General features: G+C 45.9%; 6 protein-coding genes, 4 long non-coding RNA genes, 2 other non-coding genes and 1 pseudogene across 18 annotated transcripts in view; 6 read left to right on the top strand and 7 right to left on the bottom strand.

Annotated features, from left to right (window-relative positions):
* CNBP (CCHC-type zinc finger nucleic acid binding protein) overlaps positions 1-7,679 on the bottom strand; it is a 10,451-nt gene extending 2,772 nt beyond the window's left edge. Inside the window, exon 1 of one of the 4 annotated variants that reach the window (XM_053218857.1) lies at positions 7,518-7,679. The gene's annotated coding sequence lies outside the window, so the exon portion shown is untranslated. The remainder of the gene's footprint in view (positions 1-7,517) is intronic. The other 3 variants (XM_053218856.1, XM_027049769.2, XM_027049766.2) reach the window with 3 other exon arrangements.
* A 9,566-nt stretch (positions 7,680-17,245) lies between these two features.
* Positions 17,246-26,195, top strand: LOC113596455 (uncharacterized). Its single transcript, XR_003417193.2, has 3 exons — positions 17,246-17,491; positions 23,403-23,642; positions 24,154-26,195. It is a non-coding gene; the product is annotated as an uncharacterized LOC113596455 (long non-coding RNA).
* Positions 26,196-52,943: 26,748 nt separating this feature from the next.
* LOC128314848 (uncharacterized) lies at positions 52,944-69,840 on the bottom strand. Its single transcript, XR_008296982.1, has 3 exons — positions 69,597-69,840; positions 69,090-69,275; positions 52,944-54,236 (listed from the first exon to the last, which is right to left on the bottom strand). It is a non-coding gene; the product is annotated as an uncharacterized LOC128314848 (long non-coding RNA).
* COPG1 (COPI coat complex subunit gamma 1) lies at positions 69,834-93,511 on the top strand. The gene is made up of 24 exons (XM_015075246.3): positions 69,834-69,990; positions 70,907-70,959; positions 71,388-71,468; positions 71,730-71,801; positions 71,910-71,989; positions 73,524-73,599; positions 73,874-73,966; positions 74,373-74,459; positions 75,734-75,891; positions 75,983-76,116; positions 77,217-77,284; positions 77,524-77,712; positions 78,646-78,741; positions 79,847-80,090; positions 80,909-80,984; positions 83,360-83,463; positions 83,921-84,046; positions 84,359-84,427; positions 87,373-87,515; positions 87,825-87,996; positions 88,704-88,801; positions 89,769-89,907; positions 90,476-90,574; positions 93,016-93,511. The coding sequence occupies exons 1-24, from the start codon at positions 69,954-69,956 to the stop codon at positions 93,144-93,146; spliced, it is 2,625 nt and encodes an 874-aa protein (XP_014930732.1). The 5' UTR covers positions 69,834-69,953; the 3' UTR covers positions 93,147-93,511.
* Positions 72,742-72,848, top strand: LOC113596476 (U6 spliceosomal RNA). The gene has a single exon (XR_003417217.1). It is a non-coding gene; the product is annotated as a U6 spliceosomal RNA (small nuclear RNA).
* Positions 93,512-94,521: 1,010 nt separating the features above from the next.
* Positions 94,522-129,997, top strand: HMCES (5-hydroxymethylcytosine binding, ES cell specific). Of its 3 annotated transcripts, XR_008296981.1 has the most exons (9): positions 94,550-94,697; positions 95,144-95,349; positions 101,793-101,936; positions 102,414-102,539; positions 108,598-108,779; positions 110,065-110,257; positions 118,221-119,405; positions 125,057-125,229; positions 125,852-129,997. XR_008296981.1 is itself a non-coding variant. In XM_027049764.2 (7 exons), the coding sequence occupies exons 2-7, from the start codon at positions 95,167-95,169 to the stop codon at positions 112,389-112,391; spliced, it is 1,056 nt and encodes a 351-aa protein (XP_026905565.1). In that variant the 5' UTR covers positions 94,522-94,651; positions 95,144-95,166; the 3' UTR covers positions 112,392-112,782. The 3 variants fall into 3 exon arrangements, 2 of the variants coding, with proteins under 2 accessions (XP_026905565.1, XP_026905564.1); XM_027049764.2 differs by lacking the exons at positions 118,221-119,405; positions 125,057-125,229; positions 125,852-129,997 and adding an exon at positions 112,164-112,782 and having other exon boundaries at positions 94,522-94,651; XM_027049763.2 differs by lacking the exons at positions 118,221-119,405; positions 125,057-125,229; positions 125,852-129,997 and adding an exon at positions 112,164-112,782.
* Positions 122,653-124,100, bottom strand: LOC113596451 (histone H1.10). The gene has a single exon (XM_027049751.2). The coding sequence runs from the start codon at positions 123,784-123,786 to the stop codon at positions 123,145-123,147; it is 642 nt and encodes a 213-aa protein (XP_026905552.1). The 5' UTR covers positions 123,787-124,100; the 3' UTR covers positions 122,653-123,144.
* On the top strand, positions 123,785-124,514 carry LOC113596463 (pupal cuticle protein 36a-like). Its single transcript, XM_027049806.1, has 2 exons — positions 123,785-124,134; positions 124,166-124,514. Exons 1-2 carry the CDS (start codon positions 123,785-123,787, stop codon positions 124,512-124,514), a joined length of 699 nt encoding a protein of 232 aa, XP_026905607.1.
* Positions 129,998-150,257: 20,260 nt separating the features above from the next.
* Positions 150,258-220,531, bottom strand: RAB7A (RAB7A, member RAS oncogene family). Its single transcript, XM_027049819.2, has 6 exons — positions 220,305-220,531; positions 170,418-170,478; positions 168,768-168,894; positions 158,391-158,609; positions 156,666-156,794; positions 150,258-151,755 (listed from the first exon to the last, which is right to left on the bottom strand). The coding sequence occupies exons 2-6, from the start codon at positions 170,468-170,470 to the stop codon at positions 151,660-151,662; spliced, it is 624 nt and encodes a 207-aa protein (XP_026905620.1). The 5' UTR covers positions 170,471-170,478; positions 220,305-220,531; the 3' UTR covers positions 150,258-151,659.
* On the bottom strand, positions 163,192-166,264 carry LOC128314847 (ATP synthase subunit s, mitochondrial-like; annotated as a pseudogene).
* On the bottom strand, positions 164,363-164,469 carry LOC113596474 (U6 spliceosomal RNA). The gene has a single exon (XR_003417215.1). It is a non-coding gene; the product is annotated as a U6 spliceosomal RNA (small nuclear RNA).
* Positions 220,532-221,375: 844 nt separating the features above from the next.
* Positions 221,376-238,374, bottom strand: LOC113596453 (uncharacterized). 2 transcript variants are annotated; one of them, XR_003417190.2, is made up of 3 exons: positions 238,213-238,374; positions 229,607-229,739; positions 221,376-222,162 (listed from the first exon to the last, which is right to left on the bottom strand). It is a non-coding gene; the product is annotated as an uncharacterized LOC113596453 (long non-coding RNA). The 2 variants fall into 2 exon arrangements; XR_003417191.2 differs by having other exon boundaries at positions 221,378-221,810.
* A 23,355-nt stretch (positions 238,375-261,729) lies between these two features.
* On the top strand, positions 261,730-266,257 carry LOC128314846 (uncharacterized). Its single transcript, XR_008296980.1, has 2 exons — positions 261,730-265,661; positions 266,031-266,257. It is a non-coding gene; the product is annotated as an uncharacterized LOC128314846 (long non-coding RNA).
* The last annotated feature ends 20,579 nt before the right edge of the window (positions 266,258-286,836 follow it).

Raw genomic sequence — 286,836 nt, 5'->3', positions numbered from 1 at the left:
CTTTAAAACATTAAAAACGACAATGTTAAACCACTTGGAATTACTTTAACTTTTATTGCCCTTTTAGTGTATTTTTGGATAATTATTCTGGGGGGGAAGAAGCCAGAATATACATTGGTTAGGAAAAACAGCCACACAACTATACACTTAGCCATTATACACCTATTATGAAATATATTAAAAGTGAAAAAAAAATGTAAACATATTTTGATATAATTCTTGATCTTTAAAACCATTAGGATTATGCATATATTAATACAAATGTTAATTCAGTTATTGATGGGGGTGATGGAATTTATAGAGTTAATATCAATGAATATCCATTATTAGAAATAACATCTACCTCATGCGAGGTCCAACTTAACGGACCCATTTTCATGGTTACAAGCCAGTAAACTTTATTTTGGGCAACTGGAAGTTATTTAATAGTCATAAAATCAGAAAAGCTCAAACCAATGGAGCTGTAGTATGGATTGAAAGTGAGGGGTAAAGAAAAACAATTTCTCTCTGTAACTTTAGTATCTAACACCCACTTGCCTGCTGACTCTTTAGAGCAGGTATGTTAGAAGAAACGCAGGACATAAATTTTATCTCTAGAAGGTACAGTATGTTAAAAATATTAGAAAAACAACAAAAAGGCACACCAAAGTGCTAATAGCACCTAAAGCACTGGGACCACTTTTTTCTCTTTTCTATTCTCTCCAAGTTTTCCCAGTTTTACATTTAAAACAACGCTAGTTGGAATTTCACAATAGATTCCTTTATTGGGTACTACTTTTTTACAAAAAAGGGAAAAACTCCCACTAAAGCAAATGGATTTTATACTTCTTATGTAACAATCTAAAAATAAGCAAGGGCTATTCCTGGAATAGAATGGAAAAGAATGGAATGTTTCAGGACAAACTCCTCAGAAAGTAGTTAAAAAAAACCCAGCTCAAAACAATGTAATAACCTTTACATTTCCACATCTGAACATTTTTACCCTTATTTCCAGTGTCAAGCCATGGTATAAAAAGTTTTTTTTTAACTACCCTCTCAAAGCCAACCGTTAAGGACCATGGTCTAGCAAAACATATTGCTTCAAGGGAACAAGACTGACTGGACAGTGGAATTACCCAAACCAACCACAGCACCGAATATCAAATGACAGCAAAACAGTAAAGCCTCCACCCATTCTTTAACTGGTTCATCACAAGTTATAGAGATAGTAACTAAAAATTAAGCTGAAGTTCAGTTTCAAAAGTTTCCATTGTCAAATATTCAAAAGAATTCAATACTTATCCCAAGTCTCTGCAATCAGATTCAGGATAAGTTTTCAAAAGGGATCTATCAATTCTTGCCACTTGCCATATGAACACATTAACAAAAAAGGGAAGGGCAGGTGTGGAGCTGCATGGGCTACTTAAGCATTAGTGGTTTCAGATGCATAATGTACATTTCTAGCCAGAAGAAAACAGCCACTGGAAAATCTGAGATTACATTTGCTTTCTTATACTGGTATTAGCCTTCAATATTATGTGAGGTCCTGGCTTCCAGAGAGAACAAAATAAGATAAAAAGATCACAGAAAAGAGCTGCTTAGGGTACCTCATCCTCCTCTCCATCCCCATTTCATTTTGGATCTTCTCCAGTTTACAGCCAGACCAATTTGAGCACATTTAACTACTGCTCTCGATGAATTCTTTGCACAGAAATGATCATGTTCTTTTACAACGTAAGTTAGGCAATATGAAAAGTCCTTAATAGGTTATCATTTAATATTTAAAGGAGACTGTTTTTACAGAAAATGACAATCCTATACATTCAACATGCTATATATTTCCAATGCTAATTAAAAAAAAAATGATCGTTCCAGGTAATCTCCCCTTTAGACTGCTACTTTAAAAGGGCCTTGTTTATTTCATAATAAAGTACAAAGGAAATGCATTATAATGAATCATCATGCGTTTATCAGTGGAATAAAGTCAACAGGTAAAAAATTTCAGGTTTACTTTTGGTATAGAAATATCAGTTTAAAAAACGACTCAAGATTTAATTTACACGTAGATTTTTCATGAACTGTTTCTCCGTTTTGCCTTATCTCTCTTTTCATGGTACCCAGATCCTAAAGGAAAAAGAAATGATAGGAAAAGTACTTCTGGAAAGAAGACAATTAGTTAAAGTAACATTAAAAGATTAAACACTAAGCTCTACTTCCTCCTACCCTAATTCCTAATTGAAAGTTGGTTAAAATGTGATCATTGCTATATGAACCACAAATTACTTAGGGAAAAAGGTATTTCTTCATTTAGACAAATTAAACTATTCCACAAACAGATATGCAACTTTATACATGTAACTAATTTTAAATATTTGTTTTGCCATCAACAAATTTCAGTCTCACATAATTTTGTTCACTGGAGTAAATTAAGGCTTAATACTACATCTTAAAAGGTAAAAGAAACATTAACTTCATTAATATCCCAAAGACCATCATCAGTAGGCCACAGGCTTTTTTAAAGGTCTTCTCAGTGGGCTTAGGTACTGTGTGTGCAATCTGCCTCTTCTCCCTTCAGCCAAGCCAATTGCAGTCAATTAGCTGTTTTGTATTTTCACTAAATCCCCTGTGATATATTTGTCTCTTCATTAACATTAAACCAACCCACTCCCACTACATTTTAGAGACCCACCACTTATCCTAGGAGCAGGTCCCCATCCTAATATCCATCTTATATGCAAATGTATTGAGTTAAAAGTTCTTTAGAGAATTGTATGCTATTCCCTATGAAAAGGAGTGCCAGCAAGGTAAGAAAATTGAAAATTATGGCTCTGTGATTCTCACAGCCTATGACTGCTCTTGGCTGCAATTTTCAGCACTGTTCTGCCTCCGCTCCCTCCACCTGTCACAACCTTTTCCAACCTTCAAGGGCCAGCTCAAATGCCAACTCTTATAAAAGAATCTGACCACATCTCCCAGCTTGGAACTCTCCTTCCTAGTTAAACCCAGGGTACTTTGTTAGGATCTGTCTGATGACACTACCATATTGCCTCTTACCTTGAGGGCAGAGACCAAGTACTTCACCTTTCAATCATCACAGCACCCCATATAATTATTCTTTTAGTAGCAGTTGTATTCAGTATTTTAACAGCTGGGGGTGGGGGGGGCAGCTAATAGTCATTTGCTGAATGAAACAAACTGTTTCTTGTACAGACCCAACCCAATCTAACCAAGTACTAACAATAAAACACCTAAATTCTTGCTATCACGGGAATTATTGCACCATTAGAGTAACAATGTATTTTTAAATTATGTACTCATTAAGGATGAACTCTAAATTCAAGAATGCTTATTTCAGATTACCTAACAAAATCCTATTACTCCAAGAATTCAATCAACTAGACCTCAGTAATATTTTATGGAATGCTACAAAACGTATCTACAAATTTAAGATAAAAGACAAAATGCTTATTTTCACTGTTGCCAGGCAGAAAGAGCGCATGTATTTTCCTCCTTTTGCTGCTAAAACTCATTGCTAGGTATCTCTACACCTATGTTATCTTCACATAGTAAAAAGATTTGGGGACCATAGGTAAGCCTGGGTTAACAACTTAACCCAGTTTAACCACCTGTTGTGTTACCTCAGAAATTTGATGTATTAGGAAAAGATGGGAAAACTGATCAGTGATGAGAAGTGTTACCAGGTGCCCTGTGCTTAACAGATGTTCAATTTTAAAACACTTTTAAGGGTTTAAGTCCTCTGTTTACATAGTTATTCCTTCCTTTCCACTCTTCCTCCAATTAAGTTAGATTGCTTACAGGTGGATTAAAACTCAGTGCAATGCCTACAGAGCAGATTTAGCATAGGGCAAACTGTGCTTATAATGAAGTTTTCCATCTCATAAAGTCTACTTCCTCAATGGAATGGAGAAGAGCTAAGAAAAATGGGTGAATGCCAAATGACTTCACATTCACAACAACAGAAATGTTGTGTTTACACTTCAATTTTTGTATATCTAATTTTCATGACACAAACCACACTTAAAGATGTGTAGGAGGAGCACAGGTCATGCCAGGCAGCAGGAGGGATAATGCAGTCAAGATAGCGCCTGAAAAGACTGAAAATTCACTGAAAGACCATATGTAACTAAGAGGTCTATTTTACACTCATCTAGGCTTAAATCTCACAATTGGTACCAAAACACTGTAATACTAACTTGTTTTCATCAATGTAATTGTTCCACATTTTTGATAATAAGAACAAAGCCAGTAAATGACTTAAATCTTAATACACAATTCAAGACTAACAATGTGAGTTGCAATGAATAAAAGACGCTGTCTCTATAAATACATTTAAAATAGGTAGTGATAGCTAAGTGGGGGGGGGGGGGTGACAAGGTGTGATGGGGACCTGGCTATCCTGTTTTATATGGCTTTCCTAATATACCTGTATATATTCACATTTTCGGCATCTCTAGTTATTTCCCTCAAGTGTAGGATTATCCCTGACTCATCCATGTAACCCTAACTGCATCCAGACCATAGGGGAGCTTTTGTCCCCCTGAATATACCCATTCATCACTACACTCTAATAAAGTGGTTCAGTGTTCCAACATGGTACTGCAACATTTCAGGCTGTTTTAAGACAAATAAAAAACTCAGAATGGAAGGAAGTTACATTGTGTATAGTTACCTGCATTCCGGCCAGAATAATGGAGACCAGAGTGCAACAGTGGGAGTGATTCTGGGTTCTCATCCTGGTTTCTGCTCTGATTACCCACAAAGGGTTTGGAGGTTTTAATAGCTAGGTATCTACTGCGGCTCAAAGGTTAATAAACATAGTATCTACAATCCTTACAAGTTATGCATTCTTGTTCCCATTTTACTGATAGGGAAGCTCAAGAACTGAGACCACATAAAACATGTCAATTTTAATACAAAAAGTATTTGTATTCTGTATTCTTATCTCTTTAGATAAATCGAAACTAGAACTGATAGCTTTTTAAAAATACACAACCATACACAAATTTATTCACAGCATACCATCACACAGCTTTCCTGAATTTTAAGCCAAGACAGATTTTCTCAAACCTCTTTGTAGAACTTAAAGTGTCACTACAGATCCAAAGACTGACCACCTGACTTCCCTAGTTAATACCCTCATTTGTAATTATGGAGCCACTCCAGGTGATCACTGTATTACATTCTCATACTACTGACTAATAGATTCTACTTACAACTTGCATTTTGGTTGCCACAAGCTCTCACTTTATTATTCCAGCAGTTTTTTACAACATAAAAATGGTGCACAGTTTACTGGAATTCTCAATAGCATGCCCTTACTGCAGCAGCATCTGACACTGCCAGAATAGGAGTTCTATTAAGTGAGACAGTAAGGAAAGAGCATTCTCCACATAGCAGGCCAGGATGCCTTGGCATCAGTCTTCTGGCTCTCCACTTACTGTCAGGAGGCTAGGAAGAGGAAAGAAGCCAACAATTTTTTAAAACTCTCACTCCTGCAAAAAAAAAAAAAAAAAAAAAAAAAAAGCAAAATCTCTCTTGTGGTCAAGTGCTTAGCCAACAGACCAATCGTTCCAATTAGTCAAACTGTGGTTCCATTGCTTTTAAGCACCAATTTGGTAACTTCCCATGTAGGATGTAGGTACCAGGTATTTTTATTAGATTTAAAAAGAACAGTAAAAATAATCCAAACATATAACCATTCACAAAACCCACTTATAATACCGTAAAGAAGACATCACTCTGCCTGTTCCAGTTGTTCAAATGCTAGTGTAATAAATGCCCTTTGATCTTCCATTGATTTGGCTCAACATATTTTAGAGACTCCACATTTGTTTAAAATCATTACCTCTCATTATCAAACATGAAAATGTGGACCTTTGGGTTGCTAAGACTCATCCAAGTTTTCTAATGTGACATATGCAGATAAGTACACAAACATACGGATAGCTTTAAAAAAAAAAAAAAAAACCACTGCCAAGAGTTGCAATTTGGAGAAACTTTCAAGTCCTTAATTCAGCCCTTGGGACTCTAATAAATGATTCCTTTTATATTCCAGTGCAAGAGAGCTCCTTGTAGACAAGAATCAGGCTCAACAACCTAAACAGAGTACACACCTAAGTACGTGGCATTTGCAGGTGTGATTAAGCCATGATCAGAGCAATTTTTAAGGAAGTATTTGAAAATGCTTTGCAGAGGGGGAAAAAAAGCCCAAGAGGTGGGAATTTCATCTCCTGCATCTTTTAAAAACCCTCAAAACCTTATATGCAATCAGCGCTTGAGCAACAGAGTAACAAAGTTGCTATCTTAAGGTAACTCTTCCATGCAGAAATTAACTGGTTATGTTTCTCTCAAAAACTGAGTCAAACGACAGGAAAGAAGGAAAGCCTTTTTAAAAAAACTTGTATGAGGAGGCTGTAAATTAATCCCTGTTTACCTTAAAAGAAAAAAGCAACCCAGATTCTTCTTACACTTTCTGTCTTTCTGAATGACTGAAACACACTATCCCAAGTCACAAATGACTACTGAGCAATATTTTCTTTTTCTAAGTAAGCTCCCCAATACCAGATGCAGTCACTTCCTTTGGAAGTGCCCTGTGACTGGGGCCATGTGGTTAACATGTGGCAACAAGCATAATGCTTACCCATAATAAAATCAACACCCAAACCCAAATGTGGGCAATTATGTCGTTCTAAAATAGGTTTCCACGTTTGGAATATCTAGATGGGGGCTGGCTCATTAACTTTCACGTCTCGTTTTTAGATTAAATTATATTCGTTTAATGAATCCAAGAAATGATGTGTGTGTCGTTGATTCATGGAAAGCGAAACCTAGCTGCCTCTTTTCGAATTGCCATGTAAGACAAGTAATTTAGCCTTTGAACGACGATAAAAATTCAAGGATCGGGAAGCTATCAAGTATAGAGAGTAAGAATTTCAAACATTCTCAGACCTTCTGGCAGGGTATCCCCTCACTCTAACCGCAAGCGCGTCTTCAATGACCCTTTTCTAAGCCCATCAGAACACTTGGCACATGGCCCGCCAGGCCCACTTACCCCAGCACATGGCCTGCATAAATACCCAACCCCCCCGCTCCCCATCTGCACTAGGGTCTTTTCCCCACCACAACCACCTTCCAGTAAGTTCCCGCCAAATCGACCCTCCTTCCCGCATTCCACGACCCTTCAAGTCTCAGGGCCTCAGTCCCAAGGGCGCACGGGCCTGGGCCTCCTCTGCTTTAAGGCTGCGGCCTGGGGTGCGGCCTTGGCCGAAGAGGCCCCGACGCGCAGCGGCCCGGCTTCCCAAGACGGAAGGAAGGGCGGAAGGGTCGTCCGACTGCGGCAGGCCGGAAACCTGAACCTGAAGCAGCGGTGGCAGCCGAGTTTCCCGCCTGACGCAGCAGCAGAGCAGGCCAGAGTGCGGCCGCCATCTCCGCCTCACCGCTCCCTACCTTCTCCGTCCGCCTCGGCCAGGGCCCGCACCGTGGCTCCCCCAAGCCCAGGCCCCACTCCAGGCCCTCACCTTCGGCGTCTGAGCTGGCCCGCAGCGGCGGAGACTCGGACGCAGGCCCGGAGAAGTCGGCTCGCAAGGTAGCGGCTGTTTATTTTCAGGGTCCTTGCCTGCGCCACACGCGGGTCTGCACACGGCCCCACACACGCCGCTGCGCACGGCTCTCCTCCGCCTCGCCCACGCGGCCAATCAGCGCGCGGAGCTCCGCGGTCCAATCAGAGTCGCCCAGAGGAGGGCCGCCCAGCTTGAGCGCGGCGCGGGGCGGGGCGGGCTTCTACCTCGGCGCGCCGCGGCCTTTCCCGCCGTGCCCCGCGCGCGGCCTTTCCCGCCTGGAACCTCGGCCCCCGACCGTTCTCGGGCTCTTCCCGCTAAATTCCAGGCCCCTCGCGGCCCCGTCCCGGCCTTGGTGATCTTTCGCGGCAGCCGGCGACGAGGGATGTCAGAGGGCGGGTCTGAGTGAAATGGCTGTGATTAACGTGGGGTCGGGGAAAATTCCGGTCCCTTTTGGGGCTCAGAAAAAAGCGTCTGCCGCTAGGCCTTTGGATCCTTCTGGCTTTGGGAGCCAGGACCCATTTCCTAATACACACGTCTCAGTTTGGGAAGAGCCTTGGTTGCTAAGTGACGGAAGTTTCTGTGGCTGAAGGTCACGGGCCCTGAGGTTTGTTCTGGTTTTTGTCTGAGCCTCGGCAGAGCCTGGAACGCCTTGCTGTGTTCACCTCTAACATCTACCGCCACCACCAACCCCCAAACATCCCTTTCTCCCAGAAAAGTACCTGGTGAGGGTGTGAAGATGGCGAAGGGATGGCACCGAGACCTCTTTGCCTCACAACACACCTAGTGACTGTTCAGCACACTGATGAGTGACATTCCCTGCGACTTAAGGGGTAACACGGAGTGCCAGGAGAGCCATCTGGCCTGGGCTATCATGTTCAGGAATGGCCTTCAGTTGAGATTTGGTATCTTCTCCAAAAAAAGATTGGCTATGTAGTCAGATACTTTTCCAGGATGCAAACAATTTAAATTGCTGAATATGAACTAAAATGTTAGAGAATTTTGTGTACCATTTTGGAAGGGCTTCTGTTACAAACAGGAAAAAAACAAGCGTCCCCAGCCTCTCGAGCTCTAAAAGCCCTGAAGCGACTATAGTCTCCTACTGAGCTTAATATGCTTCTCAAGGTTGGTGTGCAGCCCATGTTGTTGGCTGGTATAGCCCAGAAATTTTCTTTCCTTTAATGACCATCTTCTTTGAAATTAACTGTACAGATCTATCGAGATGTTAAAACTGATGAATGGTCCTTGTGTGTAGCATTAGTGGGTACACGTGGGTAGCTACAAAGACTGGAACAACATGTTCTTTGCCCTTAGTTTCATCTCACTGAATCCTCCCGGTCCCCAGGCTGTATGGCTTCTGAAATCATGTTTATGAGGAGGCAAAGCAGTGAAGAGCACAGGTGTTGAGAATCAGGCATTAAACCTGGTTTCAAATCACTAGGTGCTGGCTCGATCATTGTAGCACATTTAGCAGATTGTACGCAACATAGTGCTCAATAAAGGGTAGCAATTATCAAAGAGTGAATGAACTATCTCAAGGACCAATGATTTTTAAGCTGTTTTTAACCAAGACGATTAAAGTAAAAATATTTCAAAATTCAGTAGGAGGTGGTCCCATTTCCAATAAGATTGAATTGCCCAGCAGTTTCTGTATTGAGTTTTAATACCAGTTACCATAATAAAACAGTGTTTTGTGCTTCTGTGGTTTTATTACCAAGAAGCTTAACATGGCTTTATAGATTTCCCCTGATTAATCTTTATAATATCTTGAGGTAAGTACTAGTGTGGTAATTGCAGACACTTAAGTAGTGATTTCCTAAGCCCCAGCAGTGAGTCAGTACAATGCAAGAGGCTATATGGAGGAAGTCCACCCTGGGTGCATCCGCATCATGCCAGGAAGGTTAGTTAAATTGTCATAGTAACCATAAATTCATATTTTTGACTTGATTTTTGTTTATCATCCCAACCACAATGCTACATAAAATGTTTGATATTTATTATAGACCCAGGGACAGAATGTTCCTAATGTTAAAAGAAAAATGAGGGTGGGTGTGAAACAGATAGTGAACATATGATCTTCTGTAGGTTTCAAAAGACTTAAGTGGAAGGAATGGAAGCATAATATGGTCTTTGTTGCTAGGCTCTAGGAGTAGTAACAGGTAATGGCTCTTCTCCACCCGACATCCAGCTTTCTGTAGTGACTATTATTATTAACAAAGCCAGACTGATCATGAGGCATTCTGTCTCCAGAGGTCTATGATGAAATTTAACTACAGTAGTTTGTGTTGTCTGGTTACCCTTGGGTACACCTATTTCACTAGAGATGTTTGAAAATAAGAAAGGAAAAAGGCAGCCCACTCAGAAGATAAACTGCCAACCATATATGAAGAAAGAGTCTCCTATTACATTTCCTTCCCCTGGAAATGTATTTTCTCTCCCTCCTCCCTTCCAGTAGTCAGTCTTACCAACACTACTATGCTCAGCAATGTGTTACAAAGGTGACTAGTTCAGACAAACCTTGCCCTTGAAGATCTTGCAAGATGAAAAAAGCCATAAGAAAGTATTAAGTATCCTGAGGGAGGACCAGCTAAAATGCTATGATTCAGCATGATTCAGGATTCCTTAAAATGAGTACGAGTTGAGTAGCAGCACCTGCCAACTTTTAATTTCCGCTAAAATGCCCAACTGCAATAGTACATGCCTTAAATTCTGCTGTTAAATGGAGAGGATATCGTATATATTGTTCTAAACCTTCAATGTCTTGTTTTCTCTGCCTGCAGGGAAATAGTCTCTGTGACTTGACCTGGAAAGTATGCAACTAAGGTTAAAGAGCATATATCGTTTTTACCTCTCCTGTCTGCTCCTGCAACTAAAACACAGTTTATTAAGCTAAATCCTGAAATTGAAATCAGTTATACTAATAATAGGTAATAGTGTATATAAAGTTCTTTAGAAGGGCCTGGCATAATTACTTATCTATTATTTTTGTTATTGTTATTGAGTGCTTATTATATGCCAGTCATTGTTTATAATCTCTTTTTAAGTTTACACAAAACCTCTATGAGATAAGTACTTTTATTATCCCCAGGAGGAAATAAAATTCCAGAGAATTGAAGTATTCTGCTAAAGGTCAGAGAGTGAATAAATGATAGTGCAGGCTTCAAACCAAGGCAACCTAAGTGCCTAAGCACAAAGCTTCCAGCCTCCCAGTAGTGATTGAAACCTAATCCTACAATTTTCCATTGACTCCTTAAAGTGACAGTATAGAGAATATTAACTGTTGATAAGGGAAATATGAAACACCGACTAATAATTTAGTGAGCAGTCCATCATTTGGCTTCCTCCTCTATGACCTTGAATTGAACTTCTCTCTACTTCTGCAAAATAACTGGCAAGAGAACTTTATTTACAAATAATTTTTAAAGGTTCAAAGTGAAACCACCCATTTTTTTCTTAAAAGAAAAGCAGTTGCATTCATTTAAAAAAAGTAACTTCATCTTTTCATTATTTAGTTAAATCTTGAAATACGTAGTGAATAGCAAAATAACGGTGTTTGCATGTTTTCCACGTAGAACTTTACAAAATGTCTTCTGTTGTTTTTTGAGAGAGCATTATAAATTTGATCATTTGGCTCTCATAATCTACAAAAATAATGTAACTGACTTTTCAAGATTAAATTGAAAAAGAAGCACTATATATTTGGGTGAATTAGAATCTAACATCTAGAAGAGTATTTAGCCTAATCTCAGAATATTTCATTTAATCCCCTCATTTAAATGAGAAAAAGGCTATAGAGTTACTCAGGGTTCCCACAAATTCCCAAAAGAACTGATGTTTTTGACATGAACAAACCAGGGTGCCACCCACATCTCATAAGGAAGGAGCTGTTAGGGCATTTTTTTTTTAAGTTTGTTTATTTAAGTAATCTCTACCCTTAACGGGGTTCCGAACTCATTACCCTGGGATTACGAGTCTCGCAAACTCTTCCAACTGAGTGACTGAGAGCCCAAAGGAGCTGTTAGCTATGCTTGTGACCTGGTTAATTCAAGTAACTGCAGTTAGTAAGAAAAGGAGAGCCCAAATCTAATACTGTACACTTGTACCATGTGTCTCTAGCCTTTTTCTTTGGAAATTAACACAAATGGCCATTCTCATTTATGAAGTAGTCATTTATGAGTTTGACAAGGATGAATAAACAATCAATTTCTAAATCTTGAGAAATGTACTCAGACTTCAATATAAGAAACATTAACTTTAGGCATCCAAATCGGCAAGGAGGAAGTCAAACTTTCACTCTTCGCAGATGGCATGAGGTACTATGTGGAAAACCCAAAAGACTCCACCAAAAAAACCTGCTAGAACTGATATATTAATTCAGCAAAGTCACAGGATATGAAATCAATGTACAGAAATCAGCTGCATTTCTATATACCAATAATGAAGCAGCAGAAAGGGAAATCAAGGAATCAATCCCATTTACAATTGCACCAAAACCTATAAAATACCTAGGAATAAACCTAAGGAAAGAGGTGAAAACTCTGTATACTGAGAACTGTAGAAAGTTTATAAAAGAAATTGAAAAAGACACAAAAAAATGGAAATATTTTCTATGCTCCTAGATTGAAAGAACAAATATTATTAAAATGTCAATACTACCCAAAGTAATCTACATATTCAATGCAATCCCTATCAAAATAATACCAGCATTCTTCACAGAGCTAGAACAAAAATTCTAAAATTTGTATGAAATCAGAAAAGACCCCAAGTAGCCAAAGTAATGTTGAAAAAGAAAACCAAAACTGGAGGCATCATAATCCTGGACTTCAAGCTGTATTACAAAGCTATAATCATCAAGACAGTATGATTGTGCCAAACAGATTCTGGCACAAAAACAGACACATAGATCAATGGAACAGAATAGAGAACCTAGAAATGGCCCCACAAATGTATGGCCAACTTATCTTTGACAAAGCAGGAAAGAATATCCAGTGGAAAAAAAGACAGTCTCTTCAGCAAATGGTGTTGGGAAAACTGGACCACTTTCTTAGATCATACACAAAAATAAACTCAAAATGGATGAAAGACCTAAGCATAAGACAAGAAGCCATCAAAATCCTAGAGAAGAAAATAGGCAACAACCTCTTTGATCTCGGCGGCAGCAACTTCTTACTTGACATATCTCCAGAGGCAATGCAAACAAAAGAAAAATGAACAATTGGGACTTCATCAAGATAAAAAACTTCTGCACTGTAAAGGAAACAATCAGCAAAACTAAAAGGCAACCTATGGAATGTGAGAATATATTTGCAAATGACATATCAGATAAAGGATCAGTATCCAAAATCTATAAAGAACTTATCAAACTCAACACCCGAAACACAAATAATCCAGTGAAGAAATAGGCAGAAGACATAAATAGACATGTTTCCAAAGAAGACATCCAGATGGCTAACAGACACATGAAAAGATGCTCAACATCACTCATCATCAGGGAAATGCAAATCAAAACCACAATGAGATACCACCTCACACCTGTCAGAATGGCTAAAATTAACAACTCAGGCAACAACAGATGTTGGCAGGGATGCAGAGAAAGAGGAACCCTTTTGCACTGCTGGTGGGAATGCAAACTGGTGCAGCCACTCTGGAAAACAGTATGGATGTTCCTCAAAAAATTAAAAATAGAACTACCTGATGACCCAGCAATTGCACTATTAGGTATTTATCCAAAGGATACCAAAATGCTGATTTGAAGGGGCACATGCACCCCAATGTTTATAGCAGCACTATCAACAATAGTCAAAGTATGGAAAGAGCCCAAATGTCTATCGACGGATGAATGGATAAAGTAGATGCAAGATAGATAGATAGATAGATAGATAGATAGATAGATAGATAGATGATAGAATACTACTCAGAGATCAAAAAGAATGAAATCTTGCCATTTGCAACAATGTGGATGGAACAGCGTATTATGTTAAGAGAAATAAGTCAGAGAAAGACAAATACCACATGATTTCACTCATATGTGGAATGTAAGAAACAAAACAGATGAACATAGGGGAAGGGAAGCAAAAATAAGAAAAAAACAAAGAGGGAGAACAAACCATAAGTGACTCTTAAATACAGAAAACAAACTGAGGGTTGCTGGTAGGATACTGGGTGGGGGGAATGGGCTCAATGGGCAATGGGCATTAGGGATGAGCACTGGGTGTTATATGTAAGTGATGTATCACTGAATTTTATCCCTGAAATCATTATTATATGTTAACTAACTTGGATTTAAATAAAAAATTTTTTTACTTAAAAAAAATGTTTTTCAATGTTTATTTTTAGAGACAGATAGAGACAGAGCGTGAGCAGGGGAAGGGCAGAGAGAGAGGGAGACACAGAATCTGAAGCAGGCTCCAGGCTCCGAGCTGTCAGCACAGAGCCTGATATGGGGCTCGAACTCATGAACCATGAGATCATGACTTAAGCCGAAGTTGGATGCTTAACCGACTGAACCACCCAGGTGCCCCAAGAAACACTGACTTTAGACTCTAAATTTTTATACTAGGAAAACATCTTTCAATTATGAATTGTAACTACAAAACAGAACATGTGAAATTATACTTGGCAAAAAAATGGCTTTTAAGGCAATTAAAATATTACAGATACTAATGCTCCCTTTATCCCTTCTTACCCTGAGTCCCACTTCTTTTCCTTCCTCCCCATACTACAAATAGGGGTATATCCTTCAGGTCTATTTCTTATAATATATAATAAAATTACTATGCATATAGTATATAATAAATCTATATAGTATATAACAATTATATATGTATACAGTAATTATATAGTCTATAGTAAGTGTATTACATATGTGTGTATATATAATTACTATATATGTATATATACATATGTGTGTGTACATACACATGAATAACTAAAAATTTTACATAAATACTACCATATATATTTGCTTATTTGTTTGCGTTCCCTTACAAGAACATAAAATCCACAAGGCAAGAACTTTGGCTTTGTCTGTTTTCTGCTGTACTTCCAGGTCCTAGGACAGCTCCTTATATGTGGCAGGCACTCAAATATTTGCTGAATAAATAAATATCAATCTGTATCTTGCTTTTTATTTTTTTTTATTTTATTGTTTTAAAAAATTTTGTTTAGCATTTATTTATTTTTGAGACAGAGAGAGACAGAGCATGAACGGGGAAGGGGCAGAGAGAGAGGGAGACACAGAATCAGAAGCAGGCTCCAGGCTCTGAGCCATCAGCCCAGAGCCCGACGCGGGGCTCGAACTCACGGACCGCGAGATCGTGACCTGAGCTGAAGTCGGACGCTCAACCGACTGAGCCACCCAGGTGCCCCTGTATCCTGCTTTTTAAATTTGATGTTGTGTTTCTGACTTACAGCATATATTATATATATATAATCTTATCTGGTTCATCATTTTTACTGCTATGTATTATAAATATACTAGTATTCGTGCCCATATTGGAAGATATTTATATTACTTCCACTCTTTTGCTATTATAAACAACATTGTAAAAAGTGCCCTTGTATACAAGTCTCCTCAGGCACATGTGGAGAGTGTCTACAGGGCATAGAAACCCATAAGGAGAACAGTTTGGACAAGGAAGGGTGTGTATTTTAAATTTCACTGGCTGCCTGCCATATTGCTCTCCAAAGTGGTCACACCAAATTATACTCCCAGCAGCAATGAGTGAGGGTGCCATGTTTCTCAAATCTTTGCCAGCACTTCACACTGTGAAATTATTTAATTTTTTGCTAGCCTGATGGATGAGATATGTTGTCTCTGTTTTGTTTGTTTTTACTGAGATAATTGTAGATTCACATGTAGTTGAAAGAAGTAATACAGAGAGATCCTGTATATCCTCTTTACTCAATTTCCCCCAATGGTAACATCTTACAAAAATACATAGTATAATGTCACAACCAGAATATTGAAACTGATATAACCCAGGGTGCCTGGGTGGCTCAGTCTGTTAAGCATCTGACTTCCGCTCAGGTCATGATCTCACAGTTCTTGAGTTTGAGCCCTGCATTGAGTGAGCTCAACCCCCACTTCTCTCTTTCTCCCTTTCTCCCTCCCTCTCTCTCTGCCCTTGCTCACTTGAGCTCTCTCTTTCTCTCAAAAAAAAAAAAAAAAAAAGGAATAAAGCAAGAAAGAAATTGATACAGCCCACTGGTTTTGTTCAAATTTCCCCCATTTTAGTTATACTCTGTGTGTCTATGTGTGTGTATGTGCATGTGTGTAATTCTATGCAATCAAATCTTAATGTAGGTCCATGTAACTACCTCTGCACTCAAGATACAGAAGACCCCTTTATAGCCACACCCACTTCCCTCCCACCCTTCCACTCCTCCCTAATCCCTGTCCTCCATTTCTAAAATGTCCTTTCAAAAATGTTATGTATAGGGGCACCTGGCTGGTTCACTTGGAGTAGCACATGACTCTTGATCTCAGGGTCATGGGTTCAAGCCCCATGCTGGGTGTAGAGATTATAAATAAATAAATAAATAAATAAATAAATAAATAAATAAACTTTTAGAAAATGTTATACATACAATTTTTTTTTAAGTTACATAAATGGAATTGTGCAGTATGTAACTTTTCAGAATTGGCTTTTGTTTCATTCAGCATAATTCCCTGGAGATTCATGGGAGTAGCTGTGTGCATCAAATAGTTTGTTCCTTTATTACTGAGTAACATTCCACAATATGAATGAACCATAGTTTAACCAACACCCATGGAAGGACTCCTGTGCTATTTCTAAATTTGGGCTATTACAAATAAAGCTGCTATGAACATTGCTGTGTAGGTTTTTGTGTGAACACGTTTTCATTCGGTATTTCATTTTTTTCAATTAACATTTCCCACATTACCAATGAAGCTCAACATCTCTTCACATATTTGTAGACTCTTCAAGTTTCCTCTTTTAAGAAGGGTTGATTTCACTCATTTTGTCTGTTTTGTCATTTGCCTTTTTCTTACTGATTTGAAAGTGTTCTTTTTTCTTTCTTTTTCTTAATGTTTATTTACTTATTTTGAGAAAGAGAGAAATAGGTAGTGAACAGAGGAGGGGCAGAGAGAGAGAGAAAGGGAGACAGAGAATCCTAAGCAGACTCCATGCTGTCAGCACAGAGCCCGATGTGGGGCTCAAACTCACAAACCCTGAGATCATGACCTGAGACAAAACCAAAACTCGGACGCTTCACCAACTGAGCCATCCAGGTGCCCCTGAAAGCATTCTTTATATGTTCTGGATACCGATCCTTTGTCAGTTATATGAAATTGTACGTGTTGACATTTTGCTGATCGTTGTTTCTCAACGTGATGTAAAGTTTAGGAACTGATGAAGAATTCCTGGAACTTGGACTTAGATCATTGATGAAGACAGAGAGTGATTTCATTGAGGAACTGTCACTCAGGGCTACCCATCGAGAGTTCCGAAGAGAAAAAGGAGTGTGGGAATACTGCTGCAGCCCCCACGCTCTGCAGCACCTCCTTTGCATATGTTAAATGCCATCAATATGCTTTAATGGTGGCATGTTGGATGCTAGGCAGAGCATATCAAAACTTCTGCCTGCCTGAGAGCAAATGCCACGTAAGAGTCCTTAGATTTGCTTTTAGCAAACCCTTTGCCTCATTTTGGGGCAGGGCATTCAGATGCAATTTATTGCATCACAAAATCGTGTTTTTCAGCATTTTGATAGCCCTCAGAAATTGCTGACCTCATGATGTACTCCACTGGTGTTTCCATTTTTCCCAGCACTGCAGCTGGAATTTAGAATCCTGACTCACCCTTCAGCCAGCCACACAGAATGCTGATCATTCTGGTATGGTCAACGCTCACAAAGTGACTTTGAAAGGGGAAATAGATTTCGGACAAACCAAAACCAATGCAATTCAGGTAACAGTGAGACTTTTCTAACTTTCTCTTCTGCTCAGTTACTGTCCTTTCTCCTTTGACTGAAGGGGAAGCCACACTTCTACAATCCTGGCCATAAAGCTGTGGATTGTACTAGCTGGCACGGCCAGTCCTGTCCTTCTGAGCTCAGTGAGTTGTCTTTCCCATCTGCAGAGTCCAGGCTGGGGTGTGGCGCTTACAGTGAAACAGTCTGCATAGCTGAGTTAACAATTCCAAATTTAGCTCTCATTTCAATAAATTACCTTATAAAACATTTACCGGTCAAAATTATCTTGACTAGTTTATTTATAAGAACATTGCAATTGTTCATGGATTGCCTGTGAAGAAACTGATACACAGTTTCTTATAATTTCCCCTCAAACCACAGGGGAAATAAAACAAAACAAAACAAAACATAAAGGCAAGTACCAGGATTTCTAGGAGCATGAAATTTATACTTAAGCTATACAAAGAAATGTTAAGAGGCTTTGGATATTTTCAAAGGGCAGTGGTGAGGATTAAATAATGTATAATATATGAAAATGCTTCACTAATTCCAAAGTGTTTTACCAAGGTAAAATATTATTAGGATTAGTTTCTGATACATCTAAGGCATGAAATTCCTTTTGTACGCTGATTTAAAACACATAAACAGTGTCTTGGACATGTGAATAGGCAATGATAATATTTCAATTGTATTTGAAGAATGATTGGAAGTAATTTTTTCCCTTTATTTAGATGTTGGCTTCCCCATTTGATGCAATAAAAGTTCTCAGGGGACTAAAACTGACTCTAAAACTTACGGATGCTGAAGATTTATCCAAAATGAAATTTGCCTTGGGTGGTACAGAATTTAAAGACAGCTCATGGGGCGCCTGGGTGGCTCAGTTGGCTGAGCGTCCGACTTCAGCTCAGGTCATGTCTTGCGGTTTGTGGGTTCAAGCCCCATGTCGGGGTCCGTACTGACAGCTCGGAGCCTGGAGCCTGCTTCGGATTCTGTGTCTCCCTCTCTCTCAGACCCTCTTCTGCTCACGCTCTGTCTCTCCCTCTCTCTCAAAAATAAATAAACATAAAAAAAAATTAAAGACAGTTCAGGACTAAACTAATGGGGGTGCTTCACGTGATCCCTCCTGGGCTTCCTATTTTCCTCCTTTTTGACACTTCAAATACACCTCTAGTTTCCTCGGGATTTCCCGAGTCAATCAGGGCCACTTCCTTTTCTCTTCAAGATTGACCTGCCCTGCTCTATTGGGACTATCATCTTATCAACCAACATGCTAGGTTAATAATAAGTTAATTTACATAGCAGTTTATGGTTTGCACATAAACATTCAGCTGGTGTCATTGAGATGTTATTATGTGCCATACTACCCATGGTATTTTCACCTTTGCTATCTTATTAGTTCTTACAGAAACCTCCTAGATTCAAGCATAACTTCTCTAGGTAAGATCTATATATGTAAATAGGAGGCATTAGCCTCCTGACTCATGCAATGCTTCCAGGTGGTATATGGCAGGGCATCAGCTAAAGTTACATGATATGGTAATAAAGTCTCATTTCAAGTTCTTGTAATCCCTCTGTCTCAAGGGGAAAGTCTCACTTTGGTGCTTACCAGGCTTTAACTCCTCTAGGACTGTATTTAACCTTTCTTAATAAGGAGAGTGTAGGTCCAAGTAACCATCTAGAACATTATCATTTTATTAGGATAACGCAATAGACAAGTTACGCTGTTTTCTCACTTGTGTAATCAAGTTTCCTCTTTTGTTCACATACACACACACATACACGTATTTTATTGCTGAAGCAGCTGAGAGTAAGTTGCAGACTTGGGCATTTTTAATCAAGATATAATTGACAAAAAATATTATATTAGTTTCAGGTGTAACAATATAATGATTTGACACTTGTATATATTGTGAAATGATCCCACAATAAATCTAGTTAACACTCATCACTGTACATAGTTACAATTTTTTTTCTCATTTTGAAAAGTTTTAAGATTTACTCTCTTAGCAACTTTCAAATATAAAATACAGTATGATTCACTGCAGTCACCACGCTGTACATTATATCCCCAGGACTTATTTATTACCGGAAGTTTATACCTTTCGACCCCTTAGCCTAATTCACCCACCACCCTCCCCCTGCCTCTAGCAACCACCAACCTGTTCTCTGTATCTATGAGCTTTTATTCTTTTGGTTTGTGTGTGTGTATGTATGTATATATGTTTGTTTGTTTGTTTAGAGTCTACATATAAGTGAAATCATATAGTATTTGTATTCTTTGTCTGACTTATCTCACTTAGCATAATGCCCTCAAAGTCTATCCGTGTTGTCACAAAATGCAGGATTTCCTTCTTTTTTAATGGCTGGATAATATTCCATTGTATATATATACATTTTCTTGATCCATTCATCCCTCAATGGACATCTATGTTGTTTCCAAAAGTTTCCTCTTGGAAATTCAGAAAACGGGGCACCTGGCTGGCTCAGTCAGTGAAGTGTGTGACCCTTGATCCAAGGGTTGTGGGTTCAAGCCCCACACTGGGTGTAGAGATTGCTTAAAAATAAAATCTTTAAAGGGTGCCTAGGTGGCTCAGTCAGTTAAGTGTCCGACTTCGGCTCAGGTCATGATCTCATGGTTTGTGAGTTTGAGACCTGCATTAGGCTCTCTGCTGTCAGCACAAAACCAGCTTCAGATCCTCTTGTCTCCCCTACCCTCTGCCCCTCCCTTGCTTGCACTCTCTCTCTCTCAAAAATAAATAAAAACATTTTAAAATAAATAAGATGCAAGTGTTTTTTTAAAAAATAATAATAATAAAATAAAATCTTAAAAAAAAAAAAAGAAATTAAGAAAACAATACCGGGGCACCTGGGTGGCTCAGACAGCTAAGCGGTCCAAATTCAGCTCAGGTCATGATCTCACAGCTTTTAAGTTTAAGCCCTGCTTCGGGCTCTGTGCTGACAGCTCGGAGCCTGGAGCCTGCTTCCCATTCTGTCTCCCTCTCTTTCTGCCCCTCTCCGACTCACGCTCCATCTTGCCCCCTCTCTCTCTCTCAAAAAGAAATAAACATTAAAAAAAAGAAAACAATACCATTTACAATTGCACCAAAAAGAATAAATATTTAAAAAAAAAAGAATAAATCTAGGAATCTAGATTTATCTAGGAATCTAGGAATAAACTTAACCAAAGTGATGAGTGACTGGTATGCTAAAAACTATAAAACATCAATGAAAAAATTGAAGATGACACAAAACATATAAAAAGATATCCCATGCTCATGGATTAGAAGAATTAATATTGTTGGGGCGCCTGGTTGGCTTGGTTGGCTAAATGTCCGACTCTTGATCCTGGCTCATGATTTTATGGTTCATGAGTTCCAGCCGCACATCGAACTCTGTGCTGACAGCATGGAGCCTGCTTAGGATTCTGTCTCCTTCTCTCTCTCCCCTTCCCTGCTTGCTTGCTCTCTCTCTCAAAAATAAATAACATTTTTTAAGAAAAGAAGAATTAATATTGTTACAATGTCCATACTACCCAAAGCAATTTACAGATTCAATGTAATCCCTACCAAAATACCAACAGGATTTTTCACAGAACCAGAACAAATAATACTAAAAGTTGTACAGAACTACAAAGACCCTGAATAGCCAAAGCAATCTTGAGAAAGAAGAACAAAGCTGGAGGTATCACAATTCCAGATTTCAAGACATACTGCAAAACTGTAATCAAAATAGTATGATACTGGCACAAAAAAATAGATGCATAGAACAATAGAACAGAATAGAGAGCCCAGAAATAAACCTATGATTATATGGTCATTTAATCTGTGACAAAGAAGGCAAGAATATACAATGAGGAGAAAACAATCTCTTCAATAAACGGTGCTGGAAGAATTGGACAGCTACAAGTAAAAGAATGAAGCTGGACTATTTCCTTTTTATTTTTTTTTTTTCATTTTTGAGCGACAGAGAGAGCACAAGCAGGGGACAGGGGCAGAGGAAGAGAGAGAAGTATGCAGGCTCCACACTCAGCGCAGAGATGGACACAGGGCTTGATCCCACAACCCTGGGATCATGACCTGAGTGGAAATCAGGAGGCAAACACTCAACCAACTGAGCCACCCAGGCGCCCTGAACTGGGTCACTTTCTTTTTTCTTTCTTTCTTTTCTTTCTTTTTTTTTTTAATGTTTAGTTATTTATTTTGAGAGAGAGAGAGAAAGAGCACATGCATCAATGAGAGAGAGAGGGGTAGAGAGAGAAAGAGGGAGAGAGAATCCCAAGCAGGCTCTGTGCCCTCAGCTCAGAGCCTGAAATGAGGCTTGAACTCATGAACTATGAGATCATGACCTGAACTGAACTCAAGGGTCGGCTTCTTAACCAACTGAGCCACGCAGGCGTCCCTGGACCATTTTCTAACACATACACAAAAGTAACCTCAAAATAGATTAAAGACCTAAATGTGAGTCCTGAAGCCATAAAAATCCTAGGAGAGAGCATAGGCAGTAATTTCTCTGACATCGGCCATAGCAACATTTTTCTAGATGTGTCTTCTGAGCCAAGCGAAACAAAAGCAAACTCAACTATTAGGACTATGTCAAAATAAAAAGGTTTTGCACAGTAAAGGAAACAATCAACAAAACAAAAACACAACTTACTGAATTGGAGAGGATATTTACAAATGATATATCTGACAGGGGCTTAATATCCAAAATCTATAAAGAACTTATACACCTCACCAAAAAAACCCCCAAATGATCCAATTAAAAAACAGGCAGAGGACCTGAATGGACATTTTTCCAAAGAAGACATACAGATGACCAGCAGACACATGAAAAGATGCTCAATAATACTAATCATCAGGGAAATGCAAATCAAAACCACAATGACATAGCACTTTGCACCAGTCAGAATGGCTAAAAACAAAAAAGACAAGAAATAACAAGTCTTGGTGAGGATGTGGAGAAAAGGGAACCCTCTTACACTGTTGGTAGGAATGTAAATTGGTACAGCCACTGTAGAAAACAGTATAGAGTTTCCTCAAAAAATTAAAAATAGAAATACAGGGGCAGGGGCACCTGGGTGGCTCGGTTGGTTAAGCATCCAACTTCGGCTCAGGTCATGATCACGCGTTTCATGAGTTTGAGCCCCGCATCAGGCTCTGTGCTGACAGCTCAGAGCCTGGAGCCTGCTTCAGATTTTGTGTCTTCCTCTCTCTCTACCCAATCCCCCTCATGCTCTGTCTCTCTGTCTCTCAAAAATAAACATTGAAAAAATTAAAAAAAAAAAAAAGAAATACAGGGACACTTGAGTGGCTCAGTCAGTTAAACATCTGATTCTTGGTTTCAGTTCAGGTCATGATCTCACAGTTCATGGGTTTGAGCCCTGTGTCAGGTTCTGTACATAAAATATTATGCAGTCATAAAAAAGGATGAGATTGTGCCATTTGTGACAACAGGGATGGACCTAGTGAGTTTTATACTAAGCAGACTGAGTCTATACAGACTGAGAAACACAAGTACCACATGATTTCAGTCATATGTTGAATCTAAAACAAAAATCAAAAAAACCTCAAATATAACAACAAATAAAATGCAGAAACAGACCCATAAATCCAGAGAACAAACCGGTGGTTGCCAGGGGAGGTTGGGTGGGGAAGGGGAGGGGAGTGAGAGATACAGGCTTCCAATTATGAAATGAATAAGCCATGGGATGAAAGGTACAACACGGGGAATATAGTCAATGGTATTGTAACAGTGTTGGTAACAACTGGTAGCTACACCTGTGGTAAGCACAGCATAAGGTAGAAATTTCTCAAATCACTATGTTGTACACCTGAAACTAGTAGAACATTGTGTGTCAACTACATTCATATTAAAACATTTTTTTTAATTTTTATTTATTTTTCAGAGAGAGAGAAGCAGAGAGACCGAGCTCGCGCAGAGGAGGGGCAGAGAGAGGGAGACACAGAATCCGAAGCAGGTTCCAGGCTCTGAGCTGTCAGCCCAGAGCCCGATGCAGGGCTGGAACTCACAAACCGTGAGATCATGATCTGAGCCGAAGTTGGATGCTTAACCGACTGAGCCACCCAGGCACCCCTCCACTACATTTAAATAAAATAATTTTGTCAAGTTTCCTCTTAAGAGTAAAACGTGAGTTAATTTAAGAATAAATATGAAGTAAATAAGAGCAGAGGAAGTACAACAAAATGTAATCGATCACAAAGACAACATGAAGGATAGGTAGATTGGGCAAAGAGGGAATGGAGGGTCTGCAAGGGGAGCGAGTGTGGGAAATCAGATGACATTCAAAGGGATCCTGAACAGTGGAAGAGGAGAAGGGAAGTACGTGGGGGTGGCATTTCCAGAGCCTCTCGCCTAATCCAGTTTAAGTATCTGCCTTTGGATCAGGCCTTGAGGGTCAGCTGTTGGAGTAATGTGTGGTGATTATGGTGGAAGAAAAGATCCTCAAGAAATATGCTGTCGCCGTTAAAAACAAAACACAAGATCATTTTCGCCCTGTGATATGGCAAGGATGCTGTTGAGTAATTACAACACTCTGGCCAGCTATACTTGAGCATTAACAGTGTTTTTAAATGAAGGGAGGAAAAAAAAAAAAAGAGGGCAGAACCAATCTCCTGTTTTCTACTCCTTCTGTGTGCAGAGTTTTCGGAGAAGAACCTGGAGCCCAGGGCTGGCACTGGAACATTTGAGTATCTGACTGCTGTTCGACCAGCTTTTCCTGTTGGCTTGCTATTCCCAGGAAACCATCAATGGAGCTGTTTGGCTGGGGTGAAGGGCTATTAGAAGAGATGTTTGAGAGCTTCAGCACCTGCGCTCACACACATGCTCACCTGCCCACAGAACCTTACATGCCCTTGATTATTGGGAGATTGGAAGAATAACACAAGAGGGTAAAACCTCCTCTGGAGACCAATAACTCCAAGGATACTGACTTGCCCTCCGGGGGACCTAAGACCCATCTGGAAGGTGACAATTGTCTTTGATTTCTGTCCCTCTTCCTTTTCACAAGTCACTTTCCCCCTCCTTACCATTGTCTTTCCTTCACTCTTAGGTAGTGATCTCAGCTGAGTAAGAGCCAACAAAGAGCTTCCTATTGACAGGTTAGCCAAGGGTCTCAGCTTTTCCAGGGTTTGTTCCATGGGTCCTTCTTGAAGAGTCCATTAAATCTTTCATGGTACATTTTGTAGAGAGGCTAATAAAGTATAGGCTCTTTCAAGGTTCCCCATATCATAGCCACAGACCCTTACACATTTGTTCATCCTATCTACTTTTAAGACCATTATAAGTTCCCATATAAAAGGACAGGTTATCATATGGGGACATTAAAGGTGAAACTGTAGTTTTTAAGATCCACAATAGGAGAAAAAAGTAACTCGGAAAAGTAAAATCACAGGAAGTCACAAATCTCTCAATTTCATTATACGATTCTAAACTGTAGGCCCTCCAAGGTCAAGGGTAGGCAAAGTCTGACTAATTTTTATAATACCAGTACCTAACAGAGTATCTTGAATATAGATCCTCAATGAATTATTATTGAGTGGATGAAGATTTCATTGTCTGTCTCGGCAGCACGCCTAAGATTGCCCAGATTCTTCATTGTTCTCAGAGCCAGCATTTATTACATCTCACTCGAAAGTCGAAAGTCGCTAAGACAAGGCATTTTCCACAGGCTTTTCCTGTTTTTTTTTCAGTACTGGCCAACCTCGATTTTCTGGTGACAACATCAGTTGGCTTGTGTTTTTTTGCTGGCCTTTGCAATAATACAGTAACAAAATCTGGAATCACCAGAACTGATGTTAACACAAATAGTTTTAAAATGGAACTACCATTCAAAGGAAAGGTTGATGCTTACCTAACAAGGGTTAGGACTGTAGAATAATGTTTGTAAGAAGTACTGTAAAGTGCTATCCATATTTTAGCTACTATTATTATTTAAAAACTACCAATAGCACCTTATAAAGAGTATTCCAGGTCATTTTTACTCTATATGACAAAGCAGTGGTTTTCCAATATTTTTGGTCAGTGAAATGGTATTCTGGCAAAATACCTCAAGACTTGCTATCTCATTCACTCTTATCCAGTGCAAGTGTTTTATCACAATGAATAGGAAGAAGAAGGCTACTTTTAATTTCCAGTTTCCAATAACCTTCTGCTAGGAAAGACGAAACAGGATAAAAGAATTGTGGAAAGGGGTTCCAACTACAAGGTAACTATGGTTAGATTCTTCATCAATTCCTCCAAGATCAACCAGGATTAGATTCTTGACAAAGCAACAAGAAGCCAAGCTAAAGATTAGAGAAACCTCGGGCGCCTGAGTGGCTCAGTCGTTAAGTGTCCACCTCCGACTCAGATCATGATCTCATGGTTTGTGAGTTCGAGCCCCGTGTGGGGCTCTAGGCTGACAGCTCAGAGCCTGGAGCCTGCTTCAGGCTCCCTCTGTGTCTCCCTCTGTCTGCCCCTCTGCTGCTTGTGCTCTGTCTCTGGCATTGTCTCAAAAATAAATAAACGTTGGGGAGCCTGGGTGGCTCAGTCGGTTAAGCATCCGACTTCGGCTCAGGTCATGATCTCGGGGTCTGCGAGTTCGAGTCCCACGTCAGGCTCTGTGCTGACAGCTCAGAGCCTGGAGCCTGTTTCAGATTCTGTGTCTCCCTCTCTCTCTGACCCTCCCCTGTTCATGCTGTCTCTCCCTGTCTCAAAAATAAATAAATATTTTATAAATAAATAAATAAACGTTAAAAAAAAAAAAAGATTAGAGAAACCTAAGGCTGCCTGGGTGGCTTGGTCGGTCGGTCACTTTGGCTCAGGTCATGATCTCACAACTTGTGGGTTTGAGCCCCTCATCAGGCTCTGTGCTGACAGCTCAGAGCCTGGAGCCCACTTTGGATTCTGTGTTTCCCTCTTTCTGCCCCTCCCCCACTCGCGCTCTGTCTCTCTCTCTCTCTCCTTCAAAAATAAACATTAAAAAAAAAAAAAGATTAGAGAAACACAGAAAAAGGCTCAGAAGTGGAAAGACCATTGAACATAAGACCTCCCATTATGCCTGCTTTCCCCTCTTAATCTTTAACCCTTGGTGTTCCTGAAGGTTCTGTCCTTGGCTGCTTTCTCTCCTCACTCCCTAATTTCCCTGTTTCAACTGCCATTTACCGAAGAGGAAAGGAGGCAAGGGGAAAGTTACCTAAGTGAAATTTGGGGAAGGGGTAGAATGAAAATGACCAAAACAAACGAGCACATGTGAGTCCACCTGCTCAAAGGAGATAGCCCTTATTCAAATCTAGCTACTTGTCTTTGGAGAATATGGGATTAGGGTTGCCAGATATCTTTTTTTTTTTTTTTTTTTCTTAAGAGAGAGAAAGAGAGTGTGAAGGAGGGGCAGAGGGAGAGAGAATCTTAAGCAGTCTCCACCCTCGGCTGGGAGCCCGAGGTGGGACTCGATCTCACAACTGTGAGATCATGAGCTAAGTGGAAAACAAGAGCCAGGTGCATAATCAACTGAGCCACACAGGCACCTGAGATGTCTCATTTTTTGACAGAAGTTGAAATTCTTGGTTCTTATGACGAATTTCCTAGTTTCAATTGCTTTAGACTTATTTTTTTTTAATTTTTTTAACGTTTTTTATTTATTTTTGAGACAGAGAGAGACAGAGCATGAACGGGGGAGGGGAAGAGAGAGAGGGAGACACAGAATCGGGAGCAGGCTCCAGGCTCTGAGCTGTCAGCCCAGAGCCCGACGCGGGGCTCAAACCCACGGACCGTGAGATCGTGACCTGAGCTGAAGTCGGACGCCCAACCGACTGAGCCACCCAGGCGCCCCTAGACTTATTTTTTAAATGGCAGAGGGGGTGCCTGGGTGGCTCAATCAGTTGAGCGTCCGACTTTGGCTCAAGTCATGATCTTACAGTTTGTGAGTTCGAGCCCCACATTGGGCTCTCTGCTGTCAGCACAGAACCCACTTCAGATCCTCTGTCCCTTCTGTCTCTGCCTCTCCCTGCTTGCTCTCTCTCAAAAATAAATAAATATTAAAAAAATAAAAATAAAGTAAAATAAAATTAACAAAATTGCAGAGGGGATGCCTGCGTGGCTCAGTTGGTTAAACGTCTGACTCTTGACTTTGGCTCAGGTCATGATCTCACAGTTCATGAGTTCAAGCCCTGTGTCCAACTCCAGGCTGACAACGTGGAGCCTGCTTGGGATTCTCTTCGTCTCTCTCTCTCTGCCCCTTCCCCTGTTCACACGTGCGTGGTATACACGCGTTTTCTCTCTCAAAATAAATAAATAAACTTAAAAAAAAAAGTGTTATTCTAAAAAAAAAATTGCAGAGGATTTTTATAGGACTGAAACGACTCTCCATGATACTATAATGCATATCATTATAAATTTCTCCAAACCCAAAGAATGTTCAGTGCCAAGAGTGAATCCTAATGTAAACTATGGGCTTTAGGTGATTATGATGTGTCAGTGTAGGTTCACTGACCATAACAAATACACCATTCTGGTCGGGGATGTTGAGAGTGGGGGACAGTACGTGTGTGTCCAGGCAGAGGGTATAAGCGAACTCTCCGTATCTTCCACTCAGTTTTCCCAGGAACCTAAAACTACTCTAAAAAATAGTGTCTATCAAAAAAAATTACTCTGGCCAAATGAATCCCATTAGTAGTACGGATTTGGCCTACAGACTGTGGTTAGCAACCTGTGACTAGCTTTACCCTACACTTCTTTCTTGAGTTTGAGACCTGTATTTTTCATTGAAAATTTGGATGCTTTAACTGGGGCATTCCACAGACTACTCAATACAATTTGTTTAAACTAGAATAAACTTTACTCAACATACAAATAAATAGAAGGAAACTTGCCTCCCATCTTGGAAGTCCCTGTCTGTCACAGTCCATCTGTTTGTCGAGATTAGAAGCCCTGGAGTCATCAGTGGCCTATCTCTCCTTTATCTCTCACCTCCAATTCCTTCTTTAAATCTTTACTTAGCATTCCCTAAGTGCCGGAGGATATAAATATGAAAGATGCAGTGCAGGCTCTGGAGGGAAATGTGGAAAGGGACAAGCATTTTCAAAACAGTATTTGCTAAGTGTGATAACAGCCATGTGTAAAATGCCTCAGGGCCGCCTTCTTTTTTTTTTTTTTTTTTTTGTTAACTTGAAGATCTAATTGGCTTTATTAAGTAATTCATGAATTAGGAGCATCCCATCCAGCAAGTGGAGGGGAACCCCCCTCCTGACTTTCTTTAATCTGTACAACCTTATGAAGTAGGTATTTTTTTTTAATAACAAATTATTGGGATATAATGGATATGCCATAAGTCACTTTTTTTTTTAATGTTTATTTATTTTTGAGAGACAGAGTGCAAGTGGGGTAGGGGCAGAGAGAGAGAGGGAGACGCAGAATCTGAAGCAGGCTCCAGGCTCTGAGCTCTCAGCACAGAGCCCGATATGGGGCTCGAACTCACAAGCCGCGAGATCATGACCTGAGCCAAAGTCGGATGCTCAACCGACTGAGCCACCCAGGTGCCCCAAAGTCACCTTTTTATAGTGTACAGTTCAGTGAGTTTTAGTACATTCATAGAGCCATGCAATCATTACCACTATCTAATTGCAGACTTTTTTTGTTTTTTGTTTTTTAAGAGCAGTTTTAGATTCACAGCAAAATTGAACGGAGCGTACAGAAAGTTCCCACATCCCTCCCCCGGAAACCCTGGCAAGACTGCTCATTTTACTGTCTCCAGTTTTGCCTTTTCCAAAATGTTGTATAGTTAGTTGGAATCATGCAGTATATAGCCTTTTCAAATTGGCTTCTTTCACTTGGTAATATACATTTACATTTCTCCCATGTCTCTTTGTGGCTTGATAGCTCACTTCTTTTTAGAGCTGAGTAACATCCCATTGCCCAGAGGTACCACTGTTTATGTATCCATTCACCTACTGAAAGACATCTTGGTTGCTTCTAAGTGTTGGCAGTTATGAAGAAAGTTGCTGTAAACATCTGTGTGCAGGTTTTTTGTGCACAAAACTTTTCAACTCCTTTGGTTTGGGTACATATCAGGAAGTACGATTGCCGAATCCTACAGCAAGAGTACGTTTAGTTTTATAAGAAATTGCCAAATTGTCCTTCAAAGTGGCTGTACCAACAATGAATGAGAGTTCCTGTTTCTCCACGTCTTCATCAACATTTGATGTTGTCAGTGTATTGAACTCTGGCCATTCTGATAGGGGTGTGTAGTGGTATTTTGGGTTTTTTGTTTGTTGTTTTTTGTTAGTTTTTTTTTTTTTTTAAAGTATGCTCCATGCCCATTGTGGGGCTTCAACTTACGACCCTGAGGTCAAGAGTCACATCCTCTATGGACTGAGCCAGCCAGGCACCCCTTGTTTTTGTCTTAATGTGCATTTCCCTAATGACATACAATATTGAACATCTTTTCATATCCTTATTTGCCACCTCCATATCTTCTTTGGTGAGATGTCTGTTCAGGTGTTCTGCTCATTTTTTGACTGAGTTGTTCCTTTTTCTTTTTATTTATTTATTTATTTTGAGAGAGAAAGAGAGTACGTGCATGTGGGTGAGCAGGAGAGGCACAGAGAGAGGGAGAGAGAGAGAGACTCCCAAGCAGGCTCCATACTGTCAGCCCGGAGCCCGATAGGGGCTCCATCCCACAAACCATGAGATCACGACCTGAGCCGAAATCAAGACTCAGACGCTTAACCAACCGATCCTCGGGTTGTCCCTTTTCTTAGTTTTTAATTTTAAGTGTTTTTTGTATATCCAAAATATTTTAAAATTTCTCTTGAGACTTCTTCTTTGATACTTGTATTATTTTGAAGTGTGTTGTTCAATCTCCATGTATTTGAAGGCTTTCCAGCTTTCTTTCCTGTTGGTTGATTTCTAGTTCAATTGCATGTAGTCTGTGAGCAGCCTGGGACCACCCAGTTACCTCTTGGCACATGGCAGGGTTAGGCCCCGAGTATTGGCACCACTGAATATGCTGTATCTGAGCCAAGACTGACTGTAATTTTAATCTGGAAGGATTAACTTTCTTTAAGAAAATCTCCTAAATCTCCACCTCTCTATGTTTTCATCTGATTTATGAAAGTTTTTTTTTTTTAAAAAAGGCTTAGGGGCTCCTGGGTGGCTCAGTCGGTTGAACGAACATCTGACTCTTGACTTCGGCTCAGGTCATGATCTTGAGGTTTGTGAGTTCGAGCCCCGCATCGGGCTATGTGCAGTGTGGAGCCTGCTTGGGATTCTCTCTCTCTCCCTCTCTCTGCCCACCCCCCCAAATAAACAAACTTTAAAAAAAAAATTAAAGAAAAAAAGGTTTAGTATTCAGTAAAGGAAGACTAAGCAGATTTCTGTTTAACAGGCCAAAGCCTAAACGTACCAAACCATGTGGATTTGAGGTAGATTCTCCAACTGAATTTTCTTTTTTATTGTGGTAAAATATACCTAACAAAATTTACCACCTCAACTATTTTTTATTGTACAGCTCAGCAGCATTAAGTGTATTCATATTGTTGTACAACCATGACCACCATCCAGCCCCAGAACTTCTGTGTCTTCCTAAAATGAAACTCTGTCCCCATGAAACAACCCCCTACTTCCCCTCCCCAGCCCTTGGAAACCACCATTCTACTTTCTGTCTCTATCAGTTTGAAGACTCTACTAGAAGAGCAGAGTATTTATTATGCATATAAGTGGAACCCTACCATATTTACCCTTTCGTGACCGGCTTACTTCACTTTGCACCGTGTCCTCAGGGTTCATCCATGTTGGAGCCTGTGTCCGTAAGTTCTCTATCTAAATTTTTGTTTCTTCATTTTGCTTCACCTTAAAACTACAACAACAAAAATCAGTCCTGATTTTGCAAACAAATGTACTGAGCAGAGGCAACCTAAAGACATGGGCTGGCCAAGAGGGAGCATCCGGTGCGATGGGTCCACGCCAGCTCCCCGGGCCCTCTCCTGAGGCTGCTTTTGCAGTGATGATCATTTGGACAAGGAGCTCCAAGTTCTCTCTATTGACTGAGGCCGAGAAGTAGCAGAGCATTATTTAGTTTTCTTTGCCAAGGAGAATCTAAATTGTGCTGAATCAGAGCAACTGGAAACATTGTTTGCTTTTAGATATTTCACTTTATCCGCAGGCTCTGAGATAATCAGCCTGTGTTCTGGAGCTGTGTTTCTGAGAAATAGATACAAATGAGTTTCCATAAACAAAATATCTTAGGAACTTTCCAATCTAGGACAAACCAATTCATATATATCATGGATTGTATTGCCTTATATAAATCTTTACAAAAAGTGTGCATTAATTGGTGCAAGGAAATCTTTAGTCTATAGGATAATGGCAATCTATAAAATATTTAATAATGCCTTATTCTCATACTTTAGTATTTGACTACTTTTTTCATATAATATTTTCTAGGTACAGGAATTTTTATCACCTCTTCCTATCATAAATTTATCAAACTGAAGTCAAAGTGGTAACTGTTAGTGCATCTGGAAAACAGTCCAACGAGGAAATACTGCTTTCTTACACTGTCTTACCATTAAGAAAGTAGTTATATTCCATATTTATAATTATATGCATAAATGTAGCATGTTTATATATTTATATCACTATAAAGAATGTAGATATGTATTTTTATATATGCAAAATTAATGGTACTTAATGATTTTGAACACATTTAAAATACTTCCCCCTAACGTATAAATTGTGACAAATAAAAGCTGCCTTGATGATTTTATCAGTATCCACCATAGGAAGAAAATCCAAGATGATATAAATATTTTTATTGAAAAATGAGTAAAACATATGGGGTGCCTGGGTGGCTCAGTCAGTTGAGCGTCTGACTTCGGCTCAGGTCAGGATCTCACGGTCCGTGAGTTCAAGCCCTGCGTCAGGCTCTGTGCTGACTGCTCAGAACCTGGATCCTGTTTCAGATTCTGTGTCTCCCTCTCTCTCTGACCCTCCCCCGTTCATGCTCTGTCTCTCTCTGTCTCAAAAATAAATAAACATTAAATAAAAAATTTTTTTTAATTAAAAAAATAAAAATGAATAAAACACATGCATGCAGCACCTGGGTGGGTCAGTCAGTTAAGTGTCCGACTCTTGATTTCAGCTCAGGTCATGATCTCATGGTTCATGGGATGGATCCCTGTGTCAGGCTGTGTGCTGAGGGCTGGGAACCTGCTTGAGATTCTCTCTCTCTCTCAAAATAAATAAATAAACATGGAAAAAAATGTTAAAAACTGAATAAAACTTAATAATAATATTTCAAATGCATGTGGAATGTGAACTTTAAGTATTCTGTAGGGACTTCAGTTAAAATGATTTTTAAGGTGTAAACCACCCCTGTGATTTGGAAATAAAAGTTTAAAAATAACTAGGATCTCAGTTTTAAAATCTCAACATCAAGGGGCACCTGGGTGCCTCAGTCGGTTAAGCCTCCGACATGAGCTCAGGGTATGAACTCACAGTTCGTGAGTTTGAGCCCTGCATTGGGGTCTGTGCTGACAGCTGAGAGCCTGGAGCCTGCTTCAGATTCTGTGTCTTCCTCTCTCTTTGCCCCTCCCCCACTCACACTCTGTCTCTGTCTTTCTCACTCTCTTAAATAAAAAAACAAAACATTGGGGCGCCTGGGTGGCTCAGTCAGTTAAGTGTCTGACTTCAGCTCAGGTCATGATCTTGAAGTTCTTGAGTTCAAGCCCCGCATCGGGCTCTGTGCTGACAGCTCAGAGCCTGGAGCTGCTTCGGAATCTGTCTCTCCTTCTCCCTCTCTGCCCCTCTTTCTCAAAAATAAATAAACATTAAAAAAAAATTAAAATCTTAACATCAAGCATGGGTATATTTGAAGTATCATGAAGATATGCTACATAACTGGGTTCTTTTTTTCTGAAAAAAAATATTCTGAAAAAATAACTCAGAAATCACATCTTCCAACATCCTCCAGGAGGCAATATGCCCAGAAAATTTTCAGTGACCTGCTGACGGTCACAGAGCCAAGACAACAACCCTTTCCCCAAATCCAATAGGCTCTAATAAGAAAGTGTTTAAGGAGGTGAGAAAACATGTAACAAAGCAGAAATATGCCGGAATAGGGAGATCTAATAGTTTTGCTCATTATCTCCATAGAGTGGGATCTAGTAGGATTAAGGAGAAAGGTAATCACTACAGAATTAAAATACTGACACCAAAAAGAAAAGAAAGCCTCAGGGGAGGCACTGGAATAGCCCAGAAGCAGGCAGTTTACACAGAAGTGATTTTCTAATCCCAGAGGAATACTGACTGCGGCAGGCCAGGAGGGAAAGTGCTTGCTCATTCTGAAGGCTTGCTCAAACCCCTCTAGTGGCCCTTGTACATTACTGGTGGGAATGTAAAACGGTGTGGCCACAGTGGAAAATAGTTTGATGGCTCCTCAAAAAGTCAGACTTAGGGGCGCCTGGGTGGCTCAGCTGGTTAAGCGTCCGACTTCAGCGCAGGTCATGATCTCACGCCTTGTGGATTCAAGCCCCGCGTCCGGCTCTGTGCTGACAGCTCAGAGCCTGGGGCCTGCTTCTGATTCTGTGTCTCCCTCTCTCTCAAAAATAAATAAACATTAAAAAACAATTTTAAAGGTCAAAAAATAAATAAATAAATAAATAAAAATTTTAAAAAAGGTCAGACATAGAATTACCATATGACTCAGCAATTCCACTCCTAGCGGTAGAACCAAAAGATTTGAAAACAGGGACTCAAACAGATACTGGTATGCCAGTGTATATTGAAGCATTATTCACCACAATAGCCGCGAGGTGAAAACAAAGCCAAGTGTCCATCAACAGATGAATGGATAAAAAAAATGTGATATATACATTCAATAGAATCTTATTCTGCCATAAAAAGGAGTGAAAACAGAAAATAACAAGTGGTGGCGAGGATGTGGAGGAAATGGGATCCTCATTCTTTGCTGATGGGAATGAAAAATGGTGCAGTTGCTATGGAAAAACAGTTTGAGTTCCTTAAAAAATTAAAAATAAAATTACTATATGATCCAACAGTTCCTCTCCTAGCTAAATACCCCAAAGACCTGAAAGCAAAGAGTTGAACAGAGACTTGTACACCAGTGTTCACAGCAGCATTAGTCCCAATAGCTAAAAGGTAGAAACAACCCAAATGTCCAACAATGCATAAATGCATAAACAAATATTCAGGCTCAAAAAATATGAAATTCTGGAGTGCCTGGTTGGCTCAGTCCCTAGAGCATGCAACTCTTGATCTCGGAGTTGCGAGCTCGAGCCCCATGTTGAGTGGAGAGATTATTTAAAACTAAAAAGATACGGGGTGCCTGGGTGGCTCAGTCGGTTGAGCGTCTGACTTCAGCTCAGGTCACGATCTCACGGTCCGTGAGTTCGAGCCCCGCGTCGGGCTCTGGGCTGTTGGCTCAGAGCCTGGAGCCTGCTTCCGATTCTGTGTCTCCCTCTCTCTCTGCCCCTCCCCCGTTCATGCTCTGTCTCTCTCTGTCTCAAAAATAAATAAACATTAAAAAAAATAAAAAATAAATAAATAAAAAATAAAAAAATATATATCTTAGTAAGCCTTTTAAAAATAATGAAATTCTGACATATGCTAAACATGGGTGAGCCACGAAAATATCATGCTAAGCTAAATAAGCCAGTCACACAAGGCCAAATATTGTACAAATCCATTTATTTGACATGTCTAGAATAGTCAGTTTCCTAGAGAATGGAAAATAGGATGGTGGCTTCCAGGGGCTGGAGGAAAGGGAATGGTAGTTAGTGTTTAATGGGAACAGAGTTTCAGTTTGGGAAGATGAAAACATTCTGGAGATGGATGGTGCCGATGGCTGCACAACAGTGTGAATGTATTAACGTCACTCAGCTATCCATTTAAAAATGGTTAAACAGGTAATTTTTAAAAAAATAAGATTTTTTTATTAGCCTGGATTTTTTTAAATTTTTTTTTTCAACGTTTATTTATTTTTGGGACAGAGAGAGACAGAGCATGAACGGGGGAGGGGCAGAGAGAGAGGGAGACACAGAATCGGAAACAGGCTCCAGGCTCCGAGCCATCAGCCCAGAGCCTAACGCGGGGCTCGAACTCACGGACCGCGAGATCGTGACCTGGCTGAAGTCGGACGCTTAACCGACTGCGCCACCTAGGCGCCCCTAGCCTGGATTTTTTAAAGTTTATTTATTTTGAGAGAGACAGAGACAGCTCCCCCCCCTTTTGTGGGGGAGGAGCAGAGGGAGAGGGAGAGAGAGCGAATCCCACGCAGGCTCCACACTGCCAGCACACAGCCTGATGCAGGGCTTGAACCCACGAAGCTGTGGGATTGTGACCTGAGCCAACCAAGTCGGACACTTAACTGACTGAACCACCCGGGCGCCCCTAAACTGGTAAAATATATGTTAAATATGTAAAATATATGTTACATATATTTTATCAAAATAAGGTAAAAGCAAATGAAAACATGACATATTTAGGACCCCCTCCCCCACAAAAGGGGAGTGAACTTCTGATATATTCTACAGCATGGATGGATCTTTAAGACGTTTCTAAGTGAAACAAGCTGGATGCAAAAAGACAAGTACTGCATGATTCCACTTAAATGAAATAGCTAGAAGAGGCAAATTCATAGAAGCAGAAAGTAGATTAGAGGTTACCAAGGGCTGGGAGCAGAGGGGAAAGCGGGGAGTTGTTGCTTAAGTACAGAGTTTAGAGTTTCTCTTTCGGGTGATGGAAAGCTGTGGAAATAGGTAGTGGCGATGGTTGCACAACACTGTAATTAGTGCCACTGAAGTGTATACTTAAAAATAGTGGAAATGGCCACTTTTATATATATTTCCCCAACAAAACAAAGAAACAAAAAAACAAACCAAAAAACCCTTCAGTGGCTCCACAGTCTTGCAGAACTCAAAATCCACTACAGCTGGCAGGGAGGACCCTCCATGCTGCCTTTCCAGACTTCTTTTCCAGCCGTTTTTCTTCTACCTCTTCTAGGCTGCTCATGGCCTGCGCCCAAATCCTACTGGCCCAGCTCCACGAGGCCTTCTCCAATTCCCAGGTCTGAGAGTCTGGTTCCCTCCTGTGAGTAACCGGGCTCTCCTACACCACCCACCACCCCACCCTGACCCCTCCTAGGCCTCAGCTCTGAGTCATCTGGGCTCACATAGGACTGTCTGCTCAGCAGTTGTATGGACCAACAGAAAAAGTGGTTCAAGCAGTCAGGGGCTGGCCAAGGTCGCGCCTCAGGAAGCAGTGTGCTCAAGCAGAAAGGCCACTGGAACATGCCGTCGGAAGACAGATGTTCCAGGTACATCTCTGCCACCACCTGAAAGACAGTCCCCTCTCTGGATCTGCTTTCTCTTCTGTAAAATGAGAGGGCTGGACTGGGATCTCCAAGAATGCTTCTAATTCCAACGTTTGGGGACCAAACTGGGTACACAGTACCACAAGATAGAAAAAAACCTTCTTTCCTAAAATTTTCAATTGATGATTCTATCCTCATCGGAGCATCTGGGGCAGTCTCTAAAGGTTCCTTGAGAGACAAATGAAAACACACACACACACACACACACACACACACACACACACACTAGTTATGGGGCTGACTTATCCAATAGTTTTAATGTTCATAATGGTATTAGGATTTTCACAAAAGAAATTATCCAAAGGAGATAAAGTTATTCTCTCTATGCTTAGCCCACAAACATAAGCCTAAGATGTTGAGCAGAACCTGGATATAAGCAATGAGAGTTTAGGGATATAAGCAATGAGTGGCTTAGTCAGTTGAGCATCCAACTCTTTATTTGGGCTCAGGTCGTGATCCCAAAATTGTGGGATCAAGCCCTGCGTTGGGATTCTCTCTGTGCGTCTCTCTGCCCTGCTCCCCCACTTGCTCTCTCTCTCTCTCTCTCTCTCTCTCTCTCAAATAAAAAATAAAAAACAAAGATTTAAAGCAATGAATAGTAATGTAGAAGTAAAAGGAGGCAGTGAAACGGGTGTGGCAGTGGAATACTGTGCAGCACTGGACAAGGAACTAAGCATGACTCCCTGCCCCCACACGGATGAGTCTCAGATTCATATGCTGTAGGACTCCCCCTCATGAAATGTTTGGAAGTAAGTGAAACTAACTGATGGTGATTCTCGTGATTCCACTGCATTCCAGCTCCAGTTAACACTCTGGTATTTAAAATAAAATATGTACCAGTTGGGAAAAATATTTAAGATATTTTAACTCATCATTTTCACTTTTGGAAATTTATCTTAATGAAATAAATGTTCAATGATGTGCACAAATATTTATTTATTAAAAAACTGTTTTAATGTTTATTTAATTTTTTGGGGGGGGGTTAAGGGACAGACAGAGGGAGACACAGAATCTGAAGCAGGCTGCAGGCTGCAGGCTGCAGTCTCTTGGCTGTCAGCACAGAGCCTGACACGGGGCTCAAACTCATGAACCGTGAGATCATGACCTGAGCCTAAGTTGGATGCTTAACAACTGGGCCACCCAGGCGCCCCGATATGCACAAATATTTAGTTGCAAGAATGTTCACTGAAGGACTGTTGTTATGGACTGAATGTTTGTGTCTCTCCCAAATCCATATGCTGAAACCCTAATCCCCAGGGTGATCAGTGTTTGGAGGTGAGGCCTTTAGGAGGTAAATAGCTCAGGAGGGTGGAGCTCTCACAAACAGGATCAGTGCCCTTATAAGGGGCTAGAGAGCTAGCTTGCTCCTTTTCTACCATGTGAGGACAAATGAGCAGACAGCTATATGCAAACTAGGAAGCAGGCTCTCATCAGACACCAGGTCTGCCAGCACCTTGATCTTGGGCTTTCCAGCCTCCAGAACTGTAAGAAGCAAATGCTTGTTGTTTAAGCCCCCCAGTCTATGATGATTTGTTACAGCTGACAAATGGACTAAGATAATTGCTTATCATACTGAAAAAGAAGGAATAACTTACATGTCTAAAGATAAGGAATTATTATTTTTTTTATTTAAAAAAAAATTTTTTTTTCAACGTTTATTTATTTTTGGGACAGAGAGAGACAGAGCATGAACGGGGGAGGGGCAGAGAGAGAGGGAGACACAGAATCGGAAACAAGCTCCAGGCTCTGAGCCATCAGCCCAGAGCCTGACGCGGGGCTCGAACTCCCGGACCGCGAGATCGTGACCTGGCTGAAGTCGGACGCTTAACCGACTGCGCCACCCAGGCGCCCCAGAAATTATTTTTTTTAAGTTTATTTTTTTGAGAGAGAGAGAGAGAGAGCATGTGCATGAAGGTGGGGGTGGGGCAGAGAGAGAATCCCAAGCAGGCTCTGCACTGACAGTGTGATGCTCGAACCCCCAAACAGTGAGATAATGACCTGAGCCAAAACCAAGAGTCAGATGCTTAACTGACTGAGCCACCCAGGTGCCCCAGGAATTGGTTATATATACATATATATTATATGATAGCATATGTATAAATAAACATGTGCCAGTATACATACACCAGTATATCAATATATGTGCCAGATATATATCATATGTATATATAATAGGTAATATAAATAGCATGTAAATATATTTATATTCTACAAATATATATTTATTTAACGTATGTCAGTGTATCAATGCTATATAGTCATTTAAAATATTGGAGGGGTGCCTGAGTGGTTCAGTCAGTTGAGTGTCCGACTTCGGCTCAGGTCATGATGTCACAGCTCATAAGTTTGAGCCCGAAATCAGGCTCTGTGCTGACAGCTTAGAACCTGGAGCCTGCTTCAGATTCTGTGTCTCCCTCTCTCTCTCTACCCCTCCCCCACTCGTGCCATGTCTCTCTCGGTCCCTCAAAAATAAATAAACATTAAAAATTTTTTTTAGGGGCACCTAGGTGGCTCAGTCAGTTGAGCGTCCCACTTCAGCTCAAGTCATGATCTCACAGCTTGTGAGTTCGAGCCCCATGTCAGGCTCTGTGCTGACAGCTCGGAACCTGGAGCCTGCTTCGGATTCTGTGTCTCCCTCTCTCTCTGCCCCTTCCCCACTCGCATTCTGTCTCCATCTCTCTCTGAAAAATAAATAAACATTAAAAAAATTAATAAAAATAATTTTTTTTTAAATATTGGAGAAGAGTATTTAATCACTTAATAATAGTAACTAACATACGCTGGGCCCTAATTAAGTATTCCACATGTATTATCTTATTCAATCCTCACAATATAACTCCCTATGGTAAAATACTAGTATTTTTTAATTTTATAGCCGAGAGCACTGAAGCATGGGGGTTAAGTAACTTGTTCAAGACCACCTAGTTAGTAAGTGGCAAGCCCAGACACACATCCATTAATTTAAGTGAAAAATAAGGTATGCAACTGTATGTATAGTATTATTTCATTTTTATTGCTGTGGTTTTTGTTTTCATTTTTTCAAAATGTGTCTATACAGATATATAAAACATAGCAACATATACAACACACACATAACCTCAACAAAATGTTATCACTGGTGGGATTATGAGAAATGACAATTTTCTTCATTTTTGTTTATATATGTTGAGTGGGTGTGCCTATGACTCAAAGTCCTAGTTCTGGGCACAGTATCTTATCAATTACCAACACATGCGGCCTGCCCTATCCTAGGGAGGGTAAACACATCATACTGGTATTGACATATTGGGGTTGCCTATTTGCATATTCATAAGACCTACAGGAGAGGCAAATGTGCACCAGTCGTACCTGGAAACAACATGCTAGGGTTTGCTCATTTGCACGTAGCCCAGCAGATCACACTATAGGAGGCAATGGGCAATGATTCCCCTGGGAAATCAATCTCAGAAATCCACTGCCCACTCCAAAGTTCAAAAACCTGAGCTGGCAGGACTTGTCATGTGTTGCACTGCAGCAGGTTGGCATGCTGTTCTCCCACCTTCCAACTCTTGAAGGTGGAGTGAGTCTCTGGCTGAAAGCTCTGGCCCCCCCTCTGATGGGGAAGTCTTTGTCCTGGATCCCACCCACAGTGAGCAAGTGTCTAGCAGCTGTGAGGAGGGGGTGTCCCTAACGTGACATCCACCTATAAGTTAAGAAACTCGCCTGGTTGTGCTGTTGCCTAACAGGGAGCTGGGGTAGATTACATACTTTTATATTGGACAATCTTCTGTTATGTCTAAAAATTTTATAATAAATGTAAGTAATTTTAAAAGATTGCCTAAGCTTCCTCTTCATTCTATCAAAGCCAGGCAAACTCGATTCATTAAGCAGCTTTGACAACGTCTGTCTTCTGAAGTTTCTTTGATGAACGGGTGAAATTTTTTGCTATGAGTGTTTTTTAATAAAAGTAATTTACACGAAATTTTGAAAATTAAAAAAAAATATTTTGGAAGCATTTCATTCATTTAAGTATTGGGAGCTGATCCTGTGCCAGACATAAGGGGGAAGAATGAGACAAGATTTTAAGCCATGAGTTTACAGAATGCACTTGGAAACCCATTTTCCTCCACTCCACTCCTCCACCATCACCAACAAGGAAGACTCTAGATTCTCTTGTGTCTTGTGCCTTTGGGGTGTGCTTCCTGGCAGACTCACCCCCTAAGCCACTTTCACAAAGTCTTATGGCTGTTCCAGGCCTGTGTGAGTGCTATCCTGTTTCTCTGGGCTAACCTGTTATGTTCTTACAGCCATTAACAGTTCACATTTATTGAATGCTTATTGTGTGCAAAGCATTTTACGTCCCTTAACTCTTACTCTCCCCACAACACAATGAGATAGGTACTCTCACCTTAAAGCTGAAAACAATGGCTGCCTAGAGAGGGCATAGTGAGGACACTCACTCATCAGGATTTGAACTCAGGCACACCAGCCCCAGAGCCTGCATATACCCTTAGTCACTTATTTTGCTTTGTCATATCCACCCCAATGCCCACGCCCCACCTGTCTGGCTTGTCAAGTTCTGAAGGGGGAAATCAACCCAGGGTGTTCTTGAATAGCAGCAGACACTACAGCGGCCAAGACTTATTGTTTCAAAGTACGATTTCTCTCTGGAATCCAAATTTTTCCTTGACTTTTGTCCCAGCTGTCTCTGCTGGACCCTGACTCTGTCATCAGCCTGCACACGATTTAAGCCCCTCTATCGGCTCCATGCTAACCATAGGATGAAGTCCAGTCTCCTGCGTGGCAAGCAAGGTTCTTGGCGACCCAGCCCCAGCCAACCTTAGCAGCTCCACCCTCCCCTCACAAGGATCCCACCACGTGGACCCCTGACCATGCTCAGCCTGTGAAGGTACTTGCTGCCCTTCTGAAAGACCCCAAGTGGGCAGAGGAGCCAGGTTGGCTCAGGGAGACTGACATAAATGACAGACTAAAATACAGTGTAGTGAATGGCAAGACCATCCCGAGAAAGAGAAGGCATTCACTGGGCTGAGAAAAGCAGAAAGGGAGTCCTAGTGTAAAAAGATGTAAAAGGGCTTTTGTAAACCGTGATGGGCTCTGTGCTGTACAAATGTTACTTTATTCACAGAGCGTGAAGACCAGGCTTTGGAGTCAGATTCAGGGTTGCGATCCAATCCTGGCTGTGCCCACTTGGCTCTGAGCTTGTTTACTCGGCGGTAAAAAGGAGATGGGGGTGGGAGAGATAGTACAGTCAAATGAGATCTGGGAAAGCCTAGAGCAAGTAGCATTAAGTGTCTCTTTCTTTTCCACCACAAACCAGACAGCAGCGAGCTCCAGGCACTTTTGGGGTTGATGTGTCGTCCCTTGAACCTGTAAGTCTCTTATTAGCCCTGTTTTACACTCAACTATGAAATCATTAATGATTGGGGCACCTGGGTGGCTCAGTCGGTTGAGGGTCCGACTTCAGCTCAGGTCATAATCTCCGGGCTCTTGGGTTCGAGCCCCATGTCCTCCCCCACTGCCCCTCCCCCACTCACACTCTGTCTCTCTCTCCCTCAAAAATAAACATTACAAAAAACTTAATGAAAGCATTAATGATGTTGTGCTGGCTTTTCTTGAGATTACTGATATATTTTTAAAATTACATGATAAGGGGCACCTGGGTGGCTCAGTCAGTTAAGTGTCAGACTCTTGATTTCTGCTCAGCTCACAATATTACAGTTTTAAAATCAAGCCCCAGTAGGGCTCTGTGCTGGGTGTGGAGGCTGCTTAAAATTCTCTCCCTCTCCCTCTGCCTCTACCTGGGTGCCTGGGTGACTCAGTCGATTGAGCCTCCAAATCTCCATTTCAGCTCAGGTCATGATCTCATGGTTCAGTTCATGAGACTGAGCCCCACGTCGGGCTCTGTGCTGACAGCAAGGATCCTGCTTGGGGATTCTCTCTCTCTCCCTCTCTCTCTCTGCCCCTCTCCAGCTCATGCTCTCTTTCTCTCTCTCTCTCAAAATAAATAAGCATTAAAAAATAAATAAATTTACATGGCATATTCAAAACCTAGGGTTATTCCTGAGAAATTATTGAAACTAATTAATTGAATAAGTAGAAAAGGGCATGAGCACAAAGATGTTTCAATAAAAACTGAAAAACTGGGGTGCCTCACTGACTCAGTCAGAAGAGCATGCAACTCTTGATCTTGGGGTTGTGAGTTCGAGCCCCACGTTAGGTGTAGAGATTACTTAAAAAAATAAATTAAAAAATGAAAAATCAAAACAACTTATGTATCCATGAGAAGAATAAGTTTAATTTATGGATCATCTCTGGCTGGGATATTATGCAGCCACCAACAATTATAATTGTGAGGGCTGTAACAAATGAGAAATACTTACATCTTAAGTGAAGAAAGAGAACACAAAAGCATATATGCATTATGCTCATCAGGGAATCCCGAAGCTATAAAAACAAAGATACTCATATTTGGCTACTTAAAATATTTTAAGTTTTACGACAAAAAACACTATTGAAAAGTCAGAGGACAATGAACACAGTGGGAAAAAACTGTTATATGTACAACAAAGGTTGACATCCTTAGTAAACAGTAAGTTTACTTAGTAAAATTAAAATCCAAAAGAAAAATGGGTAAATGATACATACGGACAATTTATAAGAAGAAATCCCAAAACACGAGCTCTACAGTTAGGGCAATGCAAATTCAGGCAACAATGAGGTACTAACATTCCTTTGTGAGACTGGCAAAACCCAGAAAGCATGAGAACATCCAGTCCTTGTAAAAATTAGGGAAAAAGACATTCTTGCTTATTGCTGGTAGAAGCGTGACCTACGATAACCTTTTTTTTTGGAAAATAATGAGGTATTCTCAAAATTCTACTCAGCAATGGGGCGCCTGGGTGGCTCCATCGGTTAAGCATCGACTTCTCACGGTTTGTGGGTTCGAGCCCCACATTGGGCTCTGTGCTGTCAGCTTGGAGCCTGCTTCAGATTCTGTGCCTCCCTCTCTCTCTGCCCTTTCCCCGCTCATACTTTCTCTCTCTCTCTCAAAAATAAATAAAACATTAAAAAAAATTTAAAATTCTACTCAGCAGCAAAAAAGGAGGAACTACTGATATGAACACGATGGACGAATCTCAAAAGCACTGTGAGTGCCAAGTAAAAAAAGCTAGACATAAGTGTCCATGCATTGATGATGTCATTTATATGGAATCCCAGGAAACTGAAACCTATATGGGCAGTGGGAGCAGGGCTCTTCAGTGAAGGAGCAGAAGGGGCCCTGTGGGGTGATGGAAAGTTTCGTACCTGGATTGTGTCGGTAGTTACCTTGTTGAATACATTTGTCAAAACTCATTGAATGAGACACTTAAAATGGGAGCATTGTACTGTATGTACATTATATCTCAATAGAGTTGGTTTCTTGTGATTTTTTTTTTAAGTTTCATTTATTTAAGTAACCTTTAACACCCAATGTGTGTCTGGAACTCACAGCCCCGAGGTCAAGAGTTGCATGCTCTTCTGAGCTAGCCAGGCACCCCAATGCCTGTTTCAAAGTTAAGAATACAAATATATGTGTTTGTTGATCTTGTAAATCCCATTTCAGAAAACCAGGCCAGCAGAAATAAAAGTATGGAAGAATACATATGGAAGAATATATGTAAATGGTGTTTTATTACAGCACTGTTTTTAGAGGCAAAAAACTGGAAATGATAGGAATATTTACCATTAGGAAAATAGCTGAATACATTAAGGTAGGTCCTTCCTGTAGAATATTATGAACCCATTTAAAAGAATAAGTTAAATTGGAAGGGCACCTGGCTGGCTCAGTTGGTGAAGCATGCAACTCTTGACCTCGGGGTTGTGGACTCGAGCCCCACATTGGGTGTAGAAATTACTTAAAAACTAAATCTTTAAAAATAAACAGGAGCACCTGAGTGGCTCAGTCAGTTAAGCGTCTGACTTCGGCTCAGGTCATGATTTCACGGTTTGTGAGTTTGAGCCCCCCATCGGGCTCTGGGCTGACAGTGCAGACCTTATTTGGGATTCTCTCTCTCTGTCTCTCTCTGTCCTCCCCCCACTTGTGCACATGCTCTCTCTCTCTCTCAAAATAAATAAATAAACTTAAAAAAAGAGAAAAAATAATAAAAGTAAATAAAAGAGTAAGTTAAATTGGTATCTATTGATCTGGAGAAACAGGCATGCCATGATTTAAAAAAAAAAAACTGATTTGTCAAGAAATGTGCATAATATCATATTCTGTTAAAAAAAAGAAGTATATATTGTATATATTGTTTATATCTGAAAGATGGAAAAATATGCATTGAGCACTTCAGGCTGTTAGTATTTATTACTTCGGGGGATGAAATTAGAGTAGGGTGTGGAGCAGACATAATTTTTCACAAAATTCTGTATTATTTTCCTTGTAATAAATGAGTATGAATTGCCTTTGTAATTCTTTCAAAGTCTTTTTTTTTTTAATTATTTGTTTATTTTTATTTTTGAGAGAGAGAGAGACAGAGTGTGAGCGGCGGTGGGGAGGGGCAGAGAGAGGGGGAGAAACAGAATCGGAAGCAGACCCAGGTTCTGAGCTGTCAGCACGGGGCCCAATGTGCGGCTCAAACCCATGAACCATGAAAGCATGACCTGAGGTGAAGTCAGACCAACTGGGCCACCCAGGTGCCCCTAATTCTTTTAATTCTTAAAGAAAACTTAAGAATGACAAAGGGGCACCAGGGTGGCTCAGTCCATTGGGCGTCTGACTTTGCTCAGGTCACGATCTCCCCGTTTGTGTGTTTGAGTCCCGCATCAGGCTCTGTGCTGACAGCTCAGAGGCTGGAGCCTGCTTCGGATTCTGTCTCCCTCTCTCTCTGCCCCTCCCCCGCTCACGCTTTGTCTCTCTCTCTCTCTCTCTCTCTCTCAAAAATAAACATTAAAAAAAATTTAAAAAAAGAATGACAAAGACTATAAGAAAACTGTAAATATCTTGGAATATATAATAACATAATTAAAACATTAAATTAAATTCATGCTTTGATTACAACTGTAAAAATGAAATATGCATGTGGATAAGGGCTGGTAAGGAGAACTCAAACAGGTTTTTAGAGTTTTTTAGAGTGTAGACATATGCATTCTTTTTTTTAAACCTGTGAATGCTTGTGGGCAATAACCAGAATAGTTTCATTATGTAAAATATGCAAAATATGGACGCAGTGAACCAAGTATAGATAGAAATGCAAAAATTAAAATTGTTTAGTAAAGATGGCAGGCTTGTGAATAAATTTTTTTCAATTTCCCCAAACTTTACGTAATATTACACCATCTTAGAATAAAAAGTAACCCCTCCCCTCTAGATAGCTAAGTTCTTCATTTTTGGAATTAATGACGTTAGAACACAAATTTGTACAGTGATACAACTACGGCTTTGTCACAATATGCCCCTATTTGGATAAGGGCTGGACAGGAAAAATGTGGAGATTGTTGAGGGCTTTCCAATTTTTATTGCCTATATTATTACATTGCAAAAAAATACAAATCAAGAATAGAGGAAAAAGACTTAATGTGTGCTTCCCCAAGACCCAGAAGCTCAATCTGATTTTTTGTTTTTAATGTTTATTTCTGAGACAGAGTGTGCACAAGAGCAAGTGGGGGAAGGGCAGAGAGAGAGAGGGCGACAGAGGATCTCAAGTGCGCTCTGCACTGACAGCAGTGAGCCCAACGTGGGGCTCGAACTCATGAACCATGAGATCATGGCTGAGCTGAAGTCAGAGGCTCAACGGACGTAGCCACCCAGGCACCGCACAATCTTCTTTTTCAAGTTAGAAAAGGTCTTTCTTAAATACAAGCTGATTGGGTCATCCTTGGGACACATTAACTCAAGCTGCTGACCTTTGGAAAGCAAATCAGAGACTATATCCAGAAAGAATTGTAATCAGGCTTGGCCACAGTGAGAGGTATTTAGGACGCAGGCTCATGCTCAGTTACAGCCACAACCCCAGGCCAGAGGTTGTCACTAGGACATGTGACAGCCTGTGTAAGGGACACAGTGGTGAGGATCTGAAACGGCTGGTGAGAGAAAGAGAGAGAAAGAGGCAGAGGATTCCCTTGTCAGTCTCTGCCAAGTGAGGGGATGTGATTGACCAGCAAGTGTTTTTGCCATATCTGAACATGGGATGCAAACTGAACTACTCCAAGCAGGTCACTTTTTCCTGCAACTTAAAACACAAAGTAATCCTACATTTGATATGGTTCAAATTAGCTGGAGCAGAGTGCCCCTTAAGGGGTTGAGAGAGGCTTGGGCCACTTCTCATTTGCTTTTCCAATATGAAGAAATATCAAATCAGGTTTAAAAATTGTGGTATATTTAAATGTCACTTTAACACTTTCAACACAGAAGCATTGCATTTATAATAGTGCTAAAGATAACTACAGAGTTTTGTATGAATGTCTGGAGATACATATATTTCTTTTTTGGAACGTACAGGTATTTTTGAAAGTCAAGACATGGGATAAGTTTGTTTTTAAATAGTATATTAGTTATCTTTTCAAATTATATGTTCAATATTTGTTTCTTCTTTTTAATTTTTTTTCACATGTATTTATTTTTGAGAGACAGAGCGAGACACAGTGTGAGCGGGGTGAGGCAAAGAGAGGGAGGGTGGGGACACAGAATCTGAAGCAGACTCCAAGCTCGGAGAGGTCAGCACAGAGCCCAACTCAGGGCTCGAACTCACAGACAGTGAGATCATGACCTGAGCTGAAGTTGGACACTTAACGAACTCATCCACCCAGGCGCCCCACAGTATTTGTTTCTTTAATCTCTAGCCACTTTTTCAGGCACAAAACATCTAAAATTAAAGCAACAGATCCAATTCTTCATTTGAAAAAATACAGTAAATAAACAGGGAATTTTTTACACATATATGAATTATCTATCTATCTATCTATCTATCTATCTATCTATCTACTCATAGTGTACTCCCGGTGTTCTGATTTGATAAAGGAAGACAAATTCAAGGTAATATGGTAAGTGTCTTCTTTAAATCCTGCCAGGGTGTCTCTGACTCATGCACATCCTTATATAGAGATGAGGCTCTTGGAGAATGCGCAACCTGGCCACCTGCCCATGCCAGGCCCTGCTATGAGACAGCAAGAGTTGCAGGGAGTAGACAAACCTATGGCAGGAAATCAAAGGACTCACGTTGGAATTGCAGTTCTGCCATTCCTTGTGTTGACTCTGAACCTAAGTCCTCCACAGCAAGATGGAGACAGTAATAAAACCTTCACAGGCTTGTGGGGAAGAATAACTGAGATAATACATAGGTTGGTGCCTAGCACAGGGCTTTAGCACCAAGGTTGCTCAAATGTTTGCTTCCTTAGACTGCCTCTCCCTGCTGGATGTGAGGATTACACTGGATGATGTATGTGAAAACAAATGTTGGTTATAATTAGAAATGGGTAACAGGGGCCCTGTGTCTTGAATCTATGTCAAGACAGCATATCTGTTTGCATCGTAGATGATAGTGGTGGGGGTCTTTGTGTTGCCTCCCCAACTTCCAGGACAGGGACGTTAGGCCTCAAATGTGATCTATTTTAACTTCCTTCTGAGCCCCTCCCCTTTGGGCAGTTGCCCCATCTAGCAAGCTTCTCAGAAAGGTTCTGGAAATGCTCAAGGCCATGCTTGTAGGCAAGGAATTATGGGTCACAGCTCCTGACATTCAATAAATACTTCAAGGCTGCCTCCAAAGGTCTAGCAGGGCACCTGTGTGCTTCCTTGGACCTTAGCTCCCATTGTCTCCAATCTCTTCTTACACGCTAGCCACTCTGGCACCTCTTTGTGTCCCTAAAATACGTCGAGTTTTAGTCAAGGTGTATTCCTGCCTCCTTCCTTCACCCTTGTTTCCTCTTCCCAGAACATTCTTCCTCAGATCTCCACATGGCCAGCTTCCTCTCATCATTGAGGTCTCTGAGCAGCTACCCCTCCAAGGAAGGGCTCTCCTGACCTCCTTAGCTAAAGTAGCCGTCCCTCAACCTCTACTCACTTTTTACCCTATTATACTGTTTTACTTTCTTCTTAGCACTTACCATCACCTGAGATGGTCTCATGTGCATATGTACTTGTTATTTGATACCTCCCAGAGGCAAGAGCACATCTGGCTTGTCCATACTGAATCCCCGGCACTCCCACACGCAAGAAATGCTTGTTACACGAATGAATGAGTGAAAGGCTCTATGATATCTTCATAGCAGAATGATAGCTTCCTCCTGGGCGAGCCATGGCAGTATATTTACTCCTGTATGCAGTGCTAATTTCAGTCGTGCTAGATTGGTACATTGGTGGACTCCAATGAAACACAGCATCCAATATCCATGCTCTTTTGTAGTCCCTCACATATCAACTCCAGGCATGGTCATGTGACTTGCTTTCTCCAATAGGATGTTAGCAAGTGTGATGTAAGCAGAGGCTTGATAAGTCCTTCAATGCTTGTTTGTCCTCTTGGGACACTGTCTTGAGGTCCTGAGTTACCTTGTAAAGAGTTACCTTAATGAAGAGACCACATGGAGACAGATGAGCCCAGCCAGCCCCCACGATTCCAGCCGTTCCTGTTGAAGTGCTGGAAATGTGAGTGAAGAAGTCCCCTGGGACATTCCTCCCCAGCACATACCAGGTAGGGCCACCTAGCTGAATCCAGCCCAGATAGAAAAACCCTGAGAAATAACAAATCATTATTTTTTATAAGTTTGGCATGGCTTGTGACACAGCAACAGGTAGCTGAAACACCAGTGTCTCTCTCATTACAAGTGGTTGTGTATGCGTCTACACCCTTCCTCTACTAGACTGTGAGCCCGAGGCAAAGGGATGCAATATAATTATCTTTCTTTTTCCCACTTTGCCGGGCATCTTGCACAAGTTAAGTCAATCCAAGAGTCTTCATTCAGAGATTTGTTGAGCCCCTCTACATGCTAGTCTCTGTGCCACCTGCATGCAGACAGTTGTGTATGTGTGTATGTGTGTGTGCCAGTGATGCAGAAGGTGCACAAAGAGGTAGTGAAGATTCACTTCCCAAACACTTCACACGCCTGTTCCCTGAGGTCAACTCCCAGCACAGCAGCCCAAGTGCAGGAGGTTGAACACCAGTGTCCATAGAGGCCAAAGAAAGGTCTGTGGGGGCCCAGAGAGGGCATGGCTAACTCTGCCACCAGAGACTTGGGGGAAGACTCTACCCACCTAGGGAGCAGCTTTCAAGCTGAGCATCAGTGTTCAGGCTGCTGTCTTAAAGCAGGGAAGTTGGCAAGGTGATTGTAGTCCCTTGCTCATATGATCTTCAAGGCCATCAAGTGTAATAGGGTCATTTTACAGCTCATGAAGCACTGACATCAAGCCACTCTCTCCTCTCTCTCTGACTCCTGAGGTTTGGGGGCCACATCTTCCCCTCCCTAGGCCCCCAGTAGACACACACCCATCCTATCTTCCCCGTTTCCACAGCACTGGTTATTCTTTGAAAGAGAGAGAGAGAGAGAGAGGGAGAGAGAGAATGGGGCAGGTCTACCTAACCCTGAAGCCATTCATGTCTTTAAAACCCAAACCAAATCAAGACAACACAAGCCAAGCCAAGCCAAACCAGGGGGCACCTGGGTGGCTCAGTCAGTTAAGCATCCAAATTTAGCTCAGGTTGTGATCTCATAGTTTGTGAGTTCAAGCCCCGCATCAAGTTCTCTGTTGTCAGCACAGAGCCCACTTCGGATCCTCTGTTCCCCTCTCTCTTTGCCCTTCCCCTGGTCATTCTCTCTCTTTCTCTCTCTCTCAAAATAAATAAATAAACTTAAGAAAAAAGTTTAAAAAACAAAACAAAAACCACCAAACCAAATCCTACTCTATACTGCCTCTAAACCTAAGTCTAAATATTTCTTTTTCCTCTTTTTTTGCCCTCTTGGATGCAATTAAATAAATTCAAAGTGATGACACAATTCAACTCAAGGAGATTAGAAGTGATTGGTTGGGGCACCTGGGTGGCTCAGTCGGTTAAGAAATGATGATTGGTTATCTGAGAGTAAAAAAATAATTAACTTTACAGTTACAAATAAATATGTAAAAAAAATTTTGAAGGAGAGGAAGTAGGGATTATTTTGCCGCTAAAATTTGTATTACAAAAAGGTCAAATATACAGAAGAGTTAAAAGATCCAACAATTAATACGTTGCCATATTCAGGGGCACCTGGGTGGCTCAGTCTTTCCAGCATCTGACTTCAGCTCAGGTTGTGATCTCACGGTTTGTGAGTTCGAGCCCCACGTGGGGGCTCTGTGCTGACAGCTTGGAGCCGGGAGCCTGCTCCAGATTCTGTGTCTCCCTCTCTCTCTGCCCTTCCCCCCGCTCATATTCTGTCTCTCTCAAAAATAAAACAAACATTAAAAAAAAATAAGTTGCATATTCACTGTGTGTGTGCACACGTGTACATGTGTTTTCCTCAAAGATTTGGAGGTAAGTCCGATTGTTCTACATAAGCACCAAACCATTGTCTCACCTGAGAAAATTAACTATAATTAGCCAGAATCTTCGAACAAAGGGCTTGGAGGAAGGAGATAAGGTTTTTATCTCCACGTCTCATCCGGGAGCACAGGAAAGTCGGCCAGCGTGCTGAGCCAAATGTGGGGGATGTGCACGAGAGGGCTTTCTGATCCTGAGACCTGGACAAACGTGTGAAGTTGGCATCATTCAAGGGTTTGTTTCAAACCATTTGCGGGAGCTCCTTGGCCTCTGGATTCTGAGCCTGTGTAATCAGCTGCCTGTGTACTAGCAAGCCCCAGGCCGAGCTCACCTATCGGCAGCGTGAGAGTGACAGGAACCAACAGAAGTGAGTAAGTCTTTGAGAGGAGAAACAAAACCTGTAGCCACGAGTCATCTTTGCAGCCGTGAGAGAGAACAAGAAAGACAGAAGAGATTCAGTGCAAACAATTTCTGCTGTGCATGAACCCAGGTCTTCACCGGGGAGACCCGGGTCAGGCAATTTGACTGAGGAAGGAAATACCTTACTGGGTTAAATTAATAAAGAAGGTGCTGGGGTGCCTGAGTGGCCCAGTCAGTTGAGCGTCTGACTTCAGCTCAGGTCACGATCTCGTGGTCTGTGAGTTCCAGCCCGGCGTCGTGCTCTGTGCTGACAGCTCAGAGCCTGGAGCCTGTTTCAGATTCTGTGTCTCCCTCTCTCTCTGACCCTTCCCTATTCATGCTCTGTCTCTCTCTGTCTCAAAAATAAATAAACGTTAAGAAAAAAAAAATTGAAAAGAAGGTGTTGAACTAATACCTCACTCTTCCCACCTCTGTCAGCTCTGGCTACAGGGGATACTTCCTGACTTGGAAGGTTTTTGGAAAAACTTTGTGTGCATTGATGATGGGATAAAGCCTGCAGTCCTGCCTCCTTTCTCCCACTCCAATTGCTCCCTCTCTACCCCCCCCCCCCAGACTATTTTTCTTCATCTGAGTCCCTAAATGTCCTCATCCGTATAATGGAGCAGTGATATCTCCTTGCAGGGCAGTTCTCAGGCAGGCTACGTAGGTGGTATCATAATACAACAGGCCCTAAGTAAGCGGTGTCTGAATCATCTCCTGGAAAGCCCCCACCCTTGTGAAAACTACATTTCCCAAGCTCCCTTATCAGTAAGCTCATGGCTGGGTTCAGCCAATAGGAGATGCAAGTGGGAGATTAACAGATGGGAGGAAGGGAGAAGCCAGGGTATATCTCCCTACCTCCCACTGCTTGGGGGTGGGATAGGAGCTGATTCTTCCTCTATAGTTCTGGCTCCCTACAGGATAGCCCCTCCCTCTGTGGTCCCAGCATCCCCCAGATGTCCCCACCCATCAGTTCCCACAGATGACCCCAGCCTTTGGGCTCTGGTATCACCTCTAGTCCTAGGGGTAGGAGAGGCTTCCTGTTGTTGCTGCCGATTTCCGGGTTCCCTCATTGTCTCCTGCCTAGCTTTTCACCTCCTCCATCACCTATGTAACCAACACCTTCTACTAAATTCTGTTTTATTAATTTTTTTATTTTTTTAATGTTTATTTTTGAGAGAGAGAGAGAGAGACAGAGACAGAGAGAGACAGAGCGCGAGCAGGAGAGGGGCAGAGAGAGAGGAACACACAGAATCTACAGCAGGCTCCGGGCTCTGAGCTGTCAGCACAGAGCCCGACGTGAGGCTTGAACTAATGAACTGCGAGATCGTGACCTGAGCCAAAGCCGGACGCTTAACTGCGCCATCCAGGCATTTCGATTCTGTTTTAAATAACTACAGTGGTTTCGATTTTCCTGCCTGGAGTCTGGCTGATACAGTAATTTTTATTATTATTTTTTTAATGTTTGTTGATTTTTGAGCAAGAAAGAGAGACAGAGCACGAGCAGGAGAGGGGCAGAAAGAGTGGAAGACACAGAATCCGAAGCAGGCTCCAGGCTCTCAGCTGTCAGCACAGAGCCTGAGGCAGGGCTCAAACCCACAAACTGCGAGATCATGACCTGAGCCAAAATTGGATGCTCAACCGACTGAGCTACCCAGGTGCCCCTTGCACGGTAATTTTTTAAACTAACTATGCAGTAAAGGATTAAATCAGCAGGACTGGAGTCCTCAAACTCTGCACAGTCCAAAGAAAGGACTGGCCTTTGGTTGGCTCTGGGAGATAACCTATAAACCCTTGGAAAATCCTGCCTGATAAGACGTCTTTCTATACTCAGGGCCTTGGGTCACACCAGATAGCTTATGCTAACAATGTGACTTGGGATGAATGCCTGTTTTCATTTGCCTGGGGCCTTGGCCACGCTATTTTAGTCTGACTGACTGGGGTGGGGGAGTGGTAGCGAAGACTACATACCTGTGGCCAGTCATGCCGGTGCTCCACGCCTATACAACTGACCCTCAGTAAAAACCCTGGACACCAAGGCTCAGATGGTTAGCAACATTTGTGTGCACTGTCATACATCATCCCTGGGAGAGTCAAGCTCTGTCTGTAGGACTCCCTGGGTGAGGACAACTAGAACCACACATCTGGTCTCTGCTGGACTCTGCCTGATGCACTTTTTTCCTTTGCTGATTTTAAGCATTATTCTTTTGCTGTAATAAACTGTAACCACAAGTGTAACAGCTTTTCTGAGGTGCGTGAGTCTTTCTAGCAAATCGTGAACCTGAGGGCAGTCCTGGGGGCCTAACATACCAATTACAAAGGAAATTCTTTTTTTCACAAAGAAAATGTCTAGAGTCCCCAGAATTTAAGTAACTTACCTGAACTGAATGCAGGTTCTACTTGATTCCAAAGGCCTACCTCTGTCACGATGCCACACTGCCCCTCATAAGGACAGAGCAGTGGAGGAGAAATCTGGAAGCAGAAAGACTACTTGACTGAATATTTGAAGTAGATGGTGTTAAGGCCCCTTTGGGCTCCAATAGCTTATAAACCTATAAGTTAACAGACACCTATTGAACTCTTACATGAAGCAATTATTTGCTTGCCAGGGAGTGAGTGACTAGAGAAAGTTTGTGTGGACGAGGCCTCCTGAGCTGCACAGTGAAGGAGGGCTGGACACCAGTGAAACAGGATAGAAGCTACTGCAGAAGTCAGGGAGACAGGCAGGCGGCCAGGACTACGGGGTGATAGGGGAGAGGGAGGGACAGGGTGGATTCAAGTGACCATGCAGGAAATAGTCTATTGGAGCTCTCTGCTGGGAGCCTTGTTTTCCACCCCTCCCCTACACTGGTGGTGTGCTAGACAATCCCCTTTCCAAAAATATTGGAAAATGAAAGCCAGACATGGACATCCTCTCTGATTGCTCCCTTTCCTTTGCCTCACCCACCCACAGCAGACCATGTCGATTCTGCTTCTGAAACATTCCTATGTAGGTCCCATTCTCTCTCTCCACCTCTTCCACCTCAGCCCAGCCCAGAACTTTCTCTAACAACGAGCATTTGTTGAGCATACTTACTATGTGCCAGTTAAGTCCTATTTTACATTAATTCTCAAGCTGAAGAAGTAAGTTTTAAACTATTGCCTCAGCTAGAGTGTGGGCTTTGAGAAAGCAGAGATCTTTCCTGTCCTGTTTGTTGCTGATCCCCAAAGCCAAGCACACAGCCTGGTCCATAAGAAGGAACTCTGCATGTATTTGCCGAAGAGACAGGGAAGAATGTAGATGGATTGGATGTGACAAATGAGGGGAAAGAAGACGTCAGGATGGTTCCTGGGTTAGGCAACTGGGGTGGTGCCATTGACCAGGTGAGGAACCAAGAAGAAGGGGCAGCCAATGGGTTAGGCTGGAGACAGGGGGATGGACTGGATTAGGGAATGTGGCACTGAGAAGACACTTATTATGTTGCCCTGGTTCTGGAGCTCAGTTTTGGGTGGAAGATGTGGATTTAGGAGTGGTCGCCACATAAGTAGTAAATGGAGTCTGGGGGTAACTGAGATAACCCACGGAAGTATGTTGAGTTCTCGCTTGAGAAGACGTAGGGCAGAGCCTTAAGCAACGTCAATGTCTGATGTTGTGAGGAGAAAGCACCTAGCAAAACAGCAGCTGAAAAATTAAGTGGGAAACCAGGGCAGTGTGACCCCTCCCCCACAGAAGCCAAGGAAAAAGAGAAGGGGGTGCAATGTGGTATCTACAGGCATCATTGGGCTGGAGCGTATATGTTTTTTTTGGTCTGTCTTCTTGGCCTGCACAATATTTTAAAACATTTTGAATTAGTTGCTAAAATTTCAACTATGTATTTCTTTTTTTTTTCCCAATGCTTTTAAAAAAAGGTTTATTTTTATTTATTTTTAGAGACAGAGAGAGAGTGTGAGCAGGGGAGGGGCACAGAGAGAGGGAGAGAAGGAGAATCCCAAGCAGGCTCCATGCTGTCTGCATAGAGCCACATGCGGGGCTGGAACTAACAAAACAGGAGATCATGACCTGAGCTGAAATGAAGAGTTGGATGCTTAACCAACTGAACCGCCCAGGCGCCCCTTAAACTTTTTTTTAAGTTTACTTATTTACTTTTGAGGGGTGGGAGGGGCAGAGAGAGGGGGAGGGGGAGAGAGAGAGAGAGAGAGAGAGAGAGAGAGAGAGAGAGAGAGAGAGAGAATCCCAAGCAGGCTCCACTGTCAGCCCAGAGCTGGGCTCAATCTCACATGAGATCATGACCTGAGCTAAAATCAAGAGTCAGACACCTAACCCGACTGAGCCACCCAGATGGCCCCAAAATAAGAGTATTTCTTTTGAAATCTCTATTCTAGTTTCCCTGGGAAAAAATGGAATATGGGCCATTCTGGGCCTGAATTCCTGTATGCCAAGAGCCAGGTGCCATAAGTCATAAATGGCTGTCCTTATTAGCTGAGGTGTGAGGCCTGGCAGGTGTCATTCACCCTCTGTCCTAGTCAGCCTGAGCTGCTATAACAAAATATCATAGACTGGGTGGCTTACACTGTAGACATTTATTTCTCACAGTTCTGGAGGCTGAGAAGTCTAAGATGAAGGTGCTGACGGATTCAGTTCCTAGTGGAAGCCTGCTTCCTGGCCTGCAAATAGCCACACCTTCTTGCTGGGTGCTCACTTGGCATTTCCTTGGTTCTTATCCACGGAGAGATCTTTCTTCCTCTTCCTATAGGGCACTAATCCCATCATGAGGCTCCCAGCCTCATGACCTCATCTAAACCTCTTAATACCATCACATTTGGGATTAAGGTTCCCATATATGAATTTGGGGGGGACACAAACATTCAGCCTATGACACCATCTTAACTGCATTACTGCTTTTCTTCTAGTAGAGTTAAAAGAAAGGAGAGGTTTTCTTTTTTATTTTAAGATTTTATTTTTAAGTAATCTCTACACCCAACGTTGGGCTTAAACCTACAACTACAAGATCGAGAGCTCATGCCCTACTGACTGAGCCAGCCAGGCACCCTGAAAGGAGAGGATATCTTAAATGTATGTTTCTACTGAAAGTAGGAAAACAAAATATAGACTAAGACAGTCAAGCATTTCTTGAAAAATGGGAGGGAACATATTTCTAATTGGACATGCCTTCTCTGCCTATGAGATTTATTTTTTTGTTTTTAATTCTTAAAAAAAATTTTTAATGTTTGTTTTTGAGAGAGAGAGAGAGACAGAGTGTGATCAGAGCAGGTGCACAGAGAGCAGGAGACACAGAATCTGAAGCAGGCTCCAGGCTCTAAGCTGTCAGCACAGGGCCCTACGCAGGGCTCAAACTCACAAACTGTGAGATCATGACCTGAGCCGAAGTTGGATGCTTAACCGACTGAGCCACCCAGGCGCCCCAAGATTTCTAAGATAGTCCCCAGGGATCCTTGCCTGCTGGCGCTCATGCCCTTGTCTAATCTCCTCCCTATGAATGTGTGTGTGTGTGTGTGTGTGTGTGTGTGTGTGTGTGTGTGTATATATGATATATATCTTTATATATATCTATTATACATACACCTTTATTAAGGTGTAAAGGTATATGTATAGTATATGTATATATTATACATGTTTAAAGTGTGAGATAATATAAAATATACATACATATATATGTATATATATAAAGTATGAGATAATAAAGATATATATGTATAATTGTGATAAAAGCACATAACATAGACTTTATCATCTTAACCATTTTTATTTTTATTTATTTATTTTTCATCTTAACCATTTTTAAGCGTACAGTTCAGTAGCATTGGCTATATTCACATTGTTGTATGACAGATCTCTAGAACTTCTTCGTTTTGTAAACTGAAGCTCTATATCCACGGAACAACGTCATTTCTCCTTCATCTCAGACCCTGGTAACCACCATTCTACCTTCTGTCCTTATGATAATTTTGACTACTTTAGATGACTTATGGAAGAGGAATCATACAGCATTTGTCTTTTTGTGACTGGCTTACTTCACTTAGCATAATGTCCTCAAGGTTCATCCCTGCTGCAGCATGTGTCAGCATTTCTTTCCTCTTTTAGGCTTAATCATATTCCATTGTACGTACAGACCACGTTTTGTCTACCCATTCATCCATCAATGGATACTTGGATTGCTTCCACCTTTTGGCTATTATGACTAGTGCTGCGATAAACATTGTGTACAAATATCTCTTTTAGATCCTATATTCTGTTCTTTCGAATATATGCCCAGAAGTAGAATTACTGGATCATATGGTAATTCTGTTTTTTTTTTTTTAACTTTTTTTTTCAACGTTTTTTATTTATTTTTGGGACAGAGAGAGACAGAGCATGAACGGGGGAGGGGCAGAGAGAGAGGGAGACACAGAATCGGAAACAGGCTCCAGGCTCCGAGCCATCAGCCCAGAGCCTGATGCGGGGCTCGAACTCACGGACCGCGAGATCGTGACCTGGCTGAAGTCGGACGCTTAACCGACTGCGCCACCCAGGCGCCCCTAATTCTGTCTTTTTTGAGGAATCACCATACTGTTTTCTACAGCAATGGCACCATTTTATATTCCAGCTAGCAGTACCTAAGCGTTTCAATTCCTCCACATCTGTGCCAACACTGGTTTTTCTGGGGGATTGTTTGTTTTGGGTTTTTTGTTTGTTTGTTTTTTCTATAGTGGCCACCCCAAAGCACATGAGGTGGTATCTTACTAAACGTGTGTTGTTTTCGGCAGCTGAGTTTTGGGGTGATTTTTACGTAGCAAGAAATAAGTAATATACCATTTCGTTCTGTGAGTTCCAAGAAGGGAGTCTGGTTTCCAAAGCAGCCGAAAGGTTGAGCAAGAGAACTGAAACAAAAGCTCCCGCAGTCATCACATAACAAAGGTGGGGACCTTGGGCAGAGCAGACTCTACTCACTCGAAGGGTGGGGGTGGGGTGGGCAGGGCTGGGCAGCAGCAAGCCTGAAGGCAAAGAAGAATAAGGACAACTTTTTAAGTCGTGGTCTGTAAAATTTTTATGGCTTGTCTATGTTCTTTCCAGACAGGGTGAGATAAAGGGAAGATGGTAGTAGTCAGGAGGGTTTTATCCTTTTTTCCTTTTTAAAATAGGAAAGAATTGGTCATGTTTAAATGCCTATGGCACTTCTGGTGGGACTAGAACTGGAACCCAGCCTGAGTGGCTATCGAGCTTGCCCATTTACCAAAATGTTTTGCTTGCTTGCCTAATTCTGAAGCAAAATAAAAAACAAGACAATGTAAACCAGCAATGTTCTAATTTCATTTCCCTTGACTGGCTATTTTGAGTGTTTTTTGGGTGGTAAATATTAAAGATTTAATTATTTCGAGGATTCTCCCTCTCTCTTTCCTCTTGGTGCCCGTTTGGCTGGGTTGCAAATACATGTTCAATCTGTCTCTTGGGCAATCCAGCTCCCTACCCTTCCTTCCCTAATGCACCAAGTTTTGGTCAAGTCTCTTCCAAGCAAAGCACAATGCATATGGATAGTAGGTCCCAGATGACATTTTTTGCAAGAGACAACAAAATCACCCCTATGGCTGAACTTCCTGGGGGTTCCTGAGTCAAAGGTCCTTCACAAACTGTACCATAAACATCCTCCAGGGGGGTGCCGGAGCCAAGTCCTTGCACATGAAGTGTGTTCCTGCTTTATTCACACAAGTGTAATTTGTGTGCACTCCACCACATCATGCATGTGTATTTTAGCTGTTTAAGTAAAGACAGACTTGTTCTGGGGGCCTTCTGACTACAGAATCCCCAGACCCAGGCTCAATCCAATGTTTACTGGGCCCAGGTGTTATTGTTGACATAAAGCAGTCACGGGGGGGGGGGGGGGGGGGGGGGGGCGGGGTTGGGGAAGGCCGGGCTTCAGAGCTTATCACAGATATTCCCTTTGGATATACTGGAAGGTCATTATTCTTCCGTCTGATGGGTGAAGATGTTCTAACCCTTTCTATGCACTGTCACCAGCCGCTGATGAATCACTAATAAGTATTCAGCTACTCCACCCCTCCTGTGGATGCTTCTCCTCCTACCTCGCAGTGACAGGAAATCATCTCTCAGTAACCTTGAAGCTCTGCTACAGGTCTACTGGGCTTGCAGTTGGCTCAGGGTCCCACACTCAGAGAAGAGCAGTATGGGTGTTAATTTGTTGCTTGGGAACGAAGGGTCCCCAAGAAGCTGAGTAGTGCCCTCAGACTCCCAATCCGGGGCTCTGTCATCACACACACACACACACACACACACACACACACACACACATCACGTGCTTGCACACAGACATTGATTTGACTTGAGATGTTACATCATGATTTTCTTTTCAGGAAACCATCAGTGATCAACGTGATGTAATTTACTACAGAAAAAGAATAAATGTGGAATTGCTCAGACCAGGGCTGGAGTCTAGGCTCTGCCATTCATTCATTCGACTGCGGTGGCCGAGTTCTTACTATGGGCCGGATGCCAGGGACAGGGCAGTCAAGGAGCTGCCTTAGCAGCTAAAGGTGGAGAGATGACAATAAACAAGTGTGATGGTTAATTCTGTGTCAACTTGACTGGGTTATGGAGTGCCCAGATATCTGGTCAAATATTTTTCTGGGTATTTCTGTGAGGGTGTTTTGGAATGAGATTAATATTTAAATCAGTAGACCAAGGTGTGCCTGGGTGGCTCAGTCGGTTAGTTGTCCAATTTCGGCTCAGGTCATGATCTTGCAGTCAGTGAGTTCGAGCCCAAGAGTCGGGCTCTGTGCTGATAGCTCAGAGCCTGGAGCCTGCTTCAGATTCTGTGTCTCCTTTGCTCTGTGCCCCTCCCCTACTCACACTCTGTCTCTGTCTCAAAATTAAATAAACATTAAAAAAAATTTTTTTTAAATAAATCAGTAGACCGAGTAAAGCAGATTGTCCTCCTCAATGTGGGTAGGCCTCATCCAATCAGTTGAAGACCTGAATAAAACAAAAATGCTGAATAAGAGGGAACTACACTTGCCTGATTGCCTTCAAACTGAGGGATCAGCTTCTCTTCTGCCTTTGTATTCGAATCGAGGCATCAGCACTTCCTGAGTCTTGAGGCTACCAGTCTTTGGTTGGGAACAACGCAATCAGCTCTCCTGGTTCTCAGACCTCTGGACCCGAACTGAAACTAAATAATGGGCTCTCTTGAGTCTTCAGATTTTCAGCTCACCCTGCAGATTGTCAGACCTTCCCACTTCCATAAATGCGTGAGAAAATTCCTTACAGTAAATCAATTTCTCTTTCTCCACATGCACACACCCTGTTGTTTCTGTTTCTCTGGAGAATCCTGACAAATACAGCAAGCAAATCAATGATCGATCTGACAATGACAAACTGCTGTGAGGAAAATAAAATAAGATCGAGAAAAAGAGGAGGGTGGTACTTTAGCTATGGAGGTCAGGGCCACCTCTCTGAGGAGGTGGCCTTTCAGCTAAACCAGACTTAAAGAGCAACAGCCATGTAAAAGATGTGAGGAGATGGTTGGGCAAAGGTCCTGGGGTGGGCAGGATCCTGGAGAGCTGGAGGGACAGAAAGAATACCAGTATGGTTGGAAGGGAGCATGGTGGGAGAGGGAGGAAGTATGCAAGGCATTAGGGATTCACAGGCCGTAGGGGGGAGTTTGGATTTTGTTCCTAGTACAAGGGTAATGTTTTGGAAGATTCTAAGAAGTGTAACACTCTGGCTGCTTGCATTTCTAGCTTGCTATATGATCCTGGGCAAATGAATGTTCCTCTCTGAGCTTTAGTCTCCTGACATCATTGTGAGGATCAAATGAGATAACATAAGAGAGTAAGTTAGTACTCTGTCCCACCCAAAGAAGTGGCAGTAGAAATGTCAGTTTCCTTTCCTGGTTGTTCACTAGGGGCAGTGACTGGTAAATGTTGACACTAAAACAAGCCGGGAAAGTAGAACTGACGTGAACTTTCTGGAAGGCAGTATCGCCATATCCTTTAACAAGGGACTACCTCCCATGTGGCCCAGGAAAACAATGAGAAACAGAGACAAAATGAATACCAAAGATGTTCATCACAACGTCACTTACATAGAGGAAAGCCGGAAACAAGTAAATGTCTGAGCTAAGGGGTGGTTTAAAGACACTTTGGTACATTAAAGCTAGAGTTTTGAAGTCGCAGAGACATGGCTCTTCAAGGGCGCTCCCTGGATGACTTCTGGCAAGTCATCAAATCCTGTAAACCTCAGTTAACTTGGAAAACGGAGACAACAATAGCACCCCTGCCACCTAGGGTTGTGATACGATTACATGGAAGTGCACATGTGACCCACCACTCAGCACCTGGCACCCATCGGGCTCCAGTAGGATGTGGGATCCCTTGGGGAAAATGCAAGGACCCCAGGTCAACTTTTAAAAAGCCAAAAGCTACATACATATATAAAATCGATAGCTGTGCCTCAGATTACTTAAATTGACCTACAGATTAATGCAATTTTAATTAAAATCCCACAGGTTTGTTTGGTTTGTTTATGGCATAAGCTTCATTTGGAGGATTTCTATGGAGGAGGAGAGGCCAAGAAGAGGCAAGGCATTCTCCAAAAAGGATAATAGGGAAAGCCTTGCTCTACCAGATATTGATATCAAGACTTATTCTGAGACTATGATAACTAAGATATTGTGGAATAGACACAGGGATAGACGGATTGACAGGGATAGAGAACAGGGAGCCTAGAAACACACCCATAGAAATGGGGCTTTGATATATGACCGGATAAATAGAATATAAGTGAAAGACTGACACAGGACAAAAGTGGCAGTCCAGATCAGTATGGAAAGAAAGGATTATTCAATCAATTGTGCTGGGGCAGCTGATTATCCATACTGGAAAAAAACGAAATTGGCTTCTTGTCTCACACCATACCCAAATTTTTCAGATGAAGTCAGAAAGTAAATGTGAAAAGCAAAATTTCTTCTAAAGAAGAAAACATAAAACTATACTGTTTAATACAACAGGCACTAACCACACGTGGCTATTTTAAATTATTTTTATTTTGGAGGGCACCTGGGTGGCTCAGTCGTTTAAGTGTTGGACTCTTGATTTCGGCTCAGGTCATGATCTCACAGTTCGTGAGTTCAAGCCCTGCATCTGGCTTTGTGCTGACAGCGTGGAGCCTGCTTGGGATTTCTCTTTCTGTATCTCTGCTCCTCCCTGCTCGCATTCTCTCTCTCTCTCTCAAAAATAATAAAATAAAATAAAGAACACCTTTAAAAACATTAAATTATTTTTATTTTTTTTGTTCATTTATTTATTTTGAGAGCCAGATGCTTAACTGACTAAGCCACCCAGGCATCCCTCAAATTATTTTTAAATTAACATTAAGTAAAATGTAAAATTTAGTCTCTGGGTCACACTAGCCACATTTCAAGTGTTCAGTAGTCACATGTGGTTAGTGGCTACTGTCCTGGATATCACAGATAAAGGACATATCCATCACCACAGAAAGTCCTATGGAACAATATTTGATATAGAAGAATATCTTTCCATCCTTGGGAAAGGGAAATATTTCTCTAAAAAGACAAAAAATGCTATCCACAAAGGGAAATATTGATAATTCAATTCATTAAATATTCACACTTCTATTTATCAAAACATACCATAAAGCAAATGAAAAGATAAGTCATGGGGCACCTGGGTGGCTCAGTCGGTTAAGCATCTGACTCTTGGTTTTGGCTCAGCTCATGATCTCACAGTTTGTGAGATTGAGCCCCGTGAAGGCTCTACATTGAGAGCACAGAACATTTTTGGAATTCTCTCTCCCATCCTCTCTCCCCCCCCCCCCCCACTGCGCACATTCTCTCTCTCTCAAAAAATAAAGAAACTTAAAAAAAAAGAAAAGACATGTCAAGAACCGAGAGAAGATTATCTGTAATAAATGTAATTGACAAAGATTAGCGCTCACAAGATAAAGAGAACTCCTACATATTGGCGACCAAAAAACAACAACAAAAGACATGAATGGGTATTTCAGAGACGTTTCATAATTGTCCAATAAACAGATAAAAGATTTTCAATCTCAGGGAAAAGCAAATTAGACTTCAGTCATATTCCATTTATAGCCACTAGATAGGCAAAAACTAATTTTAACAATACTGACTTGGAGAGGATGTGGATTCATGGTGTGACTATATAAATTGGTACAACAACTTTGGGAAACAGTTGGAAATTATTTTGCAAGGTTTAATATCCTAGGCAATTCCTCTCCTTATATATATGCAAGAGGCATTCCTACATATATGCATAGAAAACAGGCACAAGAATGTTCATAGCAGCAATTTTGGGTAATAAAAAAAACCCAGAGGGGTGCCTGGGTGGCTCAGTCAGTTAAGCGTCTGGTCTGACCCTTGATTTTGGCTCAGGTCATGATCTCAGGTGTTGTGGGATCAAGCCCCACATCAGGCTCTGCACTGACATCTGCTTGGAATTCTCCCTCCCTCTCTCTCTCTCTCTCTCTCTCTCTCTCTGGCCCTCCCCTGCTCCTGCTTACTCACTCTCACTCTCTTTCTCTCTCTCTCAAAATAAATAAATAAACACTTAAAAAAAAAACCTGGAGGGGAGCCTGGGTGGCTCAGTCGGTTAAGCATCTGACTTCAGCTCAGGTCATGATCTCGCAGTTCCTGAGTTCGAGCCCCTCATTGTGCTGACAGCTCAGAGCCTGGAGCCTGCTTCAGATTCTGTGTCTCCTTCTCTCTCTGCCCCTCCCCTGCTCACACTCTGTCTCTCTATCAAACATAAATAAACATTAAAAATTTTTTAATTAAAAAAAAAAACCTGGAAACAAATTAAATGCCCAGCATTGGGAAAACAGATAAGTATGTTATGGTATATTCACAATGGAATATTATACAGCCGTGAAAAGGATAAACTACAGTTACATGACTTTAAGATAAATCTTCGATAATGCTGACTACATTAAGTCCTGGAATACTACTTATGGTGTGATACTATTTTTATAAAGCTCAAAAATAAACAAAACTTACAAAGTTCATTCTTTAAGCATGCATACATAGATGATTTTTTTTTTCAAAAGGCAGGGAAACAATACACTAAAAATTCAGGGTGTTAGTGACTTCTGGGGGGTAGGTATGGCATGATAATGTAGAGGGATTCTGGTTATTGGTGATGTTCTAGATCTGCATTTGGGAGGTGAGTTCAGGAGGGTCATTGCATTATCATGCCCCCAAACTTACACATGCATTACATAAACTCCTTTGTATGCACCAAATGTAAATAAAGATGTAATAAAAAGGGAATAGTTTTCTCCTTTTCATTTTACTTTTCTGTATTATGATTTCTTCCCCCCAAATATATATGCTTTTTTTTCCTAATCAGAAAAAAAAGAAATATATTACATTATCTGGGAAATGTCCCTTGCTAAATTCAGGAATCATTTATAAATAGAACTGTGTTAGGATACTTGGAAGAAATGGTGTAAGAAAAGCATATCTAAGAGGCTGACCAATTTCCCTGGTCATTTAATAACTATGTGTGGAGTACAAACCTTCCTGATGGTGGCTTCACCCTGAGATTTCCTTTCAGTTGATGGCTCAGAGTTCAGGAGAAGAAGCATCAGTCTTTGGCAACCTGAGAACCTAGCTGTGAATGCCAGCTCTGTCATTCAGTAGCTGTGTGTCCTTTGACAATGTACATAACTTCTCTGAGATTTGGATTCTTTGTGACTGCAAGAGCACAGTGATGTTTACTTTGAGCTTTGCTTGGGTGGGTTAAGGATAAAGTATATGAAGTGTCTGTCTTCTGGTCTGCCCGCACTTATATTGTGATCCTTCTGCCCCAATAATGATCGCACCTTATTATAGTGTAGCCCTTTACAGGTTGCAAAAGTGTGTGGGGAATTATAGTCATTATCTGATCCTGAAAAAAAGGCCTAACTTTATTAAAATAATACCTTACATGTATAGAATACTTGCTATGTTTATAAGAATAATATAATAGTGGGTGCTCAGTAAGTGCTGATGGAATAAATGAATGAATGCTTTCAAAGGCGGGTGTAACAAGAGAAAAAATAGTGGACTGCTCCTTTTGGGAATTCATTTTATAAACTTTTTTTAAGTTTTATTTATTTATATTGCGAGAGAGAGAAAGCATGCATGAGTGGGGAAGGGGCAGAGAGAGAGAGAGGGAGAGAAAGAATCACAAGCAGGCTCTGTGCTGTCAGCACAGAGCCCAACACAGGGCTCCATCTCACGGACTCAAGTCATGAGTTGAGATCAAGAGTCAGAGGCTTAGCTGACTGAGCCACCCAGGCACCCCAGAATTAATTTTATGAGGCTAGAAGCTGCCTCTAAGGCAAAGGTAGGCAGCAGGTCTGAATCTCCCTGTTAAATTGAGGGGAACTTCAGGGCAGGCCAGAGCCCTGAAGCAGCCCCTGAGTCATTGCCAGAGTCATTGCTAGAGTCTGGCAAGGGGCCTTGCACTTGTCAAAAGACCCTGGCAGGGCCTTTTCCGGCTCTTGCTTGTGAAAAACTAGAAGTAAAAAGAGAGAGTTGGTGCCACCTGGAGGGTGAAAGTAGGCAACTCAGACAAAGGCTAGAAAAATTCTTAGAATAAGACAGGTCTTTTAGTTCAGGGGTACAGGTGGGGTAGTGGTAGTAAGAATGTACCTTAAAAATAACCTGTGCTTTTTAAAAATTAAATTGTTATTGAGATAACTGTAGATTCATGAGCAGTTGTAAGAAATAATATAGAGAAATGCCAGGTGTCCTTTACCCAGTTTCCCCCAATAATAACATTTTGTGAAACCATAGTGTATAGATAAATGGAACAGAATTTAGAGTCCAGAAATAAAGCCGTACATTATTGTCAATTGATTTTTTAATTTTTTTAAATGTTTATTTATTTATTTTGAGAGAGAGAAAGAGAGATAGAGAGTGAGCAGGAGAGGGGCAGAGAGAGAGGGAGACAGAATCCTAAACAGGCTCCACACTGTCAGCACAGAGCCCGATGCAGGGCTCAAACCCACGAACTGTGAGATCATGACCAGAGTCGGGCGCTTAACTGACTGAGCCACCCAGGCACCCCAAGTGTCAATTGATTTTTGACAAAGGTCAAAACCACAATTGTCAAAGGTCAAATTGACCAAACACAATTCAATGGGTGAAAGAACAGTCTTTTTGACAAATGGTGCTGGAACAACTGGATATCCAAAAAACAAACAAACAAACAAACAAAATGAAGTTGGACCCCTATCTCACACCATATACAAAAACTAAAATGAGCCAAAGATCTAAAATTTAAGAGGTAAAACTATAAAATTCTTAGGTAATAAAACATAAGGATAAATCTTCATGACCTTGGCTTAAGCAATGATTTCTTACATATGACACCAAAAGAACAAGCAACAAAAGAAAAAATAAACTGGACCTCATTAAAAAAAAAAAAAACTTTTCATCTTCAAATGACATTGTAAAACAAGTAACAAAAAGACAAGCCACAGAATGTAAGAAAATATTTGCAAATCATATACATGATAAGGATCTAGTATCCAGAATATATAAAAATATCTTACAACTCTAGAATTAAAAAAAAAACAATTTTAAAATGAGCAAAGCATTAAAATAGACAATTCTTCAAAGTAGAATGCATACAAATGGCATGTAAGAACCAAAATATCATGAACCATTGAGGAAATGCACATCAAAACCACAATGAGATACCATTTCACACCCACTAGGATGGCTATAATCAAAAGACAATCAAAAGATCAAAAAGACAATAAGTGTTGGTGAGGATGTGGAGAAACTGAAATTGAAATTGAAATTGCTGGTGGGACTATAAAGTGGTGCTGATGCTTTGGAAAATTAACTGTTTATAATGTTAAACTGTTATCATATAACCTAGCATTTCTACTCCTAGGTATACACCCAAGAAAAACGAGAATACATGTCACATAAAAACTGGTATACAAATGTACATAGCAGCATCATTCATGAAAGCCAAAAAGTAGAAACAACCCAAATGCCTGTCAACCAATAATGCATGATAAATGAAATGTGGCATATCCATAAAATGGAATATTATTCAGCAATAAAAAAGAATGAAATACTCACTCATGCTATGACATGGCTGAACTTCAAAAACATTATGCTAAGTGAAAAAAGCCAGATACACAAAAGGCCACATATTGTATGATTCCATTTATATGAAATATCCAGAGGAGGAAAATCCACTGAGACAGAAAGTAGATTAATGGTTGGGGAAGGAAGGGGAGTGAGGAATGCAGATTGACTGCTAACAGATACCAGGTTCTTTTAGGAGTGAGGTCTGCAATTAGCGGCGATGGGTACACAATTCCAAAGACACTGAGAACCATGAGTTGTGTATTTAAAAAGGTGAATTTTAGGTAGTGTTACAGCTCAATTTTTTAAACTAGTAAAATTAATAAAACATAATATCACAACCAGTGTATTGAATATTGGTACAATCTACCAATGTTATTCATTGTTTCTCTTGTACTTTCAGTATTCTGTGTCTTTATAAAGGACTTAGCAATTATCATGAAGAATGTATATTAATATTTAAAAACAATAAAAACCGTACAATTATATATATAAGCCCTTCCTTAGAGCCCATACGATTATCTATACAAGCCCACCCCCTACAATTCTCATTCTCGGAAAGGTATTTGTAAAAATTGTACATTTTGGCCTCGGTATACGGTTTTATAGAATATTAAAACATAAAATTATATTTTAGCATATCGCCTCCCAAATCATCAGAAATATCCCTTTAGAGAGGGTGTGGAATATTTCATCGGGTAGATACACCATAATTCCCTCAACCATCTCATTTTTGCTGGTCATTTAGAATGTTTCCAGGTACTTTGCTGCACACTGCCGCAGTGAGCAACTTTATTTTCTTGAGGATGATTTCCACCAGATAAGGGGTGGGTTACTGGTTAAGGATTTTGAACATCTTTCTGGCTCTTAACAATTTCATCTTGGCTCAAGATCCCCCTCCCCTGCTTCCTCCAAGTCCCCAGCCTCCGTCTCTGCAAAGCCAGACCCTAGAGGCTGGCCCCTCCCCCTTAGTCCCCTCCTCTCGCTAAGCTGTTACCTCCTCTTTCACTTGTGGGCCTCAGCCCCAGACCCCTGCCGCTCGTGTCCACTCCTGGCTCACCAGGTCTCCTTCTCCCCCGCCCGGTTTCGGGCAGCCCCCTCCTCAGGCAAGCCGATTGCCTGCCATACGCCAGCTCTCGGCCACCCTGACTCGGGTTTGCCGTAGCCAAATGCAGTTTGGCACGCTGGCACGCACCATCCTTACCTTAGCTTCAGGGTGTCCCGCGCAGATGCCCAGGAAGACCTAAACTGTGGGTGACGTTTCGTTTTCCCCTTTCAGCCCATTCCAGCCTTCTGCGCTAGGGCGGCGCATCTAGTAGGCGCTCGATAAGTATCCAAAGTATTTTAAAAGCATATTGAAGTTCCTATGCTGGCTTTTTACTTTCGATCCCTGAAAGTTAATAAAGTACAAAACAATTTGCACCAGGATTAGATGTGATGGGGGATGGGGGTGGGCAGATAGGAATTATAAGAGAAAGTTCATGCATTCATTCAGTTAACAGGAATTGACTTGAGCACCTACTGTATGCCAACACTAACCACGACAGTGAATAAAAGACAATAAAATCGATAGTGTAAAAATACAGTGTGTTATATGGTGGTTCGAGCCAGGGAGAAAAAAAATCAGGCGAGGTAAGGAAACAAAGTGAAGCCACCCAGAAAAGGTGAAAATAGTAACAGGTAACAATTGGGTGTCTACTGAGGGCCTCACCTTCGAAAGCCCCTTTAAAATAACGCCACAACGCAGTGAGGCAGGAACGACCGCTCCCATTGCACAGATAAGGAGGACGTAAGGTGCAGAGTTGGGGTGGTCAGCCCCGAGTCTAACGCCTCCGCCCTTCCCCCCGAGTCCCCAGCCCTAGGCCCGCCCCTCCCCGGCAGGGAAAAGGTTAACGCCGGGCGCAGCGACGGAGAGTGTGCGCATGCGCAGAGCGCGTATTGCGCTTGCGCGGAGATCCGGGCGACGTGGCCGGCCGGAAGTGGTCTGTGCGGAACCGCCGCCGGACAACCCCTGCTCGCTGAACCCGGCTAGCGCAGGGCTGCTGCTTTGGGCCCCGCCGGCACCACCATGCTGAAGAAATTTGATAAGAAAGACGAGGAATCGGGTGAGAGGGCGTAGGCTTGGGGGAGGCTGGACCCTCTTACAGGCTCTCTGCACCCTCCTTGGGTGCCTCCTTCGGGGCCTCTGCCTAGACCTGAAGCCGAGACCCAGTGAGGGGCAGGGGCTTATGCCAAGGTCCGCAACTGGTCAGCGGCGGGCCTCGGAGTGCCCGAGCATGCTCCGCTGCCCCCACTCGTAAGCTCGGACCACGATTCGCTCGGTGACCTTGGGAGGGTCACTCTCCTGTGGGCCTCGGTTTCCCCAGTTGTCAGGGGAAGGGGCAGGGCCTGGTGAACCACTGTGACTTTCGCCGGGTGACCTCTTGGGATTCGCTGGGCTGCGTTGCTACTGGCCAAATGGGGCATAATCTGTGGAGCCAATGTTCTGCGCTGAGAACTCTCTTTAATGTAACTACTCAGCAAATATGTATTGATCGCTTACAGTATTTCAGGCACTGTACTGTGTCCTGATACTGCAGTGGAACAAATGAGACACTCAGTGCCTGAGCTGGGAACATTAAAATGGTCACAGGCGAAGTCAGAGAAGATAGACATCAACCAGATAATGACACATATAATTAATTACAAATGTGACATTTGCTGTGAAGAAATCCTAGTCACTAGATGATGGTTCCCGCATATTGTAAGGGATTCAGTTAAGTACAAGTTGCATAAATGAAGGCAAGACACGATGCTATGAGAGGCACAGAGGACTATATCAGGGTTGCTAGGTGACTTAAGGAAGTGGTTTGAGGGAGAGTGGTAGGACCTATATGCAGGTTGTAGAGCTTTGATTGCCATTCTGGAGTAGTTTGAACTTGACTAAGCAGACGGTAATGACATCTTTCCCTTCTCTATGTCTCTGTATATGCAATTCAGGCTTACAACCTATACTCACTCTTCTCCGTTCTCTGACTTTAGGTGGAGGCTCCAACCCATTCCAGCATCTTGAGAAGAGTGCAGTACTCCAGGAGGCAAGTGTCATTTGTCATCTGCCATCCCAAGTGTTCACAGTCAACGTGCTCAAAATACTATGGTTTAAAGAACAGTAGGGGAGAAAACCTGTTCCTGGAAAGACAGGAACGCTTTGCTCCTGGAGAGAGTTCAATACGCTTGCAGTTGTTCTTGTTCTGTGTTTCTCTTTCCAGGTAACACATGTTTATTGAGTATCTGTTAGTAAGTCAGCATGTCCCTAACTGATATTTAGGGCAGATTTCAGGAGTTCTTAATAGATGAATTAGGGAGAAAGCAAAACAAAACTTTCCTTATGAAAATAAGCTTATCCAGGCAAATGTATTTATTTACCCTGGGACTTCTCAGAGCTTGAATGTACCTGAGAGGCAGTCAATGGAAGGGAAATAAACTAAGTCAGAAGGTAATGTTCTTGGTTGCTTCTTTTTAGGCCCGTGTATTTAACGAGACACCCATCAACCCTCGAAAATGTGCCCACATCCTCACCAAGATCCTTTACCTCATAAACCAGGTAAGAGAGTGAAGTTTGGGGGCAGGGAACATGGTGCTGGGAGTTGTTGGGGGCGTTAGCGTAAGTCACATAGCCCTTAGGGTATTTGATAGCTCCTGTGTGGATATAGCCTAGCTCTGGGTTCCCTCAGGGTCTAACTCTGATGTGTTTACCCTTGATGGAGCCTCTGTAGGGTCTGTGGATGTGACCTGGGCTGATCTGGCAGGAAGAGCCTTCTGGCCTCTCTGTCCCAAGCTGAGACTTCGTTTTTTATTAAAACAGGGGGAGCACCTAGGGACCACCGAAGCAACCGAGGCCTTCTTTGCCATGACCAAGCTCTTTCAGTCCAACGATGTAAGTGCCCACAGTCAGTATGGTCTACCTTTGTGTGGATTGGAGTTTTCCTAACCTTGGCTTTCATGTTGAGTCAGTGGTCATAGGCTTTTCCTCTCTCTTTCCCAGCCCACACTCCGTCGGATGTGCTATTTGACCATCAAGGAGATGTCTTGCATTGCTGAGGATGTCATTATTGTTACCAGCAGGTGAGTCTTCGGGTCTGTGTATGGCTCCTTTGACGGGTGCCATTGACACAGAAGCCATTTTTACTCATGTGTATCAGGTGATGAGACTTTTGTTTGACATAATGTCAGGTGCCCCTTCCTCTTCTGTCTCCCTCACCTTTCAGTTACTGCTGCCCCTCCGTGGCACTCTAGAGTGTGCAGTTTCCCTAGCCTTACCTGAGGCACAAACCCTTCCTTGCCTTGATTCCTCTCAGTCAACTGAGCCAGGCTGGAGCTTACGAAAGACTTTAGTGAGTGCCAAGAGAGAACACAAGAAAAACAGACATAGAGAATGCAAGGGGTATACAAACAGGTTCATTTCCCAAGTACTGGTTTCTGTGTTAGACTGAGTTATTCAGGGGAAAGGTGTGTCTAAAATATAATCCTTGTCCTTAAGAACTGGAGCTCAGTTCTCTTCTTGCCACAGTTTATGGGGGGCAGGGAGATGCTATACATTCCATTGTAGGTTGGTTTAGAAAGCATTTTTTGAACATCTGCCAGTCCCTGTGCATAACTTTGGGAAGCTAGCAGCAAGTAAGGTAGACATGGCCTCTGCAGTCCCAGAGAAACAACCAAGGAGACAGGCATTAGAATATATAACAGAGTTTATCCGGGGAAGTATGATAGGCTGTGAGAACAGACCAGAAGGATATATAACTTGAATTTGGATCAGGAAAGGCCCCCTAGACCTGTCTGAGCAAAGTGCTGAAGGATGAGCAAGAAATAGCAGGACAGTGCTCACTTCAGCAGCACATATACTAAAATTGGAACAACTCAGGGAAGATTAGCATGGCCCTTGCACAAGGATGACAGGCAAATTCGGGAAGTGTTCCATATCCCCCCCCCCGCCGCCCAAAAAAAGAAAAGAATGAAAGAAGCCACTGAAAACTAATCTCTTCCGAAAATGCTTATTAATAGCAGGACAGAGATGGAGAGGGCCAGGAGTACTCTAGGCTGAGGGAATAGCAGATGTCAAGGCCCGGAGAGGAGAGTCTCTGTTAAGGAGTTTACGCTTGATGGTAATGGGCAGTAGGAGGCCTTGGGAATGTTTTAATCCAAGCAGGGGAGTGACCTGGTCCATTTGGAGATTGATTGATTGATTGATTTTTGAGGGGGGGGGTGCAAGTGAGCGAGGGACAGAGAGGGACTCACCCAAAGTGGGGGTCGAGCTCACCTGATGCGTGGCTCGAGCTCACCTGATGTGTGGCTCAAGCTCACCCGATGTGGGACTCGAACTCATGCATGTGGGACTCGAGATCATGACCTGAGCCGAAGTCAGATGCTTAATGACTAAACCACCCAGGCGCCCCAGAGTCTGGAGTTTTGTAAAAAATCTCTCTTGTTGCTGCTTGGAGTTTGACCGGGAAAGAGTAAGAATACAGCAAGAACGCTAGTTAGACTCGTGTAGTAGTCCAGACAAGGGGGTGTGACTAGAGCTAGGGAGGAGCGGGTGCGGACAAGGGCTTGGGGAGGACAGGCCATGCTTCTGCGCGGACAATGCCTTCCCCTCCCACAGCCTGACAAAGGACATGACTGGGAAAGAAGACAACTACCGTGGCCCGGCTGTGCGTGCCCTCTGCCAGATCACTGATGTGAGTCTGCTGCCCCTGCTGAGCTGTTCCTCTTTTTCCCTGCTTCTTGGGCAAGGCTCAGTCATGATCCTCTGTGCATGCATTAGGTTGTCCCACGTCTCCTGAGCAAAGCACTGAGCCAGGTGGTGTGGGGATGAGGGTAGGGTGCAGGAACACAAGAAACAGGTTTGCTTCCTTCCTTCTTGTCCCCACTCTTCCCCACCCATCACCTGCACTCCTGACGGTTGCCAAGGATTGATTGGGTCCCCTTCTGCCCCACTCATTGTCCCCACAGAGCACCATGCTGCAGGCTATTGAGCGCTACATGAAACAGGCCATCGTGGACAAGGTGCCCAGTGTCTCCAGCTCTGCCCTGGTGTCTTCCTTGGTATGTAGCTGGGGACCCTGTGGCTGGGGCCTGGGCAGCAGATTGGGAAACTGAAGAAAATATCAGAGTTACTTTTCAGTAGGAAAAAGAAAGTTTCTATATCCCTTCCCAGATCTGAGAGTCCCACCCACCTTCTCAGTGAAGAGTGCCTGGGGAACTCTTGACCCATCCCTTGGGGTGACAGATTGTGGGGAGTTTGGGCCTCGTGGGAGATCTGCCACCAGAGCAGAGAGTGAGGGTGGGAGCCGTCCTTGTGTGCTGTGTCAAGAGAACCAGGACAACGGAGAGGCTCTGGGCCATGTCTGAGGGAAGACCCAGAGCTGGACTGAACTGTGAGCCAGGGCCAGGAGGCATGATGGCAGGGCACCCTATCTGCCCGCCTCTTAATGTGCTCTGTTGCCCTTAGCACCTACTGAAGTGCAGCTTTGACGTGGTCAAGCGCTGGGTGAATGAGGCCCAGGAGGCGGCGTCCAGTGATAACATCATGGTCCAGGTGAGGTGTGAACAGAGCAATGATATTGATGATTCTTAGGCAAATGACCTGGGACTGGTGATTCAGAAATGGACGCTCACCCCGGAGATCCTGGTGTCCTCTAGCAGGAGCAGGCTTTCATCTTTTGTCACTGGATTGTGGGGAGACTTGGGGGTTTGGGGAAACGATCCAGGGTACCACTTGGGATGGTTTAAGTTACGAGCTCCTTACCGGCTGGAACTAAAATATTCAAGTGTCTGATAACCAGCTGAGTTGTATTTTGGGATATGGGATATAGCAAACTTGGCCCAGGCAGCCAGAGAGCCTTTGCCGAGCTGGCTTTTTTAGTGATGCATGTAAATGTCTTGGTGGGGCTTTCAGCTACTTAACACTTTTTCAGTGACCTAGTCCAGAAATTCCTTTTATCTCTGTAAGACAAGTTTCCTTGTCTATAAAATGGGAATGAAAGTTTCTGCCTCACAAAGCCGTGAGGATAATATGAAAGAGCATCTAGAACATCTGACTTGTCGGGTGCATACCTGTAGGCGCCCCCTGTGTGTTTATCTCTTCTCTTTCTCCTCACCCCTTGTGCCGATTCTCCTCTCCAGGGCCAGCCGTGGCCCCTCAAGATCTTTCCCAGTGTCAGAGAGGCTCTCCCATACAAGGCACCCACAGTCGCATGACTTAGCCCTTGAATGCCACCCTGTAAAGAAACAAAAAAGAGCAGAGGGAACAGGAAATAACTCTGTGTACCTTATATCTCCAGAAGGGTAATCCCTTGACTTTGGGCCCTCCAGACCTAGCTTTGCCAGTACCAGCCATGTGTCCTTGGGCAACTCAGTGAGACTAAGAGTATCTACCTTCAGGGGTTTAATTCTACAAGGTCTTGTATGAGGTGTGCTGCATGGCACCTTATAACACCTGTCCATGCTCAGGGCCTGGCACCCACTTTCTCTTGTTGAAGGACACCTGGTCTTCCATTCTTTCATCACTGTGGTCTCTGTTGTCCCCTCCACATCTGTACTCATGATGCCTGTTGGGCCCTTGCTGAACTTGAGGGCAGGAGCTAGACTACACACAACACTCACGTGGTGTGGTGAGCATCGTCCCGGGGCCATCCGTACAGAGCATCTGGGGAAATTGTCACAGCCACTCTGCGAGGTAGCTACTGTGATGCCCATCTTAGACACGAGAAGGCTGAAGCCCAGAGAGATGCAGAGGCCTCTCTCGGGCCACACAGCTGGTAGACCTGGGCTTCACGCACCTGTACTCTGCCACGACCTCCCGCTCTCTAGTACCATGCTCTGGGGCTCCTGTACCACGTGCGGAAGAACGACCGCCTGGCTGTCAATAAGATGATCAGCAAGTTCACCCGGCATGGCCTCAAGTCTCCCTTTGCCTACTGCATGATGATCCGGGTGGCCAGCAAACAGCTGGAGGAAGAGGATGGCAGGTAACGAATGGTTCTTGTCCCCCTTGGCCAGATGGTGCCCTATTCCGCGCTGGGCCATCCCCAACTTCTTGCCACCCGTGTCCTTTTGTAGCCGTGACAGCCCTCTGTTCGACTTTATTGAGAGCTGCTTGCGCAACAAGCACGAGATGGTGGTGTACGAAGCCGCCTCAGCCATCGTCAACCTGCCAGGCTGCAGCGCCAAAGAGCTGGCCCCCGCTGTGTCAGGTTACACACCTCCTTCGCCCCGGCCCCACACTTCTGTGCCTGCTGGGAACTGGGCCCTGGGCTGGGGGGTTGGAGGAAACAAAGAAAGAAAGAAAGAAAATGCCCTCAGATAGGCCACGTTGGGGTGTTAAGAAGAGGAATTGGGACCTAGTAAGTACCCATTTGGTGCCAGGCACGCTGTGCCAGGGTCTCTCACACTCATCATGTTTGGGTACTTTGAGTTCCATCTTACCATTAAAGAGGCTGGGGCGCCACTAAGAGGCAGAGATGGGGTTCAGATCCATGCTACAGCCTGTTGGGCTGGCTAGTGATGGCAAGAGGCCCTGGTGGAAGAAGCCAAAATTTATAAAACCAGGTTTTATAATGCTCGCTAGGGGCCAGGCTATCTCAGGCAAAGGAGAAGGCAATTCAGAGGGGTCATTCAAAGCCTGGATACTGGAGCCCAATAGCCTGGGTTGGAGTCCTGGCTTCCCTAGAGCCAAAGCACATGGAGGGCTTTGCTGCCTGACATGCAATCATGTACGATAGGAACCAGGGCAGTTGTTTAAGGCAGGACTGAGGTAATTCTGCTGGTCTGCATGCATGCCCCAGAAGAGAGGAGTGGAGTTTTACTTTGGGTAAAAGACTCAGGCGTCAGGTGTGAGTAGTCCTGGATTTCAATCCTTGATCTGCCATTTACTGGTAGCTAACCTAGAGTTACTTGAGTTGTTTTACCCGTGTGCCTCAGTCTCTGTATCTGTTAAATGGGGATAATAATAATAGCTGCTTTGTGGGGTTGTGAGAAACCAATCAGACAAGGCACAGCAGCTCCTTAGCACAACATCTGGCACATAGCAGGTGCTCAGTAAGTAGCGGCCGTCATTCACGAGACCCACTGGGCTCTCATAAACGTATTAAAGCCTCTCTGCTCGTGAGCTCTTTTCCTTGGTTGGGGTGAGGGTGCCAGCAGGGATATGAGCTGAGCAGAGGGTTTGGGTCAGAACAGCTTCATAGCCCTCATGTACCCCCCATGGCCTGCCTGACCCTTCCCCGGAGGCCTGAGCTTTTCTAGCTGCTGAGCGGCGAGGGAGGCCTGACATGTGGCATGTATCTCCCCACAGTGCTCCAGCTTTTCTGCAGCTCACCCAAGGCCGCTCTCCGCTATGCTGCTGTCCGTACCCTCAATAAGGTGAGAGTTTAGGGGTGGGCAGAATGAGCACTTTGCCTTTTGAGAGGGTCGGGAGGTGCTTGATCCAGCTGGAGGCGTGTCGTGGCCCCTGACCGGAGCTGCAGAAGGTGTAACACTGATCACAGTTGCTTTCTACAAGATGGCGAGATGAGCCCATCCACAGACCTCTGACCAGGCCAGAGTCATCCAGTGGAATGATGGAAGTCCCTTTGTATGTCTGTGCTGTCCTCCCAAAACAGGTGGCCATGAAGCATCCGTCAGCAGTGACAGCCTGCAATCTGGACCTAGAGAACCTGGTTACAGATTCAAATCGCAGCATCGCCACGTTGGCCATCACCACGCTCCTCAAGACTGGCAGCGAGAGCAGCATCGATCGCCTCATGAAGCAGATCTCGTCCTTCATGTCGGAGATCTCAGATGAGTTCAAGGTGCCCGGGCATGCCCGCAACACCTACCATTCCTGGAATGAGGAAGATGCTCTGTGCCTGTTCCCTCACATTCCCCAGCCCCCAGGCCAGGATTGACCTGGGCCTGGTAGGGCTTGAGGACTCAGTGGAAGAGGTGGCACATCGCTCTTCACGGGTCTTGGCCTTGGGAGACGTGCACATCCAGCCTTGGGGTCTTTGTCCGTACGGTTCCTTCGTAAGGCCAGTGGCAGGGCATGGAGTGAGGGCTGAGAGCAAACGTTGTCAGAGATTTCTAGTTTTCTGGTATGGGCTGATGGTGGTGCTGTTGGTCAATTTGGGGAAGGAGGGAGAGTCAGGTCCTGGGTGAGGGAGGTAGGAAGGTAATGATGGTGATCGCGGACGTGTTGAGTTTGAGGTGCCGTGGGTACCAGGGGGAGTTGTCTGGTAGATATTTGCTAACACTGGGCTTGAGCTCAGACTACAGACAAAGGTTTGGGAGTGAGTGGCATGGAAGAAGTGGGTTAAAACCACGGGAGGAGGTAGGACTGCCAAAGACACCGTGTGCAAAGGGGAGAGGGCCCAGGCCAAAGTACCCAGGGAGGAGCCTGAACAGCCTATAGGTGGGATCGTGGGGGTGGAGGTAGGAAGAGAAGCAGAACAGGCAGGGTGGAGAGGGACCAGTGGACCTACCCTGAGGTCTGAGTAGAAAATCAGAGTTTAGGGGACCCAGAGGCTGGACCTGGGGCTATTGGGACTGATGTGCCTGCTACCCTACTTGGATGGGCTCAGGGATCACGTGCTCCCTGAGGGTAGAGATGGGGTTCCTCTCACCTCATTGCCCTCTGGGTCCAGGGCCTGGCTGGGCCTAAGGAAGGACTTGGTTGGCACTTAGTGAACTAAGTAACTCAAGCCTGGAGGCAGGGGCCGCTGCTCATACACATCTGTTTGACTCAGGTGGTGGTGGTCCAGGCCATCAGTGCCTTATGTCAGAAGTATCCTCGCAAACACGCCGTGCTCATGAATTTCCTGTTCACCATGCTGCGGGAAGAGGTAAGAGCAGGCATTTGGGGCATGCCAGGTCTCCTGGTGCAGGGAGTGACCTGGCTGTAAGCTCCATTCTCAGTTTGGAGCCAAGAGTCTCTTCTTGGAAGGTATGCATATCAACCCGTTGGCCAAGTGAATTTCTTGGTGCCTACAGACCTGACAATATAAACATGCACCAATTCCTAGTAATTACAGTAATAAGTAATGACTCACCACCCTGCCTTTAAAGTCACAGCAGATGCCCTGAGGCGATGCTTTGTGCTGGAGTCAGGAAAACCTGTGTTCTCTACTGGTGCGTAGTGTAGAAATTTTCTGGGCCATTCTGGGACCTCCAGCGTGGTTTCTTCTGCAATTGATGCTAATAATTTGACATTGGGTTCTATTTTTGTTTCTCACGTGTCTTAGTGATTCACTTACACTACCTTCCTTGAATGTCTCAACGAAACCAGGTAATTCAGAGGAACAGAAGCAAAGGGTTTTTGGAGTAGATTTGGTCCCTACATATCTGGTTGCCCCTTCGCCCCAGCACAGAGTGGTCCTTGGACCAAGAAGCCCTTGCCTTGGGTGTCATTGGGTCTCCTGAGATTGGAGGAGGGCACTAATACTTAAGAAGCCTTCAGCTAATGGGTCCAGTACTTTGGAGATACTACACAGCATACACAGTCTTAGCCTCATAACAGGTCTTGTCAACAGACATCAATTTCTCCCTGTAAAAATCAGGGATCTGAGGGGCATCTGGGTGGCTCAGTTAAGCCTCCAACTATTGATTTCTGCCCTGATCATGATCCCAAGGTCTTGGGATCAAGCCCCGTGTCTGGCTCTCTCCCTGGCTCGCACTCTTTTCTCTCTCTAAAATAAAATAAAATTCTTAACGAGACACAAAATGTTTCTATTTAACAGTCCACTGTTAGATCTGGAAGGGCCCCAGCGAGCATTCAGTCCAGGCCTTTTATTTTACACAAAAAATAAGGTAGAGCCCAGGTAGCCAGGTCCCTTACCTCCATGTTCTGTTTGGACTGCTGTCCTCCCTGGTCCTGGTTAGGTGTTGGGCCTCCCGGCTCATTTCTGGAGAGAGCAGCCTCCTCGCTCAGCTTGACCCCTCCCACTGCAGGGCGGCTTTGAGTACAAGCGGGCCATCGTGGACTGCATCATTAGCATCATTGAGGAAAACACAGAGAGCAAGGAGACCGGGCTGTCACACCTATGCGAGTTCATCGAGGACTGCGAGTTCACCGTCCTGGCCACCCGCATCCTGCATCTCCTGGGCCAGGAGGGACCCAAGACCAACAACCCCTCCAAGTATATCCGCTTCATCTATAACCGCGTGGTCTTGGAGCATGAGGAGGTCCGGGCAGGTGGGTCTGAGCCAGGGCTGAACTGGGGCTCTTTGCTGCTTCTTGAGCAGATGACCTGTCAGAGGGACCTGAGCCTCAGTCCCCAGGCACTCTGTGTTCTAGCCTCACAAGCTCCGTGGTTTATAACATTGTGGCAGGATCTTGGATGCTTGCGTGTCACCCAGTTCAGTGGTTCCTTAGCTCTGACTTGTATTGTTGGTTTTTGATTTTTGGTTTTTAACTTTCACTATATGTTGGTGTTTAACTTTTTCTTTCTTGCTTGCTTTTTTTTTTTTTTTTAAATGTTCAGGTATTTTTTCAATGGTTAGCTTTATTGAGGTATAATTCACATACTGTAAAATTTACTCTTTTGTGTGAGTATGCAATTCAGTGTGCATCCATCATATTCTTAACTTTAAATTTACTATTCTTCTCATGCCCCCACTGGACAGATTTTTCCTCTTTCAGCAATTAATATTCATTAAGTAATGGGTCGTTTTCTCATTTATATAATACAAAGGCTAACTGAATTGAAGCCATTTGGATACAGAAGGTGAGAAGCCTGTGTGTGGCTAGCTTCTGTGGCCACGTCGTAATCAGTGCTGAAATGGCTCCTGGAACCCAGGAATGGGACTGTCTTCTCCTTGAAACAGCTAAGGGAGTTGAGGCCCAAAGGAGGTCCACCCAGGGCCACTCATTGCACTGCAGGCAGTTGTGGGCCTCCAGGCTGAGAGCTGCTTCACTCAGGACCTCTTCTGCCCAAAGATTCGTTCCAAGTACTGGAACTGTCGTGAGCTGTCAGGTGGGTTAAGTAAATTATATTTGCTTCATAAACACAGGCGCTGTGAGTGCTCTGGCCAAGTTTGGAGCCCAGAATGAAGAGATGTTACCCAGTATCTTGGTGTTGCTGAAGAGGTGAGTCTAGGCCAGAGGTCCCTGATGGGTGACGGTGTTCCCCGGGGGAGAGGTTATACAACAATGGATTGTAGGGGGAAAAAAATAGAAAGCGTTGTAAAGCATGGAAAAATATCATGCAAAAATCCCTCCACCTAGGTGTGCCTATTGTTGAGTTTTTTCTTCCTTTTTTTTTTAATGCCTTTCTTTTTTAAAAAAATGGCTTTATTGATACACAGTTTGCGAGCCATATAGTTTACCCATTTAAAACGTATAAAGGGCACCTGGGTAGCTCAATCAGTTGAACATCCGACTCTTAATTTTGGCTCAGGTCATGATCATGGGACTGAGCTCCATGTCAGGCTGTGTGCTGAGCGTAGAGCCTGCTTAAAATTCTGCCTCTCCTTCTGCTCCTCTTCCCCACTCACACTCTCTCACTCTCTAAAATAAAAAAATAAAATTCTGGGGCAGTAGGTGGCTCTGTGGGTTAAGTGTCTGACTCTTGACTTTGGCTCAGATCATGATTTCACAGATCATGAGATTAATTAAGCCTGCGTCAGGCTCTGTGCTAGCCTTGCTTGGGATTCGATTCTCTCTTTCCGGCTCTCTCTGTCCCTCCCCCTACTTGTACTCTCCCTCTCAAAATAAATCAGTAAACATCAAACAATAAATAAAACGTATAACAAGATGTTTCCTTTTTTTTTTTTTAACGTTTATTTATTATTGAGAGACAGACACAGAGCGTGAGCAGGGGAGGGGCAGAGAGAGGGGGAGACATAGAATCTGAAGCAGGCTCCAGGCTCTGAGCCGTCAGCACAGAGCCTGATGCGGGGCTCAAACTCACAAACCGTGAGATCATGACCTGAGTCCAAGTTGGTCGCCCAACCGAGCTACCCAGGCGCCCCTAACATGTTTCTTAATATATTCACAGAGTTGTGACCATCACCATAATCTAAGTTTAAAACATTTCTATCATTGCCAATAGAAACCTGATATCCATGGTGTTTACAGGGCAGAGTAAATGTCTATTAGGCTAGGACAGTATTTTCAATGTGGGTGTTAGTTTCCAGCATTAAGAATCCTTGGCCCCTGTGGTTTTTTGCAGTGTATGGAGTTTGGTGAGGCTGTTTTCAGCTGTGCCTGCTTGCCTGTTTTGCTGGTTAACGGCGGGGGGGGGGGGGGGGGGTTTAAAAAAAAAAAAAGAAAGAAAGAGGGGCACCTGGGTGGCTCAGTCGGTTAAGCGTCCGACTTCCTCTCGGGTCATGATCTCGCGGCTGGTGAGTTCAAGCCCCACATCGGGCTCTGTGCTGACAGCTCGGAGCCTGGAGCCTGCTTCGGATTCTGTCTCCCTCTCTCTCTGCCCCCTTCCCCTGTTCGTGCTCTGTCTTTGTCTCTATCTCTGTCTTAAAAATAACATTAAAAACTTTTTTTTTTAAATACTAAAGAAAAACCCTATATTGATTAGTAGTCACTGCCCTCTCCCCAACACCTACTCCCCCCGCCCCCAGCCCTAGGCAACCACTAATCTACTTTATGTCCCTATGCATTTGCCCATTATGGTCGTTTCTTAGAAATGCTGTCGTACAATCTGCGACCTTTCCTGTGTTTGGCTTCTCTGTGATGTTTTTTTCAAGATTCATCAATGCTGCAACATATATCAGTACTTCATTCCTTCTTATGGCCAAATAATTCATTGAATGAGCACACCACATTTTATCTATTCACCAATTGACAGACTTGGGTTGGTTTCCACTTTTTGGCTCTCATGAATAATGCTGTTATGAACATTCATGCACAAGTTTTTGCGTGATGTATGTTGTCAGTTCTCAAGAGGAGATGCCTGGGAGTTGAATTATTGGGTCATATTAAATTCTTCTTTGACATATGCTGCTGGATGTAGGAGATTGCCTCCTTCACTGGGTGGGCTTTAGGGAGTGGGCCCGGGGAATATGAATATGGCCACCTCTTAGGTAATGAGCTAGAATTTTATAGGCCCCTCCGTGTGTTTGATGCCTGGATCCCACAGGCGTGTTCATCTGGGGACTTGCTTCCCCTTACTACCGTCTGATGAAACCCTGCAGTGTCCCCCTGCCACCCCTGTGGGGCCACAGTCAAGATTACCGTGGGTTCCCAAGGCGCCTGGGTGGCTCAGCCAGTTAAGCATCCGGATTTGGCTCAGGTCATGATCTTGCAGTTCGTGGGTTCATGCCCCACATCAGGCTCTGTGTCAGGCTCTGTGATGAAAGCACAGAGCCTGCTTGGAATCCTCTGTCCCCCGTCTCTCTCTGCTCCTCCCCCACTTGTGGGCACTTGCTCTCTCCCTCTCTCCCAAAAATGAACGAACATTTAAAAAAAAAACAAAACAAAAAACAGCTTACTATGTTTTCTGGCTGCAGGTGCGTGATGGACGATGACAATGAAGTAAGGGACCGAGCCACTTTCTATCTCAATGTCCTGGAGCAGAAGCAGAAGGCCCTCAACGCAGGCTATATCCTAAATGGTGAGTCTCCCTGGCTATCTTCGACTAGGCCCCCTCCCAGAGCTGTGGCCCTCCTCCCCACTCCAGAGCAGGCACACCCTCTCTGGGTAGGGAAGTCTGAGGCAAGACGCTTTGGGCTGGACTTTCATGGCATCACTGTGACCTCAGGAGACTGCGAATCTTGCAGTTCACACCAGTGCGGGTGGCAGTAGCTCAGTGAACTGAAACACTAGTCATTGAAAAAAACCTCTCTTCCCATAGTCCTTTATATAAGTCACTCTTGTATACATTTATCACCATACCAGCCCTGTGAAGGAGGATCCAGATGAGAAAGTGGAAGCCCAGAAAGTGTTAAGTGGTTTTCTCAGTGGTCTAGAGTCATACAACTTAGACCCCAGGGCCACAGGCTTCCATGGGGGATTCCGGCTGCTCATTCTGTCATGCCTTCAGGCAGTGCCTCGCTCCCACTGGCTTCTAGGTCTGACCGTTTCCATCCCTGGTCTGGAGAGAGCTCTGCAGCAGTACACTCTAGAACCATCGGAAAAACCTTTTGACCTCAAGTCTGTGCCCCTGGCCACCACGCCCATGGCAGAGCAGAGAACAGGTAAGTAATGTCTGTGCTCCTTTTAGAGGCTTTCAGGTCCAGGCCTCTGTTGGAGGGTCTGCATGGGCCGTGAAGCCACTAAACCTAGCCAGGATTGGGGGGCTTGTACCAAGAGGATGGAACAGTCCTTTCTAATCCTTTCTATGGCTGACTCCAGGATTGGAGACACATGCACACAAACACTTGCTCTCTCACGTACTCACACTCTCTCAGGGGGTTGGAAGTTATAATCCCTAAGGAACAGCTCTGTGGTCAGCCCCACACTTCCCCATTACTGGAGTTGTTGGTCACCATGTGTGTTTGCTCCTGCAGAAAGCACCCCCATCACAGCCGCCAAGCAGGCGGAGAAAGTGGCAGCCACTCGAGAAGACATCTTCCAGGGTGAGTAGCGGTGCTTGGTGGGGCGCTCAGGACTGGGCTTGGTCTCCTCAGCTTTGGGGGTGGGGGGTGTCATTGCTTTCCTCAGGGGAATTAGGAGAGACCTAATCAACGACAGTTCTTACCCTTGAGTTCTGGGTCCTGAGAGTACTTTAGTCAACACATTTGACCCTCAGGTGGCAGTTATCGGGTCCATTTGGTATTGGAGGAATTGGAAGTTCAGAGAGGGAAAGTGATATGCCTAAGGCTGCACCGCAAGAAAGTGCAGGGGCTGGAATTAAGATCCACATCAAACTGGCTCAAAGCTGCCCCTTGGCCTTGGTTCTAAGGGCTCAGGTCCCTGGAGCCCAAGCCGGTACCTGATGTCAGATTCAGCACAGTTGGGGTCCAAAGACGCTAATACTTTTTCTTGGGTTCCAGAGGCCTTCAGTCCACATTGTTTGGTAAGGTTTTGTTTGGGTGTTTATCTGTCCCTCTGGTCTAGCATCTTTTCAAGGGCAGAGGCTGTGTATCTAAGCGACAGACCGTATTATCTACTGAATCCCACCATGAAGGACTGACATGTGTCCCTCTTCCTTCATGAAGAATCTCCTGTGCTCATCACTTCTACTCCCAGTCTTCCGCCTTCCCTCAAGTAGTTCTGTGTGGTTCTTTGTAGGTTCTGTCCTTTATATTCTCCATCGTAGTACTTAGCACAGTGCCTTCCTTCCTCACAGTGAGCTCCCAATGATTGTTGAATTAAATTAAATCCTCCACCACCACCCCCGCTGGGGCACCTGGATGACTCAGTTGGTTAAGCATCAGATTCTTGATTTCGGCTCTGGTCATGATCTCACGGTTCATGAGAATAAACTATAAAAATTAGTTAATTAATTAAATCCTCCCCTGCCCCCATTCCATTTGAGAATCCTGTCTTCTATCAACACATCTTTCAGATTGAGCAAAATCTGAATCCTGAGGTAACTGGGATCACCCTCACCCAAGACTTTCCCTTCTGTATTACTTCCCCTTTGCTGTTCTTGCAAATCACCACAAAGTTATGCCTTAGTGCAGCACAGTTATCTTACAATTCTGAGGGCAGAAGTCCAAAATGGGTTTCATTGTATTGGCAGCGCTGAGCTTCCTCTGTACGCTCCAGGGGAGAATTAGGTCTCTGCTTTTTCAAGTTTCTGGAGGACTCCATTCCTCTCCTGGTGACCCCTTCCTCCGCCTTCACAGCTAGCAGCATGGCCTCTTCAAATCTGACTCTGAGCCTTCTGCCTCCTTCTTATAAGGACACTGGGCCCATTCAGATAATCCAGGATACTCTCCCAGTCTCAAGATCCAATTTAATCATATCTGCGAAGTCCCTTTTACCATGTGGGTAAAAGTTCTGGGAATTAGCTTGTGCGTATCTTGAGGCTACCACTCTGCCCCAGCTTCAAAGGAAGACTCTTTTTAAGCCTCTTAGAGGGTATCAATTTCATCTTTAAGCAGTCTTCCGAAACCTAACGTTTATTGATCACCTGTTCGGTTCTAGAAGGTTTGCTAGATCGTGACATTTATTGCCTCATTTATCTTCACAACAATCCTGTGAGCAAGATTATTGTATCGATTTTATCGGTGAAGAGTTGGAAACTCAGAGGCATTAACTGATAGCTTCTAGCAGAATCCCCCGGGGTAGTTAAGTGTCAGGTCTAGAAACTTGATATCCCAGTGAAATCAATGCCCACAGAAAAGCACTCTGGTGGCTGATGATCACAATGGCCCAAAAGTGCCTCCTGATTTCTAAGCTGGCTCTTTCTGGGCTTTTCACTGCCTGCACATTCATCAAATATAATCCTTCAGGCGGCAGAGGGCTGAAGCAGTCACAAAGCCTGACTCTTTGTGGGGGGAGAAAGCCAAATAATAATAATAATAATGCCTACTTTCTGTCTCTATCCATGAAACATGAATGAAGTACCTTCTAAGTTCAGGGCAAAATACCAGATCCCTGGCCTCAGGGCACATTTTCTGTCCTTATAGAGTTCAATTGATTTGAGAAGACAAGTTAAAAATGTTAGAGCAGTGGTCTTCAGATATCAGCTTACATCAGAATCAGCTGGCAAATTTCTTAAGAATGTAGATTCCTAAAAAAAAAAAAAAAAATGCAGATTCCTGAGTCCCAAACCCAAAGATTCTGATAGACTGTATTTAGGATGGGCCCGGAATCTGAGTTTTTAATAAGCCCCAACCCCCAGGTAATTCTGACACTAGTGATCCATTGAGGAACACCGCCCCTGCCATAGAATAGGAAAGAGAGCAGTAGCCGCAGGCCGTCATAGGTAGACATTGTGTGCAGGCAGCTATCAGATGTCTCCTTCACCTGGATGGGCCACGTTGGTGGCCTGTGGGCTACTGGATCCAGCCCACTGCTGGAACCTGGCTTTGAGGTGTACAGATGGGCCTTCCCAGGTACTCACATACCACCTGAAGTGGGGTTTTTGGCAAGTCTGAATCTGAAACATCTCCTAGTACTGGCCTTTTGTCTTAACTGACAAATGTGTAGGATCAGTTCATTCTTTTGCCTGATTCTGGGGCGATAACAGCATTCATCTCATCCTTAGAGTCTTCCTAATCTCTACTTTCTAAGAATCCTTGCTGAGCTTCTAAAGTTGTGGGAGTCTCCAGATGGATTTGGCCTAGGCCATTGGGGATCTCCCAGTCAGTGTTCTGCGGCTGAGGTCTTTTGTGAGACAGAGGGGAAGAGAGTATTCATGGGGCGTGGTACAGCTTGAGGAAAGTTAGCGAGAGGAGAAAATGATCGGTTTATTTGGGATATAGCGAGTAACCTGTCATCGTATATACATATCTATCCATCTCAGTAGGGTAAAAGCCCTGGAGAATTGGCCATGAGCATTTATTAGAAACCATCACAGGTTGGTCTGAGAATTGAAAGGCTGAGTAAACGTGTGGCCTGTGGCTTTCAGAACAGTTGGCGGCAGTGCCAGAGTTCCATGGGCTGGGGCTCCTCTTCAAGTCCTCGCCTGAGCCTGTGGCCCTCACTGAGTCAGAGACAGAGTATGTCATCCGCTGTACCAAACACACCTTCACTGACCACATGGTGTTCCAGGTGAGTGGGGAGGGCTGAGGCCCTGCTGAGGCTTGGGCCCAGGGAGTGGTCCTGAGTGTGACGGGTCTTATAGGTCAGGAGCCCAACTTGATGCTGGGTTTTGTCACCGGCTGGTATGTGTCTTGCAGCCTTGACCCAGGACCTTTCTGGCTCCTGTGTGTCAACGTGGGGTCAGGGACCCTGTGCGGGGGCACCCGGGATAGGAGTCAGTTTGGCCCATGGGGTGAGTTAGGACCTCTGGGCTCTTCCTTTGCAGCAGGGCTTTGACCTAGAGCAGTGTCTAAGCAATCCCTCTCCTCCCTGGTCCAGTTTGACTGCACAAACACACTCAATGACCAGACTCTGGAGAATGTCACAGTCCAGATGGAGCCCACTGAAGCTTATGAAGTGCTCTGTTACGTGCCTGCCCGAAGCCTACCCTACAACCAGCCTGGGACCTGCTACACGCTGGTGGCACTACCCAAGGAAGACCCCACAGCTGGTGAGCCCTTCTCCTGACCCCACCCTGGTCTTCTGGGAGGCCTTGGGATCCAGATGGGGTGGGCCAGTTGTGCACCAACCATTTGTCTCCTATGAGAGCCTCAACTCCTTGATTTTAACCTTGAGAAAGGTTAAAGAAGAAAGGCTGAGTCCTGGGAACTTGTCCTATGTCATCCCATTTCACCCTTATAGAAGACCTATGGGGATGAGTACTGCTCTTACTCCTAGGACTAGGAAATTTTAAGGAAACTGAGACTCAGGTTAAATGACTCCCCTAAGTTCACGGGGCTGGTAAGAGGCAGAACCTGGGCCTATCTGGTCCTCAACCTGTACTCTTTCATTTTACCATGAACAAGCACGGAAACATCCCAGCTCCACTCCTTCCAAGGAACCCACCAGCTTCTTTTTCCAGGCCATGGACAATGGACACGTGACTGTGGCATGGGCTTAGCCATCCTGCAGCACCCCTGCTTTCCTCTTTCTTCCTTTCCTGTGAGGGGACTCCCAGACCCATGGCTTGACTCTTTTGCCCTTTCCCAAGGTACCTTCTGTCCAGATTTGTGGAGTCAGATGGCTATCTGTGGGGTTGCCGCTACTGATAATGTAATAGAGGCCTGGGGAGCAGGGTGAGGCCACCTGCCCTATGGAGGAACTCCTCCCCCGCTGTGGTTGGGGTCATCCTGACCATCCAGCCTTTCTTCCTTGCAGTGGCCTGCACATTCAGCTGCATGATGAAGTTCACTGTCAAGGATTGTGACCCCACCACTGGGGAGACCGACGATGAAGGCTATGAAGATGAGTATGTGGTAAGAAGCTAATGTCGGGAGGCTCAATTTTGTGCTGGAGGCTGCAGAGCAACCCTGTCCAGGAGCTAACAACTAGACTTAACGTTTTTCTTGCTGTTTTGGCTCTTTGAAAGAAACCGTTTTTAAACTCAAAAGAATTCATGCTTTAAGAAAAGAAAACTTGGGAAGTGTAAAAACCAAGGATGAACAAACAGGAAAACATTACTCATGGTCCTTGGGAGTTATTTGGAGGAGTAGGCAGGAGTTACATAATAAAGGTCACTGTGTACATCACACACCTTCCAGTTTCCACTTAAAACCACAGTGTAGGGGCACCTGGCTGGCTCAGTCTGAGGAGCATGTGACTCTTGATCGTGGTGTCATGAGTTCATTGGTTGAACTCAATTGGTTGAGCGTCCGCCTTCAGCTCGGGTCATGATCTTGCAGTTAATGGGTTCGAGCCCTGTTGGCACAGAGCCCACTTCAGATCCTCTCTCTCTCTGCCCCTCTCCTGCTTCCCTGCTTACGTTCTCTCTCTCTCTCTCAAAAATAAACAAACATTTATTATTTATTTTATTTTTTAAAGCTGTTGTATTTTTTCACGTACTATATTTTAGAGCTCTTTCTGAATTAGTACATAGCTTTCCCCTACCACCCTTATTTAAAATTTTTTTTAATGTTTATTTATTTTTGAGAGAGCACGAGTTAGGGAGAAGCAGAGAGCGGGAGAGACACAGAATCCAAAGCAGGCTCCAGGCTCTGAGCTGTCAGCACAGAGCCCGACCCGGGGCTCGAACTCATGAACCGTGAGATCATGACCTGAGCCGAAGTCAGATGCTTCACCAACTGAGCCACCCAGGCACCCCAAAAATAAACAAACATTAAAAAGGGGGGGGGGAATGAGTTCAGAGCAGGGGCCCAGAGGTGTACAGAGCAGGAACTCACTCCCCTGGAGGTATGTGCCTAACTTCCACCTCCATCTCCCCAGCTGGAAGATCTGGAAGTCACTGTCGCTGATCACATCCAAAAGGTCATGATGCTGAACTTTGAAGCAGCCTGGGATCAGTTAGGAGATGAGTTTGAGAAGGAGGAGACATTCACCTTGTCTACCATCAAGACACTTGAAGGTAAAATCCTTGGCTACTGTTGAAATGTGTCCTCCCCTTTCACTCCTCCCAACTTTTGTTCCCCAGGGATCCAAGGCCATGTCTAGAGCATATACTTCAGATGCCACTTCATTAAAAGCCTCTTAGAGGGGCACCTGGCTGGCTCAGTCAGAAGAGTATGCATCTCTTAATCCTGGGGTTGTGAGTTTGAGCCCCATGTTGGGTGTAGATTACTAACTAAACAAACTAACAAAAAAGGCGGTGGGGGTTGCGGGGGGTGGGGGGGGGCGGGGAGGAGCACCCGTGGGTGGTTCAGTTGGTTAAGCATCTGACTTCAGCTCAAGTCATAATCTCATGGTTCGTGAATTCAAGTCCCACATCAGGGTCTCTGCTGTCAGCTCAGAGCCTGCTTCAGATCCTCTGTCCCCCTCTCTCTCTGTCCCTCCGCATTCTCTCTCTCTTTCAAAATAAAAAAATAAACTTAAAAAAAAAAAAAGCCCTTAAGAGCAGGCTTTGGGGATGGGGTAGTAGTGGTGACACAAAAGGGAAATGAGGTGTGACTTAATGATGCTGCGATTTCTCCCTACAGAGGCTGTGGGCAATATTGTGAAATTCCTGGGAATGCACCCTTGTGAGAGGTCAGACAAAGTGCCAGATAACAAGAATACCCACACATTGCTCCTGGCTGGTAAGCAACATTTCTAGATGGGAAGTGCCTGGGTAGCTCACAGCCTGGATGCCACTGCATCCTGGGCTGAGGGCTCCCACTGGGAACATGAGGATTCAAATTCGTAGCATTGAAAATTTACAGAGTTAAAAAGACCAGCAGTGGGGCGCCTGGGTAGGCTCAAGTCGGTTGAGCGTCTGACTTCAGCTCAGGTCACGATCTCACACTTTGTGGGTTCAAGCCCTGTGTTGGGCTCTGTGCTGACAGCTCAGAGCCTGAAGCCTGCTTCAGATTCTGTCTCCCTGTCTCTCTGCCCCTCCCCTGCTCATGCTGTCTCTCCCTCTCCCTCTCAAAAATAAACATAAAAAAAATTAAAAGATATTTAAAAAAATTTTTTTTAAATAATAAAAAAAGACCAGTAGTGAAATGCCCTCTGACCCTCTCATCTGCCTCTCATCCAGTTCCTTGCAACAGGCACCGAAGCACTGTTATTACAAACAATGCTACTATATCCTTCCAGTCATTTTACGGATATGAAAGCTAGGATGTATACATTTCCCTATTTTAACTCCGATATTTATGTGTAAATGGTATATACATTGTTCTGCACTTTGCTTTTCACTTGACAGATCTATCTTGTCAATACATGGAGTTTTCTTGGGTGCCTAGCTGGCTTGGTTGGTAGAGCATGCGACTCTTTATGTCAGGGTCATGAGTTGGAGCCCCACGTTGGGGGTGGAGATTAGATTAAAAATAGAGTTTCCTCTTTTTCTTTTTTTAATTGTGGTAAAATCTACATAAAGTAAAATTTACCATTTTAACTTTAGGTGTGCAGTTCAGTGGCATTAAGTATATCCGTATTATTGTGTGGTTATCAACACCATCTGTCTCCAGGACTTTTTTATTATCCCAAAGTGAATACTCACACTTTTTTGTAGCTTCCACATATTCCATTTTATGGTTGTGCCATATTTTATAGAATTAGCCTGTATTGATGAACATTTAGAGTGTTCCAGGCTTTTGCTATTATAAACAATGTTGTAGTGAATAACCACATACATACATACATTCACACATACTTTATTTTGTATGTGTGCCCTAAGGATGTCTATAGGAAAAATTTCCCAAGGCATTACCAGGTTAAAGTGCATTTCTCATTTTGGTAAAAATTTCTAGTTGCCTTCCATAGGAACTGTTTGCCTTTCCTCCCACACTGTGGACAACACAGTATGTATTATCAGTAATATACACAGCATATTATCAAATCATTAGCAAATGATTTTTCACAGTCTGGGTGAAAAATGGGATCTTAGTGTCGTTTTTATTTCACATTTCGTACATATTGGATGAAGTTAAGCATCTGAAACGTGTGTGCCATTTGTATTTCTTTTTCTGTGAATTATTTCCATATCCTTTCTCTACTTTTCTACTGGGTTGGTTGGTCTTCTCTAATAGGAATGGAATTTTAAGTCAACATGGAAATTTTCAGAAACACACAAAAACTGAATGGTATAATGAACCCTCGTGTGCTCATCTTCCAGCTTCAACAACTAACAGCATCTATGCCACTCATTCTACTCCCCGCCCTGGGTTATTTTAAAGAAAATTCCAGATACAGCATTTTGTATGTAAATATCTCTAGATCTGGATGTCTCTAAAGTCTTTGTTTAAAGGGGTGGGGAAGGGAGTGCCTGCTTGACTTAGTTAAACATCCGACTTCAGGTCAGGTCATGATCTCAAGGTTTGTGAACTTGAACCCCCACATGGGGCTCCCCTGCTGTCAGTGCGGAGCCACTTTGGATCCTCTGTCTCCCTCTCTCTTTCTGCCCCTCCTCTGCCCTAGAGGGTGCGTGTATATGCGCTCTCTTGCTTGCTCACTCTCGAAAATGATAAACATTTTAATTAATTAATTAATTAATTAATTAAAGGGGTGGGGGCAATACAGTCGTCACACCGAGAACTGTGAACAAAAGGAAGTCAGAGATTTTTTTGTTTTCTTTCTGAGTATTTATAATCAGGGTTGGGAGGCAGCTCCGCTTCAGTGCCCTGCTCACAGCTGATGGACCCCAAGCAAATAATTTCTGGCCACACTGAAGCAACTCAGTCCCCTGGGTCTGGCAGACACCTGCTGTGCGGTTTTGTCATAGAGGGGCTGTCCCTCCGTCAGTGCTCTTAGATTTAGCCAACATGCATGAGAGCCTCTCCCGTGCCAGGTAGAAGCCTTGTATGTCCGTTAATTCATTTGTACCTGGCAGAAGCTTAAACAATGGTTAGTATCTCCTCTACTTTGTAATTGGCAATACTGTGGCTCAGAGGGATTTCAGCCCAGCTCCCCAGTTCCCAGACCCCTTCCATTTCACTGTACCACAGCTGCCTTGATCAGTTGCTGCAGCTGCCACCCTCAGCCTAGCCTCTGCAGCTCACTTCTGCCTTACACACTTGTACTCCTCTCTTCCCTCTAGGTGTGTTCCGGGGAAATCATGACATCCTGGTGCGCTCCCGACTTCTGCTTTTGGACACAGTAACAATGCAGGTGACAGCCAGAAGTTCGGAGGAGCTGCCAGTAGACATGATCTTGGCGTCTGTGGGCTAAGAGGCCAGCCTGCATGGGCCCTACTCCTACCCTCTTCTCCCCCCCCCCCCGCCCCCCGCCAACACTACGCAGAAGTCACACCTTCATCCTGAACGCAGTGGAAACTCCATCCTAAGTCTCTGTATTCAAAAACAATTAGGAATCACTGAAAAAAAAATTTTTTTTTTAATTTAACCCCTGCCCCAGGACGACTAGGGGGTAACTTTTTTTTCTTTTTTAAAACAGGGGATGATTTTAGCTTGTCCTAGAACCTGCTGCCCTGTCACGGTAGGGACATGGCAGATGAATAAAACGCACCTCCTCCTGAAATTATCCCCAGGGAAACCATCTTATCCCTATAAATAAATCCGCATGTATTTATTGAATGACTACTACTTCTGTAGACTCATGCTTAAGGGTTCCCCTTTCCCCCTTCTGAGCCTCCCCACTGAGAACACTTCTATCCCCTTCACTTCCACAGCCTTTTGGCTGCTGCACTTACCTTGAGGCCAGATTGCTCTCACTCATCCCCATCCAAGCCCCAGGAACAAGAGCTGAGGGTATGACAGCAGGCACTGAGGTCATGAACCTGCCCTTGGCATCCTCACCACCACCCTCCTGCTCTAGGTGGTGAATGGAGGCTGCAGAGGGTTTGGGTGGATCACTTGGGTATTACCTAGCATGAGGTTTGAGGTGGAGTGTGTATTGGGGTTTCCCTGCTCCCAGTTCAGTGAATGCACAGAGAACAGACAGGCCTTAGAGAGCACTCTATTGGCTGAAGATGCAGAAATCCTTGGTTCACGACCCAAGGCAGCAGGCTCGGAGGCCTGCCCTTTTAAACTCAAGCCAGGCGGCTTTGCTAATTTCATGGCTGAAACAGGCCTGCAAAGCCTGTTTTCTAAAATCTAGGCCTGACTCTTAGGAATTCAGATTTGGGGTTGGGGAGGTAGCCAAAGGCCTGGAAAGTCACATTCTGGTGCCCACTGAAGTTTAAGAGTGACTTGTATGATTCACGTAAGTTTTCCTGATGGTTTCTCAACGTTTGTCCCAAACTCTGAGGCAGTTAGCCTCACTGCGAAGTAAATCAAATGTTCCGTTATCATCCCTACGACGACCCAGTGCTCTAATTCCGGCTCCCACTATACAGACCAGGACACCTCACGCTCCCTGGGCCCCACCCCATTCCTACGGCAGGGAGTGGGCCTTCACGGAGGAGAGCTGAGCTTCAAGAACCGGGGAGTCCCCAAAGGCAGGGAGGGAGTGGGCCTTTACGGAGGAGAGCTGAGCTTCGAGAACCGGGGAGTCCCCAAAGCCAGTGGTAGTCTTCCCTACCCCCACCCCGCTACTTTCAGATAGTTGGACGCCACGGGAACCTCCAGGCGCGTGGGGGCGGGGCTAGGCGCCGTCGCTGGGGGCGGGGCTGACCTGGCTGGGGGTGGGGCCTGGAACCGGGAGCGCTGGTCAGCCGAGCCGGAGCGGCCGCGGGGGAAGAGCGTCGCGGGCGGCCTAGAGGAGGTGAACGTGAGGTGAGGCTAGGCGGGCGGAGGTGGACGTGAGGCGAAGTGAGACGAGGTGAGGCGAGGCGGGACTGCGGGGCCGAATGGAGGAGAGGCGGGGCGGCCGGCCGAGGCGGCCCGCGGCCCGGGCGCGGAGCCGCGAGGTGGAGCGGGCGGGGACGCGGGGACGCGGGGGCCCCGGACCTCTCCTCCGGGAGGGCCGGCCCCCTGGCAGCGCCGGCTGCAGTCCTGGAGCTTTAGCGGGCGGGAGGCCCCAGTCGGTGCCCTGAGGGGAGAGGAGGAGCGGGGCCGGGGAGGGTCACGCAGAGGAAGTGGCTCCAGCTGTGACCGTACCCGTCCCCCCCCCTCCCCCCGCCTCGTGTGTTTCTTGGCCGCACCGCTGAGCTGCAAGAATAGCACCTCGGAGCGGGCCGCCTCCCCGTGCATGGGTGCCCGCGCGGCGTGGAGAGAGGGCCGTGAATACGCGAGTGCGACCCGCCCCCGGTGTGCTCTCGTCTTCAGGGCGTGCGGGGCCCCGCCGGAGGATGTGCGGCCGAACCTCCTGTCACCTGCCCATAGATGTGCTCGCGAGAGCGTGTGCCTATCGGGACCGGCAGGGCCGGGAGCGGCTCCCCGAGTGGAAGGACCCCGACAAGTACTGCCCCTCTTACAACACGAGCCCTCAGTCGAACAGCCCCGTGCTCTTGTCACGTCTGCACTTTGAGAAGGTAACCGCGGGTCTCTGCGCCACACCAGCTTCCGGCCCATCCGCTTCTGTAGGGTTTGGCGTCTGCTCAGCCACTGACATTGAACTTGAAAACCAGCCGTTGCTCATATAGTCTGATCCCCAGTTGAGAACCACTCTGGACCTCACTGCAAGAAGTTTTATCGCTTTCTTCTTACCTTAGAAGAGGATTCCGTATTTATTCTTCAGGCTCAGTTGAAGGCTAGTCATAATACATGCCAAATTTATTTGAACACGCCCCCCCCATTTGAGTACTTTTTTTTTTTAATGTTTTTATTTATTTTGAGAGAGAGAGACAATCCCAGGCAGGCTCCGAACGTCAGCGCAGAGCGCAATATGGGGCTGGAACTCAACTAACCTTGAGATCGTGACCTGAGCCAGAGCCCCGCGCTTAATGACTGAGCCACCCAGGCGCCCCTCGAAGGTTTTTTAAGATCACATCTTTCAAACCTCACTGATCATCAAGGTCATTTGAGTACCTTTGGAAAAAAAAAAAAAAGATTTCCATGCCCCTTTACCAGCCCAGTTGAACCAGAATCTCTAGGCCTAGGGCAGGATTAAGGCTAGCTAATGTGAAACACTTGTGGTGCTTCTTGAATGTTGAAGTTTCTATTTTTTTCTGCTTGTGTTTTCAGTCGGTTTACGTTTTGTCTTTTATTGAAACTAGGAACAGATGCATTTGGTTTGGTTATCTGAAGTTTAATTCCACCTCATTGTTTCTACAGTATTTACCCATGTAGTGTTGGAGTGACCAATAATTCATAATCATGTTTTGGTTCTTTGCTTTATCTCCTGAATGTGTGTGTTCACGTGTGTGCGTGCAACTGTGTGCCAGTGCTAGCATGTAGTAAATAAAATGCTTAATTCTAGAAATGAATGGTTGGTTTCTCCATGTCTTAAGCATTTTAAATGCCCTTGAGAGGTTATGAAAAATTATGATTGTTTTCCATCATGGGTATTTATTCTATTGGATCCATAATGCTTAAATCACTTTATAAAGTCAATTATACCCTTGCTACTTACTCTTCAGAACTCTTGTGATAATATTGTAGTCAAGATTAATTTCTATATTACTTGAAATAAATGGGCCCCCAGGTGGCTCAGTCGGTTAAGGCATCCGACTTTGGCTCAGGTCATGATCTCGCGGTTCTTGAGTTCAAGCCCTGCATCAGGCTCTGTGCTGACAGCTTAGAGCCTGGAATCTGCTTCAGATTCTGTGTCTCCTTCTCTTTCTGCTCCACGCCTCCTCGCACTCTGTTGCACTCTTTCTCTCTCTCTGTCTCTCTCTCAAAAATATAATATTTAGAAGAAATAAGCATACTAAATAACATTGATCTTTTTTGTTGAATGAAATAGTAAATGGCTTATTCTTGAGCCATTTTTACTGGGTGCATACCTCCCTGTTGAAACTAAAAAAAAAAATTTTTTTTTATGAGAGGGAAATCAAAATAAATATCATGGGGGATCTTAACTTGGAAAGGAAAGAATTAAACATGTCTCAGAGGAAGACCTAATTTCAAGTGAAAAGAGAGACAGATTAAATGTGTGGTCCTTATTCTTTTTTAGCCTTGGTTCTCTTTATATCACCTCTTTAAAATTATAGAATGAATGTCAGCTGGAAGAAAATATTTGTTTTAGCAGATGTAAAGAAGTGTAGACATATTGTGACTTGTCCTAGGTTACCCAGCAAATGAGGGACAGAGCTGGGACTGAGGTCCAGACCACTTTCCCCACTCCAGTGGATGCTTCCCGGAACTAGGAATGGGGAAGGTAGAGCCTCTAGCAAAAGTAGCCCTCTCTTTCTGTCAGTGGTATGAATTTGCTGATGTAGTGTTTTGATTCCACATCTCTAATAAATTTTGTTAAGATTGCTGGGGTTTCCTAATTTTGATAAAATTTGAGGTTCCATTTGTCTCAAACCTGTAAATTGGAAAACAAAATTAAAATCATTTCAGCTGTTCATTAAACCTTATCATCAACGGCCAACACGTGTACAGATTGCAATATTTGCATTTGAAACCACTGATTTGCAGATTACTTCCTCTTTCATTTATCTACCCCAGCTCTACCAGCTGTTCTGGTCACAAGTCCAAAAGGGTAGAGGAAAAAGATGACTAATATTGAGCAATATTTTCAGTATTTTGGCTTCTCAGCCACCTTTTATTTCTTGTCCCAGTAGGGGGCAGCCTCATGTTTAGGTTTAGTTTTCAATCGTCCAGTGAACACACTAGCATTAAAGGTGATCAGTGGGATTTGTAAAAGTAGGATTTCTCAACCTAAGCAGTATCAACATTTTGGGTGGGAAAAGTCTTTGCTGTGAAAAGCTGTCCTGTGCATTGCAGCATGTTTATCAGCATTGCTGGCCTCTACCTACCAGATGCCGGTAGCATTACTGGCCTCTAACCACCAGATTCTTTGTGGTGGGAAGCTGTCCTGTGCACTGCAGAATGTTTAGCAGCCTTGCTGGCCTCTACCGGCCAGATTTCTACCCCCTAGATCTTGGTGGTGGGGAAGGATTGTCACACTTGCCACATGTTGCGAATCTCAAATTTAGAGTATTGTTGTCTTGCAGATTCCTGATGAGAATCCATTTAGTTGACCATTGTATAATGTTCTCTCATTTATGCTTTGGGTAGGGGGCTTGGAAGGCACGTTTGATTCTGGAAAAGAGGACTTACAAAAGCTCTGTTTTCATACTTTCTTTCTCTTCCTATCTCAGATGAGATTAACACTTGGATTTTCATTGTCTACCCTACTGTAAACAGAAGGAATGAGGGGCCCCCAGAAAAAGAAAGATGAGACATAGCTTTGGTGACACAAGAGAAGTCATTTTAGGCCCCTACCTATTTTCTGTGATCTACGCCCTACTGGCTCCACTTGCCTAAGCGCACTTCTTGCAGAATTTCAAAAGGAGGTGTCAGAATTACAAAGAAATAAAAAAAACCTCCTGTAGTTAAGGATTTTAAGGGAAAAAAGGGAATGCAAAAACTAACACTCTCTACCAGTCCAGGAAGTAGCCTAACCATACCAGTGGGAAAACTCCAGTGCTGTTTCAAAAGTAAACAAGGTCCAGCATTCCTTACCTGAAATAATGAGCCCAAGCCCCATGCAGTTCACACACTGCTGTCCCTGAGCCTGCCCTTAACCCCTTTCCCCTTGTTACCCAGTTACCTCTGCTTCCTTATAAGGAGCACAGGCTTCTTTAATGTAATATAGGTTGCATGTATAGGCACGTTCTCTAAGTACACCTGTGCGGCCTTATGTCCACTTTCACATGCAGTGACAAAGCTCCCCTTTCTGAATGTTCATCCTAACCCTAAAATAAACCCAGTCACCACCACCCCCATCTCCACTTCCCCCATCTTACTCCCTCCTCCCGTCTTATTTGCTGCAAATAGTTTCCTTTGTGTGACTCCACCTGGTATAGTTTCTATGTGGAACTCACCAAGGAGCGAAGTCAACTGTTAGTTCAGTTATACTACCATTTCTTCTAGGGTAGTCTTTTCCTTAGTTACGTTGCACGCTCATCGGTTGCTTTTGTTTTTCCTGCCTCTTGGCATACAATATACCCAGACTGCCTCTGTCTTTAAGCGGGAAAATATACACATGTGTGCATATGTATACACACACGCACAGTTGAAACTCATTATTTGTAGATTTCATGTTTGCAAATGTGTCTGCTTGCTAAAATTGTGTATATTCCCCAAAATAATACTCATGTCGCTTTTGAAGTCTTTCACAGACATATAGACAGGAAGAAATTTTGAATTACCCAAAGTACACATTCCCAGCTGAGGTTGAGTAAGGCAAAACTCTACCTTCTTGTTTCAGCTCTTACATTGTAAACAAGTACTCTTCTTGGAGTTGATTTAGTGCTATTTCTTGCATTTCTCTGCATTTTGTTGGTGATTTCACTGTTTGAAATTGCCCCCAAGCTGGGCACCTGGGTGGCTCAGAGTGTCTGACTTTGGCTCAGGTTATGATCTCATGATCTCATGGTTTCTGAGTTTGAGTCCCCCATGGGGCTCTGAGCTGACAGTGCAGAGCCTGCTTGGGATTCTCTTTCTCTCCCTCTCTCTCCACCCACTTGGACTTTTTCTCTCTCTCTCAAAATAAATAAATTAAAAAAAAAATTGCTCCCAAGCATAGTGCTAGAGTGCTGGCTAGTATTTTATTTACTTACTTACTTATTTAAATGTTTATTTATTTTTGAGAAAGAGAGAGAAAGAGAGCATGAGCAGGAGGAGCAGAGAGAGAGGGAGACACAAGATCTGAAGCAGGCTCCAGGCTCTGAGTTGTCAGAGATATCTGGCTTATTTTACTCAGTGTAATGTTTTCAAGGTTGATCCATTTGATAGAATGTGTCACTACTTCATTGCTTGTTTATGGCTGAGTAATAGAATTCACTCTCTGCTCATGGTCTCTTCCAACCTGTATTGTACCACACCACATAGAATAGTGTGTGTGTGTGTGTGTGTGCGCGTGCGCGCGCGCATTTTAATCTGTAGATTTCATCAAAGTCTCAAGGGGCCAATTACCCCAATAAAGTGTAACGACTCTGTGTCAGAGGCCCCTAAGAGTACCCCCACATTTGGAGATTTGGTTAGAAGGACTTAGCGTATAAGGCTCAGGTTTATTACAGTGAAAAGATATGCAATAGCATTAGCAAGGGAAAGAGACATAAGTAGGAGTCTGGAAAAAAATCCATGCATAGGCTTCCTTAGGTTCTCTTCTTCCTGTGAGGAGATATACCAGGAAATATCCTCCTCCAGCAATGAAAAATACAGTAATGTATGGTGTTTCTGCCTGGGGCAATCCATTAGAAACTAAAAGCCCAGGGTTTTTATTAGGTACTCTGCCTAGCAAGTACCTAAATTCCAGAGTCTCAAAAGGAAAGCAGATGTTCAGCATAAACCTCATTTTTGTACAGACTAGGTACAGTGAACCATCCTGTATCTGTTAGGAAAAGGGGAACACTCAAAATCCAAGGTCCCAGATGCTAAGGGCCAACCTTGTAAGCAGGCCTTCCTGAAAATAGCATCCTTGGACTTGCTGTAACTTTTCTGCACAAAACCACTTCCTACACATTCTTGACATTGCCTCTTTGTTCATTTAATTTTTTTTTAAGTTTAGTTACTTTTTTTAGTAATCTCTACAACCAGTGTAGGGCTGGAATTCATGACCCCAAGATCAAGAGTTGCATACTCCTCCAACTGAGCCAGCCAGGCACCCATGTTCGTTTAATTTCATATCTGGTCTTCCCTCCCATTCTCTTCTTTGTCTGCATTTTGTACCTCCTGTGGGATCCAATTTAAGAACTACCCCACCCCTGTCCTTTCTGCCTCCTCTAAGGAGCTGATACTTTTCCATTCCATCTCTCACGGATCACTCTCTGCTGAACTCCTTTGTGACTCCTTGTATGTACCACTTCTTTTTTTTTTTTTAATTTTTAAAAAATGTTTATTTATTTTTGAGAGACACAGAGACAGAATGAGAGTGGGTTAGAGGCAGAGAGAGAGGGAGACAGAATCAGAAGCAGGCTCCAGGCTCTGAGCTGTCAGCACAGAGCCTGACACGGGGCTCGAACCCACGAGCTGTGAGATCATGACCTGAGCCGAAGTCGGACACTCAACCGACTGAGCCACCCAGGCGCCCCTTGTATGTACCACTTCTATGGCCCTTAGCCTATTGTATCTTACATTATTAATGTTTTGTTGTATATTATATTATTAATGTTTTTATGTCTTTGTGGCCTCATATTGTCATCGTGCAAGTCCTTTGAAGTTAAGCACTCTTCTATGTGCCCCCTGAGCATCCCTCATCCTAGCATGTCCCTCATTGTATTATCGTTGTCTGTAACATGTGCTGACTTATTTATTTATTTTTATTTTAGAGAGAGAGTGTGAGTGGTGTAGAGAAGGAGAGAGAGAGAGGAGCTTTAAGTGGCTCCATGCTCCGTGCCGAACCCAACGTGGGGCTCGATCCCACAATCCTGGGATCATGATCTGAGCCAAAATCAAGAGTTGGACACTCAACCAACCAAGCTACCCCAGCTCCTCTGTAGTATGTGCTTTTTAAGAGCTGGAACCACATGAACTGCTAGGCCTAGCACTCTCTCTCTCTCATAGCAGGCACTAATTCAAAGTTTACAGGGACTAAACTTCTTTGTATCCCCCACCCTACCCAAGCAGTATGTCTTACATTCTAATAAATGCTAAAGAACGTGAATTGCTGAAGAGTTCAAGTGACTCACATCATGATAGATAAATCATTAAAATTGTTTTTCAAATAGATCTTTCCCTTTTAGTGTTCTTCTCTGTACTTTTTGTATTTTGATATTAATAGTAACATAATGCATGTGCCAAATTTGGTTTTGTAAATTTCATTATGCTCTACTCACTGGATCTTAACCTTTTCCCATGGCAGGGTGCAGACCCATCTGAGCGTATCATTGCTCCCATGCGATGGGGCTTGGTCCCATCTTGGTTCAAAGAGGATGATCCTTCCAAACTTCAGTTCAACACTACCAACTGTCGTAGTGATACCATAATGGAGAAACGGTCCTTCAAGGTAGGTAGCTGGTCTAGAGAAAAGGCACATATTCTGTTCTGTTTTCCGACAGAGTTGTTAGTATCTTATACACCTGAGAAATAAAATAAGGATCTCCTGGAAAGTGTGTTCCCAGTCGCGAATAATGTTGAGGGTGGTTATGCATATTACTGCATGATAAATCATGCCAACACATAGTGGTTTAAAACAAAACTATTACTTCTCATATTTTGTAGGTTGACTAGGTTGAGAGAGAGAGAATGACAACTAGACAGTTTTCACTTGGAGGTTTTCATGCACCTATAATCAAATGACAGCTGGGGCTGGAGTACATTATTTAATCTTTTCAACATCTGCATAAGGAAGTTATGCATAAGGAAAGTGAGGCACACAGACATTAAATAATTAAGGTCACACATTGGTGGATGTGAGATTTTTCGCTCAAGTACATGAAACATTCTGTCACCAAGACTGTATCTTGCTCACGTTTTTCCTCAGGTCCCTCTTGGAAAGGGAAGACGCTGTGTCGTCTTAGCAGATGGATTCTATGAGTGGCAGAGACGTCAGGGAACAAGCCACAAGCAGCCGTACTTCATCTATTTTCCCCAAGCCAAAACAGAAGAGGTATTGTCAACAGCATTCACAGTTTGGAAAGGGACAGAGAAACCGATGCAAAAAAGGACATTTTGTATCTTTCCTCATAGAGTTGTGGGTTATTTTTTTTGACATAACTGCTTTATTGAGCTATAATTCACCATAAAATTCACCTTTTTAAAGGATGCAAGTCAGCGGTTTTTGTAGTGTAGTCAAAGTTGTGCAACCATCACTGCTGTCTAATATTACATTTTCATTGCCCCCAAAAGAAATCCCATATCTGTTATCTGTCACTGTCCATTCCCTATTCTTCCCAGTCCTGGCAACCACGAATCTTTCAGTCGCTATAGATTTGCCTAATTGGACATTTAATATATTTGGAGTCGTATAATATATGGTCTTTTGTATCTGGCTTGTTTTACTCAGTATAAGGTTTTCAAGGTTGATCCATGTGATAGAATGTGTCATATTTAATTGCTTGTTTATGGCTGAGTAATAGTCCATTATATGGAAAGGCCACATTTTGTTTATTCATTCACCAGTTGATGGACACTTGGGTTGTTTCTACTTTTGATGGTTATAAATAAGGCTGCTATGGACATTTGTGTACAAGTTGTTACGTGGGTATGTTTTAATTTCTCAAGTTTATACCTAGGGGTGAATTGGCCAGGTCACATGGTAACTCTATACTTCACATTTTCCTCGTAGAACTTTCTTTTTTTTTTTTTTAATTTTTTTTTTTTTAATGTTTATTCATTTTTTGAGAGGCAGAGAGAGACGGAGCATGAGCAGGGGAAGGGTGGAGAGAGAAGGAGACACAGAATCTGAAGCAGGCTCCAGGCTCCGAACCGACAGCACAGAGCCCAATGTGGGGCTCGAACTCACAAACTGTGAGATCATGACCTGACCGAAGTCGGACGTTTAACCAACTGAGCCACCCAGGTGCCCCTAGAACTTTCATTTTAAGACAAATGGTAAATTTAGCCTGTTCACATAACATTATGAGGAGATTGAAAACAAATCAGATGTGCCAACGTCATGTTTTCATTTTAATCAGATTTACTGCTCTAATACTGCTAAAGCCTTTGCGTTCTCACTGCAGTTTGCTTTGTTAAAATTGCAAATTATGGGGGGCGCCTGGCTGGCTCAGTCAGTGGAGCATGTGACTCAATCTCAGGGTTGCGAGTTCAAGCCCCACATTGGGTATAGAGATTCCTTAAAAATAAAACCTTTAAAAATAAATAAATTAATTAATTAAATTGAATTGAATTACTAGTAAGTCAGAATTCTGGGGCTCTCTAGAGGAATCCACTCCAAAAGATTCCTAGTGCTTAGCTTTTCCATCTTTAGGAATTTCCTATCTTAAAATTGCAATTTCCTCGGACACTCTTCTTGAGAGACTATGAGGCATTTGTGTGGATTAGGATGGGACTTCCTTCAGTCCTATACAATTTTTCTTACCTATAAAAATGTATTTGTTCACTGGACTTTCATTAACCACATACGATTGTATATGGTCCTGCTGCTAGTCTCCTGGAAGTTCAGTGAGACAGGATTTCTGTCCTTGATACTCGATTACCAAGACACACACAGGTCAACAGTTGCAGGTCAGCGGTGAATGCTCACTGAAGGCATGAGTGTGAGGTTATGGTGGCACAGAAGACAGCACGTAACTGAGACTGGGGCGTCTCAGAAGGCTTCCCAGAGGAGGGAACTTTGTAACGTTTAGAAGATTTGCACTTGATGTAGTTAGCAATCTGGTGGGGTTAAAAATTCAGCATTCTGCTAGTTTGCTGGTTGTTTTCATTAGCTTGTTTTTCCTTTTCTCATGTTTTTCCCGGCTGCTTTTGGATTCAGTACTTTTTATGATTCCACTTTGTCTCCACTGTTGGCTGCTTACTTTTACTTCTTTTAAAAATGTTAAGTCAGTTAGGTATCTGACTTCGGCTCAGGTCGTGACCTCACAGTTTGTGGGTTTGAGCCCTGAAGCCTGCTTTGGATTCTGTCTCCCTCTCTCTCTCTGCCCTTCCCCTGCTTGTGCACACGCTCGCTCTCTCAAATTTAAATAAACATTTAAAAATTTTTAAAAAATTGTTTTTGGAGGGCATCCGGGTGGCTGAGTTGGTCAAGCATACAACTCTTAAAATTCAGCTCAGGTCATGATCCCAGGGTCGTGGAATCAAGCCCTGTGACAAGCTCTGTGCTAACAATGCAGACCCTACTTGATGCTCTCTCTTTCTCCCTCTACCCCGTCCCCTGCTCTCTCTCAAAAAAATTTTAAATAAATAAGTAAAGTTTTTGTGGGTCACCTGGGTGGGTGTCCAGTCGGTTAAACATCCAACTTCAGCTCAGGTCGTGACCTCATGGTTCGTGGGTTCGAGCCCCACATTGGGTTCCTCACTGACAATGCAGAGTCTGCCTGGGATTCTCTCTCTCTCCCCCTCCCTCTGCTCCTCCCCCACTTAAGCTCTCTCTCACTCTCAAAATAAATAAACATTAAAAAAAAGATTCTTTCTTCCCCTCTCTCCCTGCCCCTCCCCTGCTTGCTTACACACATGCGCTCTCAAAAATAAAATAATAAAATTTAAAAATAAATAAGATAAAATATAAAAAGAAGCTTCGTTTAGTTAAAAAAACAAAAATAGAATAAAAATGCTTTTGGTAGCTATTCTGTAATACACATTTTTTTTACATTTTTTTTGAGAGAAAGAGAGAGAGACAGAGCACAAGTGGGGGATGGGCAGAGAGACACACACACAGAATCTGAAGCAGGCTCCAGGCTCTAAGCTATGAGCACAGAGCCCGACCTGGAACTTGAACCCACCAACCGTAAGATCGTGACCTGAGCCAAAATCAAGAGTCAAATGCTTAACCAACTGAGCCACCCAGGTACCCCCACTAATTTCCATTTTTGAACGGTGTTTTCACTGTGTATAGAATTCTGGGTTGGCAGTCTTTTGGTTTTTTTCCAGCACTTAAAAAAAGTACTCCATAGGCTCTGGCTCTTCTAGGGTTTTTTTGAGAAGTCTACTCTAATTTTTGTCTTTTTTCTTCCATTTGTAATGTGTTTCTATCACTCCTCTTTCCCTAATGCCTTCAACATTTCCCATTGGTTTTTAGCAGTTTGAATATGATGTGTGTAGTTTTGTGCGTTTGTATGTTTGGCATGTTCACTGAGCTTCCTCATATCTGTGGTTTGATGTCTCTCATAATTTTTGGTAAATTTTCAGCCATTGTATATTCAGATATTTTTTCTTACTCATTTCTCTTCACATTCTGTGATTCTAATTGCACGTTAGACCATTTGATATTGTCCCATAGTTCTTCAGTGTTCTGTGTATTTTATTTTATCTCTGTGTTTTAGTTTGGGTAGTTTTTACTGTCAAGTTTTTAAGTTCACTGATATTTTCTTATTTTGCCAACATTTCTTAACTGTTTAATGTACGCCGTTCACCTTTTCTATAAGAGCCTTTAACATTTTTTTTAAGTAGACTTCACACCCAACACGGGATGTGAGCTCATGACGCCAAGATCATGACCTGAGCTGAGATTAAGAGTCAGATGCCTAAGCCACCCAGGTGCCCCAAGAACCTTTAACGTATTAACTAAACATTTTTTAATGTTTATTTCTGAGAGAGAGACATAGACAGACAGACAAAGCGTGAACAGGGAAGAGGCAGATGAGGGAGACACAAAATCTGAAGCAAGCAGGCTCCAGGCTCTGAGTGGTCAGTACAGAGCCTGACATGGGGCTCGAACTCAAAAACCATGAAATCATGACCTGAGCTGAAGTCAGATGACTACTGACTGAGCCCACCCAGGGGCACCTAATTAAACTTATTTTAAATTCCCTCTGATAGTTGAGCATTTGGGGAAAGTGGTGTCTTGAGTCTGGTTCTGTTGATCTCTATATCCCTTGACAGTTCATTTTGTTTTCTGGCTTTTTTTTTTTTTTTTTTAATAGAGAATTCAAGCAGGGGAGAGGGGCAGAGGGAGAGAGAGAAAATCTTAAGCAGGTTCTACACTTAGCATGGACCCCAGTGTAGGGCTCGATCTCACAACCCCAGGGATCATGATCTGATCCCAAATCAAGAGTCGGATGCTCAACTGACTGAGCCACCCAGGCACCCCATCTTGTAATTTAAAAAAAAAAATTTTTTTTAATGTTTATTTATTTTTGAGAGGCAGAGAGACAGAGTGTGAGCAGGGGAAGGGCAGAGAGAGAGGGAGACAGATTCTGAAGCAGGCTCCAGGCTGTGCACTGTCAGCACAGAGCCCGACGTGGGGCTCGAACTCACAAAGGTGAGATCATGACCTGAGCCGAAGTCAGATGCTCAACTGACTGAGCCACCCAGGCACCCCCGATCTTGTAATTTTTGATTGATTGCCAGACATACAGGCTGAGATAAATTTTTGCCTGGAAATGGATACACTTATCCTTCTAATAGGGTAATGTGTGAGGTTGAGTTGATCTTATCAGGAGCTGAACTGGTTTTGTTGATACGATTACCTTTGTTTATTACAGGTTTTAAATTTCTCTGTGCCGTTTTGTGTTCATAGTAAGGTGATTTTCCAGAGAGTTTTTCTCAGTAGCCCTGCTTCCTTCCGCTGTAGTACTTTCCTTTGAGCCTGTGCTGTGGAGAGGCTCTGTCTGTGCTCTTGCTGCTTCCCCAGAATTAGGCTGCTGTTGCTGTCCATGTGGTGCTTGCTGATCTAAAGGGTGGGAGAGCATTCTTTATTGTCTTCATACAGCCTCAAATCTCAGAACTGTCAGGCTCAGGCTTTCTCAGGGATCCTGCTCTTTCCCCAGGAGAGTAGAGGGATTTTTCTTTCACCCTTCCCCAGACTCAGTGGGTCTTTACCTGTATCTTATGGTCAATAAGGTTTATAACCCATACTCTGGCCCCTTAAGGCTTTTGCTCCTTAGAGGAGAAATGATTGGGTGAGACTTCACGCCTTTCCTGATGCAGGAGAGCTCCCCTCCTCTAGGCGCATACCAGCAAGGAAGGCTTTCTCTAGTCTCCTGCTCTGCCTCCATCTTTCTTGTGAGCAGCTAGGAAGGTTCATGGAGAAGAGTCTGCAAGCTGATGCAAAGTCCCCTGATGTCTGCAGCTCCCACGGGTTCTAGACTCACAGGCTAGCCCACACAGTGCTTTTAAACAATTTGGTGATAATTTTGTCTGAATGAAGGCCTTGTCTTCCTCCTCTTGCCATCAGTAAGCCAGTACTTATGTCTTGTCTTCCCTTGGAGGCCCCTGTCTTTCCGTAAAGTTCAGGCCAGTTTGTTGCCCAGTGACCTCAGTTCTCTGATGAATTTTTTTGAAGTTATGATTTTTGTAGATTATCTAGCTTTTTTCTTTTTTTATATATATTTTTTTCTTCTAATGTTAATTTTTGAGAGAGAGAGAGAGAGAGAGAGAGAGAGAAAGCAAGCGCACAAACGGGAGGGGCAGAGAGAGAGGGAGACACAGAATCCGAAGCAGGCTCCAGGCTCTGAGCTGTCAGCATAGGGCCTGATGTGGGGCTCGAACTCACAAGCCCTGAGATCAGGATCTCAGCCAAAGTTGGATGCTTAACTGACTGAGCCACCCAGGTACTCCTAGCTTTTTTTTTGTTCATGTTTATTTATTTTTGAAAGAAAGAGAGAGTGTGAGTGGGGGAGGGGCAGAGAGAGAGGAAAACAGAATCCAAAGCAGGCTCCAGGCTCTGATCTGTCAGCACAGAGCCCAAACATGAGGCTCAAACTCACAAAACCGTGAGATCACTGACTGAGCCACCCAGGTGCCTCTCCTAGCTTTTTTTCTTATTGTTAGGGTGGAGGGGAATGACAGGCTAGATCCTGGAAAACCTGAATGCCTACTGATGGTATTGGTTTGTATTCTGAAAGCATTAAGGAGCCATAAATCCATAGCTTCAGTGGGTACTTGCCACCAAACCTCTTTCTTTTGGCAACAGTGGATCAAGAACAGTTAATAACACATGGGCTGAAGTACCTCTAAACATTGTCACGTTAAGTCTATAGTAGTACCCAACTGTGTGTAGGAGGGGGCTGCTGAATATCTAATCTGTCCACATATTTTGCTTCCAGTCAGGTAGCACTGATGTTGTAGAGAGTCCTGAGCACTGGAAGAAAGTCTGGAACAACTGGAGGCTGCTGACAATGGCGGGGATCTTTGACTGCTGGGAGCCCCCAGAAGGAGGAGACCTCCTGTATTCCTACACCATCATCACAGTAGATTCCTGCAAAAGCTTGAATGACATTCACCCTAGGCAAGTCACAGATCTTATCCCTGGGTCCAAAAGGATTCAGAGGAAGATTTGTTTCCTGCTTTTAGATAGGTAGCTTTTGAATTCAGTGTTTCTGTATGCACAAATTTTTTTTTTTTTTAACATTTATTTATTTTTGAGACAGAGACAGAGCATGAACGGGGGAGGGTCAGAGAGAGAGGGAGACACAGAATCTGAAGCAGGCTCCAGGCTCTGAGCAGTCAGCACAGAGCCCGACACAGGGCTCGAACCCACAGACAGTGAGATCGTGACCTGAGCCGAAGTCGGACGCCCAACTGACTGAGCCACCCAGGCGCCCCTGTATGCACAAATTTAGAGAGTAGCAGTTGTTTTGCAAAATACAGTTACAGTCAGTTTCGCTATAATATGACATGTGTTCCTAAAAGTCACACTATGCAAAACTGTACAGTGTATACCCAAGAACTTATGAGAAAAGCGGGGTTTAAGGGGCAACACCTAAAAATTGGTCAGGAACACATGAAAAAATAATAGGGATCTATATATTAAAAACAGTACTATTGTTGTCTATGTAGATATTACATTAAATATGGCACTTTACCTTAGAAAAATTTGCTTCTGGAAATGAGTGTTGGAAAAGTTGTAGCTTATGAGCTATTATGAAATGAGAGGAAGATTATTTAAAATTTATGATCTTTTTGCGGTCTTAAATCCTGGGGCATGTCTTTCTGCCTTTGAAGTGTTGTTCCTTCAAGACATGCATTTATAATAGGTATGTATTTAATCAGAATTGAACAATTTGATCCAACGTATAGCCTCCTCCTGCAATTAACTTCTGTATCACTGCTGAGAAAATTATTCCTAACATCTTCTGGGTCCCAGGAGGCATCTTAGGCAGCCATTTTGCCTTCTGAGGCATAGGTGTAGTTCACAATTATGGGAATAACTCTTTCTTACTGTAAATTTAGAGATTAATATTGTAAGTTTTCCCTTTAATTTCCCTTTAATTCTTGGCTGAGGCATCGTGGGAAGTTTACCAGTTGGTTAGCATGTACACTGGAGTGCTCTGGATCCAATCATAGCACCGTTCACTGTCTTTGCCATAAAACTGTGTAAGCTCGTTCTCCTCGTGGTGAATTTCGTGCCCTGTCAAGTTGTGGTCAAGGAGCACATGGCAACAATCAGCACGTGAGGTGCAGAGGAAGGACGAGCTTCTCCTTAGGATGATTTGCACTGACTCAGGTCTCCCTTCTGTCCCTACCCTCACTCTACTCTACCTGCCAACTAATGTCTCTACCTTACTGGCTAGGATGCCTGCCATATTAGATGGAGAGGAGGAAGTCTCTAAATGGCTTGACTTTGGTGAGGTCTCAACTCAGGAAGCTCTGAAGTTAATCCACCCCACAGAGAATATCACCTTCCATGCAGTCTCTTCCGTGGTGAACGACTCCGGGAACAATACTCCTGAATGTGTGACTCCTATCAGCCTACTGGTCAAAAAGGTAGGGGCCTGTGATTCTGACAGTCCTTTCTGAGCTTTCTGTCTTCTGTCAAGATATCTTTTTCTTTTAGGATACGGCCTTTCCCAATTAGCTTTATGTTTTTTTAACTTATTTATTTATTTATTTATTTTTTTTTTAATTTTTATTTTTATTTATTTTTTTTTTTGAGAGAGAGAGAGAGAGAGAAAAGTGGGGCTCACTCGAAGCAGGGCTCGAACTCACAAACCTAAGCCGAAGTCAGATGCTTAACCGACTGTGCCACCCAGGCACACAACAATTAGCTCTAATTTAAAACACCCAATGCTCACATTTCCTTGGGTATGGCAAGGTTGAACAGAACAGTGATTCTCCAAGCTGGCTGTGACTCAGACTCCTCAGGAGAGCTCTTTCAAAATGTAAATGCTGGATCCTATCTAGAACTATTGAGTCAGTATTCAGGGCTGGGCTTGGGCTTCTGTGTCTTTAAGAAGCTTCTGAAGTAAGTCTGATAAGCCAAGTTTGAAGATTCCTAATCTAGAGGGTGATTATAAGAAAGACAAAGGAATCCTTGTCCATAATTGTATCTTTGCCTCCCAGCTGTGTAGTTTTTTTTCTCTTTTCTGTATCTGCTTTCCCAACTACAAGTTGGAGGAGTTCCAATCCTTGTACTCCTTTAGGAGGATTTGAGAACATTCCTGCCCTGAACTTTAACTTTTTAGAATTGGCAAGGATCCAGTTGTATTTTCAAGGGAAGGTGAGCAGACCAAAGGCCTCCAGTGGGAACAGAAGTTCCAGAGCAAAAAAACTGGCTTTTGCCAATATTTGGGGATGAAGATTTAGGAGTAGCAACTGTTTCCAGGTGGCACAGAGGGACTTAAGTAGGACATGGCTGGGCGCCTGGGTGGCTCAGTCGGTTGGGCGTCTGACTTCGGCTCAGGTCATGATCTTGCAGTCTGTGAGTTCGAGCCCCGCATCGGGCTCTGTGCTGACAGCTCAGAGCCTGGAGCCCGTTTCAGATTCTGTGTCTCCCTCTCTCTCTGACCCTCCCCCGTTCATGCTCTGTCTCTCTCTGTCTCAAAAATAAATTTAAAAAAAAATGTAAAAAAAAAAAAAAAAGTAGGACATGGCTGAGTGTTCCAAGAATAGACATCTTAGAATGCCTGAGAAGTGTTAAGGACAATGATTACAAAACAGCTCCCCCCCCCCCCCTTTTTATTCAGGTTTCTACGTTTTCCATACTCTGTGTCATCTTTTTCTTTTGTCGCAGTTCTTTGCAAACTCCTGCAACCCTGATCTTTTATTTCTTAGATGTCTCTAAAAATGTAATGATACGCATTCATTTTGTACTAGACTCTGCCCCATTTCTGTCATGGTCTTTACTCCTGAAGAACTCCCATTCTGGAGAGGTGGCATTATGCAAATTCAGAACCTTCAGTTCAGCGTTGGGGTGCAGGTGTGAGAGAGCAGGAGGGAGCAGGCTGGTCAAGGAGAGGCTGCCCAGCGGGGAAACAAGTCAGCCTGTTCAGCCTTAGCTGAATCCTTAATCATGGTGACTCTTTAAAGCCATACCTCTCCAGTGTCATTTCCCCACGCTCAGCCTGCTCTCACTGAACTACATCCTCTTCCCTAAGAAAGCTTCTTTCTCTACACCTGTTTGAAATGCTCATCAACTCTCTTTTCTGACCAGTCCCACGCACCTTATATGTGAAGCTTGCTCTGAGAGCTGGTCCCTGCCTGTTTGTACCCCTTGGAGCATACTCGGTTGCTCCTTCCTTCCCCTCACTCCTGACCAGTCATCCCCATCTGGCTCTTAATAACATTTTCTAAGCCTGGGTCAGTACCTAGTGCCTCTACCCCTGTTTCTTCCCTTGGAGTTGGTGTTTTCCTAAAAGCTAGAGCTGGGTGGTTTGAGCGTTCTTTGTCCTAGGAGCCCAAGGCAAGTCGTAGTAGCCAGAAGATGATGCAATGGCTGGCCACAAAATCACCCAAAAAGGAAGACCCCAAAACACCCCAAAAGACAGAGTCAGATGTGCCCCAGTGGTCCAACCAGTTCCTGCAGAAGAGCCCACTCCCCACCAAGAGAGGTGCCACAGGACTCCTGGAGCGATGGCTGAAGCAGGAGGAGCCCTTGGCCAAGCGGCCGCACAACCAGTAACAGGACTTTCAGAGACTACTGCCACGATTTGCTGCATTAAATATTGTTGCTGGTGACAGGTGCTTGCGTTGTATGTTTGTGGATTTGCTTTGGGATGCGGTAGCACAGTAGTAGTTGACAGTTGTGGGTTTATGAATGAGTAGCTATCCTGCCTGCACCATGAACCCACAGGGGGGCAAATGGGCAGCCTAGAAAGAGGAGGGGCCACCACCATCAGTGCATAAGGGGCTTTATGGCTGTGGCCTTCTGCTGGTTTGACTGGTGGACCCTGCTGGCAATTCTCAGCCCTGACCTGGTACTGCTTACAAAAGGCCGTTTTCTACCAGCTTTTGGAATTAAGTTCTTAAGACGTTGTCTTTTTTTCTGAATAAATTATATTTGATAAACTGTCTACATTCCAGAAAATGCTGCTGTTAGGGGAAGTTCTGGATCTTACTGTTTTCTCCTAGGATCAGTCCTAGGGAATGGACTTTGTCACAAATATGGAGCACTGGGGCTTTCTGTGGATAAAACTGCTTTCTTGGAAATAGTAAGAAGGTTCAGTGGGGGTTAGGGAATGTTCTTTATTGAGTCTCTTTATTCTTAATACTTGTAAGTTTTGTGAATCCTTTAGCTTAAAAATTTTTAATGGTTTTTTATTTATTTTTGAGACCGAGCATGAGCAGGGGAGGGGCAGAGAGAGAGGGAGACACAGAATCCTTAGCAGGCTCCAGGCTCTGAGCTGTCAGCAGAGCCTGATGCGAGGCTCAAACCCACCAGTTGTGAGATCATGACCTGGGCCAGAGTTGGGACGCTTAAACCAACTGAGCCACCCAGGCACCCCTGTGAATCCTTTAGCTTAAACCAACCTGGGTGCTTGCCGAACACAGGGGACTAGGGGGAGAATGCTGTAGAGGCCAAAACTCTGTCCTGACCACAGGGAGCATAGGATCTGGTTGAGGAGAAGCCCCCCGTCACAGCCCACCAAGCCCTATCCAGATTCCCAGCCTCAGAGCAGAGCAGGGTACGAGGGTGACATGGACTTGGGGACCGGAGCAGGGCTGACCATCCGCCCCAGCCTGGTCAGAGCCCCTGTGATTTACTCTGCAGACTCCTCCTTGGCACTGAACCTTCTTTATAATTATTTAGAATGGTTATCTATTAACCTCTCCCCACCCAGATGATTAGTTCTGTGAAAGCAGGGGCCGCTTTTTCACCGTTATTTTCTCCCAGTGTTAATGGTCGGTGTTTAAGTGCTTGTTAGGTGAATGTGAGCACTTACTACATGCCCCACCCTGGGCAAGAAGCGGCCTGCATTAGACAGATAACCACACCTCGCAATTGTGGGTGTGGGTGTGGGTGTGGGTGTGCGCGCGCGCCTAGCGCCTAGGGACTGGAAAAGCCAGAGGGCCGCTGTCAGTCGGGTCTCCAGCAAACCTCCGGGGAAGAAGAGGGTGCACGGACCATGGAGAACAAGCGCGGGGCGCTGGTGAGACAGGAGAGGCCCTCCCACAGGATGGGGCACAGAAGACTCTCCAGGAGCGCTAGGGCCGCTCCGCTACTTCCTCTCTGGGGCATCAGGGAGACCAGGAGCACAAAACGCTGCGCTGGGCTTTGCACGGAAGTGGGCCGACGAGAGGAGGAGGAAGGGCGGGGCGGACCCATCGCGCTCTGCGGGTGGCAGGCCGCCCAGTGCGATTGGACCACCGCGCAGACGCAGCCCGCGAGAGGCGGGGGCGCTGGCTCCAAGCCCTATGCAAATCAAGGATCGCAATTCTTACCAATCAGAGGGGAGCCCCGGCGCTGTTCCTGCTAATGAGAGCGCGCGGCACGCCTTCGAGTTGGGAGGGGGGGCGGGGAGCTGGGCGGGGAGCTGCGCGGGGGCGGGGCACAGGCTAGTCGGTAGTCTCGGAACCCAGACCACAGCGGAGGCCCGCCTTCCCCCGCTCTCCAAATTCCTCTTTGGAGCGGCCTCCCTTCCGGCTGAGGGGGCGGAGTTGGCCCTGTGTGGTTAGCGCTCCGGCTTCCTGCACCCTGCAGGCGGGGGCGTTTTCACTGTGACCTCGTTTTGTTTGGGCTGATTTGCGTGGGCTTTTGGTTGTTAGTATTACCAAGAAATTTAAAAATACATGTAACTAACCAGAGATTGACTGTTACGACTATTTTGTCATATTTGCTTCAAATTTAATAAGCAACAAAAATGAAATTCCCTTTGTTTTTTATTACCATCTCCACTATTTGTCAGTGTTGGAAATCACTGTGGTGGGGACTTTTCTTTTTTTCTTTTTTCTTTTTTAATTTTTAGTTTTGAGGGAGAGAGAAGGAGCGGGGTAGGGCGAGAGAGAGAGAGAGAGACATGGAATCACAGAATCCAAAGCAGGCTCCAGGTTCTGAGCTGTCAGCACAGAGCCCAATGCAGGGTTTGAACCCACCAGAGATCATGACCAGAGCTGAAGTCAGATGACAGAATGTCCTCAGGTGCATGTATCCTTTTCACTCAGGTTTACTTGCAAATAAATGTGATGTTAAAAGCACATTCATGTACCTGATAACATATTTTGTGATTTTCAGGTTTTCAAAAATGGTTATCTTCTTGAGCATTTCGTTCTGCAAATTTTTTTTTTCTTGGCTGGGTCAACAGCCTTCATAGGTATTGCCAAATTGCTCTCCACAGATTTTCACTTATTTCAGGGACATATGAATCCCACCTTTTGCCAATACTTACCTTGCTTACTTAGAGCAGTGGAACACCTCTTCTTGTCCTTTGCTTTTAAAGAATAAATCTGAGGGACAAAGAGGGCAGCCTTCACCTCCCAGTTGATGTGGCCAAGTCAGGCCAGGGCCCCAGCTGTTTCCTGGGGCAGATGGGACAGCCCTAAATTCTGTCTGGCCCCTTGGCTGGGCCCCCCAATGGCAGCTCCCCTTACCCCTGCTTTACCTGTGCAGTGACCAGGCCTGGGTCCGGGCCTTAGGGGATTCTTCCCTCCTCTTGTAGCCTTAGAAGAGGCAGAGGGTCCCTAGTACTCCAGGTCCTAATAGACAGGTATCTGCCCACATCTGCAATCCATCTAGATCCATCTCCTAGTACAAAGCCTGTGTTCCTAAAGCCCAACGTGCTTCATGTAGAGGTAGAACAGACTGGGGCAAGGGAAGGGCTTGGTCAAGAACACATAGCTAGGCATAGGTTAAGTTGAGGACATATCCAAGGGGCTCCTGACCTGGGAGAGGTGTTCAAACTTAGAGAGTCTGGACAAGCTCCTGTTTGCTGCTGCAAACACCCGGAGGATGGATTGGTGGTGGGAACCAGAGATAGTAATGGGTGGCCTCAGACTCCTAGATCCTCATTCGGCCTGTATACCCTCCCTCCCGCTTCGCAGCCAGAGTGAGAAGCAAGTGGTGGGAAGGGTGGGAGGTCATTCCTTGGGGAAAGGAACTTTGCCTTAGGCTGTATAGGGGGGTCCCCAGTGAAAAATTGACAAAGTCCAGGGGTGTCTGTGTAGCTTAGTTAAGTGTCTGAATCTTGGTCTCAGCTCAGGTCATGGTCTCACGGTTTTGTGGGTTCAAGCCCCACATTGGGCACTGTGCTGACGGCACGGAGCCTGCCTGGGATTCTTTCTCCTCTCTCTCTGGCTCTCCCCCACTTGTGCGCGCACGCTCTCTCTCTCTCTCTCAACATAAGTAAACATGAAAAAAAAATGTTTAAAAAAAATTGACAGTGGCGCCGGGTGGCTCCGTCGGTTGAGCGTCCGACTTCGGCTCAGGTCATGATCTTGCAGTTTGTGAGTTCAAGCCCCGCGTCAGGTTCTGTGCTGACAGCTCAGAGCCTGGAGCCTGCTTCAGATTCTGTGTCTCCGTCCCTCTGCCCCTTCCCCACTCACGCTCTGTCTCTCTGTCTCTTGAAAATAAATAAACGTTAAAAAATGTTTTTAAAAAATTGACAAAGTCCTTTGGCTCCTCAGAGACTTCATTTGCCCATCTGTGAATCAGGAGAGTGGGTACTCACAGTTGAACTGCTAGGAGCCCAGAGCAACAGATGCTGTTTGTTGGGAGACCAGAACCTACCCCTGGGCTGGAGCCCCTCATGTAGAGAAAGATGAGGATCTCCCTTTGCATCCGGGACTCCAGGGAGGAGAGGCATGCTGCAGACTTCCCAGGCAACACCTGGTGGGCTGCAGAAGCTAGAGGAAGGACTATTTGGAGGAGCTTGGGGCATCAGTGAAAGGGGTTGGACGATTAAGCTGAACAACACGAAAAGTTTTCAAGGGCGGTCAGGCTGGGGCAGGGCCCCAAAGCCACACTCCTGGCCCCTAATGGAGGTAGCCAGAAGACAGGCGCTGGGAGAGGTAAGAGGAGGTGGGGAAGAAAAAGGGCCTCTGGAAGCATGTGTCTGCACGGTGCATTGCATGAGGCTCTGGAATCCTAATGCCAATCCTGTATGGAGAGGGCGTAACCCCTGGTGCAGACTTGCGGTGGGGGCAGGCTGGGTCTCTGGCTTTCACCACTTCATAGCTTCCTTTGGCTTAGTTTCCATCACCACCATTCATTACTTCTTGTCTTGTGAAGTAGCCAGAAGGGGCCCCCACAGAAGATCAAGTTGGATGATCTCAAAAGGCGGGGAATCGTGGGCCCCCTGAGCTCACATGTGATTTTGTTTGGCCCATCTCGCATCTATTTGTTCTCAGTTGTGGTAACATACACGTAACATAAAATTTGCCATCTTAACCATTTCAGTAGCACTACGTGTATTCACGTTGTCGTGCAACCGATCTCCACAACGTTTGCATCTCACAAAACTAAACTTTTGTGACCGGTAAACAACTCCCTTTTCTGTCCACCGTCCAGTCCCTGGCAACCACCACTCAATTTCCTGTCTCTGGTTTTGACCATATTTCATGTAAGTGGACTCATACAGAACTTGTCTTTCTTGTGACTGGGTTACTATATTTCGCATAATGTCCTTAAGCTTCATCCATGTCGTAGCCTGTGTCAGAATCTCCTCCCTTGCGAAGGTGGGGTAACACTCCGTTGGATGGATACGCCACATTCTACTTATCCATTCGCCAGGCGCTGGGCACTTGTGTGAATTCCGCCTCTTGGCTGTGGTGGACAGAATGCTGTGAACGTGGCTGTACACATCTCTTTGAGCTGATACTTTCAATTCTTTCAGGCCTATACCCAGAAGTAAAATTGCTGGATGATATGACGATGGTACATGTAATTTTTTTGAGGCACCTCCATACTGTTGTCCTCAGCAGCTACACCCATCTCACAATCCCACTGACCGTGTCCAAGGGTTCCAATTTCTGCACATTCTCGCCCACGCTTTTTTTTTTTTTTTTTTTTTTTAAGTAGTCGTCTTGATGGTTGGGCGTTTGGAGTGTTTCTTTTGGTTAAACCCACATTTCACAAGCGGGAGGTTTCACACCCAAAAAGTGCATAGTTTCTACATAAAAAATTCTCAGCAGGTGCTTCTGATGACTTAATCCCATGTGGGACCACTGGCAGGTTGAGGCACCCTCCCAAGCCCCCTGGATGGCCCAAGCCGCATCTTCAGACACATTGTCGGGAGGTGCTTCTAACACGGTCTGAGAAAACAGGAAGCAGTCAGCAGAACTGGTCGTCACTGCCTGTCTTCAGGTGGGGTCTGTGTCCTCCACTTGGCCAGACCGCCCTGCCTGGCCTGGTGCCCATGCACATCTGTGTTAGAGACCCCCTGGTCTCGTCCCTCCTCACCCGCCTTCCATGCATGCCCAGTTTGTAATGGGGAACTGCGATGGCTTTGTATTGTGTCCAACTGGGCTAGGCCGAACTACATTTCCCACAATTCCCTTCTCTGTGTGTTTCCTGTAGGGTGGGCCGCAAGGTGGATTCTGGCCAGATTTGGAAGGAAGCCATCGTTGTGGTTGCTGATCTGCTGATTTACCTCCTTGGTGTGAGGCAGCACCAATGACGACTTTCCCTGGATTCTCCTTCGGTCTTGCTGACTCAGGGGTGTGCATGGTTAACTCTGACAAAGGGTCTCAGCTTCCACAGGGTACCGTCATCGCCTAGGTCAGAGGCACCGGGAACCAACACAACAAGTTGGTCTGTCCTGGCGTTCCAGCTTGTGCGGATTCAGCCTGCTCACGAGCTTCCCCTCCTGCCTGGGCACCTCCGGCTCCAGCCTCTGTCACGGTGATCCAGCCTCCTGGAAACTGTTTCATCGGCCCCACAAGTGTGCAAGCCAGTTCCCTGTAACCGATCCGGTGTATGGGTGTGTCAGTGCCACTAGCCCTCCGGTTCTGCTTCCCCACCGAATTCTGACTGAGCGGGGACCCTGAAGCCCTGCTGACTCCTGCCTCGTGCCTGTCAGTGTACCTGCTGCTTTCACCGTTCCCCAGACTCAGGAGCTTTTGTCACACTGGGGGCCTGTGTCATTGCTGCTCCCGCCTGGACTGTCGATCCCCCAGAGCTGCCAGTTTGTGTGTCCTGTGCATCCTCCTCAAGAACAGGAAGCAGATCCCTGCCTCCTCAGCCAGTGTGTGCTCAATGAGTGACCATGGACTAGGCCATACGAAAGACCCCAGGGCCTCTTTGTTGCCTCAGGACTAATGGAGCTGCTAGTACAGCTAATGGGCCCTCTGGCTGTGTCACCCGAAGTCTGATGCCTGGGACAGAGGGATGGCAGCACCCCTCCACCCCCGACCTTGTGCTGAGTGCTCAAGCCCCTCACCCCCATCAGGTTCTGTGCTCAGTACTAAGCCTTGCCCTGGCAGAGGGACAGATTCAGCTAGGTTGTTCAGTCAGTGGAGACCCCATCCTGTGGTCACTAAGGCCTGCGCTGCCTGCAAAGGGGCCTTTCCAGTGTCTTCAAGGCTGTCCTGGGCCCAGGGAGAAGTTGCATCTAGGGACCCAGAAGGCAGACCTGAGTACCACCCCCTCCGCCTGAGGAGATAAAAGGGAGGCAGGTCCCAGCCCCACGAGAGGAAGAAGGGAGGGAAATCCTGGAGACCCCGGCCATAGGCAGTGTGTTTGGACCCCCTGGTTAACAGATGGGTGAGTAAAAGAAATCTTTCTTGGTTCCATTTAGAGACGAGGAAACTGAGGAATGGGGAGAACAGTCTTGCCCAGAACAAAAGACATGGTGGACCAGATCCAGAAAGCTGGCCTCAGCCTCCAGGGACCTGGTCCCACCCAACCCCCATCCCTATCAAAGGGTGCAGAGAGGAGACCAGGCTGGGGCCATTGCTAAGCCCGTATTTTGCAGATAAGCAAATACACCTGGTCCCTTGCTTCCTCACTGCACCAGGGTCACTTGCCCCAGGAAGCCCTCCTCCAGAGCCTCCCAGTGTCATGAGCCTCCAAGGTTCACCTGGAATTGAGAGTCTTTGAAGTGAGGTCTAAAAGACACAGTAGGTAAATGCTGGGTCCCGGGCTCCTCAGTCCCATGCAGGAGCTGAGTGTGGTGTCAGGGCAGGAAATACAGCCTTCCCAGTCTCAGCTCCAAACCCACACGACAAGCTTTTAAACACTCCCCTCGCTGGGGCTGTCACAAGGCTGAGAGGAGACCTGTGCAGCTTGCCTTAGTGCTGGCCACATACAGAGTGTTCACATGGGGCTGCTTACGGCCATCCATTCTTCAACTTGGGGTGCAGGTCAGAAATGTGGGCCCCACCCCAAGGTGCAGCTCAGCTTGAAGGGTCTGAGTGAGCACCCCGAGAAGAGAGGAGGGGAAGGGCCTATGGGTAGACGGTGGGACACTGGGAAAGTCCTTTCAGAAGAACAATTTAAAGGGATGACAAGGTGCCCAGGATGTGAGCACGGGAGGGTAAAGTGGGTCAAAGGAGTGAGAGACCTGATTGCAAGCGACAAAAACACAATTCAAATGAGCTTACGTAGAAAGCAATGTATCAGTTCACGTGGCAGTCAGATCTAACTAGCTTCAGGCATGGCTGGATCCAGAGGCTCCGTTAATGTCCTCAGATTATCTGTCTCCATCTTGTGGTTCCAACTTTCTCAGTTGGGGTTCCTTTGTCACATGGGCTCTCCCTGTGTACTGACAAAAATGGCTACTGGTAACTCTGGCCTCCTGTCCCTACCGGGGGGAGGGAGCACCTCTTTTTCAGTAGCTCTGGGAAGAGTGCCAGGATTGACACTCATTCAACTCACTGCCTTCAAGAACCTATTTCTGACCCAATGGCTGTGGCAAAGTGAACAATGGAATGCTCTTCATTGGCCAGGTCCTCAGTCACATGACCCTCATGGAGAAATCCAGAGCCATGTGGCCTGAAAGTAGGGGGGTTTGGGTCATCAGAAAAATATTACAATGTCCTTTAATAGAGTGGGAGGCCTGCCCCATGGAGGGCTGGTCCATGGGCTATAAGGCAGGCCTTAGGATGGAGAGGACAGCCAGGGGCCCAAGTGTTCATGGAATGGAGACAGGACACAGGACAGAGGTGGGGCGGCAGCATCAAAGCAGGAGGCCACTGGGGGAGCCAGATGGTATGAGCAACAGAGGGTGGGTTTGGGTGGGAAACACGGAAAGGAGGTGTTGAATAAAAAGGACCTGAAGGGCATTTTGGGGCCCTGGAGCTCCCGTGATGTCTGCAAAGGATAGACTGTTGGGGGTGGGGGGGCTTTGGTTAGGAAGGACTCAGAAGGGATGGAGCTCAGTGTGAATTGTTGCACAGGAAGGTACAGTGTCCCCCTGCCCGTGGCCCCTGTAACAGCCCTTCTGAACCGTCTCAGAACCTGTTACCTGGGAGCTGATCGAAAAGCTAAGTCCCAGGCCCTGGCCTCAGACTGATTCTTGGATAACTGGGGTGAGGCCAGGTGGCATCTGGACTTGGGTTTCTGGTCTAGGGAATGGGTGTGGAATCAGAGATCACATTCAGCTGGTCAGGAGAACCATCCCCCCCAGAATCCTGGGTAGGCCGGGGCCTGTCCTGGCCTCTAGCTGTGGCAGCCTCTCAGGTGGCCCTGCAGGCAGTATGGGACAGGAGCTGGGCTGGCTCAATGATCCTGTAGCAAGGCAATGGCCGTGCCACCCCCCAGTCAAAGCTGCAAAATGGATGAAGCCATTACTGAAAGGCAAGTGGCCAGGGCATGGGCTGGCAGGGTGAGTGAATGGTCAGCCCTGGCCCACCATAGTCCCACATAGGTCCCAACCCAGGCCTCCTTCCTCCCTCCTGGACACCCCCAGTTCCCCAGAATCAGAACAGTCACAGCCAGGCTAGTAGGTGGAGGGGCACCTTGTCCTCAAACCTTCTGCCTAGAGAGCAATGATGTGCCAAGGGACGTGTCTGGGACTTGTCCCTGAGGCAGGAGGTAGCAGGGAGGAGCCCCCACCGACTTTAAGACACTGAAAGAGCAAGTGGAGTGGCCACTCACCCTGTGTGGAAGGATCTGCAGGGTGACAGATGGCTGAAGTGTTTGCTCTGTGACCCCCCCACTCTGTGTGCAGGGGGAGGGTAGTGGCTGCCAAGCCCTGCTCCGGGATACCAGCAGGCCAGGGGTGCTTCTCCAGGGATGCTCCCTCCCCTCTCCTAGTCTCTAACACTAACACAGAGATCATCTCCATCTTTCACCTACCCCCAGCCCAGGCTTACCCAGTTTGGTACATGTACACACGCACTGTTCTAGAACATTCCCTAGCTTCCAGAGCCCTCCTTTGGCAGGGTTGTCCTCATAGGAACGTCTGTCAAAGGCTCAAATGGCCTTAAGAACTATTCCATATGCTGGACACCAGAGTGTCCCAGGGCTCAGGGTCACACTTTCCAACTTGTCCAGGAATCCTCCGGGGTCCCGCGTGTGCACTCCAGATGAACCAAGCTGAGGATCCGTGCCTTGCTCAGGCCACACCTCGGGTTGTGCTCAGTGTGCCAGAGCCCGAGGCCTCCACATTTCCAATATCCCTCTCACATCAACACAAAGTCTCAGTGAATTCGGAATAACTAACCTCTGCCAAGGCTCAGCCTGGTGGGACCTCGTACGTGCTGAGGGGCCCTGACCAGTAAGCCCAAAAAGCCATGGCTGTCCCCTCCCCCTCTCCCCACCCCCTGTCGGGGACCGGGCCAGCCTATCTCCAGCATGTTTCCACCTCCGCACACTAGAGATCAGTCCCTTGAGGCTCCTTCCGGCATCAGCCAGGCGCCCCCTCCCCGCAGTTTCCACCCCTCACGGAGAACTCCAGGCCTACCTAGCTAACATCCGGGGTACCCAGGACCCTTGGGACCCACCATCCAACCCAAGCTGCTCGCCGACCGCACCCGTCCCTACTCCACTCGGAAGAAAACGAGAGCGGTTCAAAGGTTTAAACAATTTATTGTGCCCCAAAAAGGCCAACGGGAGGAAAGGAAGGCCGCGCGGCCCCGCGCCCCGAGCGATTGTTTGTCGCGCACCCAAAGGCGAAGGGTGGGGAGTGGGGAAGGGCGGCGCGGCGGCGGCGTCTCAGCGCACCAGGGCCCGGCCAACCCGCGGCCCCCGCCCTGGCAGGCAGGCGCGGCCTCGGCCATTGGCGCCTAGGGGCCGGTTACCATGGAGACAGCCGTTGCCAAGGGCGAGAGCCAATAGGGGCGTCGCCTGGCCGTTTCAAAAATCTAAAGCAAAAACAACAACAAAAAACCGCTACGGCGGCGGGGGAAGGGGGGGCAGGAAAGGGGATGGAGGGAGCCCCGGGCCCTCCGTGCGGCTCAGAGCAGGGGCGGCGGTGGCCTGGCCGGGCAACCGTACAAAAACCTACATACACTTGGGGTAGAAAAACCGAACACCGGAAAGACCCGGCAGGCCGGCGAGCTCACTTGCGGCCCTTGGGCACCTTGGGGACGCTGGGCTTGGCCGCCTTCTTCACCTTCTTGCCCCCGGCGGCCGCCGCCTTCTTAGCCTTGCTGCCTTTGTCCTTCTTGGAGGCGGCGCCCTTCTTGTGCGAGCGCTTCTCGGGCTTCTGGCCCTTGGCCGGCTTCTTGTCCGCGCGCCGGGGGCCGGCCGCGCCCGGGGCCGCCTTCTTGGCCTTGTGCGCGGCGGGCGCCGGGGCGGTGGCGGCCGCTGTGGCTCCGCGCCGCTCGCCGCCGCCCTCCAGCTTCTTGCGGTTGAGCTTGAAGGAGCCGTTGGCACCGGTGCCCTTCACCTGCAGGAGCGTGTCGTTCTGCACCAGCGCCTTGATGGAGTACTTGAGGTAGGTGCGCCCGTTCTGCTGGTCGAACCACGCCACCTTCTTGGCCTCCGTGTAGATCTTGGCCAGCGACGAGCCGTTGCGCTCGCCCAGCCTGCGGATGGTCTCCACCACCAGCTGGCTGTACTTGCCCGGCTGGTTCTTCTTCTTGTTGTTCTTCTTCTTCTTGGACGGGGACAGCGCTGCCGAGCCGCCAGCCTTGGCCGCCTTCTTGGCCGCCCCCTCGGCGGTCGTCAGCGGCAGGGCCTCCTCGAGCTCCACAGACATGGTGGCGAGCGGGTTGGTGGCGGGCGGGGCGCGGAAGCCCGGGGGCCGCGCCGGGAAGAGGAAGGCGAGGGGCCGAGGGGGCGCCGGGGGACTGGGGGCGCGCGGCGGCTCCAGGCGGGAGCGGCCGCGGCCGGGCCTGGGGCCGGGCGGCAGGGCTGGGGTGGGGGCCGGGCCGGCCGGATCGGGGGTCCTGGGCCGGGGCCGGGGCCGGAGCCGGAGCGGAGGGGCCGGGGCGGAGGGGGCCGGAGCCGGGACCCTGCAGGAGCGAGGAAATCGGCCGAGGGAGCGCCGCTGCTGCCGCTACCACCGTTGCCGCCGGAGCTCGCTGGGCGTGCGCGCTGCGCTCTGGTGAGGAGGGCGCTCCGCTCCGCCTTTATAGCTCCGTGGCGGACCACGTTGAGAACAACAACAGCCTGGTCTGGAGCCAGCGCCAACTTGTGCTTCTTGGAGCCCCTTCCTCGGCCTCTGGCTTCCCGGGCAGCGCCTCCCGGGCGCCACCGAGCCCACCGCCGAGCGCCCCGGACAGGGCCCGAGCCTGCGGCGCAGCGGAGAAGCGGCCTGCGCCCGGGAAGGGCTCGACAAAGGGGAACGGAGGGGTGCACCCTAGGCTGCGGGAGCGCGAGTGGAGGGGGGCACCCGGTTTGGAGGCGAATAGCGCGGGCCCCGGGGGAGGCCGCGCGGCGCGGAGCTTTGCGGCCGGCAGCCAAGAGTGCGCCGCGGCCACCTAAGCCCCGAGCGCGTCCAGGGGGCCCCAGGCCTGCCCGCAGGACGAGCTTTAATTTGTCCGAACTAACACAGGGCACGCCCTCACGTGGTCGGCTGGGGCAATGTGAAGTGTGCTAGGACATCTTCGAGGGGGGTCTCCACCCGAGTCCGAGGGGACGGCGGCTGGAGGCGCCCTCCAGCTGTGCGCCCGGGGTCTTGTTAGGCCTAAGGGGCCCGGGCACCGCCCGGGAGGACGTGGGGGACGACCGCAGGTGTCTCTCTGAGGACATTTCTTAGCCCCCCACCCCCACTGGCGCTGATGCTCCAAGTGCCCCATTTTGTGGTGCGCGAGTAGCCGCCACGGTCCCACCCCCCCCCCCCAAAGCCAAATGTCGGCTCCACGGTGGAGCAGGTTGACCGAAATGTCGGGGTGCGACCCCCGGAGTTCTCGGACAGGATGGGGGAGGGGAGTTGCTCCGGCCACACCCCTCCCATTCTCGTCGGGGGAGTGCGATTGAGAGCGGGTCCTGGAGACCGCTCGCCCGGCTCCTTTCTCCTGGTACAGGCGAAGTCCTCCGCAGAGGCTCGTGCAAGTCTGGCGGCCCTGAGCTGGGTGGGGTCCAGTGTCGCGGGTGAGGAGGAGGCGCCGGACGGTCTTTCTTGAAGCCAAAGAAGCCTCTGCTTGGGGAAGCTGAGACCATGGGGAGACACCCAGAGAGGAGAGCTGATCCCTTTGGGGTAAGTGATTTTAGGCCTGAGCATGGAGGGGTCGGTGGGTGGGACGGGACGTAGAAAATTGGGGTTTCAGGGTGGAGAGAGCTGGAGGCCCTCAAGTCCGGAAAAGCAGGGTGGGGGTGTTCTGGGCCTTCTGCCCCAAGAGTCCCCTCTTGTTGGCGCGCACCCCCAAGCACAGACCCCGTTTGCCCTCTGACAAGCTAGTGAATAAGGTCCAGGAGAGGAAGAAATTGAAGCTAGGAAAAGGTGAGACGGGGAGTGGTTTTGAGGGGGGTGGGGGATGTCACTCGCTGGGAGCCAGGAAGGGCTTCACTCCCAGGGCAGTGAGTATGGCCCTTAGGGGAGGCGAGATAATCACAGGTCCCCGCAAAGAAGGCCAAGCCCCTCTTCCAGGAATGAGGAGCCCCCTGAGTGGACTGTCTGTCAAGGGCCAGGAAAACCTTGGGGCCTGAGACCTCAGCCAAAGTGAGAAAAGACCCCCAGGAATTTCCTGACTGAGAGGGGCTTCTGAAAGTGCCACAGAGCTGAGCCCTGGGGGCGGCCCTGGGGAGCAGAAAGGTCTTGCTGGGGTGGTCTTGCAAAGGTCTTGCAGAAACTGCACGTGACTTGAGCACAAAAACCATAGGTTCCGGAAATGCAAAGTGTGTGCAGGCTGGGCTGCTTGGAGGATGCAGTGCAGTGACCGAGAAGCAGGAAGACGGAGCTGCTGCGGCCCCCTGAGGAGTGTCTGTCCAGGAACAGGAGCCATCCAAGAATGAGCAGAGGGCACGCCGGGGGAGGTGGGCATGGCGGCCCTACCCGGTGGCCCAGGGTACATGGAGATGGGGCAGGAACAGGGACACCGGAAAGAGAGCCGGCCCAAGGAAATCAGGTGGAGGGGGGTAGCCAGGTGCCTAGCCTAGAGAGGCTCGAGCTTGGGGCTCTAAAGGTCAGAGCAAGAGCAGAGGGTGACGCCCCTGGTGGAACCCCGGCATGGGCCGCAGGGACATCCTCAGACTGAAATTTGCCCAGCCATTCCAGGAGAGAAGGTTGCTGGAAATGTGAATCTGGAGCAGGCTGGGTCAGGGGTGTCTTCCCTAGGGTCATCGCGCAGGGAAAAGGAGGATGTGGAAATGGTAGAAAAGGGAGGGGTGCTCCACTGGAGACAGAGGAAGAACGGTCAGAGAGGGAGGAGGAAACCAGGTGTGGCAGGTGTCACGGAAGCTAAGGAAGAGAGAGTTTCAAGAAACAAGGGCTGGTCGGTCACCGTGCAGCCCCTTCAGAAAGTGGATCAGTCTATCAGAATGGACGGGTGAGCTTCCGGCCCTTGAGACCCCCTGGCTGGAATCTGCCTGGTTTGCCCCGTGGTTTTTAAAAGACCAGGATTAAAAAAATCAGGTGATTTCGGGTAAAAATGTGTCCAGACTTCAGCTTTCCCTTCAAAAAATCTGAGGACTCACCCTGGGTGGGGGCAGAAAGAACAGGGCCTGAGTTAACAGTTTTTCTGCTAGATGGGCTAGACCCCCAACACCTGGTCAGTTTAGGGAGTGTGGGCAGTGTGGGGCAGAGGGAAGGTTCTCCAGCCCTGGGGGAGGCCTGGCCAGGGTTGGAGGGGAGAAGGAACCAGTGGAGGGAGTGAATACATACAGGCAGGGCAGTGTGGCCCAGGCGGTGGGGAGGGTGCAGAAGGCACGGCTCAGAGTCCACACCGGCCCTAGTGGGCTCCTTGGCCTGCTGGTGGAGCAGGTGCTTGTGTGGGGGAGGGGAGCACTGCCTGTGGACCTGTAGACCAGGGCTCTGGGAGACTAATAATTCTAGGGCTTTGGGAACTGCCAGAGACGCAAGTGGTTTCATCCCACTGGCCTCGTTATACAGATGAGGACACTGAGGCCTGGGGCTAACTGGATGTCCATTTAGCCAGGATTCTAGGCCTGTGGTGCTGCCAGCCTTCAGGGATGCTTCTCAAACCCCATACCTCCCAAACAGCTCCCCACCCCCATCACCCCTCTATGGAAACGTAGGTGGGGAAGGCCTCAAGCAAACCAATGAAACATGACAAAATTTGGAAAAAGAAACATATGGAAGTGGCCAGGGCCCCTCTCTCTCTCTCTCTCTCTCTCTCTCTCTCTAGTTGAGCTCATCCAATCCTGGAGCTCCAAACACCATCCATACCCTGCTGACCCCCGTTTCTGTCAGCCCTCATTTCTGTCTCTCTCCTGACCAAAGGACTCTGGCATCCAGCCGCCTGCCGCGGCCTCCACTGGGATGTCCAGACACATCTCTTCTGCGTCCTGGCTAAAACAGAACTCGGTTTTTTTCTCTTGCAAACCTGCTCCTCTCCCCAAGGTTCCCAGGCAGTCCTAGCCCCAAAGCATAGACTCGCCCTGTTTTTTTTTTTTTCCCTCTACCCTCTCATTCACCCCATAGTTTCCTGTTACAGCTACCCCCAAACAGGTTCCTTCCCAAGCCCACCCCCACGCTCTCCAGTCCTCTCCATTCAGCAGCAGGCAGAGCAGCTGATGTGAAGTCTGATCCCCTGCTTCCCACCTCTGTTGAGAAGGCCTCCAGTGGCTTTTCATCAGACTTAAGACTTGAGTCTGCACTCAGCCACACTGGCCTTTTTTTTTTTTTTTTTTTAATGTTTATTTTTTTGAGAGAGACAGTGTGAGCCAGGGAGGGGCAGAGAGAGAGAGAGAGAGAGGGAGACACAGAATCTGAAGCAGGCTCCAGTCTCTGAGCTGTCAGCACAAAGCCTGACGCGGGGCTTGAACTCACGAACTGGGAGATCATGACCGGAGCTGAAGTCGGATGCTTAACCCACTGAGCCACCCAGGCGCCCCTACACTGGGCCTTTGTGTTCCTCACACAGACCCAGGGGACTCCCACCTCAGGGCCTTTGAACTTGCTGTGCTGCTGACTGCCTTTATTTCGATTGCAATCCATGGATACCCTCCTCTTCAGGGCAGCCTCCGCGCCAGCCTGGCTGAAGTACCTGTATCACATCATCCTGCTTTATCATCCTCTGATCATGTGCTTACCATCATCATCTGACCCTATTCTTATTTGCTTGTGTAAAACTGTAAGAACAGAGTGGGGCCTGCCTTGCTCCCTGCCAGATCCTAGCCCTGGCCACACCCTGCCTGCTGGGTACCCCTGTTCATTGCTGTCTGTACTGCAGCCAACGGGGAGATGGACCGGAGCCATGAGCTCCTGGTTTGACCTGGACCCTGGGCACTCCCCCAGACCTCTTGTGCCACCCACGGCCCCCCACCCCCCACTGCTCTGCCTCGGTTCCCCAGTTTGTGAAAAAGGGTTGGATGTGTGCAGTTTGAACGACCCTCCTCCAGCTTTGGCAGTCTGAGTCTGGACAGCCAAACCGAGATGTCCTCAAGAGAAGGGAGGACCCAGAAGAACACAGCCTGCCTGGAGGATGGGACATAAAACGGAGATCTTGGTGTCAGCAGAGGAGTCTGCTGGGCCTGATGGCAAGTCTGGGTCTAGGATGCAAAACCCCGGGCTCTGGGCAGGTTCCCTCCTGTGCTTCTGTCAGCCTCAGTGTCATCTGTAAAAGGGGTACACACACTAGAGCTCGGATGGAGGCACCTTCCCCTGGGAGGGTTTCAGAAGACCTGCGTGGGAGTCACCAGCCTCAGGGATGGGGTTCAGAGACCCTGCCCCCTGAGGGCCCTTCACCCGGAAAGGCCTCATTGGCTTGAGCCGGCTGCAGAGAGTTAACAGTTGAAGGCCAAAGAATCGGTCTCCCCAAAAAGGGTTTTTAACTGAGAGGTTGGCTCCAGCCTAGGCCTGGGCTGGGAGGGAGGGTGGCTGGGCCCAGTTTGGGATTTTAAATGTAAATAGAGAGGCATTAAGTACTTTTCAGCATTTAAGTGGAGACAAAGGGAAATTCACCAGGCGAGACGGTGGGGAAGGTTGCCTTTAAGATGCAAATGTGTATTGTGAAACCCTGAATGGGGACGTTGTTCGGGGCCCTGGCCCCTAGCCCCTTGTGGCCGGGCAGTGGGCTCCGAGGGGTCCGTGGGTCAGACGAACCCGGGCAGAGTGGCCAGAGATCAAAGGAGTGGACAAGTCGCTGCTGACGCTGAAAGGGTGCGAAACGTGGGGACCGAGAGAGCTTGGAGTTCCCGGAGGCCCCGCTTGCAGGGAGCCTGCTGGCCCCCCAGGCCCCAGTGGGGCGTAAAGGAAGAGCCGGGTGGAATGGGATAGGCCAGGGGGCAGGCTCTGAAGTGCAGGTGGCCCATGCTTAGGGCACCGGCAAAGCATGAGCCCCACGAAGGGTTCTAATGCAGTACGCATTGTTTTAAGAATGGAGGTAAGTAGTTCTCGTGGAAGAAACCAGACCTTCGTGGAACTTCACACAGCTTCGTGCCGTTTTCATTCGGAATGGCATTAAGGGAGAAGGGATGGCAGGACCGCGTGCACACGTCTGCATTTGGCCTTTAGGGGAGCCTTCACCCCAGGCACCTGCGGACCATGGGTGTCGAGTAAGAATCCCCAACCACTAGAGATAAGGCCGCGAGGGTGAAAGAATTGAGGGTGATGGGAGATTTGAACCTGTCTCCAGGAGCCAGCCGCCCCCTCCGTCCGTCCTCCAAAAGCAGGAAGGCTGCGGGACCCAGCAGCGGGCACAGGAGGAAAGGGGGGTGGGGGCCCAGCCTGCCCCGGCGCTGCCAGCAATCTCGCTGCCCTTCCCCAGGCCGCCTTGCCCCTCCCCCCAGTTCTTTAAAAGCTGTTAGTTTTTTCTCAATAAAGTTGTTCGTGGTATAAAACCCAACGGTGTAGAAGTTAGGATGCGGAGGGAAAACCAAGTCCCCGCCCCTCGCCCCCACCGCCTGTCCTCGGGCCCGCTCTTGGCAGGCGCCCGCGGCTGAACGGGGGCCCTCGTGTCGCCGCTCCCCGTCGCACACGCAGTTGTGCTTCCCTATGTGTTGAACAGGACGTTTCCACGGACACATCCAGGTGTAACTTGGCCTTCGGAACAGGGCCCAGGTGTTTTCCACCAGCCCTGTGGGTGGACGTGCGGCGCAAGCCGGGACTAGCCTTCCTTGCTATCCTGGAAAGATCTAGAGGATTCGTCCTGTAAATGGGGTTCCTCTGTCCAAGAGATTTGCTAACTCTTGGTGACCTGAGACCAGGTTGCCCTCAAGAGCATGTCCCCCCACCATTTCCTACTGCCGTGCTGTGTCCCCACCTGGGGCCTTTTTCCACGCACGAGTGCCACCCCACAGGGAGAGCACTGGGCCCTCAGGATTCGTTTTTCTTCCTTTTCAGGTTTTGTAACCCCCAGCTGGTGTGCACGTGCCCTCCCTTAGGCCCCCACCTCAGGTGCTGCCATCACTCCTCAGGGCCTCTGTCCCCCCCACCCCACCACCCCCACTGCCCTCTCTTCTGGGCTGTGGCAGAGACTGGCGGTCTGCCTCCTGCCTGCTTTTCTAAGTTCACGTCCCATTCTTCATTCCTGTCAGTGGCCCCAGCCGCCCGCCTGGCTGCTCTGGGCTCACCCTACACTTGACTGCACCTCCCCCTGCCCCCAAGCAGCATCCCCAGCCCTGGGGATCCTGAGGCTTGGAACTGGGGTCTCTGCCCAGCCCTCCCGCCCATGTGTGCGTCACAGGGCCTGCATGTGGGCTGCTCAGAGAGCTTGGACCAGGGGTGAGGATTTGAAGGAGGAAGTGAGCAGTGGAAACTAGAAAATGGTTTCTCCAGGCTCCACCCTTGAGTAACTGTCCCCTCCCAGGCTCACCCTTGGGTGGGGACCAAGGAGAGCAGCTGAGAGGAGCTGGGTTGTTAATGTTAGGGAGGAAAGGCCCAGTGAGGAGAGGGTAGCTCCCAGCCCAAAGCCTTCTGGGGATTCCCTTTCCTTGGGGGCAGGGGTCTTCTGGGTACATTCCCGGTCTCCCCCCGCCCCGCTTCTTCCCCCCACCCAAGGGTCAGTTTACAGGCTCCGAGAGGGAGCTCTGCCCTGGCTTGGGCTCCGGGACCCGCGGCCTCGCCTCTGCCCCTGCAGGGCTTGGTTTCCTTAGACGGGAGTGTGGAGTTGGCGGGGAGGGAGCTGGGGGGACATCTCTTCCCCAGAACTTCGGTTTGAGGCCCAAGGAGCTAGGACAGGATCAAGAAACCATTCTGGAGGGGGATCCAGAAGATGAGGACAAAAGCCGACAGGCAGAAACCACCTGCCCGTGTCTCCCTGGACCACCAGCCCCAGTGGCCTGCTTTGGCCACCCCTGCAGCGCAATCCCTGTTGGCTGAGGTGCAGGCAAGGGAATCTTGGCTTTATCTCCCTTTGTCACAAACAACCTCAGTTAGTGGACACTTTCTTCCTGGGGAAGAACTGAAAGCCCTAAAGAGGTGGGGCGGGGAAGAGGAGACTGCAGCCCTGTGCTCAGCAGCTGGGAGCCTGGGCACCACGCTTTCCCGGAATATCGACTGTTTCCAGGGGGTGGCGGGTGCATGTCCCTCCACTGTCCAGATGAGGAAACTGAGGCTTCAGAAAGGTTGGGCAATGCCCCAATGACATCCGGCCAGAAAAAGATGGCAAGGCATTTGCTGTTTACCCCATTGCAAGTAGCCTACCCTCCCCTCCCCCCAGACACTTGATGTACTTTGTTTTATAGCACTTATCACTTTCTGAGATTATCCTGTCTCCTGCCTGTTCCCACTAGAGCGGGAGCCCTGTCTAACTCACTGCTGCATAGGGCCTGGCACATAGTAGGCCCTCAGTAAATATTTGTTGAATGAATGAGATGGGATTCAAACCTGGTCTGGCTTCCTGTCCCAGCACTGACCTTACATAGGTCACAACTCGAAGTATCTGTGCACTGAGCCTACTGGGCTGCCTGGCAGAGCAGGCAGGGACCCCACAGAGTTGTGACACCTTTGAAAACCCTAGTGGAAAGCCTACTGCGACCTTTGCAAGGCTCACAGAATTCCAAGGCTCACAGAATTTTATTTCATCGTTGCTTGTCCCATTTGGGGACCTTGAACTTTTCTACTAGTCAAGAACGTGTTAACTGCCTCTTTCTTCCTGTGATGAGGCACGGCCTCACACCAGACTGCTCCCTAATTGCCATTATCTGAGGGGGGCCTGAAGGGTGGGGACATTACGGCTGCACCGGGTAGCTGGCGACACAGGCGTCCCGCTTGGACGGCCACCATACGTACACCTGGCCCTGCCATGGCCCCCCTCGGCCAAATTCAATCCAGTCCTTCCTCCACTTACGAGGCAGCCAGAGGAGCTTTTAAAAGGCAAACCAGAGCTTGTGGCTGTCCTGCTGGGACCCTCCAGTGCCCCCCCCCCCCCCCCCACTCCGCCAGGCCCCGCTGACCTCTTCGACTTTATCCGCCGGTGCTCCCTCCCTCCCTGCGGGCTCCTTCTCCTGGCGGGCACACCCCTGCAGACATGCCGGCTGTGGCGCCAGGCGTCCTGCTAGCCTGCCCCCCCCCGCCCCCCAACCCCCCACCCCCGACTGCCACCCCCATCCGCACTGGCTCCCTCCATCCTGTCATCCTGATTCCTTTCCTCATAAGGTTTCTCCAGCTGCGTGAGTTTTTACTTGCTTCCTATTTGTCCGCCTGCCTCCAAGACCTTGGCTGTCTTGTGTAGCATCGAATGATGAGAATCTAGAAACGAATCTAACTCTTGGCCCTAAGTCAGGTTCAGATATATTTAAAGATGGGGGAAAAATACCCAACCAAACCAACGTGTAATCTGGAGCCTGACATCGGTAGCTCTCAAAAAATATGCTCCCTTCCTTTTCTCCCCCCCTCCTCAGGTAATCTTTCTTGAAAGAGGTGGGCTTTGAATAATGCTCTTGAGACCATCAAGGGATTGAATGGGAGGATTCTTAGCCCACATCTTGTCCTATCTGCCCTGTCGCCCCCCCCCCCCCCCCATTTTACATGACGAAGCTGAGGTCCAGAGAAGAGGCAGGACTCACTTGGGGCATGCGGATTCTACTCCAAGTCTAATTACCAGTCCAGTGCCCTTGCCCCATCTGTCCAGTTGGCTGGGCGTGGGGACGGGAGAGCAGGGCCACAGGATGAGGGCGGGCATCAGGCTGTGCGCCACCCTTGTCTGGGTGTGAAAGACAACCATAAAGGCTGTTCATCTCGGCCCCAGGCCCCAGAACCATGCCTCACTGGAAACAGCTGAAGGGGGTGTTTGACCTCAAGAAGAATACGAAGAGGGACTGAGCTCTCTCTGACGCTAAACTGTATTCTGGACCTGCTTGCCTTACACCCCCTGCCCCAAGACATTGAGAAAGCCTCAAAGTGGGTCTCCCTGTTGCCAGATCTTCACAGAGGCCAAGTTTTCCCCAAAGCCCCCGTGGGATCTTGCCCACCCCTGCCGTAACACGTGGACAGCTTCCCATCACACTCGGAGTAAAATCCAAACGTCTCCCCACAGCCCGGAAGGCCAGATGTGGTCCTGTCCCCTGCTGGTCTCCTGTTTCTACCCTGGCTCCCCTTCATTGCTGGCTTTTCTGTCCATGCCTTGGACATCCAAGCCGCAGGCCACCGCAGTGCCTTTGTGCTGTTTCCCCTCTTCAATTTGAAGACTTTCACGTCAATTGCCTCTTTTTGTGACTCAAGTTAATGTCACCTTCTCCGGGAAACCCTCCTTAAACACCCCATCTGAAGTAGGGTTACCCACTCCCCCCCATCCTCCACACTTTCCCATGTTTTTCGTCATAGCACGTCTCACTATTAGGGAGTTTGTGCGTTTCTAATCCTCATTTCTCTGACCCACCCTAAAGTCAGCTTATCTGCCTTGTGTATCACGGAATCCTCTGTACGTGGCACACAATAGATGCTCAATAAATATTTGTTTGAATAAATGAAGAAGAAAAAAAAGGGCCCCTCCAGAGATTTGTCCTGGTCTTTTCTGTCCCAAGTATTACACCAGGTGTCTGGAGAGCCTGGGGGGGCGGGGGCGGGGGTGAAGGCCAAGACAGCATCTTTCCTGGAGCCCCCCATCTCAGGTCAGGATTGCCGCGAGGTGGCCGTTCACCCCAGCCGGAGGCAGAACGGGCCCACCTGGGGCAACTTTGTGTCCAGGGAACGGGAGGGTTTCAACGCCAGGGTTGAAAACGAACCGGGAGGATGTGGCGTAGTTCAGGTAAGCGACGGCCGAGGTCAGGGTCAACGGGGAGACCTTTGGGGGACATAAGATAAAGGGTTCCGGCGACACACCGGCAAGGTGTTGGTGCTGGCCCCCGAGCGGACGTGCCCTTCTCTACTCTAGGGGAGTTAGCAGTGGTGGGTGCCTAGCTATTGCCTCAGTCGGTGCCTCTCCAGAGCGGGGGTGCAATAGTCCCCCCTCCGCCCCTCCGTTTCACGGGGGCCCGAGGCCCTCGACGGCCTTTGCCGAAGAGGCGGCGCGGGACCCTGCGCTTCTGTCTCGCCGCCGCCTGCAGGCGCCCTTCCCTCCCTCGCCCCACCCGCCCCACCGCCCCCAGAGGTCCGAGCCGCCGGGCCAGGCCCGTCCCCGGAGCGGGAGCGGGCTGGAATGGCAGCGGCGAGACGGCCCCGGGCCACTGGGTTCGGCTCAGCCGTTAGGCGTTGGGCGCGCGCCCCGCCCCCGACGTCCCAGCCGACGCGGCCAGCCCCGCCCCTCGTCTCCACGGAGACCCGCACGCTGCACCGCGCCCGCCTCTGAAAGGCCTTCCTGCGGCGGCGCGTGCCTGCGCTGCGCGCCTTCTCTGGGCACCGCGAGCCGTGTCTCCCAGACGCTTATTGACATGCAGACTCCCAGACTCCTTCCCTGAAGAGTCAGTCAATAGGTTCAGGGAGGGGCGTGGGAATCTCCTTTAGCAAGGCGATTCTTATGATCGATGATCGGCAGGCTTGGGAAGGGAATTGACCCCAAAGCCTACAGAGTTGAAACCCTTGGGTATATGCACCCTTGGGTATATGCTAGAATACAGGGACTCCCAGCTCCCTTCCTAGTTTTGTATGGGGCCTTGAGCCAAAAGCCTCGGCTGACTTATCAGCCCCCAGAAGTGTGGTTCTCAATCCTGGCTACACACTCAAATCACCTGGTAAGCTTTAAAAAATACAGTGCTTTCTTTCATACCAATTGAATTGAAAGCACTGACGGTAGGGCCCCGACATGAGGATTTATTTTATTTTGAAAATGTTTGTTTACTTATTTTGAGAGAGACAGAGAGAGAGAGAGGGAGAGAGAAAGCTCACGGAGTAGGGAAGGGGCAGAGAGGGAGAGAGAACTGTGAGATCATCACCTGAGCTGGTATCAAGTCAGATGCTTAGGGGCACCGGGGAGGCTCAGTCGGTTGGCATCCAACTTCAGCTCAGGCAGTGATCTTGCGGTTCGTGAGTTCGAGCCCTGCACTGGGTTCTGTGCTGACAGCTCAGAGCCTGAAGCCTGCTTCAGATTCTGTCTCCATCTCTCTCTGCTCCTCCCCAGCTCACGCTCTCTCAAAAATAAACATTAAAAAGAGAAGAAAAAAAAAAAAATGAGATGCTTAAACACCTGAGCCACCCAGGCGCCCCATGAAATATCTTAAAGTTCTAGCCCTCCACACAAGTGTAGGGGGGAGAATGACCGTCTTGGGCATCACCAAGGGGGAGAATGACAGTCTTGGGACATGTGAAATACTGCCTTGGCAGCTCAAACTCTGTGGCCCAGCCTGAGGAGATGAGCGCCAGGGGCTCCTAATGGTCAAAGGGACAAACTTCTGGGCACCCCAGTTTCTGGAATGGCAGCACTCCCAACAGTGGAGAGCAATCTGAAGCTGGGATAACAGGGAAATCTGGGGGGCGAGGGACACCACACTTCCCCGGACCATTTCACCGGTCAGGGAGAGCAGGGGGAAGGGTGCCCCAAAGGCATTCTCTTTTCACTCCTGCTTATACCCCCTTCCACCAGCAAAGGTGGCAGGTGGTCCACAGGCTCTCAAAGCATTATGGCCAAAGAAATCATCCCTCCTTAACTCCTCCCCAACACTGCATGGAGCTCACACTCTATCTATACAAGGGAGCTGGGGTTTCTGTGAGGCTAAGCCCTATTTTCAGGGTCATAGACTTTAGGTACTAATTGCCTTGGACTTTTTTACATCAATAGTTTCCTTTTAAAAATAAAATGAACATAAAATTGATCATTTTAACCTTTTTTAGCATAGAGTTCAGTGGCATTGAGTGTATTCACAATGTTGTGCAACCATAGTTACTATTTCCATCAGCCCAAATAGAAAGTGTATCAAACGAATATTAACTCTCCCTTGCCCCGCCCCCACTTCTATCCTACATTCAGGGTCTTGGATTTTTCGTATTCTAGGCACTTCATCTAAGTGGAATCATACATTACTTAACCTTCTATGTCAGACTTATTTTACTTTGCATAGCACCTTCAAGGTGCATCCATGTGATAGCATGACTCAGAATTTATGGCTGAATAGTATTCCGTGTGTGTGTGAACATATACTGCATTTTGTTTACCTATTAATCTGCTGATGGGCACTTGGGTTATTACCACCCTTTGGCTATTTTTTTTTTAAATGTTTATTTATGTTTGACAGACAGAGAGAGACAGAGCGTGAGTGGGTATGGGGCAGAGAGAGAGACACATAATCTGAAGCAGGCTCCAGGCTCCGAGCTGTCTGCACAGAGCCCGACATGGGGCTCGAACTCACGTACCGTGAGATCATGACCTGAGTGAAGTTGGACGCTTAACCAACTGAGCCACCCAGGCGCCCCAAACCCTTTGGCTATTGTGAATAATGCTTCTGTGAACACAATGTAGGAGTATCTCTCTGAGTCCCAGCTTTCATTATTTGGGGTCTGTACCTAGGAGTGGAATTGCTGGGTCATATGGTAATTCCACATTTAACTTTCTGAGGAATGACTAAACTATTTCCCACAGCGGCTGCACCATTTTACATTCCCTCTAGCAATGCACAAGGGCCCCAATGTCTGCACATTATTCTCAACACTTGTTTTCCACTTTGTATAATAGCCACACTAATGAATGTGAAGTGGTTTGGATTTGCATTCCCAAGTGACTAATGACACTGAGCATCTTTTTCATGTGCTTATTGGCCATCTGTATATCTTCTTGGGAAGAATGTCTTTTCAAGTCCTTTTGATTTTTTTGTTACTGAGTTGTAGGAGTTCTTTATATACTCTGAAACTAAAAAAAATTTTTAATGTTTATTTTTGAGAGAGAGAGAGAGAGAGAGAGAGAGAGACAGTGAGAGCAGGGAAGGGCAGAAAGGAAGACACAGAATCAAGTGCAGACTCCAGGCTCTGAGCTGACAACACAGAGCCCATGAGGGGTTCGAACTGTGAGATCATGATCTTAGCTGAAGTCGGTTGCTTAACCAACCGAGCCACCCAGGCGCCCCTGCCAACAGTAGTTTTGTATTCAGTTTTGAATCAGGAAGTTAAGCGTGAGAATTTCAACTCTGTTCTTTTTCAAGATTGTTTTAATTTTCAAGGTCCCATGATTTTCCATATGAATTTTTTTTTTAATGTTCATTTTTGAGAGACAGAGCATGAGCGGGGGAGGGGCAGACAGAGAGGGAGACACAGACTCCGAAGCAGGCTCCAGGCTCTGAGCTGTCAGCACAGAGCCCGATGTGGGGCTCGAACTCATGGACAGCGAGATTGTGACCTGAGCCGAAGTCGGACGCTTAACCGACTGAGCCACCCAGGCACCCCTTCCATATGAATTTAAGGACAGGTTTTTCTATTGCTGCAAAAACATCATGAGACTTTGATAAAGACTGCATTAAATTTGTATAATCTTGGGTAGTACTGTTGCCTTAATATCCAGGGGCGCCTGGATCTCGCGGTTAGTGGGTTCAAGCCCCGTATCGGGCTCTGTGCTGACAGCTCAGAGCCTGGAGCCTGCTTCGGATTCTGCGTCTCCCCCCTCTCTCTGTCCCTTCCCTGCTCGCACTCTCTCTATCTCAAAAATAAAATAAAAAGAAAAGAAAAATAAAGCTTATGAAAGAAATTGAGGACGACACCAAGAAATGGAAAAATATTCCATGCTCATGGATTAGAAGAACAAATATTGTTAAATGTAGATACTACCCAAAGCAATCTACATATTCAGTGCAAATTCCTATCAAAATAATACCAGCATTCTTCACAGAGCTAAAACAAACAATCCTAAAATTTGTATGGAACCAGGCAAGACCCCAAATAGCCAAAGCAACCCTGAAAAAGAAAACCAAAGCTGGAGGCATCACAATCCCGCAATTCAGGCTGTATTACAAAGCTGTAATTAAGACAGTATGGTACTGGCACAAGAACAGACACTCAGACCAATGGAACAGAAGAGAGAACCCAGAAATGGACCCACAAGCGTATGGCCAACTAATCTTTGACAAAGCAGGAAAGACTATCCAATGGAATCAAGACAGTCTCTTCAGCAAGTAGTGCTGGGAAAACCAGACGGCGACATGCAGAAGAATGAACGTGAACCACTTTCTTACACCACACACGAAAATAAACTCAAAATGGATGAAAGACCTAAATGTAAGACAGGAAGCCATCAAAATCCTCGAGAAGAAAGCAGGCAAAAATCTCTTTGACCTCAGCCGCAGCAACTTCTTACTCAACACATCTCTGGAGGAAAGGGAAACAAAAGCAAAAGTGAAGTATTGGGACCTCATCAAGATAAAAAGCTTCTGCACAGCGAAGGAAACAATCAGCAAAACTAAAAGGCAACCAACGGAATGCAAGAAGATATTTTCAAACAACACATCAGATAAAGGGTTAGTATCCAAAATCTGAAAGAACTTATCAAACTCAACACCCAAAAAACAATCCAGTGAAGAAATAGGCAAAAGACAGGAATAGACACGTCTCCAAAGAAGACATCCAGATGGCCAACCGGCACATGAAAAAATGCTCAACATCTCCCATCATCAGGGAAATACAAATCAAAACCACAATGAGAGACCACCTTACACCTGTCAGAATGGCTAACATGAACAACTCAGGCAACAACAGATGTTGGCGAGGATGTGGAGAGAGAGGATCCCTTCTGCACTGCTGGTGGGAATGCAAACTGGTGCAGCCACTCTGGAAAACAGTATGGAGGTTTCTGAAAAAACTAAAAATAGAACTACTCTACGACCCAGCAATTGCACTACTAGGTATTTATCCAAGGGATAGAGGTGTGCTGTTTCGAAGGGGCACGTGCACCCCAATGTTTATAGCAGCTCTATCGACAATAGCCAAAGTATGGAAAGAGCCCAAATGTCCATCGATGGATGAATGGATAAAGAAGATGTGGTATATATATACAATGGAGTATTACTCGGCAATCAAAAGAATGAAATCTTGCCATTTGCAACTATGTGGATGGAACTGGAGGATATTATGCTAAATGAAATTAGAGAAAGACAAATATCCTATGATTTCACTCATATGTGGAATATAAGATACAAAACATTCGAACATAAGGGAAAGGAAGCAAAAGTAATATAAAAACAAGGAGGGGGACAAAACATGACTCTTTTTTTTTTAATTTTTTTTTTAACGTTTATTTTTGAGACAGAGACAGAGCATGAACGGGGGAGGGTCAGAGAGAGAGGGAGACACAGAATCTGAAATAGGCTCCAGGTTCTGAGCAGTCAGCACAGAGCCCGACGCGGGGCTCGAACTCACATACCGCGAGATCATGACCTGAGCCGAAGTCGGTCGCTTAACCTACTGAGCCACCCAGGCGCCCCAAAACATGACTCTTAAATATAGAGAACAAACTGAGGGTTACTGGAGGGGTTATGGGTGGGGGGATGGGCTTAAATGGATAAGGGGCATTAAGGAGGACACTTGTTGGGATGAGCACTGGGTGTTATACATAGGGGATGAATCACTGGAATCTACTCCCCAAACCATTATTGCTCTATATGCTAACTTGGGTGTAAATTAAAAAATAAAAAAATAAAAATTTTAAAAAGGGGTATTTTATAACTTAAAAATATTCTTTCTGGTACTGTTGTAAATGAAATTATTTTATTTTTCTTTATGTTTATTTTTGACAGAGAGCGAGACAGAGCATGAGTGGGGGAAGGGGCAGAGAGAGGAGACACAGAATCCAAGGCAGGCTCCAGGCTCTGAGCTGTCAGCACAGAGCCTGAAGCGGGGCTTGAACTCGTGGACGGAGATCATGACCTGAACCGAAGTCAGATGCTCAACTGACAGAGCCACCCAGGGGCCCCATGATTTTTTCTTAATTTACTTTGAATTGTTTTCAGTGTATAGAAATGCAACTGATTTTTGTGTATGGATTTTGCATTTTGCAATGTTACTTAGTTTATTACCTCTAATGTTGTGTATATGTGTGTGTATCCTTTAGGGTTTTCTATGTACATGACTGTGTCACCTGTGACCAGGGATATTTTATTTCTTCCTTTCCAATTAGGAAGTCTTTTCTTTTTCTTGCCTAATTGTTCTGCATAGAATTTCCAGCACTATGTTGAATAGAAAGTGGGCATCTTTGTCTTGTTCCTGATTTTAGGTAAATGGCTTTTGCCATAGTATGGCCTTTGTTATGTCAAAAAACTTCCTTCTATTGTTTTCAGTGTTTTAATAATGAAAAGATGTTGAATTTTTTTGAGATACAACATGGTATCAATTTTAGGCGTACAACATAATGGTTTGGTTATTTGTGTATATGGTAAAATGATCACAGCAAATGTAGTTAACATCCATCAACACAATTACAATTTTTTTTTTCTTCTGATGAAAACTTTTAAGAGTTACTCTCTTAGCAACTTTCAGACATGTAACACAGTATTAATTCTAGTCACCATACTGTACATTAACTACATGATGGGCTTTGTACTCCGTACTTTGTAACGGAGGTATGTACTTCTGACCATTTTCACTGATTTCACCCACCTCCCACTCCCTGTCTCTGGCAACCACCAATCTGCTTTCTGTATGAGTTTGCTTTTTTGCTTTTTTAGATTCCACATATGAGATCATAGGGTATTCCGTCTTTCTCAGACTTACTTCACTCAGCATACCTTCAAGGTCTATCCATGTTGTTACAAATGGCAAAATTTCCCTTTTTGTGGCTCTGAATACACACACACACACACACACACACACACACACACCCCACACACACACGTATACACACCCCCACACACATCCTTATCCATTCACTGATTGATGGATGCTTCTGTGGCTTCCATGTCTTGGCTACTATAAATAATGCTGCAGTGAGCATTGGGTGCAGGTATCTTTCGAGCTAGTATTTTCATTTCCTTTGGATTTAGTTTTTTGAGGAACCCCCATACTGTTTTCCAGAGTGGCTGTACCAGTTTGCATTCCCACCAGCAGCGCACGAGGGTTCCTTTTCCTCCACATCCTCGCCACACTTCTTTTTCATTTTAGCCATGGTCACAGGTGGGATCTCATTGTGGTTTTGACTTACATTTCCCTGATGATAAGTGATGTCGAGCACCCTTTCATATACCTGTTAGCTATCTATCTTTGGGAAAATGTCTATTCAGCTCCTCTGCCCATTTTTTAATTGGATTTTTTTTTTTTTTTTTTTTTGCCATTGAGTTATAACCCTTTCTGTATCTTGGATATATATCCAAGGGGGTTAATACCCCTTATCAGAATATGATGTGTAACTATTTTCCCCATATTCAATTCTTGTTGAATACTTACCAGTGTTTCTTCTGCATCAATTGAGGCTCATGTTGGATTTTTTCCTTCCTTCTATAAATGTGGATTATATTGATAGATCTTCATGCTGAATCACCCTTGCATTCTAAGAATAAATATCACTTGGCCCTGGCGTATAATCCTTTTAATTTGGTGCTCTTCAGGATAACCTGAAGTGAGGTCAGAGTTGGAGGATCCGATCCCATGGCAAGGAATGAAAAGACAGCAAGACGTTTCCCTGTCCTTCCACAACTCCTAAACAACCCCCAAACAGTGCTTGCTAGGGGTGGAAAAATGACTAGAGCCAGAGCCAGAGTATTTTTCTGAACTGACAGCCACGCAAGTTTCTCAAAGCAGAAGCAACATACACAGATGCAAACCCAACTACTGAATCCACCACTTTAGTTCAGTAGGCCCTCCAAGGTGGCTTTTTCCTCCCCTCAGGCTAGAAATTTATCACGGCCTTTACCCTTTCTCCTCCCTGGTCTAGACTAGGCAGTAATAATCCACCCATGAACCAGACTATGGCCTAAGTGGCTGACAAAGTTCCAGCACTGGCTCCCTTCGTGTAATTCCAGGAAAATTACATGCGCCCCAGCAGAAGGGGGCATCTTCAGCCTTGCAGTGCGGAGGTGGGATTTCTGCCAGAGGAAGGGGGGCCAGGAAAGGTACTGTGAGGGCACAGTGCTCCTCTCCTGGAAGGAGAGAGGAACAGGGTGCACCATGCTGGTGCTCAGGTTATCTTCCAGACGGCCAGGATTTTCTGGCTGGTTCAGGAAATGAAGGCCATGGAAAGCCGGTAGAGCGGGACGGGCTAAGCCCACTTGGCAAAGAAGTCCCGCCAGCGCCTCACACCCATAACCAGGTCTCCTGAAGCACGTGTATTCCAGACTTCTCAGCCAGCACTTGCAAAAGACATTTTTTTTACAACATACGAGCAGTGCATGCAAGTTTTAACTGAGGTGGGTCCTCAATTAATGATCATTCTGAGGTATTCAGGAATGAGATCACAGTATTGCATTTTCTGCCCATTAAAAAAAATGTTTATATATTTTCAGAGAGAATGCAAGCAGGGGAAGGAGGGAGGGTGAGAAAGAGACAGAATGAATCTCAAGCAGGCCTCGCACTGTCAGTGCAGAGCCCAACTCGACGCCTGATCTCAAGAATTGAGGCTTGATCTCATGAATCAAGACCTGAGCCGAAATCAGGAGTCAGGCGCTTAACCAACTGCACCAGCCAGGTGCCCCTCTTCCAATTAAAAAAAAAAAAAAAAAAAAAAAAAAAATATATATATATATATATATATATATATATATATATATATACACACACATACATATATATATATATATTTAGTGTGTAGGCTTTATAGGTGCCCTCACAAATTTTTATTTTTTTTAAACTTAAAAAAAAGTTTATTTTGGAGAGTGTGTAATCGGGTGAGGAGCAGAGAGCCTGATGCAGGGCTGGAACTCGAGAATTGTGAGATCATGACCTGAGCCGAAGTTGGATGCTTAACTGACAGGGCCACCCAGGTGCCCCAAATTCTTCTTTTTAAAATATAATTTATTGTCAAATTGGCTTACATACAACACCCAGTGCTCATCCCAACAAGTGCCCTCCTTAATGCCCATCACCCACTTTCCCCTCTCCCCCACCCCTGCCCCAAATTCTTTTATTTATTTTATTTTATTTTTAAAAAAATTTTTAATGTTTATTTATTTTTGAGACAGAGAGAGACAGAGCATGAACGGAGGAGGGTCAGAGAGAGAGGGAGACACAGAATCCGAAGCAGGCTCCAGGCTCTGAGCTGTCAGCACAGAGCCCGATGCGGGGCTTGAACTCACGGACCGTGAGATCATGACCTGAGCCGAAGTCAGACGCTTAACCGACTGAGCCACCCAGGTGCCCCTGCCCCAAATTCTTTTAAAGTAATTTCTACAACTCAACATGGGGCTTTAACTCACACCCCCAAAATCAAAGTTGGATGCTCTATCAACTGAGCCAGGCAGGCACCCCTTTCCTCTACTTCAAGAGCAGCTAGAAAACTGGATATTGTGCGCTGTCTTCCAGTTTAAAAATATCGGTTGGATGGGGAACCCGGGTGGCTCAGTCAGTTAAGCGTCCAACTTCAGCTCAGGTCATGATCTCACAGTTCGTGGGTTCGAGTCCCACATCGGCCTCTGTGCTGACAGCTCAGAGCCTGGAGCCTGCCTTGGATTCTGTGTCTCCTTCTCTGCCCCTCCCCTGCTCATGCTCCGTCTCTCTCGCTCTCTGTCAAAAATAAATAAACATTAAAAATATATATATATTGGTTGGATGCATGTAGGGAAAGTGGAATCAAAAGTTAACAGGCAGGGGGCGCCTGAGTGGCTCAGTTGGTTAAAGTGTCCAACTTTTAATCTTGGCTCAGGTCCTGATCTCATGGCTCGTGAGACTGACCTCCATGTGGGAGGCAATCAATGGGCAGGACTGCAAACTTAGTGGTGGGGAGAGGGGCTGGCTAGAGCACGCATTTGATATCTTTAAATTTTTTTTTTAAGGCTAAATCCTCTTCTCTCTGTGGGCCTTACACATTAGTTGTAGCTCAAATACACACACACACAGAGGGAGAGGGAGAGAGGGGGAGAGGGGGAGAGGGGGAGAGGGGGAGAGGGGGAGAGGGGGAGAGGGAGAGGGAGAGGGAGAATCATATGCAGGCTCCACGTTCACCGAGGAACCCAACAAATGGCTTGATCCCACAACCCTGGGATCATGACCTGAGCCATGAGTCAGAAGTTCAACTAATGGAACCAGACTGGTTTCCCCTCCTGGAAAAGTTTTAAAAGGGACGCCTGGCTGGCTCAGTTAGTAGAGCACACAACTCTTGATACTGGGGTTTTGGTTCAGGCCCCATGATGGGTGTAGAGCTTAAAAATAAAATCTTAAAAAAGCTACTTGGGATACCCCAGCACTGTCAAGTTCAGTGAATCGGATGGGGCCCAGGTCTCCAGCTGATTCTAATACACAGCTAAGCTTGAGAGAAAGGAACCTTCTGCCAGCCAACTTTACGCAAGCTGTTTTCTCTTCAACTTGTTTTTTTTCCTCTTTACATAGGGTAGTTTGTACCTTACAAAGTTTCTTTTCTTTTCTTTTTTTTAACGTTTGTTTATTTTTGAGAGGGAGAGCACAAACAAAGGAGGGGCAGACAGAGAGGAGACCAAGGATATGAAGTGGGCTCTGTGGTGACAGCCCAACGCGGGGCTTGAACTCACAAACAGCAAGTTCATGCCCTGAACCAAAGTTGGACATTCAACCGACTGAGCCACCCAGGAGCCCCTCACTTTTCAAGGTTTTAAAGAAAGGGAAAAATTTTAAGTCAGGAAAGAGGAAACCTGGCATGAAGCCAGTTTTAAGCAATGAAAGGTGACCTCAGCTCAGGTCATGATCTCATGGTTTGAGCTTGAGCCCCGAATTGGGCTTTCTGCTGTCAGTACAGAGCCCTCTTTGGATCCTCTGTCCTCCCCACCACCTCCCCGTCTCTCTCCAGCTCCCGCACTCTCATTCTTGCCCTCAAAAATAAACATAAAAAAAAAAAAAAAAGTTGGGGCACCTGGGTGACTCAATCAGTTAAGCATCTGTCTCTTAATTTCAGCTCAGGTCATGATCTCATTGTTTGTGGGATTGAGACCCACGTCAGGCTGGTGCTGACAGCACAGAGCCTGCTTGGGATTCTCTCTCTCTCTCTCTCTCTCTCTCTCTCTCTCAAAATAAGCTTAAAGAAATGAAAGTTAAATGTTAAAAGGTAACGAGAGACGAGGGAGCTAACACATGTAGATAGCATACGTTAAGGGCTGAATTGTGTCCCCTCCCAAATTCACATGTTGCAATCCTAACCCCCAGTACCTCAGAATGTGAGGACACATTCTTTCAAGAGGTAATTAAGTTGAAATGAGGTCGTATGCATGGGCCCTAACCCAGTATCAGTATGACTGGTGTCCTCGTAAAGAGACATTAGGACACAGACACACACAGAGGGAAGACGATGTGAAGAAACAGGGAGAAGACATCCACCTACAGGCCAGGCCAAGGAGAGGGCCCCCAGAAAGAACCAATTCTGCTGACACTTCAATCTCAAACTTCTATCCTCCAAACTTGCAAGAAAATAAAATTCTTTTGTTTAAGTCACCCAGACTCTGCATATTTGTAACAGTAGTCCTAGCAAACTAATACAGGACATATCCAAGAGAAGAGCCAAAGGACATAATGGGATCTGGGAGGTGAAAATAGTTTGGGAAATGGGAAAAGGACTCTAGGAGGGCACATCATAGTCAGGTTCAGAGTTGGCTTCAGGATAAAGTTCATGGTGTGATAGGTCAGATCATGATTTGTCATGATGAACGTAAGAGGACAAAGATCAGGGTCAGTGGTAAGGAGAATTATCAATTATTTCAAGACAGGGTATGGATCATGGCCTGTGTCCAAAGGATGGTTACGATGTAAGGTTCAAGGTTACATGGGTCAGTTAATATAGTGGCAGGTAATGTTATTTCAAGGTCAAGTTGAGAAAGGTTAGAATGACTGTCAATATCAAAGTGAGAATCTAGAGCAGGGTCAAGGTCAGGTTCAAAATGAAAGCAAGATATAGTCATGATGATCAGGGTCAGAACCAGAGTCAGATTCAAGGAAAAATTCAAACTCACATTCACCTCAAGGCCAGGGTGTTTCACAATACAGAACGTTTTGGTGTCAGGACAAGAGTCTCAAATGGGCACCTGACTTGCTCAGTCAGAAAAGTGTCCAGACTCTTGATCTTGGACTGAGCTTGAACCCCATGATGGGTGTAGAGATTACTAAAAACAAACAAACAAACAAACAAACATAAAAAAAAAAAGAATACTAAGAATTAGGGTCATTTCAAGATCAAGTACAAATCTGGGGTAAGATATGGTCAGGGTGGTGGTTTGCATCAGAGTTAAGAGTCTGTTGAAAGGTCTGAATAAAGTGAAGGATAAGGGCCAGGGTCAAAGACATTTTAAGTTCATGGCAGCTCAAAATCAGGGATATCATCAGTGACAGAATCAAGGTCAAATATAAACTTAGGACATGATATGGCCAGGACAATAATCAGGATGTTTCAGATTTAGGTTGAAGGCATCAGTGTCAGCATTTGGTTCTGTGTCCTAAGTTAGGTCAGTTTCAAGGACAAGTTAAAACTGAGAGCAAAATATGGTAAGGATGATGGTTAGGATGAAAACAAGGGTTAGAATTAGGGCCTGGTTCAGGACCACTTTCAAATTCAGGGTCAAATTTGTAGTAATTCCAATTTCAGGGAGAGTTAAAGTCAGGATGATTATCAGTGTACAGGTTGAAGATCAAGGTCAAGTTCAAAGGGTGAGCTATAGTCAGAACATTAGTGGATCAGGGTGAGATTCCAGGTTAATTTTAAAGTTAACCCAAGGTCATGTCAAGGGGATCATAGTCAGGATCATTAGTGTAAGAAGGACAAGGTCCGGATCAAGTGGTTCTTGGTTAAAACCAGGGACTCTGTGAGATGGAGGATGATCAGGGCTGGGACAAGGGTTAACTTCATGGTCATTTCATGATTAAATTCAAGGGTAAGTTCAGCATTGATCTTGGTTAATTAGCATGCTAGCATCAGGCTGAAGGTCAATTTTGAAGTTCAAGTTCATTCCAAAGTTGTAATGAATATTAAATGTGATGTTTAGGGTCAAGCTCAAAATGAAGGTAATTCAAGAGAAACATGATATCCAAAGGGTGACAGACTGGATCAGGGTTAGGATCGAGGGAAGGTTCTAGCATTAAACCAAGTCCAAGATCACTTTATAGCCAGGGCGAGTCAAGGTTGGGTTCACAGAAAAGGTCCAGTTTGAGGTAAAGAACGGAGTCAACTTATAATCAGGATGAGACATGGTCAGAATCAGGGCAGTATCAGGTCAGGTTCAAAGGGTGAAACATGGTCAGAATGAGTTTCAAGGTCATTTCAAAGCCAGGAAGATCATCAAGGTCATAGTGAAGGTTAAGAGGTTCAGCATCAAGTTCATGTTCAAGATCAGACTGGGGGCAAAAATCATGGGTCTTTATTTTTTATTTTTTTACATTTTATTTATTTTTGATTGAGACTGAACACAGTGGGGGAGGGGCAGAGAGAGACAGAGACACAGAATCCAAAGCAGGCTCCAGGCTCTGAGCTGTCAGCACAGAGCCCGACATGAAGCTCGAACTCACAAACCACGAGATCATGACCTGAGCCAAAGCTGGATGCTAAACTGACTGAGCCACCCAGGCGCCCCTGTTTACTTATGTTTTTTGAGTTTATTTTTGAGAGAGAGAGAGAGAGAGAGAGAGAGAGAGTGCGTGTGTACAAGCAAGGGAGAGGCGGTGGGGGGGGGGGGCAGGGAGAGGAGAGAGACAGAATCTGAAGCAGGCTCGAGTCTCTGAGCTGTCAGCACAGAGCCCGACGTGGGGCTCAAACCCATGAACCTTGAGATCATGACCTGAGCTGAAGTCGGACACTTAACCAACTGAGCCACCCAGGCGCCCCCAAATCATGGGTCTTGAGAGTATGTCTGGCTGAGCATCAGGGTCTGGGTCAGGATTAGTGAAACAAATGAAGGAAACTCAGCAATATAAAATCACGTCAAGAGCCAGGTCTGAGAGTCTGAGCCAATTAAGAGGAGTCTAATTAGTGTAAGCACACTCAGTCTGATTCATTTGATTTATGTAACTCCTAACTGCAAGTTAGTCTAAACCGATGGACACAAGAAGTGCGCTCCATGCATTCATCTCTTTGGCACATTCTTACTGGGAGGTAGAGTGAATTAGCACGAATCTAATTAGTGCTATTGAGAAGCATCATTATTAGTTCAAATGAGCTCGGTCTCAGGCATTCTTCCTAAAGGCAAAAACTCATTACCTAGTTAGTATCAACTAACACGAACATAAGCAATGCAACACACATTCATCTCAAAGGCATATTTTTAATGAGAAGTGGGAGGAATTAGGTTCAACCTGAAGAGGAGTTGGGATAAGAATTCCTGTCAACGCAACAAAATCGGCCTGGGACTCCTTATAGGTTGTTGGAGCAAACCACCAGTAAACCCAGCAATCCACACTCACACCGTGACACACAGTGACTTTGGGTCCAACTAAGGCATACTACTTAAACAAATCTGTGTTAGCGCAACAAACGCATTCCCATTCTTCTCAAAAGTAACATCTCCCTGTCAGAGCAAACGGAGATGAGCGTGAGCACAGCAACAGCATCCGTCTCCATTCACGTTCTTACCGGGAGGCAGAGCACATTCAAATGAACCCGAGGAGTGTTACTGAAGAGAATCCTAAGTATCAATGAAAACAAACTCCATCCCGCACATCCTCCTCAAAAATAAATCCTTACCGCTTGTTGAAGCAAATCGACTTGTTTGGCTCAAAAGCACATGCTTATGGGGAATCTAAGTGGGAATACGAAAAAAGATACTGTACTAGTGCAGAGTTCAGTGTCAGCCATTCCTTCTTTCTGTAAACGGCCAGGATGATTATCCATCTTACAATAATGGTTGCGATGAGAGGTCAAGGTGAATCTCCACGTCACATTTAAGGTTAGGACCAGAGAACAAGATCGCTGAACAGAAGCCTGGTCTGTAGAGGAGTGCATCACCCAGGGTCCATAACCAGAGAAGATCTAGGCCACGCAGCACCAGCCAAGGTGGAGTTGTAGCTGTGCGCTTCTGAGAATGCTATCTGTAACACACAAATGGAGCCAACAGCAGGCACGAGGGAAGGAACCAAACGAGGAGCCTGAGACGTGGGAATGTAGAAACGTGTAGCAAAGGAGAATCCAAGAGCTTAGTCAACGGGGGCACTTCTAGAAGCAAAACCTACGCCAACCCTCTGACGTGGCATCTATTCAGTTCCAGCTGGTGACCTAGAATGTTGAACACGGGGCCCCTTCTGCCACATCTTCCTCTCCTGCGAAAAATCAGAAATCCAGAACTATGTGGTATCTAAGTATCAGCAACTATGCCAACCACAACACAGAACAAAAAGAACACAAAGGCTAAGTTATAGTCATACCCACAGGCTGTGTATGGTCCACAGGCAACCAACACTCGGTAGCTGCTCCTCTAAAGGGACAATGTCTTCTCCATTCAGAGTCCCCAGGCCCCATCACTGTGATTAAAAAAAAACAAAAAAAACCCAAAACTAGGGATAGGTACTGCACAGCTGGATGTGACAAGGCCTCTCTGCCTCAGAGCACCACATGAGCCCAGTTATGGAGGGCTCTTTAACTTGATAAAGCACTGGCTATGATTAGCTAACATGGTCTCTACCGAGCCAAGGGTCTAGAAGGAAAAAAGACAGGGCAAAGGCAGATGATCTTTGTTCTTGTTACATTTTATTGGCATCACGTTCATCTCTTTACAGAAGAACTTGGCCCACACCCTAGAATGTAGACCTTTGGAAAAGGGGGAAGTGCTCCGTTAAGCAAGCTACAATGCAGGGGCAGATCCTAGGGAGGGGGCAGAACTGCCAGGGTTCCATACCAAAGAAACAGGTTAATTAATAATGGGCAAGACTGGGAGTCGGTGGGGAAAAGGAGAAAAAGGTTTGCTAACCTAAGGATACCACAACCCTGAAAGGAGCGCCTTCTAGAACAAAGGTAAAATCACTAGGACAGATCTGTTAGGATTTTCCTTTCCCTCTTATCAGTAGGATGCTGATCTATAGGGGATCGAAGTGTGGAAGTGGGGAGGGGAGGAAAAATGAGAATTTTAATTTCTGAAACAACCATTTATCCATTGCACGCACCACTGTATTATGCAAATCAACCTTTTGGAAAATTTAGACACAGAAGGGAACTAGACAGTTTTCCCCCTGGAGAGATGAAAAGCTTTTTGGCTCTTAAGTCTTTGATAAAAGGCGTACATAATTCTTGTGTCTACTGTACAGAATACTGCCTCTAGCTGGATTTCTGAATTCTGAGTTGCTAACACTCTGCAATCCAGACAGGGTTCAACCCTCCATCTTACACGCCTGCATTACAGGACTTAAACACATAATCCAAGAATTTCTTACACTAATTTATACATTTTTAATTGGTTGCATATATTAACATGTACTATAAGATTCTTTTCTAAGAAGCATTACATAATAAATGGATACTGTAAAAAGATCTGATTAGTTAAAAGTAACAAGCATTAACAGATACATACAAAACTCAGCCTTATCAGACTGGGTGTGAGCCTGTAATGAAGCATGGGGCACCAGCCTTCCCAAGTGGTAGCCTTCACAGGAGGGAGGGGTGGGGGTGGGGGTAAAAAGACCACAAGACCGTTAAAAAAATCAGATAACTAATTAGACACAGATTAACTGTAAACAGTTCTCTCTCCCCAGTGGACAAAAAGAATAAGCTTCCGATGCCGACTCCACACCAGAACGATTTCTACAGCTTGCCTGTCCTGGCTGCCATACGAGGGCTGATGTGGTGGGTGGGCAGACCCCGATGGAGTCATCACAGGCCTGGGCTGGAGTCTGTCTGCTTGTGTCAGGTGTAGGTATAGGGGTGTGTGTGTGTGGGTGTGTGCGTGTGAGTGTGTGTGTGTGTGTGAGTGTGTGTGTGTGTGTGTAAGGGTGAGTATGTTTGTTGGGTTTCTTTTGGCAGCTGGATTTGAGAGATGACTTTATGTTTTGTTTGGAAGAGGAGAGGGGGCTTGTGTTGGAAGGCCTAAGTGTGTTCTTTGTTTGTGAAGGACTCTGTGCTCTGCTCTCACTGCCCCTTCAGCAACTGCAGCTTTCCGCCGAGGCCTTGGCCCGGTCGTTCTTGTCCAGTTTGATGGGTTCGGGGAATTCGTTGTACAGCTCCACCTCTGTTTCCTGGGCAGGGAGAGAGAGAAAGGCCTGTTACTCAGGGTATGGGGAGTTTCTGAGCTCAGCTCTGGCCCTCTTCCACTGGGCACAGTGGGCAGGGGCCAGGGGCCAGACCTGGCAGTGAACGGAGGGCTCTGGTGGAAGGCATTCAACCCTCTAGGCCCAAACGGGGGGTGGGGGAAGACAGGTTTTGCAATAACTCTGGGACAAGGTGAAGAGAGAAATTCAGCAGGAAGGGCAGCAATTGACACTGAGCACTCAGGACAGAGCTGACTCATGCTCTCCAGCATAATCGAAATCTGGTGGCTTGGGGACCACAGCCAGCTCACAGATGCTTTGAGTGGTCCGTATCGTATCATTGCCAACACTTCAGAAGTCAGACTTCAGCATGGGCTGGATCCTGGCAGCTCTTAGCCCTTCCACAAGGCAGGAAGGGGCTGGGGCTGGAGTGCTGGCTGCCCTCTCAGTCCCAAAACATTCCCCTAGGCCCCTATCTGACATTCATTTTTCTTCCAAAGTTAAGAGGGTTTTTGTCTCTAAGTGCTGCGTGCTCAGAAACCAGCTATAGATGAATTTTATCACCAACTGTGGTTGCGAGGTCACAGCAGATGGACTGTGGTCAGTTTAGTGTGACTTTCTGCTGAACTAACAAGTATCCAGTGAGGAGCAGTTTTCTGCTTCCTGGTGTAGGAAAACAATCTGTCACTTAAACACTGAGCACCTATGTGCCAGCAACTGTTCTAGGATATGGAGATGAAGCAAGCAATGTTTCTAGTCGCTAAAAGTTGTCTAGGGAATGAGGGCCTGGGTGGCTCAGTCAGTCGAGCGTCTGACTTCTGCTCAGGTCATGATCTCACAGTTCGTGGTTTTGAGCCCCCTGTTGGGCTCTGAGCTGACAGTGTGGTGCTGGCTTTGGATTCTGTCTTCCTCTCTCTCTGTCCCTCCCCCACTCACACTCTCTCTCAAAAATCAACACGGAAAAAAACTAAAAACAAAGTTTTCTAGGGAAAATTATACTATTCACAATAGCTATAAAAGTAAAAACCCCCAAGAATTCACATTAAAAAAAGTGAAAGGTCTACCAAGGTATACAGAGTGTACAATTCAGTGGTTTTTTAGTGTATTCACAAAGTTGGGCAACCATCACCACTAATTCCAGAACATTTTCTTCACCCCATAAGGAAACCCTGCACTCATTAGCAGTCATTCCCCATCCCCATCAGACACCCCTAAGCCTTGGCAACCACTCATCTACATTTTTTTTATTATTTTTTTTAATGTTTTATTTATTTTTGAGAGAGAGAGAGAGAGACAGAGACAGACAGACAGAGTATGAGCTGGGCAGGGGCAGAGAGAGAGGGAGACAGAATCCACAAAGCAGACTCTAGGCTCTGAGCTGTCAGCACAGAATCTGACACAGGGCTCGAACCCGTGAACCACGAGATCATGACCTGAGCCGAAGTCAGATGCCCAACCGACTGAGCCACCAAGGTGCCCCTACATTTTTTTTTTTTAATATATTTATTTTTGAGAGAAAGCATGAGCGGGAGAGGGGCAGAGATGCGGGGATAGAGGATCTGAAGCAGGCTGCGCTGACAGCAGTGACCCCGATGTGGGGCTCAAACCCACAAACCGTGAGATCATGACCTGAGCTGAAGTCGGATGCTAAACTGACTAAGCCACCCATGTGCCCCCATCTACTTTGTCTTAATAGATCCGCCTATTTTGGACACTTCACTTGATGGACATTTGTTTGTTTCTGCTTTTTGGCTACTAGGGCTATTCTGGATGTACATGTTTTCACTCTTCCTGAGTATATACGTAGGAGTGGAGTCAAATGGTAACTCTTGGGGTGCCTGGGTGGCTCAGTCGGTTAAGTGTCTGACTCTTGATTTCGGCTCAGGTCATGATCTCATGGTTCGTTGAGTTTGAGCCCCGTACTGGGCTCCATGCTGACAGTGCAGAGCCTACCTGGGATTCTTTCTTTGCCCCTCCCCTGCTTGCCCACGCTCTCTCTTAAAAATAAATAGACTTAAAAAAAAAAAAAAGATAACTCTTTATGTGTAACTTTTTTGAAGAACTGCCAGACTGTTTTCCATACTGGCTGCACTATTTTACATTCCCACCAGGAGTGTATTTAATATGAAAGGCAAAGGATCTGAAAAATGATACGGTTTTATTGAAGGATATCACACAAGACCTAAAATAATAGCTGTTATGGACTGCATCTTTGTGTCTCCCCCGAATTCCTACATTGAAATCCTAATCCCCAGTGTGCTAGTATTAGGAATAAGAAATGAAGGTTAAATGAGGCCATAAGGCTGGGGCCCTGATCGGACAGGATTAGTGTGTCCTTGAAGGAAGGGACACCAGAGAGAGGGGGCTCTTGCTTGCTCTAGGTCTTGCTGTCTGTGATCACGTAGGAAAAGCCATGCACCCGAGAGCACAGCAGTCAGCAAGTGGGGGAGAGAGTCCTTAGCAGAAAGTGAATTTGCTGGCACTGTGATTACAAACCTCTGGCTTCCAGAACCAAGAGAAGATAAAAGCCTGCTGTTTTGCCACCTAGTCTATAGTATTTTGTTACGGCATCCAGAGCATACTAATAAGATAGCTGTAACACGCAATCCCAGTCAGAATCTCAATAAAGTTTTCTACTTGGGTGCGGGGAGCGGGGGGGGGGGGGGGTAGAAAAAAGGTGGAACTATAATAAAATTCTCAGCCTAAATGGAAAATGCACCAACATGGCCAAGGAAAAAATACAAACAAGACTGGAGGGGTGGGGGAGTGGGGGGAGACTTGCCTTACCAGAGGTCAGATACACTATAAAGGCAGTCAAATCAAGACGGTCCAATGCACAATTGCCAAATGGACTGGAGAGACCCGAAATAGATCCCAGTATACATGAACATTCACCTACATAAAGGTAATGCTTCAATCCACTGGGGAAAGTGGTTTTTTAACAATTTGCAACTTATGTTGGAAATATTGGCTATCCCTCTTAAAGAGAAAGGTGAGACTCTATTTCCGCCTATAAGCCTAGATGAATTCCAGTTGAATCAGACAACACATAAGCTAGATATAGAAAACCTAGAAATTTAAAATGACATACCTGTCTTAAAAAATTACTCTTTTCCTATGGCCCAGGGATAAAGCATAAGTGGAAAAGTCACATGCGATGCAGGTGAAGTTAATTCCTGTTCACAGAGTGCTCATGATCAGCGACAGGTGCCCAGGCTCCAGTGCCGCACAGCGGTGGCCTACAGGACAGGGAACCCCCAGACCGGCGGCACAGCAGCAGACCTACAGATGGTGCCGACTGCTCGCTGGTCAGCAGGTAAGAGAAAGGGCTGAAGCACTGCTGCCTTCGAGGAAAACGTTCTGGCAGCATCTTTTACTATAAATTATTTTTTAGAGTTTATTTTGAGAGAGAGAGCGAGCACGCACGTGCAAGCAGGGAAGGGGCAGAGAGAATCCCAAGCAGGCCTCCTGCTATCAGCTTAGAGCCCGATGCGGGGCTCGAACTCACAAACCGTGAGATCATGACCTGACCCGAAACCAGGAATCAGACGCTTAACCGACTGAGCCACCCAGGTGTCCCTGGCACCATCTTTTAAAAGCACACATACCTTTCAATCTAACAATCTTACTCCTGAGAGGCTAGCATGTAGGAACAAAAAAGCATTATAATAAGGCTACAGAGACAGCAATATTCAGAGAGAAAAACTGACAGTGATGCCAGTCAACAGGGAACTGGTTGAAGGCAACTCCCCATACCTGTTTAGATTCGCATGCAAATATCAGGAACATTAGGGAAAACATAGCAGGCTATTATTGACCTAGGTGCGCAGGTGGCCTCAGGCCTGCACCCTGTTATCCACGTTTCTCAACAGGGGCTATCCTGGCATTCTGGGTCGATCAATTCTTCATCAGGCAAGACCGTCCCCTTTCATCGCGGAACCCTCAGTGCAGCCTCCAGTTGTTCCAGAATGGGAACAACCCATTCCAGTTACCTCCCTGCCCACATGTCCAGATGCCCCATCCTGCTGAGAACTGCTGCATTCTAGAAACCTGGTTTCCTGGAGCTGGCAGAACCTGCCTTGCCCCTCACAGCCACCACGTGCTTCCTCAAATGTTCTCTGCACCCTCTGGCAGGCGCCTCACCTCTGACACTCACTCCCCCCCTAAGTCTGACTATCACAGATGACGGACAATGCCTCATGATGTCCCTTAACTCACTGGCCCTAACGGAGCCACTCAATCAAGAGAGACTTCAACTCCCACATGCCAACAACAAGAAGTAACTGTTTGTTTTCTGGAAACAGCTGAGTAAACAACATTAAGAAAGAAATTCTCATTCAAGGAATACATTTCCTCGAGTTGCTGGGTAAGCTTTCCTTCTGGTGATCAAATATAACCATTTATGAGGATGACAGGAGTGACCCCATCTCAATCTTAACCATCCTGCAAAGCAAGTATTCTCTTATGAGGGGATGGAAGTTCAGAGATGAAACACACACACACACACACACACACACACACACCACACCACACCACACCACTAAATTTAATGATGCGTAGCAAACCTGGGATTTGAATTCCAATTGATGCTCTCCTCCAATGGAAGGAGCAATGTGGCCAGGGGCCTCCTAGCGGTCTGATCTCCTAACAGCATGCGGGAGAATAAGCACATACCCGTAAGGGTGGCCCTCAGCCTGTCTTCACTGCCCCTGTCCTATAGAGGTGGAATTTCTGGGAGCTTTAGCAAAATGCCTCATTACCTTCCCAGATAAACACATGGGGTTTTCTGGCTACACGGACAAAAGAGCTAGGAAAGAAGATTACGGACAAGGAAGCCAGGCAGGGGCTGGGTTGATGGTCCGTCAGCAGAGGGAGCCAGATAGCTGCTGGAGACCCACCTGTTTAAGTGCATTCCGTGCAATCGTCTGGAACGCCTGCTCCACGTTGATGGCCTCCTTGGCACTGGTCTCGAAGTAGGGAATGTTGTTTTTGCTGTAGCACCAGGCCTGTGCCCGCTTTGTGGCCACCTGGAAGAGGAAGCAGGGTGTATGTGTGCTCCTAATCTAGCACGGCCTCAACCTTCTCTAGAAGGATCATGGTCCCTAGTCTATAGGTAGCACAGGTGAGGGAGCAGACCTGGGGGGTGAGGGTGTGCAGGCACACAGCGGCAGACCTGTCCAAGGTCACCCTGCTGGCTCTGCATAACACAGCTAGACCTCAAACCCAAAGCCCATTCTATAATCCATAGTTTCTGACCCTTAGCTACACTTAAAAGGAGTAAGCAGCTAGCCCAAGAAGTATTGAATCATTTCTCCTAGGACCTCAGAGGTCCCAGCCGAGGAAATGCCTGGCAGCTTGGTCTCTAAGGTTCACTGTCCCTTACCCATTACTGCTCATATTAAACCACCTGTGTCACAATCTTGTGTCACAGAATCCTGCTGCTCTCACCAGCACCCCTACCCTCTCCTACCCCAATTCCTTCCCTGAGCCTTAGCCTATTTTCAGGCATGAGGGGACTGTCACTTAGAAAAGGGAGAAAATGAGATCAATGGCCAGAAATAAACCTAGTTATAATTAAGAGTCTATGTTCCCAAGAGAAATGCTATTTGAAAGTGAACCAGAGCAATTTTACTCAAAGCCCAAAGCGCAATCTTTTGCACACATGGAGATCCAGGCAGGCCCCCGAGGTGCAGGAGAGCAGAATTACAAAATCTAATCCCTTCCTTTCAAGTGCAGAAGAAAAACTGAGGCTCAGAAGGCAAAAGCAATGGTCCAAAGTCACAGCCGGTCAGGGGCAGCGTGGGGATTTAAACCAGGTCTCCTGAGCCCTGGTCCTCAAAGGCAGCTGGCCAAAAGGTAGTTCACATTCCCACATATACCTTTCTAGAGCCATTCTGAGTGTAGCAAAGAACCCTCCAAACCACAAGGCACCGTGGAAGCCAGTGCCTCTCACAGGAGGGGAAAATAACAACGGGCCCATAGAAAGCCACCATTTTCCAAGCTCTTCCTGGGTGCCAGGCTTTCAGGTGCAGCGTCACCTGATCCCAGAGTATTCTTGTTACAGGAGTCAACGTTCAGACTCCAAGAAGTATTCCCAAATTAAAAGTGCATGAGCCAGGCTTTAAATGCAAGTCTGCTTTTAAATCCAAAAGACCAAAATGCAGACTGCAACCCAGCCTCAAGTCCAATTATTTCATGGGGACCAAAAGTGATGGACTTGCTACTTTGCTGGCATAATCTCAAAGGGAAAACCACTGCAGACTTTCACTGTCCCTGTGTTGCCACAGAGAAAGCAAAACTGGTATGCCATTACTCGGTTAGGAAGCAAGGCTTTATTCCAAGGGCTGGATGGGTAACTAGTTATCTCTCCCCTCTCCCCCAGTATGGGGCATACACATACACACACACACACACACACACACACACACACACACACACACACACACACAGATATACTGGGTATTGGTCCTTAAGGCACGTGGCTTTTTACTAATCAAAACTAAAAACAGTAGCCATCTGAAACTTAGCTGCTACTTTTAAAAGAAGGCCCAGCAGCCACGACCTAAATGAGGGTAGATTCGTAAGCCTCCACATTTTTGACTGTCACTACCTTTGGCACTTACTTGTCTGTTTTCGAGGTCAATCTTGTTTCCCAACACCACGAAGGGGAAGTTTTCAGGATCCCGGGGACTGGCCTGGATGAGAAACTCATCTCTCCAGCTATCAAGGGTTTTGAATGTGTTGGGGGCAGTGACGTCAAATACCAGAACGCAGCAGTCTGCGCCTCTGTAGAAGGCCACACCAAGGGACTGGAACCGTTCCTGTCCTGCTGTGTCCCAGATCTGCGAGAGACAAAACATTATTATTCCTTGGGGAACACGGCTGTAGGAGTGGGGGACACCAGAGGAAATGAGCTGGATCACGGAGACACTCAGAGACAAGTGACTTCAGAACCAGAGTATCCAGAAGAGCCCTGACAGACAGCATGTGTGAGTGCATGTGTCTGTGAGGGGTGACACTGAGTCCGAACTCTGTTAGAAAATGTCTTTACCTTGATCCAGGTGGTAGTCACACGAACAGATATTTATGTGAAATTCATGATGTAAACTTAAGGTTTATGTACTCTGGGGACTTTTTGGGGGTGACAGAATTACAGGGAGGGGATTACTGAATTGTATATTTATATTTACACATTTTACTGTCTATCAAGCTTACCTTAAAAAAATGGGCATGTTTTATTTATACTATAACTCACTTAAAAACAAAAAAAGCAAACAAAAACCCCTGAAAGAGAGAGATGAAGGGAAAGACAGACAACAAGAACATACTCTAGAATATAGGTGAAAGCCGGCTTTCAATCTGAACACCATGTACTACTGACCAGCTCAAAGAACTTCAAGCCGTTCATTGCCTTGCTAGGTTTGAGAGCGAAGATGGATTCCCTCGCTGCCCTAGATTCCTAACAAGGCCACCCTGATCAGCCTGGAGAGATGACAGGTGTTATGAGAAATGGTCCCACACCCCCCAGCCAGTCACCAGGTTTAAGAAAGTGGCTGGGTCAGAAGCACCATACTATTACCTCCAGCTGACACGGGTCTCCCCCCCACTACTGGATTCACTGTCGGCAGGGAACCTGCTCAGCTTCAGAACACAAGAACTTGGACCATCCTTACAACCCAGATACATACCAGCTTTACGTCCACATCACCGGCCAACCACCCCAAAGGCCCAGGGTTTGAACCCAAATGGGGTGTGGATTGGACCACTATGGTTTTATCTCCAGAACCAGATTCTGCAGAAAGATGGTTGAGCTCCTCTGTGAAGCCCTTCTCAGGCAGCCAGTCCTGCCTCACTCCAGGTGATCTGGAACACCTGGGCAACACGTCAAGTGTCCCTAGGCCATACAAAGATTGAGCTCCCAGTTCAGGGAAGAAGAGCACCATACAAGACAAGGGTAGGATGCCTGGTTAGGATGACTTAGGTGCGAGGCTGAAGGGCAGTAGAAACAAACCCAAAGCCTATTAGTCTAACTGCCTCTCATCAGAGTTGGAGGACTAAATGCTGCCCCACCCCCAAGACAACAAGCTAACTACACACATGTAGACACGACGTGATCTCTAGTGTCACTGGATCCCCAGCAGAGGGGCTGTTGGTGAGGTCTGATTTTGTGCTTTTCAGGTTTCCCAACATCCTACACTGAATGTGCGTCTCTGAGTGAAAAAATGAATGAACCCTTTCTCGTAAAAGAGAGACTGGGACGAAGGGGGACTCAAGACCTTAGTCACACAATAAGGAAAGTAGAAACACACAACTATTCCTATAAAGAGAAAATAAGAAAACAAGATTTAAAACCAGAATTTAAATCTAGGCTTGTACCAAAAAAAAAAAAAAAAAAAAAATACTGTTAGAGAAGTAAGTAACATTGTTCTTATGTAAACATCTGGGTAAGTAAAGCCAAAAGAGCCCTCCAAACACTTGGCACACACCGCCCCACGAGACCATTACTCTAGGTGTCCGTGCTGTGGGGTTTTATGTAACTGAAATCCTCCCCCACACGTCACTCCTCTTGCCCTGTGAAACACTGCAGCACTTTCTCTGACAGCGACTCACACCTTTATGGATGCCCAACAAACTCAGCGAACAACTTCATTCTTGTTAAAAAAAGCAAAACCAAAAAAAAAAAAACCACCCCGGCTGCCAATTTTCTGTACTTGTAACTCAGTAATGAATGCTAACATACAGAGCCTCTTCTGTATTTCAGGTGCTTGTTTAGGACAGAATCCCAACAGGAGAATTACATAAGAACTCTACCACTTTTGGGTGGAACCAAATGGGTATTTGGAACTCAAATACACAGAGAAGGCAAAGTAAGGGGTTGTTAAAAAGAAAAGCTGAAAAGCTGGGCAGTTATTCTTAGCAACTTTCAAAAATTAATTTATCTTCAAACCTAGAAAAGTATAGTCCTATAACTGTGGTCTTTAAAACTTTTTAGTATTTTAACCGAAATATTTTGTTTTCTACATTCAAAACACACCCATATAACTACCTGCTACTCGAATGTGACAAATATTAACAATGACACCTTCATGTCAGTTTTTTTACTATTTTTTATTGTCTAGTTTTATTTAAATTTTAGTCATTTAAAAAATTATTTATTTTTTCAAAGTTTATTGATTTTGAGAGAGAGAGAGAGAGAGAGAGAGAGAGAGAGAGACTGCAGGGGAGGGGCAGAGAGATGGAGAGGGAGGGAGGGAGAGAGAGAGAGAGAGAGAGAGAGAGAGAGAGAGAGAGAATCCAAAGCAGGCTTTGCACCACCATCAGTGCAGAGCCCAACATGGGACTCAAACTCATGAACCTCGAAATCATGACCTGAGCTGAAATCAAGAGTCAGATGTTTAAACTGAGCCACCCAGCCCCCTACCCCATCCCCCTTTTTAAAAGGAAACAGAGTTAACCCTTCCTCACAGCATTCCCTTTCCTCCCTCCCCAGAAGTAAACGGTTCCTGAAGAACTTTTTAGACAAATGGTATTATCCTATACATCTTTTTTTGCAATTTGCTTTTTTTTTCCCTTTTCCAAAAGTTAATGGTTATATAGCATTCCACTTTCTTAATATACATCCTTTATTCCCTGGTCATCTGAACTGTTTGCAGTTTCTCAAAAAAGCTGCAGTGAGCATTTTTCCTAGGCGTCTCTTCTTGTGCCCAGAGGTAAATTTCTCTAGGCTACCTGCCTAGACAATGGAAAGCAAAATGGTAGTCTCTATTAAGAAGAGCTAATATCCCACCAACAGCTTGAGAATATTCTGCTTCCCTATATTCCTGCCCAAACTTGATTGTGTCAGCCATTTTTTCCATGTCTGCACATTCAAAAAAAAAAAAATTTATTTGGAGAGAAAGCCACATGTACATGCATGCAAGCAGGGAAGAACAGAGAGGGAGAGTGACAGAATCTCAAGCAGGCTCTGCAAACCCACAAACCGCGAGATCATGACCTGAGCTGAAACCAAGGGTCGAACGCTTAACTGAACGAGCCACCCAGGTGCCCCTTCATGTGTACATATTTATAGTAACACACTTTATTAACTTAAAATTTTTAAAAATGTTTATTTTTGAGAGACAGACAGACACACAATGTGGGCAAGGGACAGAGGAAAACATAGGATCTGAAGTAGGCTCTATACTGACACCAGCGAGCCTGATGCAGGGCTCAAACTCACCAACTGTGAGATCATGACCTGAGCTGAAGTCAGACACTCAACTGACTCGAGTCTGCTTTAACTTTAAATTACAATGTAACAAATTACTGTTAAAATACAATAAAGAGGGGCGCCTGGGTGGCGCAGTCGGTTAAGCGTCCGACTTCAGCCAGGTCACGATCTCGCGGTCTGTGAGTTCGAGCCCCGTGTCGGGCTCTGGGCTGATGGCTCAGAGCCTGGAGCCTGTTTCTGATTCTGTGTCTCCCTCTCTCTCTGCCCCTCCCCCGTTCATGCTCTGTCTCTCTCTGTCCCAAAAATAAATAAAAATGTTGAAAAAAATTAAAAAAAAATACAATAAAGAATATCTGGGTAGTACATCTGAATCACTTTAAAGAACTCTATCTACATCAAGAGAGATCTATATAAAATGAGGAATATATTAGAATTAAAAGGCTATCTAGTTTGCATTTTTCTTAAAATGTATATAAACTCTCACTTGCAACTCAGTGACTTTAACAATATGTCTGAATATTTATTTTCTACATGATGGACTCCTTGTTTAAAATGTTATGGTAAAGGGGCTCCTGGGTGGCTCTGTTGGTTAAGCATCCAACTCTTGGTTTCAGCCCAGGTCATGATCTCACAGTTTGCGAGCAAGTCCCAAAGCTCTGTGTAGGACTCTGAGCTGACAGCATGAAGCCTGCTGAGGATTCTCTCTCCCTGTCCCCCTCTCGTGTTCTCTCTCACTCAAAAATGAATAAGTTAAAAAAAAAAAAGTTACAGTATGACATTCTTTTAGTCCTATGGACAGTAAATAGAATATCTGTTACTGTTTACCATTAACAATTTCAATTATTATTATTTTTTAATGTTTTTATTTATTTTTGAGACAAAGAGAGACCAAGCATGAACAGGGGAGGGGAAGAGAGAGAGGGAGACACAGAATCCGAAGCAGGCTCCAGGCCCTGAGCTGTCAGCACAGAGCCCGACGCGGGGCTTGAACCCACAGACTGTGAGATCATGGCCTGAGCTGAAGTCGGACGCTTAACCGACTGAGCCACCCAGGCGCCCCATTTTTTTTTAATTATTTTTTTAATGTTTTAATTTATACCATTAACGATTTCAGATAATACTTTATATTGAAATAAGACACTTTTCTTCCCATCTCCATGATTTACTTATTTTATAACCAGAAGTTTGTTCCTTCACCTTGACCTGTTTCTCCCACTTCCCACCCTCCCTCCCCTCTGGTGGCCACCGGTTTGTTCTGTGTATTTATGAGTCTGTTTTTGTTTATTCATTTGTTTTTTTCAGATTCCACAGACAAGTGAAATATGGTATTTGTCTTTGATTTGTTTCACTTAGCATAGGCCCATCCATGGTGTTGCAAATGGCATGATCTCATTCCTTTTTTATTGCGAGTAACATTCCATTGTATGTATACACGTCTTGTCTATTCATTCATCTGTGGATGGACACTTGGGCTGCTTCCATATGAAATAAAACACTCACTGAATATTATAATTTTACTTCAAATCTAATTTTAGTTCCAGAGAAGGCAGTACTATCTTAAAGGCTTGGACAAGGTTTTCTTTTTCTCTTACTCCAGGAAGATCACTTAACAGCAAACACTTGAGGGTTTTACTTAAGTGATGCAGAGAAATGATGCCTTTGTCTGTGACAGCCCCACACAGAATTGTTTCCATTTCCAACACACTTTGTTGTAAATTTTTAAGTTTACAAAGTCTCAACAGTGATCCTCAATATAATGACACGTGCATGACCTTATGTTTCTAGCATGCTGTTAGTGCTCCATGGGACCAAACCCGATGCTCAGGATTTAAGAGCCGGTGCATCAACTGCCTGAATCCTGTCTGTCTAGGGAGCCTGCTGAGAGGTCGTTATAGTCCTTCTGCCAACTCTCCTGGCCACGGCAGCGCAGAACGGCCCCCACCGCACAGTAGCCACATGGATGCTGTCCCTTCAGAGTTGACATCCACTTTATTCAACCAGGCCCAGAAGTATCTGGAGTCACAGGACCACGGGAGTTTCTTTAAGCCACACAACTGCTGGCAAGTTTTTCCCAAAGGCATCATTTGATAGCATCGGAGAAGCGGAGGGTGTAAGGAAGAGGAGGTGTTCCCTGCACCTACAGTGGTCCAGCCTGCCCTGTCGCCTTTTTAAATTTGCAATTCCCTGCAGTTAAGCCATTGGAATTAAAGGCTTCTTCTCATAATTGCCTGCTGATGTCTTTTGTCCAGTTATCCAGTGGGTTGTCTGCTGACTGGATACTATGATGCATTATTAACATTTTCTTCTGGTCTGTGGTTTGTTTTTGTCATTAGGGAGTCTTATTATTCAAATGTTTACTTTTTTTTTTTTCCTTTCTTTCTTTTTAAAAATATGGAACGCTTCACGAATTTGCGTGTCATCCTTGCGCAGGGGCCATGCTAATCTTCTCTGTATCGTTCCAATTTTAGTATATGTGCTGCCGAAGCAAGCACTCAAATGTTTAATGTAGTTTTACTGTCAATCCTTTAGGATTTTCGCTTTCTCTATTTTAAACAACAAAGGTTAAAAAAATTTTTTTTTTTACTTTTAAAGTTTTCATTTTGTATTTTTTTTCATTCAGGTCTTGAACCCTCCCTCTTGGTTACTCCTCCTCATTTAAAGGGAAAACCACTGGCCCGTCCCATTTACTGTGTAACTCCACTTTGCTAGTCTTCTGGAAGCCACCTCTCTACTCAGTGTCCAGCTGGGGGTGGCTTGTTTGTGTGCTCTCTGTTCCCTTGATCTGTCTCTGACAATATCACAGTTTAAATTGCTATGGATTCAGAGTAAGTTACCTTTAAATTTTTCATGCATACTTGATTCCATCTAATGTTTACTACTGATTTCTAGCTTCTTCCTGAACCATATAAGGAATTTAAAAAACCCACAGCAGTCACTAATCTTCCTCCACACATTAAATTACAGAGGTCCAATCCTGGTTTTCTATGATAGTTTAGAAGTTACATACTCTTACTATTATGGTCATAATTCTAACAATAAATACATGTATACAATTAAAGTTGACCTCAATTTATCTTCCTAACCTTTCCAAATGAAATCACTTTCCTTCTGTCTGAAGTACATCTTTTAGAATTTTCACCGTGGAACTTAAGGATATATGCTTTCATTCTTAGTATTTTTAGTAGAGACAGAATACTGTGGTCAAGGTTTCTTTCAGAATATATTCCACTGCCTGGTGATCTCCACGGTTACTGTTTGGAGTCAACAGCCTCATTTTTGCTCCTTTTCAAGATCATCTTTTTTGTCTGGATGCTTTAAAGTTCGTCTTTTTTTTTTTTTGGAGAGAGAGAACGACCAAGTGCACGCAGGGGAGGGGGGCAGGAGAGGGAGGGAGAGAATCCTAGCAGGCTCCATGCTCAGCATGAAGCCCAATGTGGGGCTCGATCTCATAACGGTGAGATCATGACCTGAGCCAAAATCTAGAGCCACCCAGGCGCCCGTTTTTTTTTTTTTTTGTAATTTCATTATGATTCATCGAGATTTCTTTTTTATTTATCCATCTTGGAGTTTGGGCTTCCTCAATCTGTGGATTGGTGCCACATCAGTTCTAGCAAATTCTCAGCAAATATTATCTTTGATCTTTGTTTTGAGATTGATTAAAAGGAAGTTTGACCTATCTACTGAATCCTGTTTGTACCTCTCTTTCCTACCATTCTTCATTTCAGCTCTCTTCTAGCATACTGATCTGTTGCTAAAAACATTCTTGGATTTCCACCTTTTGGTTATTGTATTTTCTTTTTATAAATTCTATTAACTTACACACTTGTTTAGTTTCTTCTCTCCAGATATCTAAGATTGTCTTATTTCTCTGAAATATAAAAACCACTCTGAAAGATCAGGGAACTTTCCATTGGTTCTTGTCTTGTTTTCTTATTCGGATCATCTTATTGCATGTTGCTAAAAGCCCATGAAAAATATGTGAGGATTCTTCAAGATCTACCTTGATGATGCCTTTGTCCAGAGATGATGACTCTCATTTACTTCTAGTCTTTCAAGCTGCCTGCAACAGCATGAGGGCCAGCTTTTCCTTTCAACCTTTCAGGAACACGTTCTCTGGGGCACCTCGGTGGCTCAGTCTATTAAGTGTCTGACTTCAGCTGAAGTCATGATCTCATCGTTCATGAGTTTGAGCCCCGCACTGGGCTCTGTGCTGACAGCTCAGAGCCTGGAACCTGCTTCGGATTCTGTGTCTCCCTCTCTCTGCCCACCCTACCTCCCCCCCCCCCCCCCCGCTCGCACTCTCTCAAAAATAAATATTAAAAAAAAAAAAAAAAAAGGAACACGTTCTCTTTCCCACTGTTTCCAGACTCCAGTGACCAGTGGTTCTTCAGAAGGTGTTCACTCCAGTAGTGCAACAGCATAGGGTGCAAGCTTAGTAGGGTATGTGAGCTCCCAAACCCAGGAGGACCTGGGGTCTGACTTCTGAATCAGCCCACATCGCCGTCAAAACCACAGCTTGGTCCTATAGCTCTGTTTCTCCTAGGTACAGGATGCAGCTTTTAGTCTGGCTGGTACACATGTGGAATCCTCGGGTGCTACTTTACTCTAGTACCCTGAAGCTATTCTGTTCCCTTCTGCCTTCTATGGTCTCTGAGAACTCCTCTAACTGTTGTTAAGTAATCAGTCTCTTCTCTTCAGAGACAGATTTTGCTTGTTGGTGTTCTGCAGTTTTGAGTTTCCCAGGTAATTTGCTCAGTTTTTACAGCTTACTGTTTTCTTCAGGTGTCTTTAACCTGCAGTTTAACTGTTCGTTTGGCTTATTTCAATGACCATCTTTTCATTTCTTGAAGTTCTATGTTTTCCATATCCTCATTTTTTATAGTGTCCTTTGTCTCTATGGTTTCTATTCCCTTTCTAAAAATCTCTAGTCATTGTGAACATCTTTTGTGGTATGTTATTTCCTCATGTGGCTATGAGCTCACCTTCTGTTCTGAGGTTGCAAGTCTTCCTATAAAAATGGTCTCGACTCTGCTTGTGTCAGGAGTGGCAGGGGTTTATAGGTTTATGTCAAATTCTTTAACATTTCTGTACCATGTAGAGTATAAGCTCAGAACCCACACATGAGCATAGTGGGACTGAGCGTCTCCAACAAGAAGGCAAAGAGGCAAAAGCCTCAAGCTTTTACTCCATGCATGAGCTCTGCCACTTCACTGGATTAAGGCATTTGTTCCTGTTTTCACATCTTTCCAAGGTCCTATGTGAGTGGGAGTCTCTCTCCCTCCCTCTCTCTTTCTCTCCAAGGGGATTCCTAGTTCCAGCTCTCCCACCTTTTGTAGTCACTTCTCTTGCCCATGGTGAGTGATAAAACTCTAGTCCTGGTTATAAAGTTGCTTTTAAAGCATCATGACAGAAGCCCCTGGGCTTATCACTAGTTCTCAGTTCCATCTTCTTTCCTGTAATCTGGAAATTACCTTTTCTCTCAAGCTTGGCCTTTAAAACTTTAGTCTGAGCCTGGGTGGCTCAGTTGGTTAAATATCCGACTTTTGATTTTAGCTCAGACCATGATCTCATGGTTCTTGAGTTTGAGCCCCACACTAGGCTTCGGGCTGTCAGCTTGGCAATCTGCTTGGGATTCTCTCCCTCACCCTCTCTGCCCCTCCCCGGCTCACATGCACATGTGAGCGCATGCGCTCTGTCAAATAAAACTTAGAACTTAAAAAAAACTTTAGTTGTATTTTAAACATCTCTATGTGTATGTGTGAGGGAGGTGGGGAGGGGAAATCCATATTAACTGCATCCTGGAGGTGTGAGTCAAGGAAGTGTCAAGAGTCTTTATCCTCTGGGAGCACGTCACAGCTTGAGGTCAATGTGCATAAAAACCATCTGTAATGCCTGGATCATTCAAACATTTCAGCAAACTTGGCATTTGCTAGGACTACAGTGGGATAAGAACTATATTTGTCTCAAGAGGCCTGAGTCTGCCAAGGGCATCATTTAATATAGGAAGAAATAACTGCTGTGGAGGTAGGAATTTGAAAAGACAACACCTGGGCTAAAGGTTGGAGACCTGGGGATGGGCTGAGATGGGACAAAGGGGCTGGGCTGGAAGCAGACATGTGCAAGGACAGGGTTGTAAGAGCAGCACTTGGTTTGGAAGAGCTGGCAAAAGACAAAAAAGCGAAGAACAGTTTGTAGCCAGAACGCAAAGGCTTTCCAAAGGCCATATGAAAGAACCCATATTTTATCCTAACTGTTGCAAGAGAAGCCCTTGAAAGATTAAGGTGATACATGCAAAAGCCAGGCTGGCTTAAAAGAAACTCAACTTTGGTGGCTACAGGCAGGACAGATGAAAAGAAGCCAGAAAAACAGGGAACTACATTAATAGCTACTGTAAGAACCTAGGAGAGACCCAAAGATGTTCTGGCCTAAAAAACTATGCAAGGATATTAAAAAAGGCATGAGTTAGACATTTTGGAGACACAATAAGACAGAGGACTGTGTGTTTTCAAATTCAGCAAAAACAAAAACAAAAACAAAACCCCAAAACAGAAGTCCAATGAAATTTGAACTTTTTTGGAACGACAAGGAAAAATTTCTAGTATGTCTCATGCAATATACGGTCATACTTGATGTCCTGTATTTTCTCGGCAATACCACCTGTGGAAAATTATCCATGAATATAGTAGTGGGAACTGAAGAACAGGGAGGGGAAATGCCTAGGCATGAAAAAAAGGGTTCAGAATGAATGAACTAACAAGATTTGATTGGCAAAGTTGTGACATGTGCTTACCTGCATTGTAACTAGTCTGTCATCCACCATCACCTCCTTTGTCAGAAAGTCTGCTCCTATTGTAGCTTTGTACTGATTACTGAATTTCTTGTTCACATACTGGTTCATGAGTGATGTCTTACCAACTCTGAAATTGGAGAAAAACCACAAGTATAGGTCAACTAGGAAGGGACTGAAAACTGATTCCGGTATTTGCAGCTCTGAAGAGACTTGCCTATCTTGAAAGAAAACAAAGAACTGCAATCACAACAGAGGGCAGTGCCAGCAAACTGCCCAGCATTATTCATTTGAGGTTGTATTTTCTCCTGGGATAAAAATAGAGGGTACAAATGTAGTCCAGATGTTGAAAAGCTGCTTATAAGTTTTGGTACAAGCACCTCAGATGGTACAGCCTAATATTATTTTTTCCTTCCAGAAAGATGTCAGCAAATACTCTCCTTCTAAAAGAAGCTACAGTAATAAGATCGTTCCAATATTCCAAAAATATCCCTTATGTCTTCGGTGTCTCTCCATTTAGAGGCTGCTATTCATTCAGTCCAAGAAAGTAATGGCAGGAGGAAGTCATTGGCTGAGAGCAGACATATACACCAGTCAGCCACCTGCTGCTTCAAAGTCTAAAATCTGAAGGAGAAAGCACCAGTATTCCACCAAATCAGAATCTACCTCAAAGTAAGCTCTTCCAGAGATGTTCCCCCCGCCCCAGTATGAGAACTCAGCAAAGAGACAATGGATTTCTTGGTGATGAGATTAGTTAGGGCAGGCTGAAGATGATGCAAAAGCCTTCTTCAAAGCCAACTGGATCACCTTCCTTTCTCACTAAGGAACATTCTTATCTGTATATGCAGAGCACCTGGAAGTACAGTTACGGCTTAAGGAAGTGAGTGTTCTCCAATCCAGGCCACCTGCATCTGAATTTTCAGGGGAGAGGCCAGGAGATCTGGAATCAAGTAAAGGCCTGGTGATTCTTTCTGGGCAAGTTTGGGCCTAACACCGTATCTCTCAATCCTGACAGCACACTAGAGTCACTAAGAGTATGGGAGGGAGACAGACAGACAGACAGATGTGTGTATTTAAGGTACTGCCAACTCGGCCCTACCCACTGGTCTGGAAAAACACCAACTTTTAAAAGGCTCCTCAGGCAATTGAAAAAGCCAGCCAGAGTAGAAAAATCACTGCCTTTTTAAAGGGCAGGGGACTTTGGGATACGGAGGCACACCCGTGTTTATTATTATTATTTTTAAAAAGGCCCAGCTTTCAGTTGGTCTAAGGTTTCACAGGTCACCTCAGAAAAGTCTCCTTTTCTGAGCTACTGCTAGGCCCCACAGCTGCTAGGCATGGCGTCAGTGGCAACAAATCTACTTAAACAGCACTCCTTAGTCTAACCAGCTTGGAAAAAAGGGACTCCATGAAACTGCTCTTGAGTTTAAATAGCCCCCCCTCCCCCCAAATCATGCCTAAGATCATGGAACGAAGGGTTATATAACAAGAGATCGTTCACATTTCTGCTGTGCCCAAAACAGCTGGAGACCTAGGGCCCTCATGCCACCACTACTAGAGAAGGAAGTGGCAGGTGTCAGCGTGGAGGGCACGGGCTTCAAAGGAGGCTTCATCCAAACCAATGTGTCAGTTCAAATGGTGAGAGCCACTTACCCAGAATCTCCCAGGATGATAACCTTCAGCAACACTTTCTTCCTAGAGGTCATCCTTCAAACTAAAAGGAGAAAGGAAAACACACTGTGAGTGTGACAGAATTACCAAGGCAAACCACCTCCCCTGGCACAAACCTCTCAAGAGACGCAGGAGAACTGTGTCCTGAGCCTTCCTGTTGGCCATCCTGCCCCTCGAAACGGCCTAAAAGAATGGATTCTCCCTCCTGGATCAGTCTGGATCAATGCTCCCAACTTACTCAACAGCTCGGTCCTGTTTCATTCAAGTCTCTGTTCAAACAGCACCTCATCAGAGAGGTGATCACTTTATCTAAAGTAGCACCCCCTCTCCTTATCTGCTCTCTATCCCTTTACGTGGCCTTAGTTTTCTTCAGAGAACCTACCATTACTTCACATTTGCATCTATTACATCTGTCTGTCTTCTCCCTTTTCCAATAATCTCTGCCAAGACATGTATTCCCTGCTGCATCTCCAGTGCCAAGTAGAGAATTATTATCAAATATTGGGTTAGCGTGAGAATAATACCTGACCTTGTAGCTCCTGGGATCACTGTTTTCTAGAACATCTTTTAGGCAGCCTTCCCTACCACTGACCATATAATATGTCAGATGCCTAATCTGTGTTCATCTCTATTCCAGAACTTGCCCCTGTTTACTTATCAAGACAGGGTTCCTGTCTTAATTATCCCTCGGTGTCCCAAACCTGACTCAGTGACTTCCAGGAAAGTAGGAGTCCTAAATTCTGGACCCCAATGGCAGCGACTTATCTAAGACTGCTGGAGGAACACTCCTCAGGCGCGGCTGGAATCCCCAGCAGGAGGCCCATGTTCTCCTCCAGAATCAGGAATTCAAGACTGAATGTGAGTGCCTCAAGATTGACATCTACATCTTCTGAGAACCACTACCAAGCTCTGGCCCATTATCCTCACCAGACAGTGAAACAGCTAGGGCAGCAGACTACAAGTAACAAGGCCAGGGTCAACTCTACCTCCTGCCTCCAGTGGAACTGGGGGAAATAAGCGTTTACATATAAAAAAGTAAATAAGTGTGTTCAATAAAGCCTGTTATTCTTCTACAGTTTGGGAGAATAGGCAGTCAGGACTGGGTCCTAGAAAAGCTACTTTTTAGTTTCATTTTTAACCAATGAGCTTCTAGAAGGCTGAAGCCGATAGTACTGGCTACAGTGTGACTTAAGCATGCAAAAACTGTTCCCAGACTACTTAGATTTTTACTCTGGCTTTGCTACTTATTAGCTGTGTGACCTCAGGCAAATTATCGAACCATTCTGTTGGAATGGGGATACAGGGATCATAGCCATCATGTCCTAAGGATACTATGAGGCCTGAGTGACTAAAATGCTCCGGACGGTCACTAGAATATAGTAAGTAGTTAACAAATGTTGGCTGCTACCGTTTTAATGAGTGTCAAATACAGAGATGTGTAACAGAACAGACTCCAGAAGGCACTGAGAGAACCAGGAAATCACAGAGCCTAGACAAGGTAATGAAGCCACGCTCCCCCATTTCCAGGTGCTTGGCTGTCAACTGCTCTTTCAACAGGTGGCACTGCAACAAAGACCACAAACTAAAAGGAAATTTTACAACTGACTACTGCCCCATAGGGCAGGGTTAGATTATGAATCCTATGCCCCTGAGGGTGGCGTTTTCCATGGCTTCTCAAAGAGTGTAGCAGTGGGAGCGAGACCAGAAGACAGTTTTACCAGGCATGTAAACCAGGCCCCATGACACACCCAAGGGTCATGCTGTCTCTCACCGCCCAAAGCCTCACTCCCCTGGCAGGTCTACTGAAGACACCATCTCTGCCCACCAGTATCTGTCTATAAAACTCCCATTAGTGCCAATTAGGGGACAGTACAAGATGAGCTGAGTTTGTGCAAAACCTGTTTCCTTTAGTCTTCCATCATACCTAGTTTCCCGTGCCTCCCGCCCCCCCAGTGAGAGGTATACCCCAAATCACCTGTTACCTGTGGAGCCCCATCACCCCCTCCCTTCCTCCCCAGAGACTGCCTTGACCAAGGTTTAAGAGTATCAACCCGGGGGACAAAGCAAAAGAGACTCATAAATATGGAGAACAAACTGAGGGCTATGGGAAGGGTTATGGGGGGGGGGGATGGGCTAAATGGGTAAGGGGCACTAAGGAATCTACTCCTGAAATCATTGTTGCACTATATGCTAACTAATTTGGATATAAATTTAAAACCATAAAAAATAAAACAAGTTATAAAAAAAAAAATCAACCCAGGTCTGGTCTACATTTTGGGGTAGAGATCAGATTATGACAGTTGGACAAGTTCCAAATTTGAAGGGCATATTAAGGAAAGGGATGAAAAAAGAAGAGAAACTTTACAAAGAAAGCCTTGAAGAATATTTAGGAAGGATTATGAGAATGTGAAAAGGGATTTCCATAACTTGGTTTAGTGAATTTCACTGATGTACCAAGAATTACTTAATGGCTTTTAAATATTATAAACAAAGGGCAACTGGGTAGCTTAGTCGGTTAAATGTCCGACTTTAGGCTTGGGTCATGGTCTCACGGTTCATGAGTTCGAGCCCTGCGTCGGATCCTCAGTACCCTTCTCTATCTGCCTACCTCCCCACCCCGGCTCAAGCTCTCTGGCACTCTTGCACTCTCTCCAAAATGAATAAACATTAAAAAAATAATAAAGAGGGCTTAAAAGTAAATATTATAAATACTAATTTAACAAATGATGATTTTAAATTTATTTAAAAAAACACCAAGAAATGCGCTTCACCTTGCTGTTCCCACATGACAGATTTCATGTTTGTTTCCTTTGTGTTTCTGCTCACACAGGCTGCAGGCAAGCCCACCTGTGTAGCTACCTTGTTAGGCTGACTCTCTTGAGCAGCAGAGCCCTGAGGGTTTTCTTCAGTCACGGTGATCCCAGAAAACACCTGAACACACAGTACTAAACTCTCCTAAGTGCCCACTAGAGCAGGTGCACATCCCCAGCACACAATCTGTATTTTGTTCCTCCTATATTATTCTTTATCCTTGTTGCTAGTACTTGCTTCTGTTATAGTCTTCACGTCTAATATTCCTTTGAGGGAATTAAGTGTTTAAACAGCCATTCCTGCCTTTTACATATTATACCAAAAATCTGGGGAAAGTAAATGCTATAAAGAACATCTTTGAACTTCAGTTTGTGGGATCATTTCTTTGGGACACAGCAATCTTCTTAGACTCACAAGACTATCACAGGCCATACTTGGCACTTGTCTACTGAGGACTGGGACAGGAACACAGCTTGCTAGCTGTTCGTGCAACAATCCACATAGCAGCTCTCAGGTACAGGGAGACAGTGTGGGTTCAACCCGACTTAAAACCTTCACTGCTGAGGGGAGCCAATCATCTCTTTGAATAGCTTCTTTGGCTCCATGTGAGGGACACATCCAGCACAACAGCCACTGTGCTCTGTGAAGCCCAAGCATGGGGGCCCATCAGTATGACGCACAGCCTCTCCCTGTCCGGATGCAATTACCAACCAGGAGACATTTAACCATAAGCCACAGTGCCCAGCAACAGAAGCAACAATCTGCCTTTATCAGGTTCCCAGGAAACAAAATTAACCAAAGGTCAAATTCTTACACAGGAAAAGAGGTTTTCTTAAATTTAATTTATAGATAATGTTTAGGAATGGGGTTACTGAGTCAAAAGTATAAACATCTTCATGACTTTCACTAACTCACTTTCCTGAAGGATTTTCCACATTTATACACTGCAACTGTTGCAATGGTTAACAGCAGTAGGACTTAATTTTTTTTATTATTTTTTAATTAAATTTTTAAAGTTTAGTTACTTTGAGAGAGAAAGCAAACGGGGTAGGGTCAGAGAGAGAGAGGGAGGAGAGAGAGAATCCCAAGCAGGCTCTGCACTGTCAGCATAGAGCCCAATGCAGGGCTCAAACTCGTGAACTGTGAGATCATGACCTGAACTGAAATAAAAAGCTGGACACTTAACTGACTGAGCCACCGAGGTGCCCCAACAGCAGCATAGGACTTAAATAAGAAAATGACAATCTCGGGGCACCTGGGTGGCTCAGTCAGTTAAGTGTCTGACTCTCAGTTTTGGCTCAGGTCAGGATCTCAGGGTTTGAGGGTTCAAGCCCTGCATCCAGCTCTGCACTGACAGTACAGAGCTTGCTTGGGATTCTCTCTCTCTTGCTCTCTCAAAATTAAAAAAAAAAAAAACAACTTAAAATGACAATCTTATTGAAACAAAGGGAATCTGAATAAATGAAGAGATATTCCCAACAGAAATCCTTAATACAGAGACAAAAATTCTCCCCTGCTGAAACAATACTAAGGGTTGTTTTGGAACTTGATAATCTAACTTTATTCATAAAAATAAGTGCACAGGAGTCCCTCCAATTCCTCTCCCCAAAAGAATATTGATAGAGGACTTGCCTTAACAGTCTTGGAAAGTATGTTATACAGTATTAAAAGTATGGGTCTGGAATAGGACTAAACAGAAAAAGAGCCCAGAAATGAACAACTCAGACAAATATAGCATTATAAAATTCAGTAGCAAAAGGATGAAAAAAATTCACTAAGTGAAGGCAGCCAGAAAAATTCTGATGAGAATTAAGATCCGTATACTTCATGTTCCAAAACAGATTCCCAAAGGAGTAAAAATTTAAATGTAAAAATGAAGTTGAAAGGAATACACACAATATTAGCAGGTTTCTCCTGGGTGACAGAATTACAAATAGCTTTGTTTTCTTTATGCTATATTATTGTGACCTGTGGAGGGGGGAAAAATTTAAAAAAAGATTTTAAATTTATTTTAATGTTTATTATTTTTGAGAGGAAAAGAGACAGAGTGCAAGTGGGAGAGGTTCAGAGAAAGAGAAGGAGACGTAGAAACTGAAGCAGGCTCCAGGCTCTGAGCTGTCAGCACAGAGCCCCACGCAGGGCTTGAACCCATGAGCTGTGAGGTCATGATGTGAGCCAAAGTCGGACTCTTAACTGGCTGAGCCACCCAGGCACCCCTAAACATTTATTTATTTATTTGTTTGTTTGTTTATGTATTTATTTAGAGAATGCACACATGCAAGTGGAGGAGGGGGCAGAAAGAGAGGGAGAGAGGGAGAGAGAGAGTGAGGGAGAGAGGGAGGGAGGGAGGAAGAGGGAGAGAGGGAGGAAGAGGGAGAGGGGGAGAGAGAGAGGGAGACAGAATTCCAAGCAGCTCTGTGTTGACATGGGGCTCAAACTCACAGACTGTGAGATCATGACCTGAGCCAGGATCAAGAGTCGATGCTCAACTGACTGAGCCACCCAGGCACCCCAATAGGCACTTTTTTTTCTGAGCAAACACTAACAGTATTCCATATGCTGAATCAATTTTCCCTCAAGGATAATTTTTCTTGTATAATAAATCAATAGCTAGAATTTTCCTCTATTAGCCTGAAGTTATCACTTTCTTCATCTCTGAAGCAGAGAAGCCAACTGCCCAACAACAAAGAAAGCCCAAGTAAGTAGAAAAGGTCAGGAAAATACTGTTCAAGGGGCTGGACTGGGCGCCTGGGTGGCTCTGGCATTAAGCATCTGACTTCGGCTCAGGCTACGATCTCACAGTTCGTGGGTTCAAGTCCCATACAGAGTGACCTTGTGCCCTGCTTTGGGTGAGCTCAAGCCCCACTTCAGGTGGGCCCCACTTCTCTCTCTGCGCCCCTCCTGGGATTCTCTCTCTCTCTGCCCCTTGCTCACTTGCTCCCTTTCGCTTTCTCAAAAAAAAAAAAAAAAAAAAAAGCCGATAGGGGGGTGGGGGTGTCTGGGCTGGGCTGGGCAGGGTCAGCGAGGGCCTGTCAGGGTCAGTCAGAAAAGGCCTGACCGAGAATGGTCAGGTGGAGGGCAGTGAAAACAAAGAACTGATATGAAAAAAACTGTACCAAAAGGAAAGGGGCAAAAGTTGGGGGTCAGCAGGCCACTGCAAAGTCTGGCCAGTGCAATTTTGCGTGGTGATCACAAACTCACAATGACTGCAGTCAAGTGGAGGTGAGGCTCTAAGGAAGTACAGTATTAAGAAGTTGAAAGCAGGGCACTTGGGTGGCTCAGTCAATTAAGCCTCCAACTTCGGGTCAGGTCATGATCTCACTGTCCTGTCCGTGAGTTTGAGCCCCACGTTGGGTTCTGTGCTGTCAGCTCAGAGCCTGGAGCCTGCTTCAGATTCTCTTCTCCCTCTCTCTCTGCCCCTCCCCTCCTCATGCTCTCTCTCTCTCTCTCTCTCTCAAAAATATCGAAAGATTAAAAAAAAAAAGTTGAAAGCAAAGCATCTGCAAAGCCATTAAGACAACAGTGTAAAATGCAGGGAATGGAAGTGGACGAGGTGTTGTATCATGTCCAAGGACACACAGCAATTGAGTGACAGAGCTAGAATTATCAGGCATGTCAGTGCAGGCCCCAACAATCAACCATCATGCCACTCTGTGATACCAGCTCTCACAGCAAAGAGGATCTGTTTCACCAGGGTGGGGAATCAGTCCTCAGTTAGGCATTGTGAAAAGTTCCCTCTGGCAACTGAGGCACACACACAGGGTTTGGAAACCACTGACTTGAGGTCATAACTGCCGTTGTGATTTGCATGTGGGTCTGATGCAATGACAGCACTAAATATGTGAACAAATGCTAAAGGTGCAACAAGGATGGGACAGAGAAATCAGCTGATAGTTTTATTTGCTTGGTGCTGCCAAGTTGCCTACTTGTAACACGTAGGTCCTAATCATACAGTTGACTTTTCTGCTACCCTGTCTCTCCCTGTCCCCCAAATAAAGTACTGAATTGCAGAAAATTCAGAAAGGTACACAAAAGAATGAAGCAAAGACAAAAAGGCACCCACAATTTCATCTAGAAACGATCACTATTACCATCAGAGTATAGGTCTTTCTAGTGTTCCTTCAGATGGTTGAGATTATGCTGTATGTAACTTTGCATCCTGGTTTTTTTGTATATTAAATATCCTCCCATGTTATTAACATTAAGGTTGCATGATTTATTTCAGCATACGGATAGTCCCGCTCATTCCCTTGTTATTAAGCATGCAGTTATTTTTAATTATGAGATGAACCTATGTGTATGATCTGTCAGCATAACCTGAGCAGACACACAAATGTGTTATCACTAAACAAAATAGTATGAAAAATTTAAAGGCCCTTGAAACATACTGACGAATTATATTCCAGAACAGCTTTATTAACACCCACACCAGCAGTGAACTAGTATTTCCATTTCACCATACCCCAGCTATCATTAGCACAAATCATTGTTAGTCATATAGCTAGAAAAGAGGGTCAACTGGTTCCACCTGCATTTTAGATTAGCAGAGGTCAAACAATTCAACCAGGTATCTCTCAGCTGTCTTTGACGGTCTCTGCCTGTTTTACCTACCATAGTGTGATTTATTGCATACATGGTTTAAATATAGTACTGAAAGGGAAGCATCATGGGGACGCAGATTCCAGAAGTTGTAGGCTTCTGAGCGGATTCAAAAGTACCATTCTAAACTTTAACCAGCATGGAACAGCTCCATCCCATTTTCTTCCAAGACTCCGTGCTCTGTACCTGACCATTAAAGACCCAGCAGCATACCCTGTCCTCAAAACAAACAAATAGAAGGGTCAGAATGAAATAAGCAAGCAACATGTGCTGGTAAAATTTTGGAGACGGTCACAGGGGAGACACCAGGAAGGCATTTGCAGTCATATACTATTATTGTGCTGGTTATCAACCTGAACAGTAATGTCTACTGTAGGTAGGCTCTTTTTAACTTTCCAAAGTCAAGAATCAGATTAGGGCCTAAACAGTTGAAGAGCACAGAATAAAAGACCCCTTCCTGAATGCACTCTGTAACCAGGCACTACATTATAGACTTCACTAAGGTCATGCAGTTAATACAGCAAGCCTATAAGGTCTTATTCTCACTTAACACATGAGGAAACAGAAGCTCGTACGTGGTCACTGGATTTGTAAAAATATTCAGATGTGAGACTGGAGCCCACGACCAATTACAAAGACCTTGTTCATCTCAGCCACTACACTGGGTTGCCCACCAAGATCGAAAAGGCATTTCATGCTTCCAAATAACTCAGAGGGTGAGATGGAGTGTATAGCCAAAACAAGACCAGCACGAGCCAGTAACATGTTGAGAAATTGGGCGCATGGTACTGCTCATGCTATTTTTGTACATATTTGAGATTTTCCATAAAAAATTGTAAATACAATTCATACTTTTAACAAATTAGGAATATCTGGAGGAAAAAATCAAGAATGTGTAAATTTATTTTCATTAATAAAAATACTGTGGCAAGTTTTTATGGCAAATGTGTCCCAGATTCAGGCTTGATAAATCATCATCTGTGATGATCAGCTTTTGGTCTGAGGGCAAGCCGACTGTTAGTTTTGTCACCATAGAAATCTTAGGTTGGAAACACGGCACATACCTTCTAAAAAGGAAGCCTATATCGTTCAGAGCCTGGAGCCTGCTTGGGATTGTGTGTCTCCCTCTCTCTCTGCCCCTCCCCCGCGCGCGCGCGCGCGCGCTCTCTCTCTCAAAAAAAGGAAGACTATATAAAAAATTATGTTATGACTTTGATAAGAAGTAACTTAAAAAAATTTGTTTTAATGTTTATTTTTCAGAGACAGAGCATGAGTGGGGGAGGGGCAGAGAGAGGAAGACACAGTATCCATTTTTTTTCCTTCTTTTTTTTTTTCAACGTTTATTTATTTTTGGGACAGAGAGAGACAGAGCATGAACGGGGGAGGGGCAGAGAGAGAGGGAGACACAGAATCGGAAACAGGCTCCAGGCTCTGAGCCATCAGCCCAGAGCCTGACGCGGGGCTCGAACTCACGGACCGTGAGATCGTGACCTGGCTGAAGTCGGACGCTTAACCGACTGCGCCACCCAGGCGCCCCTGAGGAAGACACAGTATCCAAAGCAGGCTCTGGGCTCTGAGCTGTCAGCACAGAGCCAGATGTGGGGCCGGAACCCACCAAGCACGAGATCATGGCCTGAGCTGAAGTCAGAAGCTCAAATGACTGAGCCACCCAGGCACCCAGTAGCTTTTTATTTTGAGTAGGCTCCATACCCAACATGACCCTGAGATCAAGAGTCACATGTTCCACCAACCAAGCCAGCGAGGTGGCCCCAAAGTAACTTGTTTTAAGATCAGTTTGAGAAAGAAAGGGAGAAGGATAATAGGAGTTTGGATTCCTACAACAGAGCAGCTTAAGAGCGAAAGTGAACGGGTGCCTGGGTGGCTCAGTCAATTAAGAGTTTGACTCCAGTGCAGGTCATAATCTCACAGTTTGTGGGTTTGAGCTCCTCATTGGGCTCTGCCCTAACTGTGCAGAGCCTGTCTGGGATTCTCTCTCTCTGCCCCTACCCCTCTTGTGTGCTCTCTCTCAAAAATACATAAATAAGCTTTTAAAAAAAAAAAGTGAAAAGTTAGAAAAAGAGCAGATTTTTAAAAAATAATCTCTATCCCCAACATGGGGCTCAAACTATGATCCCGAGATCAAGAGCTGTAAGCTCTACCCACTGAGGCAGCCAGGCCCCCAAAGAATAGAATTTTCAACAGATAATATCACCTAGCCAATTCCAATTGCTGAAAGACACTGCATAAGGGTTCTACAGTAGCGAGACAGCCATGCAATGTCATAAAGGTAAATAAAAACAATTCTCACCAGCACTCCAAGCCAGAAGGTGGAAGAAAGAAGTTATGCTGGTTTGCAGAAGGTAGGTTTGTTAGATGGGCATAGGAAATACAGTGAAGGAAGTGAAGGAAGACTAGCTACACAGAGGCCTAAGATCAAACATTACCAAGTGCTTCTCCTGAAAACTCATTGTGTGCTTGTCCCTAGACTAAGCATCTTATCTGGGTAAACATGAAGAGTAAGATAACTGAGTGTTCCTTACAGGACAGTTTAAGGGTGTTCAGTGTCCTTTGGGGAGGAGAGTTGAAGTGTGGCTACTCTAACAATCCAAGGATTAGCAGATCAGAGAAATCCTCTACTAAAAGAAAGAGGAAAAAGGAGAGGGACATAACAGATTGCCTGAGTTAAACATAAAAATGGTTTCAAAATTCTAGGCCCAGAGGAAAGGCAAGAGAAATAACATCACCAAATGAGGCTGTGAGAGCTACTGAATTAAAATTGAAGCCACAATTTCAAACAGTAGCAAAAATGTCCCTCCAATGAGCAAACAAGAAAGATGGAAACTGGAGTTGTTTGGAAACCCCACAATCAGATGGTACAAGAACCGGGTGCAGGTACAGGAAAGCGAAGGAGAGAAAAAAGTAGGTCACAGTCATACACTTCCAGGAGGGGATGTAAGGCACGAGAGAGGAAAAGGCCCATTCTGGGCAAGGGGCAGGACTGGCAGGGTGCTAGTCTGGCAAGGAGGAGGGAAGGGGATGAGTGGAGGGCTTTGACAAAAGCCCTTTCTGTGGAATCATGAAGTCACTTTGGGGGAGCTCAGGATAGTGCTGGTGTTCCAGAAACTGAGACAACAGGATTAGGCTGGAAAGCAGAATTTAGCAACCAGGTCAGAAGAATCACTATCTCTGGATGCACAACAGGCATTTAGGCAAGCAAGCCACTCTTAGGTTTAACTAACCTTTGTCTTGTTTTTATTGAATAAAGTCACTTGCCTGGCCTAGAGCACCTTCCCTGCCATTCAACTGGCCAATCTCTTAATGCCCTTCTTTCAACACAACTGTATTTCACAATAACTGTAAAACCTTAAATCTAGGTTCTCTGTGCCCAGGGCACCAGAGTTTGTAGGTAGTTTTTCCCTTTTGGGTCAAATGCTGCCTTCAGCAAGAAGCCTCCTTTAGCCTTCCCAAGGCCCAAGACAGACTCAAGTCTTCCTTCTGCCAGTTTCCATTATATCCACCCAATAAATGAAGAGATATTATGGGTAGGACTAAGCTATGACCAACCTAGAGTGGAATCTGCCCCAAGCGGGAGCCTACGCCTGGGACATAAATGTCTGGGCAGTGGGCAGAGGCTGTGGAATTTCTTGCCCTGCTGAAGTAGTTTGTATCCTGGAAAGTTCAAGAGCCACTGCTTTAACAGAGTCAAGGATCTGATGAGGAACGTGTATTTTGAAATTCACATATCAACTACTTTCATGTTACAGCTTACAGGGATTTCCAAGTCTAGGAAAAATATGAGCTCAGTTGAGTTTTATCATATTCCCCTTTCCTCCTATGAGAGGGCCTGGAGCAACCCTGCAGTCAAATCTTTTTTTTTTTTAAGTAAACTCTACCCCCAACGTGGGGCTCGCGTTCACCACCCCAAGACTGCTCTCCCAACTGAGCCAGACAGGTGCCCCTGTGTGTATATGTGTGTGTGTGTGTGTGTGTGTGTGTGTGTATTTTTTTTTTTAAGATACACTGTATTCAGTTGTATCTCAAATTTCACTGCTGAGGGAATACTTGTTTGTGTTAGGATTTTAGGACTTCAGTCTAGATGCCTGTGCTAAAATGGGAATGTCAGCATTCACTGGGCACACAAGGGCAGTACAAAGAATAATAGATGGCTGGCCTTACCTTCTAGAGGTTTGCTGTCTGGTAGGCAAGAAGACATCATCATTACACGGGGCATATACACACAGTACTTTAAGAGTGCTGTATGGCAAGGGAGAGAACTGTATCAGCAGGAATACTGGAACATTTCAAAAGCAAGACTGAACAGCTGTACCCACAATGCCTAAGGAGTGTTCAATGTGTCAAAACTAATTGGTCAGGATGTTTTACTTGTTTTCCATTCCTTATTAGCCTCAGAGAAGTTCCCAGGAAGCTCAGTGGGAGATGTTAAAAGGCTGAAATGAGAAGATCAAGACTGTGAGGGGTCAGGTCTGAGGAGCAGCTAGACATCAGAGGGATCAAAAAGAACTGTCTGGGGCCAAGACAGCTGGGATGCGCACAGGGCCCAAGGGGACGAATCCACCATGGCTGGAGCTGGCACACAAAAGCTAAAGCCTCTCTCGCCATGGGCACTCTAGACGACCAAACCTTACACTATTTCTCTAGAACAGGCATCATTTCCATCCCAACAGGCCTCGTGTCTCAAGTGCACTTGGCGCTCCTTCCCCAGGGTCCCACCCCCATCACGTACCCAGGAGCCTGCTCATCTGAGAAGGGGCAATGTCGAGGCGGTCTTGACGGCCTGTCTTCCGGGACACCACTCTGCAAGCCCCAGGGCATCTGGGTCCCATGTCCCTTTTTATCATACGGAATCGTGACTTACCTGAGTGTCTGTCTGTCACCTAACTGGGGGCAGAGGAAGAGGAAAGCTCTCCTTGAAGGCAGTCTCTCCTCCATCCCTGGATCCCCAACTCCAACAGTGTGCATGGCCCACGAGGGCTTGGCAAACAATGACTGCTTGGACAGTGCACATGTCCTATGCAGTAGTTACTACATGCCCCACACAGTAGTTACTAACCACAGGTGGCTACTTAAATGAAATTAAGTGAAGTCAAATAAGTTCCTCAGCCACACTAGCCACACTCTAAGTGCTTAATAGCCAGCTGTGGCTAGCACCTACCATACTGGACAGTGCGGATATAGAGCATTTCCATTATCACAGGAAGTTTTATAGTACAGTGCTGGTCTAAACAATTCTGGAGCATTTCACCAGGATTAATACGAGTCCTCAAACATCTCAAATCTCAATTTATGGCCATTCCTTGTTTCATTATCGATAACCTTCCACCTTTCATTCTTGACAACACAATAAAAATACTGGTTCTTCAATAGCAAACTTTCTGTCTGAATTTTTCATAAGATTACTACAGCAGGATAATGCCGCATCACATCTGATACATGCAACATGGATTCATGAATCTCAGAATAATGACGTTGAGTGAAAAGGCAGACACCTCTCCCCCAAAAGTACCTCCACAGAATGCACATCTACGTAAAGCACACACACAATTCCATTGAAATGAAATACCAGAAAATGCAAACTAGAAAGCAAGCCAGTGGTTGTCTGGGGATGGGTAAAGGAAGGGGAAGTAGGCAGGAGGGAGGATTTACAAAGGAGCCTTAGGAGACTTTTCGGGGTAATACATTCATTCATTGTCTTGATTGTGGCGATAGTTTCACAGATGTCAAACTGTGTTGTGTCAAACTCAACGTGTATAGCGTAAGCAGGTATGGCATTTTCTATACGGCAATTATACCTCAATTAAGGTGTTCTAAAAGAAGAGACGGTAACAGGGGCATCTGGGTGGCTCAGTTGGTTAAGCATCCAACTCTTGACTTTGATTCTGGTCATGATCTCAAGGTTCATAAGTCTGTGCATTGACAGGGTGGAGCCTGCTTGGGATTCTCTCTCTCCCTCTCCCTCGTTCATAAACTTAAGAAAAGAGAGAGAAAGTAATCAGAGGCTGTCTGCAGATATTTGAGGGGATGACATGGAAGAAGTGGTGACCTTGCGATGCTTCAGTTCCCACCTCATCGAGGACATCAAATCCAGATTCCAGTTTAGGTTATCTGCTGCACACACACTTGTCATGTGTTCTGTCAGCATCTAAAGTCACATTACATACAGAAATCCACCCACCCAAATCTGTCCTTCTCAAGAGGAACATTCTCTCCTGTGCTCAGACTCAACACTATTTCCTATGTTCCTTTAAGCATTACATCTGATCTAGTCCCACCCATAACTAATCCTCCCCAAACCTCTCCTTTCCATTGGAACAACCTCACTTTGAATCCTCGCTACTTCCTGTACTTTATTTCCTTAGCCCCAGAGTCCCCCTGCTCTATTTAGTCTGCTTTGCTACATAATGTTATACATAATGTACATACACAATGTTAGCTACCAAAGGCAGAGCTCCTTGGACTAACTCTTACAGCCTTCCCAGGATAGGCTCCCGCTCCCTTTTGGTCTATTTGCTTACCACATCCAAATTCCCCTTCCACTGTAACCTGCCTCTCCACACTCTCCCAGCCCCGGATCCTACAAGGAGTATCCCTCTTGTACTATGAGCCAAACCCAGCCAACTCCTGATTAGCCTAGAGGTAAACAACTGACGGAAGCTGTCGATCCACATGGTAGGTGCTGAACCACTCACGTTCTCAATGGAATCTCAATGCCAGCATGCAGCTTGGTTAAGCAGTGCCACATACTAGGCACAAAGGATGCAGAACACGCAAGTCAGACCCAGGTGTCAGTAGAGAGAACAGAAGAACACACTTCATATCCACTAGGATGACTATAATCAAAAGGACAGACAGTAACAAGTGCTGATGAGCATGTGGAGAAACCGGAAGTCCCACACAGTCCGGGCTGGTGGGAAGGTAAAACTGTGCAGCTGCTCTGCAAAAGGCTGGCAGTCCCCCAGAAAGTTAAACATAGGGGCGCCGGCGGGGGGCCTCAGTCGGTTAAGCATCTGACTTTGGCTCAGGTCACGATCTCATGGTGTGAGGGTTCGAGCCCCTCATCGGGCTCTCTGTTGGCACAGAGCCCACTTCAGATCCTCTGTACCCCTCTCTCACTGCCCCTCTGCGCATGCTCTCTCTCAAAAATAAAAAAAGAAACTTAAAAAAAAGAAAGTTAAACAGAGTCACCTTATGATCCAGCAATTCCAGTCCTAGATATGAACCTAAGAGAAATGAAATGAAACATGTCCACACAAAAACTTGCACACAAATATTCATAGCATCGTTATTCACGATAGCCAAAAAAGAGGAAACCACCCAAATGGTACCAACTGATGTAAAGAGCACAAACTCCCAGTAAGAAAAATAATTTGGGCCCTTAGAAAAACTAAAAAAGTCAACAAGGGAGGAGAGATGAGCAACCACAAGATGTTCCACAGAGATGACAACCTTCCCACTCGTGCTAAGCTGGGCTGAAAAAGACTTCCCTGAGATTCTCCCCAGTATCCTTGTGGTAATTCCTCCCAGCCAGTCCACGTGAGTGATGAGCAGGACAGAGACAGCCTTGACTGCATACGCTATTCCCATGCCTTGAAAGAAACAGCTCTTAGCCACAACTTTCTCATTTTGCCAAATTCAATCCCTTTCCAGTGCCCGAGACGTTTCTACTTCTGACTCTGCCAGTTGACACTGCTCTTAACTGGAAAGGCCTTCTTGCTCCTTCTCACCATCCTTGGGTAACACAAATAACGCCTCCAAAACTGAACAAATTTCTGTCTTCAGTTGGCCTCTCTACTCACACATGTAGAAAATTATCACTAACATTGATGTGCTCTACTGATAGACACGCTTGGAGCCTGGATCCTGCTTCAGATTCTGTGTCTCTGGCTCTCTCTGCCCCTCCCCTGCTCGTGCTCCGTGTCTCTCTCTCTCCCTCTCTCAAAAATAAACATTAAAAAAATCCTTCTTTTTAAATTTTTTTTAATCTTTATTTATTTTTTTGAGAGACAGAGCACAAGTGGGGGAGGGGCAGAGAGGGAGAAGGAGACAGAATCCGAAGCAGGCTCCAGGCTCTGAGCTGTCAGCACAGAGCTCCATGCGGGGCTCGAACCCACAAACCGTGAGATCATGACCTGAGCTGAAGTTGGACGCTTAATCAACTGAGCCACCCAGGCGTCCCCAAAAAATCTTTTTTAAGTAAAGAAAACAATTAAGTTTCGAAATGACGAACAGTAACTACCAGTTGCTCAATAAAAAGCAGGCTACACCAAAAAACACTGGTAACCACTGTTAAACACTGGTAAACACTGTCACGGGCAACAGGAGGTAGGTCATTCATCACGGCAGCAAGACTGGACTAAATGTACCATGTGATTCCTTTCTGGCTTCATGATTTTATAATCAGCTACCAAGAGCATCATAAAGTGTAAATTCTGATGAACAAAATTATTTCAAGAAACGATTATTTCATATAATTCCTCATTCTGAAGATATGTAATTGGAGGAAAGCAATGTACCCTGCCTTTTTAATAGGAATTGTACCAGCTGACAAGTAGGAAAAAATTTTGAACAGATGAATGCCAGAAGGAATGATTGAAATAGAAAAAAAAAAAAATTCTGCAACCCTGAATGAAAAGGAAAGATTCAGGTCAAGATCATCGATGATGCTAATACCATAGATGAAAGGTGGGTGGGGAATTAAAGATCCACAAGGCACTGAAACAGCATTTCACAGATCACTTCCTAATCAGAGGCTGGGAAGGAAGAGCAGTACAGAACTGTGACTACCCTAATACAGCGATTAAACTTATTCCCACCAACAGTGGGATAATCAGACATTATGAAATGTTCTTGTCAAAAACACATAACCTAAATTTACCCAAGCTTTTAGTTGTAATTTCCAGGACACAAGAAATACCAGGGCTAGAGGAACACATTGACTATCAAAGGATGCAACCTGCCAAACCCAGAATGTGGAACATTCATTCTGTTAAGACAATTGGCTTGATCTTTTCAAAGTTAATGACATAAAAGCAGGGAGGGGAAGGGATCACAGTATAGATGAAAAGACTTGAGCATTTAGGGGTGAAATGTCATGATAATATCTACTTTATTTTGTATCAGGTCAACCAAAAGAACAGATAGAGCAAACAGACTTGACCCTGCAATAACACAGGTCTCAACTGTGTGGGTCCACTTATATGTGTACTTTTTACAGGACAGTACTGTAACTATATTTTCTCTTACTATTTTCTTAACATTTTTTCTCTAGCTTACTTTATTGTAAGAATACTGTATATAATACATGTAACATACAAGTGTTTATGGGTGTGGCTTCTGGTCAACAGTAGTCTATTAATAGTTAAGTTTCTGGGGAGTCAGAAGTTATACTTGAATTTGACTACATGGGGACGTGGTACCCTTAACCCCTGCACTGCTCAAGGATCAACTGCTGAATTTAGGTAGGAGTGTGTGTGTTCGTATATTTTATGATTCTATTTACTTGAATTTTTTCATAACAGAACACTTAACTTATTAGATGTTTATTTATTTATTTAGAGAGCATGTGAGCGAGCAGGGGAGGGGCAGAGAGAGAGGGAAAGAGAGAATCCCAAGCAGGCTTCTCACTGTCAGAGCAGAGGCCAACGCAGGGCTCGAACCCACAAACCGTGAGATCACGACCTGAACTGAAACCAAGAGTCCGACGCTTAAGCGACTGAGCCACCCAGGTGCCCCCAGAATAGAACATGTGAAAAAGAGATGGCTACTCCACATTAGAGGAAGAGTGGCTTCCTGAAGCAGTACTGTTAGAGCATGACCTCTGACCAGATCACATTCTGATACTTAACCCCCAGGATTCCCCAACTTCATCGTGGGCTGTTAGACCTGCCAAGGAACTTCAACATGCAGAAGTGCCTCAAATAAAACCTTCCAAAGTACTGCAGGTGTGCTTAGACAGTTGAGCACTTAGTTCAGATTTAAGTAATCCTTTGCATCTAGTCATACAATTCCCTCCCTTTTTTTTTTTTGTTTGTTTTAGAGGGTTGTGTCTGTGATAAGACTTCAGAAAGTTAATAAGTGTGGGAGGGGTTTGTAATAAAGAATAATAAATAACATGGTCTGCTTAGTTTACTGTGTTGAGACAGAAGAGCTTGAAAGGGCACAAATTCTAGTAAACATTCTTTTTTTTTTTTCCCCCCTATAGGGAATGAGAGTACAAGCAAAAGCAGACGAGGGGGCAGAGAGAGAGGGAGAAAGAAGCTCAAGCAGGCTCCATGCCCAGCACAGAGCCTAAGTGGTGAGATGCTCGATCTCACATCATGACCTGGGCCAAAATCAAGAGTGAGGTGCTTAACCAACTGAGCTACCTAGGTACCCCGGTAAACATTCCTTCTGATTCCTGAGGGACGGTGGGCAGAAATCCTTAAAGTTTCCATTGTTTTCCCTTCCCTTATTCCCTTAGCCTTTTTCATCTTTAACCTCCACACAACAAAAGCTACCTGCAGCCTAGAACAAACTGACCCATCATTTTTAGTTCAATATTGCCAAGACTATCCTCACCCCAACAGGTCTTCAAATTTACTAGCATAAAGTTATAGAAAGCATTCTTACTTTATTTTATTATGATTTACTGTGGCAAAATATGCAGAACATAAAATTTACCATTTTAACCTTACTAGCTTTATAAACAAATTTTCGCATCTACAATTCAATTTCCTTCCTCACATGTAAGAGAGAGACTTCCTGCCCACCTCTAACTGGTTGTAGGGTTGTAGGGAGGATTCCATGTGTGAATAGGTAAAGCAGCCTTGTAAACAATAAAACACTTTACATGCATACAACTTCTCTGAAGTCAATATGGGACTGACAGTAGAGAATATGATTCTTGCCTTGTCTCTCCTACAAACAGGATGAGATTTTAAAAGATTTCAGTTAACGCTATTCCCATATGTTTTTGAATCCATTAACCTAGAGACTGAGTGTTTTCCTATAGCTCTCACTCACCCCAAAGCTACCCATCCTTTCATTTCTATATCTCACTTCTGTTATGGTTGCTGGATGAACTTCTTCACTTTTACCCAAAGGCTTAACTATCAAAAAAGCCTGTTGGTTAAGTGACTTAAACTTTCTGCCAGAATACAGCTGGCTGTTCAAAAACCAGACACTAGTTCCCTGAATTCTAAGAACTATCTGAGAAACAGAACTATGTAAAGGATCATATAAGGATACTCTGGGACCTATCTCTAGGAAAGGGGGACTCTATTAATGCCAAGTTCATTAGTCAGGGTTCTCCAGAAACACAGAACCACCAGAACTACCAGAACCACCAGATGGAGAAAAAGAACTTACTGGCTCTGCTGGCACCATAAAAAGTCCAAATTTTGCCAATTACCTTCAAGTGAGATTTCAAATATAATGTTAAGGGGCACCTGGGTAGCTCAGTCAGTTAAGCATCTGACTCTTGATTTGGGCTCAGGTCATGGTGTCACAGTTCGTGAGTTCAAGCCCTGCATCAGGTTCTGCACTGATGGCGTTTGGGATTCTGTCTCCCTCTCTCTCTTCATCTCCCCTGCTTGCTCTCTCTCAAAATAAACTTAAAAAATATATATATGTTGTTAAAAATAAACTTCAAATATAATACACTTCATATACATATGAGATTTATATATACAACAATGTATACGATCATATAAATATATACGTGAGTATATAAACACACACATAAAATTTCTACATATGCCATTTATTACAAGGAAGTAGCTCACATGATTAAGGAGGCCAAGGAGTCCCAAGATCTGCAGTGTGAGGGTCTGACAACCAGGAGAGCCAACAGTTAAGATCCAGGCAGGGTCTGAAGGCAGGAGAAAACCTTCAGAGAGAGTGAATTCTCTCTTGCTCAGCCTTTTGTTCTAGGCAGGACTCTACCGATTGGATGAGGGCAAGGTGCTTTGCTCAGTCTATAGATTCAAATGTTCATCTCATCCAGAAAGATCCTCACAGATAGAGCCAGAGTAACGCTTTACCCAAATAAGCGGGCATCCGGGCCCCAGTCAGGCTGACACAAAATAAGCCACCAGGCCAAGGGGTAGGCACAGAAAGCTAACAGAGTCAGGTGAAATGAGGAACTGTGATGCTCAAGCACAGGCCCAGCTCTTTGGGCTGAGAAGGAAATGCTAACGAACAGCAATGTCACAAGTTTCACAACACTGCTTCTATTTCAAGGGTTACATTACCGAAGAGTAGGTTTAACAGGACTAACACCGGGCTCACACAATTTTGGCAAAACGAAGATCCACCCGCCAAACAGGATCGCTAACAGACAGCTTGCTTTGGACAACATTTAGAGAGGTCACTGTTGAATACTAACTCAAGGTGAAGGACACAGCTACCCTGATAAAAAAGGAAAAGGGATGAACATTTCACATTCCATAATTATGTGCTTTTCTACCACACCACACTGCATGGGTGAGCACACCACGAGGTGGTAAATCAGTTTATGTAACTTTATTCTTCCTTGGTTGGGATAGTTGCTTTAGAACAGAGCTTCTCCGTTTCCCCATTGCTGCTTACTAGCCTCAATGCAACTATGAAATCATATTTCAAGGGCAGAGATCTGTCCGTTAAGATGCAGTTTGGCTTTATGTGAGAGGAAGAGTGTGTATGAAGAGAAGCTACTGATCTTAATTTCCTCATTTGTAAGAACATCGCACTGTGGTGCAACATCACCACCGTCTATTTCCAGAACTTTTCATCACAGCAAACAGAAACTCCATACAGATTAAGCAAGAACTCCCCAGGTGCCGCTCCCCTAGCCCTTAGCAATGTCCACTTTCTGTCCATGAATCTTCCTTTTCTAAAGAGCTCACGTGAGTGGGATCATACGATATTCATCCTTTCGTGTTTGGTTGACCTCACTTGGCACATTTTCAAGGTTCATCCACGCTGCAGCGTTAACGCTTCATTCCTTCAGGCGGTGAATAACACACCACTGCGTGCAAATACCAAATTTAGTTTATATCCAGATAAAATATCTGCTGATGATGTGGGTTATTCCTACTTTTGGACTGTTGTGAGCAATTCTCCAGCGAACGACTGTGTGAATATCTGTCTGAGATCCTGTTTTCACATCCACCTGAGAGTGGCTTTGCCAGGACATACAGTGAGTCTGGGTTCTGACTCTAGCTTTCCACAGGGCCAGCACTATTTCACCTTCTCAGCAGCAACAGCAAGATGTCCAATTTCTCCACATCCTCACCTCATGTATTCTTCATGTTGCTGTTGTGTTTTAAATAATAGCCATCACTGAGGTGCCTGGGTGGCTGGGCTGGTTTTGGCTCAGATTGTGATCTCACAGTGTGTGGGATTGAGCCCCGCATCAGGCTCTGTGCCGACAGCACGGAGCCTGCCTCGGATTCTCTCTCCCCCCATCTCTCTCTGCCCCTCCCCAACTCACACTCTCTCTCAAAATAAATTAACGTAAAAAAAATAATGAATAGAGGCGCCTAGGTGGCTCAGTCGGTTGGGCGTCCGACTTCAGCTCAGGTCATGATCTCACGGTTCATGGGTTCGAGCCCCACATCAGGCTCTGTGCTGACAGCTCAGAGCCTGGAGCCTGCTTCAGATTCTGTGTCTCCCTCTCTCTCTGACCCTCCCCCGTCCACGCTCTGTCTCTGTCTCAAAAATAAACAAACATTAAAAAAAGAATTAAAAAAAAAATGAATAGCCATCACAGTCACTGTGAAGTGGTATCTCACTGTTGGCTTAATTTATATTTCCCTAGTGACTGGTGATGTGCATTTTGCGTATCTTTGAAGAAATGTTTATGCAGGTCCTGTGCCCCTTATGAATTGTGTTGTTTGTTGCTGAGTTGTAGGGAGTTGTGTGTGTGTGTGTGTGTGTGTGTGTAAGTAAGCTCCATGCCCAACACGGGGCCTGAATTCATGACTGTGAGATCAAGAGTCGCAGCTCTTACAGACTGAGCCAGCAAGATGTAGGAGTTCTTCAAATATTCTGAATATTAATGTCTCATCAGATGTATGATTTACAGGTATTTTCTCTCATTCTGAGGGTTGTCTTTTTACTCTCTTGATAGTGTCCTTTGAAGCACAGAAGATTTTTTGATCAAGTCCAATTTACTTGTTTTTCCTGTTGTTGCCTGTGCTTTTGGTGTCACATTTACAAAATCACTATCAAATCCATGCACAAAACTTTCCCTTATGTTTTCTTCTAAGAATTTTATAGTTTTAATCTTTAGATTTAAGTCTTTGATTAGCTTAAAACATTTTTTAATGTTTATTCATTTTTTGAGAGAGCACAGCGCACATACATGAGTAGGGGAGGGGCAGAGAGAGGGGGAGACACGGAATCTGAAGCAGGCTCCAGGCTCTGAGCTGTCAGCACAGAATCCAACACGGAGCTCGAACTCACAAACCACGAGATCATGCCCTGAGCTGAAGTCGGACACCTAACTGACTGAACCACCCAGGCACCCCAGTCTTTGATTAGTTTTAATTTTTGTTCATAGTCATAGCTAAGGGTCACTTTGGCAGGTATGTGTTTTCTAGTACCATTACCGTTTGGTGAAGACACTGTCTCCTTTTACCACTAGGTGGATTTAGCACCCTTGTGGAAGTTCAACTGACCATGTATGTGAAGGTCAGTTTCTGGGCTCTATATTCTACACATGTATCCAGATGCCAATATCACAATGTTTTGATTACTGTAACTTTGTAGTAAGTTTTGAAATCACAAAGTGGGACACCTCCTACTTCGTTTTGAGCTTTCAAGATTGTTTTGACTATTCAGGGTCCCATGATTCTCTATATAAATTTTAGAATGCATTTTTCTATTTCTGCAAAAAGTCACTGAGATTTTAATAAAGACTGCACTGAATCTGTAGATGGTTTTGAGTAATACTGTCATCCTAATAAATTGACTTTTCTAATCCAAAAACATGAGCTATCTTTCTATTTATATCTTCTTTCAATTTTTTCAGCCGTTTTATAGTTTTCAGGCCTTTCACGTACCAAGTTAATTTTAAAAAATTTTTCATTTTAACTTCCAGTAAACATACAGTTTTATACTAGTTTCAGGTGTACAATATAGTGATTCAACACTTCCACACATCACCCAATGTTCATCACTACAAGTGCATTCCTTAATCCCCTGCTTAAGGGGTGAAATTCCCCATTTCACCCATCCCCCCGCTCTCCTCCCCTCTGGTAGCCATCAGTTTCTTCTCTATAGTTAAGAGTCCGCTTCTTAGTTTGTCTCTCCTTTGCTCAATTATTTCTTAGATGCCACATGTAAGTGAAATCATATGGTACTTGTCTTTCCTAACAAGCTAATTTTATTCTTTTTGATGCTATTTTACGTGGAACTATTGTCTTGGTTTCCTTTTTGGACAGCTTGTTGTTAGTATATAGAAACGCAACTGGTTTTTTTGTGTGTGCATTTGCTATCCTGTAACTTTGCTAGATTAGTTTATTAGCTCTAACGGGTTTTTATTTATTTTTAGTATGAAATCTTCAGATATTCTACATGTATAACAGCCTATCGTCTACAACAGAGATAATTTTACTCTTTCCTTTCCCATTCCTATGCCTTTTTTTCCTTCTTCTTGCCAGTTTGGTCAGGCTAGAACTTCCAGGACTATTATGAATAGAAGTGGCAGCAGTGGGCATCCTTGCCTTGCTCCTGATCTAAGAGGAAATGCTATCAGCCTTTCACCATTATCATGGTCACTGAGTGCTTTTCATATATGGCTTTTATTATGTTGGAAGTAATTGCCTTTTATTCCTAGTGTTCTGAGTCATGAAAAGTTGAATTTTGTCAAAGCTTTTTTTTTTTTTTTTTTTTTTTTACATCAAATGAGATGATGTTTTGTTTTTGTTGCTGCTGTTCCTTTTACTCCGTTAATGTGGTGTATGAGTACCGTATATGGTATACACTGATCACTTTTTCAATGTGAAATCATCCTAGCATCCCAGGAACAAATCCCACTTGTTCATGGCAAATAATCCTTTTAATATGCTGGGAAATTTTATTTGCTGGTATCCGTTCAGGAGTTTTTCAATCACTGTAGTTTTCCTTTTTCTGTAGTGTTTGCCTGGCTTCGGTATCAGAGCAATGCTGCCCTCACTGAAGGAGTTAGTAAGTGTTCCCCCTCTGATTTCTGGGAAGAATCTGAGGATCAGTATTAGTTCTTTAAATGCATTCACCAGAGAAGACATCAGGTCCAGGGCTTCTCTTTGTTGGGAGGTTCTGGACAACTGATTTCATTTCCTTACTTGACAACAAGTGTAATTTTTTATGGAGTCAGTTTTGGTAGTTTACATTCCTAGAAATTATTAGTTTCATCCAGATATTGAATCTGTTGGTGTATAGGTGTTCATACAACTCTCTTATAATCCATTTTTTTCTGTAGAATTGGTAGTAACATCCCCACAAAGTTCATTTCTGACTTTAAGTAACATGAACTTTTATCCCCCTTAGTCAATCTAGCTAAAAGTTTGTCTGCTCTAATCTTTACAATTTCCTTTCCTTCTACTGGCTTTGGCTTTGGTTGGTTCTTTTTTTTCCAGTTCCTTAGGAAATAAAGTTAGGTTGTTGATTGGAGAGGTTTCTTCTTTTTCACAGCCATAAATTTCCCCCTTAGCTCTGCTTTGCTGTGTCCCAAAGTTCTGGTGTACTGACTTTTCATTTAATTAACCGAGTATTTAAAAATTTCCCTTGTGATTTCATCTTTGGCCCATTCGTTAAGAGTGTGTTGTTTAATATCCATAAATCTGTGAATTTTCCAGTTTTTCTCCTGTGACTGATTTCCTTTTTTTTTTTTTAAAGTAGGCTTTGCACCCAGCATGGAACCCAATGTGGGGCATGAACTCACAACTCTGAGATCAAGACCCGAATTGAGATCAAAAGTCAGATGCTTAACTGACTGAACTACCTAGGTGCCATATCCCGTGACTGATTTCTAACTTTATCTCAATATTGTGGTCAGAAAAGACATTTTATATGATATCTACCTTGCAAAATCTACTGAGACTTAAACTGTGGTCTAACAGCAGGTGTGTCTTAGAGAAGGTCCCATAGGCACTTGAGAAGAACTTGTGCTGTTGTTGGGTGGGGTCCTGTCTCTTAGATCTGGTTGGGTTATTGTTATTCAAGTTCTCTATTTCCTCACTTACTTTCTCTCCGGTTCTACCCACTCTCCAATATCATTGTAAAATTGTCTATTTATCCCTTCAGTCCTGTCAGTTTTGGATTAATTTGATGGCCTGTCATCAGGCATGTAAATGTTTATCATTATTTTATCTTCTTCCTGTACTGAACATTTTATTAACATATGTCCTTCTTTGTCTCTTATAACTTTTTTCATTTAAAATCTATCTTGGGGCGCCTGGGTGGCTCAGTCGGTTAAGCGGCCGACTTTGGCTCAGGTCATGATCTCGCAGTCCGTGAGTTTGAGCCCCGCATCGGGCTCTGTGCTGACAGCTCAGAGCCTGGAGCCTGTTTCCACTTCTGTGCCTCCCTCTCTCTGACCCTCCCCCACTCATGCTCTGTCTCTCTCTGTCTCAAAAATAAATAAACGTTAAAAAAAATTAAAATAAAATAAAATAAAATATCTATCTTGATTCATACCAGTACAGCCATTTCAACTCTCTTTCAGTTACATAGATTTGCATGGATTATCTTTTTCCATTCTTCCACATTCAAATTTTTTGTGTCTTTGGATCTAAATTGAGTCTCTTGTACATAGCAAATAGTTGGATCACGTTTTTTTCTATTCAATCTGCCCATCTGCTTTACACGGAGAGTTTAATGCATTTTCATTTAAAGTAATTACTGGGGCGGCTGGGTGGCTCAGTCAGTTGAGCGACTGACTTCAGCTCAGGTCATGATCTCATGGTGAGTTTGAGCCCCGCTTTGGACTCTGTGCTGACAGCTCAGAGCCTGGAACCTGCTTCAGATTCTGTGTCTCCCTCTCTCTCTGCCCCTGCCCTGCTCACACTCTGTGTCTCTCTCTCTCAAAAATAAATATTTTAAAAAATATTAAAAAAAATAAATTACTGACAAGGAAGGATTTATTTCTGTGACTTTGGTGTTTGTGTTCTATGCATCTTAGAGCTTTTTTGTCATTCTGCATGACTGTCTTCTATGTTTAGTTGATTTTTCATAGTGAAATATTTAATTACCTTTTCATTTCCTTTTGTGTGTATTCTATAGCTATTTTCTTTGTCATTACCCCTAGATTACATTTAACATCCTAAAGTTATAACACTTTTATGTGCACTTATACCAGCTTTAGTAACACAAAACCTCAGCTCCTTTACAGCTCTGACCCAAACCCCTTTCAGTTACAGATGTCACATCTTTATGTACTATGCATCCAAAAACATATTAATTTTAAAAACTATATTAGTCTCTTGGAGTGCCTGTGCAGTTTAGTTGGCTAAGTGTCCAATTCTTGATTTCAGATCAGGTCATAATCTAATGGTTCATGAGATCAAGTTCCACATTGGGCTCTACGGTGACAGTGCAGAGCCTGCTTGGTCTTCTCTCCCCACCCCCATCCCCGCATCTCTCTGCCCCTCCCCCTGCCCGCGCACTCACTCTCTCTCAAAATAAATAAATATTAAAACACACACACACACACACACACACACACACACACACACACACACAGGGGCACCTGGGTGACTCGGTCAGTTGAGCATCAAACTTTGGCTCGGAGCATGATCTCACGGCTCTTGAGTTCAAGCCCCATGTCAGCTCTGTGTTGACAGCTCAGACACAGCCTGTCAGATTCTGTGTCTCCCTCTCTCTCTGCCCCTCTCAAAAATAAACACTAAAATTTTTAAAAAATATATACATATATAGTCTCTTAAATTACAAAGAAAACAAAAGGCGGAGCTATAAACCCAAGCTACAATAGTGCTAGCTTTTATAATTTTCCAGGTATTTACTTTTACCAAAAATCCTTATTCATTTATAAGGTTTTGAGTTACTGTCTAGTGTCCTTTCTTTTCAAAGGTGAAGGACTCCCTTCATGTAGGCCAGGTATAGGGGTAATGGTCTATCTACTTTGTTTTATCTGGGAATCTCTTAATCTCTTCCTCATTTTTGAAGGACAGTTTTACCAGATACAGGATTGCTTGGTTGACAGCTTCTTCTCTTCAACACTTTGAACACATCAACCCATGCCTTCTGGCCTCCAAGGTTTCTCATTAGAAATCTACTCATAATCACATTGGTGAAAGTAAGATGAAAGAAAGCTATCTTCCTCTCAACGCTTCAGATGTTAATAACGTACCTCATTGCCACAAAACCCTTTCCTATAGTATTGTGATGCAAACATAGTTGTAGCCTCATTTTAACACCAATCAGAGCTTAAGCAAAAGGAAACAAAGATTTTAGGTATAAACAGTGAGGTCTTCAAAGCCAAAAATTATTACAGATTTCCAAACTAGAAAGGAAAAGACCACTGAAGCACCCCAGATTTTAATTTTCAATAAAATAAATATTAGTCTCTAATAACCCACCTAAAACAAAAAGTTCTTTGAAGTCCCTTTTAAAAAAAACGAAAAGTCTTGAGACAAAAAAGTGAGAAAACCACTGTAGATTATCTCTAGCCACTATCAGTCCATGTCTCGCTCTGCACCATTGGTGATGGAATCACAAACACCCCAATCAGCCCCTGGCTGCACCTAGGTTTTTGGTCCTTATAGCCCAGAAAGCTGATTTCTGGTGACCTGACAGCCTGTCTTCTCCTTTTTAAAAATTTTCCATCTTATTTATTTATTGTCTCCATTCTTTTGTTTTTCCCATTTTTTTCTATTTTCCTTTTTCTTATTTTTCTTTGTTCTATTTTCTTAAATTTTTTTTCATTCTTTTTGTCTTTTCTCATTTTTCTCTTTTTTCTTTTATTAGCATAGTCAGTAAGCATAACTACTGTTTTGTATCATTAGTGTTGTTAGTACAACTGGGTTAGGAGATCATCATGCAGCAGGGACTCACGGCCATCTCTGCTAACATACTACCCATATCGACAATTATGAGCTCCTCAAGACCATTGGCCAGGGTAACTTTGCCAAAGTGAGGTTGGCCCAGCACATCTTGACTGGGACAGAGGTGGTGAAGGTCATTAAGAAGAGTGAGCAGAGCTCCTCCAGCCTGCAGGGACTTTGCTGTGAAGCACGCAGCATGGAGGCCTTGAATCATACCAATACTGTAAAGTTATTTGAGTTGAGTGACACTGAGGAAGCACTATTCCTTGTTTTAGAATACATTAGTGGAGGAGACATGTTCGGTTATTTATTGGACCATGGCCACATGACAGAAAGAGGCCAGAGGCAAATTCCAGCAGCTAGTACCCACTGTGCAGTACTGCCATCAGAATGGTACAATCCATAGGGACCTGAAGCCAGAGAACCTGCTTTGTGGCATGCAGCTAAATATACAAATTTCAGACTTTGGCTTTAGCAATCAGTTCACCATTGGCCATAAGTGGAATACCTACTCTAACAGCCCCCCTTATGCTACCCCAGAACTCTTCCTGTGCCAAAAAGTACAACGATCCACCATGGTGGATGTGTGGAGCACAGGAGTCATTCTGGCTCCATGGTCACCAGTGTCCCAGCCTTTTGTGGGAGAGGACTTCTGGCAGCTATGGAAGCAGATCCTGAGGGGGCAATACCACATTCCAATATTCTTATCTGTTTAATGTGAAAACCTCTTGAGAAAACTGATGGCCCTCAACCCCAGTGACAGTAGAACGTTAGAAGATATTATGAGGGGGGGCGCCTAGGTGGCGTCTGACTCTTGATTTTAACTCAGGTCATGATCTCATGGTTCATGGGATTGAGCAAGACTCCTCGCTGACAGCATGGGGCCTGCTTAGGACTTTCTCTCCAGCTCTCTCTGTCCGTCCTCTCCCCTGCCCCTGCCCACCCTCTCTCTTTCTCTCTCTACCTCTCCCTCTCAAAAATAAATAAACTTAAAAAGAAAAAAAAAAAGATATTATGAGGGACCCATGGATAAACATGGGCCAGGAGGAGAAACTCAGATCTTACACAGAGCTGCCTCATCACAACAAGAACCGCCGGTGTGACCAAGGTGATGGTGAACATGAGCTATGGGTGGAACCAGATCCAGGACCCATCAACAGGCTGGATGTATGACAGTGTAATGGCCACCAAAGTGATCCCAAGCTCAAGAAATCCAAGGTGGAGGGCCACCCCATCACAGTAAGGCCCTCCCCTTCTGCTGACTCCAACAGCTGCATTCTTTCCCCAACCCAGAAGGTTCAGCAGGTGTCCAACGATGAAGTGAAGAATACCTACAGCAAGCCTGCTATCCCCACCTGGTTCTCCAAGGCAGAGAATCAGTGGTCCGAGGAGGACCAGGAGTCAGGATAAAAGGCCACAGGGCCTTCTCATCCCCTACCCAGGCTAGAGTTGAGGACCACCATCCCCAGCTCAGCCCCCTAGCATTGGTGGGCCTCCTCCTCCACCACCAGTAGCATGGCACCAGAGGGAACCAACTCTCCTCAAGGTGTGTCATTGAAAGAAAATCTGCTCCAAACCAGACAGCCTGATAGTATGACCCAAGCCTCTGCCTCTGGGGGAAGGGGGCCGGGGCCGGGGGGTGGGGGGGAGGGGGGGGCAGGTCCTTCAAGTTTATTCTAAGACACTTCTGTTTAGGCTGCCCAGCAAGAATCAGAACAGCAAACAAAACAGAATGAAGCCAATTGAATTTCTCATGGTGGATGGCCAAGGCAGAAATCAAATCAAAGACCGTGGGGAGGTTGAGCTGTGCTCCCTGCATTTTAAATGTAGAGAAAGAAGATGCTGAGCTCCAGGGAGCCTGGCAACACAGTACAGATCAACCAGAGACTGGACACAAAGAGCTGTGGGCAGGAGCAATGTAAGAAGTACATGCTGTGTGTGCAAGACGCTCGGGCAAGAGGAGTTGGTAAGTATTGATAAGGAAGTCTTTACCTCTGTCATATACTATTTGTTTTCTAAATGTCTATTTCTGGTTGTTGTTCATTTCTTCCTTTACTGATATTTTTGTATTTAGTTGAATTTTTAATGTAATTTTTACATACCATTTCAATTTCCTCTTCTTTCCCCTTGTGTATATTTATTATTTTCTTAGTAGTTACGTCAGGGATTACAATTAACATCTTAAACTTATAATAACCTAGTTTAAACAATATCGATTCGTTTCAATAGTATACACTCTGTTCTAATCTTTGTCCTTTATATTATCAAAGATTACATCTATATACACTGTGTGGCTGTTATGACAAATTTATAACTTTCATGTTATAAATGTAAGAAAAAAAGAGAACAAAAAGAGCAAGAATAGTGGCTTTTAAATTTGCCTGCATAGTTATCCTTACCAGTGTTATTTCTCCTTATGGCTTTGAGTTAGCATCCAGTGTCTTTTCACTTCATCCTGAAGAACTCCCTCTAGCATCTCCTGTGGGGCAGGCGTACCAGTAAGGAATACCCTCAACTTTTGTTCATCATTTGGAAATATCTTAATTTCTCCTTCATTCTTAAAGGATAGCTCTGCCAGACACAGAATTCTTAGTTGATAAGATTATTTTTTTTCTTCTTTCAGGACTTCAAAATATGCCATTTTTACCATCTTCTGGCATCCATGATTTTTCATAAAAAATCAGCTGTTGGGAGCTCCTGGGTGGCTCAGTGGCTTAGACATCCAACTCTTGATCTCAGCTCCAGTCACGATCTCACACTTCATGAGATGCAACCCTTTGTTGGGCTCAACATTGACAGCACAGAGCCTGCTTGGGATTCTTTCCCTCCCTCTCTCTCTGCCCCTCCCCTGCCTCTCTCAAAATAAATAGGGAACATTAAAAAAAAATCTTGAAATAAAAAAAAATCAGCTGCTAAAATCTTATTTAGAATCTCTTATATATGACAAGTTGATTCTCTTGCTTTCAAGTCCTTGTTGCTTTGAAAGTTCAAGTTACTACTCTACTATAAATGTGCCTTGGTGTAAATCTCCTTTGAGTTTACCCTACTTGGAGTTCATTAAGCTTCTTAGATGCATAGAGTCATTAGATTTTGGAAGGTTTGGACCATTATATTTTCAAAAATGTTTTACCCCTCGTATATATTCCCCCTCTGGGGCTCCTAGGAAGTATATTTGGCATGCTTGATGGTGTCCCACAGGTCACTCAGGCTGTGTTACTTTTTGTAATTCTTTTTCCTGTTCCTCAGACTGAATAATTTTGATGGTTTTATCTTCAGCTTGCTGATCTTTTCTTCTGTCTGCTCAAATCTGCTCCTAAACCCTTCTAATAAATTTCATTTCAGTTACTGTAACTTTCTGCGCCGGAATTTTTTTCTTTTTATATATTTTTTCTTGATGTTCTCATTTTGTTCAGACATTGTATTCTCCATTTCCTTTAGTTCTTTGTCCATGGTTTCCGTTACCTCTTTGAGTATATTTAACACAGTTAATTTAACGTCTTTGACTTACAATTCCAATGTCTGAGCTTCCTCCAAGATAGTTTCTGTCCAATTCCTTTGTTTCCTGTGAATGGGACGCACTTTTCTGTTTCTTTATGTTTCAGATTTTTGTTGTTGTTGAGAAATGAACATTCTGAGTACTATAATGTGGTATCCTGGAAATCTCACTCTCTTGTTCATCAGGGATTGCTCATTGTTGCTTGCTGAAAGCTGGAACCGTCCATTTGTAAGCACACCACTCACTTATGAAAGATCAGTAGCCTATCCCTGCGTGAAGCACATCTCCATCCAATCAGGTTCCAGAGTTTCAAAACAGTTGATTCTAACCACTCTCTCTAGGTCAATGGCTTTGACTGGTAGAGGGACTGACCTCCAAAGCTTCCCACTCTGTCATTTTGTGTGATATCACTGTGGTCTATAGCCTTAATTTTTTTTAAGTTTATTTTGAGAGAGAGTGAGCAAGCAGGGGAGGGGCAGGGCAGGGGGGAGAGAGAGGATCTCAAGCAGGCTCTGTCTGCACTGTCAGCACAGAGCCCAATGCGGGGCTCAAACTCACGACCTGTGAGATCATGACCTGAGCCAAAACCAAGAGCCAGATGCTTAACTGACTGAGCCACCCAGGTGTTCCTATAGTCTTAATTTAAATATCAGTGAACGAGTCCAATTTTTAGTCCTTGACCAAACTCAATCAAGTCCTTGAATCACTGTTAATTCTCTCAGCAGAAAATGCCAGGTACATGCCTATTTTTTGAACAGAAGTATGATTTGTTTTCTAGTTTTGGTAAGGGATCAGAATGAGTCATTCCTTCCCTAAATGTAAGTTCTTCCTTAAATCTTTTGTGACCACAGAAGACCATCACAGGAACAGATTTGACATGCGGCAGAAGACGAATATAATCTAATAGCACAGACTCAAAATATCAAACTAGTGGCTCCTGGGTTTAAGTACTGTTCAAAATATTAGAAGTGAAATGTTGTATTAAGAGGTAGTTAGTTGACTGGGAACATGGCACAGAATCCACTTCAGGAGTCATTATTTGGGAATGCAAGCTGGTGAAGCCACTCTGGAAAACAGTATGGAGGTTCCTCAAAAAACTAAAAATAGAACTACCCTACGACCCAGCAATTGCACAACTAGGCATTTATCCACAGGATACAGGTGTGCTGTTCGAAGGGACACATGCACCCCCATGTTTATAGCAGCACTATCGACAATAGCCAAAGTATGGAAAGAGCCCAAATGTCCATCAACAGATGAATGGATAAAGAAGATGTGGTGTGTGTGTGTGTGTATATATATATATATACACACACACATATCACATATATATATATATATATATATATATATATAAATAAAATTATGGAGTATCACTCGGCAATCAAAAAGAATGAAATCTTGCCATTTGCAACTACGTGGATGGAACTGAAGGGTATTATGCTAAGTGAAATTAGTCAGAGAAAGACAAAAAACATACGACTTCACTCATATGAGGACTTTAACAGGTAAAACAGATGAACATAAGGGAAGGGAAACAAAAATAATATAAAAACAGGGAGGGGAAAAAAACAGAAGAGACTCTTAAATATGGAGAACAAACAGAGGGTTACTGGGGGGGGGGGTGGTTATGGGAGGGTAGAGGGGCTAAATGGGTAAGGGGCACTAAGGAATCTACTCCTGAAATCATTGTTGCACTATATGCTAACTAATTTGGATGTAAATTTTAAAAAATAAAAAACAAACTGTTGAGTGTGGGGGCACCTGGCTGCCACAGTTGGTAGAGCATCCAGCTCTTGATTTCAGGGTTGTGAGTGCAAGCCCCACACTGGGTGTAGAGATACTTAAAAATAAAACCGTAAAAAAATTAACAACAACAAAAAAAGAGTCATTATTCAACCATCCAGGGCTCTGAAGAAGAGTTAACACTTCTTTGTGCTCAGCACACATTAGGAACTTGAATATTCCTTTGCCTTAATAGAAGCATCTTTCTGGATGCATACATAAGAAAGGATACAAAGAATGCTCCATACAGGTAAAGTACTTAGCTCTCACTCCAAAAACCTTCTCTCTTTAAAACATGCCTTTTTTGAAGTAAGAAATTTCTATCAGTAGGATAAGCTGAGAGTTACAATGGTTGGAAAATTAATGTCCTAACAGTCAGCGATTCCCATCAAACAAATTCTTCCTCCAAAACCAGCCAAACTACATCAACAGTTTAGCAGTTAGAGGCTGTAACTATAAATGAGTTCACCATGAATAGGACATAATCACTGGTTAGGAGCAACAGGGGAAGTTGAGAACTTCCTTTGAGTATCACCAGAAATGGATACAAGTCAGGGCACCACACCATGCCAGCACTGCCTAGGCATCTTTGGTTAATCCTGTCTTTTCAGGAGCAGTTAGCTCTGCTTCCTCTTTCACCAACTTGGCTATGCTTGCCCAAGCCGACCCCTATCTGCGTAAAGCCTGTCAAATAGGCATTCTTGCTTTTAGAGCCACAGTCACCATCTTACACCAGGCTTATACACATCATACCCATTCTATACAACTTGTAAATCCTTTCAACCAGAGTAATGTCCCTCATATTTTCTTGTCTTTTCCTTTCAAATACGTAAATATGGATAGATTATCATAACGAGATGTGGTTAATGTGAAAAAGAGAGGTACCAAAAATCTGTTGCCTTTACAGAACATCATAGTGCTTCCTGCCTACGCTCTTGAACGGTAACATACCTGAAAAACACAAAGCCTGCCGCACCTGGAACTACCTGAGCAGCGGTGCATACCACCTGGATTTCTTACTGTATTGCCCCAGTCTTTCCTCATTTTTAAGGCGTACCGTCCTCTCAAATCTATCACCTCAAATCAATCACTGCCAAAAATCTAGACACCTACTTGCAGGTTTGGCCACATTAACACATTTGGAAGGTCATAAGTCCACTTCTCCCCTTTCCTTGATGCATCTCTCTCAGCCAAGAAAATACAAGTGGGGAAAAGAAATCTGCCCCTGCTTCAAAATGCATATTCAAAACACATAAATACACAGGGACAGACTTACATGTATTATGAGTGAACATTCTAAAGTGTAGTTAGATTTTTTTCTGTGAGAGAGAGAGCACAAGCAAGCACATGTGCCCAAGCAGGGGAGCAGCAGAGGGAGAGAATCTTAAGCAGGCTCCATGCTGAGCGTGGAGCCTGACGTGGGGCTCAATCCCACAACCATGAGATCACGACCCCGGCCTAAATCAAGAGTTGGACACTTAACCAACTGAGCCACCCAGGTGCCCCAGGTTTTCTTTAAGTATGGTACAGAACAAGATAATGTTTCCATTTGTGTTTATTAGGCTGAATCCTATGAAAGTGTCATGTTTGGTCAAAACCAATCAACTTTATAGGGTTCACTATTGTCTCTAAGGTAGGAGGGACTGAGGTATGAAAATATTTGTTTTCAAGGTTTCCTTCTGTACAATGAGATTTATGAAGTGTATCATTACCTCCTCCTCACATCCAAAAACTCAACACCTGTCCAAAAGCCTCCTATCAAATCTTTTTCATACTACATCACCCCCTTTTGTGGGTGGCTCCTCATGTGTCATGCTGTCAAAAAGAAACATTCCTCCAGGACAGGAACTATCTTACTCCTTTGGCATTTCCCTAGTGTAGCCCTCGGCACGAAGCACCATTTGGATACTTGCATGCCTGAATAACTACACGTCCACTTCCCCTGTATCACCAGGGGTAGAACTTGTTCCCTACCAGAGCAGTAAGAAGGAGAAAAACCAACTCCCTTCTCAGATTCTGACATGCACTGTTTGATTTTGGCCTGTGAACAACCACAGGTGAAGTTATTCGTTAAATGTGTGTGTACACCATGTGTCTGGGGAGGGGGTACATTCCAAGGCTGGCCAACATGAGCTCCTTCCTCCTCACTCCCCTCTAACCTCCCACCCCCTTCCCTAACTCACAAGTGGAATCTTGCTACTGCCTCATGGCTCCAGTGGGCTAACAGAAATCTGGCCACAAGGTTCCAACCTTCACAGAGACAGCACTCCTTTCTCTCCCCCAAGTAGATCGTGGGTGCTCTATAACTCCAGACGACTTTATGGGCTCAGAGAACCGCAAGCCATAGAAGGCTGCCATTTGTCAGAGTGGTGGCCAGTCATATGTACACAGAATTTCATGTTGACGTCATGCAAAATGATTAGCTATAACTTTAGAAGATAATAAGCAAAGGGAAAAAAGGAAGAACTGGCAGACCCAGTGTACTTTTTTCCTGTAGAAAGGCAATCATTTTTTACCACATCAGACTAACATTCCTTTAACAACCCTGAAAATAAAGACTGGCCCAATGGTGTGATCTTCATCTGTGAAAATTAATTAACTCCCTCCTTATATATTAGAATTAATTAATAAAAGGAAAAAAACATTTGTAACTCTTGCCAAGTTTGGGACATTCCTATGGAATCTACTACAACCCTCTACCAGGAGTGACAGACAAATCTATTTTGTCCAAGTTAGACAAGAAAAGTTAGTAAAAAATCCATCTAGAATACAGATTATAAGTAACTGTGTATGTTCAAATACTGCAAGAAATGACCACAGAAGACAAAACATGAGGGGGCTTGGTCAGTTAAGCTTCTGACTTGGGCTCAGGTCATGATCTCAGTTTTTGAGTTTGAGCCCAGCCCTGCGCTGACGGCTCAAGAGCCTGGTGTCTGCTTCGAATTCTGTCTCCCTCTCTCTCCCCCACCTCCCCCTACTAGCACTCTGTCTCAGTCTCTCAAAAATAAATAAACCTTAAAAAAAAAAAAAAAAATGAAATACATAAAAGCTTCATGAACATAACTTAAAACCTAATACTTGCTTTCCAGTGTCCTTTTTCAATCCTTTACATATGGCATCTGGATACTAAGATTAAAAGATGTGGGGCACCTGGGTGGCTCAGTTGGTTGAGCGACCGACTTTGGCTCAGGTCATGATCTCACAGTCCGTGAGTTCGAGCCCCGCGTCGGGCTCTGTGCTGACAGCTCAGAGCCTGGAGCCTGCTTCAGATTCTGTGTCTCCCTCTCTCTCTGACCCTCCCCCATTCATGCTCTGTCTCTCTCTCTCTCTCTCTCTCTCTCTGTCAAAAATAAACACGCTAAAAAAAATTAAAAAAAAAAAAGACTAAAAGATGTGTACCACTGCCCCACCAAATCCAAGGCTCACTGGGGGTCAGAAACCAGCAGGTTTTCTACTATTCGTACAGCTATTGCCTTGCACAAGGGTTCGGACATGGTGGCTGCTCAATGAAACCTACTGGCTACATGAGCCATTATATAGTATTTGTCCCAGATACATAGGGGAGAGAATTTCACTGCTTCCCTCTGTCAGAGGGCACCTTAGTAAAAGCTTCTTCTAAACTTGATGGATGAAACTGTCCTACAAATTAAGGGACCAGGGTAGAAAGAGTACCAATTTAATCAGAAGCAAACGTGTTTTGAGCCTAACTTCAACAGAGTTCTATGCAAGATGGAAAACTGCAAACTTATCAAAATGTATTATGAAGCAGAAGCAAATAAGACAGCAGTACTGTCCCAGAGACAAAGAATGGAAAAGTTAAAAAAAGACACATGTAGGTGGGTAATTAGTATGTGATAAAAAGATTTCTAGTCAGTGAGAAAAGGATGACAATATAATGAAATACCGAGACAACGATTCTGACATCATATTGCATCATATATAAGAATTCCGGGGGCGCCTGGGTGGCTCAGTCGGTTAAGCGTCCGACTTTGGCTCAGGTCATGATCTCACAGTTTGTGAGTTCGAGCCCGCCGTCGGGCTCTGTGCTGACAGCTCAGAGCCTGAAGCCTGCTTGGGTTCTGTGTCTCCCTCTCTCTCTGTCTCTCTGTCTCAGAAATAAATAAAACCTTAAAAAAAAAAAAAAAATGGGGGCGCCTGGGTGGTGCAGTCGGTTAAGTGTCCAACTTCAGCCAGGTCACGATCTCGCGGTCCGTGAGTTCGAGCCCCGCGTCAGGCTCTGGGCTGACGGCTCAGAGCCTGGAGCCTGTTTCTGATTCTGTGTCTCCCTCTCTCTCTGCCCCTCCCCCGCTCATGCTCTGTCTCTCTCTGTCCCAAAAATAAATAAACGTTGAAAAAAAAAAAATGAATTCCAATGTGCTAAATACTAGGGGAAAACACTGTTTTACTGCCCTCAGGATAGGTTGGGCCAACATATAATAATGTAAACCCCCCCACCCCCCACACACAAATCAACAGTTGACTACAGAGAAGTTTCTTTACTACAAAAACACACCATCAACCAAACCAAGCCATGAGAAACAAGGCTGGAACGTTTGCAACATGAAAAAGTGTCAATATTCTTGCTATAGATAAAAAGTTTAGGTTAAAACAAAAACCTGTCTCACTTGGGCTTTATACAAAACAGTCAAATCACAGAAGAAAAATAAATGGCTACTATTTTTTAAAAGTTTAATCTATCATCAATGAAATGGAAATGAGGTATCATTTAAATTTTTCCCACTGAACTGGCAACCATTAAGAAAACTGATGACTGACATAGGCAACTATATAAATAGAATTCTCAAGCTACAAATGTTAAGTACGCAAACTTCTTGGAGGCTGTATGGTAATATATACCAAATTTTAAGTATGAATAACAATTATAAGGAAATGATCAAATAAGTGGACAAAGATAAATATAGTCACCAAATTATCCAGGAGGGTGACAGAAACCTATTCACTTGCTTCTGTAATTTAGAAACAAGTTCACTTCAGGAAAAATCTAACCACCTCTATACAGTGAGGTTATTCTCGCTCCTCATAAAGAAGTGAATGAGCAGGGCTCCATGTAGGTGACAGCTTTGAAATTGCTGAAAGGGTACTCAAAGTCATCTTGCCAGTTGGGATATTGCAAAAGCCACTGCAGTATGACCAAGAGCCAAAGAAAGCCAAAATATGAAAGGATCTTGAGGACAGCCAATCCGCTACTCTCATTTTTCAAAAATGGAAACAGAAGCTTAGGTACTCACTTGAGAGTCATCCTGTGGCCCTGCTTAAGGAAGTCTCTGCACCCTACAGCCTCTGGCCTACTGATTTCAAACATGAATTTCTTTTTTTTTTTTTTTCAGCCAGAGAACACAATAGAGAGAGAGAGAGAGAGTGTGTGTGTGTGTGTGTGTGTGTGTGTATAAAAAACCACTTGGAGAATATATTTTTAGTTCTTTCTTTCAAATGATTAGCTTTGGGGGGGGGGGGGGACATAAATTAGTCTAGGATCTACCCTGAAGCCCCTCTCCTAGAGTAGGTAAGATGCATATATGTGTGTGTGTCAGACACACACATGAAATACAAGTCACAGGGATTCAAGGAAAGCTAAGAATAGTACAGGCTAAAAATGAAGCTGGTGGTACCTGAGCCAGGCAAGATCCCAACAGATGTAACAGAAATGAGGGGACTTGGCAGGAACCAAGCTGAAAGCAGCAGGGAACAAAGTGTCCTAAGGAAAAGGTAAGTAAAACAACTCTCAATAAAGGGTCTGTATCAGAGAAAGCACAAAACCAGGAAGACCAGCTGCAGGCAGTCTGTGGAGGGAAATAACCAAGGGCACTGAAAAAACAAAGGGTTCTGGGGGCATGGAAAGAATAGGACTTAGGAGTACTTTTAAGACTATGACTATCTGGTAGCACTTTAGGAGAAGGACTGGGGGAGAAGGGGAGCGAGAAATCAGTAAAAAGACATTTAGGGTATCTATAGGATTCCAACACTGAAAATATGGCAGGCAAGGGAATGCTCACACTTGGCTGTTTCTTTCACACCTACTTCATGCAAAGGGCATTTCAAGACACTTGAGTTGAGATGATCACATTGTTTATTTGATAAATTTTTTAAAAAATCAATTTTTTAGAGAGAAAGAAAGAGAGAACACGTGCGCAGGGGAGGGGCAGAGAGAATCCCAAGCAGGCTCCCCGCTGTGACCTGAGCAGAAGTCAGATGCTTAACTGACTGAGCCACCCAGGCGCCCCTATTATACACCATTTGAAAGAAGTAGATTTCTTAGGATAGAAAGGTGATTTGTGAGTGAGGCAATTTGTTATCCTTTTGGCATTTAAATTACCAGTTGACTGGGGCAAGAATCTATGAGGCAGTCTTTCCCCCAACACCTATTACCTATTACAGCAAGCCACGATACAACTAGTACTATTTCCTAAATATTTCCAACTCTGTGCTTTCCAAGCCCACGGCAGAATCCCACTTCTTGGTCTCTGGTGTGGTGTGACTCATTCTGGCCAGTGAGTTGTAAGCAGAAGTGACGTGTCCCTCTGGGCTGGAACATTTAACTTCAGGAGCAAGACCTTCCAATAGTCCTTTTTCACTTTGCCAAGATGCCCAGCAATATTCCATATTGTCGCTGCTCCTTCAGGTGGAGTAGGAATGAGGCAGAGCCCCTGGAAAACTCATGATGCACATGCTGCACAAGCAGAAAATAAACCTGAGTTGCTTTCAACCATTTTGAGGTTATTTATTGCTGCAGAATAACATAGCCTATTCAGTCTCATTCTGCTGGAAAATTCACTACCTGGAAGTTTACATATCAAAAGAGAACAAAGCATCCTTCTTTTTACAAACCCTTAAACAAAACCAAATAAAATTTACATAAGCTCTTCTTCTATATGTTATTTTTCTCACAACTATTAGGGTTAAAGAAACATTTGGCTACTTGGAATATGAAGTACCAGTTCTAATCCCACTACCTGGGGACTCCATGGTACTGAGCGCATCCTTTCAGGCCATTTCCGTGTCTGCGAAGAGATGGTAATAACTCACATGCTGCTTAGATTGAACTTTGAAGTGAAGCTTAAACAAGGTAACAGTTGAGTTCTGTAAAAGAATAATTATATATACACACTTTATTCCATGTATCACTCATGAAGAGGGGGAAAAACTAAGGCAAGTTTTACAAAGAAGCAAGTTTCTTGAACAGTATGGTACTGGCACAAGAACACTCAGATCAATGGAACAGAATAGAGAACCCAGAAAGGGACCCACAAATGTATGGCCAACTAATCTTTGACAAAGCAGGAAAGACTATCCACTGGAAGCAAGACAGTCTCTTCAGCAAGTGGTGCTGGGAAAACTGGACAGCAACATGCGGAAAAATGAATTTGGACCACTTTCTTACACAATACACAAAAATAAACTCAAAATGGATGAAAGACTTCAATATAAGACAGGAAGCCATCAAAATCCTCAAGGAGAAAGCAGGCAAAAACCTCTTTGATCTTGGCCTCAGCAACTTCTTACTCAACTGGTCCTCAGAGGCAAGGGAAACAACAGCAAACATGAACTACTGGGACCTCATCAAAATAAAAAGCTTCTGCACAGTGAAGGAAACAATCAGCAAAACTAAAAGGCAACCTACAGAATGGGGGAAGATATTTGCAAACGACATATCAGAAAAAGGGTCAGTATCCAAAATCTAAAAGAACTTATCCAACTCAACACTCCAAAAACAAATAATCCAGTGAAGAAATGGGTAAAAGACAGGAATAGACACTTCTCCAAAGAAGACATCCAGATGGCCAACCGACACATGAAAAAATGCTCAACATCACTCATCATCAGGGAAGTACAAATCAAAACCACAATGAGAGCCCACCTCACCCCTGTCAGAATGGCTAACATTAACAACTCAGGCAACAACAATGTTGGCAAGGATGCGGAGAAAGAGGATCCCTTTTGCACTGCTGGTGGGAATGCAAACTGGTGCAGCCATTCCAGAAAACAGTATGGAGGTTCCTCAAAAAATTAAAAATAGAACTACCCCACAACCCAGCAATTGCACTATTAGGTATTTATCTAAGGGATACAGGTGTGCTCTTCCAAAGGGGCACATGCACCCCAATGTTTATAGCAGCACTATCAACAATAGCCAAAGTATGGAAAGAGCCCAAATGTCCATCCACGGATGAATGGATAAAGAAAATGAGTATTACTTGGCAATCAAAAAGAATGAAATCTTACCATTTGCAACTACATGGATGGAACTAGAGAATATTATGCTAAGCAAAATTAGAGAAAGACAAATATATGACTTCACTCATATGAGGACTTTAAGAGACAAAACAGATGAACATAAGGGAAAGGAAGAAAAAATAATATAAAAAAGGGAGGGGGACAAAACACAAGAGACTCTTAAATATGGAGAACGAACAGAGGGTTACTGGAGGGGTTGTGGGAAGGGGGATGGGCTATACGGGTAAGGGCCATTAAGGAATCTACTCCCGAAATCATTGTGGCACTATATGCTAACTAACTTGGATGTAAATTAAAAAAATAAATTGGGGCACCTGGGTGGCTCAGTAGGTTGAGCGTCTGACTTCAGCTCAGGTCATGATCTCATGGCTCACGTCAGGCTCTGTGCTGACAGCTCAGAGTCTGGAGCCTGCTTCAGATTCTGTGTCTCCCTTTCTCTCAAAAATGAATAAACATTAAATTTTTTTTAATAAATAAAATTAAAATTAAAAAAGCAAGTTTCTTGAAAAGCAATTCTTGTTAAGAGGACTTGGCAACCCAGCCCAATAGATTCTCCACTATGGTGTGCTCACTGCTCTCGAGCTTTCTAAAGGCAGGTACCAAACCAAGAGCAGAGGCTTTAGTCAGAGACCCGGATGGTAGTGCCTTTTTTTTTTTTTTCTTTTTTGGTAAAACAGACTGGAAAGCAGCTAGCTAGTAAAATAGACAGTTACACAGAACCACAGAACCATTTCAATAACTCAAAGCTTTTATAGCAACCCTTGCTTATCTCAGGCATTTACCAGTAAAATAGATTGCTCATAAATTGCTAAAAGGAGCCCATAGTGGGCTGGCTGGCTAAAGAGGAAAACCAAACTAACTGCTCCTTCTCCATTCCATCCCTCCAAACCAACTCCTTTTAATCTGTGTTAAATGCACTTCTAAGGAAGCACCTCTTTGAAGGTTTAAACACATTTGTATTTGACTCCTAGCCCCACTAATCTCTCAATGTGTGTTTCTTTAGGTAAATTATAACATCAAAGTCATTCCTTACCCATACCAGGGGTACCACCTGCCTTACTCAATAGGGTTGTGACTTCAAGTGAGAGGATTATGCCCTATCCTAGCATTATCTATTGAAGTATCACTTTGTTAAACATAAACCCTTCAAGAAGGCACTACAGTGCCTCCCCTCCCCCACTCCATCTGGCCCCCGTACATCTACTCATTCCCAAATTGGAGATAATGCAGTCATTCCATCTGCCTTAGCATTTCCTTACCTCCATTCATTTGCTTATGCCAGTCTCTCCAATTACAATGGGGTTCCCAAGTCTCCCTTCCATACCACAACTCTACCCAGCACCCACCTAACCCAGCCATTTGAACACCTCTAGCATTTTCTTTAAGCTATTTTCATGACTCTCATTTGCCTTGTTTTACAATTATTCCTAAACCTCCAGTGATCTTCATTTTATACTCCCCACAGCTGTCAGCAGTGTTTTCTTACAGCAGACAATAAAAATCTGTCAAATGAACACAAAACACAGTTCAGCATTCAGGAAAGCTCTACATATTAATCACTGGCCCAGAAGCATAACTTACATGCTACAAATAGTAATTTACTGTGCAAAGTTAGAACTGGAAAAATTTGTTTAAGTTTACTGAATATTTCAAGATCCATCCTAGAATAATTTATCTCTGCCCTCAAGGAGTTTAGAGTGGGGGTGGGGGGAAGCAAAGTCATGTAATATCATTCCAACCAAACTAAGGTCTACAGTGGATGTACAAAGCTCAAGATCACTTAGCCAGAAAGCTGTTGGTCAAACACCAATATGTAAATGGTCAGTCAGAACATGTAAACAGACCTATTTCTAGCATGTGTATGATGGAATCCAGTATTTTAAGGACTCAAGTGTCAAAGCAAAGAAGAATTTGAATGAAAGCACAGATGATCCTTTGGGGCCCATTCCACCAGCAGGAATGGATCCAGATCATAAATGCAAAACACTGCTGGTGGGAGTGTAAGCTGGTACAACAAGTGGATAATTGACAGTATCTATACCAAAGTGTAACAGATACTGTTATGGGCTGAACTGTATCCGCCCCAAATTCATATGTGGAAGTCCTAACCCCCAATACCTCAAAATATGACTATCTTCAGAGACAGGAACTTTAAAGATGTGATTAAGATTAAATGAGGTCATGAGAGTGAGCTCTAATCAATGACTGATGTCCTTATGAGAAGAGACTAGGACACAGGCACGTGAGGACACAGGACAGCCATCTACAAGCTAAGAGAAGTCTCCAAACAAACAAATCAACCCCGCCAACACAACACAGCATCTTGAGCTTCTAGCTTCGAGAATTATGGCGAAACTTTTTTCTTTTTGTTAAGCCACTCAGTCTGTGGTATTTATTACAGCAGCCTTAGCAAAAGAATACATATACATTTTAAGCCTAAAATTAAGCCTTTCCACTCCTCGGTATTAACCTAATAGAAATACGAACACGTATTAGTCAGAAAAACATTCTGACCACACAAGAACATTCATACAACATTATTTGTAACAGCCAAAAAGTTATAAGCTACCCAAATGCACGTCAATAAATTAATAAATACATCTGGTATACCACACAATGGAACACTTCTGAGCAATAAAAATGGAGTTGAGAACTGCACTCAATACAAAATCTCACAAACAATAATGGATCAGAGAAACGAGACACAGAAGAGTACATAGCGTATAACCCCATTTATGTAAAGTCCAATTCGGGCAAAATCACACTACAGTGCTAAAAATCAGCAGACTCATTACCTAGGGACCAGGGGATGATAATGATTTGAAGGAGGCACAAGGGGGCTTCTAAATTTACCAAAATCCTCCAAGTTGGGGCACCTGAGTCTCTCAGTCGGTTAAGCATCCAACTTCAGCTAAAGTCATGATTTTGTGGTTCGTGAGTTTGATCCCCGCGTCGGGCTCTTTGCTAAGCGCTCAGAGCCTGGAGCCTGCTTCAGATTCTGTGTCTCCCTCTCTCTCTCTCTGTCCCTCCCCCACTTGTGTTCTCTCTCAAAAATAAACATTAAAAAAAACCCCAAAAAGCATTTATATAAATGTCTCCAAGTTCACTTGTGTACTTTTCTATAAGTATGTTCTGCTTCAACTTCAAAGTTTAGCAGCATATAAAAATGACAAATTACTTAAAAATCAGGGCAACATTTTACTTATCCAGCGTCACCATGCCAAATAACTTTATTCTGGAACTGAATCCATCAGGTTCTTCACCTGTTGCCATTAAACATCTGAAAACCACAGCTAGCCTCATGGTCCCCAGCTTCCCATCACAGTGTTTATTAGGAGAAGTCCCATAGGTCAAAGGATTCAAGTGTCCAGTCCCAGTCATAGTTAAATTCTCACACCATATTTTAGTCTATTTCATAAAAGAAAGGTATTAAAGGATGGATTCATAGGAAGAAAACAACCAGTTAACTCTGCGGTCTTCCTCTGGATAGTGAATGGTGGTTTTTTTCCTTTTTACTTCTGTATTTCCCTAGTGTGTGTGTGTGTTTCCTTTAAAAGAACAGATTCATTTAATAACGAGCAAAAGAGAAACATCATTTTATTAAGTTATTTATTTATTTAATTTTTTTAACGTTTTATTTATATTATTTTTGAGACAGAGAGAGACAGAGCATGAACAGGGGAGGGTCAGCGAGAGGGAGACACAGAATCTGAAACAGGCTCCAGGCTCTGAGCTGTCAGCACAGAGCCCGACGCAGGGCTCGAACTCACGGACTGCGAGATTATGACCTGAGCCGAAGTTGGCCGCCCAACCGACTGAGCCACCCAGGCACCCCGAAGTTTTTTAAATGCTTTATTTATTTGTTTGTTCTTGAGAGAGAGTGCGTGGCAAATGAGGAAGAGAGGCAGAAGGACAGAGAGAGGCAGAGAATCCAAAGCAGGCTCCAGGCTCCAAGCTATCAATACAGAGCTTGACGCAAGGCTCGAACTCAGGAACTGTGAGATCATGTCACAAGTGACTGAGCCACCCAGGTGTCCCGAGTAACGTCATTTTAAACAAAAGGTTGTTGGGGGGGTGTCTGGCTGGCTCAGTTGGAAGATCATACAACTCTTGAGATTGGAGTTGTGAGTTTGAGCCCCATGTTGGGTGTAGAGATTACTTAAAAAAATAAACGTTAAAATAAACAATAGTGGAAGAAAAACCTTTTTTTAATGTTTATTATTATTTATTTTGAGACAGAGCACATGCAGGAGCAGGCAAGGGAGGGGCAGAGAGAGAGAGAGAGAGAAACAAAGAGAATCACAAGCAGGCTCTGCGCTATCAGCACAAAACCTGATGCAGGGCTTGATCTTGACCTGAGAGGAAGTCCAGAGTTGGACTGCCCCACACAAGAGCTCCAGACAAATACATTTTTAAAAGGAGTCAAATGCCGAGGGCTTTAAGGCAATCATGTATAATCAAAAAGGGAGAGTGGTGTATCAGAAAGAGCACTGAGCTATGTGTTTCAGCAGACCTAGATTAGCATTGTCTAGGAGCTGGGCCACCTGAGCACCAGCAGTAGCTCTCTCAGACACAAAAACAGAAAAGGCTATCCTCTCAGCGTACAGAGATGTTCTAAGCACCAAATGAAACCTTATGTAAAAGGTAGGCAATACACAAACACTAAAGAGCATCTATTTAAAGACAAGTATCACGTAGTAACGTTTCTACAAAACGTTAGTACTCTCTAACAACCATCAGCTGGCACAGGTCACAGAATTTCAGAGGGGCTCTTACCCTGTGGGCTGCCCAGATGACCCAGAGTTATCTCTGGGGTCCCCAGATCTCTAAGTGCACAGTGCACAGAGCACTGTTGGTAGACTGACTACCATATGTAAGAGGCACTACTTTTCATAAAGTCTGTGCTGTTAAGACTGGGTTTTTTCGGCTCTGTCATGTATTCTCAAATTAACTCGAACTAAGAGTTTATCCATCTGAAATAGACTTTTAATTAAAATTGCATACAGACATTGGAAACCAACGATGTTAACTATTTACCTCCCAACGCAATTTTTAAAGGATTCCGGAACTGGGCTGGTGACTCCAGGAAAGCCAGTAGCAAGCATAAGCTGTCGTTACTTGAAGAGTCAGGGAGAACAGAGACGCTCCTTCACTGGGTCTGGCAGCAGTCACACAAGCAAGCTCATTTGAGAGCCAAGTGAGGTTACAGGATTCCTAAACTGCCCAGGTCCCCAGACCTCCCTAAATAGGCTTCAGATTTACTCTGCCCCTAAAGCAAACAGTCGGAGGCAACCAGGAAATGGACAACAAAATCAGTCAGACTGATCTCCACGGCAGCGATGACATCATCAGACAGCCCAGGAGAGGCTAGAGGTCCCCCGCATTAAGTACTGCATCTTCAGGCAAATGAACGAGGCCAACACTGTATGTCACCACTGGAACCAACTCCCAAGCTTTCTTCCTCCCCCACAGAGATATTCTGCAAGTAGCTATTCTTAAATTTGTTTTTGAAATCACAGCCTGAGTACTAAAATTGAAACTAGTCAGAGGCACTGCTACAAGGCCTGTTCTGATTTCACCCACGACACATCACTTTTACCTTTGATTCACAAATCACACTGACCACAATTACCATGAAAAAGTTTTAAAACATAAATACAAACTATTTTTCTGTGTTTATGAAAAGTCAGAAAATAGAGGGAAGATGTGAGAGCAAATACTGAAGAGATCAACACATTGAAAATGTTTCTGCAGCAAACTGCAGAGGTACAACCCTACGGAGCTATTAGATAGCATTAACAGATAAATGTTTGATAACACATAGGAATGGATGACTGAGAATACAATGGCAACCTTACTTGGGAGATAAGAGTCAGCAGAAAGCCAGTAGCCGCAGGGGGGGGAGTGCTAATTTCTAGAGCTTCAGTCTCCCTCAGAGGATGACATCAGCGCCAAGGGAACCACTGTTTAGCCTTACTCAAGAGGATTCCACCTCCTTACTTCCCTGGAAAACCTTGCTTATAACTCCTAGTCCAATATCTTGTCAAATCCTCAGCCATATTTGTTGAATTATATAGATACAGAATTAGGACATTTTATCACAGGCATAATGAGAACTATTTATGTCAAATCTCAGAAAGGAACAGTGTATAAGACTATCACATGTGTGTGGTCTGAATTTGCTACACCTTTGCACAGAAAGGTTAATACCAAATATAAGGGCAGAGATGTTATTTGTGTAATTCTCTTTGGAGATTTATTAAAAGCTAATCAAATAACCAAAACCATTTTGCCTCACTCAGTGGTGGGGTCAGGAATCGGATGCAAAGCCATACTGTACTATAAAGTAGTGCTTTTTGATGATGGGGTTGGGGGCTTAGGCCTGGTTGGCCCCCCAAAACATAACAAAACAAGCAAATGCCCCAAGTGATTGCTAAGAATCACCTGGAGAGATATACTAACAAACCTATTTTTAGAATGCCTTCTACATTCCACCCTTCTGTTTGTTTACTCATGCAGTTCTACCACAAAGGCAAAACTCACGTCTCCTTTGAAAGGGAAGACAGAACAGTTGCAGAAGAAGGGACGGCACAGGGTTTTGTTTAGTATAATACGGACACTGTAACTGGTAAGCACTATATCAAACTTTCTTCATCAGCTAAAGAAAAAAAATCCAGCATGCCAAATGTGCCTTTGCTCAAAGAGCAACAGCTAACGTTTGCAGTGTCAAATGGCAGTGACATGAACTCCCTCCAGTGCACAACAACAACAAAATGCCACTAGAGCAAAAGGAGAAACAAGCTTAGTGTTGAAGGTTACTCTTCAAAAAGCATGATCAATTTGAAACTGTAATATTATCTTCTGTACCTTAAGAGCAAACCATACAAATGCCAGTGCAATTAACAAAGCCTTCGAATTGGCCGGAACACCAGACTGCCTACTATGAACTCACTTGGGAAAAGGTGAGAAACCACTCTTTCCAAAAGCCTCAGGTTCTACCACCAAGCCATTCCACAACAGAACGCCTGGCCACAATCACACACCACTTTTAAACTCCTTTAGGACAGGAACCACACCTACCTCTCTGAGTCAATAACCAGTAATGCCTAATACATGCTAGATACTCAAAACATCCGAATGAATGAAAAAGTGCTCATCACTACTCCCTTCTAAACACAGACATTGTTTAAGACTTACCACTTAAGTACTACGCACTTACCACCCGCTTAAATATATCAGTTCAGGTATAAAAGTTAAAAAAAAAAAAAGAAATTAGAATACAACAGGGTTGTGAGGACTAAGCTTCAGCTTGGACAGTATCTTCAGAAGCACTCACAACTCACCTTCCAGTTCTTAGACTCAAATCTGAGCAAACTCTCCCAAGTCTGAAGACAAACACACTAATAGGAGACTCTATTAATCCGTGGATGAGAAGTCATGCGGCTAATCAGCTGCTTAAGTCACAAGGAAGAGACAAGAGCCTGTTCTTTTGGAGTCCAAAGAGAAGATACAGTATTTTCAACAGGAAAGAACCAACTGGCTAGATACCCACACACTAAGGTTTGAAGAAAGGCTGTCCACACGGCAGGATTGCCAGACTTAACTTGTTTGACCAAAGATTTAAGTAACAACATTCTTCAGACCTCAATCGAGCACTCTGCTGGAACTGGAGAGCTTCTACTTTACGAGCACTACGCTACAAACAAGCTGTGTTAAAAGTCACAACCGCACAGAGAACAGCTTACGGTTTATGAGGGAACCAGAACAGGCTTTCAAACGCATCACTAAAACAGAGGAGGCAGAGAGGGGCAGATACACCAGACGGCGAAAGATGGATCACCAACTTCAGCAGCACGGGAAAGCAGTACAACCCAGGGACTGATCAGAGTACTCGGGAGTCTGACTGCCCGGGGTCGAATCTCCCTCCAGAAGTTATTTACGGTGACCTTGGACAAACAAGTTAACCTCTCCGTTCTCTGACAATAATGGTTACTTCAGAGGGCCGTTCCGAGAATTAAACATAATGATCTGTGCAAAGTTCTTGCCCATCTGCCCAAAATACAACACACGCTCAAATGCTTGCTATTATTCTTCTCGATTTTCCACTTTTAAGAACCACTAGGCACCAAGGTTCAATTTAATGCGGTAGAAGATCCCCCGACGCGGTGGAATCCCAACACAGCCCGACAGCCAAACACCATCTTTCCCCCCCAGTAAGTTTGAAAACTTCTCTCAGGATTTACAACATACTTAGGACAAAAAGCTCCCTGTCTCCCAGAGCCAGAGGCGTCTCACATGTATACAAGTGCTTGGGGAGAGCCCAGTGCACGTGATCTGACTCACTGCCTTGACTCAGTTGCTGTCAGGGAACCTCTCTCATTAGCAGGGTCGGGCTGTTCAACTGAACAGACAGACAGGAACGTGGCTCAGCCTTGGGCGCCTGTTAACAAGGCCCGCGCGGTCGGCGGGTCCCGGGCCAGCGTCCCCCGGACAAGTCAGCGGGCGGGGTCGGCTCCGACACACTCCGGCTAGCTACCCCCAGAGCCCCAGCCCAACAGCGCGTCCCGCCGCGGCGCAGGGCCCCCAGTGCCCAGAAGCCACCCGAATCAGGAGACCCTCCCGGGTCGCGGGTCTTGACGCCACCAATAAACAAGGCGTCCGGGACAGCCGGCCCGGGGTCCGCAACCCGGCCAGAGGTCACACCCCGCGACCTCTGACCTCCCCCCCGGCCGGGCGCGGTCCGGGCCTGCGCTTGGGCCCTGGGCGCCGCGGAGTTTCCCCGCGAGGCCTGCGCTGGGTCCAGAGCCTGCCCAAGACACGGACGACGCGAGGCCCAGGCGACCGAGGAGCTGAGGAGGGGGATGGGACCAGGCCACCGGCCGGGCTGGGCCCAATGCTTACCGCGGCCGCTCCGCTGGGGGCTCCGGGCCGGGCGCGTAGCTAGGGCTCCCACCGAGGAGGAGATGCAAGGGGGGACAGAGGCAGAGAAGTCCAAGTTCCGGTTCCAGAGGACTCCTCGGCACTCCCCAAGCCTTCAACGCCGCCGCTGCCGCCGCCTCAGGCTTTATGGCCAAGACTCCGGCTCCGCTCCCACTTCCGCCACCGCCGCCGCCCCGAGCGGAAGTACCTGTCACGAGACGCTCGACGCCAAGAGTGCGGGGGAGGAGCCCCGCCTCAATCTTCCGTCACGTTCCGGCCGCCTCTGGGCTGAACCTTGATCATGTGGCACAAACATGTCTGCCCCTTAGTGGTTGTCGCCATCTTTGAGGCTCGTACAATGAGCAGGACGGCGCCATGTTGAACCCGCAAACGGATGTCTCAGCCATTCCCTGTTACCCTGGAATAATGAATGCCAGGGAAGAGAGGACGTGAATGAACTGGCTCTTCCATTAGTGTCCTTCTGCAGAAGGCCCTGATCACAACTAAAGAGTCCTACTGTGTGCCCTGAGTTCTTCAGGATTCACAAAGCATGCTGTAGGAACAGGCTTTCTTAGGGAGAAATCTGAGTGTTAAGACACAAGAGAGTGGTTATTTGACAAACTTACAACGGGTTGAGGAAGGGCACCCGTATATATTGAGTATCTCCCGTGACCCTGTACTATATACCTTTGGATCATCTCCATTTTAACCACTTTAGGGAAAGATTATGTTCACCATTTTACAAATAGGCAACAGAGACCCACTACAGGTCACTCTGCATCGCTCCACGCAGTAATTGGTAGAGTGGGATGTGAATCAAGGGATGTCTGATGTCAATGTGCATAATCGAGTAGACGGCAAATGACTGCACCAATTGTATTACAGAGTGATAAAGACATGGAGGTAAATTAGACACTACCAAAACATTTTTTTTCTGGCAGAAGAAAGGGTCCAAGAAAACGGAAAAACAGTGTAATCCAACTAACATGAGGTCACTTCTTAGTGAGTCACAGACATGCCAGGTGGAGCTGTCACACAAAGCAAACTTTTATTTGCAGCAAATAAGGAGATTGCTGAGGAATAACTTCCGAAGCCATGACTTCCTGAGCGAGGGTGAATAGGTTCCTTTTACTTAGGGTTAGGATGAATATTTAGATGGAAGCCTTGTCATCCTATGTAGAGGGGGGCAAAAGGAGGCGCAGGCACCTTAAGGAAACATGCCTATACATACATCGTATGTTATGTATATGAGGCGTATGCTCCTCCTTGGGCAGAGATTTTACTATTATAATGAGGTAATTGTAACTGTCAGTCACTCCATGGATCTCTCCATGGTCCATCTGCACAGGCATGAGTGGGGGGTTAAGTTCAAACTGGTCTGGGTGGTCTAGGCAGTTGTTATTGCTTGAGAGGTATTTCTGTTTCTATCTGGGATGTTATGTCCCTCAGGTCTTTTGCCTGAGTTAAGAGATAAGCTGGAAAGAAGAGCTTAAGGAAAAAGGTGAGAGAAAGGTCAGTGAGTACAATAAACAGGTAGGCAGTAAAGGTCAGGCTTTGGGGCCCAGCTGGTGACAACAGCTCAAGACTCTCTGAGCTTAGGAGGGTGGGACACCCTACCAAGCACCTGCCCCATCTGAGCACATTAAGATCAACTCAGAACTCAGATCAACGTCTTCGACAACATGCTCTTCTCATAGTCCTTTCCTGTCTTGGTTCGTGAAAGCTTCATTCTTTCAGTTGCTCGGTCCAAAAAATGTTGGAATCATTCTTGTCTGCTGTAGTGGACTGAATAGTCACCGGCCAAAAGGTAAGCCTATACCGTGGAACCTGTGGATGTGACCTGATTTGGAAAAAGGGTATTTGCAGATGTAATTAAAGATCTTGAGATGAAAGCATCCTGGATTATCCAGGTGGGTCCTACATCCAATGACAAGTGTCCTTAGAAGATACACACGGGGTACAAGCACACAGAGAAAAGAAGTCCATATGAAGATGGGGTCAGAGATTGGAGTGAGTAGCCACAAGCCAACGAATGCTGACAGCCACCAGAAGCTGAAAGAGACAAAAAAGGTGGAGGGGTAGGGTGGGGGGGAGGTGGAGGCTTTGATTTTGAATTTTCTATTTGAGATGTATTTGAGAGAATATATTTCTGTTGTTTTAAGCCACCAAGCTGGTGGTGATTTGTTTACAGCAGTCCTGGAAAATGAATTAAACTCCCCTCTCTCTTGCACCCCTCGTTCACAGCCTTCAAAAGATATTCAGAGCATGACCACTTACTATCTCTGCCATTACCACCTGTTCTGAACCCCATCACTTCTCCCCTGGATTGCAGTAAAAAATCGTGCTTTCCTGCTCCCACCTCACTCCTTGTCAATTCTTAACACAGCAGCCAGAGTAATTCTATAAAAATGTCAAACCATGTCATTCTCCTGGTCAAACTCTTCCCGTAAATCAGACTAAAACTAAAAGCTGTACAAGCAAAAGGTCCTACCCCATCAGGGTAGGTGGGTAGACCCACCTCAGATAGGTCTGCTCAAACTATATTAGTTTAAGAAAAGAGAAGGCACACATCTAACTCAGGTCTTTGCCGTTGTATTTCGTTCTGTCTGAAAGACTCTTCCCTCAGATACCTGTACGGCCACTCTCACTTTTCTCAGGTCTTGACTTCAATGTCATCTCCTCAGTGAGAATGGCCTTTCCTATTTAAAATGGAAGTTCCCCTTCCTACCAACACAAAATACCACTTGCTATTTCCCTGCTCGCCTTGTTTGTTTGTTTGTTTATATTGCTTACTTGCTTATTGCCCATCTCTCCACTAGAATGGCATCTCTATAAGAGCAGGCATTTTTGTCTGTTTCATTCATAGCTATGTCCCTGATCCCTAGAATAGTGCTAGGGCACAGTCGGTGCTCAAGGAGTACCTTTCGCAGAGTATTCACGGGGATAGAAGTTGGAAATAGTCTCAAAGGACAAGAATTATGGAAACTGCGCCCCATCCTGCAGCCTTACAAAATGCCAGGTTTGAAGGTAAGCAATTACAGAACGCAGGGAAAGGCAGAGCACAAAAGGAGAAACCTGTGAGCCCCTGCCTTCTAAGAAGCTGACTGAGGAGGCTACTCAGATGTAAACACGGGCTACTTCTTGTGGAAAAGAAGGGATGACTCAGAAGAAACTCACCAGAGGGTAGAGTCAAGAGCTGCAGAGAATCGGTCCCAGGAAGCAGTATTGGACCAGAATCTAAGAGCTGGCAGCGCATACCTAACTGGATTTCAGAATTGCTATGACCCAGGGTAGCCACGTCACTCCCGTTTTCCCCCTTTGTTGGAACAGAAGTGTCTGCCTGAGATCTGGTGAGCTCAAGCCTGGTCAACTCTACTTGCTGGGTATCTCGAAAGCAGAAAACCCGTCCGTAGCTTGCACGTCTTCAGATCAAGAGGAATAGTACTCAAGAAGCTGTTCTTGAGGAATCATCTGTACCTGATCTGTACCTGGACCTGATTTATATGATAAGATGCATTATGAGCCAATGATATTTTGGGATGAGACTTCAAGGGTCCTTGGGAGGAAGTAAATATCTTTTGCACATGGAAGTAATAGAAATAATTTGTGTCTAGAAGGTGGTCTGTTGTAGATTAAAGGCAGTGGTAAATTCTTTGCTCCTACTTCGATATGTGGAGTCTACTTCCCTTCCTTTTGAATTTGGGTGGGGATGGGGGCACCTGGGTGTCTCAGTCAGTTAAGGATCCAACTCCTTTTTTTTTTTTTTTTTTACATTTATTTATTTTGAGACAGAGAGAGACAGAGCATGAGCAGGGGAGGGGCAAAGAGAGAGGGAGACACAGAATCAGAAGCAGGCTCCAGGCTCCCAGCTGTCAGCACAGAGCCTGATGCGGAGCTCGAACTCACAGATTGCGAGATCATGACCTGAGCCGAAGTCAAGTCGGATGTTCAACCGACTGACCCACCCAGGCACCCCATGGAGTTTGCTATTTAAACATGGCAAGTTTCAGGGGCGCTTGGGTGGCTCAGTCGGTTGAGCATCTGACTCTCAATTTCAGCTCAGGTCATGATCCCAGGGTTGTGGGATTGAGCCCCATTACGGGCTCTGCTCTGAGCCTGCTTGAGATTCCCTCTCTCTCTCGCTCTCGCTCTCACTCTTGCTCTCTCTCTCTCCCTCTGCCCCTTTCCCCCGCTTGTGTGCTCTCTCTCTCTATATAAAATAAATAGAAATGAAACAAATTAAAAAAAAAGAAACATAGCCAAGTTTTGCTCAAGGGTTCCTTTCCTTCCTTGGCAGTTCCTACTAACCCAGGAGTCACTTGCTGGCTGTTCCTCCATGCCTGCTCTAATCTTCCCTTTTTGGTGCTTCCCCAGTCTAAGCCCCTATGCCTTTGAGAAACTCACTTGAGCAATGTGGGCCTCAATTTCCTCATTCAAAAATGGTAGTGGGGCGCCCGAGTGGGTCAGTTGGCTAAGTGCTAACTTCGGCTCAGGTCATGATCTCACGGTCCATGAGTTTGAGCTCCGCGTTGGGCTCTGTGCTGACAACTCAGAGCCTGGAGCCTGCTTTGGATTCTGTGTCTCCCTCTCTCTCTGCCCCTCCTCCACTCAATCTCTCTCTCTCTCTCTCTCTCTCTTTCAAAAATAAAATAAACATTAAAAATAAATAAATACATGGAATTGATAACACCAACTCTGAGTTATTGTGGGAGTCAGATGTGAAAGTGATTTATCAAGTACTCTATCACATGTAGGAGAATGAATGAAGTTATATATCAGTTGCTGGGTGAGATAAATCTGGGGTGGTGGCTTCAGGCATCTTCCTGCTAAATGTAGTGAAGGAAACAAAGATCCATTCATTTGTTCATCCAAAACAAATCAGTCCTCAGCTTGCAGGACAACCCTAGGAACAGAGAGATGTACCAGCCACGGTCCCGGTGCTCCAAGAGGTCCCAGTGTTGTGTGTGTGTATGTGGTCAGGGGTGTACCTACAAAAAGACAACCTCACATTACACAAGGTCTTCTTCCTCTTCCCGTAACACTAGCCACAGACTGCTTTCCAGAGCTTTCCTGCTCACAAGGCTGCACTGTAGCCCTCTGCCCACAGTAACCCTGTTAGGAATGGGCACTCGACCAGCTCCAGGGAAATCAAGGCTAATAACTCTCAAGTCCAGGGGTTCCTGGGTGTTGCAGTTGGTTAAGTGGCTGACTTTGGCTCAGGTCATGATCTCACAGTTTGTGAGTTCGAGCCCCACGTAGGGCTCTGTGTTGAGAGCCTGGAACCCGCTTCAGGTTCTCTGTCTCCCTGTCTCTCTGCTCCTCCCTGGCTTTCTCTCTGTCTCTCTCTGTCTCTCAAAACGGAATGAACGTTAAAAAATTTTTTTAAAAACCGCTCAAGTCCAGTTCTTTTTTGGGGTGGAGGAAGGCAGATTTTTGGAAGAGAGAAGACGTTTTCCCTGTGGATAAAGAGTAAGACATGTCTAGAATTGCTGGGGGATTTCTTGTCACCTTGAGGGCAGACCACCTGGGAGTCTTTACTTACTAAATAACAGAAGAAAACAGGGGTGCCTGACTGGCTCAGGTGGTAGAGCATGCAACTCTCAATCTCAGGGTCATGTGTTCAAGCCCCACGCTGGGTTTTACGTAAAAAATAAAAACAGAGGAAAACAAAGAGATGGTGAGGGACATGTCTTAGGGTTAAAATCTGGGCACTTGTATCCAGTGATGCCTGAATCCACCTGCCTCCTCCCTCCCCCATTTCCCCAACCCCATCTCCACTCCACCCTCCAGGCTTCACCACTTGTTTAAGGGAAAGTCACAGCCATTCCCAGGGGCCAGCCTCAAGCAGGAGCTACAGCGGCTTCAGGTCCCAAGTCCCGCCCAAGTGGACTTACACAGGCTTTGGTGACTCTTCTACGGACTGCTCAGAAGAGGCAGGAAATACAGCCCAGAAATGAAGGGGGGTGAACATCCCCCTGGATAAACTCTGATCAACGGGAGTCAGGATTTGGGGACTGAGAGGTAAAGTCTTGCTTTTATCTTTCCCCAGTGGATGGTTCCAAATGCCTGTCTAGAGATATCTCATGGGACTAAAGTTGTCAGAATTAGCAAATAAAAAGACTTGGCTTAGGGCCGCCGGGGTGGCTCAGTCGGTTAAGCGTCCAAGTTCAGCTCAGGTCAAGATCTCATAGTTCATGGGCTCAAGCCCCATGTCGGGCTCTGTGCTGACAGCTCCGAGTCTGGAGCCTGCTTCGGATTCTGGGTCTCCCTCTTCCTCTCTGCCCCTCCCCAGCTCGTGCTCTGTCTCTCTCTCTCTGTCTCTCAAAAATAAATAAATGTTAAAAAAAATTTTTTTTTTTAATTTGGCCTAAAACATTATTCGTATTCATCTGGAATTCAAATTTACCTGGGCGTCCTATATTGATCTGGCAGCCTGTATGAGACCCAGCAACCAGCTGTGCCTGCTGAGTCTGTGACCAGTATGGTAACACATTACCTTCTGTTTGTTTTCCCTTCTCCCCTGTCCTGTCCTCACTTTGCTTTTTCTTTCACTCTTGCTGCCCAGGTAATGAACTCAACAATAAAGCAGTAGCATGTCAGGCTTGCTCTCAGGTTCTGTGTGCTAGGAGCCAAGCCTTGCACATAAGGCAGTTCAAGTTAGATTTCTGTCACTTACATCCGAGAGTCCTGATGAAAACTCGGCCTGTTTCCTCTTCTGTGGAATGAGGATAGGAGTTTCCACCCCATTGATAGCTTAGGATGGATGAGAAGGTCCAAAGACCTTATGAAGGGCAAAGTGGCAACCCCACAGCCAGTAGTAGGTCACTGCAGTCACCCCAGAAGACAGGAGGTTGAGTCCCAGAGCTGGCCCCTGCCACACTGAGTTAATGAGGCGAGGAGAAAGGGCTGCTAAGCATTCAGTGGCCGTGGGATCCTTCTGTGTTCTCTCATATGGGTGATGTCTGCCCTGGGGACCACTGCCAAGGTGGACCACTGTATTTGTTCCAGACTTTGCACTTCAGATTAATAAGCACCACGCGGACCAGGGAGTCCTGCTGCCACCCAGGCATTCTTTCTAGAGTGTGGATCGAAGCCCCCCTCTAGCCTCTGAAGCCATCATCCCGACAATGCTATGGGTGCTTTGTCCTGCCTTTAGCAACACATGCCCATCCCTGTGTGTGCCTCTGGTCCCCTTTGCCCGGGATGCCCCTATAGCATGGTCTTCAAGGCCCTACATCATTTGGCCTTTGTCTATCTTTCCTGCGTTTATTCATGCAATAAACCTAGTTTGAGCACTTACTGTGTGGCAGGCGTTATTCTAAGCCCCGGAGAGAGAGCAGTGAACAAATCAGACAAAACCCTTGCCCTCGTGGAACTTACACGAGGCACACACAGAAAATAAACCATAAGTGAAAATAAACCATAATAAACCATAATAAGTGAAATATGTAGCATGCTAGATGGCGATATGTGATGGAGAAAAATACAGTAGGGAAGTGGGGTTGGCGAAGGACCGTGCCCCCAGCTAGTCTCCCTTTCTCCCTTGATCAGTCCACTCCTGCCACACTGGTCTTCTTCCTGTTCTCAAATACATCAGAGTTGTTACCACCATTGCCTTCTTAGGTCCTCTGTCTCAACTATTTCCCCTCTCCTCCATTCTGAAGATCTTTACACAGCTGGATCCTTCCTACCATTTGAGTCTTAACTCAAATGACACTATAGGTGAAACCCCCCTGGATCACCCTGTCTAATGCACTTCTCAGTAATTCTTTATCCTATGGCCTTGTTGCATGGTATCATTTTCTCCATATCATCTCTAGTTGCAAGAGGAGGTGGGAAATGAAGGACAGGGTTAGCCAGCTGCCTTCTGGCAACAGCTGTTTGCCATGGAAGTGGGAGAAGAAACTTTGGTGGACAGCTTTCTGCCTCTGACACATATACAGCATGATACATGCTACATGCAGGCAACAAAGGGGTGAGGGTGGCCCAGGAGAGGCACCTGATGTAGCCTGAGAGACAGAGGAGTCATGGGCGGGCTTCCCAGAGAAGGTAGTGATGAGGTGACTCATGAAGGGTAAGAAAGATTCTGCTGGGCAAAGGAAGAAGGAGGTTACTGCCAACAGAGGAATGACTATGTGCAAAGGTTTGGAGAAAAGAGAGAGCATGTCATAACGTATTTTGTTTAACTTTTTAAATGTTTGTTTATTTTTGAGAGAGAGACAGAGTTGAGCAGAGGAGGGGCAGAGAGAGAGGGAGACACAGAATCCAAAGCAAGTTCCGGGCTCCGAGCTGTCAGCACAAAGCCCAACGCAGGGCTCGAACTCATGAGCCGTGAGATCATGACCCGAGCCAAACTCAGACGCTTAACTGACTGAGCCACCCAGGCGCCCCCTGTCATAACTTATTCCAGAAATTGATGATGGTTCAGTGTTCCTAGGGAACAGCGTTAGAGGAAAGAAAGCCAGAGCTGCAAGGAAACCTAAGAAGAAAGAGTAGGTCATAATAGGATGTGAACACCTTTGACCTAGATGTTGCCAGGGGCCTTTTCCTGTTTTCCTGGTATTGACAATTGAAGTAGATGCAAGGTTGAGGACAGTGTTGAGGACCTCGCATTTAAGGATGATTAAGGATGTCTACTAAGACTGGGGCAAGAACAGGCACTGCCCTGGGAGTATACAGAGAAGTGGCAGGACTGGCCCTACCACAGTCACCCTCCTCCCCCGCCCCTCCATGAGCAAAAGTATGGGAAGAGGTGAGACAGGGAATCCATGTAGGCTCAGGGTCCACTGGGGACTCCTGGTTTTTTTTTCCCTTCCCCACCATCGCCAAGGTGAGGGGATTCTATGAGACTTACTCTTAAAGCTGGGGTGGGGGGCTACGAGCAAGATTGATGTGCACCTGGTTTCCCAGTGGAACCTCCACTTAGGCAGCAGGTGTGTTGATCCTGCCCTCTGCCTCCCTGGACAGAGAAAGGACAGGGACATGAGGACAAGAGGAGGCTGCAAGGGAGCTGCCAACAAACCCTCTGGGGTGAGGCTAATGGGCAGGAGTTTCCCAGCATCAAGGGTTTGGGCCAGAAGGGCATCGGGCTTGAGCCACTGTATCAGCTACCTATTGCTGCAAAACAAAATACCCTAAAACTTAGAGCCATGAACCAATAGTCATTTATCATGTCATGATTTCCGTGGACCAGGAGTTCAGATGGAGCACACTACACATGACCTATCTCTAGTCCATGATGTCTGGGACCTCAGCTAGAAGCTACCATCATCTGAAAGACTTACCTGGGGCTGGAGAATCTACTTCCAAGGTGGCTCACGCACATGGCCGGCAAACTGGTGCTGACAAATTGGTTTCTTTCCATATGGGCCACTCCAAGGGACTGTTTGTCCTTATGACACGGAAGCTGACTCCCCCCTGAGAAAACAACCCAAAGGACCAAGATAGAAGCTGTAATGTCTGATACTACCAAGCCTCAGAAGTCATACACTGTCACCTGTACAGAATTCGACTCACCATACAGTTCAGCTCTGATTCTGTGTAAGAGGAAACTACAGCAGGAAATGAACACCAGGAGGTAAAGATCATTGGGCCCAAAGTGGAGGCTGGAGACCACATCCCTGTTTTGCCTTTTCACCCAGAAGGGCTGATGAGGGAAGGGGGGATCCTTAAGCGGATTGGGGGTTTATCCTCAGCAGAGCTGAGTCAGATCTCACTCATTATGATTTTGATCTATGGGAAGACCCCACAGGGTTCTGTGCATAACTCACACATGCCCTGTTAGAAATGCAGGTCCCACGGAAGAGGTCAAGGATCAGTGAGCATAGCCAGAGAAGCAGCCACGGCCCTGTATCATCTCCTAAAAAGACCATCTTCCCCCCACTGCTCTGGAGTATCATCTTTCTCATAAATCAGATGACTGCATATTTATGGGTCTATTTCTAGACTCTGTCCCGTTCCACTGAGCTGTTTGCCTATCTTCATGCCAATACTACATTGTATTAATTATTATACTTACGTGAGTAAGTATCTGGTATCTGGTAGCGTAAGTCCACCACCCTTGTTCTTCCTCTTCTGAATTGTCTTGGCTCTTGCTGGCCCCTTGGATCTCCATATACATTTTAGAATCAACTTGTCAATTTCCACACAAAAAATTCTGCCATAAATGTTGACTGGAATTGCATGGCATTCGTAGATCCATTTGAGGAGAATTTTGCCGAGTTACAAAGTTAGGACTCAAATACTTGCTTCTGTACATGTTACACTTCAAAAAACATTTCATGTCAGGGGCACCTGGGTGGCTTATTCGGTTAAGCGTCCGACTCTTGGTCTCGGCTCAGGTCATGATCTCGCGGTTCATGAACTGGAGCCCCAACCGGGGCTCCGTGCTGACGGCACGGAGCCTGCTTGGGATTCTCTCCCTCCCTCTCTCTCTCTCTCTGCCCCTCCCCATATTGTTCTGTCTCCGTCTCTCTCAAAATAAATAAACTTAAAAAAAAAAAGAGTCGGATGCTTAACTGACTTAGCCACGCAGGCACCCCAATACTGCTTTTTACAGAAAGGGAGTTGATTTAAATTGTCTTTTAATTTATTTTTTTAAAGGAAAACTTTGTATCACCATTATAAGGGGATAACGAGTCTCTCTCAACATATAAAAATAACTGCCAAAATAAGCATACTTAAGCATTATTGAATTATAGATAGATATTGTCTGGTGAAGATTTTAAGAATGAATCTCGCTCTTTCTTTGTTCAAAAGGGGTACTTGCAAGTGTCAGAGAAGTGTACAAGGTACATTGCTGTCATATTTTTAATTTCTACTTTGGGTAATCAGAAAGATCAGAAAATACTGAAAAAAGAATAATTTTATCATCTGTTGCCAACTGTAGATTCACACGCAGTTGTGAGAAATAATACGGGGATGGTTCGTATACTTTTCTGTTTCCCCCAGTGGTGACATTTTGCAGAGTTATATAGTGCCTCACTGTGAGGATACTGACATCAATCTTTCTTTTTTTTTTTAACACTTATTATGAGAGACAGAGAGACACAGAGCATGAGCAGGGGACGGGCAGAGAGAGAGGGAGACACAGAATCGGAAGCAGGCTCCAGGCTCTGAGCCGTCAGCACAGAGCCCGACGCAGGGCTCAAACTCACAAACCACGAGATGATGACCTGAGCTGAGGTCGGATGTTTAACCGACTGAGCCATCCAGGCGCCCCTACTGACATCAATCTTACTCAACGTTCCTCACTTTTACTTGTACTCATTTTTGTGTATGTGTGTGTTTGTGTACTAAATTCTATGTAATTTGATCTCCTGTCTAGATTGTGTATCCACCACCGTAGATTCTGTGTGTTTTTTAATGGTATGTCTTGCCCCAACTTGTCCTCATTTAGGAACCTGGGCTGATGGAGCAGGCCTCCCCTTACTGGCATAGCACGTGCTGTGTCATGGGGGTGTGGCTATGGAAATTATGCCCTGGCCCCCACTCACATGTGAAACCTGTTGCCTCCATTTCTGTTTTCTGAGACAAAGCCTGTCATGCCCTAACTAGCTTCAATTAGGCAGGGAAGCAAGATCTTACTAAGTTCCTGAAAGGAGGAGAATTTGAATACTAACGACCACTATCACACCGTTTACCCATTGTGTCCATTGGTGAACACCCTGAAAGGGCCAGGTCTCTAATCCATTCTTGGGGGAAAGCAAGGTGAATAGAACACAAACAATTATGTACAGCTTTCAAATAACCTCTTAGTAACATTGACACTGTGAGAGAGTAGATCAATTTCCCTTCTCGGGGGTCTTTAGAGACTATGTCAAGTGTGGGATAGTTATTCTGGTCATCTCTCTCTGCCTCCTTATTAACCAGGCACCAGGGTCTACCCATATGGCCTCCTAATCCTCTCTTGGGTTCATCCTTCTTTCTACTCCAACCTCTGAGCTCTACACCCCATACAGACCTACCATTCCACTCTCCTCCCAGGGTGTAGCCTCCACTCTGCCTTTCTCCAAGGTCTGCCAAGGTGATCTTTCTTCATTCTCAACGTTCTAGCCAAGTGGAACTCAATAATTAAACACCATGATAACAATGAATTTGAAATTCAAAGGGAGATTCTGAAGAATTAACTGTTGTTGGTTTTTTGTTTGTTTGTTTGTTTGTTTGTTTGTTTTAGTAAGCTCCAACCCCAGCATGGGGCTGGAACTCACAACTCCTGACATCAAGAGTTGCATGATCTCCTGACTGAGCCAGCAGAATTAACTGTTTTGAGCTTTCCTTTCCAGACCTTATCCAAATACAGAAGGAATTTTTATGTAATAATAGTGATATATTACAGATACGATTTTTATATTGCTTATTTTACCTAATATTGTATCAAATCCATTTTATATGTTACCAAATCCAAATAGTCCCTAAGCATACTAAAAGTAGCTGTTACTGGGGCTCCTGGGTGGCTCAGTCGGTTAAGTGTCTGACTTTGGCTCAGGTCATGATCTCACGGTTCATGACTTTGAGCCCCACATCGGGCTTTGGACTGACAGTGCGGAGTCTGCTTCAGATTCTGTCTCCCTCTTTCTGCCTTTCCCCCTATTCTCTCAAAAATAAATAAATGATAAAAAAAAAAGTAGCTATCACTTTCCTATTCTCCCTCATTATGTAAACAATATATTCATTATTGAACAGTTTAGAAAGATCAGGAATCTGTGAATAGGAAAATAGGGCATCAACAATCACACTACCTAGAGATAACCAGCAAAATAATACGTGGCATACATCATTACTGGTTTTTTGTGCATGCTTGATGTAACAACATAACATACCGTATTCGTTAACTTTAGAAAATATCAAAACTACCCCAAAACCCAGCAGCTAAAAATCAACACTTTATTATCTCACAGTCTCTGTGGTCAAGAATTCAGGAGCAACTTAGTTGGGTGCATCTGGCTCAGATTCTCTCAAAAGGCTGCAATCAAGGGGGTGATTGAAACTATCCTCATCTCAAGGCTCGACCGGGGCTGGGAGGATCCACTTTGTTAATTTTTTTTTTAATGTTCATTTTTACTTTTGACAGAGAGAGAGAGAGAGAGAGAGAGAGAGCATGAGCAGGGGAGGGGCAGAGAGAGAGACACACACAGAATCAGAAGCAGGCTCCAGGCTCTGAGCTGTCAGCACAGAGCCCGACGCAGGGCTCAAACTCATGGACTGAGAGATCAGGACCTGAGCCGAAGTCAGATGCTCAACCGACTGAGCCACCCAGGCGCCCCTTAGAAGGATCCACTTTGAAGCTGACTTGTTGGCTGTTGGCAGGCCTTCGGTCTGCCCTGTTGTCTGCGGACATTAGTTCCTCACCACATGGGATCTCCATAGAGCTGCTCATGATATGGCAGCTGGCTTCTCCGGAACGAGGAGAGAAGGGAGAAGCAGAGAGATGGAGAGTCTCCAGTATGGAAGGCACAATCTTTTTACAAAGTAGTATCCAAAGCAACGTTCCACCACTTCAGCTGTGTTGTTACGAGCCAGTCACTAAATCTGGCCTATACCAAAAGGCCAGATGAGAATCCCTGGGGGCCATGTAAGGGGCTGCCTACTTACTGCTTATACAAAAGCTTATACAAAACATTATTCTGTAACCTACTGGTGTTTTGTTTACTTGAGATATAATTCATATACCACAAGATTGACCTTTCACCAATTTTAGAGTGTACAATTCAGTGATTTCTGACATAGCCACAAGGTTGTGGAAACACTATCACTTATTCCAGAACATTTTCTTTTAAACAATTAAAAAATGTTTTTAAATGTTTATTGATGAGAGAAAGAGAAAGAGAGAGAGAGAGAGAGAGAGAGAGAGAGCGAGCATGAATGGGAGAAGGGCAGAGAAAAAGGGAGACACAGAATCCAAAATAGGCTCCAGGCTCTGAGCTGTCAGCACAGAGCCCAAAGTGGGGCTTGAACTCAACAAGCCGCGAGATCATGACCTGAGCCAAAGTTGGATGCTCAACCGACTGAGCCACCCAGGCGCCCCTCAGGAATGCATCTTTAAAGAGTTCTAGCTCCATTCTTCTTCCTCTGGTAGCTGCCACACCAGACCAGGCCTGCAGGTTGTTATTTTTGAAGGTTACTGTGGACCTGGACAACAAGGGATGGGTCTAGGGCAAGTGCAAATGTCATAAAACACTGTTTGTACTGGGGCGCCTGGGTGGCTCAGTCGGTTGAGCGTCCGACTTCGGCTCAGGTCACGATCTCGCGGTCCGTGAGTTCGAGCCCCGCGTCGGGCTCTGGGCTGACGGCTCAGAGCCTGGAGCCTGCTTCCAATTCTGTGTCTCCCTCTCTCTCTGCCCCTCCCCCGTTCATGCTCTGTCTCTCTCTGTCTCAAAAATAAATAAACGTTAAAAAAAAAAACAAAACACTGTTTGTACTGACACTCATATTTACTCTTGATTAAGTGTTCTTCAGGTTGTTTCAAGCCTTTGGCTAATTTCCACAGGCCTCAAAAAGTTGATTTTGATCATTTTTTCAGTTTTCTGGTTGATTTTAGGGAGGGAACAATTTTTTGAGTCCTTACATTGCCATTTTCACTGATCTCACTCACACCTCCTTTTTTTTTTTTAACTTGAAAATGAACTCTGAACTTTTTCAAATGACTAATTATTCTGAAGTATGATGTTCTCATGACTGAGTTGCATTCCACTCTATGAATAAATTATTGTTGCTTGAAGAACCACCTCCCAACTGTTAGACATTAGATGGTGGAAATCTCCAGGGATGTGCTGGAGCCAGGGGGCACTGACTCGCAAGACCCACTTGTATACCTCTCTTCCCAAATCCCTGGTCAATGAAAGTCCATTGGTAGCTTGAAATGGGCCATGGCAGAAATGCTTACATCACAGAAACTGGCAAAAGTACAAAATGTTTCTCTCTACCCCCAACCGGTAGCTGGCTGCTAAATATTTAACTGCACACCAGTGGGTGCGGGTACATAGCAGAAAGCCGTATTAGGACCACATTTCATTCGTTTGTGTATCCTCAAGACTCAGCAGAAGGCCTACCACACTGTAAGTGTTCATGGCTTTTTGTTCTTTTTGTGTACATGCTTTTTCAACATAGATTCCCAATTTGAGGACTATTTTATCATCTTTCTTGATTCAGCGTAACTTCAAAGCTCATTATATGTTGACACGTAATTGTCATTATTTTAATGGCTGCAATTTTCCTTTGAATGAATGAATCATTGTTTCTTTAATCCCTTCCATGTCGATTTATTATTAGGTTATTTCCAATGTTTTGCGGTGATGGACATCTCTATGGAATGACCATTTTGTATCCTGTTAGAACTCCTTTAAACCTGGAACATGTTATCTTGTCAAAAAAAACCACCCAAGATAGAGTAAAAATCACACAGGACCTCCTAGATCATGAATTCTTTTATACAGCGAGTGTCTCTTCTAGTCTAAACTTAAAACCTTTATGCTGTACAGAAATTTTGCTACCCTGCTTCAGTCTTTTTCTTTTTTATATGGCAGGAGCTAAAAGGAATTGGCCCTGACCTTGCTTAGCTGTGTAAACAAAGGCAGGTGAGACCTGGCCGTGACTCAGGCCACTTGAGTCTCTGCAAGGACATACTGAATGTGTTAAAATACCTACCGTTACAGAGATTTGGAGCCTCTTTCATTTCCGTACAAACAAAGCCATGGATGTTAAATCAGAGCCTGCGGAGGCAGGGGTGGGGACAGGTGGTGGTGCATAAGCAAAGAGGAAGGAGTGATCTCTCTGCATCTGTCACCCCACCATTCATGTGGTACACACATGAACATTTTGTTTTTTATTATTATTTGTTTCAAGTTTTTATTTAAATTCTCACATGAACACTTCAATTTTTTAAAGTTTATTTATTTATTTTGAGAGAGAGAGAGAGAGAGAGAGAGAACATGAGTGGAGTAAGGGCAGAGAGAGAGGGAGAGAGGATCCCAAGCAGCTTGGAGTCCGACACGGGGCTCGAACCCACGAACCATGAGATCATGACCTGAGCCAAAATTAAAAGTCGGATGCTTAACTGACTAAGCCGCCCAGGTGCCCCTCTTCGGGACATGTTTAAATGGCAAACCACGTAGGGGGAATTATTAGGTAAGTAATAATAGAGCATGGCAAACCACGCAGGTGGCATAGCAATTCCTAGGATTTGGAAAACCCACTGCAGGATCGTAGTTAGTCCTCCTGACAACTGTAACAGTTGCCTATTTTTTTTCCCCCACTTGAGAATGGACACTGAGGGTCAGAAAATAGAAATGACCTGTCAGGGTGACGTGGTGGCAGTGGTCAGTGACAAAGTTGAGACTCGCTCCTGACCACTCCACTCCCACCCCCACTTTGTCACATACAGACTGTGAGAGCCACCAGCAGGGATAACTTTGGAGAAGTGAAAACTCTTCCAGGCCACTTCCTCCTGGTGGCTGTGGTCATCCATCAGCTCCCAGTTCCCCTCTGATGGGGCTGATCTGTTGCAGAGAATGCACTGTGCTGGTGGTGCAGAGCCTGCTTGGAATTCTCTCTCTCTCCACCCCTTCCCCACTTGCGTGCTCTCTCTCTCTCTCTCTCTCTCTCTCTCTCCCTCCCTCCCTCCAGGAGATCTACTGCACCCTCCGGTGTGCAGACTGGAAGGCTCAAGACCAGAGAGGAGGGAGGGGCCTGTCTGGGTCTCTGTTCCTTCTCCTTGCCCTTGTCTGTGGGCTACGGTCTATATTCCAGGAAAATAAAAGAGAAAGTGCAGTGGAGATGGCATAAGGGGTTGGGATGCTGCTTGAGCACAGGCTGAGAGCTCCTTGTCCAAAGCCAATGACTCATGTGGCCCCAGGACTCACTCAGGGCAGCATATGGACGAGGGAGTGAGACCCAAGCCAGCCTTTCCAGGGATCCATTGGCCATCGGAGTGCTTCTTGGGCTAGAGGTTTCAACGCTGTCGTATGCTACAGACCAGGGCCAACCAGTAGGGAAGGAGAAGGTCTTTTTGGGCATCCCTGCAGCCCACTGCTCTTGCTACAATACAAACAACTTCTGTTTTATGTCCTAGATTGAGAACCATTGCCCTAACATCTTCTAGGCCTCAGGTTTGGGCATGTATGTACGTATGTATGTATTTGTTTAGAGGGAGAAAGAGAGAGACAGAGAGAGAGAGAGCGCGCAAGTGGGGAAGGGGTGGGGAGAGAGAGAATTCCAAGCAGGTTCTGCACTACCAGCGCAGAGCCTGATGAGGAGCTCGAACCCACAAACCGTGAGATCGTTTAGTTCTATGAACTATAGACTTGGAATCTAAGTTCCAAGTCTGTCAGATATGGTTATTCTGCCATCTACCCTTCCCTCGGCCTCTTTCTCCTACCTGCCTACTCCTGTGATCTCTGATTTTAATTTTACACTATCAAACCAGAGAGTGCTTATGTTTCGTTCTGTAACCAACATTCTCTTCCTTGCTGCGTCTATAGGTTGACTTTTAAAGTTGAAAAGTCAATATTGCTCACAGGGTTAGAACTATATAAACATTATTACCAAGCAGTACACTGTGGTTATATTTCCTTTCTTGGACAGCCTTTGATTTTTCTTGTACTGAACTTATTGAACTACTTTCAAGGGCGCCTGGCTGGCTCAGTCAGTTAAGCGTCTGACTTTGGTTCCAGCCATGATCTCACAGGTTTGGAGTTCAAGCCCCACATCAGGCTCTCTGCTGTCAACACACAGAGCTCGCTTCGGATCCTCTGTCCCTTTCTCTCTCTGCCCTCCCCCCCCGTGCTCTCTTTCTCTATGAAAAATAAATGAGACATTAAATAAAAATTAAAAACTAAAGTTGAAAAGTCAATATTGCTCATAGGATTAAAACTATATAAATAAGCACTATTACCTCCACAACCAAGCAGCATACTATGGTTACATTTCCTTTCTTGGGCAACCTTTGATTTTTCTTGTCTTCAATTATTTTTAGGGGTGCCTGGCTGGTAGAGTCCAGGGAGCAGGCCACTCTCGATCTCGGGGTCATGAGTTCAAGCCCCAGTTTGGGCATGGAGTGTACTTAAAAAATAAAGTAAAATAAAATAAAATCTTTAAAAAAAGGAAACAAAAGTCAACTACTTCCACTTAACGGCCTCTTAAAGGTCTTCCGTTTTTTTCCAATGACCATATAGTAATTCAAGTCTATAGATTTAAGTTTTTTAATTAAAACTTTTATCGTAGTGGGGTACATGCCACATGAAGTTGGCCATCTTGACCTTTTCTGAGTGTTTAATTCAGTGGCATTAAGTACATTCACACTGTTTGGCAACTATCACCATCCACGGAGCTTTTTCACCATTCCATATTAAAACTCCGTAGCCATTAAAAAATAACTCCCCCATTCTCCCCTCCCCAGCCCTTGGTAACTACCATTCTACTCTGACTCTATGAATTTGACTATTCCAGGAACCTCATACAAATGGAATCGTATGAGAGGGAGCAAAATACATGACCCCAAAATATGTCAGTCACTTTGGCACAAGGATTATTTTGAGCTGAAGGCAATCAAGACCAGCAGATTCAAGAAAAACTTTTTTTTTTTTACTTCTTCCTTAACTACCTAAAGGAATTTAGAATTGGGTCCCGGCCCAGAAAGAGAGCTGTTACCAAAAGTGGCTGTTTATCTGAAAAATCTATCTGTAGAGCAGGGCAAACACCTAATTACCAAACATCCACTCTTCCTGTTGTCCTGTGAACGACCCTCTGTCCCTTTGAAGCACCAGGCCCCCATCCCATTCCCTAGCTTTGGAGGGCATATAAGCCTCAACTGACTGACTCATCTTTGGAATTTCATTGTCTTTGTGGGGTCCCCACATGTATGCAATTAAATTTGTTTTTCTTTTTTTTTTTAATGTTTATTTTATTTTTGAGGGAGAGTGCGCACACACAAGTGGGGCAGGGGCAGAGAGAGAGACACACACAGAATCGGAAGCAGGCTCCAGGCTCTGAGCTGTCAGCACAGAGCCTGACGCAGGGCTTGAACTCATGGACTGTGAGATCATGACCTGAGCCGAAGTCCGACACTTAAGTGACTGAGCCACCCAGGTGCCCCTAAATTTGTTTTTCTCCTGTTAATCTGTCTTATATCAATTTACCAAGAAAGATTGTTCCTTCCCAGCAGTCAGCACCTCCCCAGCAGGATGAACCACCAGCTGGAAACTGCTTGCTTTGAGGCTGCTGCAACATAGAGGGCCTGGGACATCTGACAAGCACTAGCAGGCAGTAAGAATTCTTACCACTTCAGTCTCCCAGATCTCTGCCTACAGAGACTCGTGGAAGAGACAGTGGTGACTCTTTTCTTTCCCCCTTTCTCCTTTTCTAAATTTAGATAAGCAGGAGAAAATCTGTGTGCAGCTAGGTCCTTGGATTTAGGGACTCCGGTGAAGATTTGATAGGCATACTCTTGATTTTTTTGTTGATCCTTTTCCTCCCAGAGATGGTCACTGTTTTCCTTTGTCTCTGTTGTGTCATTTGTCGGGAGGAAGAAAGCCACAGGGAAGAATGCAGGCGTGGGCCTGTAAGCCTGCTGTCTGACCTGGCCTCCCAGAATGGTGAGCCCATGGCTCTCAACAGACCCGTGTTCACTTAGACAAACGTTGCTGTGGGTAATTGTTCACATGAGATAAAGACTGTTGCTAAGGGACATCTTGGAAGCCAAAGCCACAAAACTGGTGGGCACGGGTCTAGCACTTAAACGCTGTTAGAATGATCATCACATAACTCAAAGACTCATGTGTTACGATACACTGGTTACAGAACAGGTTTGGCTGACCGTAGGTCACCTGCCAGCCTTAAGAAAATTTTTGTGTAATGAGGCACACTGTAAACCACCACACAATCCCCAACCCCGAGGCACATCCGTCTTACATATTAATTTAGCTCCGAGAGACCCAAGGCTTAGCTAAAGCTGTTAACGTGCATATAAGAAAAACTGGATGAGGTTTCCCTTTTTTCCTATTCTATGTCTTGAGAACTTGGCTTTATCAACAGCGAGAATACTCTGGAGGATGCATGTACTGGTTTGCATCTGGTGGATAGCCATAGCCTGTGGATCTCGTAAGCAGAATTCTCTTTGTCCAACTGTGCCAGTTTTCAGGGGAATTTGACATAAGGGGTCCTGGTCCATAAGGAGCCTTTGTTTTCTCAATCTCTGTTGTCACTAGTTTTGCCGGATAGAATTGTGAGCGTACCCCCATCTGCGGCTGGATCATTTTCAGGCTAACTTTGGGAGTGAATATTTTTGGACCTTGTTAGGGCTGCAGTTTTTATACTCTCCTTTGGAAATACCTCTTGAGTTCATGGTTAAGTCATACAAAGACTTATTGGGGGGCACTTGGGTGGCTCAGTCGATTAAGCGTCTGCTCAGGTCATGATCTCATGGCTTGTGAGTTTGAGCCCCACGTCAGGCTCTGTGCTGACAGCTCAGAGCCTGGAGAGTGCTTCAGATTCTGTTTCTCTCTCTCTCTCTCTCTCTCTCTCTCTGCCCCTCCCCCACTCACGCTCTGTCTCTCAAAAATAAATAAACATTAAAAAAATTAAAAAGAAAAAGACTTATTGGTTGGAGCTATTCGTCGATGGAGCCTTTGAACTGGCTATATTTAAAAGAAAAAAAGTGTTTTAGAGAGCTGTTATCTTAAACAAGTATCTTATTGGTACCCATACAAAGACCAAATTAAAAAGAGGACACAACAAGTTATAATGGCTAGCCTTAGGGACTCCTTTAACAAGATGAAGGAACACAAATTAGACTTAAAAATTAAATCCAATGTGAATTCCTCTCATTTTTTAAAATGTTTATTTATTTTTGAGAGAGAGAGCATGAACACAGAGAGGTGGAAACACAGAATCCAAAAGCAGGTTCCAGTCTCTGAGCTGTCAGCACAGAGCCTTGTGTGGGTCTTGAACCCCCAAACTGTAAGATCATGACCTGAGCCAAAGTCAGATACTTAACTGACTGAGCCACCCAGGTGCCCCGAATTCTCCTTCTTAAAATCTAGCCCTGTCTGTGTATTTTGACTTCCTTTTCCCTACAAGATTTACAGAGAGCTCTCCGGCCTGATCTTCAGGCCCGTGGTATATAGGTTACTCATTTAAGTGCTAAAAGTCAGGAAATGAAGTTAGTAGAAGCACCTTGGACAGGGAATAGGGCTTGGTTTGCTGAGCTCTACAATCAGGCTCTGCCGCAGCATCAGGCTTTCCTATCAATGTCCTTTGCAGATAAATTCTAGATCCCCATCCAAAGAAATCACGTCTCCTACATGGCGGGAAATAAAATTTCGCCTTGTCCCTTCCTTTGCAAACCCAGACCTGTTGGTTTTCAATCCTTTCACTCCCAGAAATAGCTATTGCCTTCTTTCTTGCCTAGTTTTGTGTCCTAAGAACTTGGCTTGGCTTTCTGCCTGCCTGGAGCATACAGGTTGTCAGTCCTTTCTTTTGGCTACCTTTGGGAGTGACTCCGGATCTTGGGAAGGTAATATCCTTTGCACCCTCTTGGGGACCCCTCTCACATCCAAGGAAGGAATTTGTTTAATACTGCCAGAAATATTACTGTTTGTCCTGGCTGAAAACTGACAAGACACAGGCGTTCCTTGGAGCTATTGCAGGGTTGGTTCCAGACCACCACAATAAAGCAAATAGCATAATCCAGTCAGTCAAATGAATTTTTCGTTTCCCAACGAATGTAAAAGTTATGTTTACACTACACTTCAGTCTATTAAATGTGCATTATGTCTAAAAAAACCAATGTATGGGGGGTGCCTGGCTCAGCTGGTAGAGCATGTAACTCTTGATGTCAGGGTCGTGAGCTCAAAACCCTGTGTTGGGCATGAAGCCTACTTAAAATAAATAAAAATTAAGAAATTAAGAAAAAAAAACAATGTACATACCTAATGTAAAAAATACTTTATTGCTAAAAGTGTTAACCGTCACCTAAGCTTTCAGGGAGTCATCACCTTATTGTTGGTGTAGAATCTTGACTCAATGTGGATGGCTGCTGTCTGACCAGGGTAGCCAGGTTGCCCAGGGCTGGGTGGCCGTGGCAAATTCTTAAAATAAGACAACAATGAAGTCTGCTGTGTTGATTGACTCTCCTTTCATGAACCATTTCTCTCTAGCATGTGATGCTGTTTGATAGCGTTTTACCCACAGCAGAACTTCTTTCAAAATTGGAGTCCAAACTCTCAAACCCTGCTGCTGCTTTATCAATTAAGTCGTTGTCATATTCCGAATCCTTTGTTGTCATTTCAACAGTCGTCACAGCATCTCCACTAGGAATAGATTCATTTCAAGCAACCACTTTCTTTGTCATCTATAAGAAGCAACTCATCTGTTAAAGTTTGATCATGAGATTGCAGTCACTCAGTCATATCTTCAGGCTCCACTTCTAATTCTGGTTCTCTTACTGTTTGTACCACATCTGTGGTGACTTCCTCCACTGAAGCCTTGAACCCCCTCAAAGTCCTCCATGAGGGTTGGACTCAACTTCTTCCAAATTTCTGTCCATATTGATGTTTTGACCACTTCCCATGAATCACGAATACTCTTAATGGCATCTAGAATGGTGAATCCTTTCCAGAAAGTTTTCAATGGAATTTGCCCAGATCCATCAGAGGAATCAGTATCTATGGCAACTATAGCTCTACACAATGTATTTCTTAAATAATAAGACTTAAAAGTTGAAATCACTCCTTGATCCCCATGCTGCAGAATGGATGTTGTGTTAGCAGACATGAAAACATGAATCTTGAACATCTCCTTCATAGCTCTGGGGTGACCAGATACATCATTAGTGAACAGTAATATTTAGAAAGTAATCTTTTTTTCTGAGCAGTAGGTCTCAACAGTGGGCTTAAAATATTCAGCAATCCATGTTGTACACGGATGTGCTGTCATTCAGGCCTTGTTGTTGCACGTAGAGAGCATTGGCAGGGTAGATAAAGCGTAATTGTCAAGGGCCCCGGGATTTTCTGCATGGTAAGTGAGCACTGGCTTCGACTTAAAGTCACCAGCTGCATTAGCCCCTAACAAGAGAGGCAGCCTGTCCTTTGAAGCTTTGAAGCCAGGCATTGACTTTTCTTCTCTCATTATGAAAATCCTAGACGGCATCTTCTCCCAACAGAAGGCTGTTTCATCTACACTGGAAATCTGGTTAGTGAATCCACCTTCGTTCGTATCTCAGCCTGACCTTCTGGATAACCCGCTGCAGCTTCTACATCAGCACTTGCTGCTTCACCTTGTCCTCGTATGTTGGGGAGGCAGCTTCTCTCCTTAAACCTCATGAACCAATCTCCGCTAGCTTCAGACGTTTCTTCTGTGGCTTCCTCACCTCTCTCAGCCTTCACAGAATTGAAGAGCGTCAGGGCCTTGCTCTGGATTAGGCTTTGGCTTAAGAGAATGTTGCAGCTGGTTTGATCTCTTATCCAGACCACTAAAACCTTCTCCATATCTGCGTTCAGGCTGCGTGACTTTCTGACTGTTTTTGTGTTCACTGGCGGAGCACTTTGGATTTCCTTCCAGAACTTTTCCTTCGCATTCGCATCACAGCCACGTTCCTTGGCTATTTGTTCCACAAGGCCTGGCTTGGGGCCTTTCTCAGTTTTTGACACGCTTGCCTCACTAAGCGGAATCACTTCTACCTTTTCACGTAAAGTGAGAGACGTGGGAGTCCTCATTTCACTTGAACGCGTAGAGGCCACTGTAGGCCTCTTCACTGGCCTGATTTCAATATTATTGTGTCTCGGGGAACAGGGAGGCCCGAGGAGAGGAAGGGGGGAAGGGGAGGGGCTAGTCGCTGGAGCCGTCAGAACACGCACATCTTTCGATTAAATTCCCCATCTTTTATGGACGCGGTTCACGGCACCTCAAATCAGTTACAGCAGCAACATTCAACAATCTCTGATCACGGATCGCCAGAACAAATAGATTAACAACGAAAAAATTTGAAATACTGCGAGAATTAGCAAGATGTGACACAGGGATGCGAAGCGAGCAAATGCTGCAGAAGAAAGGGCGCCGATCGACTTGCTTAAAGCAGGGTCACCACGAACCTTCGATTGGTAAAAAAAAAAAAAGAAATGCAGTATCTGCAAAGCGCAATAAGGTAAGGTGTGCTTTACTCAAAAAATATTTGAGGAACGAGCAAATGAACGAGTCTGCTTACATGATGACGGATAAAGTCGTTGGGCTTTGTACTCAAGTGATCGGTCCTCTTCCTTCACCACCAAGCCTGCCAACTTCCCCCTCCCCTCTCCTTTCTCCTTGGCCTCCCTGCGAATACCCTCCTTTGTGGCTCCTGCAGGAGCAGGAACTTGGGCGTGGAAGGTCCTGAGAGCCCCCTGTGGGACCTGCCCATGATGCTCCAGAGAAGTCCCAGCTCCCGGCTGTGCTGCGGCCTCACTCTGGCTGGCCTCTCTGAGCCGGCCACTCACCCCTTTGTCCATATCCAGCCATTCCTCAACTCCTGGCCCATTGTCAGCCTCCCTTTGGATCCAGGGACACTGAGCGTCTCTGGCATAGAAACAAAGACACAGGCACGTCTGAGAGATCTGCAGGGATTTTCCTGAGAAAGCCTTACCCTCCGGGGGAGGGGGGGGGGTGCTCAGCTGTTCGGAGCTCCTGCCAGGTCTCTTTGGTCTGGAGCTCCCCCATGGAAGATGAACAGGCATAAGGCAGCTTGTGTAGGGCTAGGGTGGGCAGGGCCTGGAGGAACCGGACAGCCCGGTCTGGAGCAGGGCAGCCTGGTGGAGGGCAGCTCAGCACCCCCAGGCTCTACAGGCAGTCCTGAAACCCAGAGAGCAGAGATGACACCAGGAGGGAGCCAACTGCAACGCCTTCTGGGGCCAAGCTGATCCACGCTGTGCAGGGTTGAAGCTGACTGCAAAAAGGAGTGAGCTCCCCGTCTCCGTGACTAAGAAAGCAAGGGTCTGTCAGGGGCAGAAGAAGGCCTTGGGAGCCTCTGCCAGCCCTGAGGACTCTGGATCCCAGGGATGTCCCCATGAAGTTCTCAGGGAAGCCCTGGTGTTGCCCCAAGCCCGATGTGATGGGGTGTAATACTATGATGTCCCAGCAGAGGGCAGCATGTGGCTGCCACACAGTCCTGGAAAGAGTTGCTGGCAAAACCCCAAACCTCTGGGACTCAAGGAGGTCCAGAGAGGCCCAACAGACCTGGCTCCCTCCCAGGCCTGCCCATGAGACCACTCGCCACCTCCACACCCACGCCAGTCCCTAGCATCTTGTTTCTAGATTGGATCCTTTTGGCAACATCTCCGTGCGTGGGATTGTTTTAGCCCCACCCAGGTCCAAAGTCACCCCTCAGTGGCCTCACCCATGCACTAAGTCAGACTTGAAGGTCCCACTCAGGTACTGTCACTTCTCAGTGACCCACCCAGGTCCTAAGTCACAAGGTGTCCCTCGGCAGTCTGCTCTGAGAGCCCGGGAGGTGGGCCGGGCTGTGCCTGGTCAGCTGCCATATCCTACCTTGAGGACACTAATTTCGCATTTATCAATTTCCACTGTCCGTTTTTCTTATGTATTTTAATCCAAGGCATTTTGAGTCCTTCCTCCCACAGCCCTGTGAGGAGCTTATAGGCCTGGCCTTGCCCTGCCTGTGCTCAGGAAGATCTCACCCCGGCTCTGACACCAGGTTCAGGGTGAGCACAGCCCGCACACGGTCTCCCAGGAGGCCGCGAGCCTCTAAAAGCAGCTTACAGAGGAGGAGCGATGTCTCAGGGAGGGGACTGCACTGTGTGACCCTGGGGACTGCCTCACCCTGACCCTCAGGCTCCTCGTCTCTCAGGTTTGCCATAAGGAGGTGGTGGCAGAGAAGCAGCCACGTCCACTGATGGGGGGTTGAGCGTGAGTGGTCACAGCAGCCTCTTTCTTCTCCTCAGGCCCATACTACAGAAGTAGAAACTGAGAACAGTGAAGCTCGGGGTCTGTCTCTGGCCACACGGCTGAGCAGAGGGGCCCAGGAGCCAAACCCAGGCCAACTGATTCCAGCAACCACATGTTCGCGAGGGCCTTCTCTCAGTCAGTCCTGCACCTGCTAAGCTGTGTGACCTAGGGTAGAGTGCCTGCCCTCTCTGGGCTTCTACTGGAAATTCAGGGAGGGTGGGAGTTCAGTTCAATCCTTACCTCCCCAGAAAACAGAGGGGCACATTCAGATTATTCACAAACAAAGACTTCACTGATGTCAAATCAGACCCTAAGCGAGGTAGGTGTTCTGTACTTGGTGCACGGTAGGGGTTCAGAGGGGACACTGCTGCTGTTTCACCATGGTAGTGACCATGGTCATCAGTGAGCTGGCACCAGTCAGATCTTGCTCTCTGAGCACCCTCCCTCTTCCTCACCTTGCTCTAGGCTTACTGCACAGGCAAATGAGCCAGAGGCTGCCACCATCCCTGTCCCTGGGGTCCCCTGGGCTGCGTGTGACCCGGTCCAGGTGGTCACTGCCTTCCCCAGAGGCGAGCCCAGCTGGGCAGGGTCTCGCCCTTCCTGAAGCTTCCTCATGGTTCCCCTAACCAAAGCATCAAATGTCCACCCCAGGCTTCTTGAACCAGAACCCCGGGGCAGGTCCAGCCCTCAGGGTGTTAACAGCCTTCCCGCGGACATCCTTGCAGCCCCCATTAGGGAGACACTACCTCTCGAGAGGCAGGAACACAAGCTTTGGCGCCGATGGAGCAAAGGATAGTGTAATGCATGCCCTGCACTTCCCAGAGGCCAAGCTCCCTTCCTGCTCCGTCACCCCTCCCTCCCCAGCCATCTGGGGCTTTTTCTGCCACTCCAAGGCTCCAGGTAGGCCCCAGTGGGGATGCTGAGGACACAATCACCGGCCTTTTAGGAACGCGTGTTTGTGAATGAAGCCTGGACGTCTGCTTGCAGAGAATGCTGAGTGAGCCTTTCGGGGCTGGCAATTTGCAGAGCAGTCCAGATGTGGCAGGACAATGGGGGTCTGATTGGCAGGGGAGCAGGAAGGGCCAGCAGCTGCAGAGCAAGGAAAGGTAGGGTGTAGGAGGGGGGCGGCACGCAGGAAAATCTGCAGGGAGGTAGGAGTCCTGCAAAGGCGTGGGGCGGGCCAGGTCTCATTCTACGGCCCCAAATAAAAGCGCTGACCCAGCTGTACCGGAGAAAGGCCTGGGCAGGAGGCAGAGGGACTGGCGTGAGAGAGGAGGGAGGCAGCAGGCTTCTCCTGAGAACTCTGTAATTCATTCATTTATCTGTGTACTCATTAAGTCACTCATGCATGCATGAACGCCTTTGGAAGGCATCATCATGAAATGGCAACAGCTCTCAAGGGCCATTCAGACTCTGTGGTTTAAATTCTGGCTCCTGCACATATCTGGGTCCTTCTGCCCCAGTACCCACATCTGCGCCATGAGCTTGGTATGACGCTAAAAAAAGGATCATACAGGTAAAAATGCTCAGCACCACCCTTGACTCTTAGTAGGTGCTTACTAAGCATGGGCTCAGCTTTCCCGTCTCCTCTTTTCCCTCTCGGTCATTCTGACATCTTTTGAGTAGCTAGTATGTATCAAGAACGGACCTGGCCAGTGGGAGACAGACAAAGGCAAGACCCCTAGACCAGGCTCTGGCTCTTGAGAAGTTCACAGTCATGGAGGCAAAGGATGGCGAGGGACAGTCCTCTAAGTGACATCAGGGAAGGGGTAAATGGCCATCCATTTATTTGCTCATCCCTTTAGTTATTCATCCAATTAAAGGTATTATGTCATTGCCTATGAGGCGGCACAAAGCAAGGCCCTTCCCACAAGGGATTCACAATCTAGCAAGAATCCAGTATGTTTGGAACACAGAAGTCAAGCAACTGACAGTACTGGGAAGGCAGCACAGAGGAGGTGCCGTATGAGCTAGGTTTTGAAGGATGCGTAAGAGTTCCCTAGGGGAAGGAGACAAGAAAGCACACTCCCAGAAAAGAAACAGGACAAGCAAAAGCATAGCAGGCTTCTGGTACTTGGAAAGACTGTCCTAGCAGAGGGCAAACCTGCTTGGCTCTAGACTCAAAATACATCCTCATGCCCTCCGGAGACACGGAAGAAACACCGGCTGTGGTCTGTGACCAGTTCTGGGCCTTCAGAGATAGTTCTCATTTACTGAACATCTATTCTCTGCCTAAAGTCTCCCAGGCCTTCGTATACGTGGCCTCCTTCCATGCTTGCAAACCTTTGAGAGTGGTCTGGTTTTCTCCTGGCTCAGGAGGAAGTTGAGGCTCCAAGACAGAAAGCGACTTACCCGCTAATACCACTGGTCGGGAGAAGAGCTGGGGTTTGAATCCAGATCTGCCTAACTCCAAAGCAATGGTCTTCCCCTGCCCTGCATTTGGACCTAGATCCGCTGTCCTCCGGTCACTAAGTCCTCCACATGGGATCTTCGTTCTGTCTGCTGGCGCGTTATGCAAGCTCCGCCCCCCCTCCCCCGCCCCCCCCCCCCCCCCCCCCCTGCTCCTGGGCCTGGGCCTGGGGGCTCGAGCCTCTGGCCATGCTCCTGGGCTGGCATGAACCCTTCCGGATTTCACACCATCGCCCTTCACCTTTGAGGATCTGGCCTCAGCCCCTCCCTCTGTGAAATGGGGCCTGGCCCCTCAGCTCTGCCATTCCTGACACCCCTCTCCCCCACCCTTTGCCTCCGCATCTGCAAAACCCTGATAAACCATCTCTGGGCCTTTAAGGGCTTTTTATTTCTCCAGCCACGCTTTTCTCTACATTTTAATAAGCTGCCTGCAAAATTGGTGATTGATGAGTAAGAATGAGGAGGATGTGGGGCTGAACATTTTTTTCCTCGGAATCGCTTCTGGCTGCGCACTCGACTTTAAATTGATTAGTAACGTGCGGGTCCAACATTAATTATCAGCCATTTGTCACCGGGGAAGGCTGAGGCCTGAGCCCTGCTTGCAGACCTTGTCCTCATGGCCAGCTCCATGGCACTGTGGGAGATGCCCAGCTGCCCTTCGTGGGCACCGAAGGCCCCGGACACTTAAGGCCCTTGCTGAGCTCGGCCCCTGGAACCCTGAGCACCGTGGCGGCATCTAGAGGCCGAAACTGAGCATCCCAGGGTGATAGCGCTCCTGATGCGTGCCTGCCCCCAGGTGGCTCATGGCCTCACCAGACCCTAGGCTGGCTCTGAATAAGGTTAAAAGGATCCCAGAAGACCCTGGAATTTCTTCATTCAACCAACACAGAGCAGCTATTACATGCAGCCATTTTCGGGGGCAGTGAGCAGTGAGCGAGACAAGGTCCCTGACTTTTGGGGAGGCTGATAACAGAATCATAGGGAAGTGCAGCAATGTCGGGGGGGGGGGAAGCTAAGATCTCTGAAGAAAAGCAAAGCTGGTAAGGTTGGAAGGGCCAGGAAGAGCGCGAGAATTACCCATTTAAATAGGGGTTGGGGAAGCCCTTGCTGAGGAGGGGAGTGAAGGAAGGAGCCGCAGAGGTATCTGAGGAAGAACATTCACGGCAAAGGGAGCAGCAGTGCAAAGGCCCTGAGGTAGGGGGAAATGGATGATTAGAAATAACACTTTGCTCCAAGAACGAAGTCGGTCACAAAAGACCACACAGAGCGCATGGTCCCATTTATAGGAATATTCAGGACAGGCGAGTCCACAGAGACAGGAAATGGGTAAGTGGTTGCCAGGGGCTTGGAAGATGGGGGTAATAACGGGGAATGACTATTAATGGGTATAGGTTTATGGGTGATGCAAACATCACAAAAGTAGACAGTGGTGATGGTTGCACAACTCTGAATATACTAAAACCGTTGCCTTGCTTGCTTTAAGCGGGTGAGCTTTCTATATGTAAATTACCTACCGACGAAGCTGTTGCACAATGACTATGTCACATGTCAGGTAGCCAACAGTGCCCTGAAGGAGAAGGAACTGGGATAAGATGGGGAGGGGGGTTAGGAGGGGACACTTGAGCAGAGACCTGAGTGGAGTTTCAGGTCCAGGAATGGGTGCAGCTGGACTAGGCTGCCTGTGTCTGCCACCTGGGGAAGTTGATGCCAGAGTTGGGCACGTGGGCGTGTCAGACTCCGGCCTGGGGGTGCTGACAAGTACTCAGTGGGGTGGGAGGGGATGCCGCTTCAGGTGTGCTGGATGGCATTTCACGAGAATCTGATGTTTTAAAACCACTAAGACTTGCATCCTCTCAGAGCTAGTGGGACAAACGCTTTTCAGGCTCAGGTCCCTCGGGTGGTCACGGAGGTCACTACCGTCCTCTGTTCAGAAAGAGCGGAGGCGGCACCAGGTAGGGCTTACGGGTAGTGGCCATTCTGTGCCTGAGTGCTGGCCCAGGCATCCGTAGCCCTTAGAGGCCCCGCTTAAGTCACATCACTGGCAGAGCTCGATCTTTTGGGAAGCCAAAGTCAGTATTTACAGGAATGAAGCAGGCCAAGGTAAATGGGACTTCTCCCAGATCACCCTGGGGCTCCAGCGCTGGGAGGGCTTCTTGGCCCTAAGTTTTAGGAAAATAGCCATCAGTGTTCCCCAAAAGGTCTCCCTTGGGGCAGCTTTAGATACCAGGAAAGTCCCCTCAACCTCAAAGTGCTCCCTGTTCATGCCCAATTCACCTTGTCTCCCTATAAAAGCAGAACCAGCAATGAAGGAGGTGGTTCTGGGCACAGGGCTCAGCACGTGCAAAGGCCCTGAGTGAGGTAGGAGTGGGCCTGGTGTGTTCCAGGATCAGCGAGGAGGCCGCTGTGCTGGTGCAGAGGGAGTGATGGGGACAGTTGAGGAGGGGTAGTCAGAGGACTGGCTGGTGCGGGCTTTGGATGGGCTTGGCCTTTACTCTAAGGTGGGAGCTTTGGGAGGGCCCCTCTGGCTTTGTGCTGAGAACAGATAGCAGGGTGGCAAGGGCAGGAACAGGGAGGGCAGGGAGGAGGCTGGTACAAGGGGCCATGGGAGAAGACTTCCCCATGATCTTGAGTGAAGCTCCACCGACTCCTCCTTAGCATAGAGTGGTGGGGGAGATCAAATGAGACAGATAAAGACCATAGTCCTCCTTCCAAAATGAGGTTTGGCTGGCTCTTTCCTCTTCTGTCTCTATACCAGGCTCTTCCTACATCTAGGCCTTTGCACACACTGTTCCCTCTGCCCAGGACACTCTTCCCTCTCTCCTCATCAGCCTGGTGAAACTTCATCCTCAAGTCCTAACCCCTTGGGTGTTGGGGTGGTTTCCTCTGCTGGGGTTGGCAGCCCAGGGTGAGGCATTTCCCCTCAACACACACAGAGGGCTTGGACTTTCAGTGCAGACCGGCCTCCAGGACATCCCCTTGAGGCCCGCCCTCCGAGCTGGGACAGAGCCAGGGGCTGAGGACACCAGCCCCTGAGGGTTACCTATCCTCAGGTCAGTGGTTTGGGACCGGTGGAGGGGGTGGCGGGCAGACCCAGCACAATGCCACCCAGTGCGGGTAAATCCAGCAAAGCCCAGAATTCTGGGCCAAGTCAGGTTGTGTCTCTGGCTGAATTTTTGCAAAGCCTCACACTCTGTTCATTGATTAATTGTACAAATGTTTACCGAACCCCGGCCTAGGCCCTGGGGATTGGGTGGTAAGTAGGAAAGACAGTTCCTGCTACCATGGGGGTAGGGATAGACGGGAAGCTTGTGCACAGGTGCACACTCAATACTTGGAGAGGGCACTACGCGCCGTGAAGGTGTCTGGGGATGGTCCGGGAGTGTTTCCCAAGGAGGTGACTTGTGAGCTGAGACCTGGATAGTGACAAGGCACCAGTCATGCAAAGACGTGGGATACTAGTGGTTCAGACAGGGAGTGGCCAGTGCAAAGTCCCTGAGGCCAGAGAACACCCTGTGTACTTGAAGAGCTGCAAGGGGAACGGAGTGTCTGAAGGGGAGTGCCCCTTCAGGGGAGGTAGAGGGGGAGGCGGGGCAGGTGTGATGGGGAATCTAGGTTTTGGGCAAAGTGCAAAGCATCGTGTGTTCCAAACCAGCAACATGATGTGGTTTGTGCTTATAAAAGCTCCCCCTGCTGAGACGGTAGAAAGGAAACGGAGACCCAGGAGGCCCTTGGGTGGATGGGCAGTGTGATGCCTGAAGGGCCACTGGTGCTAAAAAGCCTGGAATTGGGGGGGAGGCGGTGGAGATGGAGGCTGGAGATACAAACTTAGAGGCCATCTTTCAGTTTTATTGTTTCAGAGATAAACGCTTATAAAGCCCAGCGATCAATAAGCAGACTCACACTGGCCATCTTCCCCACCCAAATCCTGAGAGAGCATTTCACGAGTAAGTGCTTTCAAAATGACTCTGGTCTAGGGAGGGAAGGAGGGGGTGCGGTGAGACAGGAGCCCAGGCACCAGCCGGAGCTTGATGAAGTCTGCCCACGCCTCAATGGCATCCGCTCACCAGGGGCAGTGTGAACAGTCACCTGCCTACATTCTAGAGCAGCGCAGCCCAAGATGGGCCGGGGCTGGTGAGCCAGGCCCTGGGCCCAGCCCTGCTGTGGTAGTGCGGGGACACCAAAGGAATACAGCCACGGCCGCTCCATGAGCTGTGGCAAAGCCCTGCACTGGGGGCTCGGTTTCCTAGCTGTGTGGCCTTCAGCCCTGGCCAAGCGTCTCTGAGCTTTACTTTGTTTATCTGTGTAACGGGCATAAAATTACGTGTATGCCGCAGGGACTCCGTGAAAAGGAAACGAGCAGATCCACATCACTGGTTCTCCGCAATGGTGCCGCAGTCCCCTGGGGGTGTGGGGATCTGAAATTTGGGGGGTATTTGTGGATTGCCACGGTGATGTCTGTTCGCATCACAGGCTACTGTTGCCAACTGCAGGCCACCGGGTCCTCCCCCCTCAAGGCTTCTGCACAGGAGGTTCTCCCTGAAACTGTACCTGCTCCTTGTGTGTCGCACCCACTAGAGTGTGAGCTCCAGGAGGGCTGAGACGCGGGCCAGGGTATTTACTAGCGTGTACCCAGCACTGAGGACGGTATTTGTCACAATCCACTTAACCGGACAATAATACCAGGGGTCAGGAGTTTCCAGATGAGGAAACTGAGGCAGGATAGGAGCTCCTCTGATGAGGACCCCAAGCAGAAACGCGGCGGGCTCCCCAGCTCTGAGCCAGAATCAGTACCCCGGGGCCCCACTGGGAGGCTGTGGGCACCTCCTCGGCCCCTCCCTGACCCATGTTCCCAGTGCACCTGGGGCCGATCAGCTTGGGGAAGGGGCCACATCGATTCCTGTAACCCGCCTGAGCCGGAGCTGTCTGCACGCTCAGAAACCATCGGCTTCCCATTAGGCAGATCAGTAGCTTGCACTGGTTTCCAATTGTGTTTCCAGAAATTCATCTCCCAGCCACCTTTTTAATTAACCCCCCTCCACCACACCTGGGGCACAGATAGATCACCCGCCCTGGGCCACCTCTGCAGACCACAGACCACGAGGCTCCGCGAGCCACAGGGGAGCTGCAGGTGTGTTTAAAGCTGACCAGCTGCTTCCCGGTCACCGCAGGAGCTGACCCTGCTGGCTGGATGCCATCCAGTCTGTCCCCTGCTCCTCGCTGAACCCCCGTGGAAGGGGCTGGGTCCTCCCTCACAGAAAGAAAGCACGTGATGAGAGGCCAAGGCACTGTCCTGAGGTCCCCCAGCTGGCAAGAGCTAGGACAAGTGCACCTTTGAGGCAGGCAATTGGCAAAGCGCTCCCCAGATGCCGCAGGACAATGGGGTCTGGCTGGCAGGTGAGCAGGAGGGGCCAGCAGCTGTAGGTTCAGGGCAGGAAATGGTGGAGGGAGTGTGATCCCCAGGAGCCTCTGCTTTCCCACACCTGGGGTCTCCTGGGTATGCCGCACTGCTCACCTGTCTACCCCTCCGGGGCCTAGCACCCCATCAGTGTCTCCATCACTGCTGCATCCCTGGTGCCTGGCACATAGTAGGTGCTCAGTAATGGCCGCTAAATGAGCAGTAAATACTTGCCGCACTTTGCCCTGGGCAGTGTTCCCAGAGCTTCTCTAAATGACCTTATTTCAATTTCACAGCTGTCCTCGAGGCGGGCATCACTACTGTATGCATTTTATAGGTGGGAAGACTGAGGCCCCGAGAGGTTAAGTGACTTCCCCAAGGTCACACGGCGCGTCGGCGGTAGAGCTGCGATCTGAACTTGACTCTGGAACTGCACTCCACGCTCCCTTACCTATTCCCGGAGGCCTCAGCTCTGAAGGGCAGGAACTGGGGCCTGTGCCCCATGGAACCGCCACCATATATACCATCATGTAAACGTGTTTGCTGAGTGAAGAAATGAGTGAATTATGCACTCCTTGTCCTTTAAGACACAGTACAGTCAACCAGTCTGCTGGCACAAATCTGGAGTGTTTCTGGTCGGGGATGAAGGGGAGAGAGGAGTGAATCTCCTGGGGGACCCAGAGGTGACAAGCCTCTCAGTAGTTCCAACTCGGGGGCCATTACTAGGGACCCTCTGATCTCACCCCACCTCCTTCCTCAGCAGTCTGTTACATAGGGGTTCTGTGTCATGTATACAGAGGGCACAGAGCCATGATTTGGTTTTATGTGGTGTCTTAAGACTTTCCAGTGAGATAAGTGGACTACTGTTGACCCAACATCTGGGCAAAAAGAGCCTGCTATGCGTGGTCATCCAAGTCAGCTTCTGGAGGTGGCCAAAGTGAGACATGAAGGGAAGGGGGCCATGATGGACCCTGCACCTGTGGCCAGTGAGAGCAGGTGAGTCCGGAGCCAGGGCAGAAGGGAGGAGGGGGACAGGAGGGGGGAGGGTGGGGTAGGGAGAGCTGGGACATCCACCGGCTGAGGTCTGGTCCCCAGTGGGTGCACAGGAAAGAGAGGGTGATAGCCAGAGTGTTTCCACCCAGCTCATTCCTTCCCCACCAGGTGGGCAGTCCCTGCAAGGGGACCCGGGGCTCCCACTGCCCACACGCCATTGTGACCCACTCCCGGCGACCCCGCTGCCCACACCCCATTGTGACCCAGCCCCGGGGCTCCCGTTGCCCACACCCCATTGTGACCCACCCCCCGGGCTCCCGTTGCCCACACGCCATTGTGACCCACCCCCAGGACTCCCGCTGCCCATACCCCATTGTGACCCACCCCCGGGGCCCCCGCTGCCCACACGCCATTATGACAATGACAAATCTACTTCATCTCAACCCCGCAACATATATGCTGGCAATCATCCTCCACGCTTATGGCCTGCCCAGATCCATCTAAAGGGTCTCATGGCTGAGGTTTCATTAAACGGCAAGAAACGGCATATTCGTGGCAACAGCTAGCCCCTCAAGGTCCTGGAACCTTGAGTCCTAGAGTAAGTCTCCAAGGAATTCTGGCTCTCTCCCTAACCCCCTCCCAACCTGAGGGTATATAATGAGCTGCCCGTCACGACGCCAGTGCAGCTCTCCCTGCCCATGGACCTGTCCCCGTGCCTTAATAAAATCATCTTTTTGCACCAAAGACTTCTTCACGAATTCTTGCTTGGCCATCGGCTCCAGACCCACGAACCCCCCATCACTCCAAAACTTCACCACCTCCACCTTGTGCTTCCTACAACTCCAAATCCAGCAGGTCACTATCCCACCGACACTCCTCCAGCCTGTGAAGCTGTTCTGGATCTGGTCCCACCCGTCGCCCTGGCCAATCTCCTGTGCCATGTCCCCGGGCTTCCTGGAGCTCAGCATCGTTCCCTGCACTTAAAACGCAGGGACGGGGCTCCTGGGTGGGCCTCAGTGGCTCAAGCGTCCCACTCTTGGTCTTGCTCAGGTCACCATCTGTTTTGTGAGCTGATAGCACAGAGTAGACTTGGGACTCTCTCTCTGTCCCTCCCCCACTCGCACTGTCCCTTCTGTTTCAAAACAAACATTTAAGTCCCTTTAAAGTTAAAAAACAAAATAAAATAAAGGCACGGACACGTGGCTCTCTTATGGCTCTCATTTATTTGCATTTTTTTGGGGTTCTATTTTATTGTTCTTTTTGAATAAATTTTTGAATTTATCAAGAGCTTTGAGAACCTGATTTTTTGGCTCTAGGGACATCCTCCCTGGCTGCCTGTATTCACTGCTGGTGTTGGAGTTTGTGGCTGGTGAGTTGCATCTGGGCCCGCTAATCGTGGTCCCTATGCTGGTCCCTTCGGAGGTCGGACTACTCCGTTCTGAAGACAGGCATGTGGTGGAACAGGTTGGGATGGAGCCCCACCAGTGGACTCTGTTTGGTGTCCTGATCGTGGGCTGGCTAGTTGTCAACGTGTACCACATGTTTTCACTCTCCAGGGACATGAAAATCAAAGCACTGCGTTCCCTGTTTTTGATATTTCGTTCCGCTTCCCAGAAGACTTCCCCCTCAAACGGCTCAAACTTGGTGGCCAAGCAGTACCAAACCACCCCCAGGTTCCAAGGGTCTGCGGAAGGGGTGTCCTCCCTTTGCTGCAGGAAGAGTCGCGGGGCAGAATAAGGGGGGCTGTCCCAGAAAGTGTGGAGTTTGTAGCCAGCAAACTGGATGCTCAGTCCACCCCCTGTGTGTTTTACCTTCAGCTTCTTGTCAAAAAGCAGTGTCTCCAGCTTCTGATACTCGCCGATCATACCTTGTTGGTGGCAGTACTCCACAACCGATAACAGCTGGCAGAATTTGTCTGGAACCTCCTCCGTCACTTGGCGATGGTGCGTAAAATCATCACACAGTTTGTCTCTGCTTACATATTTTGAAAGGAGGACTAACGTTTTCTTGGTGTTGATCACCTCGAGTGACACGACAATACTTGGGTGACTTGAGGTCTTCATATTCTGGGCTTCACGACAAAGTCCCTGGAGGCCAGCGGGGTCCTTCTGGGTTTTCCTGATGAGCTTCACATCAGACTGCTTCCCGGTTAGGATGTGCGGGGCCAGCTTCATCGTGGGGACGCTGCCCTCACTGGTGGTCTCGGGGATCTCGTAAATACAGATGTCCTCCTCACCAGCGGTAATGGCCTTACGCCCTGAAGGATGGTGACCTACTAACTATACTAACGCTAAATAATGCTAATTACACGGACTATGCTAACCAACAATACCAACCTACAAAATTTGCCAATACTAACAATATGAACTATACTAACAATATGAACTGTACTAACAATATGAACTATACTAACTGTACTAAAACGCTAACACAAAAGAAACAAATGAAAAACACACACACGCGCGCACACACACACTCACACACACACACACACACACACACACAAAGAAAATGAAGGGAGGAAATGAAGAAAAATTGAGAAAAAGAAAAACTAAAAAAGGAGAAAAAAAGAAAAAAGTAAAAACAGAAAAAGGCAAAAAAAATTGGGAGAGAAAAGGAGTAGAGAAAAAAGAAAAATGAAAATAAAAAACTAAATAAACAAAATGAAAAAAAGAGAAGTTGAAATCAAACTAGCTAGGGTCAAAGGCCGACAGGTCACCAAAGCTTCCTGGGCTGTAAAGACCAAACACCCAGCCGAGCCAGGGTCTTATATAGACAGGTCTTGCCATGACTTCACAATGGGGCTTTGTGAGGGCACAGCAAGAAATGGGCCAAGTATGCAATCATGGCTGGGGATGTCTGAGACCACAGTGGTTTCCTCACTTTTTATTCCCAAAACCCCTTTACTCAATAAAAAAAAAAGACCCCCAATGGGCTTTTTGTTTGTTTGTGTGGGCTTTTCAAGATTGATATTTACTTTGTTAGAAATCAAAATCTATAAGATGGTTCAGTGGCCTTTCACTTCAAGTTTAGAAAACTGTAATTTTGGCTTGTATAGACCTCGTAATGTCTACACTTAAAATACCCAGTTCCTGGTCTCAAAACGGTGCTACAACCTATAAGGAAATGTTGTGTTGTGTAAAACACGATAAGGCTCATTACTAACATCTATAAAGCTCAGAGGAAGATTGCTTTTCATCATATTTTCACTGATAAGGTTGTGAGGAGACTTCTCATCAGAAACCTTGGAGGCTAGAAGGCATGGGTTCATGTGTTTAAAGCATTGAAGGAAAAAAGCTGTCAAGCAAGAATCCTACATTTGGGAAAACTGTCCTTCAAAAATGAGGAAGAAATGAAGACATTCCCAGATCAACCAAAGCTGAAAGCCTTGCCCTGATGACTGGACCGGCCCTGCAGTGAAGGGGGTCCTTCAGGTTGAAATGAAAGGGCACTGAACAAGTAACTCGAAGCCTTCTGAAGAGATAATCTCCGGTAAAAGTAAACAGACAGACAATTTTGAACGCTAGTACTGTTATCACTTTGGTCTGTAGCTCTACTTTTTGTTCTCTATGTTAAGAGACTGATATATTTAAAAACCTAATTATTCATCTATGCTTTTGGACACAAGATGCATAAAGATGTAATTTTGTGACATTAACAACTGACAGAAGGTGGGGTCAGGGCTGTAAAGTAGCTGAGTTTTCATGTGTTATTGAGGTTAAGCTGGTATAAATTGACACTACAATGTTGTAACTTTAGGATGTTAAAAGCAATCCCATGGTAACCACACACAACCACACACACACACACACACACACACACACACACACACACACCACAGAACATACACAAAAGGAAATGAGAAGGGAATTAAAATGTTTCACTACAAAACAAAATCAACTAAATGCAAAAGAAGATAGTCATGCAGAAAATTTGAGACAGAAAGCAATTAAGGCATATAGAAAACAAAGAGCAAACCACAGAAGGAATTCCTTCCTTATCAGTAATGACTTTAAATGTAAGCAGATTAAACAGATTAGTGAAATGGATAAAAACATAGGATCCAACGATCTGTTACCTACAAGGGACTCAGATCCAAAGACACAAAAAAGTTGAACATGAAAGGAAGGAAAAAGATAATCCATGCAAATAGTAGCCAAAAGAAAGGGTGGAGTGGCTGTAATAATACCAGACAAAACAGACGTTAAATCAGAAAATGTTACAAGAGACAAAGAAGGACATTTTATATGAATTAAGAGGTTCAGTACAGCAAGAAGAAAAAATGAGAAACATTTACACACATAATGAGAGGCCGTTATCGACAGAACTGAAGGGAAAAATAGTTCTATAATAATCGTTGGAGCCTTCCATATCCCACTGTCAATAATGGACAGGACAACCAGACAGAAGGTAAGTAAGGACACAGAGGATTTGAAGAACACCATAGCCCAGCCAGATCTAACAGACGGGCACGGGACCCCACCCAACAATAACGGCACGCAGGACCTTCTCTGAGACAGTCTTTGCATTAGGTCACGAGTTAAGTCTCAGTAGATTTTACAAGATAGATATCATACAAAGTATCGTTTCCAACCACAAGAAGATGAAGTCAGAAATCGGTAACAGAAGGAAGAGTGGAAAATTTAAAAAGCTGTGAAAACTGAAAACACACTCTCAAAGAACCAATGTGTCGAAGAAGAAATCACAGTGGAATGCGAAAATACGTAGAGGTGAAGGGAAATGAAACACGACGCGTCAAAACTCCTGGAAAACAACAAAGCAGTGGCGAGGGGGAAATTTATAGCTGTAAACGCTCACAGTAAACATCAAGACAGATCTTAAATCAACACCATAGACGTGCAACTTAAGAAACTAGAAAAAGCCAAAGGTAGCAAAGGGAAGGAAATAATAAAGATTAGAGCGGAGATAAATGAAACAGAGGCTAGAAAAACGAAAGAGAAAATCAATGGACCCAAGAGCTGGTCCTTTGAAAACACCAAACTGCCAGCCGGATTGCCGATGGAGGCAGAGAAGACTCAATGACCGCATTGCCACTGACTCCTTACAGACGTAGAAAGGGTTAGTTAGAGTGCTATCAACAAGTGTATTCCAGCTAATTGGAGAATCCAGATACAATGGACCAATTTCTAGACCTAGAAAACCTACCAAGACTAAATCACAAAGAAAGAGAAAATCGGAAGAGATTCGTACATAACTAGGGAGGAGATTGAGGCTGTAATCGAAGACCACTTGACAAAAAAAAGCCCCGGATCTGACAGCCTCACCGGTGAATTCTACCAAACATTGGAAGAATTGACACCAATCTTCTCAAACTCTTCCAAAAAATTCAGGAGAAAGAACACTTCCTAACTAATTCTATCAGGCCGGCATTGCTTTGATGCACCCTAAATATCTCTGGGCCACCTTCCAGGCACCAGAGGAGTTTTCTAAAATATCCAGCCAGATGAGTTATTTTCTCAGTGACAAAAGAGACCTTTCTCTTGTCTGTGGAAAGAGAGGACCAGTAGTGTCTCCAGAATCAGGCTGAACATCTATGGACCTCTTCTGAGAGCCTCCGTCCACAACGGATGGGCCACACCGCAGACCGGACACAGCTGAAGCGGGGCAGGGGGTGGGGTGGGGGAGGGGAAAATTCACGGAGGTAACCTGGGCTTCAATTGGTCTGTCAGCTGCTTTGACTGCTTTGGGCATCTTTGAATACAACAAGCCATGTCCTCGTTGGACCCTGGGAAAGGACAATCTATCTGCACATCCAGCCCTATGGGCTGGAGTCTCCCAAACGAGGCCATCGTTTGTTTTTGGCAACTCTGCTCCACCACAATATTCATCAGACTCCTGAGAAAGACGACCGAAGAAGGGATCCATAAATGGTAAGACCATCTCGCACTTAGCTGTGTTTTGTAAAAGGGACATATTAGGAAACTGGGCCTTTAAGCTTTTGCTTGCACCCTGTTTGTGGAATGGTACGCGTGTCTATGTATGTTGTAAATGTGAGATAGTTTCTCTACCTCCGGGTGGTGGTTGTGAAAATGAATTTGTAAAAGTGCTCTGCTTAGCTGGTTTGAAGGCAAGTGCTTGTAAGAACTGGGTGTTCTAGGGGCGCCTGGGTGGCTCGGTCGGTTAAGCGTCTGACTTCAGCTCAGGTCATGATCTTGTGGTCTGTGGGTTCGAGCCCCACGTAGGGCTCAGAGCCTGGAGCCTGCTTGAGATTCTGTGTCTCCCTCTCTCTCTAATCCTCCCCCATTCACGCTCTGTCTCTGTCTGTCTGTCTGTCTGTCTCTCTCTCTCTCAAAAGTAAATAAACATTAAAAAAATTAAAAGAAAAAAAAGACCTGGGCGTTCTAAAACTCAGAAAGATAGAAACTAACCCCAGGTGTCTTTCAAGTTCAAGTGATCTTGGAAAATATTTGGTATGAAAGCTGATGTAACGTTTGTTTCGTGAAAATGGGCATAAGTCTTTAGAATTGCCAACATTAAATATGATAGTTTCACTCTGCTTGTGTTTCCTGTAAGTCAAACCAGCTGTTGGCGTTGTGACTGTCACAAAATGTGATGGAAAAGAAAAAGACGTTAGAGCCCTGTCCAATGGCTTCTGAAGCTTTATGGGCAAGCGAAGGACAGACAGATATAAATAATTTTAATAAATGTAATTAAGGCTACTTGAAAAAATAAGGGAAAAAATTCTGTATTCAGTGAAAGTGAGACTGGTTATTCAAAGAGGGAAAACTTGGGGTACCTGGGTGGCTCAGTCTGTTGAGCATCCCGCTCCTGACCTCTGCGCAAGTCATAATCCCAGAGTTGTGGGATTGAGCCCCGTGTCAGGCTCCAAGTGGAGCCTGCTTGAGATTCTCTCTCTGTGTGTCTCTCTGTGTCTCTCTCTCCCCCCCTCCCCCGCTTGTGCTCTCTCTCTCTCTCTCTCTCAAACAAAATTTTAAAAAAAACAAAGAGGGGAAAACGTAGGACAAAATCTGAAGGAATGCGAAAGGGAAAATTGCAGAAGGTTTGCGAGAAGGGAATCTTTCGAAAGAAATGCTATGCATGGTCGGGGCCGAGATTCTGGAGTTTCGCATGTAAGAAACAAGTTTATGAGGGCAGCGATCGACCCCCGGGGAAGAGAAGGGGGAGGCAGAGAACGATGTCAGGCAGAAGTTGAGCAGTGACACGTCAACGGAAGCCTTAGCCGACTCTCTGAGCAGTCCCGAAAGTTGGACTGCCCTTCGGAAGCATCCAAACTTAGGTGAAAGGGGCTGGCTCTTCGTAAGCGTCTTTGGATGTGACCAGCTGGGCAGCGGGCAATGCCCTTGGCAAGGCCGCTGCCTACAGTCACGGCGATCCCTGATGATGTCTGAGCGTCGAAGGCTGTAGGCAGCATTGCTATGGCTGGGAGACCTGGGTTCCTGCCGGAGATTCTGGTCAGCACATCCCAACACCCGTCACAAGGACTCAGACCCATGCAGTGCCCTGGATGTCCTTGTCCAAATAAGTATGTATCAACGTGGGAGGTGACACGGAGGAAGAAAGAAGGGCCTGCATATCTTTTTAAAAATTCATCTTGTTGCAACGAATGAGTTTTAATATCCAAAGTACAGCGGTATAAGACTGGAATTTGGGTGTTCTCGCTGTTCATGTGACAGAGGCTTCTTAGATGATGGGTCCAAATTATCAACAGAGGTTTTTCTTTATCTTTAATCTGCCTAGTAAAACAAAGTTTCTATGTCTTGTCTTTGTTAGGTCTTTGCTTACTTAAGAAAGTTGAATCTGCTCAGTGTTAAGAGAGCTAAGGTTTGCTCACAGCTCCATTTACCTTGCTGTCTGCATTTACCTTGAGAATCTCTTCTTGCCATCCTGGCTAAATAAGTATCCTGTTTTGTAATGATCTGTAATCCTATTTAGGCACGTGTTTTGAAACCTTCTGGTATTTCACCAACTTCCAAAACCCAGCTTGGGAATGGAAGTCTTTTTGACGAATTAGGCTTATTCCCTGGTGTGTCAAATGACATGGGAGGCATCATCAAATAAGCGATGAGGAACCTTCTTAGGCTTTGTTGTATGGGTGATCGCTCTAAGTGTCCTAGAGATTTTATAAGATTCCTAAGGTTTTCATATGTCCTGGTATAGCGTCATCGCTTGTAATCCTAACTACTGAAGTATCGTGTGTCACAGAATCTCCCTGCCAGCTGCACTGCATTGACAAATACAGCTCTCTGATCCCTTCAGGATCATAAAGCTAAGCTTAGTAAGAATTCCCGGAACTAATGGGGAAACTGCTTTCAAACAGACACTTGTGTAAACATTGCTGGTCCTCTAATGTTTGCTCTTCTAAATTTCAGTCTGCCCATGACATTTGGCAGATGTTTGGTAAGTAATTTCTTCATAAACAGATAGGAAACATTTATCCCTTTCTCCCTACCTGGTACCACCAGAATTCAAAACTCTCAGGGAGTATTCTCGTACTTTCACGGCAGTGTATTTATTTGCAGAAGGTCGATACGAATCCGTTCTCCTTGCAACAGGACGCCACTGGAAACATTGGCCGTGTTGCCAAGGCTTTGACTGGAATGTCATAGTTGAGGGAGCTATGCCTAGACTCAGCTACAATCAGAGAGCTTTAAGGAGCTAATTAAGGTTGACTTTGCCGAGCCAATGAAGCCCCTTGGAAAACTTGCCTCGTACCTTGCTTACAAAGTTTCCAGCAGCCCTACCAGGTGAATAAGGAAGGTCGTCACTTCCTGGCAGGTGCAGGAACCTCAGGGTATTTGGGGGATCTCGAGAAGAGAGGGAGCCACCCACACCTATAGGTATGGCAGGCAAAGGCTGATGGCCAGTATTTGGCTTGGCTTCTTTAGCCTGACAAGGCTGTTAAAAGTTCAATCTGACATTCCTTACGAAAAGTTCCAGCGAAGCAGATTGAACAACCAAACACCTGTATGACCAATCACCGTTGTGATGGCGCTTGTGTAAACAGGCCCAGCTTCAACTGGACAATTTCACAAACAAATGTGTCCTAATCTGGCTATCTTTGGTGGAGATGAGGGTGGTTTCAGACAGAGCGATTGTTCCAGTAACACACCTGTGAAAATGTAAGATCATAGTTCCGATGAACCGTCTTGGAGGGTTCGTTGGTTGTCTATACACCTGGGCTGGGTCCTGAATTCTTCTGGTTTCCTTGAATATCTGACCCTGACTCTCCAAACTAAGGTTTCCAGTTTTCTCCCACTGTGTTGACTGGAAGCACTGAGAGCGAACACTGCTTTTCCCTGAAGCCCCGCAAACCGAAGCCAGACCACCCGAGGTACACGTGAGAGAAAAGTGGCCCAGTGATCTAAGGGCCACTCAGAAAGATCACCAGAGACACACGGATAGCTGAACAAGCTGATCGCAGCCATCCCGACTGGACAAGCTGCCATCGGAGCATCCAGACGTGGACGTGTTCACGGATGGGGACAGTGTCACGGGTCAAAGACAAGGAAGAGCTGGGTGCAGTGGTGACCCATCAGCTATCGTCCGCTGCGGAAGACGCCACAAAGTGGACCGACTGCCCAAGGGAACCATGCTGGCAGCCCGTCAAAGACTCCAAGACCCTCTGGAAGAGCTTCCGTGCCAAAGATAGACTTAACTACATATCAACCCCAACGTCCCTTGGAGGACCAAAGAGGAGTTAAGTGAGGAGTGGGGGTTTGGACACCGCGCTGGCATTGACACCGGCTGGAAATAGAATGAATCCTTACCCTAGAGCATCTGATGAAAGAAATAATTAGCCACATTCCTCGAAGCACCCGTTATGGGAAAGATGCCACTCTCCAGTGGATCCAGAAGTATACTGCGGGCTCCGATTTCAGCGAAATGCTACAAAAGGCAACGCTTGTGCGAAAAACAATCCTAAGACTGGGTGCCCACAAGTTCTCAAGGGTGTACAACTGAGACGCCCCAAACCTGGGGAAGACCGGCACACAGCCTTTCCCAGAATGCAAAGAACAATGGGAAATTCTCGGGGTTTGCTTGTATCTGCAGACACCTGTATCAACGGGGTTGAGGTTCCTCCCTGCTGTTCAGAGAAGGCCTCGGGAGTGGTCAAAATGCTTTGAAGCGAGATCATTTCTAGGCTTGGAGTGCCGCTAATAATTCAGCGTGACAATGGAGTGACAACCACAGCGTCCAAGGCCTTGGGCATTCAGTGGAAATCACACGCTTCCTGGAGACACCGAGAGAGTGGAAAAAGGGAAAAAAAAGAACTTTGGCAAAGCTCTGCCAAGAAACCCACTTCACTTGGGAACAACCTGTGCCATCTGCCCTGCTTTGGGAAAGAGTGGTCCCTAGAAGAGGGCTTGGTTTCAGCCCCTGTGGAATGTTATATGGAAGACTTTCTATGTTCTTTTCGTGACCTAGGAGTTGCTGGCGGGGCTCCCGCCAGCGATTTGGATACTATCAGGTACATCCAGGGCCTGAGTTTGCTTCCGGCAGGCTGATATACCTCACAGATGTGTCTTCACGCTGCCTGAGTCCCTTGGTGACATCCAAAGGTGTCACTAAAGATGTCACTAAAGACCTGAAGAGCGGGAGCCCAGAGGACCAGCTCCAGCCTCACTGGACAGGTCAGACCCTGCGAGGTGCCGTTGACCCCCCACTCCCCCGAGACTACAGGGAATTGAGCCGTGGATTCACACTTGAATGACAAGAATCCACAGGTTCCCTACACCTGTCAGCAGGGAGGAGGTCGAAAGGGACCCGGCTCAGACCAGTGAGCCTGTGCCGGACCTGAACCTCTGACGCAGGGGAACTGGTGCAAGGGAATCAAGCCATGAGGACAACATGCTACCTATTGTTCTCCAGTACCCCTAAAACCCTAGACACAACATGGTACAGGAACTATCGACCAAAGTACAAAAATCCCGGTAATGCAGAACATTCCTTTCCACCCCAACGTTTCCACTAGTCTCACCCCAGTCTTCACCCCACCTCAGCAGGAAGTAACGGCCGCGGCCGGGTCGTGGTCCCAATACCCACAAGAATGAGGACGGATCAAAAGACCCTGGGGACTGAAAAGGGTAACCAAAGGGTTAGCAGCCGCAACTTTGTACCCTGACCTTTTTCCTTCGCCACTAAGTACCCCTGACTCTCCTCCTCTAGGGAGGTGGATGTGAGGCTCGCCCTCCTGCCTTGCAAGAATAAACTCTTGCTTTGCTTTATACTCCGTGTCTCAGTGATGGTCTTTATGCGCATCAGGCAGATGAACTTGGGTCCACTACATACGGCAGGCACTCAGTAAAGACCGCTGAACCCACGTGGACTCTGACACTTGGAGAGTTCAGTGTCTGGTCCGTGGTGACACAGGTAGGACGAGGAGAAGGGTTTGATTTCAGAACTGTAGTGCCTCTACTCCCATCCACAGTGCTAAGAAGTTTCTGCTCTGCTCCCAAGGCCACCTGCTCAGCCCTCAGCACAGCACCTCCGTGGCCCCAGCCCCTGTCCCTGCTTTGGAGCCAGCTCCCCATTCCGACCTGGAGGTGACGGACAGCTCAGCCCTGTTTACCCAGCTCCACCAACATCCCAGCCTCATCTGCCAACTTTGGCCATTTTCATACCACCTCGCACACAAAATAAATCGCACGCTCCCACTTTGGGTTTGGGGGGAGAAAAGGCCCAGTCAGTTAATTACAAAGGCTGCCTCGCCTTGGCACGGGGTGGTGGGAGAGGTTCACAGGAAAACGGATTAATTTGGACTCATTGCTTTCCCTTCCACGTCCTCGTTCCAATTAAGACAACACTTGTAACCAAGCCCACCTTCTCCAGAAGCAGCCCCCACACTCCCCAAACAAGCAGTCCTCAGGTTTCACTGGCTGGCTGCTCAGGGTCCCGAGAAGCTTGCTGGGACCTTTGGAAAATGCCAGTCAGGGTTTTAGGATTCTTGTGCCAGGGGTGGGGGGTGGGGGGTGGGGGGATCTACGGGAACTGCTTGGTTCGGTGTTTCTGAGCTCACACTGGTGAGCTGGGCACAGCCGAATACTGGACGCTGGCCTGCTTGGACAGAGGCTGGGTGTCCAGGCTGCCTGCTGGAATCACACGGGAAGGGGGCAAAATTCAGAGTCTCCGGCCCCGCCCCCGACCCTACCGAGTCAGACACGTCAAGGACAGGGCCTGGAAATCTGTACCTTCCACAGGCACCAAGGACAGGACCTGGAAAGGCTTTGGGTGGGAAGTCTCAGATCTGCATTTGAAAGCCGTGTTGTCTAGGGAAGCTGTTCAGCATTTCTCTACCCCAGTCTCCCAGAGCTCAAACACTGGGGCGCACCATAACCCTCGTGAACGGGTGGGGTTGGTTGTACAGGTGCGGCGAGGCCCCGACCCACGGCGGACACTCATTACGTGGTACTGATTCCTATCAGTGAACATGACTGAGTTCGTTTCAAGGGGTTGATGAGAAGCAAAAGGTGATGCTTTGGTGCTGCGGAAAGTCCTTGTGCCTTAACTACAGCATCAGCACTGGCCCCGGGCCCTCCACGCAGCTAATCATTCCTTCAGACTCCAAACTCTGCATCACTCTTCTTGTCCCACCTCCCCCCGCCACCCCCACCCCGAACCCCCTGAAACCAGTAAATCATTATCATTAGAAGGTCCAAAGTTGGGAGCCTCCACAGGCTCCTTCGGAATGGAGTGAAAACCAGACGCACACCCCCCGGGAACAAGGGAGCCAAGTCCTAGGTCTGCAACATGGTCAAAACCGAGTCGTTTCGTTTGTGGAAAATGAATACATCTGAGTTTGCACCTGTCTCGCCCGGGGGAAAAGGAGCGCGCGCACCATCGCAAACGGGCGTCTCCCGGCAAAACCCGTTCCCTGCTGCTCCGGGAGGCTCAGACTGCCAGAAAGGCTGCGGCCTTCAAAACCTGTTTCATGCGGTTTGTCCATTTTTGGGCTGTTTCAGCTGTCCCATTCTGTTGGAAGCCTGGTTTTGAACATCAAATGGGTTGTGTTTCTCCAGCAAATTTCAAGGAACGCCAGGGGATCCTGGAACTGGGTCCCACATTACAAGCAGATGCTCCCTTCACACCTGAATCTCCTCCCCATGACCCCAGAACGTGTGGGTCACCCCTCTGCTTTCTGAATACAAAAACGGGGAGGGGGTTGGAGCTCTTTCTAGGGATGAGAAAATGACACGTGTTTCTCTTGATGTCAACATTGCCGTGGCCAATGAACTTGCAGTACAGGGGTAACACTCGGAATGTCTAACCAGATGGGCCCTTTAGCACCTGTTGTGCCCAGAGGGCTGTGGCAATGGAGGAAAGGCTGGGAGAGCCGTCCTAGCTGGCCAGCAGCCTTGCAACGGCCTCCCACTCTGTCCCGGTTGTTGCAAGCACGGATTCAGAACATGTACCCAGATGATGGAGCTGAAGTTGCGGGAAGCTAACTTCCTGTCAGTGTGCAATGGCTCAGGCAGCGATGAGCCCCCATCCCTGGGAAGGTGCAAGCAGGAGCTGATCCTCTAGCAGGGACGTAACAGGAATGCTGAACTACACGGTGCGCTCTGCCTCTTCCATGTGGTACAGCTCTCACGACCACGTGCTGGGAGTGAGAATCCCACTTCATGGACTCACAGACCCTTCTCCCTTCTGGAGTGCGTTTCCACAGAAATGCCGTGCACAGACCTGCGGCACCTCCCTGCATCGTCCCTGTGGTCCTGGGTGGCTACCATCCACGCCAGGCCTGGCACACGCTGCCTCACTGCGGGGACTGAGCCACGCCTCACTCAGTCGTTGACATAACTGGCAGCTTCTGAGAAGGCGCTGTATCGAGTCACAAGGGTTAGCAAACTAGTTCAAGGTAATTTATGACCCTGGGATGCTCGGGTTTCTAAATACAACAGACCACTACAAACTGCAAAAGCTTCAAGCTCTCTCCCCAAGGGAGACTGCCCGGCCCTGCCCGGGGCAATGGTGCTGATGCCAGGTGGGCAGGACGAGCTGGCACACTAGCAGGCCTGGCTGGCTTAACTCACTATGAGCCCCAGGGAGGCACTCCTGGAGGCCTCGTGAAGACCGCTCCCCCGCGCCCCCCCCAGCCCCGCCTCCATTATTCCCTCCCTTGTCTCTGGTATGCATGAGAAGGTGATGAAGATTTTTCTCCTGCGCTGTGATGGCACCGAAACCACAGTGCATTCGGGGGTGCTACATCCTAGTTGGCTTCTCTTTTTTAATGCTAATAATATTGATTTTGGGTACAGTGGATCTCAGGCAAGGGAAACTCCAGTAAACGAAAGCTGACTATAGCCAAACGTGGCTGATGTTTCTTTTTCCCTCAGGGTTGACAGGCCCTGCCTGCCTTTCCATCTGCCCAGTACTGGCCTTGAACACCCGGAGTGGCTCCTCTGCACGCTCTCCTGTGGGCTGCCTTCCCGCCTTGATGCTGGCGCCCAGAGCTTGAGACCCATTTCTGTCTGCAAGAGGACTGTGGTCTCTGCCCTTGCTCTGCTGAGCTCTGGCTGCCGCCTGCATCCAGCATCCGTTCCCAGCAACCCCCGTCCCGGCTCCAGGCCGAGCTCATCTGGGGCCTGCTACGAGGTACAGTGACCCTCCCCTTCCCTTGCAGACATCAACTGTGAGTCAGCACTGAATGCAGGTCCCCAGTATACCCATACCTTGCCAGCCTCACCCTCAGTGCACACTCCCAGCTAGGAGTAGGGATTCGGGGTGAGTGAGACACAGCCCCGTCCTCAGGCCTTGGCCTTTCTGACTCAGGAGGCTGACATACACATGCACCAATGAGGGACACAAGTACACTGTCTTCTGTGACAGGGGGAGGGGGGTGAGCCTGGGAGAGCCCAGAAGAAGCCTGGAGGGCTTCCTGGAAGAGGTGGTGCCAAAGGTGTGCGATGTTCCATATGATCTCCGCAGTCCTTGGGTCTAAGCATCCCAAAGAAAGACACCTCCATGGGGACTGTTGAGTCTATTGCTACCGGCTAGGTGGCATTTGGTGACAAAGGAACAAACGGTCTGAGCTTCCTCTGCTTAATCCTGGATTGTTGGGGGTCTGGTTTCTTCAGGGCGACAGAGACACAGCCATGGCTGACTGTTCTGGGGCCCAGGCTCCTGCCTTGCTCCTCTCTCCAGAACACGGGACACTGCGGTTGACCCCTAAACAGCTCTGTTCCTCCACCCCCCTGTCTCCGTACCCTTTGGACTATGATGGGGCAGCTTTTCCCATCAGGGGTGGGGTCTAGATCCTCCCGCTTTGAATCTGCGCTGGCTCCGTGACTTGCTCTGCCCGACAGAATGTGGTGGAAATGATGCCGTGCCAATTTCAGGCATAGGCCTCAAAGAGCCTCATGGCCTTGCGTGCCCACCCTCTCGGGACCCTGGCAGAGCCCAGGCAGAAGCCCAGGACCCTGGCAGAAGCCCAGACGGCCTCCTGGAAGCATGGGACACGTGTAGCCTACTCACCACCGCCCCAGTCGCCCCGGCCAACAGCCAGCCGGCAATGAGCCGACCCCTGCCATTGACCACACATGCTTGAGGGAGCCCGGAAGACCTGCCCGACCAGCTAGCTGCTCAGCTAAGTCAACAGTTGGTGCAAGCCGCTACGTTTCGGGGTGGTTATTCCGCAGCAGAAACTAACTGATCCCGGCATCCCAGCATTCCGGGCAGGATGCACAGGCTGCAGGATCTATAGGCAGAGGCCTGGCTGCAGACAGATGGACTGGCCGGCCTCGGGACCGTCACCTGGCCCTCATGTTTGCTGTCACCTGGGTTCCGCTCTACAGCTAGGATCTACAGTCAGCACAGTTACGACCAAGGTATAGTTGGCCCGGGAGTGGCTGCGCCTAAGCCATCTGGCCTCCTCTACGGTTTCCTGGACCTACCCAGGGCCTTCCAGCCGCTTTCCATGACACTCCAGGTGAAACCCAAATGCCTCACCATCCCACACGATGCTCCCTACTCCCGCCCTGCCCCCAGCTTTGCGCCTCTCACTGCACTCCAGACACACCTGCCTCCAACCCCTGAGACCCAACCTGACCTCCGGGCCTTTGCATGTGCAGCTCTCCTGACTAGCATGCTCTTCCCGGATACCCGCACGGCTCCCCCCATTTCCTTCAGGCTCTGACCCAGTGGTTTGTCAAACAAACCGGAGATCACAGATGGTTCTTACCAATGGCCTGTGTCACTCCCTGCACACCCCTCCCGCTTTATTTCTTTTCAGAGCAATTAGCACGACTGGGTGCAAAAGTGTCCACATTGTGAGACATCCAGTGGGAGCCAGCGAAGGTTAGGAAGGGGGAGTGGGATGCTGAGAAAGACGTCGGCGTTGGGACTTCATAGCATACAGCCACTGGCTGGGAGCCGATGTGTCCTGAAGCAGCCTGGCACCCCCACTGCCAGACAAACAGCAGAGACACTGTTGGCGGTGCTTCAGCCACATGTAGGAGCCGGTATTGCACTCGGCAGCACAAGCCCAGATTTATGGCCATGGCATAACTGCTTACAAGTGTCATGCAGGTGACACATGTTTGTCAAAAACACCTCGTCTTGAGGTGGCCACAGAGAGCAGCTCCCTGGAACACAAGAGGCTTCAGAAAGCAAGGCGTCCCTGGGGCTCCTGCCTTCTGAAACCCCTTAATCGAGGGCCCAGCATTTAGGGCCCTTCTCAGAGTTTCTAGAGCCTACAAAAGAGAGAAGTCTCTAACTGGAGCTGGGACTCCCCGGCCACAAACAGGAGCAACACCGGCTGGCCTCGCTCAGCCTCAGAAGCCGGGGAGGGCACCCTCCAGGGCCAAGGAGGCCCGGGGCAGGCCCAGACCCACCATGGATCCAGGGTTCAGGGACAAAGCTCTTCTGCACTCCGTGAGGGGCCCCATGGCAGACCCATCCCCGGGTCCTGGACCAGTCTCCAGGAGGGAGAGCTAGGGCCTGGTCGGGGTCCAAAGGGACCAGGCAGTCTCGTGGTACAAACTCAACCGTCCTCTGTGCTCCTGTTTCCTCATCCTCACAAAAACATCCATGGATGGGGCGCCTGGGTGACTCCGTCGGTTAAGCGTCTGACTCTTGCTGTCAGCCCAGGTCACGATCTCCCAGTCAGGGGACCGAGCCCCACATCGGGCTCTGCACCGACAGCATGGAGCCTGCTTAGGATTTTCTCTGTCTCTGCCCCTTCCCCACTCTCTCTCTCTCTCCTTCTCAAAAAATGATAAAGAAAGAAACATAGAGAAATAATCCATACATGGCTACACAGGGCCTCCTGGGGCACCTGCACGTACCAGGGATCGCAATGGTAGAAAGAGGGAGAGGGGAGAACACGCGGACAGCAGGCATGAATGACTGCAGGTGTGCTACAAATGATCCGAGATCTGAAGAGCTCAATACTTAGGAGTTTTAAAAAGGCTTCTTGACATGTGACTGGAGAAAGGCGGCCCAGTTAGTAAACGGTGCTGGGACATCGGAACCCATTCCAGACACATTAAAAATCTATATTTGAAAGAGAGAAGTTGAAGAGGGGGATATTCTGGGGGAATATCTTTGCAAACTTGGCGTTGGGAACAATTTCTTTACCAAGGTGTTAAAAGCTCAGTAAGCATAAAAAAAAATCGACAGGTTTGACTGCAGTAAAATGTAAATTTCCTTTCACCAAATGACGGGTGAAAAGACAAATCACTAAAAGTATATGTACAACTAGCAAAGGATCAGTATCCAGAATACATAAAGAAGTCCTACAAATCCACAGGAAGAAGAGAGGCAATGAGCAAAAAGACCACAGCAGGCATGTCGTAGAGGAGGAAACGGAGTGCACAGATGAACGCGGGAAAAGCTGCCCGATGTCACGAGGATGCAGGGAAGTGCAAGGTAAGGTCCCCGTGAGAGATTTCACATCCATCAGGCTCACAGTGAGGAAGACATGTGACATCTGACAGCACCGAGGGTCTGAGAGGATGTAGATCAGCTGGCACCCACGGTTGACGAGTGTGAAACCTGGTCTGGCCACACTGAAAACCGCTTTGGCCTTTTCTTGTTAGGTTGACCAGTCCCATACCTTAGCACCCTGCAAATCCACTCCCAGGAGCCACACAAGGCACACCCAAGAAGAGTTCGTCGCAGCACTGTTCGCAAGAGGAGGGGGAGAGAGGAAGTGACCCAGATACTCACTGACAGGGCAATGCAAAAAGAAATTGTAGCACAGTCACACCATTTCTTTCCACACCGGTGACAGCAAACTCCAGCTACACAGCAGCACAGCTCAAGCTCAGAGAGAGGGAAATGTTGAGTACAAAAATGCAAATTTTAGAGATCTACATACAGAGAGCAAGTTTTTAGAGCTTGAGAACAAAGAAGCAATCTAATGTTTAGGCTTATTCAGTCGGCCTGTGAGCAAGAGAATGGCAAACAAACAAACACCAAATTGCAGAGAGGGGTGACCTCCAGGCAAGGAGAAGATGGAAGTGACTGGGAATGTTCTAGTTCTGGAGTTGAGCTGCGGGCCCACGGAGGTTCATTGTCCCACCATCCTTCATAATGCACGAAACACACGAAGTATTAAAATAGAACAGAGGCAAAGGGGAAAAACAAGAAGAGAAACATGGTGTGGGTCCAGACACATCCACTATGATTTCCTTGTCACAACACATAGTTGACTGTTTTCACGTGGTGTCACGGGGGGTACCAAGAGTTCCGTCGAGAGGCCAGAGCGGGAAGTGAAAGGACAGGCAATTGGACGAGGGCATTCTTCCCTCTGGGCCTCAGTTTCTCCATATGCAAAATGAGGGGGTGTACCAGGAGTGGCAAATGGCTGGCGTGCATAACCCAGGTCTCCCCTTCCTCACCCGCTGCGGACACTACTCATGGATTGCAGCACTGTTTCACATGGAGCACAGACTCGCAGCGTTGGGCTCCGCAGCTGGGCCCTGCAGCCTGCCGGGGATGCCAGTCTGAGAGGGCACACTAAGTGATACCTATGTGCTGATCTGGAGAGATCCAGATCCCTCCCGCTGTGGCCTGGAAGGTTCTGAAGCCTCACCAGCAGGCACTAGCTAGTCTGAGAGGCAGGGGCCCTAGGGAGGAGCCGACTGGCTTTGGAACTGACCCTAGCCGGACCCTGGCAGCGTGCAGCCTCAGCTTCTACACTGCCCACGCCTGTGGCCTCCGCTCCGCCGCGGGGGGGCCCCTGGCCCCCCCATCATCTGACCAGAGCCCGTGCTCCCATCCGTCGGGTGGGCAGGCTCACGTCTACGCTCTGCGGGTGAGCTCTGCTGGACCTGAAAACGGCAAGACGGGCGGAGGGCCAGGCAGGAGCTCAGCATCACCCTCTAGCCCAGAGAGCCGTGGAAGCGGCCCCGTTGTGCCAGATTCAACCAGCTCTCTGAGGCAGGAGGAGGGCATTCCTTTCACCACCGCCTAGGCCTGCCTGGGCCTGCAGGCCTTTGCTCCTCTGCTCCCTTCCATACCTGCCCCCCTGCCCCCGCCTGTCTCCTCTTCCTCCGCTTCTGGTCCCAGCTCACAAGACTTCTCCTTGGTTGTGCTATTCCATCTACCTCCCACCCCCCCCTCCCCCCAGTGAGGGCTGACGTCCCTTCCTCTAGACAACCACCACACAGAGGTCAGCTTTTCTGAGGAGAGCTTGTGTGCTGGGTCTGGTCCAGTTTCTGTGGGTGTCTGTCCCCTCCAGTATGGGGAGCCCAGCAGGGTCCACCTCACAACCCGCATGAAAATAATACCATCAAACAGCCACAATTCCTTGGAATCAATGGGCTCCCCCGAGAACTGTCCACCTACTGCCTAAGCCGCACAGCCAGTGAGGTTGGCAGTCGGGGAATGGTACCTCCCTCCTTATTCCAACAGCGAGAAACTCAAGGGCCACAGAGGGGGGTGACTTTTCCAGCATCACTGCCCACCCTCCAACCTTTGGGAGGCTGAGAAGCTTTTCTGTCATGTCCCATCAGGGCCCTCAAACCCCAGGAAACACCTCACTTCCCCAGAGCAGGGGCCTGCTGAGTGACCACAGCCCCTAATCATGGAGCATCTGGTTTCATCCTGGTCCCTGCGGATTCTTTTCACAACAAGAGCACGCGGAGAGACATCATACCCAGGGACGTGATGCTTCGGCGATTCGTCTCTCTTTCATTTTGTTCACCTGACATACGTTTTAAATGACTACTGGGCTGTGTACACAGGAAGCCTTGATTCACTAGAAAGAACCGTGGTGGGTTTTCTTAGAAGACAAAGTCAGGAATTTAAGGCATCCAGATGTGTCCAATGAGCAGAGTGGAGACAAAGATGTCTCTCCCGCTGCTGTGTCCGGGAACACAGCTGCCCACACACACCCACCACACCCTCGGATCAGAGCCTGCCACTGATATCCACGGTGTGAAAGGGCTTGGAACCCACTGTCATCGTTATCACCATCCCTCGACCCCAAGAAGCCAACACCATGAGCTTGCAAAGGCACTCCAACAGGAACGCTCACTTGTGTTCCCAGGAATACACACAGACGCCAGATATTTACTTCTGGTTCCAACTTCTCCTGGGTTCATCCTCTTTCAAGTCCTGGAAACTCTGGGCACCACTTCTTGCCCTACAATCCCTCCATCAGATCCCCCCATCGCCCACTCTCCCAGGAAGCTCCCCCCACCTGGACACCTCCAAATCCTCCTCAAAGCCATCTCTGACTCCCCCTCTTCCTTGCCTCCTCGCTGGCCTCTTTACACTAATTTCTGCTACAACGATCATAATGGGTTCAAATGCTGCTGCTTGCACACCTATCTCCCCCATCACGGGGCAGGTTGTGGGAGCAGGGCGCAGGGCTGATGTACCCCCGTACCTCCAGCCCCTCAGCATGGGCCCGGGCACATTGGTGGGGGGTGGAGTAGGGCCTCAAAGAAGCATGATCTAAATCCCTGGGCTCTGTTTTCCTCCAACTGAGAGTGCAGTGAAAGAGCTCTAATGACAAAGAAGGTAAATTCTAGGTATTCTGAACAGGGACCAGGCAATCCTTTCCTGAGTACTTCACAGCGAAGCCAACACCTCATTGGTGAGTAACTGTCAACTGCCCAACAGTGGGAGTGAAGAACTTTCCCAGCAGAGAGAGAGTCACAGACAAATGTTGTAAGGAGGGAGGGAGCAACTTGTGTAAGGACCGAAAGGCCAGTGGTGCCTCAGCAAAGCAATGGGGCGATGGGCAAGAGTTCATGGATTATGCGTATCGGGTAGGTTAGGATGGGTTACGCTGCCTAACACACAATTCTCTAGATCTCAGTGGCCTACAATAACGTTTCTTTATGTCTCAGACTACATGCACATGTGGCTCTCCTTCGTCTCCTCTCCCCTCTGCACTCAGGTTGACAGAGCAGGCTGTCTCTATCTGGAATATTGCCATCGTCGTGGAAAAAGGAAAAGAAAAGTGGTAACTTACTCACTGGTTCTTAACGCGTGTGCTCACATCTGTTTCCACTGTTCAGCAGCCCCTCTGCCATGCCTGAGGACAACATGGGCCGTGCTGTATAATCCTCCAACCGAGCAGGGCACTTGGATACAGGGCACCGAATGTGGGGGAGTGGTAATCCAGTTCCACACCGTGCTTATGATTTTGACGTCTTTCCTAGGATCAGTGAAATCTGTTGAATAAACTGTTCATTTCTAAAAATCCCTCTGGCTGTAGTGAGAGACACAGATTGGAAATGGGCAAGGGTGGGATTCGGGAGAAAATTCAGGAGGCTGCCTCAGTTTCCCAGGCAAAAAGAAGAATAGTGCTTTCCACTAGGGTCATGGCAGTGGAAATGGGGAGAAGCCAAGAGATTTAAAAGATGGAAGGGTCTAGTGATGTACAAAGAGGAGCAGAGGTGAGTGAATGTGTGACCCCAGAATGGCCAAAAGATACAGCAGGCTTGGCTTCGCATGTATTAAACAGTTGCTGGCTCCCATCTTTGGGGAGGACCAGCTACTCTATTCTCTGCCTGTCCTTGGGCTGTCTATGTTCTCCTAAGAAATCTCCCTTCTTGCTTGAAAAAAAAGGCTGAGCTAAATAAAGATGGGAAGACAGGGATGTGGTGAACAGCCGAGTGAGCCGACAAATGAGTGACACAGTGACCAGGGGAATTCATTCATGTCTCCAAGTGTTCAAAGAGTGAAGAGAAACTAGACTCAACCGGAAGAAAAAGGAAGTCCTCCCACTGGGCATGCCTCAAAAGGATCCCTCGCCTCCCTAGTGACACATCAGGCATCTTTCTTCTTCCACGGGGCTATGACCAATTTCGGCTATAACAGAGAAAGGGGAGTGGGTGAGAGAAGAAGAAGGGAGGGACAGGGAGGCAGAGGAAGGATGGGCTCCATGGACATATAGCAACCTCTATAGAACCCTTCCTCTCCTCCATGTGGCCTCCCTCCCTATGCTTCCTTTTCAGAGTTCCAGACTTGACTTTCATTGCTGGGAGGGCTTGGGATTCACAAACACCTCAAAAGAGAATTTCTGTAGCAGGAGCATTAGGCCACCTTACAGGAATTTAGGGCCTTGGGGTCCACACAGGCACAGATAGCCGAGGGGTCTGCTCTGCCCTGGGTGTTCTCATTAGCCAAGAAGTGGAAGGTTCAGACACAGAACTGTATGGTTGTGGACTCAGTTCAGCGCACCCACGGGGACAGCAACCACGATGCTCCCAGTGGCAGCAGAGGGAGTGTTGTGGTCACTGTCCATGGTGCTTACAGGCTGACTCAGCTGGAGGGGCTTGTTCTAAGACCCGGCCACACAGGATGTCAGAGCTGAGAGGGCTCCAGGATTTCAACTTTCCCAGTGCTTCATTTTGCAGGTAAGAAAGCACATGTCCAGAGAGGGGAAAGACTTCCCTCAGGGCCACACAGTGGGTGGCACCGAGGGACTGGAAGCTAGCCTCTAGATGCTTGCTCAGACACAACTCATTTCCTTGGAAGGCTCCTGGGATTTGCCCCGAGAAACCCAGAATATTAGACCCTGAAAACTCACGGGAGCACATAGTAGGTACTCAGTGGACACTGGGTGACTGAATAAATGATTATACCGGGACGCAAAAAAACAAATCTTGAAGCTGGGTGTGGGCCCCGGATCCTGAATTCAAACAGGAAGTCGTGGTCCTTTTTGGTATGGGTGAAATGGTACGGAAGAAAGCAGTGGGGGAAGGGATGAAGTGCTGCCACGAAGACAGTGGGGTGGCGGGAAGAGGATAAGAGCAGGTGCAACCCAGGATATTAAGCACAGAGGAGGGCAGCAACTGGACACTAACCTCTGTTCTCTCAGGTTCACTCCCACACAGGAAAACAGGTTGAACAGCTCAGGAGTGTCCTTAGGGAGGGTGGTCACACGACCTCAATCTGGCCATCCTCCCTGGCCACAGTGATTGGCTCAGCACTGGGTATGTGCCAGTTAGGTCCCAGTGGGTCCTGACCTTAGGGCTGGAATCATAGGGAATGAGGGGTTCTTTTTCTGTTGGGAGGTGAAGGTGACTGTTGGGGGCCATCTTGCTTTCCTAACAGAAAAGCCCAGCTGAGAATGACACCAGCACAGAGGAAAGTAAGCAAGGCCAAGAGGTCCGGAAAGATGATTGCTACTGATGTCATCAAGCACCCAGGTATGGCCTTGCCTAAAACTGTCTGCCCTTAGCCTTCTTAGGACGTAAATCATTCTCTCCTGCCTCGTTTGATTGCTTGCTTAGGCCACTTTGGTTTTTCTGTCACTCAGTGGCTATCAAACAACAACAACAACAACAACAACAACAACAACAACTCCAATTGCTCCTTGAAGTTGTCTAAATGGAGCATCCTGGAATTGTGACAGTATGGATTTAGGCTAGGTTCAAGGGGGACTTTGAGATAACAGTGCAAAACTCCACAGTCTAACCTGGAGATCCAAATGGATTCAAACCGTATCTGTTGGCGGCCTGCCATAGGCTGGGCCAGTCACATTACCCAAATTAATCCTCATAGGACCTACCCTGTTAAGGTAGCAACTAATGACCCCATTTTAGAGGACGTGGCGGAGGCTCAGAGAAAGGAGGTGACAGGGCTATAGCTTGGAAGTGTGGAGCCCAGATTGCACACCTGGATTCTGCTGTGTGCAGCCTGAGAAGCTTCATGGTACGGCCTGTCCGTGTGTCAGGGCACCCAGCCCCACGCCTGGCATTCTGTGGGTGCCTGAGACTTGGTAACTGTCATGTGCCTGTTACAAGACTCAGAAAAGCAATGTGCACTGAAGGCAGGCAGGGACCTTCTTTCCCCAGCACTAACACACCTTCCCAGTTCCCCAAGGACTAGAATCCCTCTCTATCCCTTGCTTTCCTTGGCAGAGTCCTGCTCATGTGACCACAGGGCAGTCCCCAATTCACAGCCGGCATTGGGAGCTGCTACAAGGGAGGCCAAGAGCCTTCACCCCTCCACCATGCCTGGGACATCTCTTTCCTTGGAGCCTTGGGGAACCTGACGCCCGACTTGCACAGCCGAGGTCTTTTCCAGAACATGCGAAGAGTCTCACTCGGTTTGGAATGGGATGTATCCATCACTGCACTTTCCATGTCTCACTCGTGCACTCCTTTCTGTGCACTGTGGCCTCCCGTGCCTGCCACAGGAGAGGCCGAGCTGACAAGAAATCAACAGCTTAGCACTTGAAGGGACACACGAGGCAAGAGCTGACAGCTGGAAAGCTCTATTTAGAAAAGACCTCACGCTTTACCCTGAAGAGGCTGTCGAAGCCCTCGGGGTCCAGAAGCAGTGCTTGGGCCAAAGTGAACTGGAAGGCTTCATGATGGCTGGAGGCTCTGGCCATCATGGGGGAGGAGAGGGTGTGGTGAGGTCCCTGGGGTGACCCGAAGGCCCACTGCGTGCAGGCTCAGGTTGGCCAGAGAGGAAAAGGCTTGTCCCTGAGGTGTTCACAGACCAAACATGAATGGGCCAACCAGACAGACAGAGCACTGTAGTTCATGGGTGTAGAGTACAGGGACAGGGGCAGAGATCCAAGTCTGCTGGGGAACTAGTTAAGAACAGAGAAATTTTAACCGACACTAGAAGGCTGTATCAGTTGGATATGTTTGGCTGAAGTGACAGAAAATCCTACCAAGAGTGGCTTAAACTATGAAGGCATCTAACATTGAATGTTTAATGACGATGTGAGAGATGGGAGGTCCAGAGGTGGTCTGGTGGCTCACAATGTCATCAGTGACCCAGGTGCCGCCTGCTTCTCCATTCTACCGTTAACAGAATATTGGTGTCACTGGTTCACGGTTGCCGTGTGGCTGCCTCCACTCCGACCGTCACATCTGCACAGTTAGCACTCAAGTCAGAAGCAAGGGGGCACCTTCATGAACCCTGCCCACCTCTTCTCAGGAAGGAAAATCTCTCACAGAAGCCCCCAAAGACTTCCTCTAATACCTCATTGGCCAGAACTGGGTCCCGAACTCCTTCCCCAGCCAGTCACCAGCTGCAGGAAAAGTGGTTGCTGTGACCTGGCTTGGACCAACCCTGATTCCTCCAAGTGGAGCATCCACAGGAAGAAGGCAGGGCTGGACAAAGGCTACTATGTGAGCATCTGACACCATCCAGCTCTAAGGAACAAGTGGATAAGGGAGCTGAGGGCTCAAAGCACAGGGGATGGAGAGCAGAAGGAATGGCACAGAGGTGCAGAGGTGTGGGGACAGCTTGGGTGCTCGGGATTACTGCTGGTTCATTACCGTGGGAACACAGCACAGGTGGGAAAGGTGGGCAGGCCCTCATTTTCCAGTTTAGGCCTGGAGTGGGGTAGGCCTTAGGCTATGGGGAGCTCCTAGGAGACATTGAGCATGAGAGTGAGTGCGGGAGCAGAGGGGAAATTGCAGTTTTGTACGGGCACTTTAGGAACGGAGTAGAGCCATTCTGTGACAGCCAATAATGTCGCTAATAAAACTCTGGTGGCCTCTATTCAAACGGATGATTATAATTGACAAGAGAGAGCAAACATGACCTTAACTCGTGCATTTGGTAGTGGCAGCTACCTGTTTCTGGATATTAGAACGCACACCCTCAGCCTGGTCCTTTAGACAGCTACTGTGTCACATCCGCGACCCTGTGGCCCTCACCGGTCCCACCCGCCCTCAGCCTGGCTTCCAGCCGGGGCCCCAGGGGGCCTGAAATGACTCGGTGCCCGGTGTTGTCACGTACACGGGATGCCCCCAGCTCGAGGGTGGGGCTGACTGTGTCCCACTCTCCAGAAAAGACAGCAGAGGCTGGAAGGGAGTGGGGGCTTGCTGTGAGGTGTGGGGTAGGGTGTGACCCCAGAGCCTCTGCCTTTCCCCGTCCACCGTGCTATGTATGCCTTCAGGACTTCAGGAAGTTTGCTTATTGGCTAAACAAACCCAAGGGGGGCGCAGAACTCCTGCTCACTCCAGCGCTCCACCAGGGGGGTACAGAGGATGGGAAGGGAAAGGACATGGGGAGGGGAGGGAGGAGGGCTCTGCTCTGTGCCATGCTCACCCATGCAGAGGGGCACACATGTGACCCCATAAACGTGTCATCCATCCGTTATGCCCTGGGGCCCTCCGAGCCGAGTGTGAAGAATGCCCTGCTCTTGCAGGGACCACACAGTCCGGGGGTGCCCAGGTGGGCAGGTGCACCGCGGGGGAGGCCCTCACGGTGCAGCCCGTGTCTGAGAGGGCAGCAGCCCTAATGAAGGCCCTCTGTTCCAGGAAATCACATCCTGGGATGGACAGGGGCCCGGGTTGCCAGGTCAGCCAATTCTGGCCTTAAAGGGCAAGCTGGTATCATCCAGGGGGCTGATTTTTGTTTAATTAAATGGCACATCGAGAACCCACTAGTCAGGCCCCAATCCTGCTCTCTTGTAGCCCTCAGCCTCAGCTTTGATTTCTTCTGGGGCCACAGCTTCTGAGCTTCAAGTTGAGTCCCATTATGCACATCAATTCTGTTCCCTTCCTGCGTTGACTTTCGTGTTAAGAGGCCACCCCAATAAACTCCCCCTCGCACACAGGCCAGCAGGCCTCTTTTCATGCAGTTCTGTAAAACGCTGAGCTGAGGGTTTAGAATCACAAGGCTGGGAGGGGCCTGTCTGACCAAGCAGGGCGGGTGGGCGGGCGCCGAGGATTCACCCAGAAAACCTCAGCCAGCAAAGTGTCAGGCCGCCAGGAGAGCTGCGGCCAGGGATTGAGTGGGTTTAGAGGAAATCGATTAAGTGGACTCATCCAGCTGCCTCCGGGACGGCAGGCCCCGGAGGGGGGCTGTGTGTGTGAAAGACGGAGTGTCCCAGCCGCCTGGACCCGCCCCTTCTCCAAACCAGGTGGCGAGACGTGGCTGTGAAATAGGAACACTGGCATTCAAAGCTGGCTCCATCACTTAGTCATCAAAAGGAAAACGAGCCTCAGTTTTCTCATCTGTAAACTGGGACTCTTGAAAGCCCTCCCTCTTAGGGTGGGGTGGGGGGGATTAAGCGAGGTAACACCGGGTTAGCTCGGAAGCTGGTTGGGGCTGAGTGTGCTCCCAGACACGCTATCATTGCTGTCGTGATCCCTGTCTTCCAGGGCAGGGTCGGAATGCTTTCTCCATAAAGCATTTTACTCCTCCTTTGTGTCTGCCACAACTCCTCGGCTCTGCTGTTCTGGTGCAAAACAAACCTTAGCCATAGGTAGTCCACACTCTCCAGCTCTGCTTTCTGGGTGACGGGGGTTCAGGCACCTGGGACCAGCCATGTGTCACAGTCGCATTTTCAGCGGTGGGCAGGGCTGTTTTCCCAACAAGTTGCACTTGGCCTTGGATCGCTAACCCTGTTCTAGGAGGCTGGCTGGGCATGAGTCCCCTGGAGTCCCCTAAAGTCCCCGGGCAGAGGCTCATGTGCCCTGGAATCCATACCTCCCGGCCCCCAAGCAGTGGGGCAATTAGTAAATCGTGCCCCTGGGGGCCTTGCAGCTAAGACCCGAGTGAGTGGCGCTCTGTCCCTTATTCAAACGACCAGGAAACCCAGTCGTGGGAGACGGGGGATTCGCCCAGGTCACACAAACTCAGTTCAGACTTCCTGGGGCACTGTGACCTGCTCTTCATCACTGTCAGTGACAAGGGAAAGGCCTCAGGTGGGAGGGGTGTGCGGGCAGGAGGACCTGTTGGGTCACGCTAGCCTCACCTGTCAAGGAGCAGCTCTGGGTGACACATGGCCCACGTGTGTCACCTTTCAGCTCGTAAGAGAAGGTCCCTTTGGAAGCACTGGCTTCTGTCCTTCGATGGAGAGCCGACTGCATGCCAAGCACAGCAACCCTACGAGTCAGGTTGGGAAAGCCGGGCACAGAGAGGCCAGGGAAGTTTCCAGGTCACACAGCAGGTAGGAGCAGAGCTGGGGTCTGATGCAGACCTGATGCCCAGGCCCACACTCTCTACTTCCCCAGGAGCCAACATGACACATGCCAGTGTCCCTCGGAGAGGTACCAGCTATCAGCCCCGGGAGCCATCCCTGCCCAACAACCAGGCAGTCATAAAAGGGAGGAAGGACAGGGATGTCTCCTGGGTGCCAGGCTGGGTTTGAATCCTGGCTCTGTCTCCGGGTGAGTCGCCAAGTCCTCCTGTCCCCATGGTGCTGAAATCAGCAACTACTTTTTAAAAAAATTTTTCTAATTAACATATTTTATTTAGTTTTGAGAGAGAGAGACACAGAGCGTGAGCGAGGGAAGGGCCAGAGAGAGAGGGAGACACGGAATCCGAAGCCAGCTCCAGGCAGTGAGGTGGTTCTGCCAGTGAAGCAGAGACCTAGCAGCCTGCAGGCCACCACACCCTGCCCAGGAGGCTGATTTTGGGGTGGTGGTGGTGGTGAAGGGGTGCCCCTGCATGTCCACAAGGAGGCCACCAGGTGGGGGCACAGGGGCTGCGCATATCCCGAATCTGGACACTGTCTTGGGGCTCCTGGCCCTCAGCCCATCTCTAGTCAAGCGACTTCAACCAAGGGCCAGGAACTAGGCCTCAGGGGCCAAATCCAGACTTTGAAAGAATTAATTTTCACATTCAACATTGGGAGAGTTCAGATGGAAACCCAGGTGTGGCGATTTTAGCGGTGGCTGTGTGATCTGACATGAGAAGATCTAGCTGGGAAGGAGCCAACATGGAGGGAGAGCGTGCAAGTTGTTTTTGCATCTTGCATCCATGAAATACAGCCAGATCAACTCCAAACCATCCTGCACACCTAGAAAACGGATTTGAGGATTAACACAACAACATGCACAACCTGAACCACAGAACTCAGTAGGTACACGACACGGAGAGGCAAACTAGGGGAGAGAGAAGCCACGGAGGGCAGGGAGCTGTTTTTGCATGTAGAGAGAGGATGGAGAGGCGGGCGGGGGGGTGAGGTATGGGAAAAGCACTCCCCCCCAAAAGCATTTGGAGAGAAAGTGAAAAAGTGGAAACAGCCACAGTGACTGAACTAAAAAGGGAGAAAGGAGAAAGGAGAGGGCTTAAATTCCATTAAGATGCTATAAACAGGTGGAACGCAGAGCCTGGAAGTCCACAACTCAATTCCTGGCAGTGCTCCGGTGGGAAGGGCAAATCCCCAGGAGCAGAGTGAAGTCCAGAGGGTCTTCGAGCCACAGGGGAGAGGCGGTTCCCCCGCTGGGAGGACATCTAGTAGAGGCGGTGCGGCCCCCACAGAGGCAAAGGTACCAGCAGACCCCAGAGAACAACCATATTCGCTGGTGCTGGAACAAGGTTGTCAAGGGAGAAGCCTGGCGCCAGAATTGTGTTGTGATTTTGCATAGTCCCTGAAATGCTGCCGCTATACAATTGCGTGAACTTTTTCTGGGGCGGGCTGGCACCCAGTCGCAGTCTCTGCGCATCAGCAGCAGCACGGTCCTGTGAACGTTCCTGGGTGCGGTTGGCACCTGGCCATTGCTCAGTGAGACTCTCTCATGGAAAGTCTCAGTAGGTCAAAGCCACAGACCCTCAGAAGTGAGGGGTCGGGAAACACCGCTGCATCTGAGATAAAACTCAGGAGGGAGGTGCCGCCTGGCAACCTGACGGCTTGGTCACGGACAGTGTAAAAGCAGGCAGTGAATGGAAGTCGGAGACAAAGGACAGGTGCGCGACTGCTGGTTGGGGAGAGCAGAGTTCCCATACTAGAGACTGGGTAGCCGGGAGTCGCCATTTTCACCCCTCCCGCTCATGAGCATACATACCTGCAAGCACCACAACAATCCACCCCAGTAAGCTAAGCAGCGCCATCTAGTGGAGAATGGAGCCGTTACACTAAGCCCCGCCCAACTGGGCCAACCTCGCTCTTCAGGAACATCACAAGTCTCTCTGCTTGCTTAGTTTATGGACTATAAAGTGCTTCATAGTTTGACTTCTAGGGAAAAAGGATGTAATTTCAACCATATTTCAGGCTGTTTGCTGGTCCATCTATTCCATTTTCTTTTTCTTTTTTTGTTTCTTTTCTTTTTCTTGACTACAGGAAGAGAAAACATTTATTTTTATTTTCAATTTTTATTAAAAATATTTTTCTTTAATTTTTCTTTCTACTATACTTTTTACTTTTTTGTAAGTTTTCAAATTCTATTTTACTTCCATCATTTCATTTTATTCTATATTCATTTTTCATTCTATATTCATTTTTTCAAATTTTCAAATGTTTCCCCCCCCCCTTTTTTTTCCCTCCAATCTATCAATCTCCTTTCAAGAACCGGAACAAAACACACCTAAGATCTAGCATCATTTCTTTGATTTTTGTTGTGTGTGTTTAATTTTTAATTTTATATTTTTTACGTGATTAATTCCTCTTCTTCCTTGAAAATTACAAAACGAAGTTATTCACCCCAAAAGAAAGAGCAGGAAGAAACAACAGCCAGGGACTTTAACCAACACAGGCCCAATCAAGATGTCTGAATCAGAATTTAGAATCATGATAATAAGAATACTACCTCGAGTCGAAAATAGATTAGAACCCCTTTCTGCACAGATAACAGAAGTTAAATCTAGTCAGGATGAAATAAAAAAATGGTATACTGAGCTGCAATCTTGAAAGGTTGCCATGGTGGCAAGGATGGATGAGGCAGAGAAGTGATTCAGGGATATAGAGGACAAACTTATGGAGAATAATGAAGCAGAAAAATAGAGGGAGACCAAGGCAAAAGAGCACGACTTAAGAATTAGAGAAATCAGTGACTCATTAAAAAGGAACAACATCAGAATCATAGGGGTCTCAGGAGATGAAGAGAGAGAGAAAGGGGTAGAAGGTTTAAGTGAGCAAATCACAGAAGAAAAGTGTCCTAATCTGGAGAAAGACACAGACATCAAAATCCAGGAGGTACAGAGGACTCCCATTAGATTCAATAAAAACTGACCATCAACAAGGCATCTCATAGTCAAATTCACAAAATACTCAGGCGAGGAAAGAATCATGAAAGCAGCAAGGGAAACAAGTCCTTAACCTACAGGGGAAGACAGGTCAGGTTTTCAGCAGACCTATCACCAGAAACTTGGCAGGTCAGAAAGGAGTGGCAGAATATATTCAATGTGCTGAATTGGAAAAATATGCAGCCAAAACTTCTTTATCCAGCAAGGCTGTCATTCAAAATAGAAGGAGAGATTAAAAGTTTCTTAGACAAACAAAAATTAAAGGAGTTTGTGACCACTAAACCAGTCCTGCAAGGAAGTTTAAGGGGGACTCTCTGAGGGGAGAAAGGATGAAAGAGAGAGAGAGAGCGAGCAAAAGCAACAAAGACTAGAAAGGACAAGAGAACACCACCAGAAACTCCAACTCTACAAGAAACATAATGGCAATAAATTTATATCTTTCAGTACTCACTCTAAATGTCA

The sequence above is a fragment of the Acinonyx jubatus genome, chromosome A2 (genome assembly GCF_027475565.1).
Source record: "Acinonyx jubatus isolate Ajub_Pintada_27869175 chromosome A2, VMU_Ajub_asm_v1.0, whole genome shotgun sequence".
NCBI lineage: Eukaryota > Metazoa > Chordata > Mammalia > Carnivora > Felidae > Acinonyx > Acinonyx jubatus.
The sequence above is the reverse complement of the archived record's forward strand: the minus strand, read 5'-3'. Positions and strand labels throughout refer to the sequence as shown.

Coding starts and splice junctions, on each gene's coding strand:
- HMCES (XM_027049764.2), top strand. CDS start 95,167: ATGTGCGGCCGAACCTCCTGTCACCTGCCCATAGATGTGCTCGCGAGA. Junction 101,937..102,413: donor TGGAGAAACGGTCCTTCAAG/GTAGGTAGCTGG, acceptor GTTTTTCCTCAG/GTCCCTCTTGGAAAGGGAAG. Junction 110,258..112,163: donor TCAGCCTACTGGTCAAAAAG/GTAGGGGCCTGT, acceptor TCTTTGTCCTAG/GAGCCCAAGGCAAGTCGTAG.
- COPG1 (XM_015075246.3), top strand. CDS start 69,954: ATGCTGAAGAAATTTGATAAGAAAGACGAGGAATCGG. Junction 77,285..77,523: donor CTGTCCGTACCCTCAATAAG/GTGAGAGTTTAG, acceptor CTCCCAAAACAG/GTGGCCATGAAGCATCCGTC. Junction 80,091..80,908: donor GCATGAGGAGGTCCGGGCAG/GTGGGTCTGAGC, acceptor TCATAAACACAG/GCGCTGTGAGTGCTCTGGCC.
- RAB7A (XM_027049819.2), bottom strand. CDS start 170,470: ATGACCTCTAGGAAGAAAGTGTTGCTGAAGGTTATCATCCTGGGAGAT. Junction 158,610..168,767: donor ACAGACTAGTTACAATGCAG/GTAAGCACATGT, acceptor TGTCTCTCGCAG/ATCTGGGACACAGCAGGACA. Junction 151,756..156,665: donor CACGGAATGCACTTAAACAG/GTGGGTCTCCAG, acceptor CTCCCTGCCCAG/GAAACAGAGGTGGAGCTGTA.
- LOC113596463 (XM_027049806.1), top strand. CDS start 123,785: ATGGTGGCGAGCGGGTTGGTGGCGGGCGGGGCGCGGAAGCCCGGGGGC. Junction 124,135..124,165: donor GGCGTGCGCGCTGCGCTCTG/GTGAGGAGGGCG, acceptor CCGCCTTTATAG/CTCCGTGGCGGACCACGTTG.
- LOC113596451 (XM_027049751.2), bottom strand. CDS start 123,786: ATGTCTGTGGAGCTCGAGGAGGCCCTGCCGCTGACGACCGCCGAGGGG.